This window comes from Pseudorca crassidens, chromosome 2, assembly GCF_039906515.1.
Source record: "Pseudorca crassidens isolate mPseCra1 chromosome 2, mPseCra1.hap1, whole genome shotgun sequence".
Lineage (NCBI taxonomy): Eukaryota > Metazoa > Chordata > Mammalia > Artiodactyla > Delphinidae > Pseudorca > Pseudorca crassidens.
Genome location: NC_090297.1, coordinates 67,533,553 through 67,812,463, shown reverse-complemented (window position 1 = coordinate 67,812,463; position 278,911 = coordinate 67,533,553). Strand labels below are relative to the sequence as shown.

The 278,911-nt window shown below is 37.3% G+C and overlaps 4 protein-coding genes and 3 pseudogenes across 43 annotated transcripts; 2 read left to right on the top strand and 5 right to left on the bottom strand.

The window, feature by feature from the left end:
• Positions 1 to 45,847: 45,847 nt before the first annotated feature.
• On the bottom strand, positions 45,848 to 86,759 carry DNAJB4 (DnaJ heat shock protein family (Hsp40) member B4). Of its 6 annotated transcripts, none has more exons than XM_067726665.1 (4): positions 86,657 to 86,759; positions 62,392 to 62,945; positions 48,434 to 49,002; positions 45,848 to 47,049 (listed from the first exon to the last, which is right to left on the bottom strand). In XM_067726665.1, exons 3-4 carry the CDS (start codon positions 48,866 to 48,868, stop codon positions 46,816 to 46,818), a joined length of 669 nt encoding a protein of 222 aa, XP_067582766.1. In that variant the 5' UTR covers positions 48,869 to 49,002; positions 62,392 to 62,945; positions 86,657 to 86,759; the 3' UTR covers positions 45,848 to 46,815. The 6 variants fall into 6 exon arrangements, with proteins under 6 accessions (XP_067582766.1, XP_067582763.1, XP_067582764.1 ...); XM_067726662.1 differs by lacking the exon at positions 62,392 to 62,945 and adding an exon at positions 56,263 to 56,503 and having other exon boundaries at positions 86,577 to 86,723; XM_067726663.1 differs by lacking the exon at positions 62,392 to 62,945 and adding an exon at positions 56,263 to 56,503 and having other exon boundaries at positions 86,657 to 86,717.
• On the top strand, positions 69,130 to 69,229 carry LOC137220283 (U6 spliceosomal RNA; annotated as a pseudogene).
• Positions 86,760 to 86,846: 87 nt separating the features above from the next.
• FUBP1 (far upstream element binding protein 1) lies at positions 86,847 to 135,741 on the top strand. Of its 21 annotated transcripts, none has more exons than XR_010940911.1 (24): positions 86,848 to 87,096; positions 93,312 to 93,402; positions 94,228 to 94,290; positions 95,095 to 95,133; positions 96,109 to 96,148; positions 96,691 to 96,743; positions 96,836 to 96,907; positions 97,033 to 97,090; positions 98,738 to 98,900; positions 98,992 to 99,090; positions 99,215 to 99,316; positions 99,566 to 99,668; positions 99,768 to 99,868; positions 100,245 to 100,386; positions 101,014 to 101,174; positions 103,746 to 103,897; positions 103,983 to 104,062; positions 107,347 to 107,484; positions 109,484 to 109,558; positions 115,451 to 115,510; positions 115,591 to 115,736; positions 118,351 to 118,397; positions 119,300 to 119,435; positions 120,643 to 120,867. XR_010940911.1 is itself a non-coding variant. In XM_067726626.1 (23 exons), exons 1-23 carry the CDS (start codon positions 86,983 to 86,985, stop codon positions 135,159 to 135,161), a joined length of 2,340 nt encoding a protein of 779 aa, XP_067582727.1. In that variant the 5' UTR covers positions 86,847 to 86,982; the 3' UTR covers positions 135,162 to 135,741. The 21 variants fall into 21 exon arrangements, 17 of the variants coding, with proteins under 17 accessions (XP_067582727.1, XP_067582729.1, XP_067582726.1 ...); XR_010940913.1 differs by adding an exon at positions 117,364 to 117,463 and having other exon boundaries at positions 119,300 to 120,867; XM_067726626.1 differs by lacking the exons at positions 119,300 to 119,435; positions 120,643 to 120,867 and adding an exon at positions 134,918 to 135,741 and having other exon boundaries at positions 86,847 to 87,096; positions 96,694 to 96,743.
• On the bottom strand, positions 120,904 to 179,369 carry NEXN (nexilin F-actin binding protein). Of its 8 annotated transcripts, none has more exons than XM_067726644.1 (14): positions 179,127 to 179,368; positions 154,099 to 154,177; positions 152,469 to 152,660; positions 152,194 to 152,272; positions 151,960 to 152,108; positions 147,238 to 147,279; positions 145,868 to 146,059; positions 145,598 to 145,774; positions 142,821 to 143,009; positions 138,144 to 138,341; positions 128,008 to 128,229; positions 122,594 to 122,779; positions 121,977 to 122,334; positions 120,904 to 121,882 (listed from the first exon to the last, which is right to left on the bottom strand). In XM_067726644.1, exons 1-14 carry the CDS (start codon positions 179,303 to 179,305, stop codon positions 121,869 to 121,871), a joined length of 2,256 nt encoding a protein of 751 aa, XP_067582745.1. In that variant the 5' UTR covers positions 179,306 to 179,368; the 3' UTR covers positions 120,904 to 121,868. The 8 variants fall into 8 exon arrangements, with proteins under 8 accessions (XP_067582745.1, XP_067582750.1, XP_067582751.1 ...); XM_067726649.1 differs by having other exon boundaries at positions 179,123 to 179,259; XM_067726650.1 differs by lacking the exon at positions 179,127 to 179,368 and adding an exon at positions 178,805 to 178,822.
• A 288-nt stretch (positions 179,370 to 179,657) lies between these two features.
• MIGA1 (mitoguardin 1) lies at positions 179,658 to 278,692 on the bottom strand. 8 transcript variants are annotated; one of them, XR_010940915.1, is made up of 18 exons: positions 278,574 to 278,692; positions 275,310 to 275,423; positions 251,995 to 252,172; positions 250,402 to 250,538; positions 248,470 to 248,596; positions 245,114 to 245,247; positions 244,260 to 244,383; positions 215,762 to 215,862; positions 203,089 to 203,207; positions 202,745 to 202,832; positions 201,627 to 201,713; positions 200,112 to 200,210; positions 197,039 to 197,173; positions 195,881 to 195,934; positions 192,861 to 192,977; positions 190,843 to 191,108; positions 187,048 to 187,134; positions 179,658 to 179,830 (listed from the first exon to the last, which is right to left on the bottom strand). XR_010940915.1 is itself a non-coding variant. In XM_067726653.1 (16 exons), the coding sequence occupies exons 2-16, from the start codon at positions 275,406 to 275,408 to the stop codon at positions 190,890 to 190,892; spliced, it is 1,818 nt and encodes a 605-aa protein (XP_067582754.1). In that variant the 5' UTR covers positions 275,409 to 275,423; positions 278,574 to 278,692; the 3' UTR covers positions 187,468 to 190,889. The 8 variants fall into 8 exon arrangements, 7 of the variants coding, with proteins under 7 accessions (XP_067582754.1, XP_067582755.1, XP_067582756.1 ...); XM_067726653.1 differs by lacking the exons at positions 179,658 to 179,830; positions 187,048 to 187,134 and having other exon boundaries at positions 187,468 to 191,108; XM_067726654.1 differs by lacking the exons at positions 179,658 to 179,830; positions 187,048 to 187,134 and having other exon boundaries at positions 187,468 to 191,108; positions 202,760 to 202,832.
• On the bottom strand, positions 207,922 to 209,638 carry LOC137212506 (small ribosomal subunit protein uS17-like; annotated as a pseudogene).
• LOC137210749 (2-iminobutanoate/2-iminopropanoate deaminase pseudogene) lies at positions 268,833 to 270,492 on the bottom strand (annotated as a pseudogene).
• Positions 278,693 to 278,911: the final 219 nt, after the last annotated feature.

The window sequence follows — 278,911 nt, the reverse complement described above, 5'->3', positions numbered from 1 at the left end:
CACCTGGTACCATCCACTGATGGTCAAAAGCCCAAATCTTTTACATTGTTTTCAAGTCCTCCACCCCTCCGCCCCTGCAGTCACCTCTGCATTTTCACAGCAAAGCAAAACAGTCTTGAATTAGCTGCATTTCCTCAATTCCCCCTTTGCTCTTAGACTCACTGTGATCAGACTTTGCCCTCACTCTTCACTGAAATTGCTCTTACTATGGTCAGCACTTAATCATCAGATATGATTAATACTTTTCCGTCTTACTTCACCTTTTGGAATATCTGACTGCATTGACCATCTTATTCTTAAATCACAGCTCTGTTTTGGCTTCTACTGAAATAAAAACATACAACATGAGAGTTCTGAGTTTCAGTTTTATTTGGAGATTTACTGAGGACTATAGCCCAAGAGGCAGCATCTCAGATAGCTCTGAGGAACTGCTCAGAAGAGGTAAGAGGGAGGTCAGTATCTATGTGCTTTTGGCAAAGGGGGTACATGCACCCAAGCACACATCTCAGTAGAAGGTTAACAAATATCTTCATAAATGGTTTTAGTGCTTTTCTAAGTATGGGAAGGCACAAGAATCCAGGTTTATAAAAAATTTCTTCTGAAGATATTTAACTATTTGAAGCTTTGTTCTACCAGTTTTCCCAGAGTCTTATTCCTACTCTCTGTCCTGAACTCCTTTCAGGGTGTGTTAAAGGTCAGCAGCTGCAGTGGCTAATAACTCAATTCCACTTATGATATCAACAAATTTGAATGCATTCCTCTCTTCTTGAAGCTTCCAAGATATCTTGAGATTCCTGCACTTGTCAGGAGATGGCCTTCATTATTCACCTGATAAGTCTGCTGGGAACCTAAGAGTTTCCAATTTCTGGAGGGATGAGGTAGAGAGAAAAGATAAAAGTTTCAATTCTGCTTACAAGGATATAATTTACCAAATTGCTGTAAGCCATAATTAGCTTAAGGAGAAATGTTTCCTTATATCTGGAAAACACAGAGTAAAAGCCAGTAACATTTCAGACAAAAAATTTTTAAAAACATAAAAATTATAACCATATTCAGTAGTTCACTCAGTCCTATGTAACTAATCCTTGATCTCTTGTTAACAGTTTTATGAAGCCATCAGGGTTTCCATTAAAATTCTTTAATTCCTTACCCAGTTCAGCTGTATGATATGAAATTTATCAGAAACCTGTACTTGTCAAACAGTCCTTTCTATGAATCTTGAAGATGAAGCTTTATTTTTTTGCAAAAACATCAATACAACAATAACTGTCTATAAATGACAAAAGATTTTAAAATGCATAGTTAAAGATCTTATTTCAATGCAATTGACAAGGAAGCTTGGTTACTGCTGTGACATACAACATTTTAAAATAACTAGAATTATGACTGATAACATTTTGCCAGGACATACCAGATTTTTAGGAATTCCATATAATTTCTAGAATACCTGTATTAATAATATTTACCCCAATATAACATAGGAAGGTTTATCACTCATTTAATGATGCTTCCCATGTAATTTAACATACCAAATAAACCTAATTAATTTAATACCTCTTTTTGGAGTTTCATGGCGGTCCAGTGGTTAAGACACTGCAGTGTCAATGCAGGGGGCACGGGTTCAATCCCTGGTCGGGGAACTAAGATACCACATGTTGCGTGGTGAGGCCAAAAGATTAATTAATTAATTAATTAATTAAAATTATTTTTTAAAAAGGGCAGACCTTCCCTGGCAGTCCAGTAAGCCTCTGCACTTCCACTGCAGGGGGCATGGATTCAATCCCTAAGATCCGGCATGCCATGAAGCGCAGCCAAAAAAATTAATTAATTAATAAATTGAAATTAAATAAAGAAAGAAAGATTTCAAAGGCAAATTCAGAAAGTTATGATACATTACTTAAAAGGTAAAGAGAGACTTCCCTGGTGGCACAGTGGTTAAGAATCTGCCTGCCAATGCAGGGGACACAGGTTCGAGCCCTGGTCCAGGAAGATTCCACATGCTGCAGAGCAACTAAGCCCGTGCGCCACAACTACTGAGCCTGCGCTCTACAGCCCATGAGCCACAACTACTGAGCCCATGCGCTGCAACTACTGAAGCCCGTGCGCCTAAAGCCTGTGCTCCACGACAAGAGAAGCCACCACAATGAGAAGACCGTGCACCGAAACAAAGAGTAGCCTCCACTCGCTGCAACTAGAGAAAGCCCATGCTCAGCAACAAAGGTCCAATGCAGCCAAAAATAAATAAATAAATAAGGAAAGAAACTTTACAATCTGTTACCGAAAGCAGATCAACTTCCTAAGAGAACTTTGTTTTCTTCACAGAGAGAGAAAACCAAATTCAAGTTTTGTACCACTTTACCTTTAATCTTAAAATGTATCTACTCAATTAAATTCATTCTAATCTAAGTCAGTCCTGACCACACATAGAATTCCTTTCTAAGGACTCTTTTTTAATTTCTTCCCCAGGAACCTTCCACAATTTGCTATATCCATATTAATTTGTCCCTTATTTTCTTTCTTATGCAGAAATAACCAGCTTTAAGACAAAATTACTTTATTTTCCCTTAACAAAATGCATTTCCATTCCTCATATCTTCTTTTACTGAAAACACAACTCTTACTTTCCTTGCATAGTGAAATGTTTCCCTTATTATTTCAATTAGCTTTAAGTACGTATTTTAATTAGAATTCTCAACTCTTAAAAATCTTAATTTCTAGTGAAAACAAAGAAGTAAGCACTTAGGAAATTTTACATTACCATTCTGTAGATTGGCAAACTTATAAACACTATTTATAATGTCTAAAAACATGCTTTCTTATAGAAAATGTCTCAGTGTGGCACCAAACATATTTATTAATCGTCCTTAAATATCTTTAGTTTCTCTGTAAAAGAAAGCCAGTGTTCAGTAATTAATGTTTCAGTATCTTATTTTATTTGGAAATGACCTAGATAGTCAATAAACTTCCATCATTTAACTTAATTTAGCAAAACTGTAAAGTTTCAAGTTAGCAAAATCTGGAGAGACTATTTTTAGGTAGACATTCCTAAAACATAATTATTCCTAAAGAGTTTACCTTTAGGTTCTTAATCTCATTTACATTTAATTTACTTATTAAAAACTTCATCATACCAAGTTATTTTTCTTGGTAAATAAAAAAGCTGACAAACTTTGGTAAAGCTAACAAACTTTGCACCAGATACAGTAAGATCTTATTTGACTTCTAGTAAACCTAGGTACAATCATACTATTATATTTAATGTTGATGACTCTAAAGACATGTCTGTATTGATTAAACTAAATTTAATACCAAATATTAATTTAATACTGAATATTTCCCAGTTCGCATGAACCTGAAATTCATTTGGGTTAGCTTCTTTTATACTTCTGAGAATTTAAATAAGCACTTAATTTCCTTTAAGTCAATTAAATAGAACTCATTTGCAAATTAATTTTGGTAATACCATCTGGAGGTAGAGACATATCACATCTCTAACATACACACAGCCATACATATATCCGTATAGACACAGAGAGATCTCACAGTTGGATTTTAAAACTTAGTCATGAATCATGTGTTACAATATAAAACTCACTAGTTCATAAGTAACAATTGGAATAAGTTAAGTTTACTCGTTTGAGTTTAAAAAGGCCTCCCCCCCACACACACTTTTTATTCTGTCTCAGGAATTGAAGATGGTCTAGATAAGACATGAATTTCTAAGAGCCCTAGTAGAACATTTACATCTCAAGACACAGAGAGAGAAATGCAAGCTTCTCCTAGAAGGACTTTCCCTTAGGATCAGAATTCTGAAAGGATATTTTATCAAGTTGGCTTTCTTGAACTTAACTGCATATGCAACGAAAGAGCCCCATCTTGGCCATTTTGGAAGCAAGATTTCCTTTAATTCCCAATTAAGTTGGTGCTTGTAAGTATAAGTTTTGTATGTACATAACCTGGCTCAGGTGTTAGTTGGAGGCTGGCTTTCTTTCTTTTTTTTTTTTAATTTAATTTAATTATTATTTTTTATACAGCAGGTTCTTCTTAGTTATCTATTTTATACATATTAGTATATATATGTCAATCCCAATTTCCCAGTTCATCCCACCACCACCACCCCTGCCCCTGCTTTCCCCTCTTGGTGTCCATAGGTTTGTTCTCTACATCTGTGTCTCTATTTCTGCCTTGCAAACCTGTTCATCTGTACCATTTTTTTAGATTCCACATATATGCCTTAACATATGATATTTGTTTTTCTTTTTCTGACCTACTTCACTCTGTATGACAGTCTCTAGGTCCATCCACGTCTCTGAAAATGACCCAATTTTGTTCCTTTTTAAGGCTGAGTAATATTCCATTGTATATATGTACCACATCTTCTTTATCCATTCATCTGTTGATGGGCATTTAGGTTGCTTCCATGACCTGGCTATTGTAAATAGTGCTGCAATGAATATTGGAGTGCATGTGTCTTCTTGAATTATCGTTTTCTCTGGGTATATGCCCAGTAGTGGGATTGCTGGGTCATATGGTAGTTCTATTTTTAGTTTTTTTAAGCACCTCCATACTGTTCTCCACAGTGGCTGTACCAATTCACATTCCCACCAACAGTGCAAGAGGGTTCCCTTTTCTCCACACCCTCTCTAGCATTTGTTGTTTGCAGATTTTCTGATGATGCCCATTCCAACCAGTGTGAGGTGATACCTGATTGTAGTTTTGATTTGCATTTCTCTAATAATTAGTGATGTTGAGCAGCTTTTCATGTGCCTCTTGGCCATCTGTACATCTTCTTTGGAGAAATGTCTATTTAGGTCTTCTGCCCATATTTTGATTGGGTTGTTTGTTGTTTTAATATTGAGCTGCATGAGCTGTTTATATATTTTGGAGATTAATCCTTTGTCCGTTGATTCGTTAGCAAATATTTTCCCCCTTCTGAGGGCTGCCTTTTTGTCTTGTTTGTTGTTTACTTTGCTGTGCAAAAGTTTTAAGTTTCATTAGGTCCCATTTGTTTATTTTTGTTTTTATTTCCATTTCTCTAGGAGGTGGGTCAAAAAAGATCTTGCTGTGATTTATGTCAAAGAGTGTTCTTCCTATGTTTTCCTCTAAGAGTTTTATAGTGTCTGATCTTACATTTAGGTCTGTAATCCATTTTGAGTTTATTTTTGTGTATGGTGTTAGGGACTGTTCTAATTTCATTCTTTTACATGCAGCTGTCCAGTTTTCCCGGCACCACTTAATGAAGGGACTGTCTTTTCTCCATATCCTTGCCTCCTTTGTCATAGATTAGTTGACCATAGGTGCGTGGGTTTATCTTCGGGTTTTCTATCCTGTTCCATTGATCTATATTTCTGTTTTTTGTGCCAGTACCATATTGTCTTGATGACTGTAACTTTGTAGTATAGTCTGAAGTCAGGGAGTCTGATTCCTCCAGCTCTGTTTTTTTCCAAGATTGCTTTGGCTGGAGGCTGGCTTTCTAATGCCCCTCGTTTAGTAATGGTGTTAGGCCAGCCTCCCATCTAATCACCCAGTCCAGACCTCTCAGTGTCTTTCAACTGAGCAAATCCATGTATCTTTCAACTGGAGAGCCAGGTACCTGTTATATACCACTAAACAAAACTTAGGCTCATCAACCAACAATTGGGAGAGCCAAGAACCAGAAGAGGCTTACTCAAATTCGTCTGGGTTCACCAAGGAGGCAGACAAGCACAAGGGGCCCTTCTGGTACCAAGGATCCAGATCCACATAAAGTTCAGGCAAAGGAGAGAAGTCTGCTCTGAGTCACTTAATGGTCACCAAAACTGTCAACTGAAATAAAAACACACAAAATGAGAGCTCTGAGCTTCAGTTTTACTGGGGGACTTACTGAGGACTACAGCCCAGGAGACAGCCTCTTGGAAAGCTCTGAGTAACTGCTCAGAAAAGGTAAGGGGGAAGGTCAGTATCTATGTGATTTTTGGCAAAGGGGGTACATGCAACTAAGCACACATCTCAGTAGAAGGTTGCTGCTAGTCATGAGGAACAGATATCTTCATTAATGGTTTTGGTACTTTTCCAACTATGGGAAGATGCAAGAATCCAGGTTCATAGAAAATTCTCCTGAAAATATCTAACTATCTGAAAGCCTATTCTGCCAGTTTTCCAGAGCACAGAGTACCTCACTCCTGATCTCTCCCCTGGCCTCCTTTCAGGATGCTAATGTTCAGCAGCTGCAGCGGCTAATAACTCAATCCTTGTAGAGCCGAATGGCGATCAACCTTCATTAGTTGGCACTTCCTTACCTCTCCCCATCTTTGCTAACTGCTACTCTGCAGGAACTTTTTTCTGCAAGGAAGGCGTTTTTCTTTGGCCATCTTGTCTTCTTACCCTACATGCTCTCCCTGAATGACCACATCTATTCTTCTGGTTTCAGCAGATGTTGTTGATCTCCAAATTTGTATCTACAGCTCCATCTACCAGAAAGGGAATGTACTGTAGGAAACTAAAATTGAGATTGTACAAGTTCATCCCTTCTCCTGAAAAATATCTTTTTTTTTCTCCTGATTTCAGTAAACAGGATCACGTACTCAGTGGCCCAGACCAGACATATTTGAGTCATCATACCAAGCTTTTTTATTTTCCCTCACCTCTCTTATCATTTCAGTCCTGAAAATTCATGTTTTCCTAATTAAGGTTAGCAGAATTACAGGGGGAGACAAAGAGAGTCTACTAATTCCTTAGGATAACTTAACATTTTTTGTGTTTATATTTCTATAACTTAAGAAATTAATATAAACATATTATGATTCATAGTCTGGTTCATACTCCCTCAAAATGGAATATTGTTACAGGATCTCAAGGCTTGAATTTACCTTTGTACTTATGGTTGTTATAGCACCAAATAGCATTACCTTGTCTTGAGCTAATGAGAAAAGATTAGAGAAAACCTAGTAAGTACTATAAATAATGCATTCCCATCAAGTGAAATAATGTCACAATATATTGCCTGAGTAAAAAGCTTACTGAAATTTGATTAAAGAAAAGTAAGAAGAGAAGTGAGTCATCGTAGGGTATACGGCAGATACATTATCAATATCTACATGTGATGTATGAGGGATTAGTACAAGGGAACACAATAGGGTGTGAAGTTAAGAAAAACTTCAAAGATAAGAATCCCTTTAAGCTGCATCAAATAAAATATCAAATAAACAGGTAAAAATATTGGCATAAGGTGGGAAGTTTGAATTCTACAGTACTTCTTTCTTTTTTTTTGTATTTATGTTTTTTATTATCATTTAGTTCTGGCTGCATTGGGTCTTCGTTGCTGCACGTGGGCTTTCTCTAGTTGTGGCAAGCAGGGGCTACTCTTTGTTGCGGTGCGCAGGCTTCTCATTGCGGTGGCTTCTCTTGTTGCGGAGCACGGGCACTAGGCACGCGGCTTCAGTAGCACACGGGCTTAGCTGCTCCACAGCATGTGGGATCTTCCCGGACAAGGGCTTGGACCCGTGTCCCCTGCATTGGCAGGCAGATTCTTAACCACTGTGCCACCAGGGAAGCCCTCTATAGCCTTTCAATTCCATTTATTTTTCTTTGCCTAGAGAGTGGAAGTTTCCCTTAAGGTCTACATCAAGTTCACCTTTACCGTAAAATCTCACTTAAGCATGCGATATGTCAATTATATCTCAATAAAACTGGAAGAAAAGAAAATCTCACTTGAGGCACCAGCTGTATCAGCCATAGTAATAGAAGGAAATAGATGGTACACTCAAATTAAGAATATATGGTGATGGTTTAATAAAAGGAATGGACAGGTAGCAGTCAGGATATACTCATAACATATAGTATAATACCCCACAGCCCTTTCTATTCCCAAGTCCAAAGAAATGAGGAATTAGGAAATTCTGTAGAGAGAATCACCTTAAGAGGAGCTGTGACATTTGCTTGAAGGAAACAGGTAGCCAAAGGCAATCTAGAAGGAAAGAAGCTAGGGAAATGAATAGCCTGACCTAATATTACCCTTAGACCTGAGCAAAGGGAGCACCTACTCCAGCCCTCCTTTAGCTGCAAAAAATCCTATAAGATATGGAGTCCACAGGGTCAAGGGGCATGGTCACCCAGAACTCATGCCCTCCCTTCTAGACCATGCTCTGGATACACAGGATCCTGGGTTTCCCTGCTCAAGTGGCCCCAAGTCTTGTTCCAAAAACTGCATAGGCTTTCCCAGGGTCAAGGCAGGTCAGCACCTGATGTGCACAACCTTATGCCTGGGGGGTGGCCCAGGAGCAGCTCTTCGCCACAATAAGAGGTGGGGGTGGGAGCACAGAGCAGAGCTGGGTAGGAAAAGAATGAGGTAGGCTTCAGGCAGAGACCTGTTTCTCCCCATGTCCCTACATTCCTCTGTGTAACTCTGATGATCTGGAGACCTCAAATTTTGAACCTGGCCTTTCAGATCATTATTAAAATATATTGGTCAAAATAGGAGGCTAGAACATATATTATTTGACAGTTTGTTTCTAAGCAATTAGTTTTCAGTAGTTAAGATATGGTAACTGGGCCTCCATGTGTACTCTTGCCCCGCATCTCACACATGTGCCTACCCTGACTTCATTCTCCTCCCCAGGTCACCTGCCCAAATGCAACCTTGAACCAAACCAGATGTCAGAGGGAAGAGAGTGTCTGTTGACATTGTCCAGGCTGCAGATGTCTCCAGGAAAAATTGGAAAACATGAAGTTTGTGTCTAGAGAGGCTGGCATACCAGCCCACCTAATCCCATCTATTGTACCAGAAATATTTCTCCGCAACAGAGTTCTGAATTTGCATATATGCTGACTTTTTTCACATATGGTGAATTGTCTACCCAACCACACAGTTCCTTGAAGTTAGAGAACATGTTTCATATTCCTCTTTGGTACCCTTTCCAGATTCTCAAGTAGTGTTATATATGTAATATATATCAGTAAATATTATTGGATAAAATAAACCAATCTTTGTTCCTACCTAAGACAAATGAATTAACTACAATTAATCAAAAATATTGTCTGGGGCTTCCCTGGTGGCGCAGTTGTTCAGAATCCACCTGCCAAGGCAGGGGACATGGGTTTGAGCCCTGGTCCAGGAAGATCCCACATGCCATGGAGCAACTAAGCCCGTGTGCCACAACTACTGAACCTGCGCTCTAGAGCCTGCGAGCCACAACTACTGAAGCCCGCGTGCCTAGAGCCTGTGCTCCACAAGAGAAGCCACCGCAATGAGAAGCCCCTCACACCACAATGAAGAGTAGCCCCCGCTCGCCACAACTAGAGAAAGCCCGCACACAGCAATGAAGACCCAAGGCAGCCATAAATAAATAAATAAATAATTTTTAAAATATATATATTGTCTTTGCTTTACATCTAGCCGTAGAGTTCAACCCAGTTATCAATCTACAGTACTTCCACTCACTAGCATTTTGTGTTGCTACAGCCTAAAAGTATCAACAATAAAATCAAGTATGAGTTGAGTCATAAAAAAAAAATTCTAGGATTAAATTAATATAACTTTATATGCCTGCCAAAAGCAATAATATTACCTTGTTTGTAAGAAAACATGTAGTCATCAAATGAATCATAAGACAAATTTACTAACTTGTTTTTCCCAGCAAATATAGCCTCTAATTACATGTAACATTAGTAGTTCTGAAGAAACACACACCGCCCACCCCACTCAACACTCTTTCCCTCCCCCACACCAGTTATGTATGTATCCAGTAAGCAAATACTTGGGAGAAAATAAACACAGGATTAGTTAAACCATAGGCAGTTTTCCCTGGAAGTAAAAATAGCATGTTTTATAGTTGCATGGAAACAATGAACAACTGAAGATGACAAGTAGGCAAGGAAATAACTCTTATTTAGCTGAAATTCAGATAAATCCTTTTAGGAATAATTGGAAATTAAGAACTGGAAAATGGGAAGAGGGAAAGAAGGTGAAGTGATATAGTGGGAAGAATAAGATAATAATATGTAGTTGTTCGCTGAGCACCTACTGTGTGTCTGGCATAGTGTTCACTATGTTACATGCATTGTCTCATTCATTGATACTTGGAGGAAACCCTCTGGCTTGGAATCCAACTTACTCTGCATCTCTAAGGTTATGGTAAATAAAACAGTAAAGAAACAATAATAGATGTGAACAATAAACTAATTTAACATAAGTCCCTCTATAATAATACAAATATGAAAAAGCTGCATGGGATTTAGAAAGTAGTCTCATTCAAAAGTCACATATTTCAATCACTCGAGAACTGTATTCAGAACTGAAAATAGTAATTAGTTGGCATATAAGCCCTTGATGACTCTTCAGAGTTGGGCAAATAATTTCCTTTATATAGAATCCAAAATAGTATTTAGAGTAAAACAAATATTCTTGATGAAATTGATAACTAAGTAACCTTTGAAGATAACCATTATAGTGATTTGGAGGTCAGGATACAGCAAAGGCTAAAAAATGTAATTTCTCTAAGGAAAAATATCTCACATAAGAGTAGAAATAGTGGAGCAATTATATTACATATCAAAAATATGAAATCTGGGGTTGCTTCCATTTGCTGGGAGAAAAGGGTGACAGATTGTCAGCACCTGATAGTCATTAGTGGTGATGAGATAATTGTCTCCAACTGTTCCATTTTTAATTTCAAATACATGCAAATAATAGGTTCTGAAACAGGGCCAAATATTTTTCATTTTGTTCCTCGGTTTTATTGGAAAAATTATACAGTAAATGTCATCCAGAAATATTTTGCCACATTTGATAATTAAAATTAGAATACTGAACCTACCCAGAAAGTTTTAAAACTAAGAATTTGATCTGAAAACTAATCAGTATAATATAACCTCCGTCATTTAACGTAACATATTTCAGGTTTTGCTGTAATTTTAGCAGAGACAGGGCTGAAGTTTTTATCTGCCAAGCAGAATGCAGAGAATGTTGTTTTACATGACATACATATAAATTCAAAATCCAAATGGAATTTTTTTTTTTTTTGCGATACGCGGACATCTCACTGTTGTGGCCTCTCCCGTCGCGGAGCACAGGCTCCGGACGCGCAGGCTCAGCGGCCATGGCTCACGGTCCCAGCCGCTCCGCGGCACGTGGGATCTTCCCGGACCGGGGCACGAGCCCGTGTCCACTGCATTGGCAGGTGGACTCTCAACCGCTGCGCCACCAGGGAAGCCCCAAATGGAATTTTTAAGTGGGCATCCTGCTTTCCACTTTCAAGAGTCAAGTAAACAAATAGAAATTATGAGTTTATATATTTTAAAAAAGGAAAAAAATCAGCCATAAGGGAATGTTACACAGCGATGGTATTACTTTCCATACTTTCCACAACTGTTATAAATCAGGGAAACTGTTCAGGATACCGATTAAGTACATGAGTATTGGATTAAGTGACCTGATTCAAGTCATCAAGACATTATATAACAGTAATTGACTATGATTTGGAACAAATCTTTTAATCTCTTGGCTAATTTTTCATACTTGAAGATATTTACTTTTCTTTTTTTCTGGCCTCGCAGCATACAGGATCTTAGTTCCGCCACACCCGCTCCCTCTGCATTGGAAACATGGAGTCTTAACCACTGGACTGCCAGGGAATTCCCTGAAGATATTTACTTCTTATGGATACTGTGAAGGTTATATGAAATAACATGTAGATCTGGTGGCATAACACCTAGCACATAGTAAGTGATTAAGGAATATTAGTTATTCCTTATTGCATAATAGATAATCATAACGAAAATGAATGACATGCTAAATCAAGTATGTGTTCTATGTTTGATAAGCTTTCAGACGGAGTATTTCATTGTACTCAGTTTGATAATAGGCTATCTGAACATGGTATATATTTAATTATTCAAAATAATGAATCAGACTAGTTTATTCCAAAAATTTTGGATGAATAAAAGTTGGTTTAAATAGTGAATATAAACTATAAGAGAAATCTTAAGAAAAGACACTTTCAATCCAATCATTTTAAAATATAATAGGAAATTTCAACAGCTTAATTATGCTTATTATTACATGTTTATCTGCTCATTAAATCAAATCCTGAAGTACATTTATTTGGCAAATGAGTATTGCGAGTTATAAAATAAACTGGAAAATTATCAAACGATCTGTCTTCATGATTCATTGTATTTAATATTTCTTTAATTCAGAATACTCTATTTCTAAATTATTTCAGTTTATTGTGTTTCAAAGACATGTTGCATTATCTCCCTCCTTGGACATTTTTCTTAAATAAAAATATTAACAAATAAATTCCACAAGATATCTATTTAAATTATTCAGCATAAATTCAGTCCAACATGTATTGAGAAATTGTTTTGTATAAGGCCTGACCTAAATGTTGGGAAAGAAAAGTCTATTTTCAGGAAGACCCAGTCTAGTGAGGACGAGTTACATAATTGTGAATTATACAAGGCAGCTTTTAATGAGCTCTACAAGGAAATAAGCAGAATGAGGGAAAGATTGATTCTGATCAAAGAGATCAGGAATATCTCACATTTTAGGTTGATCTCGATTTTGACAGAAGATGGGATTAGAATGGTATAAGAACCACATGAGGAGAAAACCTGAGGGGATTTCTTTCTGCACAGGCCAAATATTAGATGTGAATGGCTTATGTTATATATGTGCCTAAGTTTGGAATAAATATATAAAACTGAAAAAGCAGGTCAATACTAGATGATAAATGATCTTGAATACTAGGAAGAAGTTTGAATTTTATTTTGTAAGCAATTGATGATAACCAATGATGTGATTAATGCAGAACACCAGACCAGCAATAAGGACACCTGGCCCAAGCTCTACTGCCACTTAGCTCATGTGCACATCATTCATCAACTCTGGGCATCAGTTTCCTCACTTGCATTTTAAAAAACAAAACTGAGAGTTGAACTGAATCATCTAAGATTCCTTTAAATACAAAAGTAATGTAATTCTGGTGAGTTCCCTGGTGGTCTAGTGGTTAGGATTTGGTGCTTTCACTGATGGGGCCCAAAACTGGGCCACTGGTTGCAGAATTGAAATCCCATTAGCAGTGAGTCGCGGCCAAAAAAAAAAAAATAATATAATTCTATGATTCAATATAAAACTATGGGACTACTTTAACCTTTTATCATTCTGTATAATTTACAAGCTGAAGATGGATTATTCCTATTTAAATAGAACATAGAAAAATTTAAATCATATCATCCTCATGGTTGTTAAATGATGATTCAATTTTGCTGAAATCTGGTTCTAAATCTATAACAAATAAATATTTTCTTTCTGGAAATTAAATAAAATATATTCTAGCACAGGGAACTATACTCAATATTTTGTAATAACCTACAAGGGAAGAGAAGCTTAATATATATATATATATATATATATATATATATAAAACAATCACTTTGCTGTACACTTGAAACTAACACAACATTGTACATCAACTATACTTCAATTAAATAAATGAAGACATAAATACATAAATAAAATAAATTCCCCCAAAGAAAGTTTATCTCCTCTTCTGCCATTATAGCACTTTCTTCTCTGCCAGGATCTCAAATGCTTTGAAAAAATACAGACTGCCATAAAAATTCCAGGCAAAATATTTAGGCGCAGTATCTGTCATTTCCGAAAAATGCCCTGGTATCTATTTACTTTGGCCACATTCCCCCAGGTACTCTAGCTGATATGTAAATTAACAAAGGGAATGGGTGAGTTTAAAGTCATGTGAGGAGCCCAAGGGCACAGAACTACAGGCACTGCCTAAGCACTATTGATCATTCTGGTTTGCTGCTTATCCATTAAGCAACTTCTTTATCAGAGTATTACCTGTAAGTCCTTAGTGAGAAGCACACTGGGAGAAGTAATTCAATAGTACAAGGATTTTAAAGGAAAGGTGGAGGAGGAATAAATATCCAAGGCCTACCAGTCAGTCTACATTCATTTTCATCACCACCTCAACAACGAGGCTTTGCATTGCCCAGGTAATACTCTACAGTTATCAGTATCTGCAACCTGGACTGTTGCATCCATTTTCAGAAGTGAAGCTGGGGCTTCCCTGGTGGCGCGGTGGTTAAGAATCTGCCTGCCAATTCAGGGGACACAGGTTCGAGCCCTGGTCCAAGAAGATCCCACATGCCGCGGAGCAACTAAGCCTGTGTGCCACAACTACTGAGCCTGCGTTCTAGAGCCCGTGAGCCACAACTACTGAGCCAGCATGCTGTAACTACTGAAGCCTGAGCACCTAGAGCCCGTGCTCTGCAACAAGAGGAGCCACCGCAATGAGAAGCCCACGCACCACAATGAAGAGTAGCCCCCGCTCGCCGCAACTAGAGAAAGCCCATGTGCAGCAATGAAGACCCAACATGGCCAAAACATGAAATATAATAAATAAATTTATATTAAAAAAAAAAAGAATCCACCTGCCAATGCAGGGGACACGGGTTTGAGCCAGGTCTGGGAAGATCCCACGTGCTGCAGAGCAACTAAGCCCATGAGCCACAACTACTGAGCCCCAGTGCCACAACTACTGAAACCCGCACTCCTAGAGCCTGTGCTCGCAACAAAAGAAGCCACTGCAATGAGAAGCCCACACACCACAATGAAGAGTAGCCCCAGCTAGCCGCAAGTAGAGAAAGCCCACTCACAGCAACAAAAACCCAACGCAGCCCAAAAATAAATAAATAAATGTATTAAAAAAAAAAAGTGAAGCTGCAAGTAATATCTATTACAAGGTAATGCAGGAGAAAGATAAGTGCAGACTTAAGCTTTCCGCCAACTAGTCTTTTCACTGCTGCCTCACCAGCCTGCCACCCGTCAATCCTGACAACGTAGTTCAAGACAGTTCAAACTCTATAGGGTTCCTCTTATTTTCACCTAGTTCTATAGTTTCTCTAGGGTTGATTATCAGAGAGGGAGCTTGCAGCTCCTGCTGTTATCCTATCTTAGCCAGGAACTAGAAACTCTCAAATTCTCATGAATGCAATACCTGGCATATAGTTTGCTCTTAAATGTTTAATTACTATTGAATGAATAAACCCTGGCACTAAGGACTGAAACTAGAATTCTAAGTTCATTTCCAGTTGAAAATATGCTATGATTAATAATAACTAATATTTATTATTGAGCCAAACATGTTTATAGGTGTTTATTTCTTTAATGAAGTAATGCATGTAATAGATGAAACAACTATGATTTCCTTTTGTGTTCTGAGAGGGGACTAAGAAAAAGAAGCATACAGTAAGACTTGTGCACCCACAGGTTCCACACCCACGAATGGAAAATATTCAAAAAAAATTCCAGAAAGTTCCAAAGATCAAAACTTGAATTTGCTAAGCTCTGGCAACTATTTACATAGCATTTACATTGTATTTACAACTATTTGCATAGCATTTACATTGTATTAGGTATTAAAAATAATCTAGAGATGATTTAAAGCATAGCGGAGGATATGCTTAGGTTATATGCAAACACTACACCATTTTATATAAGGGACTTGAGCATCCCCAGATTTTGGTATCCATGGGGATCCTGGAACCAATCCCCCATGGGCTATACTTTTTTACAATAATAACTTATAACTTAAATGTTCATTATGTGTGATGGTTAACTTTGTGTCCACTTGACTGGGCTACGGGATGCCAAGACAGCTGATAAAACATTATTCCTGGGTGTGTCTGTAAGGGAATTTCTGGAAGACATTAGCATTTGATTCAGTAGACTGAGTAAAGAGATCTGCCCTCACCAATGTGGGCAAGCATTATCCATATTCAATCTTAACCAATCATTGAGGGCAACAAGGGAACTAAAAGGGGAAGAAAGGGCAAATCACACTCTCTCTTCTTGGGCTGACACATCCATCTTTTCCTACCCTGGGACGTTGGAGCTCCTCATTTGAGGGCCTTCATACTCTGGACTACTCCAGGGGGCCCTGATTCTCAGGCTTTTGGACTTGGACTGAATTATACCACTGGCTTTCCTAATTCTCAAGCTTGTCTATGGCAGACTGTGGGACTTCTCAGTCTCCATAACTGCATGAGCCAATTCCTACAATAAATCTCATCATATATATATATATATATATATATATATATATATATATATATATATATATATATAGTAATACAGATATATATCCTATTGATTCTGTTTCTCTGGAGAATCCTAACTCATACACTAGGCATTATGATTTACCTAATAGAGCTAATAGCTTCCAAATAAATTTAGTCGACTAGTACTTTGATTTTTTTTCCTAGGAAAAAGAAGAAGGTTTCGTTTTTCTGAAAATGTATTTTCATGAATTTAGCGTGTGGTTTTTTTTTGTCTTTTTGTTTGTTCTATTATATATTTATTTATTATTTATTTATTTTGGCTGCACCTGGTCTTAGTTGCGACACTCAGGCTCTTAGTTGCGGCACTCAGTCTCTTAGTTGCAGCCTACAGACTTCTTAGTTGACGCATGTGGTCTTGAGGTTGTAGCACGGATATGGGATCTAGTTCCCTGATCAGGGATCGAACCCAGGCCGCCTGCATTAGGAGTGTGGAGTGTTACCCACTGGACAACGACGGAAGTCCCTAAATTTGTAAATTATGCATATACACAAAGCACCTAATGCAAATAAATTTTCTAATAATTTCCTTTTTTTTTTTTTGCGGTACGTGGGCCTCTCACTGTTGTGGCCTCTCCCGTTGCGGAGCACAGGCTCTGGACGCGCAGGCTCAGCGGCCATGGCTTACGGGCCCAGCCGCTCCGCGGCATGTGGGATCTTCCCGGACCGGGGCACGAACCCGTGTCCCCTGCATCAGCAGGCGGACTCTCAACCACTGCGCCACCAGGGTAGCCCCTAATTTCCAAATTTTTATAAGAACCGTTATTATAGACAATTTCTTGGCTGCTGCCTTAGAGATATATGTATGTGGCCAATTTATTGTTATCCCAGAAGCATACCTTATACTGAAATAGTAGTAATAAAGAGGACACTTACAAACATGGGTGTGGAGGCTTCTGGAAAGATGGCGGAAGAGTAAGACGCAGAGATCACCTTCCTCCCCACAGACACACCAGAAATACATCTACACGTGGAACAACTCCTACAGAACACCTACTGAACGCTGGCAGAAGATCTGAGACCTCCCAAAAGGCAAGAAACCCCCCACGTACCTGAGTAGGGCAAAAGAAAAAAGAATAAATGGAGACAAAAGGATAGGGACGGGACCTGCACCAGTGGGAGGGAGCTGTGAAGGAGGAAAGGTTTCCACACACTAGGAAGCCCCTTCGCGAGCAGAGACTACGGGTGGCGGAGGGGGAAAGCTTCGGAGCCGCGGAGGAGAGCGCAGCAACAGGGGTGCGGAGGGCAAAGCGGAGAGATTCCCTCACAGAGGATCAGGGCCAACCGGCACTCGCCAGCCCGAGAGGCTTGTCTGCTCAGCCGCCGGGGCGGGCGGGGCTGGGAGCCGAGGCACGGGCTTCGGTCGGAGCGCTGGGAGAGGACTGGGGTTGGCGGCGTGAACACAGCCTGCAGGGGGTTAGTGTGCCACAGCTAGCCGGGATGGAGTCTGGGGAAAAGTCTGGACCTGCCGAAGAGGCAAGAGACTTTTTCTTCCCTCTTTGTTTCCTGGTGCGCGAGGAGAGGCGATTAAGAGCGCTGCTTAAAGGAGCTCCAGAGACAGGTCCGAGCCGCGGCTAAAAGCTCGGACCCCAGAGACGGGCATGAGATGCTAAGGCTGCTGCTGCCGCCACCAAGAAGCCTATGTGCGAGCACAGGTCACTCTCCACACCCCCCTTGGGGGGAGCCTGTGCAGCCCGCCACTGCCAGGGTCCCGGGATCCAGGGACAACTCCCCTGGGAGAACACACGGTGCGCCTCGGGTTGGTGCAACGTCACGCTGGCCTCTGCAGCTGCAGACCTGCCCCGCACTCCGTGCTCCTCCCTCCCCCCGGCCTGAGTGAGCCAGAGCCCCTGAATCAGCGGCTCCTTTAACCCCGTCCTGTCTGAGCGAAGAACAGACACCCTCCGGCGACCTACACACAGAGGCAGGGCCAAATCCAAAGCTGAGCCCCTGGGAGCTGTGAGAACAAAGAAGAGAAAGGGAAATCTCTCCCAGCGGCCTCAGAAGCAGCGGATTAAAGCTCCACAATCAACTTGATGTACCCTGCATCTGTGGAATACATGAATAGACAACGAATCATCCCAAATTAAGGCGGTGGACTTTGAGGGCAAGATTTATGACTTTTTCCCCTTTTCCTCTTTTTGTGAGTGTGTATGTGTATGCTTCTCTGAGATTTTGTCTGTATACCTTTGCTTCCACTGTTTGTCCTAGGGTTCTATCTGTCCGTTTTTTTTTTTTTTTTTTTTCTTTTTTTTCTCTTAATAATTATTTTTTATTTTAATAACTTTATTATATTTTATCTTACTTTATTTTACCTTATCTTCTTTCTTTTTTCTTCCTTCCTTCCCTCCTTCCTTCCTTCCTCCCTCCCTCCCTCCTTTCTTTCTTTCTTTCTACTTCTACTAATTCTTTCTTTCTACTTTTTCTCCCTTTTATTCTGAGCCATGTGGACGAAAGGCTCTTGGTGCTCCAGCCAGGAGTCAGGGCTGTGCCTCTGAGGTGGGAGAGCCAACTTCAGGACACTGGTCCACAAGACACCTCCCAGCTCCACGTACTATCAAACAGCAAAAAACTCCCAGAGATCTCCATCTCAACACCAGCACCCAGCTTCACTCAACGACCAGCAAGCTACAGTGCTGGACATCCTATGCCAAACAACTAGCAAGACAGGAACACAACCCCACCCACTAGCAGAGAAGCTGCCTAAAATCATAAGTCCACAGACACCCCAAAACACACCACCAGATGTGGACCTGTCCACCAGAAAGACAAGATCCAGCCTCATCCACCAGAACACAAGCACTAGTCCCCTCCACCAGGAAGCCTACACAACCCACTGAAGCAACCTTAGCCACTGGGAACACACACCAAAAACAATGGGAACTACAAACCTGCAGCCTGCAAAAAGGAGACCCCAAACACAGTAAGGTAAGCAAAATAAGAAGACAGAAAAACACACAGAAGATGAAGGAGCAAGATAAAAACCCACCAGACCTAACAAATGAAGAGGAAATAGGCAGTCTACCTGAAAAAGAATTCAGAATAATGATAGTAAAGATAATCCAAAATCCTGGAAATAGAATAGACAAAATGCAAGAAACATTTAACGAGGACCTAGAAGAACTAAAGGTGAAACAAACAACAATGAAAAACACAATAAATGAAATTAAAAATACTCTAGATGGGATCAATAGCGAATAACTGAGGCAGAAGAATGGATAGGTGACCTGGAAGATAAAATAGTGGAAATAACTACTGCAGAGCAGAATAAAGAAAAAAGAATGAAAAGAACTGAGGACAGTCTCAGAGACCTCTTGGACAACATTAAACACACCAACATTTGAATTATAGGGGTTCCAGAAGAAAAGAGACAAAGAAAGGGACTGAGAAAATATTTGAAGTGATTATAGTTGAAAACTTCCCTAATATGAGCAAGGAAATACTTAATGAAGTCCAGGAAGCACAGAGAGTCCCATACAGGATAAATCCAAGGAGAAATACACCAAGACACATATTAATAAAATTGTCAAAAAATAAATACAAAGAAAACATATTAAAAGCAGCAATGGAAAAACAAGAAATAACACACAAGGTAATCCCCATAAGGTTAACAGCTGATCTTTCAGCAGAAACTCTGCAAGCCAGAAGGGACTGGCAGGACATATTTAAAGTGATGAAGGAGAAAAACCTGCAACCAAGATTACTCTACCCAGCAAGGATGTCATTCAGATTTGATGGAGAAATTAAAACCTTTACAGACAAGCAAAAGCTGAGAGAGTTCAGCACCACCAACCCAGCTTTACAACAACTGCTAAAGGAACTTCTCTAGGCAAGAAACACAAGAGAAGGAAAAGACCTACAATAACGAACCCAAAACAATTAAGAAAATGGGAATAGGAACATACAAATCGATAATTACCTTAAATGTAAATGGACAAAATGCTCCCACCAAAAGACACAGATTGGGGCTTCCCTGGTGGTGCAGTGGTTGAGAATCCGCCTGCCGATGCAGGGGACGTGGGTTCATGCCCTGGTCCGAGAAGATCCCAAATGCCGTGGAGTGGCTGGGCCCGTCAGCCATGGCCGCTGAGCCTGCGCGTCCGGAGCCTGTGCTCCGCAACGGGAGAGGCCACAACAGTGAGAAGCCCGCATACCGCAAAATAAATAAATAAATAAATAAAATTAAAAGACACAGATTGGCTGAATGGATACAAAAACAAGACCCATATATTTTCTGTCTACAAGAGACCCACTTCAGACCTAGAGGCACATACAGACTGAAAGTAAGGGGATGGAAAAAGATACTTCATGCAAATGGAAATCAAAAGAAAGCTGGAGTAGCAATTCTCATATCAGACAAAATAGACTTTAAAATAAAGACTATTATAAGAGTCAAAGAAGGACACTACATAATGATCAAGGGATCGATCCAAGAAGAAGATATAACAATTGTAAATATTTATGCACCCAACATAGGAGCACCTCAATACATAAGGCAAATACTAACAGCCATAAAAGGGGAAATTGACAACAACACATTCATAGTAAGGAACTTTAACTCCCCACTTTCACCAATGGACAGATCATCCAAAATGAAAATAAATAAGGAAACACAAGCTTTAAATGATACATTAAACAAGATGGACTTAATTGATATTTATACGACATTACATCGAAAAACAACAAAATACACATTTTGCTCAAGTGCTCATGGAACATTCTCCAGGATAGATCATATCTTGGGTCACAAATCAAGCCTTGGTAAATTTAAGAAAATTGAAATTGTATCAAGTATCTTTTCTGACCACAATGCTATGAGACTAGATATCAATTACAGGAAAAGATCTGTAAAAAATACAAACACATGGAGGCTAAACAATACACTACTTAATAACGAAGTGATCACTGGAGAAATCAAAGAGGAAATAAAAAATACCTAGAAACAAATGACAATGGAGACACGACAAACTAAAATCTATGGGATGCAGCAAAAGCAGTTCTAAGTGGGAAGTTTATAGCAATACAATCCTACCTTAAGTAACAGGAAACATCTCAAATAAACAATCTAAACTTGCACCTAAAGCAATTAGAGAAAGAAAAACAAAAAACCCCAAAGTTAGCAGAAGGAAAGAAATCATAAAAATCAGATCAGAAATAAATGAAAAAGAAATGAAGGAAATGATAGCAAACATCAATAAAACTTAAAGCTTTTCCTTTGAGAAGATAAACAAAATTGATAAACCATTAGCCAGACTCATCAAGATAAAAACGGAGAAGACTCAAATCAATAGAATTGGAAATGAAAAAGGAGAAGTAACAACTGACACTGCAGAAATACAAAGTGTCATGAGAGATTACTACAAGCAACTATATGCCAGTAAAATGGACAACCTGGAAGAAATGGACAAATTCTTAGAAATGCACAACATGCCAAGACTGAATCAGGAAGAAATAGAATATATGAACAGACCAATCAAAAGCACTGAAATTGAGACTGTGATTACAACTCTTCCAACAAACAAAAGCCGAGGACCAGATGGCTTCACAGGCAAATTCTATCAAAATTTAGAGAAGAGCTAACACCTATCCTTCTCAAACTCTTCCAAAATATAGCAGAGGGAGGAACACTCCCAAACTCATTCTACGAGGCCACCATCACCCTGATACCAAAACCAGAGAAGGGTGTCACAAAGAAATAAAACTACAGGCCAATATCACTGATGAACATAGATGCAAAAATCCTCAACAAAATACTAACAAACAGAATCCAACAGCACATTAAACGCATCATACACCATGATCAAGTGGGGTTTATTCCAGGAATGCAAGGATTCTTCAATATACGCAAATCAATCCACGTGATACACCATATTAACAAATTGAAGGAGAAAAACGATATGATCATCTCAATAGATGCAGAGAAAGCTTTTGACAAAATTCAACACCCATTTATGATAAAAAAAAAAAAAAACCTGCAGAAAGTAGGCATAGAGGGAACTGTCCTCAACATAATAAAGGCCATATATGACAAACCCACAGCCAACATCGTCCTCAATGGTGAAAACCTAAAAGCATTTCCACTAAGATCAGGAACAAGACAAGGTTGCTCACTCTCACCACTCTTATTCAACATAGTTTTGGAAGTTTTAGCCACAGCAATCAGAGAAGAAAAATAAATAAAAGGAATCCAAATTGGAAAATAAGAAGTAAAGCTGTCACTGTTTGCAGATGACATGATACTATACATAGAGAATCCTAAACATGCTACCAGAAAACTACTAGAGCTGATCAATGAATTTGGTAAAGTAGCAGGATACAAAGTTAACCACAGAAATCTTTTTCATTCCTATACACTAATGATGAAAAATCTGAAAGTGAAATCAAGAAAACACTCCCATTTACCATTGCAACAAAAAGAATAAAATATCTAGGAATAAACCTACCTACAGAGACAAAAGACCTGATGCAGAAAATTATAAGACACTGATGAAAGAAATTAAAGATGATACAAATAAATGGAGAGATATACCATGTACTTGGATTGGGAGAATCAACATTGTGAAAATGACTCTACTACCCAAAGCAATCTACAGATTCAGTGCAATCCCTATCAAGCTACCAATGGCATTTTTCACAGAACTAGAACAAAATATTTCATAATTTGTATGGAAACACAAAAGGCCCCAGATAGCCAAAGCAATCTTGAGAACGAAAAACAGAGCTGGAGGAATCAGGCTCCCTTACTTCAGACTATACTACAAAGCTACAGTAATCAAGACAGTATGGTACTGGCACAAAAACAGAATGATAGATCAATAGAACAGAATAGAAAGCTCAGAGATAAACCCATGCACATATGGTCACCTTATCTTTGATAAAGGAGGCAGTAATGTACAGTGGAGAAAGGACAGCCTCTTCAATAAGTGGTGCTGGGAAAACTGGACAGGTAGATCACTCCCTAACACCATACACAAAAATAAGCTCAAAATGGATGAAAGACCTAAATGTAAGGCCAGAAACTATCAAACTCTTAGAGGAAAACATAGGCAGAACACTCTATGACATAAATCACAGCAAGATTCTTTTTGACCCACCTCCTAGAGAAATGGAAGTAAAAACAAAAATAAACAAATGGGACCTAATGAAACTTAAAAGCTTTTGCACAGCAAAGGAAACCATAAAGAAGACCAAAAGACAACCCTCAGAATGGGAGAAAATGTTTGCAAATGAAGCAACTGACAAAGGATTAATCTCCAAAATTTATAAGCAGCGCTTGCAGCTCCATAACAGAAAAACAAACAACCCAATCCAAAAGTGGGCAGAAGAGTTAAATAGACATTTCTCCAAGAAGATATACAGACTGCCAACAAAAACATGAAAGAATGCTCAATATCATTAATCTTTAGAGAAATGCAAATCAAAACTACAGTGAGATATCATCTCACACCAGTCAGAATGGCCATCACCAAAAAATCTACAAACAATAAATGCTGGAGAGGATGTGGAGAAAAGGGAACCCTCTTGCATTGCTGGTGGGAATGTAAATTGATACAGCCACTGTGGAGGACAGTATGGAGGTTCCTTAAAAAACTACAAATAGAACTACCATATGACCCAGCAATCCCACTACTGGACATATACCCTGAGAAAACCATAATTCAAAGAGTCATGTACCAAAATGTTCATTACAGCTCTATTTACAATAACCCGGAGATGGAAACAACCAAAGTGTCCATCATCAGATGAATGGATAAAGAAGATGTGGCACATATATACTATGGAATATTACTCAGCCACATAAAGAAACGAAATTGAGCTATTTGTAATGAGGTGGATAGACGTAGAGTCTGTCATACAGTGTGAAGTAAGTCAGAAAGAGAAAGACAAATACCCTATGCTAACACATATATATGGAATTTAAGAAAAAAAATGTCATGAAGAACCTAGGGGTAAGACAGGAATAAAGACACAGACCTACTAGAGAATGGACTTGAGGATATGGGGAGGGGGAAGGGTAAGATGTGACAAAGCGAGAGAGAGGCATGGACATATATATACACTACCAAACGTAAGGTAGATAGCTAGTGGGAAGCAGCCGCATAGCACAGGGAGATCAGCTAGGTGCTTTGTGACCGCCTGGAGGGGTAGGATACGGAGGGTGGGAGGGAGGGAAATGCAAGAGGGAAGATATATGGGAACATTTGTATATGTATAACTGATTCACTTTGTTATAATGCAGAAACTAACAACAACAAAAAAAGAGGACTCTTACGTGAAGGTCTATTAATTCCAACAGGCTACACATAAGTTTTATGTATAGTCTCTTAAAACATCAAGATTACACTTAATGCTTACAAATGAAAACCACTGAATATAACAACTTGGGAAACATACTTTTTCCTACACTACTTTTGTGGTCACTAATGACAACCAAAAAATTTTAAAATAATGTGAAAATGGAATTTAATCAGACACTTTTAATGGTATTTTGTTTTCTCATATGTAATCCTGAGATAAATTATTGTGATGCTGACAAACAGAATGAAATTTTTAAAGTAAATTTTAAATATTTACTTTAAAATTTAAAGTAAATTGTAAAAATTTAAGTAAAAATGTGCTATTTTAAAAATTACCTTCCTGGGATTTCCCTGGTGGCACAGTGGTTAAGAATCCAGCTGCCAGTGCAGGGTACATGGGTTCGATCCCTGTCCAGGAAGATCCCACATTCTGCAGAGCAACTAAGCCCATGTGCCACAACTACTGAGCTTGTGCTCTAGAGCCCGGAAGCTACAACTACTGAAGCCCGTGCGCCTAGAGCCTGTGCTCTGCAACAAGAGAAGCCACTGCAATGAGAAGCCCAGGCACCACAATGAAGAATCGTCCCCGCTCGCCATAACTAGAGAAAGTCTGCGTGCAGCAACGAAGAGCCAACGCAGCCAAAAATAAATAAATAAATAAAAATAATAAATAAATAAAATTTTTTAAAAAAATAATCTTCCCTCAATTGGGGTAAAACAACACATCAGAATTAAGCTCACTCAAGTCCATTCCAAATATTCCAAATACAATAAATCTAATGAGAAATTTAAGACATTTCTGTTTCTTACTAAAACACCATCTCTTTATGTAGGATCTTCATAAAGTTTTTGGTGCATAAACTTAATTTTTAAAAATGTCACTAATTGGTTTGCTAAAATAACGTATAAACAGAATTTGAAGGAAATCTTAATGTTATTGTCACAGTTATGAGCCTTTATGTGGGTATATTTAATACAAATTTACTTTCTTATCTATAATTACCTTAAGTTCTGGGGGAGGGAGAGGAATGAACACCGTCTATAAATTAACTGGAAATATGGTCTTTTATTAGAAGTTGTCTCATGACCAAGAAAAAGCTATATCTATTGCTGTTCCAACAATTAAATAATGAGTTAAAATCTTCCAATGAATAGCTTAAAAGTGAATTTAAACAACAGTTAAGTTTTAATTTTTGTCAATTACTACTTTTATGTCATTACAAGAATACCTAGGGACTTCCCTGGTGGTCCAGTGGTTAAGACCCCTAGCTTCCACTGTTGGGGACACAGGTTGATCCCTGGTTGGGGAAGGTCCTACATGCCCCACTGCATGGCCAAAAAAAAGAAAAAAAAAGAATACCTACGAGTGTTTTTCAAATTGTAGAGCTATTCCACAAATGTAAATCATAAAAGAAATGTAGTGGGATATCATCAGAAAAAGAGTAATTAGAGTAAAATAGAAAATCTCTGGGTCTTTGATATTTTATGAAACTCATTTCATATAAATATACGCATATGAGATTATTTCCATAGGGCAAAAAATCAGGTAATTTCTTATTGCTATTTTTATACGTCAAAAAAGTGAGGGCTTCCCTGGTGGTACAGTGGTTAAGAATCCGCCTGCCAATGCAAGGGACACAGGTTTGAGGCCTGGTCCAGGAAGATCCCACACACCATGGAGCAATTAAGCCCGTGCGCCACAACTGATGAGCTTGCGCTCTAGAGCCTGTGAGCCACAACTACTGAAGCCTGTGGGCCTAGAGCCCATGCTCCCCAACGAAGAGTAGCCCCTGCTGGCTGCAACTAGAGAAAGCCCGCACACAGCAACAAAGACCCAATGCAGCCAAAAATAAATAAATAAAAATAAGTAAGTTTATTTTTTTTAAAGAGTATTTCTTTAAAAACACAGTTGAATATCTATAATTTCTTAGGGTTCAAACTCAAACATTCATGCACAAATGTAAGCAATTGCAAAATGTATCCTTACTGGCAAAGAGTAAAAAACATAACAAAACAAAACACTGCTACGCATTATGTAGCTTTAGAAAATAGACTAATATTTAAGAATTTTTATTTCTATTAAATTACAGTGCAGTTGTACTCAAAATTATGAAATTTTTGTTGTTTATTAACTTTTTATTCTACTATGAAGTGGGTTGATATTTGACAATGAACTTTAACAGGCTTCATATATATATACAGATACTGTAAAATTTCTAAGCTTCTCTGATTTTTATTATCTCTAGTAACACCTTTGAGGAAAAAATTGGGGGTTATGTGAAGAACAATCAAGAAAGGTAGAAAAACTGATTTTCTAACATTGTTCCCATATCAATATTTCAAAACCATATTATTTCTATTAAATAGTTTAAATTTCAAAGTGCTATTAAACAGTAACATTAACTAATTTAAATTGCAGACATCATTTAGTATGATTTGTTATAACTGTGAAGATCATACATTATTTTTTTATAACCTAACACTATTTGTTCTTTTTTTTTAAGAAATTGCAGGACCTTCCAAAGCTGTTAACCGTACAAATGAGCTTTTGGACCATGATTTCTAAAAAAATACATACTAGTGAATTAAATTTATGGTACAATCACTCAAGGCAGTTTCATCTATGGGAGGATAGACCTCATCTAACGTCATTGTCATCTAACAGCAGTCACCAAAATTACAATCAAAGACAGAGGCTAATGACTCCTAATCTGAGGTCTCTAGGATCCAAGGAAATTACAGTGGAAGTAATAGGAATAAGTCAAGTTACTTTTGATATCCCAGATCGCGTAGTGGGACTCACATATTCTCAAACGGGTAACTAAGGATAATTTTTAAACATCAAGTTTTTGCTTCTATTTGTTTACCTCCTGTTTATCAGTAGGTGACCAGCAGCTGTATTATGTTTGATACATAAAAAATTATTAATAAATACAATCTGTTCAGCAGAACAAAAATATTTGAAAAGATTTAATGGGGGAAATAATATAATAAAAGGCCAATTTGGTATAGAAAGGTTGAAACAAAGAATATGAAATAAATTGTTTTTATGGTAATATACTCAGGTTCGTTAAAACGTTTTTTTTGGACATCTTTATTGGAGTATAATTGCTTTACAATGGTGTGTTAGTTTCTCTTTTAAGACAAAGTGGATCAGATAAACATATACATATATCCCCATATCTTCTCCCTCTTGAGACTCCCACCCACCGTCGCTATCTCACCCCTCTAGGTGGTCGCAAAACACCGAGCTGATCTCCCTGTGCTATGTGGCTGCTTCCCACTAGCTATCTATACACAGGGAGGGGGTAGTGTATATATGTCCATGCCACTCTCTCACTTTGTCCCAACTTACCCTTCCCCCTCCCTGTGTCCTCAAGTCCATTCTCTACATCTGCATCTTTATTCCTGTCCTGCCCCTAGGTTCTTCAGACCTTTTTTTTCTGTTTTAGATTCCATATATATATGTGTTAGCATACAGTTTTTGTTTCTATCTTTCTGATATCCTTCACTCTGTATGGCAGACTCTAGGTCCATCCACCTCACTACAAATAACTCAATTTTGTTTCTATTTATGGCTGAGTAATATCCCATTGTATATATGTGCCACATCTTCTTTATCCATTCATCTGTCAATGGACACTTAGGTTGCTTCCATGTCCTGGCTATTGTAAATAGAGCTGCAAGGAACATTGTGGTACATGACTCTTTTTGAATTTTGGTTTTCTCAGGTTATATGCCCAGTAGTGGGATTGCTGGCATATGTTAGTTCTATTTTTAGTTTTTTAAGGAACCTCCGTAGTGTTCTCCATAGTGGCTGTAACAATTTACATTCCCACCAACAGTGCAGGAGGGTTCCCTTTTCTCCACATCCTCTCCAGCATTTATTGTTTCTAGATTTTTTCATGATGGCCATTCTGACTGGTGTGAGGTGATACCTCATTGTGGTTTTGATTTGCATTTCTCTAATAATTAGTGATGTTGATCATCCTTTCATGTGTTTGTTGACTATCTGTATCTCTTCTTTGGAGAAATGTCTATTTAGGTCTTCTGCCCATTTTTGGATTGGGTTGTTTGTTGTTTTGATATTGAGCTGCATGAGCTGCTTGTATATTTTGGAGATTAATCCTTTGTCAGTTGCTTCATTTGCAAATATTTTCTCCCATTATGAACGTTGTCTTTCACCTTGTTTAGGTTTTCGTTTGCTGCGCAAAAGTTTTTAAGTTTCATTAGGTCCCATTTGTGTATTTTTGTTTTTATTTCCATTTCTCTAGGAGGTGGGTCAAAAAGGATCTTGCTGTGATTTATGTCATAGAGTGTTCTGCCTATGTTTTCCTCTAAGAGTTTTATAGCGTCTGGCCTTAAACGTAGGTCTTTAATCCATTTTGAGTTTATTTTTGTGTATGGTGTTAGGGAGTGTTCTAATTTCATTCTTTTACATGTAGCTGTCCAGTTTTCCCAGCACCACTTATTGAAGAGGCTGTCTTTTCTCCATTGTATATTCTTGCATCCTTTATCAAAAATAAGGTGACCATACATGCGTGGGTTTATCTCTGGGCTTTCTATCCTGTTCCATTGATTCATATTTCTGTTTTTGTGCCAGTACCATACTGTCTTGATTACTGTAGCTTTGTAGTATAGTCTGAAGTCAGGGAGCCTGATTCCTCCAGCTCCGTTTTTCATTCTCAAGATTGCTTTGTCTATTCAGGTTCTTTTGTGTGTCCATACAAACTGTGAAATTTTTTGTTCTACTTCTGTGACAAATGCCATTGTTAGTTTGATAGGTATTGCACTGAATCTGTAGATTGCTTTGGGTAGTAGAGTCATTTTCACAATGTTGATACTTCCAATCCAAGAACATGGTATATCTCTCCATCTGTTTGTATCATCTTTAATTTCTTCCATCAGTGTCATATAGTTTTCTGCATACAGGTCTTTTGTCTCCTTAGGTAGGTTTATTCTTAGTATTTTATTCTTTCTGTTCCAGTGGTAAATGGAAGTGTTTCCTGAATTTCTCTTTCAGATTTTTCATCATTAGTGTATAGGAATGAAAAAGATTTCTGTGGTTAACTTTGTATCCTGCTACTTTATCAAATTCATTGATCAGCTCTAGTAGTTTTCTGGTAGCATGTTTAGGATTCTCTATGTAGAGTATCATGCCATCTGCAAACAGTGACAGCTTTATCTCTTCTTTTCTGATTTGGATTCCCTTTATTTCTTTTTCTTCTCTGATTGCTGTGGCTACCACTTCCAAAACTATGTTGAATAATAGTGGTGAGAGTGGATAACCTTGTCTTGTTCCTGATCTTAGAGGAAATGGTTTCAGCTTTTCACCACTGAGAATGATGTTGGCTGTGGCTGTGTCATACATGGCCTTTATTATGTTAAGGTAAGTTCTCTCTATGCCTACTTTCTGGATCGTTTTTATCCTAAATGGGTGTTGAATTTTGCTGAAAGCTTTTCCTGCATCTATTGAGATGATCATATGGTTTTTATTCTTCAGTTTGTTAGTATAGTGTATCACATTGATTGATTTGTGTATATTGAAGAATCCTTGCATTCCTGGGATAAACCTCACTTGATCATGGTGTATGATCCTTTTAATGTGCTGTTGGATTCTGTTTGCTAGTATTTTCTTGAGTTTTGCATCTATGTTCATCAGTGATATTGGCTTGTAGTTTTCTTTCTTTGTGACATCTTTGCCTGGTTTTGGTATCAGGGTAATAGCAGCCTCATAGAATGAGTTTGGGAGTGTTCCTCCCTCTGCTATATTTTGGAAGAGTTTGAGAAAGATAGGTGTTAGCTCTTCTCTAAATGTTTTGTAGAATTTGCCTGTGAAGCCATCTGGTCCTTGGCTTTTGTTTGTTGGAAGAGTTGTAATCACAGTCTCAATTTCAGTGCTTGTGATTGGTGTGTTTATAATTTCTATTTCTTCCTGGTTCAGTCTTGAAAGGGTGTGCTTTTCTAAGAATTTGTCCATTTCTTCCACGTTGTCCATTTTACTGGCATATAGTTGCTTGTAGTAATCTCTCATGATACTTTGTATTTCTGCAGTGTCAGTTGTTATTTCTCCTTTTACATTTCTAATTCTATTGATTTGAGTCTTCCCCCTTTTTATCTTGATGAGTCTGGTTAATGGTTTATCAATTTTGTTTATCTCCTCAAAGAACCAGCTTTTAGTTTTGTTGATCTTTGCATCATTTTCTTCATTTCTTTTTCATTTATTTCTGATCTGATCTTTATGATATCTTTCCTTCTGCTTACTTTTGGGGTTTTTTCTTCTTTCTCTAATTGCTTTAGGTGTAAGGTTAGGTTATTTATTTGAGATGTTTCTTGTTTCATAGGGTAGGATTGTATTGCTATAAACTTCTCTCTTAGAACTGCTTTTGCTGAATTCCATAGGTTTTGGGTCATTGTGTTTTCATTTTCATTTGTTTCTAGGTATTTTTTGATTTCTTCTTTGATTTCTACAGTGATCTCTTGGTTACTAAGTAGTGTATTGTTTAGCCTCCATGTGTCTGTATTTTTTACAGATTTTTTCCTGTAACTGATACCTAGTCTCATAGTGTTGTGGTCAGAATAGATACTTGATACGATTTCAATTTCTTAAATTTATCAAGGCTTGATTTGTGACCCAAGACATGACCTATCCTGGAGAATGTTCCATGAGCACTTGAGAAGGAAGTGTTTTCTGTTGTTTTTGTATGGAATGTCCCATAATTATCAATTAAGTCCATCTTGTTTAATGTATCATTTAAAGCTTGTGTTTCCTTATTTATTTTCATTTTGGATGATCTGTCCATTGGTGAAAGTGGGGTGTTAAAGCCCCCTACTATGATTGTATTACTGTCAATTTCCCGTTTTATGGCTGTTAGCCTTTGCCTTATGTAGTGAGGTGCCCCTATGTTGGGTGCATAAATATTTACAATTGTTATATCTTCTTCTTGGATCGATCCCTTGATCATTATGTAGTGTCCTTCTTTGACTCTTGTAATAGTCTTTATTTTAAAGTCTATTTTGTCTGATATGAGAATTGCTACTCCAGCTTTCTTTTGATTTCCATTTGCATGGAATATCTTTTTCCATCCCCTCACTTTCAGTCTGTATGTGTCCCTAGGTTTGAAGTGGGTCTCTTGTAGTCAGCATATATACGGGTCTTGTTTTTGTATCCATTCAGCCAGTCAATGGCTTTTGGTTGGAGCATTTAATCCATTTGCATTTAAGGTAGTTATCAATATGTGTGTTCCTATTACCATTTTCTTAATTGTTTGTTATTGTAGATCTTTTCCTTCTCTTGTGTTTCTTGCCTAGAGAAGTTCCTTTAGCATTTGTTGTAAAGCTGGTATGGTGGTGGTGCGGAATTCTGTTAGCTTTTGCTTCTCTGTAAAGGTTTTAATTTCTCTGTCGAATCTGAATGAGATCCTTGCTGGGTAGAGTAATCTTGGATGTAGGTTTTTTCCTTTTGTCACTTTAAATATGTCCTGCCTCTCCCTTCTAGCTTGCAGAGTTTCTGCTGAAAGATCAGCTGTTAACCTGATGGGGATTACCTTGTATATTATTTGTCGTTTTTCCCTTGCTGCTTTTAATAATTTTTCTTTATATTTAATTTTTGGTACTTTGATTAATATGTGTCATGGCATGTTTCTCCTTGGATTTATCTTGTATGGGACTCTCTATGCTTCCTGGATTTGATTGACTATTTCCTTTCCCATATTAGGGAAGTTTTCAACTATAATCTCTACAAATATTTTCCCAGTCCCTTTCTTTTTCTCTTCTTCTTCTGGGACCCCTATAATTCGAATGTTGGTGCGTTTAATGTTGTCCCAGAGGTCTCTGAGACTGTCCTCAATTCTTTTCAATCTTTTTTTCTTTATTCTGCTCTGCAGTAGTTATTTCCACTATTTTATCTTCCAGGTCACTTATCTGTTCTTCTGCCTCAGTTATTCTGCTCTTGATTCCTTCTGGAGAATTTTTAATTTCATTTATTGTGTTGTTCATCATTGTTTGTTTGAGCTTTAGTTCTTCTAGGTGCTTGTTAAACATTTCTTGTATTTTCTCCATTCTATTTCCTAGATTTTGGATCATCTTTACGATCATTATTCTGAATTGTTTTTCAGGTAGACTGCCTATTTCCTCTTCATTTGTAGGTCTGGTGGGTTTTTATCTTGCTCCTTCATCTGCTGTGTTTCTCTGTCTCCTCATTTTGCTTAACTTACTGTTATTGGGGTCTCCTTTTCACAGGCTGCAGGTTTCTGGCTCCCATTGTTTTTGGTGTCTGTCCCCAGTGGCTAAAGTTGGTTCAGTGTGTTGTGTAGGCTTCCTGGTGGAGGGGACTGGTGCCTGTGTTCTGGTGGATGAGGCTGGATCTTGTCTTTCTGGTGGGCAGGTCCATGTCTGGTGGTGTGTTTTGGGGTGTCTGTGACCTTATTATGATTTTAGGCAGCCTCTCTGCAAATGGGTAGGTTTGTGCTCCTGTCTTGCTAGTTGTTTGGCATAGGATGTCCAGCACTGTAGCTTGCTGGTTGTTGATGGAGCTGGGTCTTAGCATTGAGATGGAGATCTCTGGCAGAACTTTTGCCGTTTGATATTACATGGAGCCAGGAGGTCTCTGGTGGACCAATGTCTTGAACTTGGTTCTCCCACCTCAGAGGCACAGGCCTGACACCCAGCCAGAGCACCAAGACTCTGTCAGCCACACGGCTCAGAAGAAAAGGGAGAAAAAAAGGAAGATAGAACGAAAAAATAAAATAGAATAATGTTATTAAAATAAAAAATAGGGCTTCCCTGGTTGCTCAGTGGTTGAGAGTCCATCTGCCGATGCAGGGGACACGGGTTCGTGCCCCGGTCCAAGAAGATCCCTTATGCCGCCTAGTGGCTAGACCTGTGAGCCACGTCCGGAGCCTGTGGTCCACCACGGGAGAGGCCACAACAGTGAAAGGCCCATGTACCGCAAAAAAAAAAAAAAAAATTATTAAAAAGAAAGAAAGAAGAGAGCAACCAAACCAAAAAACAAATCCACCAATGATAACAAGCACTAGAAACTATACAAAAACAAAAACGGACAGCCAGAAACCTCGGACTAATGGTAAAAGCAAAGCTAAGGAGACAAAATCACAAAAAGGAGCATACACACAGACACTCACAAAAGCAGAAAAACAAAAAATATACCTATATCTATATATTAAAAAAAAGGAAGAGAGCAACCCAATCAATAAACAAATCTACCAATGATAATAAACTCTAAATACTAAACTAAGATAAACATAAAAGCAGAAACAAATTAGATGCAGAAAGCAAATGCCATGTCCACAGTTGCTCCCAAAGTCCACTGCCTCAATTTTGGGATGATTCGTTGATTATTCAGGTATTCCAGAGATGCAGAGTACATCAAGTTGATTGTGAAGATTTAATCCACTGCTCCTGAGGCTGCTCGGAGAGATTTCCCTTTCTCTTCTTTGTTTGCACAGCTCCTGGGGTTCAGCTTTGCATTTGGCCCCGCCTCTGCATGTAGGTCCCCTGAGGGCATCTGTTCCTGCCCAGACAGGGCGGGGTTAAAGTAGCAGCTGATTAGGGGGCTCTGGCTCACTCAGGCTGGGCGGAGGGAGGCGTATGGAATGCGGGGTAGCCTGTAGCGGCAGAGGCCAGCATGATGCTGCAACAGCCTGAGGCGCCATGTGTTCTCCCGGGGAAGTTGTCCCTGGATCACAGGACCCTGGCAGTGGCGGGCTGCACAGGCTCCTGGGAGGGGAGGTGTGGAGAGTGGCCTGTGCTTGCACACAGGCTTCTTGGTGGTTGCAGTAGCAGCCTTAGTGTTTCATGCCCGTCTCTGGGGTCTGCACTGACAGCCACAGCTTGCGCCAGTCTCCGGAGCTCGTTTAGGCGGTGTTATAAACCCCCTCTCCTCACGCACCCGGAAACAATGGTGTCTTGCCTCTTAGGCAGCTCCAGACTTTTTCCCGGACTCCCTCCCAGCTAGCCGTGGTTCACTAGCACCCTCCCGGCTGTGTTCATGCAGCCAACACCAGTCCTCTCCCTGGGATCTGACCTCCAAAGCCGGAGCCTCAGTTCCCAGCCCCCACCCGTCCCAGAGGGTGAGCAGACAAGCCTCTCAGGCTCGTGAGTGCTGGTCAGCACCAATCCTCTGTGCGGGCTCTCTGCTTTGCCCTCTGCAACCCTGTTGCTGTGCTCTCCTCCGTGGCTCTGAAGCTTCCCCACCGCCACCCCCACCCCCCACCCCGTCTCCGCCAGTGAAGGGGCTTCCTAGTGTGTGGAAACATTTCCTCCTTCACAGCTCCCTCCCACTGGTGCAGGTCCCATCCTTATTCTTTTGTCTCTGGTTTTTCTTTTTTCTTTTGCCCTACCCAGGTAAGTGGGGAGTTTCTTGCCTTTTGGGAGGTCTGAGGTCTTCTGCCAGCATTCAGTAGGTGTTCTGTAGGAGTAGTTCCACATGTAGATGTATTTCTGATGTATTATGGGAAGGAAGTGATCTCCATGTCTTACTCCTCTGCCAACTTGAAGATCTCTCCTCTTTAAAACTTGTGATTGTAAATCTTTACTTTTTTTTTATTTTTAAGAGGTAAGAATTTCAATTTACAAGAATATGCAGGAATATTTTCTACTATATATAAATCAGCAGCCTGAGAGCTATAGAACCATATGTCCTTTAAAATCTTCATTTGAGAAACTTTAGCCAAAGATAAATTTTTAGTTTAACATAACCTAAAATGTCTAAGTAAACTTTTCTTTTAATATCATCCTATCCATACCTAGTATTCTTTATACAGTATCATATTCTATTACGAAGCAATAAGTATTCTCCATTTACAAATAGGTAAAACAAGCCTGAAAAGAAATATGATTGAGGCTCTATAGCTCTGAAAACCAGGATCAGAGGTCAACATTTGACATCTTCTAGTTCCATTTTCTTTCTTTGACATTATCTTCTGCATTTTTGGTGTGAAATAGGAAACATAATATTAACACTATTTGAAAATTAGGAAGTAAATCTTAATTAAATGTATTTTTCTTGTTTTCAATAAAGGTTCCCATCTCAGGACTTTTGTAATTGCTATTCTTTTTCCTTAAATGCTCTCCTACCAGGTCATGGACAGCTGCCCCCTTTGCATCATTGAGGTCTAAGTGCAAATGTCACTCTTCCCAAAGAGACGTTCTTTGAGTGCTCTACCTAAAAAGTAGCACTCTTCTTTCCCTACCCATTATCACTTTTTTTCTTAATGCTTATCATCATCCAAAAAAATACATTATTCTTTAACTTTTTAAAAATGTTCTGCGATTAGAACATAAGGTTTTTAGTGGTAGGACTGTATCCCAACACCTACAACAGTGATATACACTCAGTATGCTCAGTAAATACTTGTTTAATGACTAAAGGAAGGTTTTTTTAAATAAAATTATAAATTTTATTTTGATACCTTGACATTTTAAAAATAAAAACAATGTGTGAAAATTAAATCTTTTGTTAGAACCCATGAGGTCAAATTTTTTTTTTAGAAAAGGTAATCATAGGCTCCAGCTCAGGCTGGGCTGGGGCTCCAGACACGAATGCTCACTGGTTGCCCCCACCCTACACCCTCTTTCCTGTTGCTCCCTCTGTCCCAACCCGCCTTCCCTCCCTCCCTCCAGCTCTTCAAGTTCCCTGTTGCCTGAACCCAGAGCTGAAATCTGATGGAACCACCACCATGTTCACTCCTAGACTCCTGGTTTTCCAGAAGATGAAATATCCAAGGTGGCATTCCTGATCAACTGAGGCAAGGACGATCTCTTGAATAACTGATACTGAGACAATTGGTTATCCGGATGGAAATAATGAAACTGGAGGCCTGCCTCACACCATACAGAAAAAGTATATCTAAGTGGATTAAAATGTTTAAAATGAGATTTTTTAAAACCTTGAAAACTCTTAGAAAATATAAAAGAATATCTTTTGGACTTCAAGGTAGGTAAAGATTTCTGAAGACACAAAAATTCCAAATCATAAAAGAAAAGATTGAGAAACCAGATTACATTAAAAATTAAGAGTTTCTATTCACCAAAAAATGCCATGAAGAAAACAGAGGACAAGCCACAAACTTGAAGGATATATTTGCAACACATTTAGCCAACAAGTAATTAATATCCAGAATATAAAGAACTACAATAAGAAATAAGCCAATAGAAAATGTAAAAGACAGGGATAGTGATTTCACTAAAGAGAAAATACAAATGAGGAATAAGCATGTGAAAAGCTGCTCACTTGCTGGTAATCAAGGAAATGCAAAACAAGAGCACAATGAGATGCTGGTTTTATATTCAGTATATAAGAGATCTGACAATACAACTTTAACTACTTTGGAGAACAGAAATTATCATGTGAGCTTGGACACGTCCTAAGACATGTGGGTCTTTACCCTAGAGAAATCTGTGCACATGTGTGCCAAGGGCAATGGACAACAATTTTCTCAGCAGCATTATTCATGGTAAGCTAGGCCCGAAGACAACCCAAATAGTCATCTTTGGTAGGTGGTGTGTGCTCATACAATGGAGTAGTATCCTGCAATAAAAACGAACTCCAGTTCCAGGAAACAATATGGATAAATCTCATAGACATATTAAGCAATAGGCAAAACACAAAAGGAAGTATGAATCCCACCATGTAACAGTGAAAAACTGACAAACCAACTATGTTGTTAGAATGAAGAGGAAAGTATACAAAAAGCCAGAAAAAGATTATTGTAAAATCAGGTCACTGGTTACCTGTAAGGGAGGGAAGGAAGAGGTTAAAATTGGAAAGGGCACACACGGTGTTTTGGTGTCCTAGCAATGTTAGAATTCTAGACTTGGTAGGAAAAACAAGCCAGGTTCTATGTGCCCTAGAAGGTAGCACACTGCTCACATTCCCTGGAGGAGACTTACTCACATGGCCACACCTAATTGCAAGGGAGGTTGGGAAGTGTAGTCCAGCTGTCTGTGTCCACTGCTGCCTTTCCCAGGCCCAGAACAGCACCTGGCATCTGAGTAGGTACCAGTCAAAATGTGTTGAATGAATACTGGCTGTGAGACTTTGGACAAGCAAATCAACCTCTGAAGACATTTGTCCCCTCTCTTGTTTAATACAATGTGACTTTAAACAGGGGTCATTATAAAACAACTTTATGTCTATAAATGTAGCATGTGCTCCTTGAAGAAAATATATTTTTTAATTTAAAAATTAAAATGAAAGCAACAGTTATCCTTAATCTCATGGTCTCAAGATCATCACTGTTAAACATTTTGGTTTCTTTTCTCCAATCTTTTTTCTATAGATACACTATAAATAGCATTGTACCCTAATTTTAAAAATTTGACCTGTTGAAAAATAAATAATTTGAAAACAAAATAAAATTTGGAAGTCATCACTCCATAATTCTCCTTGTTAGAAATACAATATTTTTCAAGTGTCCTAGGACTTAGAGATCATCTTACTAAACTTTTTATCAATGAAGAACACCTAAAGCAGAGAGGTTATATTACTTGCCCAAGGGCTTCCCTGGTGGCGCAGTGGTTGAGAGTCTGCCTGCCGATGCAAGGGATACGGGTTCGTGCCCCGATCCGGGAAGATCCCACATGCCGTGGAGCGACTAGGCCCGTGAGCCATGGCCGCTGAGCCTGCGCGTCCGGAGCCTGTGCTCCGCAACGGGAGAGGCCACAACAGTGAGAGGCCCGCGTACCGCAAAAAAAAAAAAAAAAAAAAATTACCTGCCCAAGGTTACAAACGTTAGTTATTGATAAAACCTGATACCTAATAGTATTCTTCCCACCAATATTTTGCTTTCCTTCATTAGTGGATCATATTTTAAACAGACCACCCTCTAGTATTATATTATTATGTACTTTATTTCAGCTTTCAGAAGTAAGCAAAAAAATTACTCATAAAAAAATAAAGGCATATCCATTTTCCTTCTCCAAAGACATTTGTTAAAACACATCATTACTAGATTAGGCATTTTAATAATTGCACTAATATGAACAACTAATGCATATTACAGGCCTTCCCTGGTGGCGCAGTGGTCAAGAATCTGCCTGCCAATACAGCGGACACAGGTTCGAGCCCAGGTCCAGGAAGATTCCACATGCCGCAGAGCAACTAAGCCCGTGTGCCACAACTACTGAGCCTGCGCTCTAGAGCCTGTGAGCCAAACTACTAACCCATGTACCTAGAGCCTGTGCTCCACAATGAGGGAAGCCACCGCAATGAGAAGCCTGCACACCGAGAAAAAGCCTCTGCTTGCTGCAACTAGAGAAAGCCCGTGCGCAGCATCCAAGACCCAGCACAGCCAAAAATTAATTAATTAATTAATCAATAATAAAAACATATTACAAGCAACTTACCTATCACCCTTTCAAGAAGGTTTTTTTAATCTGTTAGGATTTAAACCTTATGAGGCTCCGGTATGAGACAGTAATGTGCCGCTCCACAGTCCTACTCCCCAGTGAAACTGGTGAAAATTACTTTTTAAAACAACTATTTCAAATCTCTAGAGGGAGGGACTTCCCTGGTGGTCCAGTGGGTAAGACTCCAAGCTTGCAATGCAGGGGACCTGGGTTCAATCCCTGGTTGGGGAACTAGATCCTGCATGCATGCAACTAAGAGTCCAAATGTCACAACTAAGTCCCGGCGCAGCAAAAATAAATAAATAAATAAATAAAATATTTTAAAAATAAATAAAATCTCTAGAGGGAATTCCCCTGCACTCCAGTGGTTAGGACTCTGCACTTTCACTGCCAAGGGCTCAGGTTTGATCCCTGGCCAGGGAACCAGATACCGCATGCTGCAACTAAAGATCCTGCGTGCTGCAGCTAAGACCTGGCTCAGCCAAATAAATAAATAAATAAATAAATAAAAAGAAAGAAAGAAAGAAAGAAAGAAAGAAAGAAAGAAAGAAAGAAAGAAAAGCTACTAAAATTTTGTAAGAATAGTGAGAACTTGTGGTATTTGAACAAAGACCCACACTATCCCTCCCCCTTCCAACTCAGTGAGATGGAAACTCCACTCCAGACGGGCACAGCCAGGAGTATCCTGTTCCTCCAGTGGGAGGAATTATAACCCAGTCAGAGGGTTATCTTCCTGGGAAGGCAGGACATCAGTATTTCTCATCCTGTCCCATTATCTGTGGCTGAGGCTAAGTTCTGGGTGAGTGTGAGGGAGAGTTGGGGGATCCCTTCTTCTACTCCCACATTAGGATGGAGGATCTACCTTGGGAGCAGCACAGCTGAGGTCACTGGAGCCCTCAGGGCCCTTATGCTGGTTCATGGGGCAGAGTTTCCATGCTTGGAGAGACAAACTGAGGAAACCTGGTGTCACTCTCAAATTGCCCCCCACCCAGCAGCACTAAGCTCCTAAAGCAGGGGTGTCACTCAGAAAAATCGGCAACATTGTTCCTACCTGCCAGCACTAGTTTGCCTGAGAGAGGAAAGAGAAAAGTGGGAGGAGCCCTCCTGGGGTCAGAACAAATCTCAAACAAAACTGTAGAACTATCCTTTCAAAGGAATCTAATTTGATCAGTTTGTGGAGCAATTTATGGCCCAAGGGCTGTTGTTGAAAACAATAGGGTATCACTCAGCAGTTAGTGTAGCTTAACAGCAGGGTGTGGTGAGGGAAAGAGACAAAGAAAGCCTTATTAAAATCACTGTCATCCCAGGGTGACTGAGCATACTGAAGGCTGCAACCTCTGAAGAGCAACACCAGAGGCTTCCTATCACAGGGGGAAAATAGACTTTACTAAATTTTTCAGCCAGTCGCTAAAAATGTAAATAACAAGTCCTAAAAGAAGGTGGAGACCAGTACCTAGAGTTGCTCTAATATATTGTTGAAAATGCTTAATATAAAAATAAATAAATAATAAGACATACAAAGAAACAAAATATGACCCCTACACTTGAAAGTAAGAAGGCACAAGAACTGCATGTGAAGCAGCCAGATGTCGGATTTTAAAACTTCAAAGTAGACAATATAAATATGTTCAAAGAACAAAAGGAATCCATGATTAATTACAGAAGATATGATGACCATGTCTCATCAAATACAGAATGTCAATACAGAGAAATTATGAAAAAGAACCAAGTGGAAATTCTAGAGCTGAAACAACAATAACTGAAATAATCAACTCACTAGAGGGGCTCAACAGTAGATGTCAACTGGCAGGAGAAGAAAATTAGCAAACTTGAAGACAGACTGATGAAGTTTATGCAATTCAATGGAATAGAGAGAATGAGGAATGAATATAGAGAAAAAACAATGAAGGAAAATGAACAGAGCCTTGGAGAAATGTGGAACACCATTAAATGCATCAATATATGCAAAACTTGAGTACCAAAAGGAGAGGAGAGAAAGAAAGGAGAAGAAAAAATATTTAAAGAAATAATGGCTGGGGACTTCCCTGGTGGTCCAGTGGTTAAGACTTTGCCTTCCAATGCAGGGAGTGCGCGTTTGATCCCTGGTTGGGGAGCTAAGATCCTACATGCCTCGTGGCCAAAAAACCAAAACATAAAACAGAAGCAATATTGTAACAAATTCAATAAAGACTTTAAAAATGGTCTACATCAAAAAAAAAAAATCTTAAAAAAAGAAAGAATGAAAGGAAGGAAGGAAGGAAGGAAGGCTGGAAACTTCCCAAATTTATTGAAAAACATTAGTCTATATATCCACTAAGGTCAACAAACTCCACACAGGATAAGCATGGAGATCCATAGACATCATAGTATAAATGCTGATGGCCAATGACAAGGAGAAACTCTTGAATGCAGCAAGAGATAAACTACTCATCACTTACAAAAGAACCCCAATACAATCAGCTTACTTATAACTGGAAATAAGGGAGACCAGAGACAGTGGGATAAGATGTTAAAAGTGCTCCAAGAAAAAAATCTGTCAACCAAGAATCCTATATCCAGCAAAGCTATCTTTCAAAAAATGAAGGCAAAATAAAGACATTCTCAGATAAACAAAAACTGAGAGAATTTGTTGATAGCAAACCCACATTACAAGAAATACTAACAGAAGATCTTCAGGCTGAAAGCAAGTGGCCGCAGACAGTAACTCAAATCCACATGAACAAAGAGCCCTGGTAGAGGTAATTATGTAATTATAAAACACAATGCAAATCCTATTTCCTCTCCTTTCTTTCTCTTAACTGATTTAGAAAGCAATTGTATAAAACAACATACATATAACGTAACGACCATAATATATAGAAATGTAGTATATTTGCCAACGACAACACAAAGAAGATGAGTGAGAACAATGCTGTATTGGAGAAATTACAAATACTAAACCAGTCTTGCACTCCTAGAAAAAATCCCACTTGGTCATCATGTATACCTTCTACAAACTTAATGAGAATAAACGTATATAAGCCAGCAACTAATTTTTAAATAATACTAAGGCCCCATTATCAGTTAAGTGTTCCAGTTTTAACTTCTGAAAAATTTCCTTCAAGATTGATGAGTCAAATATTTTGGAAAAAGGGGCTTCCCTGGTGGCGCAGTGGTTGAGAGTCCGCCTGCCGATGCAGGGGACGCGGGTTTGTGCCCCGCTCCGGGAAAATCCCACATGCCGCGGAGCGGCTGGGCCCGTGAGCCATGGTCACTGAGGCTGGGCGTCCGGAGCCTGTGCTCCGCAGCGGGAGAGGCCACAACAGTGAGAAGCCCGCGTACCGCAAAAAATATATATATATTTTGGAAAAAGAGGCATAAAATGTTTAACTAGTCCTATTGTATAATTACTACTCTGAAGTGGGCTGTGCCAATTTTCCAGGTTGTTTTAATAAATAAGGGAGTGTAATTTATAAAAGCCAGAGTAAAATATAATTTCCCCAGTTGAGAGAGGTATGTTTCTGAAAGCATTCGGTAGGAACACAATTAGCTGAGGAATTTCAGTTGTTATAGGAAAAAAAAAAATGTTTTAGGCAGAACCCTAAGAAGTCAGATTTTTCTTTTTCTTTTTTGGATTTGAGACTTTAAAATCCAAACTTGCAAATACCGGGGTTCCTTTCTTTTCTAGTTTATGCTTCCTCCCCCAGCTCTGCCCCACCCTCGCCAAAGGCAAAGCAAGGTTATTACAGAAAAGTCAGAAAATCCAAGTAAGGCAAACAGGAATCTCTCTCTCTCTCTCTCTCTCTCCCCTTCCCCCCCCCCCCCCCCCACACACAAACACACACACCCTCCCAATACAGATGCAGGGGCAGAGACTGATCCGGGCTGTGTGGGTCACACCTGGGCACCTGCTGGCCACCCTGCGGTTTGTAACTGACCTTCTGTCCTTAACAGCCCGCAAACAGGAAATCTCTGGATGGTTTCAAACCCCACTCCCAAACCCCGCCCCGCCATAAACACCACAGAACGGGAACAACTTGCTGGAAGTTAGAAGCTTGTTCAGAAGCAATCCAACTCAAAGAAAGTTTCTGAAGAAACGGACAAAAATAATCAAAGCCCCCGCCCAACTGAAGCTAGCCCACGGAAGAATAGACTCTCAGAAACCCCTGCCTGGAGCATACGCGGTTCCAACCCAGTTGTCATCTAGTCAAGCGGTTTTTAGATTAACGCTTTTCCGGGACTCTGACCTGGGGCCGCCGGGCTTGGTAGCCCAGCAGCAGCGGCCAGGCCCTCTGAGAAGGCCCAGAGCCCCGCCCTCCCTTCCGGCCGGTGAGTCGGTCCGGCCGGCCTGAGCCAGGCTGAGGCGCTGGGGAGCGCGGGCCTGGGCGCTGCCCCGGGAGAGCCCGTGAGTGCGCGGGATGGGGTGGGTGAGGAAGTGGGGATCCCACGCACCGAAGGGCACGAAGAACCCGGGGATGCGAGAGGAGAGGTCTGGGCGATGGGGTCGCCGGAGGTTGCGGTGGAGGGAGGTGGTCGGCGCGTGTGTTCCGGGGCGTGGGGTGGGGAACTCAACCGGAGGGACGCGGCGGGGAGCGCGGGAGGTGGGTGGGCCCGGAGCTGGCACCCAGTCCTACAGGAGGCTGGGGAGGGGGGCCGCGCAGAGCTGGGGAGAGCGGGGACCCCCTGTCGGGGCTGGGGGCCGCACAGCCCTCGGGTGGGCTGCGCCCGGAACTCAGCGTTTATGCTCACTAAAATGAAGGCTGCACGAAGTCAAAAGAGTGATAGTCTTTAGCTAGGAATAAATATGGCTTGTCAGTCCCTGCTTCCTAGAAACTCTTCAGGATCGCTCATTCTCACAGCTTCAGTAAGATGCTTGCAAATTTATTTTCCCTTTGTTAGACATAACAGGTATATGAAGAAAGGCAATTAAGAAAAAAAGAAGCCTAGCCTCATTCCAAATGTTTCATATTTTTCAGGTTTTAGAATTCTCACTTAATCCCATCTCTTGAACCCCTTCATTCCCAGTCCCAGAGATGCAAAATAAATACTGATTAAAAATATTGTGCAACCTTTAACCTATTGAACGTAACTAAATATTTCCCAAGCTCTTCTCTGATACAGATCTCCTGTTATAATTTAGTGTCACAGTAGTACTTCTGGTCCAGATTTTTTGTCTTCATCTCAGTGCCACCCCTCTAACAGAAACAGGAGTGGAGTTCTTTGCCTGTGGTTTTCTCATGCTTAAGGTTGCATCCAAAACTTCTCATTTTCCTTTGTCATTCACTTTACTCTCCCAAATCTCCAGTTTCCTCTTTATAAGAATGGCTTAAGAACTACATTCACATAAACCAAAATTCTAACAGCTACAGAGATGATGTACCAATCAAATTTTAGTTGTAGGAAAGGTAGGTAAACATGTTTATCAATTAGCTTACTGAGATCCACAGTACTTCAAAACTATCCAGGTATCCAAGAACTTGGTTGAATTTAAAGAGAACATTTTAAAATCAAAAGTACCTTCATAATTTAAGTAAATAAGAAAACTGTAAAACCCTTACATTAAGTCAAATTCAATAAATAAAAATTGGGCACTTACTGCAAACTAAGGCATTATTTGATATTGATATACTGAAAGACATGAAAAATATTGATATACTGTTTTTCTATAGCAATGCAAATTAATTTTACTACTAGAAGAATAATTCTGTACTTTAAAAAAATACTTTTTAATCCAAAGATTATCCATCTATCTAATCTACAAATCATTTATTTAACTTGGGAGAAAATGCTTAATCAAGAAAATTACAATAAATAACAGTGGGTTTAAAATAGAAACCACACCTACCACTCTGACTGATGCTTTTCAACTCTTATCTCTTTAGACCTGTGAGAAAATTTCCATGATGTTCTTACTTCCCTAAGGAGTTTTAAATGTCACTCAGTGAAAAGTTATAAAGGAATCATTTACGAATTAGATGGAATAATATGCATGATTAGCTGAATTCTCTGGTATTTTCAAGCATTTTCCACTTGCAACTAAAGTATATGGTTATTCCCAACAATTTTACTCTTAGGTATATATATACCCAAGAGAATTGAAAAATGATGTACACAAAAACTTGTACAAAAATGTTCATAGTGTCATTATTCATAATAGCCAAAAAGTGGAAATAACCTAAATGCCCATCAACTAATGAATGGATAAACAGAAGGTGGTATATCATACAATGGAATATTATTCTGCCATAAAGAAAGAACAAAGTACTGATACATGATGCAACATGGATGTACCCTGAAAACATTATGCTAAGTGAAAGAAGCCAAAAAAAAAAAAAAGAGCCAAACATTGTTTGATGCCATTTATAGGAAATGTCCAGAATAGATAAATCCATAGGGACAGAAAGTAGATTAGTGTTTGCCAGGGGCTGGAGGAATGCGAAGTGAGTGCTAATGGTTATTCAGTTTCTTTCTGGGGTGATAAAAATGTTCTGGAATTAGAAAGTGGTTGCATAACTCTGTGAATATACTAAAACCACTGGATTGTACACTTTAAAAGGGTAAACTTTTTAGCAGGTGAAATTATATCTCAATAAAGTGGTAAAGCATGTGGTGATTAAAACCTATGTGTTGAATTTCTAAAAGAAGACAATATTCTGCTGAAAGGTGACAGGGCTCAATATACCTTGTATACCAATCATCCTGAAAATCACTTTTGAACCAAAAACATTGGTTCAAAATATCATTCTCACTATAGCTATAAAACAGAAAACAGAATAACTTTTTTTTTTTTTTTTTGCGGTACATGGGCCTCTCACTGTTGTGGCCTCTCCCGCTGCGGAGCGCAGGCTCAGCGGCCATGGCTCACGGGCCCAGCCGCTCCGCGGCATGTGGGATCTTCCCGGACCAGGGCAAGAACCCGTGTCCCCTGCATTGGCAGGCGGACTCTCAACCACTGCGCTACCAGGGAAGCCCCAGAATAAGTTTTTAAACTTAAATATATTTAAAAAATTAAAACACCTAAGAATGCAATCTATACATATGAAAAAGTAAAATATTTATATGCATAACAAGTAGTAGCAACATCATTCATAAGCAGCAGTTAGTGTTTATTTTCCCCATATTTTGGTTTAACACCATAGTGGTAGTTTATTCTTTTTAGGGAAATTGCATATGGTACATATAGCATATTATGAGTAAGTTATAGAAGGCTGTGTAATTGGAAAATTAATTCCAAGTAGCAATATTTCCTCTAAAAACACATTTATTATCAAACAAATTATTTTTAACTAGTGGACAATAAAATGTACCTATAATTTATTAAGTCCAAGATATATAGTCAACTTGCATAAAATTATATATGGCATTTTAAAAACAACCTATTTCTAAAATATCAGTAATTCAGGCCAATTGGGATTTCCACAGGAGATAAATTGCCATTAATATCCTTTTTATGAAGAAAATGTCTGCCTTAAGAACATTACAACTATGTTATTAAGAAATGCTACAACATACTTTAAAAATCAAAATGGTGAAACATATGTATTAGGATATTCTTTTATGGGTACCAGCCCTATAGCAGCATTTCATATGGTGACTTTAATCTAGTTAACTAGATTTCCAAGTGACTTGGGTTTTTACTTTCTAGAAATACCTATCACATGTATAGTTTTGTTAAGAATTTAAATTTCCATCATAAATGAGAACCTATCATACTGATAATGTAAAGATATAAGAAATAAAGTACTTGGATATCCTAGTACTTTATTAGAAATATATCTACTAACTCCACAGAAACAAGTTTTATATGTAAGCAAAATACTAAAATTTTCTGATTTGGGAGAAATGAAATAAAATACAGTGAATGGTTTTCTCTTCTTCTCTAACTGTAAAAATCCCTTTTGCCTTTTTATTTGACCCGTCTATTCATGCAATTTAATGAACCCTCGAAATAATTTACATGTCTTTATACAGAATTCACATCTACATCAGTAAATGGCCAGTTCTTTTATATTTTCAGTGCCTTATCAAAATATGGGTAACGAAGTTTTTCATTCTATGAGGCAGGAAGATGTTTCCTAAGTACTTCTTTGGATGATGAGGATATAGTATCTGGGAAGGACACCTCAAATTCTATTAGAAGGTCACCACGTTGCTCAGGATTTTTTGGAAACGGTAGCCCATATCCGATAATTCTTCGCCTCATTCCAGGTTTCACAATATCATTTATTGTCATAGGTATGGTTCTTCCATCCATTGTTGGCACATTAAATGAGCAGCCACACAATGCCTAAAATGGACCAAATAAAATTAACAAATTTCAAAACGTAAAAGTCTAATCAAAAATATTACCAGCTGTAAAGGACGATACCTCTAAGGCAAATTTTTAACCTCCAAAAAATATCAATAATTATAAGACTTTTTCCACATTAGAAAGTCCCTTCAGGACACATATAATCAGACATTTTACAAAAGAAGGAAAGGAAAAGGGGAAGGAAAAGAAAAGGAAAAACGGAGGAAAGAATGTCTTTCACATTGCCCTGGAATGAAATGGATTGTCTGAGGCTGCTATTACAACATTCAAGATGCAGGGATGGAATGGGAGAAGAGAAGAGGGAGAAATTCAGGACTAGAAAGAATAAGATAGGAGCAACTACAAACTTCTCTAGAGGGAAAATGTTAGGACAAGAAATATACTTAATGTTTTAGTCAATAAATATTTACTGAGTACCTACTATATGCCATATATTCCTGTTAGAGCCTGAGCACATAGGGACCATGCACACAGACCCCACCTCAAAGAACGCACAAAGAATTCAGAAGCAAACTAGTAATTATAATACAGTACAAAGTTGGCACAGAAGTATGTGCAGAAGTCTTTTGTGAGAGAAAGGGCACCCAACCTACCCCCTTAGCTTCAGGGGGGGTAAGTTTGGGGTAAGCATTGGACCAGTAGCAGGTGTTGAGGTAGAGTGAGGAACAGCAGTGTTCCACAGAGTACAGCTCAGACAATGACACAGAGGTATATGAGATAATAATACATCAAACTTAGGGAAATGCATATACATTGAGGGTTAGAAATCAGATTAAAAACAACCTTTTATTTTAAGATAAAGAGTTTAGACATTATGGTAGATGCTATGTGGAGTCATTTAAGAATTTTAAGCAGGGAACTGATATGGCCTTATTTGCAGGATTACAATCCAATTTGAGAAAGAGTGCCTAAAAATAGAACAAATACGAACTAATGTATTAAAGCAGTACCCTCATAAATTATTTTGTCTTTTAATACTTTTTTTGTTATATAATTATTAACCCAAGTTAACAATTTTGGAAAAATTCTATACATGGACTAAGGTGATGAGATTACAGTACAGATCTCATAAACCATACTTGTAAAAAACAGAGTAGAGTTAATCCAGACTAGGCCTCATAGTATATAATTCACTTAAAATTGTGATTTAAATTGTTAGTATAAATAACTAAACTTAGAAAGTATAATCTTATCCATAAATGAGGTATAATAGTGGTACTACCTCAGAAGGTTCTTATGATAATTTTAAAAATATTGTGTAGTAAACATAAAATTAATGTTAGCTATTATTTAGATAAATGCCCTAAGATCACATGCATAATTCTGTTTGGTTTCAGAATCCTATGTCCTACCAACTTACCTCTCGTAAACTAATTCTAGCAGTATAAATTATATTTGATCCATCCCTTTTGAATTTGGGGTGATCTTTATCTTTAATGACAAAAACAATGTCTGCTGGAATACTAGTTGGTGTTTCATCTCCTTCCCTTGGAAAAGTAATTTTGGTACCTTCTTTCCACCCTTTTTTTATCTCGATGGTAAGAATTTTGTCCTCAGTTCGATAACTCCTTCCATCAGGGTTTAACCTTTTTCGAGAAATCTTCATCCGTTTGGTACAACCACTATATATTTCTTCAAGTGATACTCTAAGTTCATGAATAACTGGAGGATCTTGTTTGAGGCGGGATGGTCCCACAGAATTCCTGTCTCTTGGATATCCATTCATGCTGAATCCAAAGGCGCTAAAAGGATCTCCATCTACTTCCATTTCATCAGAATCTCTACCACCACCCATCCGTCTTCCAAAGAAAATTTCAAAGGGGTTGGAACCTCCGAAAAATGCTGCAAATGTGGCATGAGGATCGCCATGAAAGGTGTACCGGAAGGTACCTCCTTGTCCATCAGTACCTCCTGCCCCTCCTTTCAACCCTAAATGAAGAGATAAGCATGATTAGAAAAATGCTTACAACTCTTGAAAGTTAAACTTTCAACAACTGTATTACTAATAAACTTTGGCTAACTTAGGTTGCTATTATTAATATTGACCAGAAATGCCATTATAACTGAATACAGAACAGCTACATAACTTCCAATCATTCCACCCTAAGTTAAATTTTTATCTTTCAAATTCTTCTGCCAAACCCCATCTTTTTTTTTTTTTAAACTGGTTTGTTTGTTTTTTTTAAAAAACTTCATTGTATTTATTTTTGGCTGCGTTGGGTCTTTGTTGCTGAAGGTGGGCCCTCTCTAGTTGCGGAGAGCAGGGGCTATTTTTCATTGCGGTGGCTCCTCTTGTTGCGGAGCATGGACTCCAGAGCGCAGACTCAGTAGTTCTGGCGCACGGGCTTAGTTGCTCCGCAGCATGTGGGACCCTCCCGAACCAGGGCTCGAAGCCGTGTCCCCTGCACTGGCAGGCGGATTCTTAACCGCTGCGCCACCAGGGAAGCCCCAAACCCCATCTTTAATGATAAATTATTCCTGAGTCTTTGTTCCACAGGTAAAAAGAAAATAAATAAAAATCGGGAACCTCTTATCTCATAAGCTACTGGTTTGATAACCTAAAGTATATAAATTTAAGTTTTTAAAAGATGTCATTCAAGGGGTGGGGGAGGGAAGAATTGGGAATTCGGGATTAGCAGATGCAAACTAGTATATATAGGATGGATAAACAACAAGGTCCTACTGTATAGCACAGGGAACTGTATTCAATATCCTGTGATAAGCCATAATGGAAAAGAATATAAAAAAGAATATATATATATATATAACTGAATTACTTTGCTGTATAGCAGAAATTTACACAACATTGTAAATCAACTATACTTCAATAAAATAGAAAAATAATAATAATAAAAAATAAAAGATGTCAATTGAAATGTCTTCAGTAATCAATGCAAAATACGTAACCTAAATCTTTGAGTACCATTATAATCAGTCAGCACAAATCAATAATATAAAATACCATATTTATACTAACTATCTGTATTTCAGATCACCTTTCACTGTTTAAGAATTAAATAGAACTCATTTGTGGCAGAAAGGGAAAAAATTCTAATAACAGAAAACCCTATGAAAAAAAATTTTAGACACTAAAATTGTTATCCTATGCTAGATAACGAAATTCTTTATCTAGGCATACCATGTGATAGCATTAATTTCAACAGCATGTGAAAAGCCTGAAATCATGAGCTGTGAACTCTTTTGACATGTAAGGCCTTTGGGCTGGTTATTTCTGTCTATTATGGACAACCTGCTTCAGACCCCAAGATAGTGACCCTTTGATCCTCTTTTTTAAGCTCAACTAAGTAATAAGTAGCTCACAAGAGATTACATATTTGAAGTAGCATTTTCTACTACAAACTGAAGGAAGATTCTACTGAAACCCACAGAACAACAGTATAGTGATCTTTTAAGGGATCAATGCTGACAAGGATTTATATCATTACAGTATCAGCAAAGTTTCTGAATGAGCCTTATGGGCATTCCTGACCAAGGAAACAAGCAGGAAAAGAATATAAAAATTATGAAACTGTAAAGAAAAATTCAAGAGAATTAAACTAAGAGATTCCAATATATTTAAGCAGTGACCAATTTGAGGGCAAGAAATACATTTTATTCATTTTTGCATTACTCATGCATACAGGTCTGAAAATGACAGACGCTCATGTTTATTTATTTATTTAAATTTATTTATTTATTTTTGGCTGTGTTGGGTCTTCGTTTCTGTGTGAGGGCTTTCTCTAGTTGCAGCGAATGGGGGCCACTCTTCATCGGGTGCACGGGCCTCTCACTATCGCGGCCTCTCTTGTTGTGGAGCACAGGCTCCAGATGCGCAGGCTCAGTAGTTGTGGCTCACGGGCCCAGTTGCTCCGCGGCATGTGGGTTCCTCGCAGACCAGGGCTCGAACCCGTGCCCCCCACATTGGCAGGCAGACTCTCAACCACTGCGCTACCAGGGAAGCCCCGCTCATGTTTATTGAATAAAGGGAATGAACTAATTCTTAAAGCCTCCAAAAATAAACTTTAAAATGTATTTTGAGTGTCAAGATATTTGAGAAAAGGCAGAAGCAAAAACAATATAAAGTATAATCACACATACACATATATGAGAAATTTAATAATAAAAAATTCTACTGAAGTCACTCAGCATGATTTCACAGAGTTTTACGTGTCTTATTCTATTTGGCAACTTCCACTAAAAGGTATACATGTACTCTACTTCATCCAACAGTGTCAGATGATGTTTAAATTTTTACCTTCATCCGTGAATAGAAATCTGGAGACACAAAAAGAAATCTAACAATTTGAAAATTGTCAATATATGTATTGGATGATATATCCAAAGAGCACTCAGGGATATGCCTTGTAGAATCAGAATGACAAGTATAAGCAGGACAAGAACTTTTAACACACAGCTCATCCAAAACTTCTTTTTATAAATTTTAGTGGTATAGTTATAACTCCAAATGTTAAAAAAAGCTAGTGGCAGATTTTTTTAATGATATATATATATATCATATAACTCAAGGTCATTACCAATGTGATTAAACCAATGCTAAATTATTTCAATCACTTCATCTTTCATCCCACAAATAGAGTATAATAATTTAACAGAGTTAATAAAGTAAATTGAGTGAATTAGCCTACCCAGTCTAACCCTCTACAAGACAAAATCTAAATGTTTTAGACCTATAATGGATTCATGAAAAGAAAGAACAACATTTTAAGTTATTACATCATGGGTTTGGCTTTTCTCTAAAAGCCCTTCCTTCCTCTGCCAAAAATGGTAACTCAATCAGGATTACAGAGTCCCTGAGAAGATTCACACACTGTCTGAAGTGACGTTTATCAAACCTAACAGCTAACAATGCAGCTTTGACACTAAACAGTCAACTACGTATCCTCTATGACTGAGAAAAATCCTACCAAAATTCACACCAATACAACATGAATTATTATGCAAGTATCACTTGCATTGCCCGGCACTTGAATTGGAACAAGCCTGTCATCAACTACAGAGTCAACTCTTCACTACATACATTCTGACTGCTCATGGAAAATTTTAATATTCAGCTAGATTCCCTCTGCTATCCAAAATTTTTTCTAGACATCATCATCACTCGTGTGAGCAAGAAATGCACCCCAGAGTCAACATTTACGTATGCTGTACCGACAGCTATTATTTAAAAAACAACCAATCAACCAATTTGCAATCCAGAAACAATTATGTGTCTGGGATACTATCCATAACAATGATATCCGTTAGTTAGTTGATTAAAAGTTTATCAAAAGCAGCAGCATTGGAGAAGAATTAGGATTTCAAAGAAAAAAAAATTATAGGACTTTAAAAACTTTCTTTAAGGAGATCTAATATGTAAGAACCCAGATTTATAAAAAATACTTACAGAGTTAACTAGCATAATGAAATTCTTTAGACAGCTTTGATTCATAAAAATACAAAAAATGAGTAAATACTCATTTAAAAAAATATATAGTAAATAAATTCAGTTGATTAACTATATGAAGAACAGAAGCTGCAAGCTAGTATAAAGATTAATATACTAAACACAAATTTGATCATATAAATACTAACTTTCAGTATTTAAGTTATTGAGTAAAACATAAACAATAAAAAAAGAAGGCATAAGGAAAAAGAAATGTTAGAAAACTAGACTACTATGAAAATGTGTTATTGAAAATCTTTTTTTTTTTTTTAAGTCTTTTAATATAAACTTCTGTTGACATCACGGAACAATTCAGAACTAACCCTAAAACTTTAGGGGAGAGACTGGATCAAAATCCAATTTTCAATTTCTGTAGTTCTGTTTTTTGTTTCAAATGATTCAACTATGGAGAAACGTCTCTATATGGAAAAATAGTTTTATTTATTACATACAATAAAATTAACCCATTGTAAATATACAGTTTTAGTGAAGTTGTAGAATTGTGCAACCATCACTACAATCCAGTTATAAAACATTTCCATCAACCCAAAGAGTTCTTTCATTTCTATTTGTAGTTAATCCCTGCTCCCACCTCTAGCCCTAGGCAACCACTGATGTGCTATCTTTCTCTATAAATCTGCCTTATCCATGCATTTCATACAAATGGAGTAACAGAATATGTAGTCATTTACATCTGACTTTTTTAGCATAGTTCATGAGGTTATTCCATTTAGTAACATGTTTTATTAAATCAGTTCTTTTAATTGCTAAGTAGTATTTGTGTGTGTGTGTGTGTATACATATACAACACATTTTATCCATTCACTAAAAGATGATACTTTCGGATTTTTTCATTTGGGGCCATCACAAATGGTGCTGCTGTGAACACTCACGTACATGTCTTTCTATGGACCTATATTTTCATTTCTCTTTTACAGATTCCTAGGAGTGGAAATGCTGGGTCATATGGTACTTTCAAAACATCTCTATTTTTATTCAACCTTTAAAAAACTCAGAATTTAAAATTGTGGATATTAGAGGGGCTTCCCTGGTGGCTCACTGGTTAGGAGTCCGCCTGCCAATGCAGGGGACACGGGTTCAATCCCTGGTCCGGGAATATCCCACATGCTGCAGAGCAACTAAGCCCGTGCGCCACAAATACTGAGCCTGAGCTCTGGAGCCCAAGAGCCACAACCACTGAGCCTGTGCGCCGTAACTACTGAAGCCCGCACGCCTAGAGCTGGTGCTCCGCAACAAGAGAAGCCACCGCAGTGAGAAGCCTGAGCACCGCAACAAAGAGGAGCCCCTGCTCTCCGCAACTAGAGAAAGCCCGCGAGCAGCAACAAAGATCCAACGCAACCAAATAAATGAATTAAAAAAAACCCAAAAAAACACAACCAAGTAGATATAAAAAAAATAAAATTGTGGATATTAGAGATTTTCAAAACACAAATATACTGGGATCACTGGTTCTGGTAGGTCCTAAATATATAAATTAGCATGTTCAACTCATACAATTCTCAGTTCACGGTTCCTTATTTCCACAGTCTCAGGCCTTGCAAAAGAATGCAATAATTGGGGGAAAAAAGTATATCAGGTAAATTAGTAATGGCCCCACAGTCCTAAAATTATTGTTATGTTACTTCTAGAGAAACACATAGGGCTATGGAACCAGGCCTGCAGGCACAAACAGATCAATGACAGGCAAAGACAAAAAGTATTTTCCCACATTTTAACAGTATACGTAACCAGGTATTTTAAATAAAGGATAAGTAAATATAATGCTTTTCTGTAAAGGAAGATAATTTCTAAAACATAATCGAATAACTTTCATTTAACTGTATTTTAAAGTAACATAACTAGAGAATGATATTTCTGAATAATATATTTCAATGCTTTAAAAAACTTATTCTTCCCTATTACCTCTACTGCTTACATCAATTACCTGAGTCAAGAACAAAAAAAGATTTGGGGTACACACATGATCCTGTTTTAGTCTTTTTTAAATTCACTCACTGGTGATGCTCAGTAAAAATCAAACTGGAGAAATATCACCCAAGAAAAACACTATTAAGAGGTAATATTAAGCCAAGAAAAATGTATCATTTGGTGACTTGAAAATTCTGCAAATATCCTTAGTAAACACTGAATCTTATGGTTTAGTTATAGAGAGATTTGAGCTATTTGTGAGATGGGGATTAAATCAGTGGATATTTGCTTTTTCATGGGAATTTATTGTGTTACTGCATGTTTGTAGATTTCTTTACAAAATTACAAAATAACTTCTTCAGAAAGAGTAGTATATGGTTAGTAGTATCTCAGAATCCTGCTTAGGTTTTGAGAAGAACCAAATCATAGTATTTTGAGTAGTATGGTCATAAGGAACCAACAGGATTGAACTGCCCACTATTTGCTTTTTTCAATATTTACTTTGTAAGAACCTGACACTGCAGGTCCTCATCACACCAAAACTGGCAGCAGAAACTGCAATTTGGGGCAACTCAGATCAAAAACAAAAAACAACAACAAAAAACCCTCTACACAATCACGCTGCTTATCTAAATTTAATGTTTTAACTCAAAATAAGCAGTCGCTACTTCACTATACTTTAGGCTATATTTCTAATTAGGAAAATTTAACATTAAATGCAATAAAGGAAGCAAAAAACCCGAAAAAAGTTTTCATAACTACAATGATTTAAAAAAAAACATCTGGGGAGAAAAATTAGTAATAAAACAACTTAGTCCTGATATAAAACGTTGAAAATCCCAGAACCTGTAGAAATTGAAGTGTTGTTGTTAAATTAGCGATTTAAAATAGTCTTACTTTATAGCTACAATTATATGGAGATGATGGATAAACACTTTAAAATCCAGAATGATAAAAGGATAATCTTCAATTATTCCCATTTACTGTATTCAACTAGTTTCTGATCTCACAATCCAAGAAACAAAAGTGTGGCAGGGAGAGGAAAGGGAAGTTATCATGCCTTCCTCTATACCTAGATAGTAAAATTTTAAAAGAAATAATGTTACCTTAAAGTAAATCAATAATTGTTCTAACTAGGTGGCCATTTTAGGTCAAAAAATTATATTTCTGAGATCTCATTTTCTTGGCACACAATTACTGTTTACAATTAAGCTAAAAACTTGTTCTGGTATTTTATGACATCAGGAAAATTCTTTCCTCTCCAGGCAGAATGCCAAAAACAACTACAGCTAAATGCCTGGGCCTTCGGCTTCTCAGAGAGACGATTCTGTCCTGTTTAATTTAAACTAGCTTTGCCATAAGAAAGGCAAAAAACTTCTTTTGTTTTCGTGAATAAAATATAAACTACCCAGAATTTGAACTGCCAATCTTAAGATTTTAAATGACTAAAGAATCTTTACTGGTTCTGACAGAAAATTCTTTAGAAAACAAAACTGGTTGCATAAGGCTTTTGACACAATTTCTTAATGAGTATGGGAATTTAAGGTTTCTTTTCAAATATAATGTTAACATTATAAATCTAATGGTAGAATATACATATTACAAAATGTCAAAATCCAAAAAAAGGCAAACAAATACATTTCATTCATAGCTATATAACATTCATTCATATGATCAGAGATGAAATCTTGTTTTCATCCATTATTTGTCTTTCTACTTTTGAAATGTCAGAGAATTTAATTTAATAACCAGAAGGCTGAGAGAGAAAAAAGAGAGACAGAGCTGGAGAAACAGAAAGATGTACACTGAATACTTACCTTCCTCCCCAAACTGATCATATATTTCTCTCTTTTTAGGATCACTCAATACTTCATAAGCTTCTGCGACCTCTTTAAATTTTTCCTCTGCCTGAGGAGATTTGTTCTTGTCCGGATGAAATCTGAGGGCTTGTTTTCGGTAAGCCTTTTTAATATCTTCATCTGAAGCTCCTTTTTCAATTCCCAAAATGCAATAATAGTCTTTCCCCATTTCGAATGCCTTGAAATGAACTTAGATTCCCTTTGTGAAAGAAAACAGCGTCCCCAGTCTTAGCAATACAATGATTCTAAGAAAAATAAACCAAGCTGGGTATTTTAAAAGTTAAAGCAAATCAGCAATTCAGCTTTGCTGTCTTAAGGCAGCACGCAGACAGTGTCTCTGTATTTAATTCCTTCCCCAACAGCTCACTTACAGATAAATATACACTACACAGGAGACGGCCTCCTTCTAGATCCTCCCATTTTCACTACGTGTCTCTGTACTTTCTAGAACAGCAAATGCTACAGGACGTCACTTCCCCAGCTGCCTCTAGTCAAAGTATTGAGCTAGGTTTTCTCCTCCTCCACGATTAACTATTCATTTTCCTTCTGGCTCTACCATTTTTATGTCCTTTTTAAGAGGCCAAGTGGATTAAGAAACCAATATTTCAGCACAGAATGTCCTAACTACACATTTATTTACTCCATTCTAGGTAAGAAAGCAACAAAAAAATCATTATAGCCATTAAGTATCTTACCATTAAAATAAGTTAAAGTTATTATACAAATAAAAATACTTATTTTAGGTATATTAATTTCAACTTCAAGTTATTCAAATGTAAGGTATACAATACTAAAATATGGTTTGTTTAAATTAAAATTGTCAAATAATTTGTGTCATTTTCAAAATTCCTAGGGTCTATCAATCAGAAATGCCAGGAATTTGGCATTGTAAAAGTCTACATATCATAAATATCAAAAGCAAGGTTTTAAAGTCAGTAAAGGACTTAAATATGACTTTAGCTGATGATTTTAACTCTTTTTTTTTGTAGTATAGAAGAGTTAATAGTTCAGGCAAACTAATAACTTCTGAAAGCTTCATATCTGATTTTAGTTACTTCAACTAAAACAGAATGAGATCTGCCCTCCCCACTCCTAGGGTCACTATTTAAAGAATTTTTGTCTTGCTTCAGGAATGATAGGAGAAAGTATCAGGTTACAGACAGTAAAAACTCATGTTTCTTTTAAGACTTTAACTGGATCAGCTTAAAATCTGGATATGCTATTTATGAGGCATAATATGAGAGATATTTTTTCTTTTAAAAACGCACTTTCCCGGTTTTCCCTGGTGGTACAGTGGTTGAGAGTCCGCCTGCCGATGCAGGGGACACGGGTTCGTGCCCCAGTTCGGGAAGATCCCACATGCCGCGGAGCGGCTGGACCCGTGAGCCATGGCCGCTGAGCCTGCGCGTCCAGAGCCTGTGCTCCGCAACGGGAGAGGCCACAACAGTGAGAGGCCCGCGTACCGCAAAAAAACAAAACAAAACAAAAACAAAAAAACCCACAGTTTCCCTAATTATAAATATAAATGCTAACTGAAGATTTTGGAAAACACAGAAAGAAAAAAGAATAAAATAAAAACCTTCCTGGGCTTCCCTGGTGGCGCAGCGCAGTGGTTAAGAACCTGCCTACCAATGCAGGGGACACGGGTTTGAGCCCTGGTCCAGGAAAACCCCACATGCAGCAGAGCAGCTAAGCCTGTGTGCCACAACTACTGAGCCTGCGCTCTAGAGCCCGCGAGCCACAGCTACTGAGCCCGTATGCCACAACTACTGAAGCCCGCGTGCCTAGAGCCCGTGTTCTGCAACAAGAGAAGCCACCGCAGTGAGAAACCCGTGCATCGTAATGAGGAGTAGCCCCCACTTGCCACAACTAGAGAAAGCCTGAGCGCAGCAACGAAGACCCAGCACAGCCAAAAATAAATAAATAAATAACAAAACAAAACAAAACCTTCCTATCATACCACTTTAGGTAATCGCTGCTAAATGTTAGTGTGACATAAGAAAATGTCAAAAGAATTGTACAGAGCACTGTATTGAATATCTTAAGTCTGTAAAATTAAAAGAAAACAGAACAGTTATGAGAAAAAGTAAATGTACCTGTATGTTTAGAGTATAAAGAAAGGGTGGTGATCACATACTAACCTTTAAAAATATGGGAACACCTACTCTATACACCAATCAGCCTTACATTAATGATTCAGCAATTCTTTCATAATGTTCCTCTTTGTGCATTTTGACAGCTAGGATTTACTATTTCTCAAAACTCTAGAAACACCTTGGTATAGAAAGGTATCGTATTTATCTAGCCTACTTACAGGTTACAGAGGTTTGTCAGCTATTCAGCAATTTTTTTTAGTCCCACCAAGGAATAGTCAATGTCAAAAGATAAACTTTCAAATCCAGAAAACTTAAGGAAAAATGCTAATATCCAAAGTCACCTTAAGACTCCTGCTTTTTAAAAAAGCATATTGCAAGTTGGAATCCAGCGCAATGATCAGCATTGAGAGTAGAGTAAAAATATAATAAAAATCATCTATTCTAGAATTAATTTCCAAGAGAGTTCCTTTAAATATTTATTACCAAAGAACACTGGTATAGTAATATGAAAATTCTGAATTGTTCTGGTGGGTAATGCTGGGAACTAAAAAAAAAACAGATTCTTATCTGATTCAATCATTTTCAGAGAGCCAGAAATATTATCAGGACTTGACATATTAACTGATTTCAGAACCCAAAGGCTAGATCTTTCACATCTCTGAAAAATGCATTACATGTTAACAAATGGAAAGAAATCTGGCTCTTCACACATAGAGAACGGTGATAAAGGATTTTCATATTTTTTTTCAAATATCATAAGCACACAAAAGGATTATAGTAGTAGTGTTGAAATGCAAGAATTCCCCTCAACTTGGAAATTCCAAGTTAATACGGAAGAAATTATAATTTTAAGACTTTAAATAGTAAAATAATCTAGCTAGGTTTTGGTAAAATAATCTAGCTAGGTTTTGGTAAAATGAGCAGTGTAAATAATTCTTTCAAACATTTGGGAATGGTTATTTAAAATGATTTTAGAAGCACTGTAAATATACCTGGAAATTTCTTAAGAAATAATTCAAAGAAAAAATTATATATACAAATATACCCATTGCAATTACACGCAATAGGGTAATGGATCAATGTGGTCATTATTATACTACATAGTACTTGAGAGACATTTTACTCTTACATACACTTAAAAGTTGAAAATCCATTACACAGTCACTTTACATTCAATCTTCTTCATCCAAGTTTGTTTGAGATGAGATGAATGTGGGTTGTTGTTTTGGGGGGGATGGGGGGGCGCAAGAGCAATTGTCATCCCTGTAAATAATTATCATGACAAAAATAGAGTGTGTAAAGCAAAGAGTAATGGCAGCCTGTAGGGAAAATGGAGCAGAGATGTAAGCAAAGCTCATCTAATAAGTGTGCTTTTAAAAGTAAAAATAAAAACAAAAAAATTACATAATAAGTCTATTTGAAACACTGTTTAAAAATCACATAAATCAGTGCTTATTTAATTTTATAGGTATGTGTATGTGTGGCAGAAAATTTGAAGAGAACAAAAACTAACGAGTTAGGAACACCCTTTTTTTTTTCTTTAATTTCTTTAAGGCTGCTATATTTTTAACAAGGATATGAAATTAGTGTTTGTATTTTTTTATTTTTATTACTCAAACATTGATGAGATTATTCCATGAAAACACAATTCTCTTCCCTTTATTAAAAGAAAATTACAAAGAGTGAGATTCTTCTTTTTAATGTTTATAGTTTACAAGGTCAAGTTCTCATGCTGGGGTAGACGTGGTTCATCTCTAACTGAAAGACAAGTTACAATGTATTTTAAAGAAATGATTTTAATTTTTTCAATAAAATCATAAAACTTAAGTATGTTTATTATTTTGTTTATAAAAGTTAATAGCAACAAAACTTTTGTGCTTAATAATATATTTGAGGGAAGTGTATCACTCTCTTTTAGGGAGTCGAGGGCCAGAATTAAGTAAATATTCTAATGACATTACATTTTATTTTTAATAACTTTAATAAAACGTCCTTATTTGGGATATTATGCTTTAATAAGTACAGAGAAATTATTTTTACAGAAGTATGTGTCCTTTCTGATTTTATCACCACAGTTTAAATATTAAACATGTTTAGAGAATGAGAGCTAAAGATAATAGTATTTTAACTACAAAAAAACCCCCTGGGGCTTCCTTGGTGGCGCAGTGGTTGAGAGTCTGCCTGCCGATGTAGGGCACACGGGTTCGTGCCCCGGTCCAGGAGGATCCCACATGCCGCGGAGCGGCTGGGCCCGTGAGCCATGGCCGCTGAGCCTGCACGTCCGGAGCCTGTGCTCCGCAACGGGAGAGGCCCGCGTACCGCAAAAAAAAAAAAAAAACCCTGAAAGTATAAAACTAGTCATTCAACTGATACAATCTTCACCTTCTACTTTGGCTTTATTCACAGACAATAAAAAAGTAAGTTTTATTTCTTCAATTCACAAATCATTTCTCAGTTTACAAGAAAATTAGTACAGATAAAGACAGTAAGCCTTCTAGAGTCTCAGAAGAAATTACTATTAAAATTTAGATCATCACAGCAATACTTGAATACAAATGATTTCTAATAGTTTACCGTTGTTCCTGCTGAAAACTTTTTCTGTCAATATTTAGTTAACTCGGTACATTCAGAACTGAAATTTCTCATTTAGTATTAATATTAGTAAATTATGACTTCCATTCCCTGATACTTCTTATCCAAGAATAAGCAAACTGAGGCTCTATTATACCTTGTTAACAGTGCTTGAGATATTTGAATAGTGGTTATAAAATTTGCTAAGGTTTATCAGGGAATATTGACAGTGTAGTAGGTAAAAGCACAGACTTTGGAGACAGACTGCCTGTATTAGAATCCTGGCAACACCACTTACTAGTTGTGTGGCCTTGGACTTAACCGTTCTGTGCCTCAGTTTCCTTATCTGTCCAATGGGATTAACATTAACACCTACTTTGCAGGGCTGTTATGAGGATTAAATGAGATAAATGTTTGATGCACTTAAATGTGGATAGTGCAGTCCATGCAAGTGTTAGCTACTGTAATGATAAAAATGATTTCATCATATGAACTAGAAGAATTTTTTCCTGGAAAAATGATTACTATACCATATGTATAACAAAATGCCCTTATTTACAAGCATATACATCCACTCACAGAAAAGCTATCCAACTAAGAAGAATTGGCTTTTTCCAAATATTCCAGTTATTTTCTACTTACTCATCTTGACTCTCTGTTAAATTTAGAATCATTAAGACATCATATAGGTAGCATCCATTGTATTCAAATGCAGTGTATTTCAAATACCGTACCAAGACAGTGTGGTATTGGTGAAAGAACAATAGATCAGGAAAGGCAAAAAGGTCAATAAAACAGAATAGGGAGCCCAGAAATAGACTCATGTAAGTATAGTTAACTGATCTTTGACAAAGGATTGAAGGCAATATAATAGAGAAAAAATAGTGTTTGAACAACTGGACATCCACTTGCAAAGAAATGACTCTAGATACAGACTTTATACCCTTCACAAAAATTAACTCAAAATGGATCACAGACGTAAACGTAAAATGCAAATGATAAAACTCCTAGAACATAGGAAAAAATCTAGATGACCTTGGGTTTGGCAATGTTTTTTAAATATGATACCAAAGGAACAATTCATGAAAGAAAGAATTCATAAGCTGGATTTTGTTAAAATTACAATTTTCTGTTGACAAAGACACTGTCAAAAGAATGAAAAGGCAAGCCACAGACTGGAAGAAAATATTTCAAAAGACATATCTGGTAAAGGACTGTTATCCAAAATACATAAAGAACTCCAAAACTCAACAATAAGAAAACAAACAACTCAGTTAAAAAATGGGTTAACATTTTTTAGACCTTAACAGACACCTCACCAAAGAAGATATACAGATGGCAAATAAGCATAGGAAAAGATGCTCCACAATGTATGTCATCAGGGAAATGCATATTAAAACAATAAGATACCATAACACACCTACTAGAATGGCAAAAATCCAGAACACTGGCAATACCAAATGCTGGCGTAGAGCAACAGGAACTCTCTTTCATTGATGACAGGAATGTCTTCCACTTTGGAAGAAAGTTTGGTGATTTCTTACAAAAAATACATCCATCATGTGGTCTGGTAATCGTGCTTCTTGGTATTTACACAAAGGAGTTGAAAACCAATATCCACACAAAAACCTGCACATGAATGTTTATAGCAGCTTTATTCATAACTGCCAAAACTTGGAAGCAACCAAGATGTCCTTCAGTAGGTGAATAGATAAACTGTGGTAAAATCCCATTCAGGCAATGGAACACTATTCAGCACTAAACAGAAATGAGTTTAAAAAATAATAATTTTTTAAAATAATTAATTAATTAATGGCTGTGTTGGGTCTTCGTTTCTGTGCAAGGGCTTTCTCTAGTTGTGGCAAGAAGGGGCCACTCTTCATCGCACGCGCAGGCTCAGTAATTGTGGCTCACGGGCCCAGTTGCTCTGCGGCACGTGGGATCTTCCCAGACCAGGGCTCGAACCCGTGTCCCCTGCATTGGCAGGCAGAAAAAAATAATAAATATAAAAACAAGAAAATATAAAGAAATGAGCTATCAAGCCATATAAAAACATGGAGGAAACTTAAATAAGTGCATATTACTAAGTGAAAGAAGCCAGTCTGAAAAGGCTACATACTATGTAACATTTTGCAAAGGCAAAACTATGGAGACAATAAAAAGATCAGTGGTTGCCAGGGGTTAGTGGAAAGGGAAGGATCAATAGGTGGAGTACAGAGGATTTTAAGGTAGTGAAACTACTCAGTATAATACTGAATGGTAGGCAAATGTCATTATATATTTGTCCAAACCCATAGAATATACAACTCCAAGAGTGAAACCTAATGTAAATTATGGACTCTGGGTGATAATAATGTATCAATATAAGTTCATCGTTCCATCTAGTGGGAGATGTTGATAATGGGGGGGGGGCTATGCATGTTTAGAAACAGGAGGTTTATGGGAAATCTTTGCACCTTCCACTCAATCGTGCTGTGATCATAAAACTGATCGAAAAAATAAAGCCTATTTGTCAATTTAAAAATAAATGGATAAAAAGTTGTGTTTATATTTTTAAAATATATATCTTTGATTTGAGAGTCAGAAAATCCCTCCAGCCTTGATTTCTGTTGCTGCCTCATATACCTCAATCGTACTATATTACTTGAAAGATGCCTAGGGAAAACTATTATTTATCACTGAATCGTCAATTCCTACTAGTGGACTAGCATAAAGGGGCTACAAATGTCTAAAGTATAAGTTAAATAATAAAGACTTAAGCATTTCAATGCTTGGTTCCTAATCTCAGCTCTGCCATTTAGTAGGTAATTTAGGCAAATCATTTAATTTCTTTGAATTCCTATCTCACACATGTTATTGTGAGAATCAAATAATACACATGAAAGCACTAAAATTTATATAATGACGTATACATATAAGTTGTTTTCATTATTTTAAGCTATACAAACTATTCTGCTACCACTTGAAGGTCTATTGACCAATCATCTCTCTTTACTGAGGAAATTTTACTTGGTATAATGCATTAGAGTAACTACCAGAATCACCCCCAAAGGACTCAGGCAGGTATCCTCTAAGATCATGCCCCTTGCCATGTTCCCTTTTCAGACCTTCATCACTGAATTTTAGTCTCTTAGTATTAAAAAAATAACTGTGGGGCTTCCCTGGTGGCGCAGTGGTTGAGAGTCTGCCTGCCGATGCAGGGGACACGGGTTTGTGCTCCGGTCTGGGAGGATCCCACATGCCGCGGAGCGGCTGGGCCCGTGAGCCATGGCCGCTGAGCCTGCGCTCCGCAACGGGAGAGGCCACAACAGTGAGAGGCCCGCGTACCGCCAAAAAACAACAACAACAACAAAACTGTGCTATGTCTTCTCTGTAATAATAACAGTTATATATTAGTTTACAGTTTATCAAACACTTCCGTATGCTTTCCCATATGTAATCTATATATATGCACACACATCTGATATTAAAAGTAGTGATAAGATTTCAAAGAGCTTTTCAATGGCTAGCAATTTAATAGTGAGTTAAGATATTTTTTAATTTTTTTTTTAATTTACTTATTTATTTATTTTTGGCTGTGTTGGGTCTTTGTTACTGCGTGCAGGCTTTCTCTAGTTGCGGTGAGCGGGGGCTACTCTTCGTTGCGGTGTGCGGGCTTCTCCTTGTGGTGGCTTCTCTTGTTGTGGAGCACAGGCTCTAGGCGCACGTACTTCAGTAGTTGTGGCACGTGAGTTCAGTAGTTATGGCTCATGGGCTCTAGAGCTCAGGCTCAGTAGCTGCGGCACACGGGCTTAGTTGCTCCGCAGCATGTGGGATCTTCCTGGACCAGGGCTTGAACCTGTGTCCCCTGCACTGGCAGGCAGATTCTTAACCATTGCACCACCAGGGAAGCCTGAGTTAAGATATTTTAAACAATACTTAAATAGACATTGTTCCAATATTAACATAAGGAGTACTACCAGGCTGGTGTCCTAATATTTGGCCTGCGTTTTAGATAATACCTAAATAATTACATATAATCAAACTATGGCCATCTAATAATAGAATATATTTTACCTCTACATTTTATACTTTCCTAAAAGTCCTTCCAGCACTGAGGAATCATTATCATAGATTTCTTATAGCAAATTGCTTGACTGCTAGTTTGGAACTTAGATTCTATATTCTCATTCCTGTGGAAAGGCTTCAAATTTTGAGCATAAGTTATAAAACCTAAAAATTTTGTCATGGCTACAAATGCAACTTTAACTTTAGGGAAAAAAATTAAAAATTTTTGAAAAGATTCATTTCTTACTCCATCCACGTTTACAAAACAGAAAAAGCAAACTTAAGGCAAGTGTCTTTAAGTCATTAAATGCCATCTACTTAAAATTAAACTGTTCTAGAAACCCTGTCTTTTTTCTTAACGATAAATGTCCTTCTTTGGGTAACTACAGTAATTTGGACTTGAATTTGGAATTAGGCAGTCAATAATAGCATGTGAGTGCCCATTTTACAGTATCTGATGGCTATGACCATAGGGAACATTCTCCATTAATAAAGTATCTCAATCATTCAGCAAATGTTTACTGAGTGCATACTATGTGCTATAAACTAGACAGACAATATCCTTGCTCTCATTCAACTCATATTCTGGTGGGAGAAGACAACCAATAAACAAGTTAAAAAATAAATAATAAAATTTCAGATAATTTGAAGTACCTTAAAGAAAAATTTTAAATGTTGGTAAGACAGAGATGGAAAGTGGCTACTTTAGCCAGGGTGGTCAGGGAAGCCCTCTCTTTTTAGCTCCCTTTTAAAAATTATACTAAAATTTTGGCACTAGGGTAGGTAGTTATTTTGGCTAGAGGAAAAGAAGAAAGTCTGGGTATCATACTTTAAAAAATATAATGCTTTCAGAAAAGCAAATGGCCTGGTAAGGAGTTCTTAATGACCTCTTTGATTCTATTATCGAGATGTATTCAGCTCTCATCATCTTTTCCATTTATTCCCATTCCCCATGTACAAATCTGTACATATCCCTTCAAATCTATAGCTGACAATCAAATTAGTTTGATACAAAGACAGTAAACAATTAAAGGCCAAATAGGTGTTATGTAACTATTATAGGAGTAAAGGGACCATTGAGGCAGAGAGGAAAGAGCATCAAACTTGGAATGAGTGGATTTGGTTCCAGTATTCTTAGTTTTGCTACTCAGCGTTTATACAAAGTTCTGGAAAAATCAGGTATTATTCCCTTATTCTCCAAAATGAATAACATCATCCACCTCATTAGACTGACATATAGAATGAGACAATATGGAAAGGGCTTTACGAAAAGTAAAATACTATACAAATGTTAATTATATGCTCATTTTGGGCAGAGTGGTGGGGATGGGAAAGGTTTCAGAAAAAAAAAAAAAAGTGAGGATCTTGAAAGATTGATACAATTTAGAAAGAAAGAGAGGAAGGGGGAGGGTTTGTGATTTGGACCAAGAACTCAAAGCCCAGAAGCAAAAAGCATAAAATCATTTGATACAGCAAAAAGAGTGGTCAGATTAAATCGTATGATTTAGGAAGCTGACAGATAAAAGTTACGGTCAGATTGCTGAAAGTTTTGAATGTCACTTTTTTACTTAATGACTGCTCGTTCATGTTCTTCAAAAAGTGCTAAAAAAAAAAAAAGTGCTAACTTCTTAGGTCTTTGAAATAAACTTTATTCAAAAGCTTGCTTCATTTCTTAAGTGCCAATTTACTTTGAAGCTAGTGAAATTACTTTTTTAGTTGTCTTACTAAGCTAGTGAAATTAATTCTATTAAGGTAAAAAATTTCATTAATGTTTGTAAGCTTCCAAGAGCACCAGTAAAAGATGTCGAACTAACCTAAAAAGTTGATAGGAAGAAGAGCTTTATCAATCATAATTCGCCTTGGAATACTGTCTATACCGCCTAAATTTCCCAGTACTTTAATCACTATAGTTATATTAGTAATTCCCAAGTTTTGATTCTGTGTCATTGCTTTTTTTTTCTTGTGCCAGTCTTCTCTGTGTATTTTATTTATTTAATTATTTAAAATTTTTGGTGTACTATATGTGTACTTCAAATTTATGAATTTATGGCTTTGTTGGGTCTTCGTTGCTGCACACGGGCTTTCTCTAGTTGTGGTGAGCGGCGGCTACTCTTTGTTGCAGTGCACAGGCTTTTCACTGAGGTGGCTTCTCTTGTTGCGGAGCATGAGCTCTAGGCACACAGGCTTCAGTAGTTGTGGCACACAGGCTCAGTAGTTGTGGCACGCAGGCTCAGTAGTTGTGGCACACAGGCTTAGTTGCTCCACGGCACGTGGGATCTTCCCGGACCAGGGATCGAACCCATGTCCCCTGCATTGTGGGGACTGCTCTTCATTGCAGTGCATGGGCTTCTCATTTCTCATTCCGGTGGCTTCTCTTGTTGTGGAGCATGGGCTCTTGGCACACAGGCTCAGTAGTTGTGGGGTGTGGGCTCAGTAGTTGTGGTGCACGGGCTTAGTTGCTCCACGGCATGTAGGATCTTCCCAGACCAGGGCTTGAACCTGTGTCCCCTGCATTGGTAGGTGGATTCTTAACCACTGCGCCACCAGGGAAGTCCTTCATTGCTTGATTTTACAATACTTTTCCTGGCACAAAGCACTATAATAGAATTTACACATTCAATTTGACCAATTTAACAGTATTTACTGTTAAAATTTAAAGATTTAAAATAATATTAAAACAAATTTTTAAAGTACATGCCTTTAAAATAAATAAAACTGCTTTAATCATTTTATAAAAAATACTAGAGTTATCTGGAGATACCCAGGCATAAGAAATATTTTCTGCTTTTTAAAAAAGCATTTCCTTTTTGGGGAGTGTAGAACTGATTTTATTCTGTGGTGATATTAAAAAGTTTCCTAATACAATAGCCCAATAATAACTTGCCCTTCTTTCTAACCCTCTTTTATAAGAAGTTACTGAAAAGCTTACCACAGGACTAATGAATATACAGTGAGCTAATCTCATACTTTCCTAACATCTTAGAATTAAAGTGTTCTGGGACTTCCCTGGTGGTCCAGTGGTTGGGACTCCGCACTTCTACTGCAGGGGGTGTGGGTTCAATCCCTGGTGGGGGAACTGGGATCCTGCATGCCGCGTAGTGTGGCCCCCCCCACATTTTTTTTAATTAATAAAAAAAAAAGAAAGTGTCTGTACAATATTTTTCAATATTGAATCAGAAAGCCAAAAGAAACTATAGAGTTTCTAGGTCACTTTAAATAGGTGTTGTAAATTGGTACTTGATTATGTTGAAAGATCACATAACTTAGAGTAGTGCTGTCCAGCAGCGAGCTACAAATAAAGTGAGCTGCAAATGCAAGCCACATGTGTTACTGAAACATTTTTATAATCCACATTTTAATAAAAGAAATGTGAAATTTTAATAATGTATATATTTAACTCAATAAATCTAAGATATCATATACTACAACATGTAGTCAATAAAAAATTATCAGTAAGATATATTTTACAATTCTTTTTTTTGTACTAAGTCTTCAGAATCCAGTGTGAATTTTACACTTACACAACATCTCAGTTCAGACAGCCACATTTCAGGCACTTGCCTTCATGTGGCTAGTGACTACTGTATTAGACAGTGTAGATCTAGAGGTTCCTTCCAATTCCCACTGCTATGATCCAACTTTTCAGAAACCTTAACCTATAAACTTAAGTATATCATACATACACATCTCTGACATGCATATTTAGGGAAAACCAAATCTTAACAGATGAATAATAAAGAAAAGTTCATTTCTGGGAATTCCCTGGTGGTCCAGTAGTTCGGACTCCACGCTTAGGTAACTAAGATCCCACAAGCCATGCTGCGTGGCCAAAAATAAAATAAAATTTGGGCTTCCCTGGTGGCGCAGTGGTTGAGAGTCCACCTGCCGATGCAGGGAACGCGGGTTTGTGCCCCGGTCCGGGAGGATCCCACATGCCATGGAGCGGCTGGGCCCGTGAGCCATGGCCGCTGAGCCTGCGCGTCCGGAGCCTGTGCTCCGCAATGGGAGAGGCCACAGCAGTGAGAGGCCCACATACCGCAAAAAAATAAAATAATAAAATAAAATAAAATTTTTAAAAAGTTCATTTTTACTCATAAAATAGTATTCCAGTGCTGACTTCAGCTGTACATATAATTGGCATAATACAGAGAAGATTAGTATGGCCCCTGCCCAAGGATAATATGCAAATTCGTGAAGCATTATATATTTTAAAAAAGATAGAGGGAATTCCCTGGCAGTCCAGTGGTTAGGACTCCAAGTTCTCACTGCTGAGGGCCCAGGTTCAATCCCTGGTTGGGGAAGTAGGATCCCACAAGTTGCGGGGCACGGCTAAAAAAAAAAAAAGATAAATATGTGAGGTGATGGATGTTTCAATTAGAGGGGAGAAGTCCTTTCACAGTGTATACATATATCAAATTTTCACAATGCACACTTTAAATATCTTACAATATTGTCAATTATATCTCAGTAAAGTTGAAAAACAAAACATCCCATTTTTCATCTGCAAAAAAAGGACTTTTTGTGAGGACTTTTTCAAAGTAATACTTTACTTTTAGGGTAAAGTAGTGGGGATGGTTCTATTTACACATGCTCACTCAGTATATGCTTTCACAGTGTTGAAAGTAAAAGCAACACTGGGAAATGAGGAATTTATGCGATTTTCACTTTATTCTTTTCTAAAGTTTCTCCTCTCACAAGTAGCTAGGGAAGGCATCAGAATCACCTGGAAAACTTAACTGGCTGGCCAGAGAGGAGAGCACTCTGTGGCCAAAGTGAAACCAACAGCTCCTCAGGGTAAGACAAGTAGTAGAGGGAAAAAAAAATGATTGTAGCCCAGAGGTAAAGCAGGAAAGGAGAGGATAGCTGCTGTTTCGCCAAACTGTTAGGCTCTTAGGCAAGATTGCAATAAACTGATTATCTCGCAAGTTTGTTTAGCTCTCCAACTGTTTACAACTCAATAATATGATTTATTTTTTTGGCCGTGCTGCATGGCATGCAGAACTTCCCCAACCAGGGATTGAACCATGCCCCCTGGAAGTCTTAACCACTGGACCACCAGGGAAGTCCCTAAAATGATTTATTTTAAATTTAAATCAGTACCTAACCTTAAGTATGAAATATCTTTATAATACGTTGCACCTGTGAAGGCATAACTAATTAAACCTCTGCTACTGTGGAGACTAAAATATGATTCAAAGACTTTATTGCTACGTACCAAATATTAAGTATTAGCACATGTATAAAATAAGCCAACTTGTTGTATAGTATCCACCAACTGCTATAAAATTAGGCCATCGACTGCCTAACTCCAAATACAATGAGCCCAAAGTACTGTAATTGCTTAAAGGAGGACATTTATAGGTAAAAGAAAAAGTAGGATTTCAAGAATAATTTAAGTGGATGGGTTTTAATGTTTGAGTTTTTAATATTTTAAAATATAGCCTTTTATTATTAGGCTAAATCAGCAAGTAAAGGCAACAGTTACTGAGATCAAAACAGTCTAAGTCATGATCCCTTCCCATACAATATAAACATAAAATAGTACCTATTGTCTATTGCTGCTTTCCCCATACAGTGGCAGAGTTGAGTAGTTGTAGCAGAGACTGTGTGGCCCACAAAGCCTAAAAATTTACTGTTTGGCCCTTAAGAGAAAATGTTTGCCAACCCCTGCTTTATACAAATTATCCTTTAACTGGAGGGAGAGGGCAGGCTAAAGCAGCAGTGAACACAATAAAATTTTGTTATATCTAGCAAATTAAAAAAAAAAAGTTTTCACCGTAAACACTTAAGCTTATAAAACATCAGCCTGGCTGATGGTAAAATAAAACTTGTAAACTAAAATTCTCAACCTGGGCATGTTCGCTAAGGGGAATATATTAGAAAACTTAGGGTAGTGAAGTGAGATGTTTATCAAGAGGGGCATGCTGTCTCAGCATCTCCATTTTTGATGAGACCTAAACCCCACCCCCACCCCTTAGTGTGACACTAATGGACACTCAAGTTTGGAAACTACTGATTTAGACACAACTCAGAGTTTTATTAGCTTGCGAAAAAACAATTTGCTTTTCTCTTAAATCAAAAGGATAAATTTTGTAAATGGGGGGTAAAATGGTTTCAATTTTTATTTTAACTACAATTTTAGAAAACCGCATACTGCAAATGTAAAGAATATAAAGAACGGATCTTAGTACCTTGTAGGAATCTAGATGGTCATTCCAATTAAAATTAGTCTTGCTTTTTTATTCCCATTGCAAAGATAGAAAAACACAGTGCTCAGATTGTAGCTGGAACATTGGCACCCCATATATGTTTATAGAATAAAAGTCTCCATATCAATATAGTGATTAATATTAATGCCATTGAGCTGAGTCATGCAGTTTTTAAATTATATTTGCCTATCCCCAATTTCTCATTGGAATCTAACAGAACTAATCATACCTCTAATCATACCTCTATATTGTTCAGCTTGACCATCTAACTCATCACTCCTGGCCATAAATGACTTTGGCTGGTTCCCAAAGTCAAATTTATCCTGTCTCATTATTTAACATATTTATATTCTATAAAGTTGCGTGAATGCTGAATTTTAGCAAATACTGAATCATTGCCCCTAAGGGAAATGCTGGGTTAAGTCAACTCATGAACACATAACCTTGTTTCCCATTTATTTCTGTAATGAAGACACTTTATTTATTATAACACTGAACTCATGGTCAAATAGCAGTGTAACTCCTACCTGAATGAAGCTTATCTAACACATGTATTCCCTCCATAAGGCACATCACAGACTTCTTGCGCTTAGGAACGTCAGACAGCACTTCAGCACCACATTCAAACATCTCTTTAAACAGTAAAATCACCAAAAAAAAGGCACGAAAATGCAAAAAATGCAAAACTGCACTAAATAGACTACAAAGACTAGTTAAAGAGAGCTGAAATAAGAAGGCTAAGCACTGCCTTGTTGGATATCAGCTGGGAACATAAGACAAATTTTTTTTGCTGCTCAGCTCATGCACATGCATGTGCAAATGGCCAATAAAGCACCCTGGATTTCAGGGTTACAAATAAATTTTAGTGAGTGGGCAAATTTGAAAGTAAAGAACTGGTGAATATGAAGGATCAACTGTATGTACTACTACTGATAATCTAAATTAATTATGATCATTTAAAAAATTATTTTTAAGCAACAGCAAAATGAAAACTACACAGTCACCCAAAATAATGTCTTTAAAGTAATATTTCTTTCGTATGTATAAATTGAGTGGGGTGTGTATGTATGTGTGTATTTCCCTCTTCCCCACTCCATACTCAGCTTAGTACTACTTGGAGACTCAGTCTCTAACTGGGCAAATCTGATCCCAACTTGGGTTAGGTTCCACTGAACACAAGTTCCCACATTTTTCTCAGTATCTCTACCACTTATCACAACTACATAACCATCTGCTTGCTTATGCCCTACTCACTGGGTTGTAGCCTCCCTACAACCCAGTTTTTTGTTTTTTGGGGTTTTTTTCTTTTTTTTAGAACATTTTCCTAGTATAAAGCCTTGTTATACATTGCTGTTCAATTAACTTTTACTGAGCGAATAATTCAATGAAATGAGAAATTACAAGGACCTAAAGTATGATGACTATGATATAAAAAGACAAATGGGCAAATTTAATAGAGGTAGAATACATACAATTTGCCAACCAACTTTATGTGGGGGATTTGGAAGGATTTTAGATTGCCCTGGTTTCTTCTTCGTTTTCTTTTTGTTTGTTTGTTTGTTTGTGGTACGCGGGCCTCTCACTGTTGTGGCCTCTCCTGTTGCGCAGCACAGGCTCTGGATGCGCAGGCTCAGCAGCCATGGCCCACTGGCCCAGACGCCCCGTGGCACGTGAGATCTTCCCGGACCGGGGCACGAACCCGCGTCCCCTGCATCGGCAGGCGGACTCTCAACCACTGCGCCACCAGGGAAGCCCCTTTGTTGTTGTTGTTGTTTTTTTTTTTGGCCATGTGGCTTGCGAGATCTTCCCTGACCAGGGAGTGAACCCAGGCCACATCAGTGAAAGCCCGGAATCCTAACCATTAGGCCAAAGGTATGCAGAGTTGTGCTACTAATTAAAGTATAGAATATAGGAAGAGTACATTTGAAGAAAAGATGAGTTCCATTTAGTTTCCTATAACCGCTTCACCTATGCTACTTCTTTTTTTTTTTTTTTTTAATTTATTTGGTTGTGCCGGGTCTTAGCTGTGGCATGCGAACTCTTAACTGTGGCATGCATGTGGGATCTAGTTCCTTGACCAGGGATCAAACCCAGGCCCCTTGCACTGGGAGTGCAGAGTCTTAACCACTGTGCCACCAGGGAAGTCCCTATGCTACTTCTATACTTGGAAAATTTTATTGCTTGATAAAACTGCCTTCCTAATTACTACCTGTGTTGGAATAACTTGTTCCAACTATAATGTAAGATCATACAGGGCAAGGTTTATTTACTTTTTGACTCCTAAAAACCTAGCACAACAATATTCAATTGAATTGAATGTGGATGAAGATGTCCAGGAGACAGTTGGATATTCTAAACTGGGGCTTAGGAAAGAAGTTTTAGCTGGAGATAAAGATTTAGAAAAGATCATAACACAGGTGTTATTTTAAAGGGTAGAAGAATAATTTTTGAAAGAATCAAAGCCAGAACTTTGGGATACCAGCATTTAGGGGACACATCAATCAAGAGGAAAAAATGAAAAACACTAAGAAGGAACAATCAGAGATCAACCAGGTGAGAATGGTATGGCAGACACTATTGATTATGAACCACAAAGCCATTCCTATCTTCTTTCTGGATAACAGATATCTAGTTTCTTCCAGAATAGAGTAATGAACTCAAGGAAGGTCAGTGCCTCCGCCAGCCCCTGGGGAATGACTCATGGTTAGTTTAAGTCAATCATAGTAATCACATTTCCTTTTGCCAGTGACTGGGGTAGGGGTGGCCAATGAGATGTAAGTGAAATGCTTTGGGGAACTCTGGGGGAGACTGTCTTCCCCATAAAGAGATACCTACCCCAGAGAAACCCCAGCACCGACTGCCTTTCTGCTTTGGGATGATTAAACTATGGTGCTTGCTATCTTACAATCCTGAAGGTAAACATCTGTGACACAGTGAGAATGCTAGAGTACAAAGAAAGCAAGAGCCTGGGTCCTTGATAGTGTTGTTGCATCCCTTAATCAATATTAGAACCATCTATCATTGGTCTTATTGTTAAAGAAATTCTGTTACTTGGAGCTGAAAACATCTTGATATCACTGGTGTCCCGAAACCAAAAGGAGGACAGTGTTTCATGAAGGATATAGGAAAGTCAAGAAGGGTGATAGAAAAGTACCCACTAGAGTGCGAATGATTTTTGTTTCAGTAGTTATAGCTAATCATAGTAAGCACTCGAACATTAACTATGTGCAAGCATTATTCTAAAACTTAATACATATAACCTCATTTAATCTTTCACAACAATCCTATGATGTAGATGGAATTGTGGGCAATGAAAGCAAAAGCCAGAATCCAGTGAATTGAACAATAAGAGAGAGATGAAAATAGAATAGTAAATTTAAGCTTTTAAAGAAAGTCATCTGAGGGAAGAAGAGAGAGTTGTAATAAAGTAGGGATAAAGAAAGTTTTAAGATGGTCAAGTGAGGGACATCCCTGGTGGCACAGTGGTTAAAAATCCGCTTGCCGATGCAGGGGACATGGGTTCGATCCCTGGTCTGGGAAGATCCCACATGCCACAGAGCAACTAAGCCCGTGCGCCACAACTACTCAGCCTTCGCTCTAGAGCCTGCGAGCCACAACTGCTGAGCCCACGCACCGCAACTACTGAAGCCCATGCTCTGTAACAAGAGAAGCCACCACAATGAGAAGCCCACACACCACAATGAAGAGTATCCCCCCGCTCGCTGCAGATAGAGAAAGCCCACGTGCAGCAACAAAGACCCAATGCAGCCAAAAAAAAAAAAAAAAAAGATGGTCGAGAGAAAAAAATATAGAGGAAAATGATATATATATATATATAAATACATAAGAAATGAAATAATTGTTTAATTAAGGTCTCAGAGGAAATAGGAGGGAGGAGGGTTTGGTGCCAAGATTGGAAATAGATGAAATTTGAACAAAATAAGAAGTAGGGCTCTGAGATTAAGAGAAAATAAATAAGGAAAAAATTATAAATTTGAAGGCAAGAGGACTAGGAAGACTAAAAAGTTTATAGATGCTATCAATCCTCTTAAAATTTTTTAAAAAGGACATCTGCAACTAAGGAGTTGAGAATAAAAGTAGGGCATTTGACACAGAATGGTAATGGTTTGACATAGCAGTTAAGTGAACTAGGAAGGAAACTAATCAGAAACAAGTAAAGGATTACTAAATCTCACTGAGGACCTAGCCAAAACCAGAAACCATGATAAGATGAATCAATATTCATTTTATTCATTTCTTCATAAACATTTTATTAAGGATTTTCCATATGCCAAGGCACCTTCCTAGGTACTGGGGATAAAAGATGAACAAAAATTCCTGCCTCATATACTTTACATTATAATGAAGAAGATATAATTTTAAAGATTTTTTAATAATTAAAAATATTAAAAAAATACTATATGTAATGTTAGATGGTAGTAGGTACTAAGGAAAATAAAGTAGGAAAGGGAAATAAGAGAATTAAAATTTTAGATGGGGTGGCCAGAAATGGCTTCACAGAGAAAATAAACATTTGTACCACGACCTGAAAGAGGAAAAGGGAAAAGCTATATACATATGTGGGGGTCATTCAAAAGCTTAGAGGTGAGAGAATGCCAGGTATCTTTGAGGTTTGGTTATTTAAGAATGATGGGGTAGGGGTGGGGAAGGGATTGGGAAATGGTCAGAGAAATAATAGATGTCTAGGTCGTGTATAGCCTTGCAGGCCACTAAAGACTTTGACTTGAGTTGAGGGAAGGTGAGAAGCCACTGGAGAGTTTTATGCAGAAAAATGATGGGATTACTTTGGCATCTGGAGTAGAGAAGCATGGCGGGCAAGGATGGAAGACTAAGAATGTATTGCAATAATAGTTCAGGTGATTTGGACCATGATGTAGCAGTGAAGGTCCTACTTTATTTTAAAGGTAGAGTCAATAGGATTTTCTGATGAATCAGATGTGGAATGTGAGAGAAATCAGTAATGACCTCAATGTTTTTCAGCTTCAGCAAGCTAAAAGAACAGAATTGCTATTTACTAAAATAGGAAGACAGAAGAGCTACAGGAGGAAATTGGAGAGTTCAATATTGGACATATTAAGTTTAAGACGCCAGTTAAGCTTATAAATGGTAATGTCCAATAGGCATTTGGATGAGTTTGGTATTAATAGAGGCAGTACAGAGGGAAGACAAAATATCAGTAGAGGTGAACTTTAAAACCACAAGACTAAAGGAGAGTATACTAGATTGAATGTAGATAGAAAAAAAAAGGGTCCAAGGAGAGAGTCCTAAGATTTACAAATATAGTAGTAATGATAACTATTACTAATAAGGTAAGGCCTCTCAGCCTGAGGAGTTGAATCTTAATTATTCAAAACCAAGTATGATACTTGCTGGAGTAAGCCAGTGATTCAGCTCTGAGCAGCACAACGTTAATCCAATGAGCAACGAGAGGAAGGAGGTAGTAGTGTTTCCTTGTTTTTAAAGGGAAGAAACTTTCTTTTTCCACTTTACAATCATGCCTGCATAACACTGGGAACTGTGGCAACCATTATGCAATCATTAGGGGCACTAAGCCACATGATGAGGATGGCAGAGGGCAAAGATGAAAAAAATATGGATACCTCATGTATTGTTGAGCTGCTAAATCAACCAGACCTAGAGTGACTCTGCACCTGGACTTTTTATTATTATTTAATAAGGGTTTTCATTACTTATAGGCAATTGTATCTGGTTACCATAATCTCATTTAATTTTCATAACAATGCTTAGAGCACAAAGAACAAAATGAGACTCAAAAAAGATTAAACATCGCCAGGTTAAATAACTTGGCACATAGGTAGCAAATGGTGAACTGAAGCTTAACTAACTCCAAAGTCTATTTTAAGTGGTTTAGAGTAGATTTAAAGAGTGGACGTAACTGAAAGACAAAGGGGAATGGGAGTTGAGAATTCTTGAAGTGACTGGCAAATAAGGCCAGGAAGTAACAGAGATTGAAAAAAAAGAAAAGTGTCAAAAGACTAGAAGAACAGAAGGAATACATCAGTAAACAGGCTATTAAAATAATAAGAGGTCTTCTTGAGAGAATATTGGAATTGAAGATTTTTATTGTTTGAGTAGTCTGGATGAAGATTAGATGTAGGCTGTAGCTATGAGTAGGGAAGAAATTGCATTTTCAGTGGTCAAGGATTGAGTTATTAATATTTACTAGCATCTACTATGTGACACATTATTTTATGCACTTAAGATACAGTGGTGACTAAAATACACCCTGTGGAGCTCACACTACGGTGTGAAAAACTGACAACAAACAAGTAAACAACTAGAACTTTGGTGTGTACGGAGTTTTGGGCCAGCATAATCAGAGGCACTCAGTGGTATTTGATTTTTGATGAAGTTCCCTGGTTGTAGCCGGGCTAGCAACTGAGGCCTTTACTTATAGAGTTACAAATAGAACATTTTACTCAGGGTTACAAACAGAACACAAGAACTGAATGACAATTAGGATGACAATGACTGGCAGTTATGTAATTATTTCAAATAATTTTACATACTCACACAAGGAAATAAATGTTTAAATGAATGAGTGGTCTGATTAAGCTTTTTAATTCTTCAAAGAATTTTTTTTGGGGGCCACACCAGGCAGCTTGTGGGATCCTAGTTCCCTGACCAGGGATCGAACCCAGGCCCTTGGCAGTGAAAGCGCTGAGTCCTAACCACTGGACCGCCAGGGAATTTGCTAACCCTTTTTAGAGTGATGCAAATTACGATCTGAAAATATAGTCTTTCCAAAGTGATTCATGGTTTCATTCAACATTCACTCACTAGAATAAGGTCCATGAGGATAAGGGTATTTGTCTATTTTGTTCACTACTGTATATCTAACACCTAGAACAATGCCCAGCATTTTCACTGAACTGAATAAATGAATAGATTAATAAGCATCCACTAGATGCCAGGTAGTATATTCATCTCAAAAGTAAATAAGGCAGTTCCTGACTGGTCTGCAGGGCAGAAATAGAGACACAGATGTAGAGAACAAACATATAGACACCAAGGGGGGAGAGTGGCGGAGGGGATGGTGGTGGTGGGATGAATTGGGAGATTGGGATTGACATATATACACTAATATGTATAAAATGGATAACTGATAAGAGCCTGCTGTATAAACAAATAAAATTCAAAAGTTTAGGGCTTCCCTGGTGGCGCGGTGGTTGAGAGTCCGCCTGCCGATGCAGGGGACACGGGTTCGTGCCCCGGTCCGGGAGGATCCCACGTGCCGCGGAGCGGCTGGGCCCGTGAGCCGTGGCCGCTGGGCCTGCGCGTCCGGATCCTGTGCTCTGCGGCGGGAGAGGCCACAGCAGTGAGAGGCCCTCGTACCGAAAAAAAAAAAAAAAATTCAAAAGTTTAAAAAAAAAAGTAAATAAGGCAGCTCCTGCACTTAAAGAGTGTACCATTTAAAGACTCTAACTAAAATAAAATCTCTTGATCTTCACTTATATCAAAGTACAGTTAAAAAAGCAAGGTTGTTAAGAATATAAAAGTAATACGTCTCCTGGATAAAAGGAATTTATTGTAGACTTCATATGCTTTTATACAGTTTTTTTTTTAATTTTTTTTTTTTTTGGCAGCATTGGGTCTTAGTTGCTGCACGTGGGCTTTCTCTAGTTGAGACAAGTGGGGGGCTACTCTTCATTGTGGTGTGCGGGCTTCTCATTGCGGTGGCTTCTCTTGTTGCGGAGCATGGGCTCTAGGTGCGTGGGCTCAGTAGTTGTGGCTCTCGGGCTCTATAACGCAGGCTCAGTAGTTGTGGCTCACAGGTTTAGTTGCTCCACAGCATGTGGGATCTTCCGGACCTGGGATCGAACCCGTGTCCCCTGCATTGGCAGGCAGATTCTTAACCACTGTGCCACCAGGGAAGTCCCGATATGCTTTTAAATTTAGAAAATAAACTACCATGCTATCTTGAAAATTTAGTATTTGTATTATTAGGTACTATAATTAGATAATCTGTTATGAAGAATATTATGGTTAAGTCACAGGAAAATAGTAATTTCAGATACTTTAAAATTTTTTATTCCTTCTTTTCCTTCTCAAGTCCTTTCAAATACACTCTTTTAAAAATGAACTGAGAATATCTGTTAATATGAAGCAACATAAAAGAACAAACAATCAGAAGGCAAATTCCAAAGAGATCACTGCTATAGATATGGAAATGTCAGGACAGAGAAGCAAAGTTCCACTAAAAACAGCAACAAAATTGTATGCCAAGTGAGTTCTATATCTCACACCCACCCATCTTCAGTTAAGGATTTCATCGGCAAAGATCCTCCATCTTCTAGTGATCTATCTCAAAAAATAAATGTGAGTAAAGGCAAATGTCCTGATTTTAAAAATCAGCTGTTTCTGGTTGTGCACAGAGTTTTCTTCCCCTTGTACCTAAGAAGCAGAAAACCTCCATCTGAAACTTAACCTAATCACTGCTGCTTCAAAGAGAACTTATTTCATGAAATAAAGAGCACTGGACTAGGAATCTAGTCTTGGCTCTAGTTTTGCAATTAATCTTGTCACTTTGTACATAGCACTCAAGCAATCTGGGTCACAGTTTCCTCCATAAAATGAAAGAAATGGACCAGACGATCCTCAAAGTCTTTCCAAGTTCTTAGGAAAAGTTCGAGTGAAGCTACTCTTCTGTGCCACCTAGTCTCGAAGGCCCCCAACATTCGTAACCACATATTCAACAATTTGTTTTCAGCTCTAGCTTTGCAGCAAAATAAGTATGATTACATATAAAACTCAATTCAATATTTATCAGCCTTCTACCAAAAGAAAAGCACTAAGCCATACTGGGCAAGCCGAAGAGTAAAAGCCAGTCCTTGACCACAGCCCTCTCTTACACAGAGGGGAAACGGGAAAGGACAAGATCTTTGTATTCAGAACATTTGCTACAGTCTAGCTGGGGAGACAAATTTTAATTCAGCTTAATTATATAAATACTTATTAAATACTTTTTGCATAAAGTGTCAGTTTTCAAACTTTGATGAGCATAAGAATCTAAGATGCTTTTTTTTTTGGCCATGCCCCATGGCTTGCGGGATCTTAGTTCCCCAACCAGGGATGGAACCCAGGCCCCTGGCAGTGAGAGCACCTAGTCCTAACCACTGGACCTCCAGGGAATTCCCCTAAGACACATTTAAAAAAATGTAATTTCCCATAAAAATGATTCACTACATCCAGGTGGGGCCCAGGTATCCACATTTTTAAAAGCACCCCCAGATGATGCTGGTGGTCCTGTTCAATTAACATTGCCATTAGCCTATATCAACAAAAAGTAGATAGGTTCAAAAACAGAAAATGTTTCTAGAGCTTGAGTTCTCAACACTATATGCCCATAACAACTAGAGAACAAACTGCAAGGCATTAAAAATAAGCAAAAATCTGATGGAGCATATAGACTTTTTATTTCAGTGGTTTTCAAGTGTGGGCTGTACTTAAAAAAATCAACATAGGGGGACTTCCCTGGAGGTCCAGTGGTTAAGACTCTGCGCTCCCAATGCAGGGGGCCCAGGTATCAATCCCTGGTCAGGGAACTAGATCCCGCATGCATGCCGCAATGAAGATCCCACATGCCGCAACTAAGATCCGGCACAGCTAAATTAAATAAATAAATAAAATCAACATAGGAAGTTTTTACAGATACAGATATAGACCAGTTAAATCAGAGTTTCTGGGAGTGGTAGTTGTGGCTCAGCTTTCACATTTAAAAAAATCTCCTTGTAACAAATGCAGACAACCATTAAATTAAGGGCAAGATCACTGGAATTGGTTAGTCAGGTTAAGTTTCATGAAAAAAGATGATTTTTTATCAGACTCTTTACTTGGCTAAAAATTTAATGAAAAAGATAAATGTAACAGAAGAAGTGAAAGGAACCAATGTATAAATAAATGATCTAAGTAGGGGAGGAACAAATAAAGATGCTTTTGACCACAAAGTAAAGGGAGACTAAGAACAGTAAATATATGAATTTTGCAAACATTATCACAGGGGCTGTGTGGTAATATAGGGGAAAAATTAAAATTAATCAATCCTATCCTTGTCTTGAGAAGTCTTACAATCTAGTTAGTGATGTGTACTACAAACACATAAACCCCCTGAACAATGTATTTGAAAAATAACACTAATCATCATCAAATATACAGGTATATATGTATATATACACACACACCATAAAGCACTATATACTTTAGTAAGGCATATTACTAATCCACCCAGTGCAATTAGCAATACAGAGAAACAAGCTTCTATAATGTTACACAACACACGGGTTTTTAAAATTTTGTAAGTAATCTACTTTTATTACCTTACATTAAGAGCTGCCTTCCCATGAAGAATTTTAGCCTAAGTCTTGATAAAAACTAATGCAAATATTTTAAACATCCAAGTAAGAAATACCAAATTGTGACTTATACCCTAGAAATTACAAAGAGATACATTTCATAGATTTTTAATAGATTCTTCCATTCTTTCAAGTCAGGCTGCCTAGGTTCAAATCTCAGCTCTAACATTTACTAACATGTGAGCCTGGGCAAATTCGTTAGCTCATCTGTACCCCAGCAAAATGGAGATTTTAATAGCGCCTATCTCATAAAGCCAATGTGAGGATAAATGAATAAAATACATGTGAAGCACTTACAGTGCCCAGTATATAGCACTTTAGAGTGTGCTATGCAGTAAAGACACAGAAAAAGACATAGCCCTTACTGTCATGAACCTTAAAATCTAGTGGGAATTCTAAACAATAAATGATATTATGGTATTATTACCATGATATGGTACATGAATACAAATAGGAATTCCTAAATTTGATAGTTCTGGACAGGTTTTCTGGAAAAATGGAAAATTTTCAACAGGCAACAGTGAAATGGAAGAGGTGAGGAGTGTTCCTGACAAAGAGAAAGATATGTGCAAAGGCCCAAGGGCCCTACAGTTATGAATAAGTGGGAATGACAAGGATGGCAAAAGGCTGGATTTATGGCAAATCAATGGTCATGAGCAATATCCTAGAGGATCTGTCAATGCTCTAACAGCCTTTCAATCAGGATATACTATTAAATCTGACATCCAAATCAGAGAAGAAATTTCTAATAACTGAGGGTGAGATGATACTATGGTGACTTCTGAAAGAGAAAAGACAGAAATCATGGTGTAAAAACATAAGACATTTTTATTACCATTTACTTTTCAAAAACAGATTAAACTGCCGTCTCTGGTATGCTGGTAAAAGGAAGTTATGTGACTTACCAAAGGGCACATGGGTCAGACTTGAATCTAGATCCTCTGGGACCAAGTCCAGAGTTCTTTTCACTACATGGGGCTGCCTCCAGTTTCAGACACTAGTCAAACTGTTGTTCTCCACAAAGTTCCCAAGTTACATTTGTGTTAACAACTTTGTCCTTTATAATGCAAGTACTGATAGTTCTTGCTTCCATTCACACAGTCTGAAACAGAATCCTACAAACTCAATCAGAAAGGATACAAAAGTCATTAAGACCAATGACCAACATTAATGATCAAATACCCTAAAACAACATCCTGAACCACTTACTTTACTTTGAACTAACTGGCCACTTTCCTCCTCACATTTAACCTGAATCTGTTGTGACTGTGCACTGAGAAAATACAGGCCTGGTTCAAACGACACACAGAATACAGCATAAAGTTATCAGCTCCTTTTGGCTAAGAGTTGTTAGGAGGTGGGTGATAGATATAAAGATGAGGCAGGAAGTCTGTACAATTTTGCCACTCTAAAATGCCTATCCAAAAAGCTATAATGGACTTTTTCTCCAATAGCTATAAAATAAGAATCTGTTAATATTTCACACAGATTTAACTAATCCAACAGTGGAAAGTTATGCTGAGAAAGAATCAGTCATTTGGTAAACAATAAATCAGAAGGTAAAATGAAGAATGTTGCCAGTACATTTAATAACCCAACTTGTACTACCTTTACTAATCTTTTTACTCTGTTATTTGATAAAACTGAATGCCCCAGCTAGACTTTTATAAGCTTAAAAACATTGACTTTTGCTTCATCCTGAGAATGAAATATGGAATACTAATTTCTATGATAAGACAGTGACTATAAAATAGAATTCAGCTTTAAATTTAGCCAATCTCTCAAAGCACAATAAACCAGTTTTAGATTAGCTATGATGCATCCACTTTTAAGAGGATTTACATTGCAAAGGGAAATGCATTTAGTCAAGAAAAGTCTGATTTCATCAGTTATAATGAAATTATCTAGAGTAACCAGCAAACTACAAATGGCTTTGAGAAGACTGAGTGGAATCAGAACTAATTCACATATAACCAAATCAAGTCACTGGTTATAGTTTTCCTACAATTCAGTTGCTGTTACAAGATCCTGGGTTTTACCAAAACTAAGATTTGAACATAGATGTTTAATCCAAAAAATTTATAGAAGTGGAGTACCACGGATTATTCTTTCCTAATTATGAAATACCAGAAGCCAAATTCTATGTTTAATAAAGTCAATTTCCATTTGATAGCACTTTCCAGTTTCTGAAGAGCTCACAGAGATACCTCATTTGAGGATACCAATGCAGGTTATGATCATTACGTAGATGAGAAAATCTGAGACACAAAGTCTAAGTTCACTTGACCAAGGTCACAAAATCAACTAAAATGTAGAGATGGATTTTTTTCGACATTCATTCATTCAACAAATATCTAGAAAGCTAAGACTATGTGTTAGGAACTAGTCAGTGGTAGAGACAGACAAGGTCCTTGCTCTCCAGCAGTTTACAATCTAATGGAAGACAGACAATAAACAAGTAAACACATACGACATAATTTCCGATAAATTCTATTAAGAGAACATGGTAATTGGAGAGTGATTGCAGAATGGCACAACAGAGGTCAGAGATGGTCTAGGGAGATGACATCTGAACTGAGACCCAAATGATTAGGACAAATCATCCATGTGAAGGTCTATAAGAACATCTGAATCAGGCAGAGGAAGATGCAAGCATAAAGCCCTAGAGGCAGGAATGTTCTTGGACAGCAAGGTGGCTCAAATAGAATGAGGAGCAGGAGTGTTTAGATAGTAGCCTGATTACATGGCACCCTTAGGCCATTCCAGGAGATGGGATTTAAAGTGCAACAGGAAAAAAAAAAATTAAAAAAAAAAATAATAAAGTGCAACAGGAGAGAAGACTAGGTGAGATGATGTGATTTATGTTTTAAAGAAAGCTTTTAAGCTGCTATATGAAGAAACAATTGTAATACATTCAAGTAGAGGCACCCTTGAGCTTCAAGAGTACTGGTAATGGTTTACTTTTTGGAGAACATTCCTGGAAAGCAGATACATGGGTGCTTGTTACAATTGAGACATTACATACATTATATACTTCGCTGTACAAAATTTCATAATTTTTAGAAGTAAATTGTAAAGATGTTAAGGGTGGAAGCAGAAAAAACAACTAGAATGCTACTGTAACAGCCCAAGACTGAGGTGACGGTAACTCAGGAGTAGTGGAGATGAAGAGTAGTGGAATGTGGAATATACCTCTGAAGTAAGGTAAATAGGTCTTCTTGATGGAAAAATCAGGGGCAGCAATGAAGGCTGACCAGTGGTTCTCACTGTGGAGTGATTTTGCCTCCCGGGGGACATCTGCAATCTCTGGAGACATTTTTGGTTGTCATAATTGGTATGGGGGTTCTCATATTGATACAGGTTCTACTGGCATCTATGGGTAGAGGCCAAGGATGCTGCTAAACATACTACAATGCACAGTAGTGCTATAAAATAAAAAATTACTTGGCCATAAAGTGTCAATAGTGCTAAGGTTGAGAAATCCTGATCTTGACTGATTCCAAATGGTTCCCATCCTAGAATACCCGTACTTCCAAGAGACTCTACCAAAAAAAACTAGAAATGGAGCTCTTTACTTATTTTCAATGTTTAGAGATAACTAAAATTGTGGTATACATGAAACAAAGTTTATTTCTTTGGAGGTAAATTATATCACTCTGTGACTAACACTATGTTGATCAGGACTAACTGGTATATGTCTAATTAATAACATATGAAAAAATCAGCTACTGATTAATAAATGCCATTTATTGGACAGACTTTCTCAAAGCACAGCTGAAGAAATCCTATTTAGCAATACCACCCAACACTGCTTATACAGTTTTTCTTTTTACCAGTTATGCTTAAATCTGTAGTCCAACACATTCACTGCTTTTCCAAATACAAATTCCCCCCCAAATCGAAATAGATGTCTATGCACACTGAAGGACATAATCAGAGCTGTAAATGGATAAAATGGTAGGAAAAGCTAATTATGGGAAAATGATGGCCCACTTGTACCTGTGTGCATGTAACTGTTATCAGACTTACTTTGGGCCTTGAGCAAGTGGATAGATTAATTTCAGGTATAAGTAAGACTGCAGCACACGTTTCTCTTTATTACTTTAAAACTAGCAATGGGCAAAGTACTCTTTGAGACCTAACTCACTAAACACAAAATAGCAAAGTTGGTAAAGTTCATTTTACCTCATTTTTTGTTATCTAAAGGGAAAGAATTAGGGGGAAAAATAAAATCACTGTGATCGACTCCTGAAGCATTCTAATGGGCCTGAAACTACTACCACTAATGCAGTAAACTATGTGCCGCGATATGCTCCAGAAAGAAATTACCTGGTAACTGAAGTAGATAACAAAAAACAAAATAATATCATCATCATCTAGTCCCGGGATGACAATACAAAACATCAGAGTTCTCACAGGTTGCGGCTGAGGGAAACTATTTCGAAGAAGCTACAAAGCCAATTTTGGTCAAGAAATGGACGCCGTTTCTTATCTATAAGGACCTCAATAAAACTGGCCATGGATACATACGATACTAGGTTACTGAGTCTGGCTAAAACTGAATTTTAGGAACAATTACATTTTTAAAAGGTAAAGAAAAGGGCAGTCATATCGTCACAGCCTCATCCAAAGAATTTACACAATAACTTAGAAATCAGTTCGAGAACGAAGGCCTCCGGCCTAAATTCATCCCCACTTGTGACAAAACTCAAAACTGACAATCTAGAAGTAAAATGCTGGGACACTTCACTACCCTTAAAATCATGCCGCGTTCCCGCTATGCCGGGCGGACGTTTTCGGGAGCATCACCGCGCGGCGGCCAAAGCGCGCGTCTCCCACGAGCCCTCCCGGCGGTACGCTCTAGACACTGCTGCGCCGCCGTTACGCCTATCGACGTCCCCCACTTCCCCATTAGTACACAGAATGACCCTGGGCGGAAAATCCACCCATTCTACCTCCTTGAGGCGGCGACCGATAAGAAACTACTCCTTTCCTCCAGCCTTTCAAAAATTCATGCAGACGGCGGCCAGCTCACCAGTCTTTCCACTAACCCAGAGGGATAACCGCACCACCTCAACCCGAGAACGCCCATAGAGGAGGCGCCAATAGAAACCCCATTCTCGCGAAATCTAAAGACAATTCTCGCGATATCTCGCTGCCTGGCTTTTTCCAGCCTCACCCCCACAACAGCGCGTTGCTTCAAAACATCGCGAGATTTTCTTCTTTCAGTCTCCGCCCCTCTACGGCACGATGGTCGCACAAGAATGTGATACAGCCTCGGCGGCCGCCATTTTCTTCCTTTCTTAGCAGTTGGCTGAGAGGTCCCTGCGAAGAAGCGGTAGCGGCCACTGTAGAGTAGGCATGGCAGATTATTCAACAGTGCCTCCACCCTCCTCTGGCTCAGCTGGTGGTGGAGGCGGTGGTGGTGGAGGAGTTAACGATGCTTTCAAAGATGCGCTGCAGAGAGCCCGACAGGTAAGTCTGGACCGCGCGGCGAGACCCCGACAGCTCACGGTAATTGGCCGTTGGCTGAGTAGGCCGCTACTTCTTCGCGCATGAGGAAGAGGAAAGAAGTGCCCTTCCGCCCTCTGAAATGTGACGAGACTCACGTTTCCCCACGTTGGTAATACCGAATAGAGGCTGGAACTCGGTTTTGTGTTCTTGGTGTCTAAGCCACTTTGAACCCCAACGCGTGCTACGCGAAGATGGCTTTAGATTTTTTTCTCCCGTTTCTGCGGTACTCGCGCTTTTTTCTCCTAGGTGTTAGCGTTTCCTTTTCCTCGGAGTGAACATCCTCTTCCATGGGGTAAAGCGCGCGTAGTTTTACACAATAGTATGGAAGCTTCTGGTAATGAGTTTGGGAAAGGACTAGGGTCTGTCCGCCGGAGCCATGGTAAGGGAAGGGATCTGTCATTAAAGCAGTCTTTAGAGCTTCCAACCCGTTCGAGCTCTCCCGCAGTTAATCTTTCGGTACCATACACTTTCACACCTTCAAGGAAGAAAATTAGAGGCGAGCACTCGTATTCCGCGTTGGAATCCCTCTTCAGGGCGGGATTTACGCGTGTTCTACGGTTCCTTCCCTCTTACTTCTCAAAATGGCTTCAGGGCCATTATACCCTAAGTTTCAATTTGAATCTGCCTCTCAGTTCAGAGTCGTAAACTGACCAGACCTCTTTGTATTACGTAGGTGCGTACATTTGCCCTGAAGGCACCACTTTCCCAAACAAAAGCTGTAAAAAAAAAAAAAAGTTATATTCTAGGATTTCATTTGAACTTTATTAGATAGTCCCTTAATGTAATTTTAAAACGTGTGATGTTGGTATGGACTTGTGTCTAAGTAAAAGTAAGAATCTTATATTCTCGTTATGACATGATGCGTGTTAGATGCTAGACATTTTTAGGGTACAGTGTTAAGCTCATGGTAATCAGAATCCAATTTTGTGGTATGTTTTGATTACATTAGTTCATTTCGTTAACTTACTTTTCACCCCCCGGTTGGATTAAAGTATCATTTGAGTCAAAATCCATAAAATCTGTAGTGATGTAGCAAAGCGCTCATATTTTTATAATGTGAACACATTATAAATAAAAATGTACCTGTACTTGTTTTTAATCAGAAATTTTCCAAGGAGTCAACAGAAGGTCATCATTAACCCTAATTCTGCGATTTATTTACCTAATTCTTATTTACTACTTCTGAACATGTTTAGAATAGTGACTGAAACGTTTATATAATGTCAGGAACTCTGTTAGAAGGGTTTTATTAGATTGGATTGGAAGACTCACCTGAATTATTTTATTCAACCAGCATATTGAATTAATTTGTGACACTGTACATAAATACTGGAGACTTTTTAAATGTGTTAATTGGGTTTCTGCCTTCTAGGAAGCTATGATGATCAGGGAACCAAAGACAAAAGAATAGAAGTATCTGATTAATGCTTTCAAACAGTAGACAAAATATGGGCACTGTTAATTCATCCATTTGTTCTATAAACATTTTAGAGTTCTATGAATCAGGTACTGTACATAACACCAGGGGTTGGGGTACCTAACTGCCAAAGTAAAGGACTGATATTTTAAGCAAGGCATTAAAGAATGAGTGAGAGTTTGACCAGTGGAGAAAGAAGCAGCATGTGCAAAGGTATGGGGGTTTTGGGGATGACAAGAACCTAAGAGTGAAGTCACTGGAGGATAGGTTTGCGTGGGGGAAGGAGGGTGGAAAACGAGGTGAGAAAAGGTACAGGTGGATACAACTTCTGAAGACAATTTTCTTATTTAGACTGCCTTTTTAAATATAGAAATTGTCCTCAAACTATGAATTTCTTGTCCTCTGTTTGTATGCCAGTAGCTGCCCCAGTGCCCTTTCTGTAATAAAATTTACAAGTGTCTTTGCTGTAATTTGATTGTTTCTACAGAATTAATCTTAAATCTGAGATTCTCATATTTAGCATTTGAGTTGAATTGCCCCTTCTGGTTACATTTGAGAGTGCCTCTATATTGGTTGTAGAGCTGCTTGTCTGATTATGTAAGTCGAGTATAGGGAAAAGTGCTTGGGCTGAAGGGACAAATTAGGTTAATCCCTGAAATACGTTTTTCCTTATCTATATTAAATGGATACTGAATTATATTTCCAAAATCTCCATCTAACCTTAAGTTTCTTTTCTTTGTCTAGAGTATTGTGCTGTGTTCTTTGGAAGGAAGAGGTATAAGAACAGCTTCTTGCCTTCAAAGAGCTGCATACTGCTTGGGAAGCTATTGGCATTTCAGCTGGATAGTTCTTTGTTATGCAGGAAAGCAGAACAAATGATAGGGATCCCTGGTCCCTATCTAGTAAATGCTAGTAGCATTTACTCTAGCTGATTGTTGCCATGAGGCAATTGAGGCCGAGTTGCTCAGTCTTTTTTCCAGAGAATTCTAATAGCTTATTTTCTTAATGTGAAATTTCCAGATTTTTATAATATTCTGTGAGCTAAATCTAGCACAGGGGCACCAGACTGCTTCTCTAGTTTAGGTTTCCAACCTGTCTACTTTAGAAATTTATATTTGGGTATTTCAAACTGTAACTGCAGAGGGTGATGTTGAAATTCTTTGATTAGATCTTTAGTGATCACACTGATAATAAGTTCTGTCTTTGAAACACTGGAAAATTGAGATACATCTATCTACTTTTTTCCCCTTAAGGTTATATGAAGATAGAAGTGAATCAGAGACTGAGACTAAGTATAGTGGTGGATCACAGGTTATGCAAGAATATCAATCCTCATCACTTCCCCTCTAAACAACTATTAAATTAATCATTAAGTACTCAATTCTTGAAATCTCTTTCTTGATAATTGTGAAAGTAATTCAGACTGTATTATGTTTGAATGCAATGAAGAATTTATAAAATAGGACTGTTGACTTTTTACTTAGCATTAATCTCCAGTGAAAACTAGTATTTGTGTGGGGGGTGGGGTTGTTTGGTTGTTTTTGTTTTTCTAACACATTTTGAGATGGGATAGCAAAGCTTGATTATGATAATAAGCACAGATTTCTGGGCTGTAAAGAGGGGACAATACTAATAAAGTGGTGGGCTAGTAATATTTCTAGCCTCTTCACATTTCTGGTGCATAGGAATTGAATCCATTAGGACCTTGCCCATAGTAGGTACTCATTATTTATTGAATTGAATCAACAGATATCTTTAATGAATTAAAGCAGTAATGAAATTTTGTTCTGAAAATAATTATGTTCTTTCAAAGTGTATATCTTTGGCCAGTACAAATAAAAACCTGTTAAATTTTTTAAATTGAATATTTGAAGTCTTGTGAACCTGCTTTATAGTTGAATTAAAGTGTGCTGATTTGTTCATAGTAACTGGCAATTTATATGCTACATATTAGGCTCTGTGCTAAGCATATTTATATTAATTCATTTAATTCTCACAACTATTCTACAGGGTAAGTGTAGAAACTATTTATCTCTTTTGTACACAGAAGATGAATGAGGCACAAAATGCTTAAGAAAATTTGGCAAGGACACAAAGCAGTAAAACCAGAATTACCACTGACCCCAAATCACGGTTGGACCCCAAAGCCTAAGGAAGCATGTAGACTGAAAATTAGGAGATAGTCATTTTGGGCATTTAGGTAATTACTTCTGAAAATCAGCTTTTTGTGTGTTGTTGTTTGTGGTTTTGTTCTTGTCGTTTTAATCTCTAAAATCAGGTGGTATGATTGAATAATCCCAACTTTCCTTTCAACTCCAAAATTCTTGGATTCTAGGAATAATTGATGAAGAAAGGTGGAAAATGCTAAAACATTGAAAGCACAAAAAATATTTATTCATTTGAGAAGTAGGCAGGGTCCAAATGGAAAGCTTGAATTTTTACTGTAAATTGAAAATCAAAGAAGTTACCTACACTTAATTTTACTAGTCTCATAAGAATTTTATATAGTTAGAGACTGGATTGTAGGAATTACTGTTTCTCTTAAATTCTGTGCAGTGACCTAGGAAGTGTATGTTTTCTGTTGATCTTGGAGAATTGATTAAATCTGTGTTAGTATTTTTTCTAAAAGTTCTTCTCTAATGTTTTTGTATTGGTTCTGAATTTTTGAGATGGTGTTAACTGGTTCTTCTGAGTGAACTAAAGATCAATTTTATTTTCAGTTGGATATTTTTAGAACTATTCAGTGGATAGGGAGGTATAAATAAATATCCTTTTTCTGTGCAGAAGTTCCTTGGAGTTAAAGGAGTGCTGCTTTGCAAACTCAGTGTTTATAAAAGCTAACTGCAGAAGGTACTACCAGCCTAAACCATTTTCTTTCATTAGTATTAACTCTTTCCTTGGACCAGAAATATTTTCCTCATAACATCAATGCCTAGCAGTATGTTAAATTTCCTGAGGAACAATTCAAATGCTGATTGCTTTAAAACTGAATGGTGGAAAAGCAGTTCTCAGATGTGATGAGGAAGACTTTCAGGGAAGAAATAAGATTTTAATTAGATCAAAGATTCGAATAAGCTTTTGAGAAAGTGAAAGATGATTAAGATAGGTTAGAGTGACCAAAGCTATAAAGTCAGGAAATATATAATTGTATACCTTTCTTGTTGAGCATTTTTATATTTAATCCTAATATGCTTTGTGGTGGGTGTTTGCATTTACAAATGAGAAAAAGGGAAACCTAGGAATCCTAGGAAATACATTTGGTATATGGGAACTGATATATGTTTAGGACTTACGTGATACATATTGGATTCAAGTCGTTGAATACGCTTATCCTTTCCAGTTTTCTAATTATAATGAAGCTTGAGGCACTTGGTTTAGTTCCACATCAACACCTTTTTAGAAGAATTCCAGTCACCAAAAGTTTCATTTTCTGTTTAATTTTTATCATGGATAATTTCAAGCATACTCAGAATTGAAAGAATAACGTGGTGAACTCTAATGAGCCCATCACCCATCTTTGGTGATTACCACTTGTAACTGCCAAGGAGGTGTGTAGAAATTGGGACTTCTCCACCATTGACTTACTATGTAACATTGGTTAAGTTACCTCTTGAGATTGTTTTCAATTGTAAAATGGATATCTATCTCACTAAATACTGTACCTCATAGAATTGTGATGATTCAGTGACAAAATGAGTATAAAACATTTATCGTAATACAGAGTTTGGCCTTTTGCTGGCACTCAGCAATTTTAGTTCCATGTCCCTTTTCATAGAAAAATGCAGTAAATAACCCGATTGTGCCCCACTTAAGACTTGAGGCTGGTGTTTCTTTTTTCTTTTTTTTTTTTTGCGGTACGCGGACCTCTTACTGTTGTGGCCTCTCCTGTTGCGGAGCGCAGGCCCAGCGGCCATGGCTCTCGGGCCTAGCCGATCCGCGGCATGTGGGATCTTCCCGGACCGGGGCACGAACCCGTGTCCCCTGCATCGGCAGGCGGACTCTCAACCACTGCGCCACCAGGGAAGCCCGAGGCTGGTGTTTCTTATACTGTGTTTGCCCCACTCTAAAAGTTAAAAGTCTCTAACAGTGAAATGAGTTGTGGTTCTATAACAGAGACTTCCTTAGACATACAACTTCCCAGGCTTCCTCCACACCGCCTCGTTCCCTTAGAAAAAGATTGTCCAATAGAAGTATAATGCAAGTTACATGTTTTGTTTAACCCAACATTTAAAATATTACCATTTTAACGTGTTCAATATAAAAATTTTTGAGACGCTTTACATTCTTTATATTTGTTCCAAGGTTTCGCTATCTGGTGTGCATTTTACACTTGAAGTACATCTCAATTTGGACTAGACATATGAAATACTCAGTAACCAAATGTGGCTAGCATTTTACCTTATTAGACAGCACAGCCTTAGCATGTTCACGTTCTCCCTATACCAACATATAGAGAGTCATGGGAGAGAGACATGGAGAAGATAGGATTAGGATCCATATTTTCCTCAAAGTTATTTGGTCAGTCTTCTAAAGATTCTTAATTGATTACTTCTTTGTTTTTATAGAGATATATCAGAAGCAATTCCAGATGATGATTATTTGTTAGCTCTGAAGTTATTAATGATAGTAATAAATTGAACTGTAATTTTAATTTGTCTATCAAATTAATTTTCTTATGTGATAGATATTTAGCATATATTAGGAAATAATGTAGTTATGGTGCTATCCTTAATGACGGTGTGTTTTTTGTTTTTTTAAGATTGCGGCAAAAATTGGAGGTGATGCTGGTACATCACTGAATTCAAATGACTATGGTTATGGGGGACAGAAAAGACCTTTGGAAGATGGAGGTAAGTTATAGCCATAAATATTTTAAATTGTTTTACACAGAGTTTAGTTGAAGTGATTTTCAGTATTTTTCAGATGTTCTTTTTTTGAAACATTGCTTTTATCATAAGGTTCCTAAAATTGTAAGGGTTATATTGGACTCAAAAGGAGAGGGGGGAAAAGAGACCTAGACAAGGTAGGTAAAATTTGAGTTAACCAGCCAGTTTTGTCTTACTAGAGAACATCATTTTCCCTCTTTTAGGATTGTGCCAGATTGATAGTTTGCACAGACGACTTGTTAATATACTGAAGAAAACAAAAATACAAAATGTTTAGGAAACATTTCATGGGTTTTTCTCATCATACATGAATTAATCTGAGATGCTGTATTCTCATTACTTTGTTATTTCAGATTTCACTTTAAAGGTTGAAGTTGTTATAGTTTGCTACTTTAGTGTGTTGCAGGTTATACCATTTTTTGTTTGTTTTAGTACCTTGTTTTGTGTTTCAGGTTTAATTCAAAATGTGGCTTAAAACAGTAGATAAACAGTGCCTTGTATTTTTTAAAAACATAATTGTTGAACCTTCTGAACTTAGAAATCTGCACATATTTTTTTGTTTTAGATTTGATGTATGAATTTTGATACATTTTCTTTTTGCCCTTTTTTTTTTAAAGGAGGATTCTGAATGAGCGTATAGAATGTATTTGTAGCTTTTGACCAGGAGTGCTTGGTTTCCTTTTATTTAAGTGTCTTTCACATTTATAGTGAGGTTTTAATATACAAAAAAAATGAGCTAATGATGCTTCAGATGTTGTATGTAATGTATTCTTTTTATTTTATGTGTAGATGGCTCTTGGACAAGTCCGAGCAGTACAACACACTGGGAGGGAATGCCCTCTCCTTTTAAAGGCAGGAATTTTTATTTATTACCTGTGTTCAGTATGTAAACGTGAAATAAACCAGTGGATTCTTAAATGGACACAAATATTTCTTGGATTATGTGTCTGAATTTTTGTTGCACAACATTCTGATGTTTAATCATTTAAGTTTGAAGGGGGGAGGAGAACGTAGTACTTTGAGCTGTAGGTTGTCTATTCTAAGGTACGCATTGTATTCATGTGTGTAAAGGATGTAGATAAAGATGAAGTCATGTAGTTGTTTGAGTTTCTTTTGAAGTTTATGCTGTGAAATGTTTGGTTAGGAACAGTAGAACAGTTTAGATTGAGATTGCCTTGCAATGTGATTTTTTACTTATTTTTCATAGCTTTGTGTTCACTGTCAGATACACTCAACTTTTGATATGTCAAATTTTCACATTTTGATAGGTTTTTTTCCTTCCAATCTTCAGTTCCTACAGTGGGAAGCATCATTAGACTTTAGCATGTGATGTTTTGCTAAGTAACGGAGTAAATACTTTGTCTTGTATCATTCTAAAGTGCTTAACATACATTAAGGTCAGTGATTTGATTCCGTAAAAAAGAACTTTTTTTAATGTCTGTGCATCTTTTAAACATGAAGAGAATGAAAGAAATGCCGTTTTCTTTCGATCACTAAGTGTTTGGGTTGAGTTTTGGCAGTTTTGGTTCAAATGATAAACAATACCCTCAGCTATTTCAGTAAATGTTTATATTGGTATTCTTGATTGGGCATGGGGGAGCTAAGTCTTATGTTTGTACTTACTGGCAAAAAATTAAAAGACTCTTAATTTTACAGATCAGCCAGATGCTAAGAAAGTTGCTCCTCAAAATGACTGTAAGTATTTATTTTAAATTGGGTTAAAAGTTAAAGTAACTATGGATTTTAATATTAGGGCTTTGTTCCTATGTTTTGTTGGGTATCTTTGAAGTTAGTTGAAGGCCATAAATTATCTTTTTGTATGAATTTATTTCTAAAAATATACCTCCTATCTCCTAGTTCAATTATGGCCATGTATCAATATAATTTAAGATGTAGTTGCTAAGTCATTTTACATGTTCAATTTATTTTATAGCTCTGTTTTTGAAGTACAGTTGTTATATATTTCATTATGGTTTATCATTGGATATTGAATGTAGTTCTTTGTGCTATGTAGTAAGAACTCATTGTTTATCCATTCTGTACATATTAGCTTATATCTGCTAACCCCAACTTCCCACTCCATCCCTCCCCCAGCCCAACACCACCCCCCACCACCTTAAGTCTGTTCTCTGTCCACTAGTCTGTTTCTGTTTCGTAGGTAGAATCATTTGTGTCAAATTTTAGATTCTGCATATAAGTGATATCATATATTTGTCTTTCTCTTTCTGACTTAGTATGGATATCTAGTTGCATCCATGTTGTTGCAAATGGCATTATTTCATTCTTTTTTATGGCTGAGTAGTATTCCATTGTATATACGTACCACATCTTCTTTATCCATTCATCTGTCAATGGACATTTAGGTTATTTCCATGTCTTGGCTATTGTGAATAGTGCTGCTATGAACATAGGGGTTATAGCTCCATTTCTTAATCTTTGCTTATGCTGCTTGAAAAAGGACAGTTTTTCTTTTATGCTATTGCCAATAATGTCTGCCATTTCACTGAGTTTCTTGCCCACTCTCAGTGTTAAGTATTCTGCATAAAATTTTTGTGCTCTTCAGGGTGTTGTCTGTGTGTCAGGGAAAGATTTTAGAATTGCTTAAAATGATTATATTGTTAAATATATGTCAATTAAATTAAATTCTCACTTTATTTAATTTTTTGGTAGCTTTCGGAACACAGTTACCACCGATGCATCAGCAGCAAAGGTATAGTCAAATAAAAGCTTTTCAAAGAGCACTTTGCAAGTTTTAGTTGAACTGTATATGAAACACAGCCAAGTTAGTATATAGTGAATATGTGTCTGCTTTTTTTTTTTTTTTTTTTGGTATATATGGTTCATTTCCCTTGACTCAAATAGGTGATAGCAAATGATCTGTTTTCTTGAGTGAGATACATTTGTAATTTGAAAGGATGGGTGGAATTAGCCACACTTTAGAAGAACTAAGCTGAATTAAAATAACTGTTAAAATGGTATCTCCTGAACTGCACCCCAACTCCTTTTTGTTCGTGCCTTCAGACTGTTCCATCCACCATACCTTCCTCACTTGATGTGTATGACCTTAATTAAGATACTGAGTTTAACTACTCAGGCCCCATATTTTGACTTTGAGTATTTTAAGTATGTGCCTGGAAATGTAGTTTAAGTTATTAGGAGCCATTAGATTTCCATTTTTATGTTTACCTTTTATTTATAAACAAATTATCTATCTTTCTTTGAAGGAAAATGTTGGTTTCTGTTATTTCTTAGCAGGTCTGTAATGACAGAAGAATACAAAGTTCCAGATGGGATGGTTGGATTTAGTAAGTAATCTGATTTTTTTAAAGCTATGAAAAAACATAATCAAAACATACTTTAAAATCTTTCAGCAAATAATTTTCTTTTTTCTTACTAGTAATTGGCAGAGGAGGTGAACAGATCTCACGCATACAACAGGAATCTGGATGCAAAATACAGATAGCTCCTGGTAATGTTATTCTCTTGCTGTTATTTTTCAAAGTGACAAGAAAACTAGCATTTTTAAAGTTGCTAGTGAAAATGATTCTGTTAACATTTTCTTGGCCTAAGATTTTTGTTTGTTTTTAATTGTAGACAGTGGTGGCCTTCCAGAAAGGTCTTGTATGTTAACTGGAACCCCTGAGTCTGTCCAGTAAGTACGAAAATCATGTTCCAGCCCTTCCTTCCTACTGAAGGATATTGTCCCTGCAATTGAACTGACTTTCTCCTGCGCTATTCCTTTTCCCTGTTTTTAGAAAATTTCTAACAGCATATAAACATGCTTGAAAATCCCTCTAAACAGAAAACCATCCCTAAACCCCACATTTCTAATTCTCTGCTCTCTTTTACAAAAAAACTCCTTAAAAGGTGGTAGCTCTGCTTGAATCTTCAGCCTTGATTTCTTTCCCTAAATTCCAGATTCATATCCAGCTGCTTCCTTAGTATACTGTCCACTTGAATGTCTACTAGACATCTTTAAATGTTAAACTTCAAATTGTTAAAAACAGAATCATTGTTTTCCAGCCCATGCTTTTTCTTTTACTCAATCTAGTTCATCTCATTTCAGTGTATGAAAACTCTGTTTTAATACTTTATCTTTCTCTAAAGTCTCATTTATCCATAAGCATTTTTTCCTTCCCAGTTATTTGGAATTCAGCCTCTTCTTGCCACCTTCTGTACTGTCACCTTATCTATGACACCATTTGCCTATATTACCACAATGTGTCTCCATTCTTTTTAGCCTTGTCTAATTATAGTATAGCCATACCGATCCTTTTAAAATATGAATCAATTCATATCACTACTTTGCTCAAAGATCCTCTAATGCTTTCCCATTTAGAGTAGAAGTCAGTGTCTTTATTATGTCTTGGCTTACCTGCCACCTTTCTCACTTCATATTTTACCATTCTTCTCCCAACTCACTCTGTTCTAGCCCCATTTAGCCTCTTTTCTATTTTTTCAGCACACCAAGCGTGCTTCTCTTTAGAGTCCTTTGCGCTTTCTGTTTCTTCTCCCTGGAACATTTTTCCCCAGATATTTTCATAGTCACTCCTCTACTTCCTTCAGGTCTTGGTTCAAATGTCTCCTTATCAGTAAGGTCATTCATTATTCTTTTTTTTTTTTTTTTTGCCCTGGTATGCGGCTTCTGGGATCTTAGTTCCCCGACCAGGGATCGAACTTGAGCCTGCTTCAGTGGAAGCGCAGAGTCTTAACCACTGGACCGCCAGGGAATTGTTCATTCATCTATTTTGCATAAAATAGCATCCCTTCACATACATACACACAACCTGTCCTCCTTATCTTGTTTTGGTTTTCTTTATAGCACTTCACAAATGACATGTTTTTTCTTTAACCTGCTATTTTTACTTATTTAATGAAGTTAAGGCATGCCAGCAAGTACCTTGTCTTTTTATTTCATTGCTGTAACCCCATTACTTAGAATAGTACCTGGCATATAGTTGACATTTCTTAAGTATTTGTTGAATGAACAAATAAATTTTAACATGTGAGTAACCAAAGTAAAGGTTTTAAAAAGTAAACACATGGTTTATTTTTGGAAGAATGAGCTTTATTCTGAGATAACTTTAGAAATAGGGTGTGTCTTGGAAATTTTGGACTATTCTCAAAAATATTGATTATATATTGATACCTAGAAAATTTATTGTGTGGTTTCAGTCTTTGACACTCACGGCATTTTCTTTTAATTGTTAAAATTTAGTTTTAGGCCACCTTATCCTGAATTGGGATGGGAGGAGTACCTGATTATATTATTTTGTATTGGCTATTAATTTGTTAACAGATCAGCAAAACGGTTACTGGACCAGATTGTTGAAAAAGGAAGACCAGCCCCTGGCTTCCATCATGGTGATGGGCCAGGAAATGCGGTTCAAGAAATCATGATTCCAGCTAGCAAAGCAGGATTAGTCATTGGAAAGGGGGGAGAGACTATTAAACAACTTCAGGTATTTGTAAAATGATTACTTTTTGTCTGTTTTGAAGCCCGTTTCCTTCCTCTCCCCTCTTGTTAATACATCTGATTTCTGTGATTAACAGGAAAGGGCTGGAGTTAAAATGGTTATGATCCAAGATGGACCTCAGAACACTGGTGCTGACAAACCTCTTAGGATTACAGGGGACCCATACAAAGTTCAAGTAAACTTAAGTTTATATTTTACAAAGAGGGATTTGGGGTGGATGGCAGAGGGGGAACACATGCATGAATAATTACAGCGTTTTGAGACACGATTCCTAAATTGGGTAATTTTTTCTACTTCAGCAAGCCAAGGAAATGGTGTTAGAATTAATTCGTGATCAAGGTGGTTTCAGAGAAGTTCGAAATGAGTATGGGTCAAGAATAGGAGGAAATGAAGGAATAGATGTAAGTAAAAATACCAATTTAGAAGTGGTTGAATGCTAGTCCATAAATAAAATAAGGCTTTTCCTGTTTTGTTTTACATAGCCTTCTCTAACATTGTACTGTCTTCCCCCTCACTTTCTACCTTACAATACAGAATGTGTACTTTGTATCTTGCCAACCTCTTTGATATAAATATAGTACTTCTATGGTTTGGGGCAGATTAATTTTTCAGGAAATGGCTTTCCTAATGCTTGGTCTTCTCTGCATAAGGTCCCCATTCCAAGATTTGCTGTTGGCATCGTAATAGGAAGAAATGGAGAGATGATTAAAAAAATACAAAATGATGCTGGTGTTCGAATTCAGTTTAAGCCAGGTGAGTACATATATTTATTTTCTAAGCGTTGGAGGCAGTTACTTTTGACACTAATTAATTTAATGCTAAATTAATCCAATTTGTTTCCTTTGTTTAAAGATGACGGAACGACACCAGATAGAATAGCACAAATAACAGGACCTCCAGACCGATGTCAACATGCTGCAGAAATTATTACAGACCTTCTCCGAAGTGTTCAGGTTTGATAGAATGTTAAATTTTCATTGTTTTGTTTCCATTTTAAAAATACTTTGCTTCATTAAATATGAAAGTCCCCCTCCATATTATTTTTATCAGAATCTGTTTGGTGATACTTCATTAATAGCTAGAAAGTTTAAATTGCTTTAAGATGAACATTTTGGAGCAGGACGGCAGCTACATAAGTGCACTGCTTTATTCACCACGGCATAAAAGGAATAAATGGTGGTGGTCATTTCTTGATTATTTGGGTCAAGGTGTGTCCCAACTTCTCTAAACTTCTCATTTAGGAAAATGAAAGTTAAGGGAAATAGATGTGTAATAATTTTACTGTGGAAAGAAGAGCATATTTCTGACTTTGTCTTTCTCCTCTTTTAGGCTGGTAATCCTGGTGGACCTGGACCTGGTGGTCGAGGAAGAGGTAGAGGTCAAGGCAACTGGAACATGGGACCACCTGGTGGACTACAGGAATTTAATTTCATTGTACCAACTGGAAAAACTGGATTAATAATAGGAAAAGGCAATGTATTTAAAACTATTACTGTGTGGTTAATAATTTAACGGTTCTGGATGCTATTTCTGTTGCTGTTGTAAATGAGTAGCAATAATTTTTTTTTGGCTGTGTTTTAGTAGAAAAGTGTTCTTACGCTGATAGTAACACCTAAAGCCTAAATGAAGGGCTTTATATGTACTTAAGTCAAGAGTGGGATTTGAATCACATCGGCTTCTAGAGAAGGGAACCAACAGTATAATTATTAGTGTAAGAAATTTTTCTTCTGACCTAGAAAGTGGTTAGTGTTTTTGTTTATTTTGCTGTTTCCTGACATGTTTTTAAATTTTTGAATTTTTAAATCATTGTGTTAGTTTATATTTACATTGCTTAGAAAAGCAATTTCTTTGAAGCAAATATTTTGATGTTATAATTCATTTTAAGGTTGGGTGCAGACATACTAAGTTATGTCTTGAAACTTAAATGTGTGAAATGCTTCATATAATTTGATTTAAAGTGTAGAATAAATGGAAACTCCTAGTAGAATATAGGCAAATGGGTTACTGTTCATACCTTCCTTCTTAATTGTGACCAGTTTTTGAATAACTTCTCTGTATCCTTTGAATCTTTAGAGAAATTACTGTGCTTTGATTTTAGGAGGTGAAACCATAAAAAGCATAAGCCAACAGTCTGGTGCAAGAATAGAACTTCAGAGAAATCCTCCACCTAATGCAGATCCTAATATGAAGTTATTTACAATTCGTGGCACTCCACAGCAAATAGACTATGCTCGGCAACTCATAGAAGAAAAGATTGGTGTGAGTATGCTTTAAACTTCCAATTGATAGCACAGATCCTGTTAGTTAAATAAGACAGTAATTCATGTGTTCCTATAAGTGCTGTACAGAAAAATGTTAATTTCTACTCTAAAATTATAGGTCTGGTCACATAATAGAAACATACAATATAGAAGAGATTTTCCAGCGATGAAAATAACCCAGTTAATACACAGTTACAGGTGTTCAGAACCTTGTACTTGAGGGTGGGTAAATAAGAGGATAGCATTACTTGAGTTACGGTATTAGGGTTGGTGGAAGATTGTGGAATATACCTGAAGGAGACAGTTAACAGGAAGTCACTATTTATTAAGGGCTTGCTTACCCAACTTTGGTGAAGCAAAGGTGAATCAGATGCCTGCCCCCTCAGTAAAGTAGAAATCTATAAATCCTAATTCTTAGAATGGCTGACAGTCGTCTGGGGAGTTTTAAAATGTCGAGCGCTTGGGTGCTTTACACCTTGACACATATAACGTACACAGTTCTGATTCAGAATGTCTGCAGTAGGACCCAGCATCTAATTTTAAAGGATGTTCCAGGTGATTCTGATGCATGATCAAATTTGGAAATAGTGAGGAAATAGTGCTTTACTGTGTTTATCTTAGTATGAAGAATTAACGTGAACGAGCATCTTAAATTATTAATAATAATTAGAGTATCTTAGGAAAGTTCTTCTTGATGTTTGCCATGCTGTGAATGAGGTGTTTCTCTCTGCTTGGGAAAACAAAAATAGATGTACAAAAGACACTTCAGAATACCTTATGGGGACTTCCCTGGTGGCGCAGTGGTTAAGAATCCACCTGCCAATGCAGGGGACCTGGGTTTGATCCCTGGTCCGGGAGGATCCCACATGCCGCGGAGCAACTAAGCCCGTGTGCCACAACTACTGAGTCTGCTCTCTAGAGCCCGTGAGCCATAACTACTGAGCCCACGTGCCACAACTACTGAAGCCTGTATGCCTAGAGCCCATGCTCTGCAACAAGAGAAACCACCGCAATGAGGAGCCTGCGCACCACAACGAAGAGTAGCTCCCGCTCACAGCAGCTAGAGAAAGCCCTCGTGTAGCAACGAAGACCCAACACGACCAAGATAGATAGATAGGTAGGTAGGTAGGTAGGATAGATAGACAGATTTATTTTAAAAAAAAAAGAATACTTTATAAAAATATATACAAACATAAGTTCTGTGGTATGGAGAATAAGTATAATTGTTCAAAAAAATGAAGAAAATAATTGTTGGACTCAGTAATGGCAGGAATTCATGGCAGAAAAATGAATAGTGCATCTTGGTTTTGGATTTTGCTATCATCAGCATTGCTTCTGGATTGATGGACAGACTAGATAGGTTGTTCAAGAGAAGCTCTTAAGAAGTTCTTGGACTCTTGAGTCAGGCTATTTGGGTTCAAAATACTCTGAATCATTTACTGACTGTGTGACCTTGGGGGAAGATAATTACACTCTTCTTTGCCTCTTTTTCATCTGAAAGTGAGGATAATCATACCTACCTTTTAGGGTTATAGGGATTAAATGTTTGAAGTATGTGTGTTTATCCCTTAAAAGAGTGCCTAGCACAAAGCCCTGTAAAAATGCTGCTACCTTTTTTCAGTAATCCTTTTTTTTACTATTTGGAAAGGAAAGGTTATGTATAATTGAAGTGAGGGATAATGACAGCAGTTAGAGACTTAAAGAGACAGGTTATTATGAAAGTCTTGAAGTTTGGCTTTATTGTAGTGAGAAAATTGACAACCATATATAGATTAAGCATTTTTGTCCAAATTGTCACATGGTGAGTATTAACTGCATGAAAGGAATATTTTATTTTAGAACAGTTAAATCTAGTGGTCCTTACAAGTTGGATTATCAAAGAAGAATCAACTAAGCATTGTTAATTATGATGTGGCATGAGATGGATACGAAATATCCTGATTTGTTAAATCAATTAAAAAGGGAATCTTCATGGTATTCAGAAAATTATGATAAAAAGGGTAAGGGAGGAAATGAATTAAATTATTGATTGAAATGGGGCTCAGTGACAGGAAGGCTGTGAGAAGGACTGGTTTGTTGAGTGAGAACTTGTTACATTATTGGGGAAGTATTCAATAGCCAGTTCACGATATGAGACCTAAGCAATTTGAGGACTGTATTGTCAGCATGGTTCTCTGATTACAATGTTAAGTAAATAGATGTAGAGTAGATGCAGAGAGAGAAGAGCTAGAGGTAAGAACTTGATATTTGATAAGCTTCCATGATTAAGATGATAAAGGGCTAGTAAAAGTAAAAATTGTACAAGGAAAGGGAAATAATGGAAAAGGGAATCGCCTGAAAAGAATAGAAGGTAAAGTTAATGTTTCAGTTCTTTGCTAATGCTGTTGATTTTAATTAATTTTACATGCCTTTCAGAAGTTTTGCAACATGAGTGAGGAAATGAAGAAAATCATAAATTTTAGATTGCTTGTGGTTAGGTAAAAGGGTAGAAATGGAAGGTTATTTGGCCTTTGAAATGTTTAACCATTACTGTCTTTCTGATTTTTGTTTGTCTTTTGCTTTTTTGCAGGGCCCAGTAAATCCTTTAGGGCCACCTGTACCCCATGGGCCCCATGGTGTCCCAGGCCCCCATGGGCCTCCTGGGCCCCCTGGGCCTGGAACTCCAATGGGACCATATAACCCTGCACCTTATAATCCAGGACCACCTGGCCCTGCTCCTCAGTAAGTTTTGAGTTTGGTTCTAGGCTTTTCCTCAAAGATTCTAGATTTTGGGAAACTATTTTAAAATTGATTTCTGTGTTTTCAGTGGTCCTCCAGCCCCTTATGCTCCCCAGGGGTGGGGAAATGCGTATCCACATTGGCAGCAACAGGCCCCTCCAGATCCAGGTAAAAGATGCTTATCATTTGGGTGTAATCTGTGTTTTTGTTTGCCACTCCTGTTACAGTTATAAATTTTCTAGTGTTGATTCTACATTGTGTGCATTTTCTGCACTTGTTTCACTCCTTCAGCAGAAGTGTTAGGTTCTGGTTCTACTACAGTGTATAAGACTGTTGTGAGTATGGTCTATTTTCGTAGGTCTTTTTCTACCTGCATTTGGCTTTCTCTACTTTAGAAGTGATATAGCAGAATGCTAAAAGCCAAGAGTATAGGAAGAAGTACAGTGTCTTAGGTTTTAGATGCTAGTGCCATCAAATGTATGTTAATTGTGACATCCATGAAAGAATAGTGTATATTTATTTATAAAATTGTGTGAGAGTCAGTTGGAGTGTTTAATCCTTGGGCATTAAACTTCCAAATTCTCAAATAAGATATGTAAGTTGCCTATTTTAGTATTTCTGATATAACTTCACATTAGTAAAAAGCAGGCCTGTATTAAATATCTGCATGTTGGAACTCTCAGATTAATTTAGTTAAATATTTTCTCTGTTCAGATGTGATTTTTATCTGTTACATTTTATTCTATCCTTGAATCTTTTCCCACCCTGTGGTTTTCTTTCCATCACAGTCAAAGAGCATTAATTGAAACCAGTAACTTTTATTTATGATCCCTTTTTTTTTCCTCACCTACTACATACCTCTTAGGCCTCTTTCACTGGAGTAGTTTCAAGGAAGGTACTGAATTAAGGATTCCTTTTCACACTAGTATACTTACTTTTTAGTTTAGTTTTTTTTGTGTGTGTGTGGTACGCGGGCCTCTCACTGTTGTGGCCTCTCCCGTTGCGGAGCACAGGCTCTGGCCACACAGGCTCAGCGGCCATGGCTCATGGGCCTAGCCGCTCTGCGGCACGCGGGATCTTCCCAGACTGGGGCACAAACCCGCGTCCCCTGCATCAGCAGGCGGACTCTCAACCACTGTGCCACCAGGGAAGCCCTATACTTACTTTCTAAAAAACTAAAATAATATAAATGAAATTGTTTTAGTGAATTTTATTAAACATTTCTGGAGTTAAGGGTGGCCCTGTATTATAGCATACCTTAATTTCATAGGAGGTATATGCTCTTTGGAACATGATGATACAACATGACAGTTACCAAATAACCACAACTCCCACACGTTAAGGAAGCTAAACTGTGTGCGCTAAGGTCTGAGTATGCAGCAACGAATTTACATTCTGTAGAAATGCGTACTTAAAATGTTAGCAGTACTGTGCTAGAAGGACTTAAGAAGGGTCAAATATGATTTATTGTATAATAGTGTTTAAAGAATGGAAGGATTTTTCTTTCCCTCTTGTAAGCTAATTGGTATGGTGTTATTAAGCAGAAGAATCCCACCACTGAAGAGATTGAGAAAATTAAGGGGCAGATTTATATTGGGTAACTTGGATCTGCAGGATTGCACCTATTTGGATGCTCTGTTTGGGTAGGTAGTATGATTGAGAGAAATGATGGGAATAAGAAGTGGTCCCTGTTTCACAGTCTCATTTTCCCACTTGGGGTAGTGGTGAAGTCATCAGTGAAAGAATTGGTTAATGAATGTGGCTTTTAGCAATGCCTTTGGGAAAGAAATAACCCATTTTGCTAAAAGATAACAGCTAGGGTTAGATATTGCTTATATGTAGAAACCAAAGTGAAATTTTCATTACTTTGTATTAAACATCCTGGTATTTAAATGTGGCCCTATATTGACAGTAAAGTCTGTATTCTCTGAATTAAAATCTGTTTCTATAAAAAAATTACTGGGTGGTTAAAGATTTATGTAGTAGTCACATACTTAGAGTGAAACAGACTTGAATAAGTCCTAGTCATAACTTAACTAATTACGGGATAGTAAGCAAGTTTTGAACCTCTCTGTATCTGTTTTCTTATCTATAAAATGATAAGATAATGAATTTAGTAAGTTCTCAGTATGTATTAGTTATATGTAATTATGAGACTGGTTTTCATATATGGTCTACACATTTTAAGAGTTTAAGTATCAATTCCTAAAAGTCTGTTTTATCTCAGTTTCTCTATCTAGACGTGCTGTGTCATATTTGTATTAATTACTATACAGGTAATGATACTATGTATTGGGACACATGTATTAATTTAGAAACTTAATGGAGAGTGGCATAATGCCTTATAATTGTATCACCTTAGACATTGGATCACTCTGGGAATCCTTACCCATTTTTTCTCAAACATCACTAACCTTTGTTTTATTAGGCAGCTGAGAATTGCTGCCCATTTGGGATGAAGGCTAAATAGATTACATATAGATATAGAATCTGGTTAAGGAAATTACATTTTTCTTCAGGATATAAACTAATAAAGATATACCTATAGTATCATATGATACACCCAGTATAAAAGACAGAATCAGTAAGAGGATTTCTGTTTCAGACTGAGAAGTCTCAAACTTTTAATGCATCAGTTGATTTTTATGAAAGATGAGTGAGGGACAGTCAAGTGCAGAGGAAGCATAACATGGTGAAACGCCCAAATATGAGCATGATGACTTTTGAAAAGTACAACCAATTTACTGTGGCCAGAACTTGAGTGTTGGAAAAATATTGACAGCAGGGAGAGGAGGCTGGAAGGGAAAGTATAAGCGAGGGTGTCCAAATATCTTGTTAAATATGTTGAATGATATTCTTTACTTAAAAGCTTTAATAGTCCCTAAAGACTCCAGGAAATAAATGAATTTCAAATAGGGCAGTGACATCAAGTTTATCTTTTAGGATAATCACTGAAATATGATGAGATGAAATATGGCGAATCTTTTTCTTTTTCCAAGGTTTTTAAGTTGTCTCTTCATTGAAAACAAGATAGGACAGAGTTCATAGTTGTAAAATAATTCTTTCTTGTACAGGTTAGTCCCTAGAATTCCTTTCCTTTAGTCATCTGCCACATAAAACTGTTGTGCTTGAGGCAAAACTGTTTTAGAAAAAGAAGGGCACAGGATGGTTTGAGACAAAGCATTGGATTTGGAACCAAAAGATCTTTATTCGTATTCCAACTCTGCCAGTCACTAGTTTTCTAGGAACTAGGAAAGTTACTTAATCTCTGAGCCTAAGTTTTCTATAATAAAAGCTAATGATGACAGTAAAAATAATAGAAGAATTTGAAAGTGTCCACTTACTGTTTTTTAATGTCCAGTTAATTTGGGGGTCTATATATTTGCTAGAGAGGTGTGTGTGTGATTGATTATGGACTTTAGATACAAATATAGAACTTGTGTTTATTCTAGCTAAAACAGGAACAGATCCAAATTCAGCAGCTTGGGCTGCTTATTATGCTCACTATTATCAACAACAAGCACAGCCACCGCCTGCAGCTCCTGCCGGTGCACCAACTACAACCCAAACCAATGGACAAGGTAACTATGGTAATTAAAGAATTTATTTTCTATGTGGAAGTGAAAACCTGTGTTTGGAATTATATATAAAGTATATCGGTGTATTACCCCCAAATTTATAATATTATTTAGTTAGCAGCTTCAGTAAGCAGCCTTTGCTTTTTAAAAACAAGTTACTTTGAAATAACTGCAAACTTTCATAAAAGTTGTAAGATACATTACCAAGAACGTCCAGATAATCTAGCTGTTGATGTTTATCTTCCCCCATTTGATCCATTACTCTGTCACACGTGTCCATATCCATTATCATTAGTCTTTTTCAGAACCATTAAGACCAGGCTATAGACATAATGCCCCATTACCCTTAAATACTTCTTTCTGTATTTCTCCAAAATTAACCATCACACGGCACTCTTTAATCAACGTTGATACATCTTACTATCCCCAAGGCACAGCCGTTACTGAGATTTCACCAGTTGTTCCAACAGCTTCTCATCAATCAAGAATAATTCCTGTCTTTTTCTTTCAAAAGAGTGCAGACCTTTTTTGAGATGTTTATGGATCAACCTAGGTCCCTTCAACCTTTCCTTATTAAGATGAGGTCACAGTCAGGGTTCCTGCTTACATTATGGCAAGAATACGTCAGAAATGAATGCTGTTCTCTTAGTGCATTACAATAGGGGTCGTATAATGTGGACCTGTTTTATCTCCAGAGGTGGTGACCGTGGTCACTCAGTCATGTTGATGTCTGCCAAGATTCTATACCATAAAATCACCATTTTTCTCTTTGAAATTAATACTGTCTATAGAGTTATACTGAGATTATACCACTATTCTGTTCTTTTTTTGGAGGGGGGCAGGACAAACAGGATAATTTTATTCTCATTTTTCCTTAAAATAAAGATACAGTAGAAGTTTTACAGTTCAATTTGATGAGATGTGATTTATAATCTTAACATTTTTTAAAAAAAAATGATAGCAAAAACAAAGAAATAGTACAAATTATAAAACTACTAGAGCAAAGAGAAAACTACCTTTCTGATCAAAACATGTACCACAGCTAAAGTTCCTTAGAAAACTTCCTAAGATTTCTAAGCTAAACTTTCTTAGGATTCTGTTCCTCATTGAAGGCCTTAGCCTTCATTGATAATAGCTGCCTGATTGAATTACAAATATGATAATTTCTCCTTTCGTCATTCATTCTGCATTTATTAGGTGGTATTTTACTATAGAAGAGGTTTCGTTTTTCTTTCTATTTCTGATGTCAGTATGGATTCCTGTTTTATTCAGTAAGTTATGTTTTTAACTTAACCAGATTGTCCTAGATTTGGTCAGTCAGGAGTAGCTTTAAGATGGCTCCTGTATCCTTCTGACATGCCTGTCATTCTTTAAGCACTTCCCTACTTTCTTGCACAATAAGATGCTTATATTGTGCTTTTTGAGCTCCAGCCCTTGAATCAGCCATTTTTCCAATGATCCCTGATTTCTTTTAGTAGATGATGATATTTAGAAAACAGTCGTGTTCATTGCTGCTGAGGTGTTACTGCTACTAGCTCCTTTCAGTGTACAGAGCTAGGAAATGGATTTATGTACATGCATATCTACATACATATAAAAATACATAAATATCCATATGTGTATGTATTTTTAAAACTGTACATTCATATTACCTGCAGTTCCATTCCAGGGTTTCAAAGTTCTTTCTAGCTTTTCCCACTTTCCATGCTTATAAATGGTGAAAGACCTGGTATCGTCAGTGTGTTTTACTTGACCATTGAATTTACTTATATGCTCAGTGTAACTACTCTTCTAAATAAATAGATCATCTTCTCTGTACACTATCTCTGTACTCCCAGAGTCCTGTGTCTTTGGCACCAGCAAGGATGCCGCTATCACACAGCACTTCTCTCCTACCCTCATTTTCCATGACAGGCTACTCCCAACTCCTCTACACAAAAAACAGAAGGAAAGGGCCAAAATTGCTTTTTAAAAACCTTAATCATAATTTTTTATGTTTTTCTTAAATAAGGAGATCAACAGAATCCAGCTCCAGCTGGACAGGTTGATTATACCAAGGCTTGGGAAGAGTACTACAAGAAAATGGGTATGTTCTACATTTCTTTTTTAATACATTTTATTTAACTGAAACGTTTAGTAAATATCACACTAAAATGTTGAAGATTTTGATAAAAAGCATGTTCCATGTTTTTATTACCTTGGACTTCTTTCATCCAATAACTTTTAAAATCTTGAGGTATAGAACTATTGAACAAGAATGCATTCCAAAATCACTGAACTTTCAGACGTATCATGGTCATTACAAATAATAATTGTTAAATTTGTGGTTAAGAAATCTTTTTATTTCTAAGTGTATTTGTCAGCCATTTACTAATTGAAGCTAAAGGTTTCCCCACTGGCACATAGGACATTGAATATTACCTATACTTTTGTCAAAGATAAGTTACATGTCAGTAACCTAAATGGCACTGGTTAAATTATAGAGCACCAAGCAAAAATTGGTTGCATGTGATATTATTTGTGCTGCAAAATAACAGATAAGAAGTAACCTACAGGGCTTCCCTGGTGGCGCAGTGGTTGAGAGTCCGCCTGCCGATGCAGGGGACACGGGTTTGTGCCCCGGTCCGGGAAGATCCCACATGCTGCGGAGCTGCTGGGCATGTGAGCCGTGGCCGCTGAGCCTGCGTGTCCAGAGCCTGTGCTCCGCGACAGGAGAGGCCACAACAGTGAGAGGCCCGCGTACCGCAAAAAAAAAAAAAGAAGTAACCTACAGTGACAGAGGAAGTTAATTACTTAAATAACATTTGCATTATGAAAAAGGAAAAACAGTCACCTAGAAGGGCTGTTTTCATTCAATAAATGTAGAGCATATACTATATGCCAAGCATAGGAATAGATACTGAGAATGTGACTGTGGGCATAACACTTAGGAGCCCTGCCCTTCTGGTTATTATATTCTAATGGAGAGTACAGTTGTCAGTCAAGTACTTTGCAAATATATTATTGCAAACTGCTGTGAATGAAAACTGTACAGTGGTCCCCCACTTTTACATGGGGGATATGTTCCAAGTCCCGTCCCCACCATGGATGCCTGAAAGTGCGGATAGTACTGAACCTTATTTGTACTGTGCTTTTTACCTATATGTACATAACTATGATAAAGTTTATGAGTTAGGTACAGTAAGAGAGTAACAACATTAATAGAACAGTTACAACAGTATATTGAATGAAAGTTACATGAATGTGATCTCTCTCTCAAAATACCTTGTACAAATTTAATGCCTTTTCCATCTTAACTAAGCAGCTAATCACGTACCGTTGCTGTAACCTGCATATTGAGGTGGGACAGCAAAACTTGGATGAATTTCTTTTTCCTCTACCACAATTTCACAGAAGATTTGTTCTTACATAGATCTTAGCGACCTCAGTCAGCATACGATTTTTTTCTTTCCTTATTAAATGGAGAACTTCTAACTTTTTCACTTAAAGGAAAAGGCGTCTCTTTGTCCTATCCAAATTGCCAACATCACTATTCTTGGACTTCAGGGCCATTATTAAGTAAAATAAGGGTTACTTGGACACATAAGCACTGCAGTACCAGGACAGTCAATCTTTTAAGCAAGATGGCTGCTGAGTGACTAACTGGTGGGATATGCTAGACAAAGGGACAGTATGAGATTTCATGATGCTCCTCAGGATGGTGCGCAATCTAAAACTTACGAATTGTTCATTTAATATTTTCAGGCTACGGTTGACCACAGGTCACTTCACTGCAGAAAGCAAAACCGTGGATGGGATTCTTTCTGTTCACTGACACTTAGATGTGCACATTGGAAAACAGGTCACACGACTACAAAGTGGTGGAACCAGACTTTGAACTCTTAAGAGAGTCTAAGTCCCAAGCCTGTCTCCTGAATTTGCATTTTTCAGGAACCATTTCAAACCTGATGTTATACTTCCGGACAGACCGGGTTTTTTTCAGATGCTTATTCTCAGTCATTCAAAATTAACACACTTACACCATAGCCAGTTGTCACAAACAGAAGCTAATAAGATAAACTTGCTCATTCTTTACTGATACAGAAAGTATCTATAGGTGATAGTTTTGTCATAAGGTACAGTCTACTTGTGATTCTCAACGTAAATTTCAGTGTTCTTTGCCATAACACCATGTTTGAAGATCCTCCTAACCCCCACCTTCTTTTCACTTGAATGTTTTTCTGTAGCAGCACAATGATAAGCTATTAATTTTATGAGCTAAGTGAACTGGTTGAGTGATTTCCCCCTTACATGTAAATCTTAAATAATGTTAGGTTGTCAGGTCTTTAATGATAGCTACAAGGTCCATATATTTTTCCTGTATATAAGTCTTTTTTTGTTTTTTGTTTTGTAAAGGATTGATTGCTTAACTACTTTGATTTCTTCTAGGTGCATTGCTTGTCCTTAAGATCTTTTTAGGATAACTACAAATAAGAAACCTTAAAGCATCAGACTAATCAGTTCAATCTTTTGATGTTTTTAAATGGAAGGGAAAGAAAGGGGTAATAAAATATCAGGGAGAGAGAAAGATCTTTATCTCTAAGTCAAACTCCCTTACTTGGGAAGATGGAGTTTTACTCTTCCAAGTGGCATAGGTAGGATTTCCTAGGACTCTGGATGTCCTGATTTCTTTTTTTTTTTTTTTCTTTTTTGTGTATCTATTGCAGTTTTTGGGTTTGCTGTTCCCATGAGGTTTGTTGTTTTTTTTTTCCCCACACACACGCACTGTATTTTATTTTTACAAGAGATAAATAAACTGACACCAAGCATTGTAAATGGATGACCACAACAAAAGCAACAATGATTACAATTATCAAACACAAAACACACTCATACTATGTCATAATACTGACATTCAGTCCAGTAAGGATGTCCTGATTTCTAATCCAGTGCCCTCGTCACCAAACGAGGGAGACTGTCTCAGCTTTTGAAGCCATTTCAGCTTTTTCGTTAAGAACAGAAAATCCCCACTAACACTGTAGATTTGTCAGCTTGCTTATTAATAAAAGTCTGTTGAGGGCTTCCCTGGTGACGCAGTGGTTGAGAGTCCGCCTGCCGATGCAGGGGATACGGGTTCGTGCCCCGGTCCGGGAAAATCCCACATGCTGCGGAGCGACTGGGCCCGTGAGCCATGGCCGCTGAGCCTGCGTGTCTGGAGCCTGTGCTCAACAACGGGAGAGGCCACAACAGTGAGAGGCCCGCTTACCGCAAAAAAAAAAAGTGTTGAAACAGATGAGTTTTTTAAATTAGTTTTGTTTTCTGAAACAATTGTAAATTCCCTAGATTAGCATGAAGAGAACTTAAGAGAGAAGTTCTTAAAGATGAGATTCTGGAGGATTAAAGATGGAAACTTTAAGGAATTCATATCGCTGTCCTATACGGAATGACAGCAGTCTAGATGTGGGTGCTTTTGAAGCTAGAATGAAGGGAACTTTTGTAAAAAAGTAAACACCCTAAAGAGAAATAGGGTTTCAGAATAGAGACAGGCAGTTTCTATTTGGAGGAAAGTAAATGAAGGCATTTTGGGATAAGTTTGACTTGAGGCAGAGTCCCTTTTAATGTTAAGCACTGATATGGTGGACTCTGAACCCTTAGCATATGGTACCTAGCCTAAAAGAGCCAGGCGAGAGTGGTTGTGGGAAAGATGCAGGTGTGTGGAGAAATAACTGAGGGTGAAATCAAGCAAAACTGTCGCTTGGGCTGTAATAGAATGTTACATATGAACTCTAGGACAAGTCTTATCTCTTGAATGAAATGAAATTAAGACTTTATACATTGTAAAGTTACATGTAATTGTTAAGTATTGTTCTTCTAAATTATCTCATATCAAAACAATTTTTGAAACTGAGGAGAAGAATAAAGGGAACAAGTTAAGGACATGGCTTTCCAAAGGGCAAGAGACTAGGGGAAGAGCCAAAACATAAATAGATTAGGTAGGAACAGTTCTTTTCCTGCTTTCACCTGGGCAAAAAGAATGACATTTGCCCTTCACATAGGAGTGGAATGAGTTTTTCTGTGGACGCTTTCAAGATTGGAATGTCAAATGCTGATGACTTACTTAACCAACTGTTTATTTTTCTTAGAGTCTAACATGTTTACTTTTAGCTTTCCACAGGGATATTTGAGTTTGGGATGGGGGGTGTTTTTCAGGGAACTTTTGAGTTTGATGAATTTTCTTGATATGTCTCCCTGATATTGTTATTTTTTTGCCTCTAAAATATGAGTATCTCTTAACAATGAGATTTAGTTCCATTTGTAAACCTGAAGTGGAAAGTGTTGCTGTCTTAAATAAGTTTGGCTTCAAGTCAGCAAGTTTTCAAGTGTGCAGTTTGTAAGAAAATGTTGTATGGTTTTATTACTATTGGTACCAAGATATTTGGCAGTTGTTTAAATACTGAAACTGGTTTTAGATTTACTTGAATTGTGTCTCATAAGATCAAAATGTTAGACTCACTTCCTCTTTGAAAAGAGTATGGAAAACAAAGTGTGAGAATTTTGTTTACAGTATATGGGATTTCTCTGTGCTGTTGCCCATATAAGTAGGGGGGAGTTTCTTGCATTTTTTAAGTTAGTCACAAATCTTAAATTTTTATTTACTCAGTTGCTTTTATTCTTTGGCCAATTTTGTGATGGTGAATAGACCACTTTCTAAAACTATAAAGTTGCCTTTTTGGCAACATCTAACAGACAAAAAGAGCTTTCTGCCAGTATTTTTTGTCTAGCTGTAATAATTTTATAAAAGATAAATTACAAACTAAATAAATTTTTTTTTCAAATAAAGGAGTTAAATAGGGAAACTCAGGTTCTCTTTCTCTCCAACATTTTGTTTCAAATTTTTTTATACCTTCAGAAAATTGGAAAAATAGTACAGCGAACACCCATGTTTATATTTCCTATCCAGATTGACCATTTTCAAAAAGTTTGCAACATGTACTTTGTATGTATACTTTTTTTGGTGCCTGAGCCATTTCAAAGTAAGTTGCCAACTGTTGCTCTAAATAAATTTTCAATAATATCAACATATTTAAGTTTCCCTGGTTGTCAGAAAAAGTGTCTTTTGTAGCTATTTGTGTGTTGGGGGGGGGAGCTTGTTTTTGTTTTTTAAATCCAGAGACCATTCAAGGTTCATGCATCGCATTTGAGTATGTCTCTTTAGTCTCTTAATTCCAGAAAGTCACCTAGAAGAACGTACTTGCGCAAGCTGTTGAGCTTTGTGTTTCATTGATTTTGCTTCTTAGAACCTCTTCAGTAGTGATTATTCTTTATGTCCTTCATCAAGATATTTTTAATAAAATTGTGTTGTAATTTGGACACAGCATATTAAAACTTTAAATGTCATATTAAAAGATATCTTGAAGATTAGTGTTTATACATGTAGTTTATAGGTTACTTATCAGGAAACAAAGATGTTGGCCAGATCTTAAAATAATGAAGTCTTTAAATAATAGCTTTTAAGTGGGTTTTTTTCCCCCCAAAATGTTTTTTTCTCCATTGAAGATTTACATTTTATTTAAAATTTGTAGTGTAACAAATCCAAATGGATAAGAAAACAAAAGAAAAAAAATAGTGGGCCATCCATTCCTCCCAGCATCACCACTGGGGAACCGTGGACCGCTGTTCCAGACTGAATTTAGAGCATTAATTCTGTAATTGAATCGAGATTATGCCTAAATGTTTACCTATCTTAGTTAAAAGTATGTGGATGGCTTTGTTTTTTATTAATAGTGATGCTCTAGAACTAAAAGTTACGATTAGTATAAGGCAAAAAGAAAATAAAAGAGCATTTAGATTTTTTTTTTTTAATTACAGAGTAGTTTTCTGACACTAATGAATATTTAAAATAAAACAGGAGCAATTCTGACCCTCTGTGCTTTTGTTTTTATAACCTGTACTTACAGTGGATATAATTTTGTATTAAAATTTAGGGGGTTTTTTTTAGGTCAACAAGGGCAGACACAAGATTATTCAAAGGCTTGGGAGGAATATTACAAGAAGCAAGGTATTGTTTTTATTAGAACTGAGATTCTTTGGGGCTTTTAGTTGTGGTTACAGCAACAAAGTTGTTTTGTTTTCTCAAAGGTCAAGCAGTTCCTGCCCCTACTGGTGCTCCACCAGGTGGTCAGCCAGATTATAGTGCAGCCTGGGCTGAGTACTATAGACAACAAGCAGCCTACTACGCCCAGACAAGTCCCCAGGGAATGCCACAGCATCCTCCAGCACCTCAGGTATAATAAATTTGCTAATGTGTTGATTTCAACTCCAGTCCTGTTTTCTGCATGTTTACTGTTGTCTGGGATTATGTTTGCCTTTTAAATTTTTATCAGGCAAAGTATAACTAAATGAAGTACTGTGGTATATTGTTTGGGTTTTTTTGTTTGTTTGTTTGTTTTTTACAATGCTTTCTGGCATCTGAGTGCTAGATATCTCTATAATGCCTTTGATTTTAAAAATAAATTTTTTTCCCCCAGGGATTTGCAAATCATGCAAGAAGCCACCACCATTTATATTAACCAGTTTTTCTTTCTTAAAGGATTCACTCCTGAGTTAGCTCCATTTAAAGGATTTTCTTTAACTTTTTGTGTATTTCTTATGTATCTCTTCTGCACAGGGCCAATAATAAGAAGTGGACAATACAGTATTTGCTTCATTGTGTGGGGGAAAAAAACCTTTGTTAAATATATGGATGCAGACGGCTTGATGAAGATCTTAATTTTGTTTTTGGTTTAAAATAGTGTTTTTTCTTTCTTTCTTTCTTTCTTTTTTTTCTTTTTTTTTTTGAAAATGTACAAAATATCTATCACTACTGATAGGAGGTTAATATTTCTGTGTAGAAATGAAAATTGGTTTGTTTTTAGTATTTAGTGTAGATGTACACATTCCAGCAAATGTATTTGCAACTATTATGTGGTCAATGCTTTGTGATATAAATGTACTTTTTTCAATGTATACTTTCACTTTTAAAATGCCTGTTTTGTGCTTTACAATAAATGATATGAAACCTCCTGTGTCGGTAAGTTGGATATGTGGGTATTTAAAGGATTCATAATTTCTTAGCAATGATAAATTAAGATACATATACACAAATATATAAGCTTTCCCCATGAAATATTAATTTGAGTTTTTAAACACTGGCATGTTTTTTTCCCCCTTGCAGTATAGTAGTAGATTGGAGGATCTTTTCCATTTATTGTATTTGGCTGTTTCAGCACAAGTAATCCTGATATCTTCATTTTTTTCCCCTTCTGTTTGATTAAAAACTGCATGTGTGTACAGTGATCTTTTGGCATACTTCCATTGCATTAACAGTGAAATTTCCTTTTATACATGACCACTGTTTCAGACCTGTACTGCTGCTATAACAGTTAACCTTTCTGTTTTTAATTTGATAATTACTTGATTTCCAAGACTGTTTCAGTTTTCGGATAGTGAATATGAGTAGTCTATAATAAGAACAGTTTTTTCATGTAAAGCAGCTCTTGCAAATGTATACAATATTAGAGTGTTTCTTTCTAAATTTAGGGTAGAAAAAGTAGTAGTGTGCAAAAAGTATAGCTACAGTGCATCTGCCATTGAAACATTATTGGGGTATGAAAATGTTCAAGTTTTTTTTTTCTTTTTTTTCTTTTTGCAGTATAGATAAGCTTTGTTTTGTAAATGCACAAGTCCAATCATTGAATCAACTTAATTTTTTTATGTACTTAAAATCATTTTATTACTCTATAACACTCATGCTGAAGTTCTGATATTTTGTTGAAATCCATTGTTTTACTCTTTGCATATTTGTTGGCTCTTTGCATATTAATATATTAGACTACATGCAAATACAGTCTGTCTTGCCATTGTCTGTTGAAGTGCAGGTTTGATCCAGCCAGTATAGAACTAGCTCTGTAGGGGTGAGGAGGACTGTGCTGTGTATCATCCTTGATTGTGTTCCTTCAAGGAGCATTGCACTGTAAGTACATCAGAATGACAAATTGATGAACTGCAACAGTATCTTTTTGTCAATGTTCCACATAATGCAAATGCCATACTTTGTGTGAATATTATGTTGGAATACAGTGCTTATATCTTGGAAAACCATAACTGCTTCTTAATTTAACGTAGAATAATTCATAGGTCTGTATTTTTTTTTAAAGTGAGCTTAATGGGTAAGTATTTTTGATATGCTTTAGCTATAGCTAAAGAAAACTGATCATTAACAAAGTTGAATAGTATTACTCATTGGTGCTCCTAAAATATATTGTTTTTCAGTGTAAAACATGCATATCTTATATATTAATATGAAAGACTTGAAATGTATCAGACAGAGTGGTTTTCAGTTTGCAAATATTAAGCAATGTAGTGGTTTTAACACCATTTCCTATATATATATATATACTAGTTCTTTCATTGGTGGGGGAGCACCATTTGCTGTTCTGAATATACTATAAAGAAAGATGTGCAAGGACATAAATGTTGAGATTACTTATAGGGTAGAAAATAGCAGTACAGTTCATTGTAGATGTTTTGAAATGTTGTTTGACTGTTTTATAGAACCTAGAGTGACTTCCCTTACCCTTATTTAGATATGGATATGTAGTTCTAGCTTCAAGTTTAATAGTTAAGGAGTTATCTGTTATCTTTAAGAGTAGGGTATTGATGTGAACAGTTTCAGTATTTTGCATGATACTGTTTTATAGATGAACTTTTAGGAAAGTGGTACATTTATTAATTAAACTGAAGAGATAGTTCAGTTGGATTCAATATCATAACTCACAAATTGGAGGCTGTTGATTTTGATTCATTTAAGGTTTAAAATCTTTATTAATTGCAAACAGTGCAATTATTTATACTTCACAGTGCCTTCCCAGACCTTCCACCTTAGGTTCTGCTGCAAAAAGCAACAGGTAAGCACAACCTAAGGACATATATAAATAAATATTTCAGTACATTAATGTTGTCCCTGTGAGGTTTTTGTGGTTGTGTATTCAAAAGCAATCTGCTACTGCTTCCCCAAAGTGTATTTTGTTATTTATGCTACCATTTCAGTGGAAAGTCTTTAAGTTGTTCAAACAACTGTTTACATTTCTGGGTAATGTTTTTTATTTTAATTTTTTAAATTAAAATGGGAAAAAATGATGAGTAGATTGCTGCTGTAATTAAACTACATCCGAACTTTTCCCAAATATAGAAGAATTGTTAAAATTTTAAAAAGGACAGTTACATAGTTTTCAGGATTTAGGAAATCATTTGGTCAGACACTTCAACAGCCTTCACAATCTGTTTATGATTGACAAGACATTTTCTTTGCCCTCCAAAGCTATGGAGTCTTTATTTTTTTTCTTATTCTTGAACTGTAGTAATTCAGTAAGGACATTATGGGTCAAGAATTTCATTATGACTTTTTTTTTTAGACAATTCAGTTTTCATAACTTTTTTATATACACTGAAAAAGGAAAAAATTATAAGAAATACTGGCAGTAAGTTTTGGTAAAGGCATGTGCATCAGTGAAATGTTAACTGTATAGCAAATAACCTTTCATAATCTGTATAGCAACCAATATTTTTCTGGTTTATAATACTTTAATAACTGACGCTGCATTTTATTTTTTGCCAGTTTAAAATGTTTGTGTGTTCTTATAGATGATTTTAACTGGTACATATTTTGAGTTAAGATGAATGTATTAAAGCAGCATCATATCAGTTTTGTTTATTCGATTTCTAAAATGTGCTGATCCTTTTAAAACTCCTGCTTATCTTTGCAACAAAGAAAAATATTCAAAAATACTGCCTTCATTTTCACACACAGTGCTGAAGATGCTGCAAGCACCAAATCATAGCTCATAAAATCAGGTCCTGAGATAGTTACCCATAAGAGGAATCCTTTGAGTGTATGCCATTGGTGAGCCGATGAGCATGGACCATAGAAGGGCTCAATGTAGAAGGTAAAATTGGCAAATCATAATTGAGAAAAATGAAATGTTTTCCCATACATAATATATGGTATAGGGTGTAATGTACCTGCTTTGATCACTTTTCATTTTAAAGTGCTATATTCACTTGATCTTAAATGTTCCATGAACTGTTAAATTTTGAAAGTCATGTAGTTATTGCACCACATTTATGTGTGTGTATGTGTGTTTTAATAGTCAATGATAGGTATGTTAAGATTGATATTAAGGAGCTCTTTGAACCTTAAGAGCCTGTCAAGTTTTGGTTAGTTGTAGTTTGCATTTTTATAAAACAAAATACATATGAATGCTAATAGATATTGGGGCATTGTTTCTATCTCATGAGAATTTTTTTTTATTCATTATCATAAGCCTTCACTGATACTGCAAGTATTTTTTAAATGGCGCTAATCTTAACCTTGAAATAAATGGAAAGCAGAAAAGGTGAGCCAGTTGATTTGAATGCAATGGATGTTAGGAGTGGTAGAAAGAATGTTTAGCTTGAAATTGATTTATTTTATTTAGCACTTAAACTTGACAATGTGTTTTTGTTTTTAAGATTTCTTAGTGTGGTAGTACTTAGAATTCTTATGGTTTGATGTTTCTTTTAGAAATGGGAAGTATACTTTCATTTTTAATTAATGAAAATGGTTTTAATACTAAAACTAGTGGTTTAATACTAGTTGTTTATGAGCATTGTAAAATACATCCTTAGACAGATACCTTAGTAGTTAATTACAGGAGTGGGTTTGGGTAGGAGTGAACAGAGTACCTTAAGAGGGAAATAGAAATGTATTCAAAGTGATAACATTTGTTTGAATACTCTGCCAGGAGAACCACTTCTGCCTGCAAAGTTATGTTGTCTAGAATAAGGTTGTAGAAATTACTAATTAATGAAGATGTCTTTATTTTCTGAAAATTCTGCCTCACTTTAAAATGTATTTTAACAATACCTAGTTAAAGATAATTTTGACTCTGAAAATAACCTTAGTTTTTGTTTAGTCACTTGAGTTTTCTTGCCACAGTAAACTTTTGAGGGATTTTTTTAAATTGGTGCTTTTAAGAAAGCAAATAAGTCCCAGGATTTTATTTTCTTCAGTGATACCCCTATAGAAACTCTTAAATGTATTTGCACATATATATATATTTTTTCTTATGCATGCTCAATGCATTTTCGTCCTGAGAAAAGTGTTCTCTACAGAAACTACCCGTGTAAAAAGAAGATTGGCTTAAAATGGCTACTGTGATGGGAACAGTGTCTTAGGGAGATGCAGCTTGGACTTGAGGTAAATTGAATACTTTACAAACTGTGGTTTAGAGTTTGCTTTAATACCATTGTATGTAAAAGGGTACATGATTGCTGTAATTTTGTATTGATCATGGTTTCCTCAATAAAAAAATAAATGTACATTGGTGAATATTATAAGGGAATGTTCGTCTCTTTTCTAAAATACTGAAAGACTTTTTTTTAAATACAGAAGTGACTTTATTTTGGGTTTACATTGTAAAATAAAATTGTCTTCCAGACAATTAAAATATAAAACAACTTGATTAGTACATGGTTGCTAATTATTTACAAACTCACTTTAAAAACTCAAAATTGAAGATTGTGCCATTTTTCCCTAAATCTAATTCTAGATCTTGAAATCTTTGATTATGTTGAAATTGTTTTCTCCTGCATGAACTATTAATACAAAGTTTTCTCATTAAAATATAATTTGTTCAGGCAAGGTCACAACATAAATTTGCTTTTATAAGCTTGAATATATATCACACACATTTGAAAAGTACGTTTGATATTCTCAACACTCAGAACTCTGTATTAGGCAGTGGTTTCCATCACATTTGCTCTGGCAGTTGTTTCTTAAAAGTCTTTAGTTTTTTTGTTTTCTCCACACACAGGGAGAAATGACACCCCTACCCCCTCATATCTCTGCTTCAGAAAGACTCTGAAACTACAACAACCAAAATGATAAACTACTGAGGAAAAAAGCCCACTCAAATTGATAGGTTCCAAATTCCTTAACTCAGCTATTTCAGACTAATTTTAGGTGTGCATAGCTCATAAGTGTTATTCTTTCATGCAAAATATGTCCGATTTATGGTTTTTTTTAAACATCATTGCTGTAAACATGGGAAATACGCAGCCTTTGTATGGGTTCTGATAGAAATAATTGAGTAAATTTCCCACTTGGCCTTATTAAATTACACACCAACGTATACTGCGTAATGTGAATCTGGTGCTCATTTGAAAAGGAAGGAGGTACTTTTCAGACGAGCTTGTGTTGTGAAGACTGTTGGGGAAAGGAATGAGGAGTCAGCATAGTGGCACTTCCAGTTTCCTTTTCTGGCCCCGCCACAGAAAGGATGGATGCAGTAAGAAAGTCGGAGAGAGAGGGTGTGTGTTCCAGGGAGAGGGAAGGGGACCTAGTAGTCGTCAGCTAAAAAAGAGAGAAGAAAAGTGATTTTTTTTTTAAAGGAAAACATTTTTAAATAGAATAAAAGTTCTAGATTCAAAGAGTGATTAATTCTTACTTTCAATGGTAAGAATGCAGGTACTAGCTGCAGAGCCTTTATTGTTCACTGCTTTACACATATACTCTCCTTCATCTTCTGGGAAAGTTTCTGGTAAATAAAGACAGTAAGTTTCTCCTCTTTCAATATATTGATAGTCTTCTCCATCCTGCAATATTTCTCCTTCAAACCACCATGTAATTTCTGGTTTGGGTTCTCCTGTTACTTTAACAGTAAATCTAACTGGCTCACTGTCTACAACAGATGTGTTTTTTAGAGGCTTCTTAAACCACGGAGCTCCTGATCTGGTTTCCGCTTCATCTTCAATGGTGGAGCCATTCATGTTGCTACCCTCTTCTTCCTCCTCCTCTTCTCTTTTCTATAATAAAATAAGTGCATTCAAGTTGGCATTTATACTGTAGTACTATTTTCAGGACAGTGGTTTAGTAATAGAATTTGGAGGTAAATATATTTTTCCCCCCAAAGTAAAGAACGTGTAAGTATGCTTACTACAAAGTATTTTATAAAACATTTCAATTACTTGAAAACTATTAAAATTTTTTTTAATACCTCTTCATAAAACTTCATTGTCTTTAAAAGGTCATCTTTGGAAAATAAAGGAAATATAAGCCTGGTACCTTTTGTAGTGCTGCATCAATTTCCTTTTGTTCAAACTGCATGCGTAATAACTTTTGCTCTTCAATTCTTCTTTGTTCTTCTTCTTCTCTTGCCTTAGCCATTCGTTCAAATCTAGCTTTCATATTCACTTTATGAGTAAATGGAGCCTCACTTTTTTTTGCAGGCTTGATATCAACATCTTCTTCCTTTACAAAAATGGGCCAAGAATAAGAATTGTTGTCTAAAAACGAACAAGAACTGAGATGTTAATAGTTCTGAAGATGTCTAGGCACAAAATAATTAACATGTTTGGTTATGCCTATTTGCCACACTGCAGACATGGACATTTTCACTATCCCCCAATTTGGGAAAGATGAAAGTTACATTTGTGAACTATTTTCTTAACTATTGGAATCCTTTTCTCCCAGTGTAAAGATCATACATTATCTCTGGAGTCCTGGTGTATTTATTTGCCCAACCAAATCTCAGTGCTTGTTGATAATGAGTAACAGAAAAGGGTGAGGGTATGATGCATTGTTAACAATTACTAAAATACTTCCTTCTCGTTAGAGTCTCCATATCACTCTTCACCCTACTACATAATACAGAAATGTAATTTCTGTTATTTCCCACTTCATGATTTCTTTCCTCGCTCTTTGTTAATAACTGAGATGAATTCCATTCAACAAATAATTTATTGATGGGCAATGGCAAAGAATGTTTTCAGGGAGAATAAACAGGAAGACAACTATTGAAAGAGGCAATGGTGGAACTTGGGGAAATCATTGAGGTGAAGTATGGTTCTGAGTCAGTCTGTTTAGGGGTGAGAGCTGGAAGCCATGAAAATAAGGGGGTAATTTAAGAGCAGAATTTAAACTGTCAGATAGTGTGAGTCTGTAAAACCAGTTTGGTGGTGATGAGATCACTCACTGGCCTTTTGATAGCAGTTTTAGTAGAGTGGGGTCTTATGGGTACAGTTAATCCATGGTTTCAAAAGTACTTTAGTTGTAGTCGACTCTTGGTTTCTAAACTACTTAGACTCTTGTGGGTCTATCTGGAAATGCCACCACTTCATATTTCACTGTACTATGAGGAAATTGCTTCCAGGTACCACGTGCAACCAATAAAGGAAATTTTGAAACAAGCTGTAAAATAACTGCCTGTGTAAGAAAAATCTTGGTTCATCAATGTTTTGCATTAGTTTGAGGTGTTGCACCGCAGCTCCAATGAATGTAGAAGGAGGAGTTAAAAGTAAGTTGGATAGTTTTTCTGGTTCTCCTGAATCAAATTTTTATTTGATACTGGAAAGTGCTAGAACATCAGACACAACCAGAGACCTAATGGGTAAATTCTATTGTTAACGCCATTATTTAACCTTCAGTGGATAAACATAAAGCCTGACTACCATTATTGTTAATGAACAGTGTTGATATGATTGTTTATTATATTTAAAAGATAGGGTAAAAAGTACATGTTAAACAATGGTTTGCTTGCTTAACAAGCAAAGTATTAAACTGCAGTTTTAATCTCAGCAGGCTTTTCTGAGACTTACATGGAAAGAAAAATGGACCTCCTTTTTCAGACTTAAAACAGTTCATGTTATTCTTTGCTTACAAAATAAATCTTCAAGATAGGATGTTTCAGCAGGCACAATAACTGCTATTCTGACTGAATCCCTCCTGGTTAATAACTTGCCTTCTGAATTTTTGCATAAAATTTTGTGTCGGGCTTCTCTGGTGGCGCAGTGGTTGGGAGTCCGCCTGCCGATGCAGGGGACCACGGGTTCGTGTCCTGATCCGGGAGGATCCCACATGCCGCGGAGCGGCTGGGCCCGTGAGCCATGGCCGCTGAGCCTGCGCGTCCGGAGCCTGTGCTCCGCAACGGGAGAGGCCACAACAGTGAGAGGCCCGCGTACCGCAAAAAAAAAAAGGATTCATAAGTTAACTGGGAGAAAGTTCATGAACAGTCTTTCAGTTATTGAGTACAGTTGCCTTTTGTTGAATCCCTGAAAAGCCAGGTTAAAAGTGTTTCCAGGAAATGAATCTACTAAGAGAGTCACGTTATAAATGGAATGATCTTTGTTCTAGAGTCTAGGTGCATTCTTAGCAGGGCATTGATACTCCCAGCATGTGGATATTACAGGCAACCGAAATAGGCAATGAATTTGGGATAAAAATGCAAGGAATGGTTTTGGAGTGCACCTTGTAAGATCTAGATAGAATGTCAAACTAAGGAAATTAAGTGGTTTACCTACCAAATGTTAGTACAGGTTAAGGGTTACAGGAGCTGGGACGGAATTCTTAGATTAGGTTACATGAATGAGTTACGCCTTGAAAGGTGTCTGGAACATAAAGAGAAGGTATTTTCTAAAGGAGGAAAACAAATATCAGATGGGAGGGGAAGATCCTACTCTGGAAGTTGATTATACTCTGCCAAAACTATGCTAACACAGGATCTCAGTGACCCTTAATCTAGAGGGATATGATAGGAGGAATGTCAGGTTCTACACAGGAAACTCAATTTAGGACATCTTCATGGATTACAGAAGATCAGCCAGGTCCTAATCTCATATCCTTTTATACAAGAGTCAGTAATAGCATTAAAACCAGAAGCTATGTACCTCATTTATTTTACCTACAAATTTTATAGGACTAGGTATCACTGAGGTTTCACTATCTTTTTTTAAAAAAAAGGAAGCACATGCATGCTTATTTAAATTCTTTACCTTCTGTGATTTGTCTCTAAAGGATCAACTGATCTTATGGCCCATCCGTCCATTTAATGTTGGTGTTCTCCAGGGTTTTATCATTCACCTTCCAACTATTAACTCTCAAGATGGTTTTATCTACATCTATACTTCGAAACAATCTGTAGCTCCTGCCTCTTCCCTGAGCCCAGTACCTGTGTTTCAGACTGCCATTATCTTTCCAAATATAGCTCAAACTTCACAGGTCCAAAACAGTTTATTCACCCCTCCCTCCTCTCCTGACCTCCTGAATTCTCTGTAGCATCATCTAGTTTGCCCGGTAATCTTGAAGCAATGTTAGGCTTCTCAGCAACCACCTGCCTGTAACTCAGTTTTGTTAAAGTTGGGTCAATTTTTCTCCCTTGCCCCCAACTTCATGACCATATTCCAGTTTATCCTCCATGATCCCAGGATTCTGTAAACATAAGCCTTTTATCACTCTGTCTTAAAACTGATTATTTGGGCTTCCCTGGTGGCGCAGTGGTTAAGAATCCACCTGCCAATGCAGGGGACACGGGTTTGAGCCCTGGTCCGGGAAGACCCACATGCCGCGGAGCAACTAAGCCCATGCACCACTACTGAGCCTGCGCTCTAGGGCCCGCGAGCCACGAAGACCGTGCTCTGCAACAAGAGAAGCCACCGCAATAAGAAGCCCACGCACTGCAACGAAGAGTAGCTCCCACTTGCCGCAACTAGAGAAAGCCCGCGCGCAGCAACAAAGACCCAATGCAGCCAAAAAAAAACCCCTGATTATTAACATTGTTCCCGGATTATAGTGCCCACAAGGTTAAAAAGGCCCTTCAGCTAGCTGCAACCTAGTTGTACAACATTTTATCCTATCACCTATTATATGAACCTTTCCTTTGAACCTATTTTCCACTCTGCCAGATAAAGTTTTACAACCTTCCTGTTGACTCACATTGTCCTTCCAATCTGGAATGCTTTCCCTCTTTAACTGAAACTTCTATTCAACCTTCACATTCAGCTAAAATGTCATTTTCTCAGCCCTGTTAAACATCTCCTAGGAATACTGATTCCATACTACTTGATCCCATAACACTAAATACATAACTATCTTAGCACTTAATGACAATTTTAATTGTTTTCATACATCTCATTAGGCTGGATTTCTTGAAGGCATATTCACTTTTATGTACCCAAAACTTAACATAGGGCCCAACATAGAAGATATTAAAAATAGCAATGGCATTAGTTTTTAGCTGTGACAAAATGGTTTATAACCCAGTCCCTAAGTCCTTATGTTTTTGTGTATGTTGCACTAAGTTCAGATGCATATCAATTTAATAGATATCTGGATGTTCTACAGCATCTCCATTTGTCTAGCTTGTGACCTCCCTTCCTACCAAACTCCTATGTTCCCCTATTACCTAGTATACCCAGTCACTTTGATTCCTCTCCACCACCATTTCCAAGCTAAGTCTTGCCAGTTTTGTATCCTACATACTTATCAGTCCTCTCCATTCCAGTTCTAGTTCAAATCCTCATGTTTTCTCTGACCACCCTGTACAAAATTGTACCACATAATCTATAGTCTTTTACCCTGCTTTGTTAATCTCCATAGCTTTTATTTATTACCCAATCATTGTTTCCATTCCCTGTCTCCTGCCCCACACCTGTTAGATTCTAAACACCATATGAGCGAGGACTGCAGGTTTATTCACCAATGTAGTCCCAGTGTCCAGAACAGTCTCCGGAACATAGTAGGCTTTCAAATAATTTTTTAATGCATAAGTCTAAAGCCATCTTTAGCTTCAGCATGATCTTGCGATAAAGATGCCTATTTGATAATATCATTCCATGTTTTAAAAATCCCTTCATTGCACCCCAATAAAACAAAGTTCCTTAATATGGCATCTAAGATGGGTCATCTTGCCTGTGCTTGCGTCTTCATCATCTTTTGCCGTGCTTGCACTCTACCTGTCTCAGTAATAATGAATTGCTTATAGTCCTGGAATTTGCCCATAGTTTCATCATTTTTTTTTTCACCAATCTCCTCTGAAGACCCTCCCAAATTCCCATACCTGTTTTATAGTTAAATGTATGATGAAAATCAATTTTTAGAAGAATATATGTTAAATATAACATAAAATGGCAATTTTGACAGAATAAGTTTTCCAGATCTTATTTAAACCAATATTCATAATCATGGAACTAGTCCTTAAGCTGGAATGGCCATTATAGGTCATCTAGTGAGTGCCTCCTTATTTTACATATGGAGGTACTTCAAATTCATGTCACCTGAATTCTGATTTAGGCTCTGCCACTGAATGATTGGCATGACTTTGAACATATCATATAGGCTTTGTTGGCCTCATCTTTAAGAAAGTAGGTATGAATCATCTCTGGAGTTTAATATACACTGGTTCTACTGATTCAAAGTAAAACTTGTGCCAATAAATATTTCTGAGCTATTTTTGCTAAAGTGAACCATTTGATGTTCACTGTAGGCTTTAATTCTTATAAAAGTCATTTTGGAACAATGCTAGAGTAGGGAAATCTTTTTAAAGTCTCTTAAGATCTTAATGTGCTTTTGCTATTTAGTTCCAAGATTATTTTATACACTGATGGTTAACTGTAAATTCCAACACTTATTTCAAAGTCAATGTTATTTCTGTTAAGTTCATCATCATTACTGAACTATAACTGTTAAATATAAAACAGTATTACCTCATGAAAGTTTTCTGCTTCTCGCTCTTTAATTTCAAGATCAATTGCTCTTCTTCTTGCTCGTTCTTCTTCTATCTTTTTCTGTATTTGTTTTTCAGACAATTGTCCAATTTTTTCAAACTTGCTTTTTAGATTTTTAGCTTGAATAGAGCCACTCCTTTTCAATTTGATTAATTCTTCATATTCCCTGCTCAGTTCAAAGGTTTCATTTTCTTCTTCTTCCTTCAAAAAAATTGATTTTTATATATTAAATACCAGAAAATTAGTTTGTACAATAAACCATCCAGAAAGTTCACTATTTCTTATTTGAAGCCAAAACTAAATGTTAAATAACTTCCTCCCTAAACACAGTGCCTAAATTTACTAATTAAAAGTAGTGCTACAAATTTAAGACTGTAGATAACATTTCATTTAAAATGCTATTTAATTAGGGACTATGGCTCAAAACCTCATTAACATTCCATTATAACCTGCTAAAAGTAAAATATGTACACGATTAGCTTTTACTAGGAATTGTAGGAAGACCTTTGTTTAGGGGAAGGTAAAGAAAATTCAAAAACTACTGGGCTAGGAGTCAATAGTTCTGACTCTGATACTGTGTGGCCTTTTGCCTGGTCACTTAGTCCACTGGACATGATTTTTTCATCTCTATATAGAGCCACAGTATCTCTAAAATTCCTCCTGCCTTTCATTTGATGATAGTCAAAGTTAAATATTACTCTTAATAATTCAGCTGAATTAAGCATTTCTACAGTCTGGTAAAATCCCTACATTTTGCTACATATCACTTGTATTCTCAATTTTATATTCTGCCAAGAAAGATGAGTCAACAAAAATTGGGTTCGAATTCTTTATACCATTTTATCTTGAATACCTTATTCAGGTTCCTTTCCCTTGTCTTTTACCTTGTCTTTCCCTTTTCTTTGTATACTTCGTACACTTTGAAGTATACTTTGTATACTTCGTAAACCCTAATGGACTGGTAGAATATTGCAGTTATTCCTGGTACACTTCTCCTGGGGAAGACCTAGAGTTCTAGGCAGAGAGAAAAAAAAAAGGTGGGACTGGGCAGGGTGGGGTGCGGGAAGAGTCACAGTGGATGATGTTGACATGAGGCTTAATTTCTTGGTTCAACAAAGGGAAAAAAGAAAGTTTACTCCTTTATACTACCTCCACTTTTTGGTCTATGTGGGTGAAAATGGGCAACTCCTAAAATACCAGAAATTAACAAAGTTATGACATCACATCATATCACAATGGTTCCCACATCACTCTGATCAAAATTAATGGTTGAACTAATCAGTTATGATCTATGTAATCTTGGAACTGGCATTTTACTTGTTTGAAAACTCCCAGACATAGTGGAGTAAGTCACTTAGTAGCACCAGAATGTCAGACAATTACACCCTGCCATATATGAATTAGATTACTTCCCCATAGTATTACTAAAATATATTCTAATTTACTTTGTTTTTCTAGACAGACAATTCATTTTCAGCTTCCTTTATAAAATAAATGCTATTACATTTTTTTAAAATTCTGAGGGTACACCTTGAAGTATTTTCCTACAGCATATTCATTATATTTTCTTATTAACTATATATTTATGCAGCATTTATAGTCTCTTGGTTGACCTGGGCAAGGAAGTAAATATCCCCACAGTCCCATTGCTCCAACCCATGACAAAGAGGCAACTTCTAAGAGATTGCGACCTCTGTGAAGGAACCCACTCGGTTCCTAGATCAGGAGTTGGCAAGGGGCCCCCACCAAGTCACCTACCAAACATGCCATATCACTGCCAATCCTACTTAGGCTGGGAAAGCCACTGCTCGCCTCACCCCAAGTAATGGGGTTGTGCATTCATCCCCAACACTGTTGTTCGTGTAGCTGCTAGGGCCCCCTGCCCAGCCGGAGGCCCAGGGTGACGGTGGAATGCTGGCCTCCTCCCTCACCCTCCCCACTTCTGCCTATGCAACTGGTTGGCCATCCAGATGGAAGGAAGCAGTGTTCAGGGTTAGGAAGGCGAAGGTTAGACAGGGACCTAGGACATCAGGAGGTAGGAAGAGGGCTGCTGAGAGCCCACCATGAGGAAGCACGGAGACGTCACATGGAGTGGGTGAGCCAAGGCTCTGAGACTCTAGTGCAGGTTCCACTGTCCAACCAACTTTCAATGACAACACACACAAGTTCAAAGATAAACTTATTTAAAATTTCAAAGGCAACCTCAGAGCACTAAATCCTGTGTCCCTTCTGAGCATGGGGTCCTGTGAGGGCACAAGTTGCATGTTCATGAAGCTGGCCCTGTACAGTCTATAGGTATGTATGTGTATATATGTATTTTTAAAATTATTTATTTATTTTGGCTGTGTTGGGTCTTTGTTGCTGTGTGAGGGCTTTCTCTAGTTGCGGCGAGCGGGGGCTGCTCTTCGTTGCGGTGCGCGGGCTTCTCATTGCGGTGGCTTCTCTTGTTGTGGAGCACAGGATCTAGACGCGCGGGCTTCAGTAGTTGCGGCACACAGGCTTCAGTAGTTGTGGCTCGCGGGCTCTAAGGCGCAGGCTCAGTAGTTGTGGCGCACAGGCTTAGTTGCTCCGCAGCATGTGGGATCTTCCCGGACCAGGGCTCGAACCCGTGGTCCCCTGCATTGGCAGGCTGATTCTTAACTACTACACCACCAGGGAAGTCCCTATATATGTATTTTTAAAATTCATTTCAATGCTGGTGAAACCATACTAAGGTATTTAATAGTATCAAAATTCTATCTTAGAATAATTTAATAAAATACAGGCATAACTTGGAGATATTGGGAATTCAATTCCAGACCACTGTAATAAAGCGAATATCTTAATAAAGTGAGTCACATGAATTTTTTGGTTTCCCAGTGCATATAAAAGTTATGTTTACACTATACTGTAGTCTATTAAGTGTGCAATAACATTATGTCTAAAAAAATAATGTACATACCTTAACTTTAAAATATTGCTAAAAATTGCTAACCATCACCTGAGCCTTCAGTGAGTTGTAATCTTTTTGCTGTTGGACAGTCTTTCCTCAGTGTTGATGGCTGCTGACTGATCAGGGTGTTAATTGCTGAGGCTGGGGCGGCTGGGGCAGTTTCTTAAAATAAGACAACAATGAAGTTTGCTGCATCAATTGACTCTTTCTTTTGTGAACGACGTCTCTGTAGCTTGCAATGCTCTTTGATAGCATTGTACCCGCTGTAGAATTTCTTCCAAAATTGGAGTCAGTCTTCTAAAACTCTGCTGGTGCTTTATCAACTAAGTTTATGTAATATTCTAAATCCTTTGCTGTCATTTTAACAATCTTCACAGCACCTTCACCAGGAGTAGCTTCCTCATCTCCCAGCCTTCATAGAACTGAAGAGAGTTAGGGCCTTGCTGTGAAGTGTTAAAATCACTTTCTTTTTTCATCCATAAGAAGCAACTCCTCATTCATTAGTTTTATCATGAGATTGCAGCAATTCATTCACATCTTCAGACTCCACTTCTAATTCTACTTTTCTTGCTATTTCCACATCTGCATTTACTTCCTCCACTGAAGGCTTGAACTCCTCAAAGTCATCCATGAGGGTTGAAATCAACTTTTGCTAAACTCCTGTGAATTTGATATTTTGACCTCTTCCCATGAATCACAAATATTCTTAATGGTACCTGGAATGTTGAATCCTTTCCAGAAGGTTTTTAATTGATTTTGTCCATATCCATCAGAGGAATCACGATCTATGGCAGCTATAGCCTTACAAAACGTATGTCTTCAATAATAAGACTTGAAAGTAGAAATTACTTCTTGATCCATGGGCTGCAGAATGGATTCTGTGCTAGCAGGCATGAAAACAACATTAATATCGTCACAAATCTCCATCAGAGCTCTTGGGTGATCAGGTGCACTAATTTTTTTGTTAACATCTTTATTGGAGTATAACTGCTTCACAATGGTGAGTTAGTTTCTGCTTTATAACAAAGTGAATTAGCTATACATATACATACATCCCCATATCTCCTCCCTCCTGCGTCTCCCTCCCACCATCCCTATCCGACCCCTCTAGGTGGTCACAAAGCACCGAGCTGATCTCCCTGTGCTATGCGGTTCCTTCCCACTAGCTATCTACTTTACATTAGGCAGTATATATAAGTCCATGCCACTCTCTCACTTCGTCCCAGCTTACCCTTCCCCCTCCGCGTGTCCTCAAGTCCATTCTCTACGTCAGCGTCTTTATTCCTGTCCTGCCCGTAAGTTCTTCATAACCATTTTTTTTTTAGATTCCATATATATGTGTTAACAGATGGTATTTGTTTTTCTCTTTCTGACTTACTTCACTCTGTATGACAGACTGTAGGTCCATCCACCTCACTACAAATAACTCAATTTTGTTTCTTTTTATGGCTGAGTAATATTCCATTGTATATATGTGCCACATCTTTATCCATTCATCAGTTGATGGACACTTAGGTTGCTTCCATGTCCTGGCTATTGTAAATAGAGCTGCAATGAACATTATGGTACATGACTCTTTTTGAATTATGGTTTTTTTGGGGTATATGCCCAGTAGTGGGATTGCTGGGTCGTATGTTAGTTCTATTTGTAGTTTTTTAAGGAACCTCCATACTGTTTCCATAGTGGCTGTACCAATTCACATTCCCACCAACAGTGCAAGAGGGTTCCCTTTTCTCCACACCCTCTCCAGCATTTATTGTTTCTAGATTTTTTGATGATGGCCATTCTAACCAGTGTGAGATGATACCTCATTGTAGTTTTGATTTGCATTTCTCTAATGATTACTGATGTTGAGCATTCTTTCATGTGTTTGTTGGCAATCTGTATATCCTCTTTGGGGAAATGTCTATTTACCTCTTCTGCCCATTTTTGGATTGGGTTGATTGTTTTTTTGATATTGAGCTGGATGAGCTGCTTGTAAATTTTGGAGATTAATCCTTTGTCAGTTGCTTCATTTGCAAATATTTTCTCCCATTCTGAGGGTTGTCTTTTGGTCTTGTTTATGGTTTCCTTTGCTGTGCAAAAGATTTTAAGTTTCATTAGGTCCCATTTGTTTATTTTTGTTTTTATTTCCATTTCTCTAGGAGGTGGGTCAAAAAGGATCTTGCTGTGATTTATGTCATAGAGTGTTCTTCCTATGTTCTCCTCTAAGAGTTTTATAGTATCTGGCCTTACATTTAGGTCTTTAATCCATTTTGAGTTTATTTTTGTGTATGGTGTTAGAGTGTTCTAATTTCATTCTTTTACATGTAGCTGTCCAGTTTTCCCAGCACCACTTATTGAAGAGGCTGTCTTTTCTCCATTGTGTATTCTTGACTCCTTTATCACAAATAAGGTGACCATATGTGCGTGGGTTTATCTCTGGGCTTTCTATCCTGTTCCATTGATCTATATTCCTGTTTTTGTGCCAGTACCATACTGTCTCAATTACAGTAGCTTTGTAGTATAGTCTGATGTCAGGGAGCCTGATTCCTCCAGCTCCGTTTTTCTTTCTCAAGATTGCTTTGTCTATTCGGGGTCTCTTGTGTTAAAATACAAATTGTGAAATTTTTTGTTCTAGTTCTGTGAAAAATGCCAGTGGTAGTTTCATAGGGACTGCACTGAATCTGTAGATTGCTTTGGGTAGTATAGTCATTTTCACAATGTTGATTCTTCCAATCCGAAAACATGGTATATCTCTCCATCTGTTTGTATCATCTTTAATTTCTTTCATCAGTGTCTTATAGTTTTCTGCATACAGGTCTTTTGTCTCCTTGGGTGGGTTTATTCCTAGGTATTTTATTCTTTTTGCAATGGTAAATGGGAGTGTTTCCTTAATTTCTCTTTCAGATTTTTCATCATTAGCCTATAGGAATGCCAGAGATTTCTGTGCATTAATTTTGTATCCTGCTACTTTACCAAATTCATTGATTAGCTCTAGTAGTTTTCTGGTAGCATCTCTAGGATTCTCTATGTTTAGCATCGTGTCATCTGCAAACAGGTTTACTTCTTCTTTTCCGATTTGGATTCATTTTATTTATTTTTCTTCTCTGATTGCTGTGGGTAAAACTTCCAAAACTATGTTGAATAACAGTGGTGAGAGTGGGTAACCTTGTCTTGTTCCTGATCTTAGTGGAAATGGTTTCAGTTTTTCACCATTGAGAACCATGTTGGCTGTGGGTTTGTCATATGTGGCCTTTATTATGTTGAGATAAGTTCCCTCTATGCCTACTTTCTAGAGGGTTTTTATCATTAATTGGTGTTTGATTTTGTCAAAAGCTTTTTCTACATCTATTGAGATGATCATATGGTTTTCATTCTTCAGTTTGTTGGTATGGTGTATCACATTGATTGATTTGCGTATATTGAAGAATCCTTGCATTCCTAGGATAAACCCCACTTGATCAATGGTGTATGATCCTTTCAATGTGCTGTTGGATTCTGTTTGCTAGTATTTTGTTGAGGAGTTTTGCCTCTATGTTCATCAGTGATATTGGCTTGTAGTTTTCTTTCTTTGTGACATCTTTGTCTGGTTTTGGTATCAGGGTGATAGTGGCCTTGTAGAGTTTGGGAGTGTTCCTCCCTCTGCTATATTTTGGAAGAGTTTGAGAAGGATAGGTGTTGGCTCTTCTCTAAATGCTTGATAGAATTCACCTGTGAAGCCATTTGGTCCTGGGCTTTTGTTTGTTTGAAGACTTTTAATCACAGTCTCAATTTCAGTGCTTGTGATTGGTCTGTTCATATTTTCTATTTCTTCCTGGTTCAGTCTCGGAAGGTTGTGCTTTTCTAAGAATTTGTCCATTTATTCCAAGTTGTCCATTTTATTAGCATATAGTTGCTTATAGTAATCTCTCATGATCCTTTGTATTTCTGCAGTGTCCTTTGTTACATCTCTTTTTTTTTTTTTTCCGTACGCAGGCCTCTCACCACTGTGGCCCTTCCCGCTGCAGAGCACAGGCTCCGGATGCGCAGGCTCAGTGGCCATGGATCATGGGCCCAGCTGCTCCATGGCACGCGGAATCCTCCCAGACCGGGGCACGAACCCACGTCCCCTGCATCGGCAGATGGACTCTCAACCACTGCGCCACCACGGAAGCCCTCATTTTTCATTTCTGATTCTATTGATTTGAGTCTTCTTTTTTTTCTTGATGAATCTGGCTAATGGTTTATTAATTTTGTTTATCTTCTCAAAGAACCAGCTTTTAGTTTTATTGATCTTTGCTATTGTTTCCTTCATTTATTTCTGATCTGATCTTCATGATTTCTTTCCTTCTGCTAACTTTGGGGTTTTTTTCTTCTTTCTCTAATTGCATTAGGTGTAAGGTTAGGTTGTTTATTTGAGATGTTTCTTGTTTCTTAAGGTAGGATTGTATTGCTGTAAACTTCCCTCTTAGAACTGCTTTTGCTGCATCCCATAGGTTTTGGGTCGTTGGCTTTCATTGTCATTTGTTTCTAGGTATTCTTTGATATCCTCTTTGATTTTTTCAGTGATCTCTTGGTTATTAAGTACTGTATTGTTTAGCCTTCATGTGTTTGTATTTTTTACAGAGTTTTTCCTCTAATTGATATCTAGTCTCATAGCGTGTAGTCAGAAAAGATACTTTATACGATTTCAGTTTTCTTAAGGCTTGATTTGTGACCCAAGATATGACCTATCCTGGAGAATGTTCCATGAGCACTTGAGAAGAAAGTGTATTCTGTTGTTTTTGGATGGAATGTCCAATAAATATCAATTAAGTCCATCTTGTTTAATGTATCATTTAAAGCTTGTGTTTTCTTATTTATTTTCTTTTTGGATGATCTGTCCATTGGTCAAAGTGGAGTGTTAAAGTCCCCTACTATGATTGTGTTACTGTCGATTTCCCCTTTTATGGCTGTTAGCCTTTGCCTTATGTAGTGAGGTGCTCCTATGTTGGGTGCATAAATATTTACAATTGTTATATCTTCTTCTTGGATTGATCCCTTGATCATTATGTAGTGTCCTTCACTGTCTCTTGTGATAGTCTTTATTTTAAAGTTTATTTTGTCTGATATGAGAATTGCTACTCCAGCTTCCTTTTGATTTACATTTGCATGGAATATCTTTTTCCATCCCCTAACTTTCAGTCTGTATGTGTCCTTAGGTCTGAAGTGGGTCTCTTGTTGACAGCATATATACGGGTCTTGTTTTTGTATCCATTTAGCCAGTCTGAGTCTTTTAGTTGGCACATTTAATCCATTTACATTTAAGGTAATTATCGATATGTATGTTCCTATTACCATTTTCTTAATTGTTTGGGGTTTGTTATTGTATATCTTTTCCTTCTCTTGTGTTTCCTGCCTTCAGTGCACCTGAAGTTTCTTTGAGGTGCACTATTAATGAGCAGTAATATTTTAAAGGAATCATTTTTTCTGAGCAGTAGGTCTTAACAGTGGGCTTTAAATATTCAGTAAACCAGGTTGTGAATAGATTGCTATATCTAGGTTCTCTGTTCCATTTATAGAGCACTGGCAAAGTAGATTTAGCAGAATTCTCAAGGACCCTAGGATTTTCAGAATGCTAAATAAGCATTGGCTTCAACTTAAAGTCACCAGCTATGTTTTATCCTATAACAAGAGAGTCAGCCTGTCTTTTGAAGCTTTGAAGCCAAACATTGACTTCTCCTCTCTAGCTAAAAAAGTCCTAGATGGCATCTTCTTCCAATACAAGCCTGTTTGTCTACATTGAAAATCTATTGTTTAGTGTAGCCACCTTCATTTTGATTATCTTAGATCTTCTGAATAACTTCTGCAGCCTCTACAACAGCACTTGCTGTTTCATCTTGCACTTTTTTGTTACAGAGATAGCTTCTTTCCTTAAACTTCAAGAAGCAACCGCTGGTAGCTTCAGACTTTTCTTCTGCAGCTTCCTCATCTCTCAGTCTTCATAGAATTGAAGAGAGTTAGGGCCTTGCTCTGGAGTAGGCTTTGGCTTAAGGGAATGTTGTGGCTTATGTGACCTTCTATCCAGACCACTAAAACTTTTTCCACATCGACAGTAAGGCTGTTCCACTTTCTTATCATTTGTGTGTTCACTGGAGTAGCACTTTTAATTTCCTTCAAGAACTTTTCCTTTGCATTCACATCTTGGCTAATGGTTTGGCCCAAGAGGCCTAGATTTTGGCCTATCTATCTCAGCTTTCGACGTTCCTTCCTCACTAAGCTTAATCTTGCTAGCTTTATTTAAAGTGAGACAAATCGCTTCTTGGCCAAGTGTAAAGTGAGAGATGTGCGACTCTTACCTTCACTTAAACACTCAGAGACCATTAATTGGCCTAATTTCAATACTATTGTGTAAGGGAACAGGTAGGCCCAAAGAGAGGGAAAGAGATGGGCAAACAGCCGGTCAGTGAAGCAGTCAGAACATACACACTTATCGATTAAGTTTACCATCTTATATGGGAGCAGTTTGTGGTGCCCCCCAAACAGCTACAATAGTAACAATGAAGATCACTGATCACAGATCACCATAACAAATATAATAATAATGAAAAAGTTTGAAATATTGAGAGCATTACCAAAATGTGATACAGAGACACAAAGTGAGCAAATGCAGTTGGAAAAATGGTGGCAACAGACTTGCTCCATGCAGGGTTGCCACAGACCTTCAATTTGTAAAAAGTGCAGTACCTGCAAAGTGCAATAAAGTGAAGCACAATAAAATGCAGTATGCCTGTAAAATTATTCAAAGAGTTGCCAAACTGATGTTCCTATTAGCATCCATGGTACTCTTATAGTTTTTTCTTATTTTGATTACCAGTTTAATTCTGTTTCAAGGAAAATAAGTATAACTGGGTATATTAAGTATGCTAGAGTGACAGTTCTCAATCATGGTGTAATCTCACACAATTGTGAGGTATATAGGAAGAAATATTTACTTACATACTACAGTAATATCTCAGTCACTTGGAATCTTATATATTTTTCAAACTAGCAAGAAGGAGTAGAGTTATAGCAGGCTGGAAAGGTACACTCAACTATGCTGAAACTTGTACCAAGTGCCTCATAAGAGTGTCCTTTATGTAAAAATAATAATACTTAGAAAGTTATTGTAAGGTAATGCACGTGAAATACTGAGATTACTAAATATTTGTGGAATAAAAATGGACACTTCTTAAAGTCTTACCTCTCCCATTTCTTGTCTCAGTTGTTCAAATTCCTGTTTTTCCATCTCTAGCTTATGCTTCCGTTCCTCCTCTGTTCGTCGTCTTTCTTCTTCCATTTTTTGTTTTAATAATTCTTCAAAATTAATTTCTAGTTTTCCAGGTGTAAGAGATTCTTGAGAGGTTGTTTTATACATCTCTGGGGAGTCATCATCTACTACCTATTTAAAATAATTCTTTTATCACTCTTGCCAGAATTATACATATTACAAAGGGAATATTTCTTGAATAGAAAGGTTTCACATTGAACTAAAACCCAAAAATTCTCTTTAAAAGTATAAAACAATAAACAAGAAGGAATTATTAGAAACTGTAAGACTAAAGTATTTTGTAGTAACAGAGAAAATGGTGACCATAAAGTCTCCATTCCAGTGAACACAAATAAATACTTTGACTTTATACTATGAGTAATTTGAATTAGACATTAAGATATTCTAACAACAAATTTTTTTTAATTAAAAAGATGTTCTAATATTGGGAAAACGTTTTAATTGGATTAAAATTAACCTCCATTCTGGTAATTAAAATAGAGCATTTCAGTTAAATCATGGTTTTTACCTGAATGAATTAGATATCATGACCCCTTCATAATCAGGCAAAAATCAGTTAATGCTGTGATTTTACTGATTTATTTACTGTCAGGCTAATTAAAAATAAATAATAATAGTTAATACTTATAGCTGCCAGGTACAATTCTAAGCACTTTACGTGTATTGACTTATTTTTCTGTAACCCTGTGAAGTAGGTGTTATTAATATCCCCATTTTATAGATGAGGAAACTGAGGCACTAAAAAGTAACTTGTCCAAAGTCAACACAAATACTATGTGGAAAAGGTGAAATTCCAAACCTTAAAAGTCTTTCTAATAAAACTATAAATAACTATTTAGACTACCTTTTTGTAATTTCATGAATTACATGTCTGCCATTTAGTTATGACCTTGGGCAAGTTACACAGCCTCTCTAAATCTGAGTTTCCTTATCTGTGACAACTTTCATAGAGTTGTCATGAGAATTACATAAAGTTTGGAAACACTTTGCAGTGTGTCTGACACTATGGTAAGCTCCCAAATAGCAGTTTTATTATTACAATATCATTCCCTGTATATAGGCAATCTCTAAATTGCAAATAGAAACTCTGCTTTTAAATCATTGACTTGGAATACATTTTGCCATGAAAAGCAGTGACCTAATTCTAACCCCTGAAAGTATATACATAAACCTCTCACTTGAATTGTGTCCCTGTGGCTGAACTAGAAATAGGAATAAGAGAGGTAAAGGGTAATTATTATTTGTTCCAATTTTTATATATGACAGGCTTTTACCACAGAACCAGTTCAACTCAGAAATAATGTTTATATGGTCTCAAAATCCACAGATTGCCAAAAAAATTTTTATTAATATATGAGTTAACTGAGCAATAATATGAAATGACAATACTTGGCCCTAGATAAGAAAACAACATAAATGAAGGAAAAAGTTTCTCTTTCCTTTCCTGATATAGAAATGTCTTTAGGAAGCCAGAGTTTTGGTTTAATGCCATTTTCCTTCCCTGCACTTTTTCCACTAGTGAGTCATGATAAAATGGCAGATTTGGCCTAAAAATCTGCTCCCAGGACTAGATTTCCTGATCTTCACAGCTACTTCTTATCTACCACTTCTGAACCAGCTGATTCTCCAGAAATTAAGTGCTCTCAGAATGTTTGTAGGGTTTCTGTGTAGAAACCATTTGTGAATCAAGGATTACCTAATAAGATAGTATTAATATCACTTATTCCAACTTAGCCATAAAAAAGAACAAAATAATGCCATTTGCAGCAACATGGATGTAACTACAGATTATCATACTAAGTGAAGTCAGAAAGAGAAAGACAAATACCATATTTGTGGAATCTAAGATATGGCTCAAATGAACCTATCTACAAAACAGAAACAGACTCACAGACATAGAGAACAGACTTGTGGTTGCCAAGGGGGAGGTGGGTGGGGGAGGGAAGGACTGGGAGTGTGGAATTAGCAGATGTGAACTATTATATATAGGATGGATAAACAACAAGGTCCTACTGTATAGCACAGGGAACTATATTCAATATCCTGTGATAAGCCATAATGGAAAGGAATATTAAAAAGAAGAATGTATAAATGTGTATAACTGAGTCACTATGCTGTAGAGCAGAGATTGGCACAGCATTGTAAATCAACTCTACTTCAATAAAAAATAATAATAAAATAAATCACTTATTCCACAAGCATTTACAGGAAGTTTGTTACACTAGAATGCATTGTGCCATGTGCTTTTTTTTTCCTAAGTCCAAGCACCATCTTTTTCTTTTTTTTTGGCTGCATTGGGTCTTCGTTGCTGTGCATGGGCATCCTCTAGTTGTGGTGAGCAGGGGCTACTCTTCGTTGCAGTGAGCGGGCTACTCATTGCAGTGGCTCCTCTTGTTGCGGAGCATGGGCTCTAGGCACGTGGGCTTCCTTAGTTGCAGCACATGGGCTCAGTAGTTGCTGCACGCGGGCCCTAGAGTGCGCGGGCTTCAGTGAAGTCCCGTGTCATGTGCTTGATGTGGTCTCAGCCTCACTGAGTGAGGAAGATGGCCATAAGCCACAATACAGCGCTAGTGCTATGCTAGGGGAGCACTAAATGCTCTAAGAACACATGAAAGGAACACCTTTCTGGAACTTGTATTAGCAGGAAAGGCTTCCAGAGGAAATGGAATATATGAATAGGAGATACCTCAGCACAGGGAAAAGAGAGAGAGACACGTTTCATATAGCATTTATGAAGTTCCAGAGATGAGAGCATAGCGTTTTGAAGAAATGGAAAGAAATTTAGTATGTCTGGAACAAACATGGCAGATTAAGGAAGACTCAAGAGGGACTTCCCTGGTGGCACAGTGGTTAAGAATCTGCCTGCCAATGCAGGGGACATGGGTTCAAGCCCTGGTCCGGGAAGATCCCACATGCCATGGAGCAACTAAGCCTGTGCGCCACAACTACTGAGCCTGCGCTCTAGAGCCTGCGAGCCACAACTACTGAAGCCCGTGTGCCTAGAGCCCGTGCTCTGCAACAAGAGAAGCCACCGCAATGAGAAGCCCGCTCACCGCAACAAAGAGTAGCCCCCACTCGCTGCAACTAGAAAAAGCCTGCATGCAGCAACAAAGACCCAATGCAGCCAAAAATAAATAAATATATTTATTTAAAAAAAAAAGGAAGAATCAAGAAATGAAACTGGAGAAAATACTAGGGCAAGATTATAAAGAAATTTATTTAAAAATTTTAGTGTTTGGATTTTTGTTTTAAGGGACGTGGAAAATTTTTAAGCAAAATAGTAACATAATCAAATTTATTTATTTATTTATTTATTTTTTAAGAAAGACCACTTCTGGCTTTATAGGAAAGAATGGATTATAGGCAAGAAAGCAAATTAATTAGGAGTTGGCCTCAGGCAAGGGATAACAGTGACCTGCATTATAGTAGTGGTAGTGGGAAATGGGGGAAAACTGATCAATTTTTAGAGTGATATAGGAAATGAGACAGTGAATGACTGGATGTGAGGCATGAATGAGAGGTGGAAGTACTTAAGGCCCACAGGTTTCTGATTTGAGCATCTGGGTGGGTGATGAAGCCAAATAAACACTTGGATATATCTGTCTGAAGCTCACCCAGACACAGGAAGAAAACCAGGTCATGATATCATTGAAGCCAATTAAAATGTTTCAGGAAGGGGATGCAGCGTTCACGTGTCAACTTACTTAAAAAAAAGTTTGTCAGGTAACTGTACATTTAACAAACATTAAAATGGTATAGGGGCTTCCCTGGATTCTGTGGTTAAGAATCCGCCTGCCAATGCAGGGGACACGGGTTTGACCCCTGGTCCGGGAAGATCCCACATGCCCCAGAGCAACTAAGCCCATGCGCCACAACTACTGAGCCTGTGCTCTAGAGCCCGCGAGCGAGAACTACTGAAGCCCATGCGCCTAGAGCCCGTGCTCCACAACAAGAAAAGCCACCGCAGTGAGAAGCCCGTGTAGAGTAGCCCCTGATCTCCGCAACTAGAGAAAACTTGTGCACAGCAACGAAGACCCAACGCAGCCAAAATAAATAAATAAATATTTAAAAAATGGTATAAGAAGTATAACTTTGTAACAGAGTTAAGTTTAGTAGCAATATCCAGAGTGATGGTAAGCATTTTGGAGAGTTAACTAATTGTGATTAAATGGCTTTGATCATTTAATATATCCCAGATGGGATGGATACTGGAAAGAAAGGAGGAAAGGAAGGAAGGAGTGAGGGAGGGAAGGAGAAGAGAATGGAGAGGAGGGAAGGAAAGGTGGGGGTAGGAACCCCGCTCCCTCCTCGCTTAGATACTTAGTTCTGGAAAACATGCCTTCCCAGAGAAGGAAGATAACATACACTTCTCTATGCTAGGCATAGCAATTTAATCAGAAACTTCTCAACACTATAATGAAGCAAACACCTTTAACTGACAGTGTTATGCCATAGGAGACTTTAATAACTTATATGCCATCCCTACTTCTGGCATATAAGTTCAGAAATAATAGGGTATTCCCCAAAGTTGAATGATTTCTCATAACATACTGAATCCCAGTGGCCTCCTCCAGTCACATTCTATCTTACCATGCTTCTCCTTGCTTCAGCAAATGCCTTCTTTTCTTCCTCTATTCTTCTTCTGGCTTCTTCTTCTGCTTTCCTTTTTTCATCTTCTCTCCTTTGTCTTTCTATTTCTTCAAAACTGAGTTTGAGTTTACCAGGGCGGTACCCTTTAAAAATGTTTTCAGTGTCTTGGTTTTCCTCCTCTTCATTTACCTAACGAAGAAACAACTCACTACTAAAAACTGGGATTAATCAAAGACAGGAATGAATTATAAATCAAAAGGCACAGACTCAGCCACCTTACACAGAAATGTTTCTTTGTTCTAGTATTCTTGACCAAAATCCCCTTCCTTTATAACGTCTCATATGATTTAAAAAATCAAATTTGGAAAAATTCCAAATAAAGATGTACTCAAGTTAAATAAAACTTCTCAAGCAAGTCAAATTTTTAAATGGATAAGATTAATTGTTTAAAATTCTTAAGGAATCATTTAAAAGTTTTACTAAACATTAACTCTCCCAGAACAAACATAAAACACGTGTGTGGACCTACTAGAGAAAGGACTTGAGGACACAGGGAGGGGGAAGGGTAAGTTGGGACAAAGTGAGAGAGTAGCATGGACATATATACACTACCAAACGTAAAATAGATAGCTAGTGGGAAGCAGCCGCATAGCACAGGAAGATCAGCTCGGTGCTTTGTGACCACCTGGAGGGGTGGGATAGGGAGGGTGGGAGGGAGGGAGACGCAAGAGGGAAGAGATATGGGAACATATATGTATAACTGATTCACTTTGTTATAAAGCAGAAACTAACACACCATTGTAAAGCAATTATACTCCAATAAAGATGTTAAAATAAATAAATAAATAAATAAAAGTAACACCAACACACAGATGTGGGTCCTACTCAGTTTAAGATATGGAATGTTTCCAGTACTCTTGAAGGTCTTCGTGTATCCTTCAAGAGCCCATCCACCTTTTGCTGGCTTTTCAGAGGAAACTAATATGCTTAATTTTGTGTTTGTTATTCTTTTGCTTTGTTTGAATATGTAAAAATTTGTTCAGTGTTGCAGCTTTTGAATTTTACTTATAAGAAATTATACTGTATGTGGTCCTATTGACTTACAGTTTTGCTGAATCTTGTAGTTTTTTTTAAGATTTATCTGTGTTGATGGGGTTACCTGTGGTTAATTATTTTCTATTGCTGTATAGTATTTCATTGATTAAAAATTCTACAATTTATCTTCCAAAAAAAATAAAAGTGTGTGTGTGTACTTAAATTGAGGTTCAAGTATACACACACTGAGTCTCTTACATAATAAAGTTCTCATTCTGTAATTTTCATGGATTTTTTTTACTATGAACTATGGTTATTAAATGGATAAAACATTATCTGGAACTATTTTACATACAATTCAAATTTTATGATTTTATAATTAAAATTCTAATGTAATGCTAATTAAATTAATTAAATACTCATTGAAATTTATGATTTGATTAATTAATGATATTTCTATGTCTTTCCACTAAATTGACCACCAGTGATATCTAAAATGTGTAGGTATTAACCAACTGTAACTACCCAAAATATTGGGTTGGCCAAAAAGTTTGTTTGGGTTTTTCCATAACATTTTACAGAAAAACCCAAACGAAATTTGGCCAACCCAATAACAACATTTTCAAACAAACATCTAGAAAATTAAAATTTTGGAGATATAGACCTCAGAACATCATTAATGAAAACTGATCAAGAAAGTCTGAAAGTTTAAAAAATTACATATGTTCCATTCTTAAATTCTTGCAATGAGATTTGGAATCAGTGTTTTCTTATTTCAATTTTATTTTTTGTTGTTAAATCTGTTACTATAATAATAGCAGTTAACATTTTTAAAGCACATATTGGGAATTCCCTGGCGGTTTAGTGGTTGGGACTCCACGCTTCCATTGCAGGAGGCATGGGTTCAATCCCTGGTCAGGGAACTAAGATCCCAAAAGCTGTGCTGCGAGGTCAAAAAAAAAAATAATAAAAAGATAAAAATACATAATAAATAAATAAATGAAACACTTATTACATGCCAAACACTACTCTAACTGCTTTCTATATTAACTCATTTAATGATTTAAGAAGTAGGCACAATTATTTTCACCATTTTACAAATGAGGAAACTAAGATGTAGAGAGGTTCAATAACTTGTCCATGGGTACACAATAAAGGTTAGATATCTGAATCCAGGCAGTCTGGCTCCAAAATCCATGCTCTTAAGCACTTAGATTATATACATTACACATATATATATCTCTCTATATATATTCAGTATATATATATATATATATACTGACACTAAGTGTACACTTATGATTAGACTTGAAAGTGCGCTGCACCATGCTATTAAACACATTGCAGGCTGAGCTAACAGATGAAGAGAAATTAGATTTGTTGAATAATTATTTTGTATGTTTACAACAATTTATAAAAATAAAAATTTAAGGCATATTAGGTAAAATATCCCAAAATGAAAGCTAGAAAATAATATAAATGCATGTTATATATGGAATATGTATACAGTTTCAAAATCAGACCCTTGTATATAGAAAATCTCCTTAAATTTATAGCAATGAACCTTATCTAAAGCCAGCTACCTCCCTTAATATTAAATGTTTTATATATAACATTTGTATAACATATTATACATATAATATATAATTTGTATAATATAATATATAAATGTTATGTATCATAATATAATTATGTATTATAATATCATATATAAATGTTACATATATATCAGTTTGTTTTACCATTTGCCGCCTTGCTTCTTCAAAAGCACGCCTCTCTTCTTCTAAACGTTTTCTTGCTTCCTCCTCAGCTTGCTTCCTTCGGTTTTCTTGTCTTTGTCTTTCCAATTCTTCAAAAGTCAGTTTCAATTTTCCAGGAGAAAGTGACTCTTTCTTTGCCTCACTTTCCAGTTCATCATCCTAAGAAAACATAATGAAAACCTGTTAATCATAAAGGGATATGCTGCTAACCAACTTAACTGCTTTTATTTGTTCTTTATTAAAAAAAATTACCATGACCAATGAAAGACACTTTGCTTCCTTGAGAGACCGACGTTGTTCTTCATATCTTATATCTTCTTCATACTTGACCCTTTCCTTTTCTTCTTGTTCTTTTTCTAGATCTTCGAAATTCTTTTTCATTTTTCCAGATGTTTTGTGTGATTTGACAGGTACCACTGTTACAAGCAGTGAATCATCTCCTTCCTAATTTATAAAATAGATAATTAGCATATTTCTTCCTAATCAAAATTTAGGTTTCATGGGACTTCCATCATTGGTGAATTTCATTACATTGCCATCAATGTTATGAAGAACAAAAATTAATATTTTTAACAGATTTCTATTAAATAGCTCTTTCTCTGAATTCATTTTACATGATGAGTCAATCTTATTGAAATCCACTGCTGACAGGTTCAAGAAGCATCTTTTTTCCTAGAAGATGGTGTTAATACAGCTGTTTGGATAAAATTGCGTGAAATTATCTGAATTTCACTATCCGTGCACTCATCCCACAAAAGGTAATGTGCATGTGAGCATACTCTAAATCAATTTGATGGTGGATGGCTTCAGTTTAAACACACAAGAAAGGTTTCTGTGTTTGATTTTTCTCTCCATGCAAGTTTTTAAATACTTAATAAAACTAACATTTTAGCAAGGAAAAAAACCCCAGTATTTCCAAGTGATTTAGAAAACATTTATATTATGGACAAAACTCTTTGGCCTTTGGTCCTATTCAAATATTCTTAAACTTGTTTTTAAAATCCATTTTAATTAGTTCTATTACATCATCTGTTATTGCCTTTGAACTTTTTTCAAAAACAAAGAATTGTAATATGTAACACATGCCCCCTAAAATAAAACTGCTTCCAATTTATGTGGCTGTAGTTTTAGGCACACCATCAAATTGATTGATCTTTAACTTTCTCTGTTAGATAAAAAGAGATAACTAAAATTTTTGTGGTTTGAACATTCCTTCATGGTAATAGATTCTGTACTCTCTGCTAGTATGTGATAAGCAAAACAAACTATCAGGAACTCTGAGGAAAGAAGACAGATGATGAAAAGAAAACTGCCTTTTTCAAATGTTAGCTTTCAACAATCTCAACTATTAGTAACAGTTCAAGAAATATACAGCCTTGGCAGAGTATCTCAAATTGAGACTTGTGTCTCTAACCATGAAAGCAAAAACATACTTTTCTTTAAAAACACTAAGCTATAGCGTTTGAAAGTGCAAAAGTATGATCTTGCTTTGCAAAATATTTTTGTCCTTGTTGTTGTTGCTATATTTATAATAAAAGAACTCTTAATTTTTTTAATTGAAAGATTATTTGTGAATCAGATAATTTTAGGTGAATGTTTCATTAAAGGAAATGTCCATTTACCTCTGATGCTGATTCAGTTCCCGTATTGTTTATGTCCTCAATCTATTGAATAAGAATTTTATATCATTACATTACATCAGATTTCTGCTTTTTGTTTTAAACATACAACTGAAAAGTATTAGTTGTGATTTATGGTAAATTTCAAAATTTAGCATTCTGAAGTATTTTTATGTTGCTCCAAATTAACCAATTATGTCCTTTTAAATAGAGATTAAACTTTATATTAATTTTTGCATTTTGATATCACTATCTAGGGAACAATATATTAAGAAAAAATTAAAATAAAGCCTACCTTTGTAATTCTGGAATTTGAATAATGGACCAAACTCTTATAATCTGGCTGTGAGCTTACAACCAGCAGTTATTAATTAAGCAATTTAAATGGAGCTACAGAAACATTTCCCCATTCTCTCTCTGCCACAGCGAAAGGAAAACCTATCATTAGCAATCAAATAATCATCATGACTATATTTTATAATATAAATAGATGGCAAAAATATAACTGACAATAATAAAGCACAGTAAAAGGTGTAGGCTTTCACATGGCTAGTTTAGAAGGGAAAATAATTCTGGAAATCATAATTGTTTACTCTATATTTTGACAGACCTAGGTAGGAAAGGCCCTCATTCAAAAAGAGGGAGCTCAATTTGGCCATTAAGATTAGCTTGAGGGGCAGGCTAATGTACGATACATAACAGAGTGAGAAATGACAGAAAAGTGATTTAAATAACACAATGTTTGAGATCTCAGGAAAAGGAAACATAAGCAACAGGAAAATGGAAAAAGTTAGAAAGTAAAAATTCAGATTGTTTATTGTTTTAATTTGATTTTTAACACCAGTGAAAGAGCTGGAAGTAGTTTGTTCCTCACTCAGTCTAAGGGAATTCTGCTGTACCTTGTCTCATACTAGGAACTGGGCTGGCTAACTCCCTGTTCTCTCATCATCTCACTTTTCTATATTCTCTGTCAAGAAGAAATAATACATATTATTAAGATACCAAATTTCTTGAAAAAGAAATTATTCTGAACAAATCATTTATTAAAAATAAGTCTATTTTGTATCTTAATAGTTTATTTTAAATAGCTTTGTTCAGAATAATTTGCTTTGTTACAGAATTATTTATTACACTGAGTTGTTGTATAAATGATGAAGGTTTTATTGAATGATAAATGATACTATGAAAAATTTTAATGAATCTGTAATAAAATAATTACAAAATTATTTCCCTTCAAAAGAGTGCTAACAATTCCTCTACAAATCATGTTAATCTCAATAAAAAGTTCTAGGAGATATGGTGAGAAGCGAGACATTGAGAGCATAGGGAAGAAAAATTCTAAATTTTTTAACCCCAAATTTCTTTTTCTTGCTGCTACAACCTTCTCAGATTTTTATTAGCTTACAGTAGATAATAAACTATATTTAGAATAGTTTTTCTTTGTTTGGTTGGGTGTTTTTTTGTTATTTTTGCTTTATTCTTTGCTCATTTTAAACCATTATCAAAACAACAAAAGATAGAATTTTTTTTCCGTTGGGTTTCAACAAACAAAGAAAAAGATGAATTTGCCTAAGTGGCCATGGTCTCAGTATATTCATAGAGAACTAAGATATTCAGTTCAATTATAGTGCTAGCTTTCAGAAACTACCATTGAAGATCTGCTTCCCAATTATTTCTTTTGATTTATGAAAAGAAAACTCCTTTTGCTACTTCCCAAATCAACTTCCTTTCTCCCCTTTCTTTTCAACATCTCAATCTCCCACCAATAACTTCTCTTTTTCCAAGTTGTTAGACATTAACCTTGTCCATCAAAATACCCTCAAAGATAACCAGATTATACCAAATTAAGATTCTCCCCCAAATTTTATTGGTCTTTGATTCCAACATCCAGTATACGAACTATGCCTATTTTTAATTTATCATAATATCCTAGAATCTCAGAACTGGTAATTATCTTAAATGTTACTCAGCTACCTGTCTGACTCAGGAATCCTTTCTATAGTGTTCTTGAATATGGATGTATACAAGAGGATTTTTCAAACAAACATTAAGACTCTTCTTGACTATGTCGTGCCTTCTTATATTCAAAGATAGATTAAATTTTATTAGATTTGAGTGGAAAATGTATTTAATTAGGTTTTAAAATTAGACTTCCCATATTTGCAAGATGAAATTACTATTAATAGTTTATATTGCTCTACCGACATATTCTCAAATAATTTAATAGGCTAAAAATTTTATTAACCAAGATTCTCTCGCACCCTGCCATGTAGTATCCAGGGTTACTAAAGAAAGTGGTTCTTTTTCATGATTAGTTTTCTTCCATCTCTCTCTGAGTATCCTATGTCTTCATCATATTCAAATTCACCTCAACACACATATTTCTTCTTTTTGAAACCACTGCCATATTCAGTTCTCGGGGTGGTAGTGTAATCAGTGCTTTTTGGAAAAGGGCACAGACTTAAAAGAGATAGACTAACCCCATGTGCATACTCACCATTTCCTGCCAAACACCATATATTTTAATTATATATTTTATTACCTTAGTTTACGATTTGTATTATAAATATAATTACATATAGTGATATATTTTATATATAACCTAAAATATTCATTTATTATATATTGTATCCCCTTATTATAATAAGGGAACTCCCTCCTTATAACTGTATTCCCTTGTGAAATTTCATTTCTTTTTAAAAAAAATTAATTAATTTTTGGCTGCATTGGGTCTTCATTGCTGTGTGCAGGCTTTCTCTAGTTGTGGCGAGCGGGGGCTACTCTTCATCGTGGTGTGAGGGCACGCAGGTTTCAGTAGTTGTGGCTTGTGGGCTCTAGAGCGCAGGCTCAGTAGTTGTGGGCATGGGCTTAGTTGCTCTGTGGCATGTGGGATCTTCCTGGACCAGGACTCGAACCTGTGTCCCCTGCACTGTCAGGCAGATCCTTAACCACTGCACCACCAGGGAAGTCCGAAACTTCATTTCAAAATGAATACTAATCTTTGATGACTGGAGGTGGCAGAGGTAAAGTACACCAACCTTTCTTCAGACAAAGAGATGCAAAGTAATAAAATATAGGAAATTCCAATTCTTTTCTGTAATTCATCCGGCATATGACATTATTTGTCACCATAAAAATGGCTGTTTGTGCCATAAAAGTGATTATTTGCAAAGTCAGGGTAAATAAATTTCTTTGACATGCAAATACAGCATATGCTTTGCCTTCTTTGTCACTTTAAAAAAATTTTTTTGTTTGTTTGGTTTTTTTTTTTTGGCTGCACTGTGTGGCTTGCAGGATCTTACTTCTCTGACCAAGGATCCAACCCTGGCCCCGGCAGTGAAAGCGCCAAGTCCTAACCACTGGACCGCCAGGGAATTCCCTGTCACGTTTTTTAAAGAAAAGTAGTAGAAACTGAAAGAAGCATAGCAAATAGATTTAAGGCACTTAAAGAGTAGGCAAAAAAGAGCCAAGTACAATCTCACAATAAAAACGGTTATGAAAGACAATATACTGTGAAGACAATGTTAGGATAGTTGTTAAAATACTGATGACAGAAGGAGGAGAAACTAAAATGATTTCATGACATTTTATCTATATGTACCATTTAGGTGAGACATTTATTTATAGCCCACTTACTTTGTACCAGGCACTGTACTAAGTGCTTTGCATTTATTAACTCATATAATCTTATTAAAAACGCTAGGAGATATACCATTATTGTCTTGTTAAGCTCAATACATTGATCATCTCTTTTGATCCTACAGTGTAGACAAGGTTAAAGTACATAAGCAATATAACTGTCTTCTGTGTCTTTTTTCTATGTCTCTATGACAACAGATCTTTTGTAATATAAAACAGATATCAATATATTAAAGAAATTTTTGTGAATTGACCAGTTCTTTACTTAATAAAATGTAATTATGACTATTAGAATTTCAAGTTTCTATGTCATTACACACATGAATCATTTGGAGAGATTAGCTTTTTCTGGAAATTAGATCAGATTCTTGAGTATTTTAAAATACTTACCAGCTTCTTAGTTCTCATGCTCTGAGAAGAAAATATATGGGAATTCTAAGTTCATTAAGAGACTATATAAAATCATAGTAATAATGTTTTTCTCCCTCTAATTTGTCCTCTGTGGCTATGGGCAACAGTAATGGCTATATGAAGGAAATGACTGTCACACATTTCTCCCTTCTACTACCGTCCCCAACTTAAAAAACAAAGCTAAGCTAGCTAATAATACCATTATTGAATAAAATGTGACTTGAATTTGTTTCAAATAATTGAGTAGGAAGATATCCTAATTAAGCCTGTGTTTGATAATAACCAGCAAGTATTTTTTGATTGCTATTAAAAGACCAGCATTTTGTTATATGCTTGTGGATAGTTTATGTGTGAACTTGCCTTATATCTTTGTAAAATTCTCTAATGTGTCAAGAAAAATAAGGAATGTGGACAGTGTAAGGAATGCAGAGAGAATGATAAGATGGTATATAACAAAAGTCATCTCAGTATTCAACCTTGAAATAGGCACATTCTGCCCTTATCCTTCTAGGCATTTGATATTAAATATTTGTGCTTAAGATCTTATTTCCATGTTAGCTACTATTTAACAGGTTTATGTTATATTAAAATATTTTGATTAGGCAGCATACTGATTAGTTTTACTCTGTACAATTAGTTTCTGAAGCAAATACCAAATTAATATCTAGTGTATACCTGCTCAGCCCTTTTTGCTAATTCACGTTGGATCTTCCTCTTTTCTAACATATCCTGCTCAATTCTGCGTTTTCGTTCCTCTTCTGTTCTCTTCCTTTGTTCCTCTTGTCTTTGTTTCTCCATTTCAGCAAATTTACCTTTAACAGTTCCTAAGAATATATGAAACATGTTTGATATTTTGCTATGCTTCCTTTTTTGCAATTTTATTTACAATTTGCCCCTCAAGTGTCTTACCTGTTAGCTTTGGGACGTAAGCCTTTTCTACTTTAGAAGATACCTCTTCCTCATCATCAGAAGCAAGCATTTCTTTAATCTAGATGGTTAAATAAATTAATATGAACATATCCAAACTTTAGACTAGATCATATTATATGCAGAGTTTGCAATTAGTTTATAAACACAGAAAATATTAATTATAGTTAATATGAAATGTGGTTAATGTGAATAACAAATAAAATGTAAAAGATGAAAATGAATATTTGCATGAGAATAAAATAAAATAAAATAACCTCCTGCTTTCTCCTGTTCCATTCTCTCTCTCTAATATATTGTTCTTTTCTTCTTTGCTTTTCGGTTCTAGATCTCCTTTGATTTCTTTCTTCCCTGGCTCTCTGCATGGCTTCAAACTTATCCTTTACATCACCCTTGCCAAGTTTTGGCACATAGGTTTTTGGTACAGGTTTAGATGAAGAAAGCAGAAGCTTCATTAGAAGAAAATAAAGAGAAGAAAGTTAAAAAAATAAGAAAGGAAGAAATTAGGTAAAGATAGATCAGAATAAGCAATATAAGAAATACTTATTGAAACAGACTATAGATAGAAATGAGTTTGAAACCTTTATTTGTATAATCGGAATCTGATTAGATACTTTCTAAAGTCTAAGTATGAAAAATGAAATTACAGAAAATATGAGAGTAAAAATGTTATTAATATAAAGCAAAGAAGTCCCATTTTGTAGGTGTGTTCCACTGAAGCTGAAGGCTAGCAAAATATAAAAACTGAAGACTGGATTCCAATTTAAAACAACCTGTATTTTATTGTCCTATTTCATTACATTAAAGATTCAGATTTTATATCTCTTGCTTAAAAGATACCAAGACTAATTTTAATAAGTTAGATGAAGTTGAAAACAAAGCAAAAAGTTTAAGACTAATTCACATAAGCCTAATTCTTGCTTGTTTCCATATCTAATATCAGCAAAACTGAAGGCCTTTACTTCTCATTTGTGGCTGAGGTGAGCCAAGGTCTTTGTGCACAAGCAGTGATTTTTGTTGTTACTACTGCTATACTGCCCATCTAGAACTTCTTTAAACCCAAGTTGAAAATACGTAAAAATGCTGCATCATTCCAAGTAGGAGGTGCCCTAAGAGGAAAATTCCTAAATGACAAAAGAGCTTTCCAAAGAAGGAGGAATCTGTTAAAAGACTAGAGAAATGATTTTCCTCCATCTGAAACCAGGAAAGCAAATTATTTTCATCTTTTAGAAAATTAAACTGATCTCTAAAAGAAGTTTCAGAAAACAAAACTTCATTGCCTCAGAACACCAAACCCTTTCTTCTAGTGATAATGGCAAATTGCATAATTAATCTGTGCCATACCCAGCCCCTATTTTATTTTCTACTTATGGTACCATTGGCCATTTTAAGGTTTTTTAAAGTTTATAATTTTGAGGTGTCAGCAACTGATTTCTTCTTATTACAATTCTCAGTAACAACAGCCAAGAACCAGAAAAAGGCCTAAGATAAGTTTAACTGCAGATGCTAGAAGAAGTAGCTAAGAAGGATCCTCACCTGAGAGTGAATTATCTCTTTCTCCTTAAAGTATATACATCAATTCTGTTTTTTTAATACTGAAAAAATAACTTCTAAAATTTATCAAGATATTAAAATCTACTCAAGATGCTAGCCATCACATCTACTTCACTATCACTCACAAAACTTAATAATCATGCTTCCTAGATAAGAATCCAAACGAAAATACTGGGCCCAAGACCAGCCTGTGAATTTTACCTCTTCTTATGTTTTACATCTTGACACTATGTCACTATGAACTTCTGTGAATGACCTTTCCACCAGTTGCCCTTTTCAGCAATTCTACAGTCAACCCTATGATTCCCCCATTTTTTAACTTTTAAGACTTACCTCAGCCTTTTGAGAAATATCATTCATGTTTGCTCTATGCAGTCTTGGGGTGATTATGAAGCTTTGTAATTTTTTGCACCTGAAAAAAAATATTAGTATTGAATAATTTTAATGCCTTAATTTTTTAATATGCTGTGTATTTTTTTAAGAGAAATAGCACGTTAATTGCCCCTCAAAGAATAATGACATCATCCAAGCAAGTAATAAATTATAATAACCCTCAGCTTTTCCCAAGATTCAGGGTATAGAAGGTACAAGGTGCAAGGTGTTAAAAGATTCTTGTAAGTTTACAGCCCAGAATAACTTAGTGAACGTATCAAGTACCCTTGCAAAAAATTTGTATTCTGCAGTTATTGGATGTATTATTCTATAATTATCAATGGGGCCAAGGTGGTTGATTGTGTTATTTAGGTCTTCTATGTCTTTACTAAAAAAAAATTTTTTTGGCCTAGTTCTATCAGTCTTAAACTATATGGAATTTTCTACTCCTTTATTATTTTATTTAGTTTTGGCTGTGTCCGATCTTAGTTGAGGCACGTGGGATCTTCGTTGAGGCATGAGGGATCTTTTTGTGGCAGCGCGGGCTCTTCATTGTGGTGTGTGGGTTTTCTCTTCTCTAGTTGTGGCACGCAGGCTCGAGGGCACATGGGCTCTGTAGTTGTGGCGCGTGGGTTACAGAGCACGTGGGCTCTGCAGTTTGCAGCACGTGGGCTCTAGTTGAGGCAAGCGAGCTTAGCAGTTGTAGCGCACAGACTTAGTTGCCCCGCGGCATGTGGGATCTTAGTTCCCTGACCAGGGATCGAACCCATGTCCCCTGCATTGTAAGGTGGATTCTTTACCACTGGACCACCAGGGAAGTCCCTGTCTATTCCTTTAATTCTGTCATTTTTGTTTTATGCAATTTCAAACTTTTAAAAATGCATATGTTATGACTATAATATCTTCTTCTTGAATTGGCTCTTTCATCAGTATGAAATTTCCCTCTTCTTATCCCATTGTCTTGAATTTATCTGTTATTAAAATAGCCACGCCAACTTTCTTTAGTTTGCATGGTGTATAATTTTCTAGCCATTTACTTTCAACCTATTTATCCCTTTATATGTAAAGCACATCTCTTGGACACAGCATATAATTGGATCTTGCATTTTTAAAAATTAAATTCTGATAATATCTTTTAATTGCAGTGTTTAGCCCATTAACATTTAAGGTAACTATGTATATGAATGGACTCAAGCCTACCATTTTACTATTTGTTTATTGTTTGCCCCTCTTTTTTTGCTCCTCTATTATTCTTTTTCTGCCTACTTCTGTATTAATTGAATAATTTTTAGAATTTTATCTATTGGCTTTAAACTTTTAATTAAAAAAATTTTAAGGTATAATAGACATACAATAAGTTATACCTTTTTTTTTTTTAGTTATAATTTTTGAAAGTGCACAATTTGATAAGTTCTGACATATGTATATACCCATGACACCATCACCACAGTCATGATATAAATATATATATATATAGAGAGAGAGAGGGACTTCCCTGGTGGTCCAGTGGTAAAGAATCTGCCTTCCAATGCAGGGGATGTGGGTTCGATCCCTGGTTGGGAACTAAGATCTCACATGCTGTGGGTCAACTAATCCTGCGTGCCACAGTTACTGAGCTCGTGTGCCTCAACTAGAGCCCACGTGCTGCAAACTACAGAGCCCACGTGCTCTGGAGCCCAAGCGCCACAGCTAGAGAAGAGAAAACCCGCACGCCACAACTAGAGAGAAGCCCACTCACCGCAAGAAGATCCCGTGCGCCACAGCTGAGACTAGATGCAGCCATAAAAATTAAATAAATAAATAAATAAATGAAATATTAAAAAATATATATATATGTAGGGATTCCCTGGTGGTCCAGTGGTTAGAACTTGGTGCTTTCACTGTTGTAGCCTGGCATCAATCCCTGGTTGGGGAACTAAGATCCCTCAAGCCATGCAGCGTGGCCAAAAAAAAAAAAGATATGAATATACACATTACACCCAAAAGTTTTCTCAGACCCCCTTTAACCTCCCTTTTCTTCTAGCCTTTCCCACCTCCATCCCTAGGCAGATATGCTTTCTGTCACTGCAGATTAGTTTAAATTTTCTGTAAATGGAATCATCCAAGTGTATACTCTATTGTTTGGCTTCTTTCACCATGCATAATTATTTTGAGATTCATCCATGTTGTTGCATATATCAATAGTTCATTTCTTTTTATTACTGAATTTTATTCCATTGTATGAATATACCAGAGTTAACCACTGTTAATCATTCATCTGTGGATGGACATTTAGGTTGTTTCCACTTACTATTACAAATATAGCTGGTATTGGGCTTCCCTGGTGGCGCAGTGGTTGAGAATCTGCCTGCCAATTCAGGGGACATGGGTTCACGCCCTGGTCTGGGAAGATCCCACATGCCATGGAGCAACTAAGCCCATGTGCTGCAACTACTGAGCCTGCGCTCTAGAGCCTATGAGCCGCAACAAGAGAAGCCCGCACACTGCAGTGAAGAATAGCCCCCACTCGCGGCAACTAAAGAAAGCCCACGCACAGCAACGAAGACCCAGTGCAGCCAAAAATAGATAAATAAATTTTAAAAATTAATTAAAAAATAGTCTCCTTCTTAAAAAAAATAAAGCTGGTATGAATATTCACATACAAGTCTTTGTGTGGACATATGCTTTTTTATTTCTCCTGGGTAAATAAATAAAGTATAATGGCTAGGCCTTATTGTAAATGTATGTTTAACTTTTTAAGAAACTGCCAAGCTGTTTTCCAAGTGGTTGTACCATTTTATCTTCCCACCAATAGTGTACAAGAGCTATACTTTCTCTACATCTTGATCAACACTTGGTATCGTCTTCTTAATTTTAGACATTCTAAATGTGTGTAGTGACATCATATTATGGTTTTAACATTTCCCTAATACCTAATGATATTGAACATCTTTTCATACGTTTCTTTTCTATCTATAAATATTCCTTGGTGAAGGTATCTGTTTAAATCTTTTGCCCATTTTATTACTTGGTTGTTTATTTTCCCATTATTAAGTTTTGAGAGTACTTTGTATATTCTAGGTACAAGACATATATCAGATGTATGAACAGGAAAAATTTTTCTCCCACTCTTTGGCTTGTCAAAAGACAAGCCAATTTTTTTTTTTTTTTTTTTTTTGCGGTACGCGGACCTCTCACTGCTGTGGCCTCTCCCGCTGCGGCGCACAGGCTCCGGACGTGCAGGCCCAGCGGCTGTGGCTCACGGGCCCAGCCGCTCTGCGGCATGTGGGATCCTCCCGGGGGCACGAACCCGTGTCCCCTGCACTGGCAGGCGGACTCCCAACCACTGTGCCACGAGGGAAGCCCTAACAGTGTCTTTTGAAGAGAAGTCCTTCATTTTTATAAAGTCCATTTTATCAATCTTTTTCTTTTATGGAATGTGCTTTTGGGGTTGTACTGGCACAAAGAACCCAAAGATAATTTATCCTACATTTTCTTCTACAAGTTTTATAGTTTTAGGTTTTGCATTTAGGTCTTTGATCCATTTTTAGTTAATTTTTGTATATGGTGCAAGTTCTCTCTCTCTTTTTTTTTTTGTATATGGGAAAACAATCTTTCCAGGGCCATTTATTGAAAAAACTTATCCGGGCTTCGCTGGTGGCTTAGTGCTTAAGAATCCACCTGCCAATGCAGGGGACAGGGGTTCGAGCCCCGGACCAGGAAGATCCCACATGCCACGGAGCAACTAAGCCCGTGCGCCACAACTACTAAGCCCGCATTCTAGAGCCCGTGAGCCACAACTACTGAGCTCGTGAGCCACAACTACTGAAGCCCACATGCCTAGAGCCGGCACTCTGCAAGAAGAGAAGCCACTGCACTGACCAGCATGCGCACCGCAACGAAGAGCAGCCCCCGCTCGCCACAACTAGAGAAAGCCCTCTTGCAGCAAAAAAGACCCAACGCAGCCAAAAATAAATAAAATAAATTTATAAAAGAAAAAAAAAAAAACTTACCCTTTCTCCACTGAAATACTTTTGTACCTTTGTCAAAAATCAATTGACCAGGGCTTCCCTGGTGGCGCAGTTGTTGAGAGTCTGCCTGCCGATGCAGGGGACACGGGTTCGTGCCCCGGTCCGCGAAGATCCCACATGCCACGGAGCGATTAGGCCCGTGAGCCATGGCCGCTGAGCCTGCGAGTCCGGAGCCTGTGCTCCGCAACGGGAGAGGCCACAACAGTGAGAGGCCCGCGTACAGCAAAAAAAAAAAGAAAAAGAAAAAAATCAATTGACCATTTACATATGTCGGTCTATTTTTGGACCCTCCATTCTGTTCCATCAATTTATCTGTCTCTCTTGATGCCAATATTACGTTTGTTTGTTTGTTTTTAACTATAGTCACCATGCCACAATCTTTTTTTTTTTTCTTGGTCATGCCACGGGGCATGTAGAATCTTATTTCCTGACCAGGGATCGAACCTGTGGCCTCTGCATTGGGAGCGTGGAGTCCTAACCACTGGACCACCAGGGCAGTCCCGGATTAGTGTACTATATAATGAGATATGAAAAAGGTGCTGTAGAGAATTCCCTGGTGGTCCAGTGGTTAGGGCTCCATGCTTCCACTGCTGGGGCTTGGGTTCGATCCCTGGTCAGGGAACTAAGATACTGCAAGCCGTGTGGCACGGCCAAAAAAAAATAAAAAAGTAAAAATAAAAGAAAAAGAAAAGGGTAGTGTAACTCTGACCCTTCTTTTTCAAACTCGTTTTGGCTATTCTAAGTCCTTTGTATTCACATACAAATTTTAGGATCAGATTGTCAATTTCTGTAAAAACGCCTGCTGTGATATTCATTGGGATTGTGTTGAAAACTGCAGATGGATTTGAGGAGAATTCACATCTTAATAATGTTGAGTCTTTTGATCTATGAACACAGTATATCTCTTGATTCAGTTAGTTACATCTTCTACAATTTTTTCTCAGACATGTTTTATAGTTTTCACTGTGCAGGTCTTCCACATCTTCTGTGAGATTTATCTCTAAATAATTTCATGTTTATTGATGCTATTGTAAATGCTGTTTTTTACATTTCAGTTGATGATTGTTTGATACTAGTATATAGAAATACAACTTTTTGGGGGGGGGCTGTGTTGGGTTTTCATTGCTGCGCACAGAAGAATTTCTCTATTCGCGGCGAGCAGAGGCTACTCTTTGTTGTGGTGCGCAGGCTTCTCACTGCAGTGGCTTCTCTTGTTGCGGAGCATGGGCTCTAGGTGCGTGGGCTTCAGCAGTTGTGGTGCACGGGCTTAGTTGCTCCGCGGTATGTGGGATCTTCCCAGACCAGGGATCGAACCTGTGTCCCCTGTATTGGCAGGCGGATTCTTAACAACTGCACCACCAGGGAAGTCCAGAACTTATTTTTGTATTCTGATCCTATATCCTGTTACCCTGCTGATGTAATTTATTACTTTATTGTAGATTCCATCAGATTTTCCACATAGACGATTATATCATCTGTGAACACAGTTCTAACTTTTACTTTCCACTCTGGATGTCTTTTATTTCTTTTTCTGGCCTGATTGTACTAGCTAGACTCTCCAGTACAATGTGAAATAGAAGCAGTGAAAGGAACCGACAAGGACCTACTGTATAGCACAGGGAACTCTGCTCAATATTCTGTAATAACCTAAATGGGAAAAGAATTTGAAAAAGATTAGAGGTATGTATACGTACAACTGAATCACTTTGCTGTACACCTGAAACTAACACAAAATTGTAAATCAACTATAGTCCAATATTTTAAAAGAAGAAGAAGAAGAAAAAGAAGAAGTAGTGAGGACAGACATTTTTGCCTTGTTCCTGATCTTAGGGGGAAAATGTTCTGTCTTTTACCATTAAGTATGTTTTTTTTTTTTTTTTTTTTTTTTGCGGTACACGGGCCTCTCACTGTTGTGGTCTCTCCCGTTGCAGAGCACAGGCTCCGGACGCGCAGGCTCAGCGGCCATGGCTCACGGGCCCAGCTGCTCCGCGGCATGTGGGATCTTCCCGGACCGGGGCACAAACCCGTGTCCCCTGCATCGGCAGGCGGACTCTCAACCCCTGCGCCACCAGGGAAGCCCTGATTTTTAACTATAGATTTTTCTTAGATGCCCTATTTCAGATGAAGTTCTTTTCTATTCCTATTGTGGTGGAGTAATTTCAGGAACGGATGTTGTATTTAATTTAATGCCTTTTCTATGTCTATGAAGTAATCATATGATTTTAATTTTCATTATGGTGAATTACTTAATTTTCAAATGTTAAATAGACTTCATTTTTTAATGTAAGTTTATTTATTGTTATTTTATTTATTAATTTATTAATTTGGTTGCACCCGATTATATATATTAATTTAATTAATTAATTATATATTAATTAATTTATCTTAGTTGCAGCAGGCGTGCTCCTTAGTTGAGGCTCTCAGGTTCCTTACTTGCGGCCAGTGGGCTACTTAGTTGCAGCTTGCAGGCTCCTCAGTTGCGGCTCGCCAGCTCCTTAACTGTGGCACGTGAACTCTTAGTTGCAGCAGGCATGTGGGATCTAGTTCCCCAACCAGGGATCGAACCTGGGTCCCTTGCATTGGGAGTGCAGAGTCTTAACCACTGCACCACCAGGGAAGTCCCTTAAATAGACTTTATATTCCTAGGATAAATTTCATTTAGTCATGATGTATTATTCTTTCAACATACTGATAATTCAATTTGATAAAATTTTGTTAAGCACTTGTGCACCCATGTTTATAAGGCATATTAGTCTGCAGTTTTATTTTCTTGTAATGTCTGCTTTTGTTAACAGAGTAATACTGTTCTCATAGAATGAGTTGGGAAGTATTTCCTCTTCTTTAGTTTTCTGTAAGAGTTCATGCAGGCTTGGTATTATTTTTTCCTTAAATGTTTGCAAGAACTTCCCAGTGAAGCCATCTAGGGCCAAAGTTTTCTTTGTAGGAGGAGACAATATGATAGGAGTGGGTTGGACAAGATTCCATATAATTATTAACAAATCCTAACTTTGGTTGTTTAGTGGGTCTGTGGGTGCTTATTACATTATTAACAATAATTACCTAATAAAAGGAGGTCATGCATGAATGAGAGTATCATTAACCAAGGTTTGAGTAATCTATGTGCCTGAGATAAAAATAACAAGCAGCTCTAGTTCTGCTGTCTTACCTGAGCCACTGTATCATATCTAGAGTTACCTATAAGATATTTCTTCTTGTATAATAAAACCTAGTCTTCATTCTCATAGCTTCTCAAGCTTTCATTCTTCTTCTATATCTCCTAAATTTTAATAGATTGTCATGATTTGTGAATGTTATTTTCAAATTTGCTGTTATATATTACTTGACTATTTTCACTGCCCCCATACTAATACAAGCCTTCATCACCTCACACTTTGATTACTACAATTTGATAATCAGACCTAAATCTAAATTCCAACTCTGCTGCTTCCTAGTTAGGATTAGATATCTCAAGAATCATACCTACCATTAGTGGGTATCAATAAGTTTGATTAATTTCATTACTCAGTCTCCCTCACCACAATTTACCCTTTTCAGTAAAAACCAACATTTCCCCTGCTAGTGAGCACATTAACATATTATTTGTGCAATTTAAAAGAGTAATACCACAGGGTATGATGAAAATTTGATCATCTCACATGGGATTATAGGGACTGATAATTTTAGCTGAATTAATTGGCCAGAGGGAATTTCAGGAAGCCTTTTTTTCCTGGTGAAATAAAAGAAAATTGTGTGGCTTGGTGACAGTGAAGAATTAGCCTGTCAAGAGTAATCCTGGAGAATACATGGATCAGCTAGCCCTCGTCATCTAATTTTTTAAAAATCTTCAAATTATATCTTGACTTATTTATAGATTCAGAATAAAATGAGATTGATTTTTTAAAATTTAGTATGAGCAAAACCACTTAAAATGGTTTTTTAAATGTTATTTCAGGGACTTCCCTGGTGTTCCAGAGGCTAAGACTCTGCACTCCCAATGCAGGGGGCCTGGGTTTGATCCCTGGTCAGGGAACTAGATCCCACATGCCGCAACTAAGAGTTTGCATGCCGCAACTAAAGATCTCGCAACCCACAACTAAAAAGATCCCGCATACCGCAAGGAAGATCCTGCACGTGGCAACGAATATCCCACGTGCCGCAACTAAGACCTGGCACAGCCAAGTAAATAAATATTTTTGAAAAAAAATTTTAAAATGTCATTTCAGTATTCTGAGCTCTCTTTTTGAAAGTCTGTGAAAATTTGAATAGTACTAACTTTAACGTTTTTGGTTAAAGTACAAGCAAGTTATTCTTTGCCCAGAGTTCGCTCTGTTCTGCATTTTGAGGATAAAAAAATTGTAGCAAAATAAGTTTATTAGCTTTTTGCATCGTAGGACTGTCTTTTAAGGTGCAGATTGAAAACCCATAGGACCCATATCTCTTGCATAGTTTTATGTTGAAGAAGAAAATTCAAAATCAACAGATAAATATTTGTAGGATTTATAGATAATTTTTAAAAGGCATGACTCTGCCTGGTAGAACAACAGCGTGTTTCCATTGCTAACTCAGTTGTCCTTCTGTGCTAAACCAGGTTAAAGATATAAATTTGACTACATTTGGTTTATTAACTTCACAGGAAAGAACTCTGTGCCACAGTCATTGATGGATTGCCTTATCTAAACCCACTATCTCACTAATAATTCCTTTGATCACAATATGAATAATTTATGATGATAACAATCCTAGCTAGTATTTATTGAGCCTTTACTATGTGCTAGGTAATGTGCCAACTGGTTAATAAGCATTATTTCATTTATTTCCCACAATAACCCTTTAAAGTAAATACTATCATAAAACCCTCTCTCAAAAACCTTTCCAAGCTCAGTAATTTAAAATTTCTTAAAATATTAATATGAGAACAATGTCTCGGAGTTTATGTAATAGGATTTGAAGTCTTATGGAAATTGAGTCTCTGAAAACTGAGTCTCTGAAAAGTCAAGTAACTTGTCAAAGACCACACAACTAATGAGTGGTGGACATAGGATAGAAACAGGCAGTGTGACTACTGAGTCTGCATTCTTCCCCACTGTATTATGCTGATGCCAAGAAAGCAGCACAATTGTTTTGTATGGGAATACCAGCCAGCTTATAAGCTTTTACCTTCTTATGTAATCAACATAGCCTTTAATCCAATTATCTGAGAACCACAATTCTGAGCAGTAGAAACATGTTGGAAGCTAAAAAGACATTACTAACAGTATTCTCTACATTTAGTGAATTTGTAATATTTAGCTGGCAACTGGCAGCAGAACATGGTGCTGGGTAAGTGAGAAGCAGGTGTCTTGCCTTATGTGAGCAGCACAGAGTTTTTATTTAAGTAGTTTATTTCCTTTTAAAGTGATACATGCTAGCAGTTATTCTCTTAGAATTACTTGGAGTTAAGCAAAACACACAGTGAGGTTATTAAAGGATTCCCAGGTATTGAATGAAATGCTGCTCTCTCAGCTGGTTGTGGTTTAGAATTCATTTAGTAAACTCATTCATGTATGATAAAGTTAGGGACTGCTTGGTCTCTGATTTTTAAAGTGCCTAAGTCAGCAACATGCAAGCAGCCCTCCTATTGCTGTAACTAATGACTGAAGAATCCAGTAACAATATTCACATGTATGTTATTCTCTTGATTAAGAAACACAATGATACATCTCATCATTCTGCTAAATTGCTGAGAGTACAAAAGGCTTCTGAATCGCTAATGTAACAGAACATTATTTAACAATGTACTCCTAGGGTAACCAAATTCACTTTTATTTGTTTAGTGACTGTGAGAATTTTGGTTTTATGAAGGCTTTTTAAAGTATTAATTGACTTCAACAAAGTCATGACAAAGACTCTGTGAAACGTTTAAAAATTAGTTGAACGTCACACATTTTAGTGAATCTCAACACTAAACCATAAACCCATAGAAGAAATTCCTGTGAAAGGGAGTCATAGACGGTGAACTTTAGTCAAGGAATGGAGCCATAATGCACTCTAAACTGCAGCTGAAAATGTTTCAGTTTCCTTAAATCCTCTCCTTTCTGCCTCCTAGTACCCTCTCTCCATCCTAACTCCACAATGTCCTAAATACTCATGCCCTTCCTGCCAGAAGGGCACCGTCACCTTCAACTCTGCCCAAACTACCTCCTTCTCTTCTATCAGCCAACTAGGGACCATGCCGTGGACTAAGCTGCTCAATATGTATCAATAAATGATTGTAATTACAGGTGGTGGAATGTGTATTATGAAATGAAAATTTCAGAACAAATGACATATACAGGTTCGATCTTGTCATAACTTTTCATAACTCCTCTCATACAAAAATGTACAAACCTGTGTATTTTTAAATTTGATAAAAGATTCATACAAATATAATTTGAAATCTTCCAAAATATTCTCCTAGAACTTTTGCTGCTTAAGAACCTTTGTAGAATTTAGAATTATAAATATATCCTGATACTTTCTCAGTTAATTGTTGACGTTTCTAACACAATAAGACAATGATGGTAGGAATTCCCTGGCTGTCCAGTGGTTAGAACTCGGCGCTTTCACTGACCTGAGCCCGGGTTCGATCCCTGGTCAGGGAACTAAGATCCCGTAAGCCGTGCAGCATGGCCAAAACAAAAACAAAAACAAAAGACAATGACTATGGAAGAAGTACTGGAGTTAGAGCCAGAAAACTTGGATGAGGTCATTTATTAGATGTATGGTCCTGGGCAAGCCAGTTAACTTTTGTGAACTTCAGTTTTACATGTAAATTAGGCATAATAATACTTTTCTCATATTGTCAAATAAAATGGACAGTTCCTGCCTTCTGAACCTCTTTGCTACATCTGACACTCTCAGTCACTCCTTCATTCTTTTTTTTAAACCAAATTTATTTATTTATTTATTTATTTATTTATTTATGTCTGTGTTGGGTCTTCATTGCTGCGCACAGGCTTTCCCTAGTTGTGGCGAGCGGGCGCTACTCTTCGTTGTGGTGCGCAGGCTTCTCACTGCGGTGGCTTCTCTTGTTGCGGAGCACGGGTTCTAGGTGAGCAGGCTTCAGTAGTTGTGGCTGGTGGGCTCAGCAGTTGTGGCTGGCGGGCTCAGCAGTTATGGCTCGCGGGCTCTACACCGCAGGCTCAGTAGTTGTGGCGCACATGAGTTGCTCCGTGCCATGTGGGATCTTCCCGGACCAGGGCTCAAACCCAGGTCCCCTGCATTGGCAGGCGGATTCTTAAGCATTGCACCACCAGGGAAGCCCCATTCTATTTTTAAAATATTTATTTATCTTCTTTTGGCTGCGTCAGGTCTTAGTTGCGGTATGCGGGGTCTTCGTTGCAGCGTGCGGGATCTTTCGTTGCGATGCAGGCTCTTTGTTGTGGTGAACAGGTTTTTCTCTCTCTAGTTGTGGTGCGTGGGCTCCGGAGCGCATGGGCTCTGTAGTTTGTGGCACGTGGGCTCTCTCACTGAGGTGTGCAAGCTCAGTAGTTGTGGCATGCGGGCTTAGTTGCCCCGTGGCATGTGGGATCTTAGTTCCCCGACCAGGGGTCAGGGATCGAACCCACGTCCCCCTGCATTGGAAGGCGGATTCTTTACCACTGGACCACCAGGGAAGTCCCACTCCTTCATTCTTGAAATCCTTCTCATGAGCCTTCACTTGGCTCATGACACCATTTCTCTCCCTGTTCATGTCTCTGACCATTCCTTCTCTGCTCCTCTGAGGGCTTCTTTGCCTCTCTACACTTCGTCAGTGTTGTCTGCCCCCTCGTTTCAGTCTTTGCCCTTTTCTTCTGACTCTACACTTTTTCTTCAGTGAGTTAATACACTTTGGTCGTTTAAATTACCTCTCTGGTCTCATCTCTCTCCATACCTCCCTCCATCACCCATACTGAAATACTGGCACACCTGAGCCTTCACACAGCTAGCTCCCCCAGCTTGATGTTCTACTCATTCTCTTATTCTCTTAGCTAACTCCTACTCATCCTTTAGTTCTTAGATAAACTGTCACTTTTCTCCAGGAAGCCTTTCTTGCCTCCACGAGACTGGGTTAGGTGCTTTTCCTGTGTGTGTTTCTTTTTTTTTTTTTTTTTTTTTTAACATCTTTATTGGGGTATAATTACTTTACAATGGTGTGTTAGTTTCTGCTTTATAACAAAGTGAATCAGTTATACATATACATATGTTCCCATATCTCTTCCCTCTTGCGTCTCCCTCCCTCCCACCCTCCCTACTGTGTGTGTTTCTGTAGCACCCCCATGCTTACCCTAACTGTGGCATTTACCACAATGTATGGTAATAAAGTACTTTCTTGACCACCTCCTCTACCAGAAAGTGAGCTTTCTGAGAGTAGAGACTGTATTTTATACACCTCTGTATCCATAGTATTTAGCATGTGCCTGGTACATCGAAGACATATATAATAATTGTTTACTGAATAAGTAAATCCTGCCAACTTCAAGAGGAAGCACTTTATAAACAGTTAAGGATTGTTGGGATATAATGTATGACTCTATGATTATCATTATGCCGGACTATAATATAAATAGAACACACCGTTCATTACAAAAATATTTATTAAGCATCTATTATGTGCCAGGCATTCTGCCAGACATTGAGAAATGCAGCACTGAATAGACAGGTGCTCTCCCTATTCTCACGTTATTAACAGTCTCTTGGCCAAAACTCTGAACAAAAGCCTTGGAACAGGATTTTTAATGGTTCAGTCTGCCTTGCTATCTGTAGACACCGGTATGGTGCTAACATCAACCGTACTTGACACAGAATTGAAAACCAGCACACACCATACCCCAAACTTCCCATTAGATGCCTAAGGTCAATGACTTCCATTCTCAGTCTACATTCTGCAATACTCTTAATTCCACCCAGACTTTCATCTGTACATCTGGTAGACTTTATGCTCCTTTCCCACAATACAGAGGATTGGTTCCTTTCTAGTGCCTAGCTCCATGCTTGTTAAATAATAAATTATAATTTAAAATAAATCCCAAAAGCCATCATGGAAAGGTTTTCAATATCCATGTAGTAATCATCAAAACCAGGAACTCTAAAAGATTCCATTCCCCTGACTCAACTTTTATCCCCTTAATAAACTGTCAATACTACATTTTAAAATATGCTATCGAACACTTAACAAAAGATTTTCAAATTAATGTTTTGGAAACAGATTCTCAAATTCCAAATACCCATTCAATCTTTGATCATTTTATCAACTCCTCCCACTTTCATGCTTTTTACATACATTATTAGTCAACATTTCACCTACTAGTCTATAAACTCATGTGGAATTTGCTGCTTTATTTAGCACAGAGGTCCCAGGCCCTCCTTCAATTTCACATAATAATCCTTACTAGAAATACTCATATATATTTACTATTCATATGGATCATTATTTTGATTAATAAACTTACTTAATAAACTTTGATTAATAAAATAAACTTTGATTAATAAAAATAAGAAGCTATAAAATTCAAAGTATTCACTTTAATAGTTTTCTCTCCTTCAGAATGCTGATAAACATTTCTGAATTATTAAAACTTTTCAATAGGTACCAGAATCCAATGTGGTGAGTACATAAAGTTACCTCAGTTGCTATAGGAAAGCTTTTTTAATGCAGTCTCTTCAAAGTTCTTAACTGGTACATATTATCAGAATAATGATTTTTTTATACTTCTTTATTGGAGCATAATTACTTTACAATGTTGTGTTAGCTTCTGCTGTACAAGAGTGAATCAGCTATACATATACATATATCCCCTCCCTCTTGGACTTCCCTCCCACCCTCCCTACCCCATCCCTCTAGGTCATCACAAAGCACCAGCTGATGTCCCTGTGCTATGTGGCTGCTTCCCACTAGCTATCTATTTTACATTTGGTAGTGTATATATGTCAGTGCTACTCTCTCACTTCGTCCCAGCCTCCCCTTTCCCCACTGTGTCCTCAAGTCCGTTCTCTATGTCTGTGTCTTTATTCCTGCCCTGCCACTAGGTCCATCAGTACCATTTTTCTAGATACCATGTATATGTGTTAGCATACGGTATTTGTTTTTATGACTTACTTCACTCTGTATGACAGACTCTAGGTCCATCCAACTCACTACAAATAACTCAATTTCCTTCCTTTTTATGGCTAATATTCCATTGTATATATGTGCCACATCTTCTTTATCCATTCATCTGTCGATGGATATTTAGGTTGCTTCCACGTCCTGGCTATTGTAAATAGTGCTGCAATGAACACTGTGGTACTTTTATCTTTTTGAATTATGGTTTTCTCAGGGTATATGCCCAGTAGTAGAATTGCTGGGTCATATGGTAATTCTTTTTTTAGTTTTTTAAGGAACCTCCATACTGTTCTCCATAGTGACTGTATCAATTTACATTCCCACCAGCAGTGCAGGAGGATTCCCTTTTCTCCACACCCTCTCCAGCATTTATTGTTTCTAGATTTTTTGATGATGGCCATTCTGACTGGTGTGAGGTGATACCTCATTGTAGTTTTGATTTGCATTTCTCTAATGATTAGTGATGCTGAGCATCTTTTCATGTGTTTGTTGGCAATCTGTATATCCTCTTTGGAGAAATGTCTATTAGGTCTTCTGCCCATTTTTTGGATGGGGTTGTTTGTTTTTTTGATATTGAGCTACATGTATATTTTGGAGATTAATCCTTTGTCAGTTGCTTCATTTGCAAATCAGAATAATGATTTTAAGTACACATTACATATTAGTAAAATGAGGTTTTCTTTTTCTTTCTTTTTTTTTTTTTCTTTTTTTTGCCTCACCACGTGGCATGGGGGATCTTAGCTCCCCAACACCAGGGATCGAAGCCACAACCCTGCAGTGGAAGTGTGGAGTCTTAACCACTGGACTGCCAGGGAAGTCCCTAAAATGAGGTTTTAAAAGTTCCAGAGTAACTTCTAGCCATGATTCTTTTGATTTCTAATAAGGTAACAGCTTGCCATTCTTTCTACCTTCATCAACTCGGCTACTGCCTTCTCTACTGCTCTGTGCTCCTTAACTCTGGTCTATCACTCAGCTCTGAGGATATAAACTGCACAGTGCATCATGCACCAGAACCGAAATTCTTACCTGGGCTTGTTAGGCCCTTTTGCAGGTTCCCTTAGCCTCTCTGATTTACCTTGTCTTCTTCCATTCCTTCAACCTCCCACCTCGACAAATACATTCAATGCCTGTTTCCATCTCCAAGACAATTCTTAAGCCACTTCTTTCCCAATGAAGTATTTTCCCAAACTAACAATAAATAGAAATGGTGATTTTCTGCACTTCAACCTAAGCATGGATTTTTTTCCTTCAGTCTCTGACATCTCAAAATGTGTTTAGAGTTTCTAGATATATTAGATTTTCTAGTTGCTAGATGTATCTGGCATACATTTAAATATTTTATATTAAACATCTTAGATGTATCAGTCTAATCTATCTTCTTTAATTTTTTATTATTTCACACATATATAAAATTAGAGCAACTCATATCATAGACCCCCATACACCCACCACAAAGCTTCAACAATTATCGGCTTTTTCCATTGTCTTCAACAATGCAAAGTCTGTTTCTTACAGCCTGCCCAATGCCTATTTCAGCACAGCGCACAGCACTTTACAGACGCTTTAAGCCCTACTGCAATGGCACCCACCACATTCTAGGCACTGCGCAGGACCTCCTCCTAGCCCTCAGAATTATGCCCAGGATCAAACCCCGTAACTCTCGCCTTTTATTCTCTCTTGGGAAGACTTTAAAGTAACCACTCAAAGAAAATTGGCAAGTTCTCATTTGGTGAAGTCATTAATGAAATGAAGTTACATATATCAATAAAATGTAAGAATTTTTTTCTAGGGGCAGGACAGGAATAAAGATGCAGATGTAGAGAATGGACTTGAGGACATGGGGAGGGGGAAGGGTAAGCTGGGACGAAGTGAGAGAGTGGCATGGACATACATAAACTACCAAATGTAAAACAGATAAGCTAGTGGGAAGCAGCCGCATAGCACAGGGAGATCAGCTTGGTGCTCTGTGACCACCTAGAGGGGTGGGATAGGGAGGGTTGGAGGGAGGGAGACGCAAGAGGGAGGGGATGTGGGGATATATGTATACGTACAGCTGATTCACTTTGTTATACAGCAGAAACTAACACACCATTGTAAAGCAATTATACTCCAATAAAGATGTTAAAAAAAAAAGTAAGAATTTTTTTAAAGTTACAGTACATTAGAAGAAAGACCTGTTGTCTCTATACTAATTAAGGAGAAGGGTGGAAAATAACAACTGAATCCCTATTATGTACCATATACTAGGTGGTTTGAATGTTATTTCTTAAAGTCAGAGGTGATGAGTATGATAGAACTAAGAATAAATGGGAAATGAAGAAATTTGCTAAAATGAATAAATATGTATTTATTAATTAATTCAAGAAACATTTATTAAACATCTTTCTACAATGTGCTAGACAGTATAAGGCACTACATATACAAAGATGAATATAGAATAAAATATGTCTTTTCATGGAGCTCATAGACCACATGGGATGAAAGATAATTACCAAGAAAGTATAAAAAGGCATAATGTCTGAGCCTATTATTTATTATTATTTTTTTTGCGGTACGCGGGCCTCTCACTGCCGCGGCCTCTCCCGTTGCGGAGCACAGGCTCCGGACGCGCAGGCCCAGCGGCCACAGCTCACGGGTCCAGCCGCTCCGCGGCACGCAGGTCCTCCCGGACCGGGTCACAAACCTGCGCCCCCCGCATCGGCAGGCGGACCCCCAACCACTGCGCCACCAGGGAAGTTCCCTGAGCCTATTACTGAGGAGCCCAGAAAGCTTTTGTTTATATAGATTATATCTATAGATATATAATGTATTGAACATAAAACAGAATTTCCAAATATATACTTATTAAGTCATTTGAAATAACAAGCCCATTATACATAAACACATTTTATGAAAAAAACTACTTTCCAAAATAAAAGTAATTAGAAAAGTGACATTGTTTTACATTTTTGCATATCTCTTTAATATCTGGCTTAATAAAAGACAGGTATATTCTCATATCTGTTTCTACATTCAAACTATCATGATACGTTGTTTTGACTGAAGTATATAAAGAAAACATGGCCTCATACAGATATGTTGTTAGAAAAGGAAGGACCTCATGGGTCCTTGAAGGGTCTTGGGGACTCCCAAGGATTCTAAAACCACATTTTGAGATTTCCTGAATTATAGGAAAGAACATTGTATCAAATCATGTCAGTTCTAATTCTAAAAATAAAGTAGTAGACTGAGCACTCCCTTACTGTATTTTAGAACACCAAATGAGGCTTAGTTTAACAACTTAATTCCTATACTCAGTAACATAAATGCCAAAGGATTTATATCTGGAATCTCACACACTTAATCTAGTATTAAGTAACTTTTCCTCTGTTTGGGCAGGCAGATGTAATGTCTTTAACCACCTTAAAGGGGCAGCAGCAACACAACAATTAGGCCTCACTGTACTTTTCTAAGTGTCTAAGATGTCAAGCAAGCCAGTTGAATTGTTATCAAGAATAAGACAAAACACTGACCAAAGGATAAGGTTGAACATGTGGTTCATCAACAAAAGCTTGGTCATAATAAAAGTATGATGAAGGGATTTCATAATGCCATTCCAGCATATTAAGCATTCAATGTCTTCTTAAATGAAGACAAGTACCCATCATAGGTTTCAGAGGGAATACTGCAATATTACTATAGCCTGTCCATGATTTATCAAGAATGCATTTTTTTTCAAACTTGACAGATTAGGTCTGTATTTACAAACACAGTATTTTTGTGAGGAGAATCTACTGTGTACCAGACATTATGCCTGGTGATGGTATACAAAATGTAGGTGACAGCCTTTGAAATCAATTAGCTTTGTTAGGAAAAAGAGATGGGACCACAACTAATTATAAAACAAAGTAATAAGTGCTATAACAGCAGGATATACTGGGCTACAGAAATATGGAAAAGTCATGGAAAGACTATGGTGGGTTAAGGAGGGGGCTGGGGTGAGGGCAGATGACACAGAGAGAGATGGTGACATTTGATTTAGACCCTGAAGGATAAGTAGGATTTCGCAATGTAGAAAAGTAACGGCATCCAGGCAAAAGAAGCAACACGAACAAAAACACCAAGGCCTGATAGCCCAGTACAAATTGGGGGAGCTATAAGTTGTCCAGAGAATCTATGGTAAAACTGGAGAGACAGACTGGGCACAGAATAGGAAGATTCCTAAATGCCATATTTAGAAACAGTTTAGACTTGATCCTATAGTCAATGGGGAGCCAGCAAAGGATTTTTTTAAAGTAGAAATGTGACTTAATAATATACGTATTCTAGAAAGAAAAAAGAAAGACGTAGTGTAGAAAACTGGAATAAAATGGGGAAAGACTACAGGGAGGACAAGTAGAATGATCTTGGCAACAGAAGATAAGGGCCTGAATTAAGATAGCAGCATTAGGAATGAAACGTTGGAAAAGACATTTTAGAAGTATAATTGACATGACATGGTGACCCATTCATTCATTTATTTAACAAGTGTTTATTAAGCTCCTACCACATACCAGGGACTATCCTAGGCTGTGGAGAGATGAAAGTGAACAAAAAGACAAAGTCCCTTCCTCCAGGGAAGGGGGTTGTACTGGGGGCATTACTGCAAAAATTTTAACCAATTAGATTTGGAGGGTAGAGGTGAGGAGAGGAATACTGTCAAGAATTAGTTCAGGCACTTCCCTTGTGGTCTGGTGTTAAGGAGTCCGCCTTACAGTGCAGGGGACACGGATCCGATCCCTGGTCAGGGAATCGAGATCCCACATGCTGTGGAGCAACTAAGCCTGCGCGCCACAACTCCTGAGCTCGTGTGCCTCAACTAGAGCCTGAGTGCCACAAACTACAGAGCCCATGTGCTCTGGAGCCCACACTGCAACCAGAGAGAGAAAACCCACACACCACAACTAGAGAGAAGCCCGTGAGCCGCAAGGAAGATCTGCGTGCCACAGCTGGGACCCGATGCAGCAAAATATATCAATAAATAATAAATCTTAAAAAAAAAAAAAGAATTAGTTCAAGTTTCTTAGTTTGAGTGAATGGGTGGACAGGGTTACCATTAAAAGCATGTTTAAGGGATAAAAAATTGAGTTCAGTTTTGAACAGGTTTTACTACCTGTCAGAATTACATTTGGGGTCTGGTTATACATGTACTAAGAACTATGGACTTTTAGAGCTCATTCGCTAAAGACCTTAAAGATCACTTAGTCCAACCCGTTCATTTACCATATGAAAAAATGGGAGGCTCAAAAAGATTCAGTGACCAATCCAAGGCTGCAAACTATTCAGCAGCAGCAGAAGGAACTAGACTCCAAGTTTCTTGACTTCTAGTCAACTACTCTTTCACTCCGTCATTCTCCATTTTTACCTAAAAGTACACGAAATATATATATATGAATTGTATATATGTATACATACACAGTATACTAATATTGGTATCAGCTGGCATAGCAATAAATGAGATAACCTTCAGAAAGTCTTTGAAAATGACTTAATGGCCTGATAAAATATGTTTCAAAAATAGTGTATACTTTTGAGCTGTTACGGTTTCCAGGTTGAATATTAAGGTATAAAGCTCAAGCTGTGAAACAATATGTAAGTCTCACAGAGGAATATAATAGTAAGTGTGACAGACGGTCTTAAAATACGCATGCTAATGTTCCTGTTCTAGAATTTCATCGGACTTATGTCTGACCTCTAAATTTTCTAAATTTAATTACTTTACTTGACTTTTTTTGATATGCAATTAAAGTATTTCAAGATAGCAAATAAGGCAGGAATCAAGAAAAGAATTTTAAATCATAGCTGGCTATCATTTACAATAACTATTTCATTGTGTTAATGTATTATCTCTTTTCTCAAGGAGAACAGAATTGTCAAGAAAGTGACAGCTTTAAATCTGCATTTCATTAAACTCAAGTAAATTCTTTGTCTCAGCTTTTAAGAAGGTTTTAGACAGAACGCTTACCTATACACTAGAAGTAAATGTTAAAACCTACCTCTTTACAGTCTTTGGAACAAACAAAATTATTTTGAGCTTCATAAAATGTGAGCCTAAATATTTTTTTTGATTTATTTTAATTTACTTATTATTTTTGCCTGTGTTGGGTCTTCATTGCTGCACGTATGCGCTTTCTCTAGTTGCGGCAAGTGGGGGATACTCTTGGTTGCAGTGCGCAGGCTTCTCATTGCAGTGGCTTCTCTTGCTGCGGAGCACGGGCTCTAGAGCGCGTGGGTGGGCTTCAGTAGATGCGGCGCTTGGGCTCAGTAGTTGTGGCTCGTGTGCTCTAGAGTGCAGGCTCAGTAGTTGTGGCACATAGGCTTAGTTGCTCCACGGCATGTGGGATCTTCCCGGACCAGGGCTCAAACCCGTGTCCCCTGCATTGGCAGGCGGATTCTTAACCACTGCACAAGCAGGGAAGCCCCTAAATTTTTATCATTTTGCACTTGTACAAGAAATATAAACTTAAATATTATGTAACCTTATTACATTTAATGAAGGTTGTAACCTTATACTCTAAAACTTATATTACAAAACATCATGAACCTCATCACAGCTCAAAAATATGAAACTAGATCCTATTTTACCTATTTAAAATAGTGAGTTTTTTTCTCCTACCAATATATAATTCCTCACTTATAACCAAGAATCTTATTTTCAACCTGTCTTGACATGCTTCTGTATTAATATATAATACTTTGCACTCATATGACTGTGTGTAATGTTTTCAAAAGAGCATTCACCATACTATGAGTCCCTGAAAGGTAAGCACTGTGCTCTAGTTGGTTCTTTATCTTTTGCGTCTCATATAACAACTAGGACACAGTACAAACTCGATTCATATTTGAGCTAGTGAACAAATAACAAAGAGGAGGAAAACTGTCTGATCCAAAATCAGCCCAAATGAAACTTATGAATGATATCTCTAAAAGGAGGGCTGATGATGAGGTTGCACGAATGAATGAACAAATGAACAAACAAATAAATAAAATTATAGAAAGTAAAATAAAATGGAGTGAGTTTACTTATTAACCTAGATATCATGAAAAACCAGAAATTGGGCTTTCAGGATGTTGGCTTCCCAAGCAATTTCTGGAGGAGACTGGGCCTCCTCATCCCCTCTTCAAGTGGAAGATGGCCTTTCAATGAAGGACACAGCTGGGAATGGGAAGACCCAGGCCACTGGCCCCAAACAAGTGGGTGGGACAGTGAGGTGGAAGAATAGTAGTTAACTCCACTTGATGACCAATGTCTAAGGTTGCAAAAACTCTCCTAAACACTTAAGATGGGGAAGGAGTAGGATTATTTAAGAGTTCCTAGGAAAGATTTCTTTCCCAGAGATATCTCCCCTATGCTTTCTAAAGTCCCACCAGTTAAAATATTTTTAGTTCTCAATACATGGTTCCTTTCAGCTCAATGGACACTAGCAATTAGTGTCAATGAAAGTTAACCTCTCCTTCCCATTCCCATGATCAGATTACTTAAGAGAAGGATTGCTAACCAAAATATACCTTCAACATTTAACGTCCAGGTTCCTAATGCCAAGTCCAGCAGACTGCCCATCATATCATGGCTTCAGACTTGCCCTAATATTGATACTTAGATCAGGGGCCTGCATATTCAAGTGTCTATAGTCAGGTAATGTAAGTTCATGTTATGTAGTATAATTGACAGGTAATATAAATGAGTGATGACTAACTGTCAAACAGTAAGGGATGGTGGAGACTATGTCAAAAGAAGAGTGTGTACCCTATCTGAGGAGGGAGCCACTACTTAGTTCCAGAATATTCTTGCTATGCAGAAATGTGGACCCAGTTTTGCCAAGATCTTCCAATTTTTCAAGAGAGGCTGAAAATCCATATTTTAATATAAAATGTACTATTTTTAAGCATGTCTATGGCTGAAAGTGGCTTTTTGGCTCCCAGTTTGTGGCCCTTGATCTAAATGAACAAGCATCATTGAGAAAATGCAAAGAGACAAAGGGGAGGCCTATTTTGGCCAGAAAGAGGGAGGCAGAATCAAAGGGGAGAAAAGGGGAGGAAAGAGGCACAGAAAGGAAGGTGGAAGTCAAATTTCACCAACCTCAAAACCTGGCCTAGGGAACCCAAACTATCTGTCTTCTAATCTGAGAAAAAAAGGAGGAGATGAAGAAAGAAAAAAAAAAAAAGAGGGGAAGGGAGAAAAAGAACCAACTCTTGAACACTTACTAGATGGCAGATGCTGTATCAGATGCTTTCACATATGCACTTTCACTGAGATATGGCAATGAGAGAAAAAACATCCTATGCATGGGGAAAAGAGGGAACTATATCAAAATACTAACCATTTATGTGTCAGATGATGAGAGCCCCCTTTCCAGTTCCCCACAATTTTAAACCATAAATATAATATGGTTATATTAACTTTATAATAAAAAACAAAGTTGATTGAAAGTTAAATAAACAAGTTGGATTTCTGGGTAAAAATCCACCCATCCTAGAGTGTAGAAAGTATACTACCATTAAGTCAAGCCAAACTATGCACTGAGCATTTAAATAGAAAAAGAAAATATAACAACTCTAAGTGTATATAGATATGTAATCTTGCAATTATAAAACCAGAAGAAAGAGAACATGAAAGAAACTATACAGGTGATCTCGACCACAGACAGATTAAATAAGAACAGAGATATGTGAAATTGTTAAGAATGCTGTAGGTCATTCTCCTTCTTAATTATAAAGTTGACTACTAAGATGTTTTGTGTGTGTGGCCTACAAACATACAATGTACTAAGTCCTCTCTTCTATAAAATCTTTCAGACATCTGCCCATCTGTTACATACTTTTCTACATTTACTACATTGTTTTCTTTCTTTTAGGCATGTATTTTTAGTTAAACAATACTTTTATTTGCCTTTAGGGTGTTTCAAAGGTAACAGTAGGTTTTCTTTTTTTTCCTAAATGAAGTAGTATCTCATTTCAGGCCACTTGGGTTCTAAGCAATCTAAATTCCCAATTAATCTCTTCCAAATATACATATCCAGTTTTCATTCTGTTCACAAATGAAACCCTAACCCAAATACCTCAAATGTAATTTCAGGGGAACAATACTGTTCAAAAACCTAGATAATGCATTCCTTCGCTGATGCTAAATATAGTCATCTCAAGATGACATACATTTTGACAATGATCAGTCTTACATATCAAATTTTCAAAAATAGCACAGATTCCATTTTCAATGAGTAGGAAAAATTGCTATTCACTACATTTCAGCTTAAAATGGATTTAAAAGTGTGACTCTTTCATGAAAATGGAAATTACATCAATACTGTATCAACGTAAATTGGATTTAAAAGAATTTTGTTATGGTTTTTGCTTAGGGCTCTTTAAGGGAGTCGTGGCAGACAAAATACAGAATTGCCCACATTTTTCTTTCAAGTATTCCTATCCAGAATATAAAATATCTTCAAAAACAGGGGGCTAATAGCTGTGAGAAGGAATCTGACTTAACTACATTAAGTAACCAAAGTTCATTTATACTAAATATACCTCCTCAAAAAAAACCCTGTCCCTCAATTTGGTTGATAATGCACTTTTCCACCCTACCGGGCTTCAAAACTCAAAAGAATTTCAGAGACTTATGTGTATTCTGAGTTTTCTTATGGCAACAATTTAACCTGTAAAAGGACTGGCGGAGAATAATGTGGTTCACTCAATGATGGGTGACTAAGATGGTATAAATACCTAAGTTTATATAATCATGCTACCCAACACATAGTTATGTTGTGACTCGAAGGCCAATGGGCCCATACATGAATTCATTAACAAAATTAAGCTGGTGAATGATGCTCCTGTTGCTTTGCTCATGGAACTAATTTCTTTCTTATTATGGCTTAACTTCTTTTCTTTACCTGCCTCCAGCCCAAGGACAGACATTTTGTTAGGGCATATCCTTATGCTATTTTTATCTTGTTCTCATTCTATCCTCCCTCTCTGTCTCTCTCTCCCACTTTCTCTTCACCCCACCCCCCTTCCAACCTCTTCGTTCGCATTATGGACCTTAAATTAAATAAATATGAAATGAAGATCTTGAAGCCATTGCGATAATCAACTAACCTCTCAACTAGGTTATTTTCTTTATAAACGCCATTAATAATAATTTTTTAGCATTTGTAGAGCTTTGCAGAGTTTACAAACAGTTGGAATGGCTCGGCGTTTTCAAAAAGCATACAGAGAAGGGAGGTCTCGAGAGGTGACTACATCATTCACTCCAACTTCCAGCTCTAGTTGCACAACTCCCAACATCCGACATAGGTTAGAATCACTAAAAACTAGTCTGGAGGGAGGGGGCAGATGATGGGCTGTTAAATCACATTTCAGTCCCCAGCCTCCACAGGGACCGATCAGGAATGACTGCTCTTAAAAACAACAGGCACTGCCGGCGGAGACGGAGACCGCGCCGGGGGCACGTGGTGGGGGACGACACGGCACTTTACCTGCCGGGACCCCTGGGACAGAGCAAGGGGACCGGCACCCGCTCCACCGCCGTAGGGCTCACTACCTGCAGGACCGAGAAAGCTCCCGAAACTGCACAGACAGGGCGCAAGCCGAGCTGAAGCTGCGGAGCCGGGCAAGGAAGTCGTGGCCGGGAGCCCGAGGCCGGTGACCACGGAGGGACAGCCAGGCCGATCCCGGTCCGCCCTCCGCCAAGCCCGCGGAAGCGGCTCCGAGGGCCGTTTCGCTCGCGCCGGCGGACCAGCGCGTCGCCACAGCTGGATGGAGCCGGGCCAGGAGCCGGGGCGCGCGTCCCCGCCGCCCCGGGGGAGCCAACGGCTCCGTCTCGGCCGCCCCCTCCCCATGTCCCCCCGACTCCTCTCACCCGCCTCGAGCCGGCGACACGCGAAGGTCCGGGGTGCGCGCTGGCAGGCTCTGGGCGCCGGGGTGTGGTCAGGGGTCCTGGCGCTCCGGCCGCCGCCGCTCCAGCCGCTACGAGCCCTCTGGCCGCCGCCGGCTCCAGCAGCAAGTTTCCATAAAAGTCCTGGTGTGCAGCCTGTTCCCGCATTCCAGGCGGGCCCAACGCCGGCTGCAGCTGTTCCAAAACACGAGGCCAGTTCCCCCAACCCCCCGCCTCCGCCGTGTGGCCCGGAGAGGGGTGGAGAGTCCAGGAGGAAGGCGGGCGAGGGGGGCGGTGGCTGCCAACTTTCCGCCGGGACCTGCGGGTCGCCCGGCTCTGGGTCCCTGCGCTGACCCCCTCCCCGCGGGTCCCCCTCCACCTCGCGGCGGGGTCCGGGGAAGGCAGGCTGCCTCCCTTGTGGGAAACGGGTGCTACCGGAATGGGGTTCAGAAACAGGCGGCGGCTGCCTCCCCGCGACCCGCAGCCGCTTTGCGCTGGGCCCGCTTCTCAGCTGCCCTACCGGTCCTGGTGTCTAAGGATCCGAAGCACTGCCTTATCTTCTTCATCCAGAGCGTCGACCCTTGGCCAACCTTCCTTTTACTGTTGAGAGCACAGGGCAGCAGACCGGGGACCACTTCATTTGTCTGTTGCTCTCCTTTTCTTGGTTCTGGTCTTCAACTCCAAAGAGAATGGCTGATAGAGAAAAGTGGAAGAAAGAGGGGTGAGGGGGCGGGGAGGAGGAGGCATAAAAATAAATAATATTTATATAATCTTCCAATTTTCCTTAATTGAAGGCAAATCATCTCTGGTCTTTCTAAACCTACATTAATGCATCTTGCGAATATTAGCACCACAGAACTTTTCAATCTGGACCACCAGACTGCCAATTAAATCCATCAGACAACCTACATTAAAACCTGAAATACTAATCCAGCGGTGACATTTTCCTGGTTGGGAGACCTTCAGTTCTGCACTGCATGCATAAAATGAATATAAATTTAATGAATGAGTGAATGAATTAACAAAATCGAACTAGCATCCACACAGATAAGCCAGGGAAACTATCCACACAGATAAGCCAGGGACAACTACCTCCAATTTCCAGCCCTGGGCACAGTGGTGCTCAGGTTATATTTTCAGGGATTCTGAAAAGGCCTTCTCGTCTTAACTAAAACTTTCCTTCTCCATCCCATCCCCGTACACTATTTACTCGGGATGGAAATTCTTTTAAGAGGTATAAACCATTCACTCTTCAATTAGAGAAAAGTTCTAGATTGGTAATTAAGACAGCTATTTAAACTTACTCTAATACAGGTTAGTGTGGCCTGGATGATCTAGCTTGTTCCCTTGCACCCGTCAATACCATCACCCTAACCTTCTTCAGTTCATGGAATTTTCCGTGGTCATTCTGGCTGCAGGGCCTTTGCATAAGCTGTTCCCTCTGCATGAAATTCTTTCCCTGGACTCTTCACCTACCTAACTTCAACATATGCTTTTGCTGTCTGCTTATATGTTGCTCTCTCAGAGAAGCCTTCCTTTTACCCCAAGCTTTATCAGTCCCCCCATTATAAATTCTCACTCCACGCTTTTCTTTCTTACACTTACCAATTTATAATTAACACATTTATATTTATGACTTAAAGGAGTAGAAACTGTCTTAACTGATCCACTCAGATACACCAGATACAATAAAGCTCTTCATTCTTCCTATAAACTCTGCTAGCTACCCACAGCATGCAAGGCCTACCTCTTCTCCCCTCAATTCATCATTCATTCATTCAACAAATATTCAGTTCTAGATACTTAGGATACAGCAGTCACAAAACAAATAAAAAGCCCTGCCATCATGGGACATACATTTTAGTGGAAGAGGGCAGCCGGTAAGCAAATAAACAACTAGGTGATATGCATTAGAGATAAACCAGAGCAGAAAAGTAGGGAATGATGGGAACGGAGTGGGAGAAAAATGGTCCAGAAGGAGGTGCAAAAGCCCCAGGAAGGATCCTATCTGACATGTTCTAGGAAGAGCAAGAAGGCTTCTGTGGGTGAAGCTGAGTAGGCAAAGGGTGAAATAATACTGAGTGGAGTGGGGCAGGAGACAGACTGTGAGAAACCTTTTTTACATTGTAAGGACTTTGGCTTTTACTCGAGTAAGATGGGTGGCCACCGGTGGATTGTGAACAAAGCAGTGACATAATCTGACATATTTTTAACATGTTCACTCTGGCCAATGTGCTGCAAACACACTAAATGAAGCAGGGAGACCAATTAGGAGGCTTCCAAAATAATCAGGATGAAAGGTAATGGGAGTTTGGACCAAGATGATAGTTCTGTAGGTAGTGAGAAATGCTTGGCGTATTTTTTTTCTTGGTACTTTTTAAAAAGTGGAACTGGTGTATAAGAATGCCAGAGAGTTCTGTGCATTAACTTTGTATCCTGCTACTTTACCAAATTCACTGATTAGCTCTAGTAGTTTTCTGGTAGCATCTTTAGGATTCTCTATGTATAGCATCATGTCATCTGCAAACACTGAAAGCTTTACTTCTTCTTTTCCGATTTGGATTCCTTTTATTTCTTTTTCTTCTCTGATTGCTGTGGCTAAAACTTCCAAAACTATGTTCAATAAGAGTGGTGAGAGTGGGCAACCTTGTCTTCTTCCTGATCTTAGTGGAAATGGTTTCAGTTTTTCACCATTGAGGACGATGTTGGCTGTGGGTTTGTCATATATGGCCTTTATTATGTTGAGGAAAGTTCCCTCTATGCCTACTTTCTGCAGGTTTTATTTATTTATTTATTTTTCGGTACACGGGCCTCTCACTGCCATAACCTCTCCCACTGTGGAGCACAGGTTCCGGACTGCAGGCTCAGCGGCCATGGCTCACGGGCCCAGCCGCTCTGCAGCATGCAGGATCCTCCCGGACCGGGGCATGAACCTGTGTCCCCCCTGCATCGGCAGGCGGACCCTCAACCACCAGGGAAGCCCTCTGTAGGGTTTTTATCATAAATGGGTGTTGAATTTTGTCAAAAGCTTTCTCTGCATCTATTGAGATGATCATATCGTTTTTCTCCTTCAATTTGTTAATATGGTGTATCACACTGATTGATTTGCGTATATTGAAGAATCCTTGCATTCCTGGAATAAACCCCATTTGATCATGGTGTATGATCCTCTTAATGTGCTGTTGGATTCTGTTTGCTAGTATTTTGTTGAGGAGTTTTGCATCTATGTTCATCAGTGACATTGGCCTGTAGTTTTCTTTCTTTGTGACATCTTTGTCTGGTTTTGGTATCAGGGTGATGGTGGCCTTGTAGAATGAGTTTGGGAGTGTTCCTCCCTCTGCTATATTTTGGAAGAGTTTGAGAAGGATAGGTGTTAGCTCTTCTCTAAATGTTTGATAGAATTCGCCTGTGAAGCCATCTGGTTTTGTTTGCTGGAAGAGTTTTAATCACAGTTTCAATTTCAGTGCTTGTGATTGGTCTGTTCATATTTTCTATTTCTTCCTGGTTCAGTCTCGGCAAGTTGTGCATTTCTAAGAATTTGTTCATTTCTTCCAGGTTGTCCATTTTATTGCCATAGAGCTGCTTGTAGTAATCTCTCATGGCATTCTTATACACTAGTGATGAAAAATCTGAAAGTGAAATTAAAAAAACACTCCCATTTACCATTGCAACAAAAAGAATAAAATATCTGGGAATAAACCTATCTAAGGAGACAAAAGACCGGTATGCAGAAAATTGTATGACACTGATGAAAGAAATTATAAAGATGACACAAATAGATGGAGAGATATACCATGTTCTTGGATTGGAAGAATCAACATTGTGAAAATGACTCTACTACCCAAAGCAATCTACAGATTCAATGCAATCCCTATCAAACTACCACTGGCATTTTTCACAGAACTAGAACAAAAAATTTCACAATTTGTATGGAAACACAAAGGACCCCGAATAGCCAAAGCAATGTTGAGAACGAAAAATGGAGCTGGAAGAATCAGGCTCCCTGACTTCAGACTATACTACAAAGCTACAGTAATCAAGACAGTATGGTACTGGCACAAAAACCGAAATATAGATCAATGGAACAAGATAGAAAGTCCAGAGATAAACCCACGCACATATGGTCACCTTATCTTTGATAAAGGAGGCAAGAATATACAGTGGAGAAAAGACAGCCTCTTCAATAAGTGGTGCGGGGAAAACTGGACAGGTACATGTAAAAGTATGAAATTAGAACACTCCCTAACACCATACACAAAAATAAACTCAAAATGGATTAAAGACCTCAATGTAAGGCCAGACACTATCAAACTCTTAGAGGAAAACATAGGCAGAACACTCTATGACACAAATCACAGCAAAATCATAGTAAGATCCTTTTTGACCCACCTCCTAGAGAAATGGAAATAAAAACAAAAATAAACAAATGGGACCTAATGAAACTTCAAAGCTTTTGCACAGCAAAGGAAACCATAAACAAGACCAAAAGACAACCCTCAGAATGGGAGAAAATATTTGCAAATGAAGCAACTGACCAAGGATTAATCTCCAAAATTTACAAGCAGCTCATGCAGCTCAATAACAAAAAAACAAACAACCCAATCCAAAAATGGGCAGAAGACCTAAATAGACATTTCTCCAAAGATGATATACAGATTGCCAACAAACACATGAAAGAATGCTCAACATCATTAATCATTAGAGAAATGCAAATCAAAACTACAATGAGATATCATCTCACACCGGTCTGAATGGCCATCATCAAAAAATCTACAAACAATAAATGCTGGAGAGGGTGTGGAGAAAAGGGAACCCTCTTGCACTGCTGGTGGGAATGTAAATTGATACAGCCACTATGGAAACAGTATGGAGTTTCCTTAAAAAACTAAAAATAGAACTACCATACAACACAGCAATCCCACTACTGGGCATATACCCTGAGAAAACCATAATTCTAAAAGAGTCATGTACCAAAATGTTCATTGCAGCTCTATTTACAACAGCCAGGACATGGAAGCAACCTAAGTGTCCACCAACAGATGAATGGATAAAGAAGATGTGGCACATATATACAATGGAGTATTACTCAGCCATAAAAAGAAATGAAATTGAGTTATTTGTAGTGAGGTGGATGGACCTAGAGTCTGTCATAGAGTGAAGTAAGAAAGAGCAAAACAAATACCGTATGCTAACACATATACACGGAATCTAAGAAAAAAAAAAAAGTCATGAAGAACCTAGGGGTAAGACAGGAATAAAGACACAGACCTACTAGAGAATGGACTTGAGGATATGGGGAGGGGGAAGGGTAAGCTGTGACAAAGTGAGAGAGTGGCATGGACATATATACACTACCAAACGTAAAATAGATAGCTAGTGGGAAGCAGCCGCATAGCACAGGGAGATCAGCTTGGTGCTTTGTGACCACCTAGAGGGGTGGGATAGGCAGGGTGGGAGGGAGGGAGACGAAGAGAGAAGAGATATGGGAACATATGTATATGTATAACTGATTCACTTTGTTATAAAGCAGAAACTAACACACCATTGTAAAGCAATTATACTCCAATAAAGATGTTAAAAAAAAAAAAGTGGAACTGGTAGGATTTTGGTAACAGATTCAGTGTGAGATGTGAGGAAAAGAAGTTTTGGGCCTGAGGAACTGGAAAAATGTTTTCATTTACTGGGATGAGAAAGATGGGGAGGAGGTTTAGGCTGGTGTGGTCAGGAGATCCGTTTTGGACATGCTAAGTTTGAGAAGACTATTAGAAATCCAAGATTTGTCTATCTGTGTAAACATTCCTTGTATATTTATCATGAATCGATTAGATTTGTTCTCACTCTTGATTACATCAGTTGCATGTTACTGAAATTACACAAACATTATAAAAAGGAAGAAATACCAAAGCAAAAATAAACAGTTAATAGTTTTTATAAAAGCTAAGTCGAATGCTTTGAAGACGTAATAAAAGCAAATAGCTTATAAACATTACCATCAAGCTAGCTGTGGGGAAGACAAATGTAAGATTGGGTAGAAAATTATGAAAACCTAGGGGGATTTGGGACTCATTGCTTTTCATGTAACTTTTTCTCCTTTAAATAAGGGAAACTGGAAAACCCAGATGATGATTTTGAGGTATAGTTTCTACAACAAAGACATCTCAGAATACCCAGTAGATCCATACTCCCAGTAAAGGCCTTCACCCTCCCTCAAAAGATTGGTCCAAGAATGTGCACATATTCATTTAAAATTAAAATGTCTACATTATCTATATACAATTTATTATGATTCCCTGGTGTGATATTCAGTCACCAAAATAACCCCAAATGATCCCGCCTCCTAGTCTTTCCACCCTTGTGTAATCTCCTCCCACACTGTGTCAGGGTTGGTCTGTGTGACTAATAGAGTATGGCACAAGTGATGGTATGTCCTGTTCAAGTCTAGGTTATAAAAGATACTGTGTCTTTTGCCTTGATATCTCTTGGATTACTCACTCTGGGGAAAGCCAGCTGCTGTATTTTAAAGATACTCAGGCAGCTCTGTTAAGAGGCCCACGTGGCAAGGACCTAAAGCCCCCTGACAACAGCCATGCGAGTGAGCAAATCTTGGAAGCAAATCTTCCAGCCCTAGTCAAACCTTCAGATGACTGCAGTCTCAGGACAGACCCTAAAACCCTGGACCACTAGAACCAGCCGTTCCTAAATTCCCAACCCTCAGAAACTATGGGAGATAATGTTCGTTGTTTAAAGCTGCTAAATTTGGGGATATTTTTTTACGCAGCAATAGATAACAAATGTACCCGCTTTAACCTACTTTTAAAAAAATTATCCATCTGCTACCACATTAAGCACTCAGTCCTTTTTAAAGTCCCTGGGCCTAATTCTCTCACAGTGTTATTAAATAAAAGAATTAGCAAAATTCTAGAAGTCACATATTTCAGGTGCTTTCAAATGTCGAAGTTCTTCTCTATATTTAAGTATTATGGTATTATTTCAGATAGCAAATTATAAAAGTTCTGTAATTTCCTATATATAAGTATACTTTGTGAAAGCCTTTTGTGACACACATAAGAGACAGTTAAAAGCAAAACGCTGAGGTGGTATCTGATATACCAGTTGCCTTGCTGAGGCTTTTAAGTACAGAATAAAAAGCACCATAGAAGGAAGGTTTCCTTTTTTTTTTTTTTTTTCCTGTACTGGAATTCAGTCCTTTCCTGCCCAAACTATAAAGGTTATTAGGGGTTTTTCACTGTTCAAAGGTAGAAAAAAAACAAAAAAAGAACCTCATCAGACAAAAGAGCTGAGCAGCCTGATCAAAGATGTCAGTAGCATGAGGAGAGAAAGAGATTAAAGGAGAAGTGGCAGGTTAAAGTATTACAGAATACAGAGTATAGGAAGAAACACTACATAAAAAATAGAAGTCAAAAGAAAGAACAGTAGGAAAGACAGCTGGATAAACCAAGTGAGTTTATAACGATTTCCAGCAAAGCCCTAAAAAGAGTGTAACAATAGGACACTGAGACTCTTGTAGAGGAGTATTTTAGACAAACATAAAAATTCGGAGCGACATGTTTAAAGGGCAAAATATTAAGTTCATGTAGCAGGGTCAACGAGGACGGTATGAGACAACAGGAGGATGGCAGATGACAAAGAAAACAGAAGATGAGACTGAGACATGGATCAGGTTTCCCATTCCATCTCCAACCCTATATCCTTGCTAGGAAAAAATTTCACCCATATTTGTATGGTTCGTTTATTAAGTAATATACTTAAGTTTATGTTTAGTTTAACAGTCTAAAAGTATAACTATACACATTTATCTATACTGTACAGGTTTATTCTAAAATAAACCTCTTCATTAAAAAGTCCCAAATCGAGAATACTGTTTTTATAACGAGGTAAACCCTTCTCACCATCCGGTGTCTTCAGTGGTGTCCAGGCAGCATCCCTCTCCTTGACTAAATGTATCTGAACCAAGAAGTGGTGGGCAAGGGGCATGTCTGAATAGGGAAGGATGCACGTACATCAATAAGATAAATTTATATTGTGTTTGATGGCAATTTTAACCAAAACACTTTAAATTCTTAATAAAAAAACACAAGTACTTTCCCTTTATTGATCACAAAACTGTTTTCTCTCCCAGTTAGTACATAAAGAAAACATACTTTTACACTTGATTTCAGTATTTCTGCAGCGTTCTGTATTCTCCATGCCTGTATATGTGGTCTTATGGAGACTGAAAGCTCCCATAAGGTAGGTAGGGTTTGCTGAGACAAGTGTGACCTTGCAAATATATATAAGCATTGTATAAAATATTCAATACATCAGCAAGATGTACCATCACTTTTTTATTTGGCAGAAGTAGAAATACAGCCATGTTACAGTGCTTATTTTGGCTAAAGAGCCAGTGCTATTTTTTTCTGCTACTGTAGTGTTTCACTTTTACATAAATTAATAAGTGCAGTCCTTACATATAGGAAATAGACACATTTACTGATATCAGCCAAGTAAAGCTAATACACGGTTGTTCTCAAACTAAGCAAAACAATAACATAATATAATCATTAGGAACAAAGAAAGGATGCCCTTATTTCCATTAATCACAGACTATACAAATTCTTAAGTCTCACATACAGAGGTATTTCTAAATTTGATTAATCCAAGCAAAAAAAATATATTTTTTAATTCAGCCTATTTCTTACAACCACTTTGAAATATATATTCCAAATAATTTCCTAATATGTGTTCATATTAAAATAAAAGCAAATTATGTTATGAACATAATTTAAAATTTCTAATTATGAAATGTCACAGAGAAGTATGTTAAATGTTACTTTGGCATTCCTATCTCACAGGTTTAAAGGAATAATAAACTAAAGAATTCTTTTGTAACGCAAATAATCACTCCCTAGATAATCATTTACGTGGAAAATATTATATCTTAAGGCAAGAAAAAGTTTGTAAATATTTTTTATGAAGTCAGTTAATTCAACAACTTAATAGAATCACAATAAATATATACAAATAAAAAATTTTTTTATGAGAAGGAAAAAGTTCTTTGGAGTTGACTATAACACTATGAAAAACTTGCCTTCTTTTTAAAAAGAATCTCATTTTGACATTTAATAAACATATCACAATCCTGCAAGAATAAATAACTAGCCTTTTAGTTGAACAAAGATGTAGAGAAACCAAAATAGAAAAAAAAAATCATCAAATATAAATCACCTGAACACTTATCTTTTTTCTTCCAGAAAACAGGAGGAAAAAAAATGCATTTTCTCATGATTAATTCAAGGTCCTCTTATAATTCACATAGGGAAGTAGATGGTAGAACTCACGGTGGCAAAGGCAATATTCTGATAATACTACCATGAAGAAGTGTTAAATAGGGTTTTATCCTAAAAGGCTCTGGACTAATTTACTTACTTTTTATTTTTTAAAACTGCTTTTAACCCAATTTCAAGGCAAACTGAAATTGGAACATACGCCTCAAGTACTCTTCAGTGGTCAGAAACATTTTTAAGAGCTGTTTCTTTAGAAAGGTCAAGTTTCTTCCCTTATAATAGAGAGGGTTTTTTCTATACCTATTACCTTGAAAGTCTATTTGGTCATTCTTGTCTCTTAAGTCAAAGGCCACATAGAAAGCCTCTTACTAAGGTAGTAGCTTCTGAAATGACCAGAAACTAACCAACCTCAAGCACTGAATTTGAGGTTGATATGCTCTTAAATATGGGCAATTTCTTTTTTTTTTTAAGGTGAAGTGTAAAAGAAAAAACACCTTCTGGAAAGCCATTCATCTTATCTGATGAAATAAATTTCCCAGAGTTGTTTCATGTACTAGCAGCATTATTAAATAGTGCAATTCTTCAAAACAGATTTCAAACAATATCCTCTTCAAATAATAAAGTAATTAAGTTTACTTATAGCGTTGTTTATAAAACCACAGCTTAAAACATTCAGCCCCCAAACAGGAAAATTAACATAAGCAATAACTATCTTGCTTATACAATGATGGGAATAGGTGTGTGCACACGTGTGTACGTGTGTGAATCATTCAAGGCCGGTGGTACCTCAACAAGAAACCAAAATACAGGATACAAATTTAAAAAGTAAAATATTACATAATGCAATTTTTAGCTTTGATACCTCTAAAGATATTCCTCCATCAACAATAAGAATTATGAACAGCCAAGTGTTAAATTAAGAATATATGTAATATGTGTAAGAAAAGTCAAGGAATTATATACTCAAAAAATATGAGAGCAATATTTCATATTGTTTAATGTTGTAACCTATACATTATGGAACACAGTACATGCAAACAGCATAAAGGTTCTGAATGTCCTATTTTGTAACTAATATTATATAAATTTGGCACATATATAAACTTAAAACCTTAAAAGACTATGCTTCTTTCCCCACTTTTCATTTTCTATTCATTCATCAGAAACTAGGCACTTTAAAAATGCATTTAAAAAAAATATATTTTAGATCCTTCTGGATAACTCACTCCTAAAATGAATAAAGCCCACTTTAGGAGCAAAATCAACAAATCCAATCTATTGTTTTACTCAGACAGCCACTTTAAATAAGTGGCATATGATTTACACACAAAATTAATACAACTCTGAAAGTATCTAATATACTCTGAAGAACCTTATTCATATGAACAACGCACTTGTTCATACATCTATCATAAAGGACAGGAAACATACTTCCATACCATTAAAAAATATTTTGTTCTATATTCGGGGGAAAAACCTTCAAGACCTCCCTAAGATTCAAAGTATCAATGAATAACTTAAAAATATGGTTACAATATGACAAATTCTCAGTGTGCTAAGTTCTCTGTAGAAACAACTAAAAGCCAGTTTTGCATAAGGAGAAAGAAGAAATGATTTTACTGTATCAAGATTAATACCCTAGGATGTTGGGAGATGGTCTCAAAACTACATGGAAAAATTTTAATTGCCTGTCATAGTTAATAAGTGTTATATTTTTAATCAATATTCATTCAAGGGAAATATTCTAATCTATACCAAGATAAAAGAAATTTCTTCAGTCTCTCTATTGTAACATAGGACCAACTGTAATGTATTTTGGAAACTTCAGTAAATCTAACATAAACTTGTAAACTTCTCAGTGGCAATTCGTTTAAACGTTCTGTAACGATACTCGGCTATTACAATTTCTTTGATTCAAATACTTAAGCAAATGCACAAGCAATAACATAAGCAGTACGTATTAAACACCACTACTGCCTAAATTTGATTAAACAACAAATAACTTTACAATTAAAAATACATTTTCAGGCAAAGTTAACTTTGTTGACACTAGGAGTAATATATTCTTGCATGTGTGGGCCATAAAAGTCTTGGCTAAAGTATATGTATTCCAGGTGCAAAGCATAAAAACAAAGCTTTTGAGAATGAAACTGGACATTTCAGACAGCTTCAAGACAACAAATCAATTAACTCCCAAGTACTGGTTTCAATTCAAGCAGTATTTCTGTAAAATATACATTTCACAAAGATTATTACCTAAAGATTAAAAAAAAAGCACTTTGGATACACTACATGGGGATTCAATGACAGAACTTCTGTGTAAGTACAGTACAATCACTCATTCTTTACTAGGTTTTTTTTCCCTCCCTGAGTCCATATCCACCAATTCTGTGTAATATATGTTACAAAATCAATAGTTACCTTAAAATATTTCATAGCACACTGAAATTGTCTGATTTTTATGGTACTTATTGTACTTTGGCTTCTAATAGGCCACTGGGCATAACATGACTATGACTACTTATACAGCTACTTGTATGCCTCAGTGCATCGGCTCCAAGATAGGCCATTAAAAGTTCAGTGCGGCGAATAAGCAACTGCATGAGGTCTTCAGCCAAAGTCTCTATACTGGAGTAGCGCACCTTCTCAAAATCAAAAATGTCTTTGAGAAAGAAAAGAACTTGATTCTGGAAAATGAACACAAAACAAATTGGCACTTATTAGACCAAAATTATATTAAAACTAAATAGTTACTAATATTGTAACAAACAATGAATTAGGGGTCAGTTCCACTACTAATTTCAAATCTCAATAGAAAAGGAACCTTGAACAAGTGATTAAACCTTTTTGGGGAGTCTCATTTTCTTTTTCTGTAAAATAAGGGATAATTACTACCTGTCATTTTTTACTACTCAGGGCTGATGTAATGATTAAAAAAAAAAAATCTTAAAAAAAAAAAAATCTCAGGAGGGTGGGAGGGAGATGCAAGAGGGAGGAGATATGGGGACACATGTTTATGTATAGCTGATGCACTTTGTTATACAGCAGAAACTAACATACCATTGTAAAGCAATTATACTCCAATAAAGATGTTAAAAAAAAAACTCTGGGAAATGCTGGTAAATACTAAAGCACTGTATAAACCTAAGGGGCTACTATTAGTCCTGTCCCAATAATTGAAGTTTTCATTGTTACCTATGGGCACTGGTACTACTTTAAGACAGGAAAGTAAACTATTTCCAATAATTATAACTTATAAATTTCAAATGTACCAAAAATGACTTGACATGTGAAAAATAAAAATAATTTCAGGTCTCAAATCAGTGGAAGATCGTGAAGAATATTTCACTTCAGTAACTTAATACTTATGCTGAAACCCATTTTAAGCAACTTGTATACTACTAAGTAAGTCTCAGGTTGTTATGCCGTGATGGAAAACAAAGTAATTCCAAAGAACAAAAAAACAGGAATATTTAATTTCTATCCTACAGAAATCAACTGTTAAGAGGTACTAAGAAGGCACAGTTTATAGATTTCATTGGATTTTATATCTGGAAGGGTCGCTGGCGATCAACCTGTATGGTCCCCTCATTTTATGAAGAGGAGGAGGACAAAGCATGATTTGCCCACAATCAGAGTGCTCATTAATGGCATACTTAATTCCCAGTCCAAACTTTTCCCTCTAAACACATACCTTACACTTGAGAGGTCAAGTAAATTAATCAAAAATTGAGTTTTCAATGACAGGAAAAAAAAAAATGTCCTAAACCATTTATATAAATGTTACATTAACGGCACATAAACAAAATAATTTAATTTTTCAAGTGAAGGGTATAGAGTAACATCCAAAGTTTCAAACATCAAAAACTTTCAAATTCATACTTATGTTTACTTTTATTTGCTCCTTGAAACTCAGCCTAAATTCAGGACTATTAAATAGTGAGACTTTTCTTGGCACTGTGCCAGGCAGAAATTTCTGCAACAAGCTGCAATTTGTGTTTTGGTAAATTTAAACTGCTGACTTTGGAATACAATTTTAAACTCCCACCTTATTTCTCACAGCTGGGATTTTATCATTCATATTACCTTTAACTAGAACTTATTTCTAAATTGCCACATGTGCAATAAAGACAGATATTATTTGTTTTACAAATTTCAGAAGTGTCCAGGCATGCAGAACTGTCTATAGCAATTTGTTTAACATTGTAACACACATGAGAACATGTACACATTAAAGAAGAAACTGATAAGGTGAATGGACTTGTTGAATCTTCTCCAGGATAAAACACCAAATCTATATAATACTGTTTCACTGGCATGGGTGACTTTTATAATCTTACATTTAAATAACATTCTTCTACAAAACCAAAACCAAACAGAATAAAACTTTATCCGTTTTTCAGTTTAGAAAAAAGAAATGATTCAATGACTGAACATACCTTAAAGAAGCAACATAAGTCATAGAGAGAATTTCTAGGACCCAAAAAACCCCAGGCTAGGACAGGGCTGATGTGCTCACAAATGGCATAAAAATGGGCAAAAAATCCATCTGGGATCTGTTACGAAGTAAAGGAGAATCAAGTTATTTTTACCTTCTTGCATTTGCTTGCTATCCATCATATGACCAGCTCTTTTTAAGGATAGACCAAGGGTCAATGATAAGCTAGCCTAATAAGACAGTTAATACACTTAACAAGTAACTGTTAGAGTCACAGAATGCTTTAAGTAGATTTCATATCCTAGCCAACAGTCTCAATTTGCTGAAAACATTATTTCTTAAAGGCACTTTTACCTCATAAAAAAGCAATCACAGTGCTGTAACCAAGCAATAACAAGAATGCTACAATGTTCCTTAGCAGTATAATTTTTAGGATGAATGAGACCAACATGGTTTTAGCTAGTTCAGTAGAATTTAAGAAATTCTACTCAATCACTTAATTAGATTATCTGAAAAAGACTAAAATGAATTTTTAATTGATTAAGCACAAAAATATGCTTACTAGAATTCTAACTTTTAGTTAAGGAACCAGATATTATTGAAGCATTTAATTAGGCAATGCACCTTCTTGTGAAATAGTAATACATACAGTTGTGATTTAGGAAACTCTCTAAGTTTATTAATAACTTTCTAAATCTCCTTTGTTAGATAACATCCTGTGAGATTCTGTCATAGCATCTACTGGGGATAAGTATGCCTTAAGATCCTGCCTCTTGGAGGAGTTATCTTCTATTTTACAGGCTCCAAGACATCTTTTAAATCTCAAATTAAAAATATATTATAACAGCAGTTACCATTTAATGAGTACCCACTATATACCAGATAATATGCTAGGTTCTATTTAATTTAATAAAACGTTCCTGAAAAATTAGGTCATGTTAGTATCATTTTAATATGTAAAAAGTGAGACTTCAGAGGGGTTAAAAAACCTATCCTGGGCTTCCCTGGTGGCGCAGTGGTTGAGAGTCTGCCTGCCGATGCAGGGGACATGGGTTTGTGCCCCGGTCTGGGAAGATCCCACATGCCGCGGAGCAGCTGGGCCCGTCAGCCCTGGCCGCTGGGCCTGCGCGTCCGGAGCCTGTGCTCCGTAACGGGAGAGGCCACAACAGTGAGAGGCCCACATACTGCAAAACAAAACAAAACAAAAAAAAACCTATCCTAACTCACATACAGCTAGTTAGTAAAGGCCAAAAAGTTATCACGGATACATGGACTGTAGTCTAAGAGATGTTCTGCATATATTAAAATTCTAAATCCCATACTTAAATTAACTATATATATTAACTATAATAGGAATTCAGACAGGTATGAAGTTAGCATAGGCTGAAGTAGAAGAGTCATGCTTCATCAAGGAATAACGTGAACTGAAACAGTAGGTAAAATTTATTTAAGTAGACAGGATAGAGTATGACATTCCAGGATAGGAAATAGTTCCCCAAGACGTAAGATATATAGCTATCTGTGGATACAGGAAGAATATTAGTCCAAGGCATGAGATTTATACTAAGAAGTAAGAAATAAGGTTAGGTATAATGATAATAATATTACTATCATTATTATTATGGAAACTACTACTTATTAAACTCTTTTTTATATTTACTCTTAATTTTATGTTTTATCTCATTTCATCTTTACAGCAGCTCTATGAGGTAGGTATTAACTTCATTTTGCAAACAGGAAAACTGAAGGTCAGCTGACAGTAACTTGCCTATGATCATAATGGTTAGTGCGAAAATCAAACCTAAGTCTACAAGTCTGTTCCCCAGCCCTAAACCAGTGGTTCTCAGACGTTAGAGTTTCTAATCATTTGGGGAGCTTGCTAAAAACACAGGGTCTTTAGAATCATTTTTTATACAATTTTTAAAGGTTACATTCCATTTACAGTTATTACAAAATATTGGCTTTTTCCCCATGTTGTACAATACAACCCTGTACAACATCTTTGAAATAAGAATTATGCAAATATATGGTTTCCAGAATTATTTTTAACAAGCACCTTCTGCAGATGCTGTGAGACCTATGCTCCAGAAACACTGCACTTGGCAATACTATCTCAAAGGTGTAAGGCTCAGACTTAGAAATATGGACATGACAAAATACTGTAGGTCAGTGGGCAAATGATAATAAAATAATAATAACCTACAGGTGCATAATGCACTGTGTCAAGCACTGTTCTAAGACACTACATTTAATCCTCAAAAAACCCCATGAGGTGGAAACTATGCTCTTCTTTAGAGATGAGAAAACTAAGGCATAGAGAGGTCAAGACTTGCCTGAGGTCATAGCTGGTAGGTGGCATCTGAACTCAGGCAGCCTCACCCCAGAGTCCATCCTCCTTTACCACAAGAGTGTATGTGAGAGCAGTGTATGGTGGGTGAGATAGCCTGGAGGGTGCGGAGCGTGCGAGCAGGATATGACTTTGAGATGTTTTTTGGTAGGCGCTCTCAGTTGAATAAACCAGCTAATCAATCATCATTTCTCAACTGGATTACATGAAGTGGAATCCACTATGCTAAACAATTTTTTTTTTTTTTTTTTTTGCGGTACGGGGGCCTCTCACTGTTGTGGCCTCTCCCATTGTGGAGCACAGGCTCTGGACGCGCAGGCTCAGTGGCCACGGCTCACGGGCCCAGCCGCTCCGCGGCATGTGGGATCCTCCCAGACTGGGGCACAAATCCGTGTCCCCTGCATCGGCAGGTGGACTCTCAACCACTGCGCCACCAGGGAAGCCCTAAACAATTTTTTTAATCTTAAAATATCATTAAGTGAAAAAAAAAAGTCTATTAGCACTGTTTGCAACTTTAAAAACAGAGAAGCCAACGCAGTGCCAAAAGATCACTCATCTAGCTTGAGGGACAGTGCTTATGAGCTGCCATCCCCCGCTGAGAACTGACTCACAAGTTTCTTTGACAGGAGCTTCAAATTACTTTACAGAGAACTCCAAGACATAATGAATTTTACCTTCATCTGTTGCCTTTTCTGTTTCAACACTGACCAACAACTTGAAGCCACAGCCTAAACATATACAGAGGAGAAAAAGCAAGATTTAAATTTATAACTATATAAACTTTCCATTTAGAAAAGAGTGACTTTAATTAGAAATTCAAAGTTTAAAGATCTAAAATGTTTAAAACATTAACTAAAAAGAAATAGTCCATGCTCCTTCTATTGTTTGTAAATATCAATGAAAAGATGTTTATAAATTTTAAAATTAAATACAAAGCCACTAAAAGAAAAAGGGTGGACTCCAGTGACAAGGAACTTGGTAATTATAGTTCAAGTAATATTTTTTTCTTCAAGAATAGTAGTGCTGGAAATAGCTGTGAGTTGAACCAACAGTCTTATTCAAATAAAGAACTAAGAAACATAACCATAATGACAGGGACAAAAACACCCAAGTGGATCCTGAAGGAATCTGACCCTACTCTGGCATGACCCCACTTCGATCAACGTCACTGTCCCAAATCAGTTACAGAAATGGAGACATGTATCTTTTATGGTTAAAGCATACTTTGAAGGAAAAGTATTATAATATATATATTTTTTTTTCCTCCAAAAATATATATATCGTCTTTTCACTGAAATTGCTATATTTGTTTAGTCATAGAGCCATTTCAGTTACAGATAATTTTTTGTTAGGTCGGAACTAGTTTGAAACCCAAGTGTTTTTTGAGATCTGAAGAAATACTGGGTCCTCCAGGTCGAGGCAGGGACTGACAGAAAAGCCAAAAGGAAATTTCATCTTCAGATGTTACATATCATACACATCTGATCCCAATATCAAAGGATGAGCTCAGTTTCCATAACAGTCGTCTACAGGCAGACACATATATATAAATCTTATTCATCTTCCTATTTTGTTTTTAAAAATATATTTATTTATTTATTATTTGGCTGCACTGGGTCTTAGTTGCAGCACGCGGGATCTTTTAGTTGCGGCATGCGAACTCTTAGTTGCAGCATGCAGGATCTAGTTCCCCGACCAGGGATCGAACCTGGGCCCCCTGCATTGGGAGTGTATTGTCTTAACTGCTGAACCACCAGGGAAGTCCCCATCTTCCCAATTCTGACTAATTTTCATCAAATTTAAATGGTTGAGAAAGGTAAACCACCACTTACGGTTTCTTTGAAGGAGGAGTTTAGCCAGCGATTATTTACTACATTCTGTATGGATGTGGGTGGGTTTTCTAAATCTTCAAAGGAATCCATTAATATAAAATCCAAAACAACATCATAAAAATTTAGATTTTTCACCTGCATTAAATTATAAGTTAAAACAAATTATTACTACATAGAGCTGAAATGAAGTCTGAGCCAGGGCTTCATACTGATACATTACAACAGCAGTACATTTTTAGTTGAATCAGATTATATCTCTGACAAAAACAGAGGAAGAAGAGAGACAACTATGAGAACAACTCACCACCAGAAATTATAATTCACATGACAGCTGTTCCCTCCTAGATCCTATCAGGTGAAATTAATCTCTCCCTCCACTCTATTCTAGGAGTTCTTTGTTCATGCTTTTATTGGGTTGGCCAGAAAGTTTGTTTGGGTTTTTCCATAAGATGTTAAGGAAAAACCCGAACGAACTTTTTGGCCCACCAAATATTATGGTATCCACAATGCTCATTCTGTTCCGTCATTTAGTTACTGGTGTATCTGCCTGTCTTCCCCACCACATCATGAACCTCTCGCTCTTTCATTCATTCATGCAAATTGTATTGTACTACATGCTGTACCAGGTGCTGAGACTTCTACAGTAAGCAAACTATATGCTTAGAGGTTAGTGGGGAAAAGACAGCAATAAATAATTCCACAAATGCACAATTAAAACTGTGATAAGCACAGTAAAGGAAAAAGTACACGGTACTATGAAAGCTTATGATGGAGCTTCTAATCTAGACTGGATGTCAGTGAGGGCTTTTTTCAAGGAGTGAGGCAAGCCAAGTACATGAAATGCCTTGTCAATACTTGAAGGTAAGAAAGAACACAGTGATGTGGAGCCAAAGAGTATCACTGAACGTGTGCCGCAGCTCTCTACAGCACGGGGGCGAGTGCCTAGAGACAGGAGGAAGGGCCAGCTCCTGCACAGTTTATGGCCCAGGTTAATGACTTTGGATTTTATCCTCACAGTATTTTGGGGGGTAGTGGTGGAGGGGAGATGGATGATCAGATCTTCTTTTTTATTCTTCGGTAACTCATGAATCTATTTTTTTTTTTCCAGTTTCAGTGAGACATAATTGACATACAGCACTGTAAAAGTTTAAGGTGTACAGTATAATGATTTGACTCACATACATCATGAAATGATTACCACAGTAAGTTTAGTGAACACCATCATCTCATATAGATACAGCACGGAAGAATTAGAAAAAAAAATTTTCCTTGAGAACTCAGGATTTACTCTCTTAATGACTTTCATATTTATACAGCAGTGTTCATTATCTTTAATGTGTTGTACATTACATCTGTAGTACTTATTTATCTTATACGTGGAAGTTTGTACTTTTTGACCACCTTCATCCAATTCCCCTTCCCCTGACCCCCTGCCTCTGGTAGCCACAAATCTGATCTCCTTTTCTATGATTATGTTTGTTTGTTTTTAAAGTATAATTGACCTACACTATGTTAGTTCCTGGTATACAACACAGTGATTCAATGTTTCCATACATTTTAAAATCATCAACATGATAAGTCTAGTCTAGATATTACATAGTTATTGACTATATTCCCCACACAGTACATTTCATACCTGTGACTCACTTATTTTATACCTGAAAGTTTGTACCTCTTAAATCTCCCTCACCTATTTCTTCTCCTCCCTCCATCCCTCTCCCATCTGGCAATTACCTGTCTGTATCTATGACTCTATTTCTGTTTGTTAAAGTTAAGTTTGTTCATTTGTTTTGTTTTTTAGATTCCACATGTGAGTGAAATCATACAGTATTTGTCTTTCTCTGCCTGACTTATTTCACTCAGCATAATACCCTCTAGGTCCAACCATGTTGTCACAAATGAGAAGATTTCATTTTTTTTTTATGGCTGAGTAATATTCAGATTTGTATTGCTCAAGACCATTTTGGCAGAAATGTGGAGAGCAGAACAGAGAGGAGGAAGAGTGAATGCAAGGAGGGGAGAAGCAGGCAAGAAACTGGGGAATGCAAAACGCTGGGGTAGCCCAAGGGAAAACAACAGTTACTCAGACTACCACGGGGCAGGCAGCAACAGAGAAAAGTTGCAGAAACTGAAAGGTATATAGGAGTTAAATTGACAAAACTTAGAGATGAATATGATAAAGTAGGCGAGGACCAGTGACGTGTAAAAGCATGAGTCCCAGGTTTCGGGCCTGCGCAACTGAACGGATGCCAATTCCTTCACTGAGTGAGGGAACACCAGAGAAGGAAAGATCGTGCCTCCATGTTTCTGCACCTACTGTCTTCTCTGCCTAGAAAGCCTTTCAGTCCCTTGCAAACTCATTCTTTTAGCTTCCATAACAACAAAATATTCCAGGCTCATCATGTGCTTTCTCTAACCCAGCGCAGAAATCAGCCATTTTTCCAAGAAGTCCTAGTTCCTTTTAGTGGAGAGTGGTACTTACAAGTTAAAATCTGTGTGCTAGAAATAATTTCTTTTGAGGTGTTTCTGCTCCCAGACCCTCTCAGTGAATAGAGCTAGGAAGTTTATGTGTGTTTATGTATATTTATTTCCCTATCTATCTATATTGTAAACTATGAATTCACACTGACAGCTCCAATTCCAATCCTAGCTTTTTTATACCTCCCTTCTCTGACAGTGAGTTATCTGGTTCTGATCATTCTTAATGTATTTAATTGTTTGTCTGATCCTGTGTATGCAGCCAATTCCCTGGCCCCACTGAGCTGCCACTGTCCTAGCTGAAACCATCCTTGCACAGGCTACCATTACCACCCTGCTGGCGCCTGCTCATTGACTTCTGGATGGAAGACAGGGAGAGAAGGAATGAAGGGCTTCCTAAAAAAATAGTATTTTCACCTGCTGCCTCAATGTATAAAGACTGTGGTTGCTCTTGTTTCTGACTCTGTCATAGCCACCATCACACAATTGGTTTTACTGTCATTTAACAAGGACAAAGAAACAGTGGCCTCAAATTATGTAAATATTCTGAGTAAATAACTAAGGGGGACAACTATTATAAAAAATTTGAACTTACTCCTCTAGCAGCAAGTTCCATTTCAGTACTATCCCAGTGATCAGTCTGCTCTAAAAAATAGATCATTTCATCAAAAACATCTTCAAACTTCTTCGGATTCTGTAGAAGAAAACACACTTTAATCCTAAGCCCGACTTTATAACAAGGCTCAAGCCTACAAAGTAAATAAGTTACTCTTCAAGTAAGTTTGTTAGATCTTCATTCTATTAGGTAACTGAATTAAAACGCACTTTCAAGGGATGCCGTATTCATTTGATTTAATATTTTGTTAGTCCAACATTTTGCAGAAGCCAAGACTAAGAATGTTATGTAAAATGTCATACACAAACTGCTTACTACTCAAATATGTGTGCTTATTTAGGTCAGTCCTTAAGATGAAAACTCAGTTACAGCAGATACTACGCGATGCTTTCGATGCAGTTCTATTCCTTTTGGAGGAACTCTAGTTCAAATCAGTGGGTTTATCTGCCTTGGAAAGGCCAAGAAAGCAACGTAAGATTTACGCTGGGTTTATTTTCTTTCTAGTGGTAGCAATTTGATAAGCAGAACAAGCTACTGTGTTGTTTTAATTTTAATTTCTTTGACTATAATGCTATGGAACTTTTTCATATAATCATTAAACATTCTGTTTCTTGTTAAAAAACAAAGATTTACATTGGGAATTGCAAGTAGTTAATATCACCCTAAATTTATGTTGTATTTTTTAAAAATTTGCTTTCCCATTTATCTTGTATTTAATCATCGTAAGAACTCTCTGAAATAGGGTACCATAAATAAAATTCTATTCTACAAATGAGGGAACTGAGATTCAAAGGGACTGGGTCTGAAAACCAGGTGTTCAAAGGGCTCAGAGAAAGTCTGGTTTTTGTTTTTTCCCTCATCATCTGGACACAACCTGCATAAAGGAAAGTGGTTCCTCACAGTCTTCATAAAGTTCTTGCCATTGCTTCTGCCTCTGTCAGCCCCATGAAGATGAGTAAGAGGCAGCTCAATTTATATTTCCAGATTTCTGAGATCTATACTACTTCCTGGAACCTTCTTACTGAACAGGATTGAGGGACATAAGAGAAGAGGTATTAGAAATAACAATAGTGGTGGCTGTAGTAGCAGATCTAATGATAATTCTTACCATGACATTCACAAGTTTTATGGCAAACTGAGAATAATTTATCAACTTGATCAAAACAGTGTGAACTTTATACAAAGAAAACAAATGAACCCAAGTAGAAATCAATGCTCTTTGGGCTACTTATTTATTTATTTTTTTGGCCACGCCACACGACATGAGGGATCTTAGTTCCCCAACCAGGGATCAAACCCATGCCCCCTGCAGTGGAAGTGTGGATTCTTCACCACTGGACTGCCAGGGAAGTCCCTGGGTTATTTATTTTCAATATGTGAACCTTTGTAACTATCTACAAAAACATTTTCTTCTATTAAAAATTTAATGCATCTTAATCTTCAGCTCAACTGAAATAACAACAATAAAAAAACCTGCCAACAAAACAAGTTTACCTTTCGTGCTTTTACAATTAACGCTGATAAAATTTTCCTCCCACTTTCAGCAAGGAATATCCTGTTGGCTGTTTCTGAAAGAATTACCTGAAAAATATCCATCCCCAAACAAAGAAAAAAGAGACCTATAATTAATTTGAATGGACATTTGACTTTATAGCATATCCATGCATAAATAACCCAAATACAGTCAATACATGGCATGTGACTCTATTTCAGCAGGCAGACCACAGAAAAGGTCCTAAGTTACTAAAATATAAATAGCTCTTGAGGGCTTCCGTGGTGGCGCAGTGGTTAAGAATCTGCCTGCCAATGCAGGGGACACGGGTTTGAGCCCTGGTCCGGGAAGATCCCACATGCCGCAGAGCAACTAGGCCCAAGCGCCACAGCTTACTGAGCCTGCGTGCTAGAGCCTGCGAGCCACAACTACAGAAGCAGCCCATACTCCGCAACAAGAGAAGCCACTGCAGTGAGAAGCCTGCGCACCGCAAAGAAGAGTAGCTCTTACTCGCTGCAACTAGAGAAAGCCCGCACGCAGCAACGAAGACCCAATGCAGCCAAAAATAAATAAATAAATAAAACAAATAAAATTTTTTTAAAAAAGAAAAATACTTAAAAAATAGCTCTTGAACATATAATAAAAAAGATTAAAGGGAGATAAATATGAATTTAAATTCTGTTCAATTTCATATTAGAAAATCCAAAATAAATATTATACAACTCCAAAACACAGAAAAATAAAGATAATTTTGTTGTTAAATGACCTTATTTCATTTTAGGAAATCGATGATTTCACATCTGATTCAAATAAAAATATTCTAGAACACATGCTAATTGACAGTAAGAAAAAGGATCTATATTTTAAGCAATTTATACACATACATCTTTAGCAACAAAATATTCTATTTTGACAAAATGTGGTAGACCCAGGAAGTTATAGCAGAGGATGACAAATGAAGACAAATGAAGGGAAACAGCAGGCAGGAAAAATAAACTTAGCAGACTTTTTATTTGCCAATAGGAATAAGGATAATAAAGAGCACAGGGCTGTCCTGTTTATATGCAGCTGGACTCTATGGCATGAGGGTGGGGATGAGTGGCTGGGTGAAGTCACTTACTGTTAAAAAAAATACCTGAAAAGCCTGTCGAATACAGTGAAGTTTGGCAAGAAAATCACTGTCTCCTAGGCACTCCAACATTTCAGTTCTAAGTAATAAACAGGGGAGACAACTGTTAAAGTGCATTTAAGATCAAGCCTACTACAAATGTGGACTCGAACAAGGCTTAACCTCGGGACCTTAATAAAAAAACACATGTCTTTTCAGTACTGACAAAACATGTAAAAATAATTTTTTTTGAGCCTTAGAACATATTTTCCCCTATTCTAATAAATATTTTTAACAAATATCAGACAAACATAGCAATAGCATCTTAATATTTTTTATAAACATAAGCATGATACCTAAGCACTCTTGAGTAAATTTTTCCTTCTTCAACTAAATGCATGGCCTCTTCATAAAAAGGGCAGTGGCAAAGAGACTCCAGACTGTAGATATGCTGTACTTCTTTGTGTTCTGCAAGCTAAGAATACAGTGGGTTAAAACAGACTACACTGATATGAGAAGAAAAACTATAAAAAATAGAAAATAGGATCTTGCTAATATTAAAATATACTCAATTTTATTAAAATGTGAAAATAATTCAGTAAGATTTTATAGCTAGTAAGATCTGAATTCATTTTATATCAAAATTCAGTTGTAAAAAAAGAGTAAAACTTTATAACAAGCTTATAGTTAATTCTGAATACAACTACAGTTCACCAACAAGAAAAACTGATGATGAAGCATTGAAAAAAAAGAAGAGAATTTTATCATCCAAAGAATGCTTAAAAGCATTATAACTCATGATTGTAAATGAAGTAAAGTTGTCTACAAAAACACTGTAATAATCTCAATTTGGCTAATTCTAGGGAATTTTTTTTTTATATGTAGCTTCGACTAACCTTTGTATAACTGAAGAAGAGTCATGTACCTATGGCTAGCATAAAAACTCTACAAATGAAATTCCAGCCTTCTGATAGTTCATTAAAAAAACAACAAATTTGTTGTACAGCAGAAACTAACACAACACTGTAAAGCAATTATACTCCAATAAAGATGCGAAAAAAAAGAAAATGATGACAAAAAAGAAAAAACACTGCAAACACTATAGAGTTGCCAGCTAACAGGAAAACTCTGGAGTGATTTTATTTTTCAACACCAGGTGATCCATTTAAATGGGACGCTGTAGAGGTTTTTTGTTTGCTTTTAATAACAGCTTTACTGAGAGATAATTCACATACCATAAAATTCACCCATTTAAGTGTACAATTCAGTGGCTTTTTAGTATATTCACTGGGTGGTACAATCAGCACCACTTTCCAATTTCAGAATATTTTTACTATGCCAACAAGAAACCCTCTGCCCATCAGCAGTCGCTCCCTATGTCCCTTTCTCTCTAGGCCTGGGAAACCAATAATCTTTCAGTGTCTATGGAATTTCCCACTCTGGAAACTTCACATTAATTGAATCAAGTAATACGCAGCATTTTGTGTTTGGCTTTTTTCACATAGCATAATGTTTCCAAGGTTCATCTGTAACGCAGCATATATCAGTACTTTATTCTTTTTTATGGCTGAATTGTAGGGATATACCACATTTTGTTTATCCTTTTCTCAACTGATAGACTTGTGGGTTGTTCCCACTTTTTGATAATCATGAATAAGAAACACTGCTTTGAACATTTATGTACAAGTCTTTTATATTTTCAATTCCCTTGAGTATATATCTAAAAATGGAAGTGTCAGATGGTAACTCTATGTTTAACTTTTTGAGGAAACTGTTTTGCAAAGTGGCTGCACCATTTTCCATTCCCACTAGCAATGTATGATGATTTAAATCTTTTCACACCTCTGCCAACAATTGTTATTGGCCATCTTTTTTTATTATAGCCACCCTAGTGGGCGTGAAGTGGTTTAAATTTCTCTAATGACTAATGATGTGGAACATCTTTTATCTCCTTATTGGCCCTTGTATATCTTCTTTGGAAAAATGTTCAAATCCTTGGCCCATTTTTAAATTGGGTTATTTGTCTATTTATTGTTGTGTTGTAACGTTCTTTATATATTCTGGATATAAGACCTTTATCAGATACACGATTTTCAAATATTTTCTCCCATTCTACTGTCTTCTCACTTTCTTGGTGTCCTTTAAAGCACAAAAGTTTCTACTTTTGATAAATGCCAATTAATTGTTTGTTTTCTTTTGTCTGCCTTAACTTTTTCTTTTGTGCAGAGCATCAAGGTTGGCCAGAGGTGAGAGGTTAGGGACTTCTAAGGTCTTTCCTGGACACATGCATAGCCCTGCACATGCTTATGGCCTTCTAGATTCTCAGAAATACACTGGAGCTTTTCAAAGCTCCCTATAAACATCTCATTGCCCAGTTTTTCCTTTTAAAAACTGGGGAATGAGGCAGCTCCAGTGTTAAACAATTACCACTGATATTTTTCAACAAAGCCTCTAGGGATAGAAATTTTGCACAGAGCAAGCTCTAAGTCAGGTCAAATAAAGACAAGTCCTGAGAATGGAGCTTTGCAAGGAGCTGCCATACAAGCCAAATAGTGACGATTCTCTAGTGATGGGACTTTGGGGAAGCTCCAAAGCCATTAAGTTTCTTCCAGTGGCTGCTGAGCCCCTGATTTTCACAGTTACCATAGATAGTTATGAAGCTGTTCGTTTTCAAGACTACTGTGGAGAAAGGGCTAGAAATAGAACAAGTTAAAAATTTACAAAGTTTACTGTTCTCATGGAGGTTCAGCTCTTTTCCTTGAATTTTTACAAATGTTTAATTTTCAGAGTTCTGAACATTTTGATTTTTGACAATGTTTGCCAGTGCTTTCATTGCTTTTGTGGAGGAGATCTTTGGAAGTTTTTACTCTGCTATTCCAGAAGTGTTTCTCCATGCTGCAGTTCTGGCACTTCATATGCACCCATGCTGGGCTAAATGCTTTAACTTGATTATCTCATTTCTTTACAACCACTCACAAAGTAGGTACTATTACTATCCACCTTTTATAGGTAAAGAAACAGAGATTTAGATTAGCAGGAACTTGCCCCAAGGCCCACTACTAAATGGTAGAACTTAAAACCAGGCATTCATTCCAGAGCTTATAGGTACTTTTAAATATCAAACTATACATACTCTCCTATCAGCCTTATCCAAAAATCCAAAGGAGAATAAGTTTACACATCAGCATTATTTAGGACAGTATATATACGTCTATTGGTCCAGAGGCAAAAAAAACAAAAAGTAAACAAAATGACAATACCTGCCATTATATATACTGTCTGCTTTAAGTAATATTTCCTGCATGTTTTAAGGAAGATATATTACGCTAAAGGCAAAGTGTATTTGAGGTTAAAAAAAAGCTAACAGTTTAAAAAATTAGAGTGGAAATTCTTTAGATATTAAATAATTTGAAGTTTTGTACCACTGTCAAAACGAATAGGATCTATGTACACCTACCAGCAGAGAAAAATTCTAAGGAGGAAACTGGGGCTCCAATTAAACTCTCTACATAAAATAATTTATACTAATAAGAAGTGAACAAATCCAACAATGAGGGATTCCAGGATCAAGTCTTGATTTTTTAGTCTATCTTGTTTATTTGTTGGTTTGGCTGAGGTGATCGTTTAAGTCTCTTAAAATAAGCCTGCAGCTGTGAAAATACATCATATTTAAGATTTGACACTGGCTAACATTATCATCAATTCTTCATAAGAGACAATGACAACTCAGAAACATTAACTTAAATAATGTCTTAAGGACTTCCCTGGTGACGCAGCGGGTAAGAATCCGCCTGCCAATGCAGGAGGCACGGGTTCGATCCCTGTTCCAGGAAGATCCCACATGCTGCGGAGCAACTAAGTCCATGCGCCACAACTACTGAGCCTGCGCTCTGGAGCCCGCAAGCCACAACCACTGAGCCCACGTGCTGCAGCTACTGAAGCCCACGCGCCTAGAGCCCGTGCTCCACAACAAGAGAAGCCACCACAATGAGAAGCCTGCACGCCACAACTAAAGAAAGACCACACACAGCAGCAAGACCCAACGCAGCCAAAAAAGTAAAAATAAAATTAAATCTTTAACAAAAAAAAGTCTTAAATTTTTTAAAGCAAAAAGCAAATCACTAAGATGATGGCTTAAATTCTCATTTTAGCATGTATCTTACAGGAAGAATTTTTTTGACAAAATTCCCAAAAACTTTTTAGAAGGTTTCAGAAAAAGATTAACATTTTACTAGAGCCGTTACTTCAGAAGCAGTCAGAAACACAGTTTAATCTCTGCATAACATGCAATTTACCATGAAAAAGGGTTCTTTTTCTTTGCTGGCTGAAACGTGAAATGTGCTTTCTTTCTAAATTATTTAACATCCCAAATTACTTCCCCCTTGCCCTCCGTGAGATGTCTTATCTTCTTTGACAAGCAATGACTTTGCTGAATGTGAAGTAGTATTTTTAAAAGCCTTAATATTTTTAAAAGCCTCTGAACAACCATGAAAGAAATGTCCAAAGTTCCAAAACTATTATAAGCTGGGGCATAAAATAGGCTAAGTTCAATTTTAGTACAGACTATTTTTTACATTTACATTTTCCTTTCAAAATAATCACGTAAAATTACAAATAGGACTTACAGTTAAAGAAAGCGGGCTGATTGTATCTCCTATGTCACTAATAGAAAAGAAATAAAAAAGGAAATAAACCCACAATAACCACCTTCTAAAACAGCCCTCATGATGATTCTCTCTTCCTGGTACTTCATACCTCGTCCCATGTTGAAGAGGGCTGACCTGTGTAACCAATAACATATAGAAATAATGGAGTGTGATTTCTGAGGCTAGATTATAACAGTCACTGCTTCTGTCTCACTCTCTCTTGGGGAAGCCAGGTGCCACGTTGTGAACAGGCTCCAGCAGTCTTATTGAAAAGTCCATAAAACCGTAAAAACTTAGGTTTTCTACCAACAGGGAGCACCAACATGCCATTCATGTAAGTGATCTTGGGGCAGATTCTCCAGCTCCAGTTAACCTTCAGATGACTGTAGCCCCAGCCAACATACTTGACTACAACTTCACAAAAGACCTCAAGCCAGAACCATTTCCAAATTCTTGACCCTCAGAACAATGAGATAACAAATATTTGCTATTGTTCTTATTATTGTATGGGAAATAACTGGGGGAGTGGGCAGGCGTCCAGTCTCAGAATTTCTGGAATCACTTCTTCGTGCTGGCAACCTCGGTGACCTTGAGCATGCTGAACTCGCAGTTTTGATCAGGGCCCAGCCTCCCCCACTGTGACAATGTCACAAATCTGGATGGCCCTGAAGCAGGGGGACAGGTCCATGGACATATTTTTATGTATTTTTGGATGTAGTGGAGGTAGTCTCAGTGGACAACAATAGTCCTCTGCATCTTCATCTTGGTCACCACACCAGATAGGATCTGCCCTCAGATGGAGACATTACCAGTAAAGGGACATTTCTTGTCAATGTAGGTGCCCTCAATGGCCTTCCAGGTGCCTTGAAGCCCAGGCCAATGTTCTTGTATTGGGGGAGCTTCTCCTTGACAGTTTCTCCAAGCAGGACCCTCTTTTTATTTTGAAAGATGGTATCTGCTGCCTTTGGTAGGGACGCTCAGTCCAGGAGTCACTCCTTATCTAATATATGTGGCTTCACAATTAAATACCAAAACGATGGGCTCCTTGGATTAGCCCTAGGATTTAGTTCTCACAGGACTAACCCCTAAGGCCCAAGAGCTCCAGAAATCCACCCCATAAGACTTGGATTTTAAGAAGGACTCCTAAAATGCTTGTGCCTCTATTAAACTCCAAGTGTGGAACCCCCAGGACTCAGAAGGCTCTAATCTAGATTAACACAAAGACACATGCCCTCTACTTGATTTAATCCCTAGGAAATTGAGGACTCTGGCAATTAACTCCCAAACTGGGGCATGTGGTCCCACTCTTTAGCACACACTTCTGAGACCCAGGACAGGACCTACAGCCTTGGCACCAGCCCCCAGCCCACACCTGAATTCTATTGGTTTTAGGACAATAAGTTGTGGGTAATTTATTACATAGCAATGGATAACTAATATAACAGTGGAAATAATACTAAGAGCAAAAGGAAGACACACAGATTTCCAAACACTGGAAAGCAAATGGAAGTGTGTGGACAGATGAAAGAGATGAGGAAGCCATAGTCCAGAATAAGTTCAAGAGGGGATACAGTCAAAGAGGAGACATTTGCTAAGCAGAGCCTCAAAGAGAACCAGGCTCACAGTGAGCAGGTATGAGGGGCAGGACTGAAGAAGAGGGATTGAAAATAATAGTTTAAATGAAAGTCTGTCCAAACAACTGTAGTTGTCCTATATCTTTTTCTACTCTCTGCCCCAGAAAAAAAGAATTTGCAACCAGAGAACATTTCTCTTTAAAAATTACCTGAACGGGGGCCTCCCTGGTGGCGCAGTGGTTAAGAACCTGCCTGCCAACGCAGGGGACACGGGTTCGAGCTCTGGTCCGGGAAGATCCCACATGCTGCGGAGCAACTAAGCCCGTGCGCCACAACTTCTGAGGCTGTGCTCTAGTGCCCGTGAGCTACAACTACTGAGCCCAAGTGCCACAACTACTGAAGCCCACATGCCTAGAGCCCGTGCTCGCAACAAGAGAAGCCACCGCAGTGAGAAGCCTGTGCACCGCAACGAAGAGTAGCCCCCGCTCGCCCCAACTAGAGAAAGCCCTCGCGTAGCAACGAAGACCCAATGCAGCCAAAAATAAATAAATAATATAAACTTAATAAAAAAAAAAATTACTTGAACGGAAATTCCCTGGCAGTCTAGCGGTTAGGACTCCATGCTTTCACTGCCAAGGGCCTGGGTTCAATACCTGGTCAGGGAACTAAGATCTCACAAGCTGCATGGTGCAGCCAAAAAACAAACAAACAAAAATTACTTGAACTACCTGGGGAAAGTAAGTCTGCTAGGGTGAGTGATGGGTCCCCCAGAGTAAGGCCCTCTTCATTCTGCATCCAGGTGTGCCCTGAACATTATGCTCTTTACAGACCATTCATCCTAAAGAAAAGCCTGTCAATCAGCAACCTCAAAGAAGTCAACTGAGCCCAGTTATCCTTCCTGTTCACCTATTCAAGGAAGAAACAAACAGAAAACAATGCTCTCAACCTCCACAATCTACCTAAGGAAATCAGTCCAGTCACCAGCTAAGCTTTCACATTTAAAAGGAAAACCATTGGCACAAGAATGAGAGCCCAAAATAAAAGAAACAAATTGACCCCAGAGGAAGTAAGATAATTCTGGATCGCTATAAACAAGTGCTATCAAATCAGAGAGGTACATCAAAAGCTTTCCAAGCTTCCGTTTAGACTATAAGTATAGGTATCTGAACTATAAGAAATAAAATTTTTTCTCTTTAAAGAGCACCCTAAAACTTATATATTAAACATGCACACAGTGCAGAGTGGTAATTCTAAGAAAAACTAAATTTACAGCTAAAAACTCTCTCTCTGCAATATTAGTTTCTACCTATCAAATGACAATCTCTTTGACAGATGGGAGAGTTAGGAGAGTACTCAATGCAGTGGTACCCTAACATTAAAAAGACTTTTCAGAACTTGAAAATTAAGCTAAGTGAAAGAACATCAAACACAAAAGATCATATATTGAGTGATTCTATTTGTATGAAATTCCCAGGATAGGCAAATTCATAGAAACAGAAGGTATAGGAGTAAGTGCCAAGGGAGATTAGGCAGAGAAAAGGGAGAGAAAAGGGAGCGATGACCAATAGGGAGGAGTTTCTTTTGGGGGTGATAAAAATGTTCTAGAATTAGAAAGTTTGCACACCTTTGAATATACTAAAAAACACTGAATTGTATACTTTAAAACAGTGAATTTTATAGTATGTGAATTATATCTCAGTAAAGCTATTATTTAAAAAAAAGACTTTTCAGAGAAAAAAGGCTCTGGTTCCAAACCAATGTTTGGCAAAGCTTATACAGGAAAATTTTGTTAATCACTTTCACAAATGACTGACCAACCTTAGAGAAAAGCCTATGCCAGGACTTGTTTTAATCTAAATAGGTGAAAACTCTTTCTGATAATTCTGAATAAAGCTTTCAAATGATCACAAACTGTTTAACTTCATAAGCAGTTCTGGTCTTATTTTCTTAATAACTTTCTTCATTAAGCAGTTTTTCTTAAGTGCTTGGCATATAGTAAATGCTATTAAAAATAATTTAACAAACATTTCTTAGTACGCAATTTATCTTGGAACATTCACATTCTGAGATCCTACATTTATACCCTAGAAGCATTCCTAGGAGGTTTCTCAGATAGTGAGCCCTTCTTGTGGTATTCATGCATTTTGTTTTCCATAAGATTTTTTTTAGTTTATCAAAGCTTTGTAACTTAAACCACAAATTTAAAGTGAGTACAATGAATACTTGGCAAATTTTTTTTTTTTTTTTTTTTTTTGGCGGTACGCGGGCCTCTCACTGTTGTGGCCTCTCCCGTTGTGGAGCACAGGCTCCGGACGCACAGGCTCAGCGGCCATGGCTCACGGGCCCAGCCGCTCCGCGGCATGTGGGATCTTCCCAGACCGGGGCACGAACCCGTGTCCCCTGCATCGGCAGGCAGACTCTCAACCACTGCGCCACCAGGGAAGCCCGGCAAAATATTTTTTAAGGTTGCATATTATAAAGAAACTTTAGAGCAATTTGCTCTAAAGGTATGTTGTTCTTCACAGTGGAAAAAATGCAAAGTGACTTGCAATTCTCTTTACAAACCATTTAGGACATAAGTGTCTACAGCAAGAAAGATAAAAAGCATTTGACAAAATAAAACATCCTTTTATGATAAAAATTCTCAACAAATTGGCATAGAAGGAATGCACCTCAACATAATAAAGGCCACAAATGACAAGCCCACAGCTAACATCATATTCAACATTGAAAGGTCGAAAACTCTTTCTCTAAGATCAGGAACAAGACAAGGGTGCCCACTCTCACCAATCCTATTTAACATAGCACTGTTAAGTTCTAGCCAGAGCAATTAGGCAAGAGACACAAAGAAAAGACATTCAAATCAGAAAGAAGTAAAACTGCCTCTGTTTGTACATGATATGATCTTATACACAGAAAAATCCTAACGACTCCACCAAAAAACTATTAGAACTAATAAACAAATTCAGTAAAGTTGCAGGATACAAAAATCAATATACAAAAATCAGTTCCATTTCTATGCCCTAAAACAAACTATCAAAAAGAGAAATTAAGAAAAGTCCCATTTACAGTAGCATGAAAAAGAGTAAAACACTTAGGAATGAATTTAACCGAGGAAATGAAAAATCTGTAGAGTGAAAACTATAATATTTTGATGAAGAAACTGAAGAAGACACGAATAAATGAAAAGACACTCATGTTCATGGATCAGAAGAATTAATATTGTTAAAATGTCCATACTACCTAGAGCCATTAAAGATTCATTGCAATCCCTACCAAATTCCAATGGAATTTTCCACAGAAACAGAAAAAGAAATCCTAAAATTTGTGTGGAAACACAAAAGACCCCAACTAGCCAGAGCAATCCTAAGAAAGAACAAAACTGGAGGTATTCTACTTCCTGATTTCATACAATAATACAAAGCTGAAGTAATCACACAGTATCATACTAGTATAAAAACAGACACAGACCAATGGAACAGAACCAAGAGCCCAGAAATAACCCTTGCATATAAAGTCAACCAATATTTGACAAAAGGGCCAAGAATATTCAGTGGGGAAAGGACTCTTCAATAAACGGTAGTGGGAAAACTGGATAACCACATGCAGAAAGACATTGGAACCCTATTTTACACCACTCACAAAAATTAACTCAAAATGAATTAAAGACATAAACATAAGACCTGAAACCATAAAACTCCTAAAAAAAGAAATAGGGAGAAAAAGCTCCTTGACATTTGTCTTGACAACAATATTTTGGATATGACACCCAAAGCACAAGCAACAAGGCAAAAATAAACAAGTGGGACTGAATTAAACTAAAAAGCTTCTGTACAGAAAAAGAAACAATCGACAAAATGAAAAGGCAACCTACAGAATGGGAAAAAATATTTGCAAACCATCTATCTGATAAGGGGTTAATATTCAGAGGGCCTGAATAGACATTTTTCCGAAGAAGACACAAATGGCCAACAGGTACATTAAAAGGTGTTAAACATCACTAATCATTAGGGAAATGCAAGTCAAAACTATAATGAAACATCACCTCAAACAGAATAGCTATCAGCAAAAAGACAAGAGAGAACAAATGCTGGCGAGGATGTGGAGAAAAGGAAACCCTGGTGCATGGCTGGTAGAAACGTAAACTGGTACAGCTACTATGGAAAACAATATGGATGTTCCTGAAAAAATTAAAAATATAATTCAGCAATCCTACTTCTTTTCTAGGTATATACCAAAAAATATAATTCAGGGCTTCCCTGGTGGTGTAGTGGTCAAGAATCTGCCTGCCAATGCAGGTGACATTGGGTTTGAGCCCTGGTCCGGGAAGATCCCACATGCCACAGAGCAACTAAGCCTGTGCGCCACAACTACTGAGCCTGCGCTCTAGGGCCCACGAGCCACAACTACTGAGCCTGCATGCCACAACTAGCCCGTGCGCCTAGAGCCTGTGCTCCGCAAAAGGAGAAGCCACTGCAATGAGAAGCCCAAGCACCGCAACAAAGAGTAGCCCCCACTCGCCGCAACCACAGAAAAGCCCGCATGCAGCAATGAAGACCCAACGCAGCCAAAAACAGAATTAAACAAAATAAAATAAAAAATTTTTAAAAATATATATGTATATAATTCAGCAATCCTACTGTTTTTCGGGTATATATCAAAAAAAAAAATGAAATCACTATCTTGAGATATCTGCATTCCCATGTTCACTGCAGCACTATTCACAATAGCCAAGAAATGGAAACAAGTCAAATGTCCATCAATGGATGAATGGATAGAGAAGATGTGGTATACATATATTTCTGTATATTCAATGGAATATTATTCATCCATGAGAAAGAAAGAAATCCTGCCATTAACAATATGTATGGGGCAGGGCCTTGAAGGCATTATGTTACGTGAAGTCAGACAGAGAAAGACAAATACAGTTCACCCTTCAACAATGTGCTGGTTAGGGGCGCTGACCCCCCATGTGGTTGAAAATAGTCATCCCATGGTTTTCTCAAAGGACTGGTTCCAGGACCTGCCTCGGACACCAAAATCCTCAGATGCTCAAGTCCTATTGTTGGCCCTTAGTATTCGCAGTTTCACATCCTCGGATTCAACCAACTGCAGATAATGTAGTATGTATTTATTGAAAAAAAATCCACGTATAAATGCACCTACACAGTTCAAACCTATGCAGTTCCAGGGTCAACTGTACTGTATGGTATCACGTACATGTGGGATCTAAAAAAGCCAAACCCATAAAAACAGAGATTTAGAATGGTGAGTGCCAGGAACTGGGGGTGGGAAAAATGGGGAGATGCTGGTCGAAGGGTACAAATGTCCAGTCAGAAAATGAGTAAGTTCTGAGGATCTAATGTACAGCATAGTGACCCCAGTTAACAATACTACATTATATGCTTGAAAGTTGCTAAGAGAGTAGATCTTAAACGTTCCCACCACAAAGAAAAAAAGGTAATCATGTGAGGTGCTGGATGTGTTAACTAACCTTACTGTGTTCATTATTCCACAATATATGTGTATCAAATCATCACTTAGTACAGCTTAAACTTACACAAAGTTATATGTCAACTATATCTCAATAAAGCTAGAAAAAACAGAAAGATAACCCTGTCTATATAGAATAGTAAAAAGAAGAGGAAATACGTTCTTCATAAAACAAGTAGATATGTTCTGTGTGTTGCAAACTTACAAGTATAAAAATACAAGGAAAAAGATGAACAATTCAGGAGATGATACTGTGAGCAATAGCTAAAATATACATATACAGAAAAATCTTGAGACAATGAAAGATTATGGTCAGTACAGCTTTAAAAAAGGCAGAATCAAGGTTTAGGGTACAGGGTGTTGGAACACCTAAAGCTTTCCACACTAGAGCTTGAATTCACACATCAATTACAGATGTGTGATACTATCGATATGAAAAAGGACAGCATTAGTATCCAAAATCTACCATAAAAATGAAATAATTCTAAGACAAAATTGGCCATATGTGATTTTTTAAAGCTGTTTCAAGTAGAAAAAGACCACTTTGCAAACTTCTCTTTGGATAAAAAATTTAAATCTCAGTGGAAAACAAATTACCCATAAATCTGTAATTCAGTGATCACCACTCCTTACACATTAGTGTATTTATATCTAGTCTTCTTTTCCTCAGCCTAAATACTTACATAATATACCACATACATGTTTTTCTTTATTACAAAATTACAAGCATACTCTCTGTATAAAACCTACATACCACTCTTTTCGCTTAACATGTGTTCCCATGTCATTAAAAATTATTGGAAACATGTTTATGGCAATATAATACTTCAAATTATGGATGTTCCATAATTTGGTATTAGACTGTTTTCAGTTTTTCATTATTATTAAAAATGCTACAGTGAATATTTTTATATATAAATCTTTGAATCCGATCATTTCCTTGGAAAAAATATCTAGAGGTATGATCTCTCAGCTAAAGAATCTGAATATGTTTAAGACACTTGATATAAGGTTAATTGCTTTCCGCTGAGACACTTATATGCCTCACCCATAATCCACAGTGTATGAAAGTGCTTATCTAAAGTTTGTGTTTACATGTCCACCTCTCTAAAGAGACTCTAAGCTCCTGTGGGAACTTATATTCATGGTATATTCATCTTTGTATCCTGGTATCTTATCATCTTTGTATCTCTGTATCTATCTACAGAGTTGATACTCAATAAATGGCTACTGAACTGAATTACAGCACAATGGCAAAACTGTATTCTCCACCTAAAAAGAATAAGAAATCCTCATTAGGAACATACATGTCCTACCTCTGCTGCTGAAGCAAAAGAATCGGTTGATGTGACACTCAAGGTGTCTCTCAGGCCAAAGTCATCCATATTCCCCTTCATGGTGATATCTGTATCTTTATCTTAAAAGAAAAGGTGAAAAGTTCAGAAATTGACATTCCTTGTCATTGCCATATTTCATATTCTATGGTTGGTTTTTCTTTTTCTTTTTTCGTTTGAACATCAGTCTTTATTCAGAATTCTGGAATCTAAAAGGAAAACAATACAAATCAATGGGAAATAATCTGACAAGACTCTCAAAGTGCTTCAAACTGATTCTGAACACTGCCAAGAAGAGGAGAAAATACTATAAAGGAGACATGTTTATTTTTAAAAAATATTAAACTATTTCAGATTTTAAAAGCTTCTGAGTAAATAATAACTTAAACTGGTATATAATAACTGGAGTTGGATTATCTACCAGCTATCAGCATATACCACAGATAGCCTGAAACAGAGCAATTTAAGTTGCAAGTGGCCTTGCCCAAATCGGGATAACTGGTAGGTTCATTCAAATTAAATGAATTATTCGCATAAAATGTTGTCTGGCCAGTCACTTGTGATAAACTGACCAATTAAAATAATTCAGGAAGATACCTTCAGTCTCTAAGGTCTACTTTAAAACACTGAAAGGCCCAAAATGATCTGGTTTAGGTCCCTCATGTTTATTCTGCTTACTTGAGGATCAAATATAACTGCCCCAATGATTTTATTTTTATTTTTTGGCCACACTGTGGCGGCTTGTGGGTCTTAGTTCCCCAACCAGGGACTGCAACTGGGCCCCTGGCAGTGAGGGCACAGAGTCCTAACCACTGGACTGCCAGGGAATTCCTCCCCAATGATTTGCAGTGTTGAAAAATTTTAAAGGCATTTGTAAATGGCTAATATGACCATACCAAGACAGGCTACCTATTACCAATACAAAGCATTCTGAATGTCGATGTCAATATCTTCACATACTATCATCTAACTGTTAACATTACATTTTCATTGGTACAGCTACTATGGAGAACAGTATGGAGGTTCCTTAAAAAACTAAAAATAGAGCTGCCATATGATCTTGCAATCCATTCCTGGGCATATATATGGAGAAAAACATGGTCCGAAAGGATACATGCATCCCAATGTTCATTGTAACACTGTTTACAATAGCCAAGACATGGAAGCAACCTAAATATCCATCAACAGAGGAATGGATAAAGAAGATGTGGTACATATATACAACGGAATCTTATTCAGCCATAAAAAAGAACGAAATAATGCCATTTGCAGCAACATGGATGGACCTAGAGACTGTCATACTAAGTGAAGTAACTCAGGGAAAGAGAAATATCTTAATGATATGACTTATATGTGGAATCTAAAATGAAATGATACAAATGAACTTATTTACAAAACAGAAACAGACTCACAGACTTAGAGAAGGAACTTATGGTTACCAGGGAGGAAGGGTGGGGGGAAGGGATAGTTAGGGAGTTTGGGATTGACATGTACACACTGCTGTAGTTAAAATGGATAACCAACAAGGACCTACTGATTGGCACAGGGAACTCTGCTCAATATTATGTAACAACCTAAATGGGAAAAGAATTTGAAAAAGAATAGATACATATATATATACATATATAACCAAATCACTTTTCTGTTTATAGTTTTTTAACTATCACAATATTGTTAATCAACTATACTCCAATATAAAATAAAAAGTTAAAAAAAATTACATTTTCAAACAAATTCAGTACTCACTTATAGATGTGACTACATTGTAGCAAGCAACTGATACTCTTCAAATTCTATCACAAGTATGAAAAAAGCAAAGAACAAAATATATACAGATTTTTATTTTGATTTTCAATCTGCTAAATTTGTCAGATACTTAATCTTGTTTGAAAAGAAATCGGAAATCTCTTTGGCTTTCATTAATCCAAGTTTCTATTCCATCATTTTTTCCCAAAATAAAGTTCATTACCTTTACCATAAATGTTCCAAATCCTGTTTACAACCCCCAAGTACCAGAAAACAGACCTTTTGTAATGATCTACAGGAAGTGTAAAGTTTTAAAAAATCCAAACCATCAATTTAGTTGAAACTCAAGTTTTGCCATTTGTATTCCAATCTCTAAGCCAAGCAGAAGGGTGAATTGGGACAAGGTTTATTCCTATTAAGTATCAAAAATAACCATACGCATAGCATATTTTTTTCTACTTTATATCTGATAGAACCATAGTTGACATTTTAACCATTTATCTTCCAAATTTAAGTTATAATTGTTTTCAAATGAAGCTTACATCAATCCTTTTAAAATACCTAACTTGTCAGTTCAAAATCCTACTACTAAATGACTATTAACTGAACAAAATCTGAGGTTAAATTATTCTATTTTCAAAAATAAAAGTTCTTTTAGGAATTTAAAATTTTTTCATCAAACTTGAGAACAAAACAACATAATCGTTTTACATTTATAAACAGCTATAAAACTGGTATTTTGGGGCACTCAGGTATCCAGAAAAATTCCCAGTATTCTCTTTTCAGTGCATATATGACCTTTGAAAATACATACACAAACTCTGAGGAATCAATTATTTACAAAATTAAATCAGCATTCATAACTTTCAAACCTTTATCTTCTTAATAATTTTCCATCGTTGGTATTAATTCTGCAAAAAAAAAAAAAATCACACTACAACCTTCATTATGCCAAAGCACGTTTAAAGTGGGATTAAGTTACAAGCCAACTAAGTTAAATCTTGGTTCCATATGCCTTTTGCTATTTTCAGAGTAGAACACAGACATTTATCTTATGTCACTTTACCTTTCAGACATTACCCAGGAGCTGTTAAAAGTCTGTTTTACTTCACTCAACAGTAACCAGCCATTCAATGTCATCCAGATCAGTTACCATGGTTGTATTTTATTTTTTTTAAATCTAACAAAGAAAAGTGGCTCCGAGGAACTGGAAAGTCTTACTCATTAAACCCAACTTCATAAACCACAGACCATATCTCTCATTTCAGTAATTGTTATGATTCCTGGAATGACAGCTTAATAATTTTGAAGAGAAATAATACATCTGTTTTTTAGATAAGCCAATAAGAGGTATAAAGAAAGAATATTGGGCAATATTTAACTGCTTTTGTGCAGTTTTAAAATTTACAATATTAAATTTTTAATTTTTTTTTTTTTTTAAGTTTTAGCTGCATTGGGTCTTTGTTGCTGTGTGAGGGTTTTCCCTAGTTGCAGTGAGCGGGGGGCTACTCTTTGTTGCGGTGTGTGAACTTCTCATTGTGGTGGCTTCTCCTGTTGCGGAGCACAGGTTCTAGGAACACGGGCTTTAGTAGCTGTGGCACGCGGGCTCAGTAGTTGTGCCTTGCGGACTCTAGAGCGCAGGCTCAGTAGTTGTGGCAAATGGGCTTAGTTGCTCCGAGGCATGTGGGATCTTCCCGGACCAGGGCTTGAACCTGTGTCCCCTGCATTGGCAGGCGGATCCTTAACTACTGTGCCACCAGGGAAGCCCTGCCAAATATATTCTTTACTCAAGTTTTCGGTTTCTCTTGAAACTTCTCCAACATATAAATTTCTCTCCTTCTGTTCCCTTGCCCCATGCTACCCAGGAACACATACTGTTTTATAATATGCAGCTCAAGTACTATCTAACCCCTGCATGCATTCTCCTCCAAGAACTACCTAATTTGTTGCTTTTATGTAACGCAGTACAGAAAAGATGTTAAAACCATGGGTTCTGGAGCCAGACAGCTTAGATTCAAAGTCTGACTCTGCTACTTTTTAGCTGTGTAACCTTGGGTAAGTTTCTTATCTTCTCCACTCCTCAGTGTTCTCAACTGTAAAATCGGAATAAAATCTACCACACAGGGCTGTGTGAGGATTAAACAAGTTAATATAGTCGGCCCTCCATAACTACAGGTTCCACATCAGAGGAGCCAACCAACCACAGATGGGGGGAAAAAAATCCAGAATATTCCAAAAAGCAAAGCTTGAATGTGCTGTGTGCCAAGAACTATTACATAGCACTTACATTGTATTTGCAACTATTTACATAATATTTACATTGTACTAGGTATTATACGTAATCTAGAGATGATTTAAAGTATATGGGAGGATGTGCATAGGTTATATGCAAATACTACAACATTTTATATAAGGGACTTGAGCATCCACGGATTTTGGTATCCATGGGGAGCAGGGATGACTGTATATGTAAAGTAAGCACTGAATAAATGTTAGCTATTCATATTATTATGCAAAAAATAAGGACATACCATTTAATACACTCTCTGAATCTTTATTACTGCCTGAATATGTAACCTGTCTGTCCAGCTAGACTGAAACAACTTGAGTGGATGAACTTTCTCTTTTTTTCTCTTTCCTTTTTCTTTCATTTTTTCTTTTTTCTGATGGTTCCTACAGTTCTCAGTACAGCATTGAACACATTGCAAACAATTATTTGTTCACATAAACTAAATAAAACTTGTTATTATAGACTGACCATTCTCAACACATGAAAAATCCCTATTTTAAAACCTCTCCTGTATTTCCCCTGGGTTATTTTGCTTGTTCTATGACTTTAACTTGTTTTAAGAGCACTCTTAAAATTCTTATGTTTCTAAAATCCAACCCTAAATTAATTAAACTTATGATACTATAAACATGAAATATGCAGCTTAAGCCCCTTAAGGACTCATCATTAACCTTAGAAGTGCCTAAAAGAAAGCTTTCCACATAATTGGATGATTAAATATAAAAAAAATGCTCCATGTGTTGCCTCATTGGCTCTCAGTGGGGCAGCTTTTTTTTATTTCCTAACCTTCTTAAATAGTAAATCTAACATTTTTAAGAACATTTTTTTACATGTCTCAATCATCCAGAACTTTTAAAACATTCATGCATAGACATAAACTATGTTCTTTGGAAGAACACTGAAAGTATACTGCTTACTTTTAACTAAACAGTCATATATTTTAGGCTGAAAATCTGACTGGATTCAAGTCTTCCTCCTTCTTTAATAATCTCATAATTCACATATTACTTAAGTTTTTTCCAAAGCAGAATTTGCTTGAAAGTTATACAAAGAAAAAGAAAAAACGAGAGGACACTTCAGCTCTGGAACTTGGAAACTCAAGCCTGGATCTATTTCTTTAAACCAAACCAAGTGGGTTTTATGCATGTCTCACTTTTGCCATGCCCAGGCATATTCTATTTTCTGTCACTTAGAAGGCATCAGGTCTATTTTAACTTCAGCAGGTTCTAGTGGAGATTCCAAAGATGCCACTCTTCTTTTCAAATCCAGGCTGTCCACTGTGGATTTTATAACACCAACAAGAAGAGGGAGCCTGCCAAATGTTTCAATGTCATCTGACTTCTATGTCAGCAGCTATTCTCCAGATGATTTTTAGCAGTTTAAATGTGACGTGGAACCTTATCTTTTTTATGGTTTTAATAAAAATGGAAAAGGTCCTGCTGCTGACAAGTTATTTTCCAGAATCTGCTATAACCTGTTAAAATAATTAAGAAATCTAGAAAATTACTGCTGTTCTTTGTTTATCCTGTATGACTATGTGCTCCTTCCACACTGTGGATAATTTTTTACTCTCATTTATTTTAATACTACAGAAAAGTTTGAGAGAAAAAAACAAACTGGAATACAAAAACCAAAAACAACATAGGGGAGGGGGAACTGGATGAAGGTAGTCAAAAGTACAAACTTCCAGGTATGTAATGTAAAACATAATAAATATAATTTACACTATTTGATGTTATATATGAAAGTTGTTAGGAGAGTGAATCCTGGGACTTCCCTGGTGGTCCAGCGGTAAAGAATCCGCCTTAAAATGCAGGGCACACGGGTTCGATCCCTGGTCAGGGAACTAAGATCCCACATGGGCAACTAAGCCCATGCCACAACTACTGAGCTTGCGTGCCTCAACTAGAGAGCCTGCGTGCTGCACACCACAGAGCTAAGGCATTCTCAACTCCACATGCCACAACTACAGACCCCACGTGCTCTGGACCCCACGCACCACAACTAGACACAGAAAAACCCACACACCACGACAAGAGAGAAGCCCGTGCACTGCAACGAAAGATCCCGCATGCCTCAACGAAGATCCTGCGTGCTGCAACTGAGACGTGACGCAGCCAAATAATAAATAAATAAATCTAAAAAAGAGAGAGTAAATCCTAAGAGTTCACATCACAATAAAATTTTTTTCCGTATTTCTTTTTTTTGTATTGCCTATTTCACCATTTTATTTTTTTATGTATTTTTTTACATCAGGTTCTTACTAGTTATCTATTTTATACATATTAGTGTATATATGTCAATCCCAATCTCCCAAGTCATCCCACCACCACCACCCCCATCCCCGCTCGCCCCCCTGGTGTCCGTATGTTTGTTCTCTACATTTGTGTCTCTATTTCTGCCTTGCAAACTGGTTCATCTGTACCATTTTTTTAGATTCCACGTATATATGTTAACATATGATACTTGTTTTTCTCTTTCTGACTTACTACACTCTGTATGACAGACTGTAGGTCCATCCGTGTCTCTACAAACAACCCAATTTTGTTCCTTTTTATGGCTAATATTCCATTATATATATGTACCACATCTTCTTTATCCATTTGCCTGTCGATGGGAATTTAGGTTGCTCCCATGATCTGGCTATTGTAAACAGTGCTGCAATGAACATTGGGGTGCGCGTGTCTTTTTGAATTATGGTTTTCTCTTGGTATATGCCCAGTAGTGGGATTGCTGGGGCACACAGTAGTTCGAATTTTAGTTTTTTAATGAAACTCCATACTGTTCTCCAGAGTACCAATTTACATTCCCACCAACACTGCAAGAGGGTTCCCTTTTCTCCACACCCTCTCCAGCATTTGTTTGTAGATTTTCTGATGATGTCTCATTGTAGTTTTGATTTACATAATAATTAGTGATGTTCAGGAGTTTTTCACATGCCTCTTGGCCATCTGTATGTCTTCTTTGAAGAAATGTCTATTTAGGTCTTCTGCCCATTTTCTGATTGGCTTGTTTGTTTTTTTAATATTGAGCTGCATGAGCTGTTTATATATTTTGAAGATTAATCCTTTGTCTGTTGATTCGTTTGCAAATATTTTCTCCCATTCTGAGGGTTGTCTTCTCATCTTGTTTATGGTTTCCTTTGCTGTGCAAAAGCTTTTAAGTTTCATTAGGTCCCATTTGTTTATTTTTGTTTTTATTTCCATTACTCGAGGAGGCGGGTCAAAAAAGATCTTGCTGTGATTTATGTCAGAGTGTTCTTCCTATGTTTTCCTCTAAGAGTTTTATAGTGTCTGCTCTTACATTTGGGTCTTTAATCCATTTTGAGTTTATTTTTGTGTATGGTGTTAGGAAGTGTTCTAGTTTCATTCTTCTACATGTAACTGTCCAGTTTTCCCAGCACCACTTATTGAAGAAGTTGTCTTTTCTCCATTGTATACCCTTGCCTCCTTTGTCATAGATTAGTTGACCATAGGTGCGTGGGTTTATCTCTAGGCTTTCTATCCTGTTTCACTGATCTATATTTCTGTTTTTCTGCCAGTACCATATTGTCTTAATTACTGTAGTTTTGTAGTACAGTCTTAAGTCAGGGAGTCTGATTCCTCCAGCTCCATTTTTTTTCCTCAAGATTGCTTTGGCTATTAAGGGTCTTTTTTGTCTCCAAACAAATTTTAAGATTTCTTTGTTCTAGTTCTGTAAAAAATGCCACTGGTAATTTGATAGGGATTGCATTGAATCTGTAGATTGCTTTGGGTAGAATAGTCATTTTCACAATATTGATTCTTCCAGTCCAAGAACATGGTATATCTCTCCATCTGTTTGTGTCACCTTTGATTTCTTTCATCAGTGTCTTATACTTTTCTGAGTACAGGTCTTTTACCTCCTTAGGTAGGTTTATTCCTAGGTATTTTATTCTTTTCTTTGCAACGGTGAATGGGATTGTTTCCTTAATTTCTCTTTCTGATCTTTTGTTGTTATTGTATAGGAACGCAAAAGATTTCTGTGCATTAATTTTGTATCCTGCAACTTTACCAAATTCATTGATTAGCTGTAGTAGTTTTCTCGTGGCATCTTTAGGATTATCCATATATAGTATCATGTCATCTCCAAACAGTGATAGTTTTACTTCTTCTTTTCCAATTTGTATTCCTTTTATTTCTTTTTCTTCTCTGATTGCCATGTCTAGGACTTCCAAAACTATGTTGAATAACAGTGGAGAGAGTGGACATTCTTCTCTTGTTCCTGATCTTAGAGGAAATGCTTCCACTTTTTCACCATTGAGAATGATGTTTGTTGTGGGTTTGTAATATATGGCCTTTATTATGTTGAGGTAGGTTCCCTTTATGCCCACTTTCTGGAGAGTTTTTATCATAAATGGGTGTTGAATTTTGTCAAAAGCTTTTTCTGCATCTGTTGAGATGATCATACGGTTTTTATTCTTTAATTTGTTAGTATGGTGTATCACACTGATTGATTTGTGTATACTGAAGAATCCTTGCATCCCTGGGATAAATCCCACTTGATCATGGTATATGATCCTTTTAATGTGTTGCTGCATTCCGTTTGCTAGTATTTTGTTGAGGATTTTTGCATCTATATTCATCAGTGGCATTGGTCTGTAATTTTCTTTTTTTGTAGTATTTTTGTCTGGTTTTGGTATCAGGGTGATGGTAGCCTCGTAGAATGAGTTTGGGAGTGTTTCTTCCTCTGCAGTTTTTTGGAAGAGTTTGAGAAGGATGGGTGTTAGCTCATCTCTATGATAGAGCTCACCTGTGAAGCCATGTGGTTCTGGACTTTTGTTTGTTAGAAGATTTTTAATCACAGTTTCAATCTCATTACTTGTGACTGGTCTGTTCATATTTTCTATTTCTTCCTAGTTCAGTCTTGGAAGGTTATACCTTTCTAAAAATTTGTCCATTTCTTCCAGGTTGTCCATTTTATTGGCATAGAGCTGCTTTTAGTAGTCTCTTATGATGCTTTGTATTTCTGTGGTGTCCGTTTTAACTTCTCCTTTTTCATTTCTAATTTTATTGATTTGAGCCCTCTCCCTCTTTTTCTTCACAAGGATGGCTAAAGGATTATCAATTTTGTTCACCTTCTCAGAGAACCAGCCTTTAGTTTCACTGATCTTTCCTACTGTTTTCTTTGTTTCTATTTCATTTATTTCTGCTCTAATTTTTATCATTTCTTTCCTTCTACTAACTTTAGGTTTTGTTTGTTCTTCTTTCTTTAGATCCTTTAGGTGTAAGTTTAGATTGTTTATTTTTCTTGTTTCTTGAAGTAGGACTGTATTGCTATAAACTTCCCTGTTAAAACTGCTTTTGCTGCATCGCGTAGGTTTTGGATGGTCGTGTTTTCGTTGTCATTTGTCTCTAGGTGTCTTTTGATTTTCTCTTTGATTTCATCAGTGATCTCTTGGTTATCTAGTAATGTATTGTTTAGCCTCCATGTGTTTGTTTTTTTTATGTTTATTTTCCTGTAATTATTTCTAATCTCATAGCGTTGTGGTTGGAAAAGATGCTTGATATGATTTCAATTTTCTTAACTTTACCGAGTCTTGATTTGTGACCCAAGATGTGATCTATCCTGGAGAATGTTCCATGTGCACTTGAGAAGAAAGTGTATTCTGTTGTTTTTGGATGGAATGTCCTATAAATATCAATTAAGTCCATCTTGTTTAATGTATCATTTACAGCTTGTGTTTTCTTATTTATTTTCATTTTGGATGATCTGTCCATTGGTGAAAGTGGGGTGTTGAAGTCCACTACTGTTAGTGTGTTACTGTCGATTTCCCCTTTTATGGCTGTTAGCATTAGCCTTATGTATTGAGGTGCTCTTATGTTGGGTGCATAAATATTTACCATTGTTATATCTTCTTCTTGGATTGATCCCTTGATCATTATGTAGTGTCCTTCACTGTCTCTTGTAATAGTCTTTATTTTAATGTCTATTTTGTCTGATAAGAGAATTGCTACTCCAGCTTTCTTTTGATTTCCATTTGCATGGAACAACTTTTTCCATCCCCTCACTTTCAGTCTGTATGTGCCTCTAGGTCTGAAGTGGGTCTCTTGTAGACAGCATATATATGGGTCTTGTTTTTGTATCCATTCAGCGAGCCTGTGTCTTTTGGTTGGAGCATTTAATCCATTCACGTTTAAGGTAATTATTGATATGTATGTTCCTATTACCATTTTCTTAATTGTTTTGGGTTTCTTTTTGTAGGTCCTTTTCTGTTCTTGTGTTTCCCACTTAAGAGAAGTTCCTTTAGCATTTATGGTAGAGCTGGTTTGGTGGTGCTGAATTATCTTAGCTTTTGCTTGTCTGTAAAGCTTTTGATTTCGCCATCAAAACTCAATGAGATCTTTGCCGTGTAATCTTGGTTGTAGGTTCTTCCCTTTCATCACTTTAAATATATCATGCCACTCCCTTCTGGCTTGTAGCGTTTCACCTGATATCAGCTGTTAACCTTATGGGAGTTCCCTTGTATGTTATTTGGCGTTTTTCCCTTGTTGCTTTTAGTACTTTTTCTTTGTCTTTAATTTCTTTTTTAAAAATAAATTTATTTATTTATTTTTGGCTGCATTGGGTCTTCATCGCTGCATGCCGGCTTCCTCTAGTTGCGGCGAGTGGGGGCTTCTCTTCCTTGCAGTGGGCAGGCTTCTCACTGCGGTGGCTTCTCTTGTTGCAGAGCACAGGCTGTAGGTGTGCAGGCTTCAGTAGTTGTGGTGCACAGGCTTAGTTGCTCCGCGGCATGTGGGATCTTCCTGGACCAGGGCTCGAACCCATGTCCCCGGCATTGACAGACGGATTCTTAACCACTGCGCCACCAGGGAACTTCCTTGTCTTTAATTTTTGTCAATTTGATTACTATGTGTCCTGTGTGTTTTTCCTTGAGTTTATCCTGCCTGGGACTCTCTGTGCTTCCTGGATTTGGGTGGCTATTTCCTTTCCCATGTTAGGGAAGTTTTCAATATAATCTCTTAAAATATTTTCTCAGGTCCTTTCTCTCTCTTTTCTCTTTCTGGGACCCCTATAATGCAAATGTTGGTGTGTTGAATGTCGTCCCAGAGGTCTCTTAGGCTGTGCTTCTTTTCATTCTTTTTTCTTTATTCTGTTCCATGGCAGTGAATTCCAACATTCTGTCTTCCAAGTCATTTATCCATTCTTCTGCCTCAGTTATTCTGCTATTGATTCCTTCTAGTGTATTTTTCATTTCAGTTATTGTACTGTTGATCTCTGTTTGTTCTTTAATTCTTCTAGGTCTTTGTTAAACATTTACTGCATCTTCTCGATCTTTGCCTCCATTCTTTTTCTGAGGTCCTGGATCATCTTCACTATCATTATTCTGAATTCTTTTTCTGGAAGGTTGCCTATCTCCACTTCATTTAGTTGTTTTTCTGGGGTTTTATATTGTTCCTTCATCTGGTACATAGTCCTCTGCCTTTTCATTTTGTCTGTCTTTCTGTGAATGGGGTTTTAATTCCACAGGCTGCAGAATTGTAGTTCTTCTTGCTTTTGCTGTCTGCCCTCTGGTTGATGAAGCTAAGAGGCTTGTGCAAGCTTCCTGATGGGAGGGACTGGTGGTGGGTAGAGCTGGATGTTGCTCTCATGGACAGAGCTCAGTAAAACTTTAATCTGCTTGTCTGCTGATGGGTGGGGCTGAGTTCCTTCCCTGTTGGTTGTTTAGCCTGAGGCGACCCAGCGCTGGAGCCTACAGACCCTTTGTTGGGGCTTATGGCACACTCTGGGAGGGCTCACACCAAGAAGTACTTCCCAGAACTTCTGCTGTCAGTGTCCTTGTCCCCACGGTGAGCCACCACCACCCTGTCTATGCAGGAGACCCTCCAACACTAGCAGGTAGGTCTGGGTCAGTCTCCTATGGGGTCATTCCTCCTTTCCCTGGGTCCTGATCGCACAGTACTTTGTGTGTGCCCTCCAAGAGTGGAGTCTCTGTTTCCCCCAGACCTGTCAAAGCCCTGCAATCTAATCCCGCTAGCCTTCAAAGTCTGATTCTCTTGGAACCCCTCCTCCTGTTGCTGGATCCCCAGGTTCAGAAGCCCGACATGGGGCTCAGAACCTTCATTCCAGTGGGTGGACTTCTGTGGTATAAGTGTTCTCCAGTTTGTGAGTCACCCAACCATCAGTTATGGGATTTGATTTTATTGTGATTGTGCCCCTCCTTCCATCTCATTGTGGTTTCTCCTTTGTCTGTGGATGTGGGGTGTCTTTTTTGCTGAGTTCCAGTGTGCTCCTGTTGATGACTGTTCAGCAGTTAGCTGTGATTCCAGTGCTCTTGCGAGAGGGAGTGAGTGCACATCCTTCTACTTGCCATCTTGACCCTGCACATCCTTCTACTTGCCATCTTGAACCAATCTCCTTTCCCTATTTCTTTAATTGTGTATCTATATGAGACGATGGATGTTCACTAAACTTATTGTGGTAATCATTTCATGGCGCATGTAAGTCAAATCATTATGCTATACACCGTAAACTTACACAGTGCTACATGTCAATTAAAATAAAACTGGAATCAAGAAACCCATAATTTCAGAAAGTGAAAGAATTGAGTGAGCTAACAGATGATATTTTCTTGATTTTTCCCTCTATGTACCTTAATATTGAAAAGAGCAGCAATGAAATCCACTGGAGCAAACAAAAGGCTATCTGACCAATTCTTGATGTGGTATAACTTACACAATTTTGCCTATGTGAAACAGTACATGCACAAAACAGCCTGATACTATGTCTCTACTCAAAACAATAGTTCCACAACAGTTGTCAGTGGCTTTCCCTGTGTATCAAAACTTCTTATATGCCATGATTGGCCAACATAACAACTGTGATTCCTAACTGGGAAATACAGCTGCCAATGCAAAACAAGTAATAGAAGGAAAGAGAAAGGAGTAACAGCACTTTATACCTTTTTTAGGAGAAGAAAGAAGTAACTGGATTACCCAAAGGGCAAAAAGTAATTAAGGGTAGGTCTGCAGTTATGGAGACTTTAATGGGGACACTAGAACCACTGGTCACTCTGTACATTACACAAAGGTCCCTGGCTGATGGGACAAGTAGGGGCAGAACTCCAGCCCACATCTCAGGCCTACATCTTCCTGGAAGAAGTTGAACCTTTTTCTTATCACAAACGTGCCCTTCCCAAGAGGTTACATGGGCCTTTATCTAAATCAAACAAAGGCCTTGGATGGGCTAATGCAGGTCCTGTACTTAGAAATCCAAGTGGATAAGATATAACTTGAATACAAAAAAGGCAAAGGCAAGAAGCAGGAATTTCCCTTGTGCGTGGCACCCCAGCAATTTTCATTATACTGCTTTCATCTCTGAACCCATTTTGACTTGCATATATAACACCACTTACACTTCACTTTGTAGTTTTGTTTAACACTTTCAAATTAAGATTATGAGCCTTAATGCGTGAGAGAAAATTACAGGGCAAATTTCTCATATGTTCTGCAATTTGCAGTCTGTATATTTAGAGGTCTGAGTATACAAGTTAGGCCTGTAATTCACGTCACTCCCTAAAAATAAACCCTCAGGGAGTTTATCCTCTGACCACAGTGATTCTGCAGGAAAGAAAAGGACAAGGTCGTAGAGTGTCAACTCTGGGCTGTCTGACGTTTGACATAAGATGATAGGTTGAGGTTATTTCCTCTTGCTGCTGAGCTCTTTCAATATCGCTAAATGTTCTATCTGGCTGCTTAACAAAAGAGAAGAAAAACGTCTCTCTAGCGGTCGGGAGGTCCCACTTTACAGCTTTTCCTGTTCTCTGCCAGAGAATTTGTGCAGTCAGTACTAGGCTGGAAAAATCTCTAATTTCCCCTGAAATCCTATGCATAAGTGAGCAGACAGAAAGATGGATAAAATATTTAAACTGTACCAGTCAATGTTTCCACAATCTCCCGCAAACAAGTAAATTTGATTATGACTTCTTATAATTCTCAGTGGCTCCCTGTTGCCTAAAGGTATAAAACAAAGACCTTCAAGATTTATCTCCTGCCCACCTTTTTAGATTCATTTCCCACCACTCTCCTACATATACTGTGTTCCCAAACATATCAATCAACTCATAGTTCCCTGAACAGGCTCCACTCTACACCTTGATCCATGTTATTCCCTCCACTGGGAATGCTCTTTTCTCACGTTCCTGGTGGACTGTCTTTCTTCAAGTGTCACACTTTTCTTTGTGTGACACCTCCACAGCACCTTCTAAACACATTGTTACAGCACTTACTTCACTGTGCTATAAAATTTTTTAATGCCTATCTCCAAAACTAGCTTCTGGGTTGCCTAAAAGCAAGAGTGAAATCTTCTTCATTCTTGTCTCTCCAGTGGCTTATACCGTGTTTGACATATACCAGGAAAGCAAATGTTTGCTAAATAAATATTCCAGACCTAAGATTCTGTGTTCATTCTGTTCAAAAAATAGATTATAAAGAGGCCTAAACACATATCTGAAATATGCAAAGCGATGCTATTAAGCTACAAAAATTCCTGGTTTGTTTTTAAGGGCTAAATTTGTCCCTACACATCATTATAAAAGAATTTCAAAGTCCTTTGCTTCAGCCAAAAAAACAACATTTATCAAACTTATGGCTTCAGAGTTGCCTGCTAACATGGTTATTGCAAACACATACTATTCTTTACAGAATATGTAAGCATACAACAACATGGATGCAACTAGAGGTTATCACACTAAGTGAAGCAAGTCAGAAAGAGAAAGACAAATATCATATGATATCACTTATATGTGGCATCTAAAATATGACACAAATGAACCTATCTATGAAACAGAATCACAGACACAGAGAACAGACTGGTGGTTGCCAAGGGGGCAGGGGGTGGGAGAGGGATGGATTGGGATTTTGGGATTAGCAGATGCAAACTGGTATATATAGAATGGATAAACAGGTCCTACTGTATAGCACAGGGAACTATATTCAATATCCTATGATAAACCATAATGGAAAAGAATATGGAAAAGAATCTCTCTCTCTATATATATATATATATGTATAACTGAGTCACTTTGCTGTACAGAAGTAATAACACAACACTGTAACTCAACTATACTTCAATTTTAAAAAAGAGAGAAAATATAAGCATACAAACTACAAAGCCCAATTAATTTTAAAAGAAATCTAAAGTATAGATTAAACTTTATCTGTTGTAAACCATATCAACTAAATAATATGCCCAAGAAATTGTAAGCAAGCTTCATTCGGCATTAATCAAGTTTATTTTTACACTGGTATTAAATTCAGCAATCTGGTCCTGCCCTAATAATCTAACCAAAGTGAGTAAAAAATAATCTTAATTCCTGAATGCACTGTTACAGAAATAAACTACCAAACTACATGATGATGTATACTCTGCATGATATGATGATAAGAAAAGTCTCCTAAAATATAACACCATTCCTTGGTGTTAGTTGTTGTGACCAAATAAAGTCTAATTTTTTCCAAAGTAATTCAAATAACATAAATTTCTGTTTAATATGAAAAATATATATACTTTTATTGTGTAATATTTGATATGTACAAAAACTATATATAGGGGCTTCCCTGGTGGTGCAGTGGTTGAGTCTGCCTGCCGATGCAGGGGACACAGGTTCGTGCCCCGGTCCGGAAGGATCCCACGTGCCGCGGAGCGGCTGGGCCCGTGAGCCATGGCCGCTGAGCCTGTGTGTCCAGAGCCTGTGCTCCGCTACGGGAGAGGCCACAACAGTGAGAGGCCCGTGCACCACACACAAAAAAAACAAAAACCAAAAAACTATATATAGTATAGGTGCATATTTTGAATCAAAATACTGAAACAAACATTTGTGAATATACTACCCATTTACAGCCACTTTTCTTTTCTTTTTCTGGCTGCACCATGTGCCTTGCTTCCCGATCAGGTATCAAACCCAGGCCCCAGCAGTGGAAGCACAGAGTCCTAATCACTGGACCGCCAGGGAATTCCCTACAGCCACTTTTCAACATTTACAAAATTATTTACTTATTAAGGAAAAAATAATATAATCATGTAGAAGACACTACTGTAAATATCATCTCCTTACCCGATATTCATGAATCTCCAAATGAATTTCATAGATATTCAGCAAAAACAGCAGCAGATAACCAAAGATAACCACATGTCCCAAACCCTTATCTTAGGCTCTTAAACAGACTGAGGGCACTTCAGTTGGGAAGTATGGGAAAGAATGGAGGTGGGAACGAAAAGTTAAAAGAAGGATCTTCTGCTTTGTAGAGGGAGCTTAAGGTCTGAGTTTTACAAAATAGCTCAGTATTGAGGTTTATACTAATCTATATGGTATTCTAACTGCTTCCTAAAAGTCTTAATTGGCCAATCAGACTACAAGTAACCTGAAAACAGGCATTGTAGTCCTTATTTCATCTGCACGTCATCACACATAAGGCATACAATAAACAGTTAAATAAATATTTGCAAGGTGACTTTTAAGCTTTAATTCGCCTTAGCAGTATTCACAAGTCCCTACATCAACACTCTTGTACCTAACCGGGAGCCTACAGCAATAGGGGCACAGTCTTTGATTCTGTGTAGTGGGCCAGCTAACTCATGGTCCTCCTTTCTACACAGCTCTCTTCAGAGGCAAAAAGACTCTAAGAATCTATCCAGAGCAGTAAGATGGGGGAAAAAAGAGAAGGAAAGAAAAGAACGCATAAAGGTTGGAAAAAAGCATAAGGGTTGGAAAGAAAGAAAGAAAAATAAACAGGTTATCATTCATAGATACGTGGTCTAGATAAAAATTCCAAAAAGAACCTATGACAGGGACTTCTCTGGTGGTCCAGTGGGTAAGACTCCAAGCTCCCAATGCAGGGACCCCAGGTTCAATCCCTAGTTGGGGACTAGATCCCGTATGCATGCCACAACAGAGAGTCCGCATGCTGCAACAAAGAAGTCCACATGCTCCAACTAATAAGTCCACATGCCACAACTAAGAGTCTGCATGCTGCAATTAAGAAGTCCGCAGGCCACAACTAAAGATCCCATGTGTGGCAACGAAGATCCCACGTGCCAAAACTAAGACCCGGTGCAACCAAATCAGTCAATCAATCAATCAATATTATTAAAAAAAGAACCTATGACAAATTACTGGTGGCAGAACTAAGAGTTAATAAGCATTGTTGATAATATTCAAATGCAAATATCAACAACATTTTAGATACCAGCAATAAAAAATTAGAAAATAAATTTAGAAAAGATACCATGTACAATGACAACAAAACTATACAGGACTTAGGAATGAAGATATATAAGACCTCTATGGAGAAAACTATAAAAAACTATGAAAGACATAAAAGACTTAAGTAAATGAAGAGCCATATGATGTTTGTAGATGGAAACATTAATATTATGAAGATATACATTCTCCCACAAGCTGACCTAAAAATGCAAAGCAATAATCAAAATCCCAAGAGGGGCTTTCATGAAACTTGACAAGCTGTCCTAAACTTCGCATGGAAAAGCAAAGGGCTAAAAATAGCCAAAGGAACCACAGTGGGGACTTCCCCGGTGGTGCAGTGGTTAAGAATCCGCCTGCCAATACAGAAGACACGGGTTCAATCCCTGGTCCCGGAAGAGCCCACATGCGGCAGAGCAACTAAGCCCATGCACCACAACTATAGAGCCTGCACTCTAGAGCCCACGAGCCACAACTACTGAGCCCGTGTGCTGCAACTACTGAAGCTCGTGCGCCTAAAGCCCATGCTCCGCAACAAGAGAAGCCACCTCAATGAGAAGCCCACATACTGCAACAGACCCAATGCAGCCAAAAATAAATTAATTAATTAAATAAAATTAAAGAACTTAAAAAAAAAGAACACAGTGAATGGACTCACCCCATCAGGTGTCAAGACTCATTATAAAATTTTATAAAGCTACAGTAATTAAGACACTAGAAACCAATACAGAAACAGACAAACAGAACAAAACAGAGTCCAGAAAAGACACACATATAAGACAACTTGACATATGACAGGGGGCATTTCAAATCAGTAAGAACAGGATACATCATTCAGTGAATGGTATTGAGGCAACTAGTTATCCAAATGTTTTTTTTGTTGTTAAAAAAAAAGAGTAATAATATACATTTAAAAAATCAGCTCCTGACTGCTTCCACAAAAGGCAGAAACAAATGATTCAAAGCATGTTGAATTATACAAAGGAAGAGCATCAGCAAAGAAATGGCAAAAGAAAAACACTGAAAATTTACTAAAAACCTGGAGTTGATTATAAAACTAAAATCTTAGAGAAGAATTTCAGTTTTGGAAGAGACCTAGTCTGGCTAGAATATATGCGAAACAGTAAAACAAAGAGGTCAGAAAAGTGGTCTGAGAACCTGGGAGTGACAAGATGAGAGCTCTGCATCACGAAGATAACTCCAGAAACAAGGTACAGATTTACCAGTAGGGAGAGAGACTGGAGGTAGGAACCTTATTAGGAGATTATTAAATCCCAGCAAAATACAATGAGGGTGCAGAGAAATGGGAACGAACGACAGCTATATTATGGAGGCAGAATTACTGGATGTGCTGGCAAGAAGTACATCCACTATCATTTTTTGTTTTCCTCCTACGCATATGGCAAGACTAAGGATCAAGTAAAGTCAAAAATCTTAGCTATATCTGAAATAAATACTTCCACAAAGTATCTGTCCTTCAGATGGCAGTTTCCTTTTCTAATGCTGAGAAAAAGTAGATTTATAAAGAGCATTTTTTTTTACTTTCCCAAATAACTTTGAACATGGCTTAAATACCTTGTTTAAGGAAGTGCAAACTTATGTTACTACTAAAATATGAGAAAAATAAATTTCCAGAGACAAATAAATGCTGTCTGGAGCATAACTGAACAATATCACTGTAAAACAAGTTATGAACATGTGATAGCATCTACCTGTAACCACGTATTTTTTTAAAATAAGAGCCTATTCAAAAACATTTTTTCAGAGAACTAATTAGAAATAAAATTTCCATCAGTATCAGAAAGAACACACACTTTGAAAAGATACCACATGTAACATAAAAGTCCAGAGTACTGGAAATGAGTTCATTTCTGCCACAACCAACAACATGATTGAACTGAAAGTGCAATAATTAAAAGAACAACCAGGACACAAAATTCATATTTTAAGATTAATCTTCTAACAGGTTAAGAAAGAGTCAAATGTGGGCTTCCCTGGTGGCGCAGTGGTTCGGAGTCCACCTGCCAATGCGGGGGACACGGGTTCGAGCCCTGGTCCGGGAAGATCCCACATGCCACGGAGCAACAAACCCGTGCGCCACAACTACTGAGCCTGCAATCTAGAGCCCGTGAGCCACAACTACTGAGGCCGTGTGCCACAGCTACTGAAGCCTGCACACCTAGAGCCAAAAATAAATAAATAAATTTTAAAAAAGAAAGAGTCAAATGTATAAATTGGACAGGAATATATACAGGGATGATAAGTCAATGGCATTTAATCTTATTGCCTGTTTCATAGGGCAAATATGATCAAATACTGGAAATTTCATAGGAGTCAAACTAAAAGAACTTCAAAGAAAATGATAAGTACACAATTCAGGACAGTGTCTGCCACTTGAGTGGACAGAGTGATATGAGTGGGAGATCGGTTAGGTGGATTCTGTGGTGATAAACCATGTTTTTTGTTTTTGTTTTTGTTTCGATACGCGGGCCTCTCACTGTTGTGGCCTCTCCTGTTGCAGAGCACAGCCTCTGGACGCGCAGGCCCAGCGGCCATGGCTCACGGGCCCAGCCGCTCTGCGGGATGTGTGATCTTCCTGGACCGGGGCACGAACCCGTGTCCCCTGCATCGGCAGGCGGACTCTCAACCACTGCGCCACCAGGGAAGCCCAACCATGTATTTTTTAAACAATCTTAGAACAGGCCTCATAAAAATGCCAGAATATATATGAATGGATAACAAGTGTTCACCATGTACCTATGCTAAAATACGATATACATGTTATCTCATTTCATCTTCACAATTCTATGAAGCTGATCCTAATATAGTCCTCCGGCTTACAGAGGAAGAATATGAGTCTAAGAAAGGTCAAGGCTTCCTTAGGTTTCACAGCTAGTAAAAGTGGTAGAGCCAGTATTTGAACCCATGTTTGTTTAACTCCAAAGCCCATGTTCTTAACCACTAAGCTATACTGTTTACAACTGAAAACAGTGCAGTCTTTTGGTTGAATCTTCAAAAATTATCAGTACAATAACAAAATTATCATTTAACAATTATAATTTAACAACTATCTGAAAAACAGAAACTACAAATAAATGTAACACTTCTACATGCTGTTAGCTAGAAGAAATTGCACACAAATGGAACTGTACAGTAATATTATTTCAAGTCTCTGTGCATACCCTCCTGACTCTGTCTCACTCTGAGTTACAGTAGCAGGTGTATACGAAACACGCCAGAAAAAGAGTGGTGACCTAAATTTAACTCCCAGTGCTACGAACAGCACAGAAGGGCAGTTATGAGTCATAGGCGTCCCACATGCAGATAAAGTGTGCTGCCCTCTAGTGACTTCAACACCTTGCATTTAACAATAAGTGGTCTCTTGTAAGTGAAGGGAAATGATTGTTTTTTTTAAATTAGAGAACTAAAATCTTTATTTTATTTAATAATCAGAAGAACAGAGCAAATAACTTTTGTTTAAGCCAGAAGTAAACTTTTTGGTGTGTAAGAGCAAATACAGAACTATACCCAATAATGATTCATTAATTCATAATGATTAAGGAAATATCGGTACAGAACATGACAAAGGTGAATTAGAGAATACAGGGTGGTTACATTTTATACAAGGAATTCATGCCTTAAAACGTAATTCAAACCCTGCCTAATTCAAAGCTACTTTGCTATAGGAATAAATGTAAAGAAATGCTGACATACAACTATTGTACTATATTTCTTTTCTCAAGCATAGTTTCAAAGCACAATAAATGACTATAATACGGTCTGTTTTTAAGAATGTTTTAAAAACACTAAGTATTGGTAGTAAAGTTTTTTGTATCACTATCACTTCCTTCCCAGATATCAAAAATATTTCCTATTTCAACACAGATGATAACCTGGCTTAGGGGTGAATTAGAGTTGTGATTTTAGAGCCATGTTGCCAGAGGTTTATTTCATTTTTTAAATAAAAGGGCTCCTGCTTCAATTCCGCTCTTTTATTTTCTTAGCATTAGTTCCAATATTTCCAGGATGCTCTGTACTAAATTAACAGCATGAGTGTCAGCAGTTATTTGAGCTTCTTCATCACATTTAATTTAATGACCACTTGGATGATTATATTATAGAATATAAAAAAATTCTAAAGTTAACAATAAAAGTAAAATTAACAGCACAATTATCACCAAACCATTTGCATAAGTTCCCATGCATGTAACCAATAGTATAGTTCACTGGATATTGACATAGGATACTCAGTATTTCTGGTTACCAGCTGAAGTGGCACCACCTTGGGTAAACAAAATTTGTAATTCACCATGTCCATGAGCTTTGAAACTAAGAGATTCTTAATGAATTAAAAAAAAATTTTTTTGACACTTGCATTATTTAAAATTTTTAGTATGAAGTGCTATTTTGCACTTTTTCAAATCACAAAAAATTACTTACTTAAAATTAGCTTAACAGAATCACACTGTATTTTTAACAGCTTTATTGAAGTATAATTCACAAACCATAAAACTTCCCCATTTTAAGTGTACAATTCAATGAATTTTAGTAAATGTATAGAGTTGTGCAACTATCACCGCAATCCAGTGTTAGAATCATACATTTTTAAAACTCTGTTATTAACTTCACCTACCTAAACTAACCAAATAACTCACAATACTGACAAGTCAAAAGTATTTTTGGATCTGCTAAAGAGGATCGATATAATTTACTTTCAACAAATACACTGTTATCAAAAAAGAAAAACTCTAAGACGATTTTAAACATACTAAAAGAATCATGCTTAGGAGGATTTAAACTGTCCTCCTATAGTCCACAATGTTAACTTGGCAAACTACTTACTACTTACTATAAACAGTACAAATGAATGTAAAATTAAGTAGAGCCCCCGTTTATATTTTGAATTCCAAAATTAGAGAAATAAGTTTTGCTGAGGCTCTTATAGTCAATAAAACCTGACACATGTGCCTTTCAAAACTAAAATGATTTATTTATTTGCAAGTGAGTGTAAAACCAGCCATGAATACTTGATGGAAAATACCTATCCGCAAGACAGCTCAGCAATGACAATATTTCCAAATAATGTGAATTGATATTAAATCTTTTTCAAAAAAATTTCATATAATATTTTCTTAAATTAACTAGTTAAGTACATAAATACACACATATTTTGGCATGATACATAATAAAGTATCTCATGATCTCTTTATGATCAAGATGAAAAAAATATGAAAGTAGAAACAGTTGAATTTATAGCTTATTGCACAAGTTGCTAAGGCTACTTGAAAGTCATGCCTCAGATCTTTGACTCTGGCCCTGTCCACTTTAAAATATGGTATTGTGATAAAATAAGTAATATATATTTATCATGGTTCCCGGCACAGAGCTTCTAAAGCTCCTGAAATTTCCTGAGTGATGGGGGTGAGAGGAGTATCTTCTGCTATTCATAATAAGCCCCTTTCAACTATACCTGAGTTTATATTGATGAGGTGACTCTTGGAGGATGGGGGATGGTTGCCAAGGGAACAAACCCTCTGATTAGAAAGTTGGAAATTTCAACTCCAACCCTGACCCCTGAAGGGAGAGAGGCTGGGGATTAAGTTAATCACAAATAGCCAAAGATTTAATCAATCATGCCTACATAATGGAATCTCCATAAGAACACCAAACTGTAGGGTTTAGAGAGCTCCAGGTTGGTGAACATATCCCGGTGCCGGGAGAATGTTGTGTCTGGACGGGGTATGAAAGTTCTACACCCATTCCCCATACCATGCCCTATGCACCTCTTCCATTTGACTGTTGCTAAGTTATATCTTTCATAATAAACCAGTAATAGTAAGAAAAGTGTTTCCCAGAATTCTGTGAGCCATTCTAGTAAATTATGAAGCCCAAGGAGGGAGTGGTGGGAACCTCTGATTTACAGACAGTTGGTCAGAAGCATGGGAGGCCTGGATTTGCGATTGGCATATGAGGGGGGGCAACCTTGTGAGATGAGCCCTTTACCTGTGGAATCTGTGCTAACTCTGGGTAATTAGTGCTCAAATTGAATTAAATTGCAGGATACCCAGTTGGTATCCAAAGAGAACCGGAGAATTGCTTGGTGTGGAAAATCCACTCATTTGTTGTCAGAAATTGTAAGTAGAGGGAAATAAGTTTTCCTTTAAGCATTTTTTGTTAATGGTTTCAATGAGAGCATTGATGAACAAATAGACCAAACTGAACAAACCAGAAAGTGATAGAAAGCTAAAAGGGATGTCAAATCAAAATCTAAAACTATCTTAATTCAGAGTGATGACTGAGAAATGACAATTTAGTAGGAATAATAAACATAACATCTAAACCTTGGGTCCAAAAACACAACTGCACAGGAACAAATGAAGGAAGATGTGGCTTAATAATAACATCTAACAGTAACAACAAAGAACTTAAACGTTTTAGTTAACCATTAGCTCTACATTAGCAATGTTACAAGTTAATGTAGTCCTTAGGCTCTGTAATTATAATGTCCAGAATTTCTAGTTCAAGATGACAGAGCACAAGCATCTACTTCTCCAGACTTCCCTGGTGGTCCAATGGTTAAGACTCCACGTTCTTAACTCAATGCAGGGGGCCCAGGTTCGACCCCTGGTTGGGGAACTAAGATCCCACATACCGCAACTAAGCCCGTGCACCACAACTATTGAGCCCGCACGCTGCAACTAGAGAAATCCTCGCACTGCAATTAGAGAAGCCTATGTGCCGTAATGAAGACCCAGCACAGGCAAAATAAATAAATTAATTAATTAAATTAAAAAAAAAAGCATCTACTTCTCCTTCCTAAAGGCCCATTAAAAATGACAGGAAGAGGGAATTCCCTGGCGGTCCAGTGGTTAGGACTCCGCACTTTCACTGCCGAGGGCATGGGTTCAATCAAGCCACGTGGAGTGGCCCCCCCAAAAAAAAAGAAAAATGACAGGAAGAAAATAACTGCCTCACTGGAACACATGGAAAAGGTATCACCAGACCAGAAATTTTATCTTTTTTTTTTTTTTTGTGGTACACGGGCCTCTCACTGTTGTGGCCTCTCCCGTTGCGGAGCACAGGCTCCGGAAGCGCAGGCTCAGCGGCCATGGCTCACGGGCCCAGCCGCTCCGCGGCACGTGGGATCTTCTCGGACCGGGACACGAACCCACGTCCCCTGCATCGGCAGGCGGACTCCCGACCACTGCGCCACCAGGGAAGCCCCAGACCAGAAATTTTAAAGAATACCTTGAAATTGGCCAAGGTAGGATCAGGTAGGTCCTATCAAACCACAGCCTAATATCCTAGAGGTAAAAATGATTGTCTTCCTCAGAGAGTTCCAAACTCCAACCTCATAAATATTGTTACCCTGTTCCCTAGACTTTTTATTTGTTAATATAATTTAATTCTCATAATTACTTTGTTAAATAGGTACTACATGCCCATTTTTCAGATGAAGAAGCTGAGGCTTAGACAAGTTACATAATCATACAGCTAATAAATGGTGAAGACAGAATTTGAACCCAGTTAGTCTGAATCTTGAGTTTGTATTTTTAGCTATTATGCAGATATAGGCCAAAAGGTAATCCACTAGAATAACTCATTAAAGTGCTACATTAAAGTCAGCTGGCACAGTTGGGCCCCCTCCCCCTATTCCCTCAGGTAAATACAGCAGTTCACGTCTTCAGTTCCTGGATTAAACCTTGATAACTCCCTTCTATAAAACACGTGAGGGACTTCCCTGGTGGTCCAGTGGTTAAGAATCTGCCTTCCAATGCAGGGGACGCAGGTTTGATCCCTGGTTGGGGAACTAAGATCACACATGCCGTGGGGCAACTAAGCCTGTGCACTCTAGAGCCTGCACGCCACAACTAGAGAGCCCATGTGCCGCAGATACTGATCCTGCGCTCTGAAGGCCACGCGCCGCAACGAAAGATCCCACATGCTGCAACGAAGATCCCGCATGCTGCAACTAAGACCCGACGCAGCCAAATAAATAAATATTTTTAAAAAACAAAATGCGCGAAGTCTGTCTAGACTGCATAGAGGGCCTGAGAGAGGAGGAAAGATGCATGAGTTCATTGCAGATCCCCAGATAGATGCGGAGGAAGAAAAAATTTAAAGGAAAGGAAGATCCACACTAAATAAATGATACCACCACCAGAAATAAGGTTTCTTACTTCAGCAGCTGTGGGGATTCCAGACTACCTGCTCCAAGACATTTCTTACAGGGAACTTTGCCACAAAGAGTTCACAGTCAATCCTCCCATTCAAAGAACATGTCTGTCTTCTAAGTGGTGAGGCAATACAGCATGGTGGTTTATGGACTCCAAAGCCAGCCGCCTGGGCCCAAATCTAAGTTCTGTCACTTAATAGCTATGTAACTCTGGGGAAGTGATTTAATACCTCTGTACCTCTCTCCCCGTCTGAAAAATGAGGATAACTATATTTACCTCATAAAAGTTGTAAGGATTAAGTGACATAATTTTTACTTAGAATTGTGCCTGACTCAGAGAAGAAACTATGGGCCTTACTTAGCAAAGGCCCTGGAACATGGTGACATGCAAACAATGGTAGCTGTCAAATATTAAGTCCAGGGGGAAAGGCGATAAATTAGATGACTGCTAAAAAATCTTCCAACCTTGAAAACCTATCACACGCTTAGGAGAAAAAAAATTTGATTTTATCAAATAAGACAAAGCAAATTTCAAAACAATAAAGTATTCACTGAAGTCAGATCAATAAGGGGTGGTTTAAATTCACCCCTGAGCCTCTGAAGGCCATTTGTTAACCTCTCTTTATTTATGACTACTAATTGTAAGTTGCCTCTCATTAATATACATTAAATGTGTAAAATGAATTTGGATTTAGAGAATGAGGAGAGTTAACTGACTTCTAAGCAATTTTGATTAATATCAAATAACAGATATAACAGAACTACTTCCCTACTAGAGTCCTGGCCATAGATTCAGCTCTTTGAATCCAGAAGTTCCAAAATGGAAACTTGCGATATAGAAGAACATCCAAATAATTCCCAAGAAGGAACAAAATATAACAGCTTCATGTCAACTGGGATCTCCAGGGCAATAACAGGCCAAGGTACTGCTAGGCTGCAGGGAAAAGCCAGCCAGCCTAGTAGCCACTGACAGCTCAGGTTAAGACATGGGTGGGGTCAGGAACTTATTACAACCTAAGCTAACCAAATGGATAGACTGATTATGAGTCCCACTTTAGAAATCCTACCCATTTAGAGTTCCAAATTAACAACAATTTCCTCAGAAACAACTTGAAGGCCCCAGAAATTAAGCCATTTTCCCAGGGGTCTTCTTGTCCAGATGCAATGTAAACCCAAAGCAGACCCTCTGGGCAATACCCAAAAAACCTTTATTACCTAATAAACTGAAGAAATCAGAGATGGATTCCACCAACTTCTATGGACAGTAGAAAAAAGAAACTTTGGGCATGCCAAACAGAACGAAATCTGAGATGCATATTAGAAGACTAACAAGTACAAGAACTACACATCTACATGATCCTTATCATGAGGCTAGACAGAAACTGCAAGCAGAAGATTAGAACAGTGAGGGCAAAGCCTCCATTCCTAGAATAAAAGAATAAAAGTCTCAGGCCCTCTTCCTCTTCCATCCTTATATTTATAATTTTTTCCTACTTCTTTTTCTCTGTGGCTTTCCTTGCTACTTAACCACTTTGCTATCTCTTCTAGTAGTTCCATTCCCATTTTTACATTTGACTTCTTTTAAAAATGCTTCACTGGTGGGGAGGAATTAGGAGATTGGGATTGACACATATACACTACTGATACTATGTATAAAATAGATAAGTAATGAGAACATACTGTATAGCACAGGGAACTCTACTTAATGCACTGGGGTGACATAAGGGGGAAGGAAATCCAAAACAGAGGGGATATATGTATAGCCGATTCATTTTTGCTGTACAGTAGAAACTAACACAACATTGTAAAGCAACTATACTCCAGTAAAAATTCATTTACAAAAATGCTTCTCTCTGTTCTTTTTCCTACTTACTATCATAAATGCCATTCTAATAAGTTATAAAAGAAATTGTGTAAAAAAATATGTAAATAGAAACCTTTGGCAAATTCTATTTGTTGACATGAATACTGTCTACTTTTCTTCTGGCCTGAATCTCCCCTATGCCAAAAGCAGAGAAACTTTAAAAAAACTATTCATTCAAGTCTAATGAATAATTTTTGGTGACAGTAACAGGATGAAAAAGCAAAGACCAAAATTAATGCAGAGGTTTCACATAACCCTCACTGTAACATATAGACAGAAATTCATAATTCTAATACAAGTGAAATCTTTTACCTAAATTCAAAATATATAAATATGTAAACATCTCAAAATGCAGCCACTTTCAGTACTTCATGTTCAGAAATAAATGTGGAAAAACTTAACAAGCCTTAACAATTTTTATTTATTAGAAAACAAAAATCCTCAAATAAAAAAATTTAAATTACTTTTAACAAAAAAAATATATAATGTAATTTTATTTTATTTCATTCTTTGGATGATGTACTGAAGTCAAGGAAGCTTTTTTTTTGGCCTCGCTGGGCAGCTTCCAGGATCTCAGTTCACCAACCAGCCCAGGCCATCACAGTGAAAGCCCAGGATCCTAACCACTAAGCCACCAGGGAACTCCCGGAAGCAATTTTAATCATTCTTTCCCTGGAAGACTTCATTTAAGAAGTCTTTTCAAAGTTCTTTTTTCTTTAAAGTAGGAAACAAAGGTAATGGTATATATTGACGTATGTATTGACTACTTACATCAAAATGTAGCCTGCAACTGAAATTGCGTCAAGAAATAGAGTGACTTAAAATACTTTAAATGTAAGTCATGAGCTACATGCCTGTTTCTGAGGTAGTGTGTCTCTGTCCCATTTTTATATTATTATTTTTTTCCTCCCTCTAACACTTTAACTGGGATTCTTTCACTTAGAATGTAATTTTAAAATAATGTTACAATCCTATCTATGGTAAGTACTTGAATTTATGTCAATAAGTTCACTTGAAAAGTTAAACTGAAAGAAAAAAATCCAATAAATATGATAGTACTCTTTTTCTCTTGGTTATTTTCTAAAAAGTATGTAACCATATTAATGTACTTATGCCAATGATTCCAAGAATAGAAAAGAATAAAATCACACATTTCATAAAAACCATATAAAATAACCACCTTACCCATATCATTAGCAAGGGAATTAGGATCAGACGCCCCTAGAGTAGCTTCAAACTCCTCTTGGAGACGATATGCTCTTTGCAGCAGAGCTTCAAGTTTATGGATAAATTCAGTACTAATAATATCCTATAAGGAGAGAAAAAGTACACACAGCAAATATTAGATTCTAATGCTAAAATTCTAAACACTTTCCACTTTTAAATGAAAGGCAGAAAAGTGAGGGATATAAAAAAATACTGTTGGGTGGTGAGAATACTGTGATAGAAGTCAGGAGGCCTGGGTTCTAGCTATGCCTCAGATAAAATCATCTCCATTTCATAATCTGTAAAATTAAGGAGTTGGACTAGATCTCAAAGTAAGGTTCTCAAAGTAAGGTTCCTGAACCAGCAGCATCAGTATTACCTGGGAACTTGTTAGAATTGCAAATTAGAAATGAATTAGAAACCCTGAAGGTGGGACCCCCAAATCTATTTTTCAGCAAGCCTTTCAGAGGCTTCTGATGCATGCTCAAATTTGAGAATCACTAACCTAGATGAGTCTAGCTCTAACTCTGTGTGATTTTTATGTATATAATGGCACTTAATTAAACCCAAAGCACAAAACAGACTTTTAAAAATCATATTTGCTTAATTCTTTATTTTCTTGAAAAATCAGGAAACAATGATAAATTGCAAATTTGGGGTTTAACAACTAACCGAACAGGAAAAGCCCAGTAAGAAATATCCCCACACAATCCCAAGGAAGAAAAAAAAAAGTTCTATTAAATGCCACAGAAATCAAATACACTGAATCAATGTTAAAAATAGTTCAACTGTTCCAATATTATGAAGACCACTCCCAAATAAATCATCCTTACATCTATACTTTCTTCTGCAATGGCATCTCCCGCACCCAATTTAATGGAACTACAGGCTTCGTCTTCAGCCTGTCTATTTCGAAAGGTTAGAGCTTGTTCCCATCGACGCAATGCCTCTTCAAACAATTCCATACCTAAAAATTGAGAACAGAACAATTTTATTTTATTTTTTTTCTGGCTGTGCCACATGGCTTGCAGGATCCTAGTTCCCCAACCAGGGACTGAACCCAGGCCCCCCGCAGTGAAAGTGCTGAGTCCTAACCACTGGACTGCCTGCGATTTCCCAAGAACGGAGCAATTTTACTAATTTTTAAAAGTTTTTAAATTTATTTGGTTGCATTGGGTCTTTGTTGCTGCACGCAGGCTTTCTCTAGTTGCATCAAGCGGGGACTACTCTTTGTTGCGGTGCACAGGCTTCTCATTGCGGTGGTTTCTCTTGCTGCAGAGCTCGGGCTTTAGGCACGCTGGCTTCAGTAGTTGTGGCTTGTGGGCTCTCGAGCGCAGGCTCAGTAGTTGTGGTACATGGGCTTAGTTGCTCCGCAGCATGTGGGATCTTCCCAGACCAGGGATCGAACCCACGACCCCTATATTGGCAGGCAGATTCTTAACCACTGCGCCACCAGGGAAGTCCCAAGAACAGAACAATTTTAAATAAGTGAAATCAATACCAAAATCATTTTCAGTCTAAAGTGTTTTTCACACAGTTAGCACCAATGGCACAGTGTGACTGTAATTTTGGCACTAAAGAATAAAATTTATGCTCACATCATTTCTTAGCAGAATCTTAATATCTCAATACATTCCAGGTCTACAGATGTAGTCAACCAACAATAAGAGAGAAATGACTAATATGTTTTCCCTTTTTAAAATATGTAACTCAAAGGTATACGGTGCTTGGAAATTTTCTAAAATAATATCATGAATTCATCAAAAGTCCTAACAATAATGGCTAATTTTTATAGTCACATAACTATCTTTCAAAATATCCCCCTAAATGAAACAGAAAACTGATGGGCAAATAGAAGAAACTAGTTGATAAGAAACTATCAGGTTTACAAGAGGTTCTCAGAAGGAGAGAGTAAAGCTAAGAAGAAAGATAACAGCACAGAGGTCCAGAATAAAGTCTTTTCTATCTTTTTTCCACCAAAAGGTGTCTTAGACCACCTTGACACCAACTTGCTGATTTGGATGGATAAAGTGCTGGGCCAGAGTTAAAAATATACAAGAAGAACCAATAAAGGGTTACAATATGAGTAGGAATTTCATATCCCTCCTTATAGAAAGCTTTTGTAGGAAAATAGGTGAATATGTGCCTCTTTTTCTCCAAATTAAAAAAAAAAAAGGCTTACCAAAATAATTATGCACTTCAGGCCACAACAGTGAGAGGCCCGCGTACCGCAAAAAATAATAATAATAATAATTATGCACTTCAAACCAAACCAAAATATTTCAAAACCTCAATTTTTCTAGACATATAAAAGTAAAAGATCTTTAAAAGCTGCTTAAGAATCTGACCAAGTCATTCTGAAGATGTTTTTAAGATATGGTAGCTAGAGAATACCTGTCCTCGAAAATCATTTCTTCAGTTATCTGGAGAACCTACAACTCTAAACAAATAAGATGTTCTTTAAATGAAATGTAGGCCTTAAATTGTTTAATTTTCTGTAGCAAAGACTCATTGTCTGGATCTTCCTTCTAAAAAATTTACTCACTTAAAAGACTTCCTTTTTCCAAGCTATAAAATTCTAATTCCTTCATCCTCCTCTCGCTCCATCCACTCCCTATCCTTCTGATTATTTTGGCTAAATATAAGGAAGAATTATCTAACAGCAGAGTTGTCCAAAGATAAAAGTTACCTCTCAGGAAGTACTGTGTCTCACCTGACTGCAGAACGTGGCCCAAACTGTCACACATCAGCAGTTTTGTGACAGGAATTCAAACATGTTACCAATATATTTTTTATGTCATCAACACTGTGAAGGGAACTGAAACAATAGGTGGGAATTGAAACAATATCTCCTACCGATCCTAATTCTATGACACTGAGACTCCCTGCAGCTTCCCTAGTTTTACTCTATTTCTCTTCAATTCTAACTCTCAATATTCCTACAGAAGTTTTGAGTGTAGGTTTACTAGGCATAGTTAATCTAGAAACATAGTGAGCTTAATTCTCAGAAGACCTGGAAAAGGTGGCAGAAGAACTACTCCTATATCTCTCCCCCTGTGCAGTATTACCTACTGTGACAACACGGCGGATGATATAGTCTTTTTTTTTTTTTTTTTCTCTTTTTGTTTTTTTAACATCTTTATTGGAGTATAATTGCTTTACAGATGATATAGTCTTTAACTATTCTAGAGTGTGGGAATGCACGCAGGCACACAGTCCTTCTGCCAACTCACCATCCCCTTACTACTCACTGGCCAAGGTCACATCAAGATTTTTTTGGTTTTTTTTTTTTAGTTAGTATGCATTTCCCTTAAAAGGAATATAGCCTGAAATAGAATACAGAAGAACAGGGGAATGGATTTGAAAATGCACTTGAATCTGATTTGGTGTTAAGGTCTCTGGTTCTCTTCCTGGGCTCCAGTGAGACGTTCTAGACATGCTCATGTTTGAGCTGTAAACACATGCCTCTTTCTATCTAAAATCCTTTCTACATATAGGAAGAATACAAATGATATCTAGATAAAAGACTACATAAAGTGGATTTTGATAGATTCATTAGATAAAAGTCAACAGATTAGGTTAGGTAAGTGTAATAGATTGAATAATAACCACCCAAAGATATCAGGCCCTAGTCTCTGGAACTTGTAAATGTTACCATATAAGAAAAAAGTGTCTTTGCAGATGTGATTAAATTAAGAATCTTAACATGGGGAGATTATCCTAAATTATCTGAGGGGCTCTAGAACCAATCACAACCATCCTTATAAAAGAGAGGCAGAGGGAGATTTGATACACACAGTGAAGAGGAAGGCAGATATTAGAGTCATTGGCCACAAGCCTGAAGCCACCAGAAGCTGGAAGAGGCACGGAATGAATTCTCTTCCAAGCCTCCAGAGGGAGCATGGCCCAAATGCCACATTGATTTCAGCCCAGTGATAATTAATGATTTCAGACTTCAGGCCTCCAGAACTCTGAAAGACTATATTTCTATTGTTTTAAACCACCAAGTTTGTGGTAATTTTAACAGTAGCCTCAGGAAGCTAACACAACATGTTATGTTATATAGACTAGAGTCAACAGATGAGAACATTTTAGAATTATAGTTGCTTCCCTTAGAACAATTCATCATTCTTCTGTTTCACATTAAATGTGAGTACAGTATCTTAAAACTTCATTATGTTACTCCTACCCATCAAGTATAGGTTCTCAGGAGTGGTCACAGGAATATTAACAAGTTTAATATCATCTTCATCTGCTTTGTCCCAGGAATTAGAATTGCCACAAGCACAGCTATGACAAGAATTGACACTCTGGACCTAAAATTAAAATGGACAGAAGTTACTTCAAAATCTCTTTTGTAATAGTATTTTGCGATCTTTTATATTTATAAATTATTTATGTAAATCTTAATCCTGGTATAACAACCCATGGAATTTCTACCTGAAGAAATAAATCTGATTATATTCAGTCAAACTTAAGAGTCATAAGGCCCTAAGCATTCTGAACCCTTGTTTGCTCAAAAATATACAACTAGAACAATATTTTGAACATAAATCAGATATTTCCATCAAAAATCAAGCAGCTATTTTTATAGTTTACTGTCATTAAGTATTTACTTATAAATTTTATCCACACCTACTTTGATTTGAGGTAGCTAGCTTATTTTCCTTTCAGAACTTATTACAATGCTGATTCTCTACTATGTAGTAATGAAAATCGAAAAGCCTCTGTCATCTTCCCTTCTCTAGCAAGGTCCGCTGAGCCAATCATCTCAGTCACCTCTATGCAAATGACTCCCAAATCTTGAACTTCAATTCTGTCCTCTTTTGAGAAATCTAAGCCCACACTTCCACCTGCCTATTTGGTGACTCCACTTGGCTCTTCTGTTGGCATCTCAAAATGACTATATCAAAAAAGAGCTCTGCATCTTCCCACAACAAAAACTCTTCCTCCTCCCAAGTTCACTCACAGTACTTTTATCTCCATAATTCCTCAAACAACTTCTCTTCCCACACCCCTCATATCCAGTTACCAAGTTTGTGGACCCTGTTCCCTCCTCTTCCACTCCTGTTGTCATGACCCTCACTGAGGCACTCATTAAGAGGCAGAAATCTGGGTTCACAGCCCTGGCAGTGGAATGACTAGGTCAGCTAAGGCACATCTAGTAAAGTGATTCTAAAGACTTCTTACTTATACTATTACCATAAAACTCCTTTTCTCTAGTCAAGAACAGCTTCAACTTTCAGTTGAGAAAATTCAACACAGAGGTACCCCAGATTATAGAATGGGCATATACTTCATCATCCAGCTCAGTTTCACAAACGAATTGAGAGTCTGCATGCTTTTGATCTAGATGTTCCTACCACAGAATAGCCTTTAAAAATTTGGTATATTTTTAGGCATTTAAGAATGGGGCAGCTGTATATTCCAACGAAATACAGAAGCAAGGTATGGAACAGATTATGGTATTCTATAAAGTATTTTTTTATTTTTTAAACTATTTTTTTTAATGAATATACATGATGGTAGGAGGCATATTCTCCCTGGAAGTATACACATAAGAAATTGTCAGTGTCCGTCTCTAAGGAGGGGAATTGAGAGGATCAGGAGCACATTTTCACTGTTTGCTTTTTGCCTCTTCTTTACTTAGTAGGAAGTGCGTATCCTACCTAATTTTTAAAACTACATTAGATTTAAACAAATATTAACTTCATTTTTCACCTGTCAATCAATACTATATTAATGCTGTCAAGAAAGAGGTGAAGAACTCCACCCTTGGCAGGTTCATCAAGTGATTTTTGTGACCTAGTACCATGTTTGCTGCATCTTCTAGCTTTCTGCAGAGCATCTAGCTTTGAAGCAACACTTCCATACCAACATCATCCTCAGAGGACCCCATGGGACTACATCACTTAACTCAAAAAAACCTGGAACCAAGCTGGCTGAATATTTAGCAAAAGGATAATTTTACTTGCCTGAAGAAAACAGGATCAACCAGATTTCTTAAGCTTCTTTCCATACTAAGAGCTATCTATAACTGTATGACATTTAAACCAATAGATAACAATAGATATATAAATAGTTAAAAGAAAAAACTAATAAAAATTTTTTCTTTACTTACAGAGGCCAAACTCTGTGCAGAACCTGAGTGTTTACTGAAGAGTCCTCCATTAGCATAATTATAAGACTGAGATCCTTTGTCTTTGGCAGAACTTAAAGATAGTGTCAAATTCTGTCTGCTACTGGAACAACTTGAACCTACCAAACAAACATATTAATATTAAAAGTATCAATAACTCCAATGATAAATTTCAGGTAAAATTTCAAAGTTTATATATTCATTCAGAGGGCTCATTTTAAAACACATTTCCCTCAATTGTGTAAGTTATTAAATGTATACCATTATTAAAATCTACATCTCTATATAATATTTTTAATACTGCTAAAATCTGCTTCTGAAATGAAGATTAAAACATTCATCAATTACTCAAGGTGGTATTTGAATGGTCTACTGTAATCAGCATAAAAATACTGGCAACTATGAACCTTCAAATTATAAATTTAACAAAATATAAGCACTTCTTTCCTGAATTACCTTTAAACTTTATCTTTATCACATTATATTGTAATCAGTCTTTTTATACGTCTGTCTCCCCTAACCATCTACCCATTCATCTAGGGCAGACACTGTGCCTTAGTTTATCTTAATGCAGCAGTTAAGACACTCCTCAATTCAAATCCTTGCACTTATTAGTTATATGAACTTGAGCAAGTCACTCAACTTTTCCATATCTCAATTTTCTTTAGGTATAAAATGGGAACAACAAATAGGATTATAGTCCTAATTCATAGGATTGTTATAAAGGTTAAATTAACACAGTGAATATATAGAATGTAGCACTGCACCCGAGGTCTAATAAAACATCAGTAAGTGAGAGGCATCATTATTGTAATGTTCACTACACTTGGCACAAAATAGTCATTCATTAATTATTTGTTGGGCCAACAAATCACAAAATCATATGATAAATCAAATAATAAATTTAAAATAATTTAAAATTCAAAAATAAATCCAGCATGCTGAAGAAATTATTTCTATTGATATAATTTGATAATATGTATCAGATCTCTAACAAAAACTATAGATGCTTTAAACGCCAGCAATTCTACTTCTAGAACTTTATAAACTTAGGAAATAAACCAGACAAGTATATGCAAAGCAAGAAAAACAACCTAAAGAGAACAACAGGGAACTGGTTAAATAATTAGAGTACATTTGTACACTAAATACATATTAAAAATGATAGCACAGAGATATATTTATTGACATTTAAAGACATTCTTATATAATGGTAAATATTTTAAAGGCAGGTTACAAAAGGTATGAATTTTACTTAAAATGCATAAATTATTTACTTGTATATAATATAAAATTTTATGTCTCAATATGACATTTAAGTGCAAATATAAATGGATAGATATATACCAAAGTATTAGCAGTATTTATTTCTGGGTAGCAGAATTTCAAGTGATTTTAATTTTTTCTGTTTGCTTGTCTGTATTTTCTAATCTTTCTAAAATTAATCTGTATTACTTGTGAGTTAAATATTAAGCAAGGAAATTCTGGAAATTAAAACACTGAAATCACTGCACTCCAGTCATGATTTACATATAAAATTTCCTTTGCAGACTTAATTCAGCTATTTCTACATACCTTTGTCTGATGCTGCTCTTTTAGTGTATTCAAGTATGAGATGCTCTGGTTCCCATGGTAATATTTTTCCTTTCTTCTTTCCACGTCTTCTTTTAAAGTGACGGGCCAGAAAAATTACAGATACAACACTCACTGCAGTTACCACAAACAACTTTTTAGCTACTGGCGAAAATCTGATCTGGAAAAGATGCAATTAGATTGAAAAAAAGTCTTATTTGTTTGTTTAAAATTGACATAAGGACTAAAATTATTCTTAAGCTAATCTAGTTCTAAATACTACCAAGATAATATTATTTTACTCTTTCAATGACAACTAGCCCAATCTGAATTTTAAAGACAAACCCAAAAAAATGTAGTAATTTAATATCCACTGCTCTGCAGTTCTCAGATAAATAATAATGCCCAAAAAGTTACCAGGAGCACAAAATAATTCAATCCCATTAATATCTGTTGAACAACTAATGATTAATTCATGCAACTCAATCTTCTATCTGAATCACAGCAAGATTTTTAATTGCAGGAATGATTAAATCAGACTTTTAAAATGAACCAATTTTTTAAAACTATCTGGAAATGTGGGCAAACATAAATTAACTCAATTTATAAATATCATTTAAATAAGCCCTTTTATTCATGAATTAATCAACAAATATTTACTCAGCATCTTACAATATACCAGGACTGTGCTATGAAAATGAAAATTAAAATCTTAGTATAATTCTATTCAATAAGCATATGTCTTTCATTTATCAAGAAGCACCAGGTATACAGAGGATACAGATCTTGCTTCCCTAAAGAGTGTACTAATAGTAAAGACAAATATACAAATAATGTATTACAAATAATTACAGTATAGTGTGATAAATACAGTAATGTAAGTATGTACTAAGTACTAACATAAGAGCAAGAGGTAATTAACTTTGTCTTGAGGGACAAACACTATTAATCACCTAAAATGCAAAAGAACTTTAAAATAAAGCTATAGGCTTGGGGATATAGAAAGCTAGAAAGAGTGTCACTTCCAACCTTCCAAAAACAAAAAAGTCAAATGACAAATTCTCAATTTTTTTGAACCCATCAGAATGCAGAAGTTGGAGGGTAATCAACTGGCCCCAAAACTAAGAAGACACAGGTTTTCACCCGGAGAGATAAGACATGAACACTGACATGCAGGAAGAAGGCATATCAGGATATCAGTAGAAGAGTTCAGCTAGCATGGTTGGTAAATTGGTGGAGACTGAGAGTGTACTGGTGAAAGACGGTGAATCACCCTTCCCAGGGGGGCAGGTGTGGTGCAAATATAAGGGTAATTCACACTTTTTGGATGTTTTTATCTTCATGAATCCCACCAAGCACACACAGAAAAGACGGCAAGAGTCCTAAGAAAGTCTTCCTAATGGTGAACTGTGGAAGGGAAACAGGAATTTTTGTTGAGGGACATGAACTGCATCAGTAACCGTCTCTTTTGTCCCCCAAAAGGAACAAAAGCCTTAAACTGTGGGATGCAGTTTTAACTTTAGAGGGAAATTTATACCATTAAATGTTTATATTAAGAAAAAATGAAAGGTGTTGAATCCATAATCTGAGCTTTGACCTTAGAAAAAGAAAACCAAATCCAATCTAAAGCAAGCAGAAAATTAGGAAGTAATGAAGACGACACAGAAATCAATGAAATGGAAAACCAACTCAATAAAATCAAGAGTTGTTTGGGTTTTTTAATTTTTAATTTTTTATTGTTTTGGCTGCGCTGCGCAGCTTGCAGAATCTTAGTTCCCTGACCAGGGATCAAACCCAGGCCCTGGACAGTGGAAGTTCAGAGTCCCAACCACGGGACCGCCAGGGAATTCCTGGTTTTGTTTTGTTTTAATTTATTTTATTTGTTTATTCTTGGCTGTGTTGGGTCTTCGTTGCTGTGCACAGGCTTTCTCTAGTTGCGGCGAGCAGGGGCTACTCTGCCTTGCGGTGCGTGAGCTTCTCATTGCAGTGGCTTCTCTTGTTGTGGAGCACGGGCTCTAGGCACACGGGCTTCAGCAGTTGTGGCACGTGGGCTCAATAGTTGTGGCTTGCGGGCTCTAGAGCACAGGCTCAGTAGTTGTGGCGCAAGGGCTTAGTTGCTCTGCGGCATGTGGGATCTTCCCGGACCAGGGCTGGAACCCGTGTCCCCTGCATTGGCAGGCGGATTTTCAACCACTGTGCCAACAGGGAAGCCCCTAGGTTTTTTTTTAAATAAATAAAATTGATAAACCTCTACTCAGTCTGATCAAAAAGAAAGGGAGAAAGAAAAGATACATATTACCAAAATCAGAAATGAAAGAAGGGCCACCACTACAGACCTCACAGATATGAAAAGGATAAAAAAAAATGATTACTATGAACATCTCTATGCCCATAAATTCAACAACTTAGATAAAACGGACTAATTCCTTAAAAGAGAGAACCCATCAAATTTACTCAGGAAGGCGCTTCCCTGGTGGCACAGTGGTAGGAATCTGCCTGCCAATGCAGGGGACAAGGGTTCAATCCCTGCTCCGGGAAGATCCCATATGCTGCGGAGCAACTAAGCCCATGCCACAACTACTGAGCCTGTGCTCTAGAGCCGGCGAGCCACAACTACTGAGCCCGTGTGCCACAACTACTGAAGCCCATGCGCCTAGAGCCTGTGCTCTGCAACAAGGGAAGCCACCGCAATGAGAAGCCCGTGCACCGCAACGAAGAGTAGCCCCCACTCGCCACAACTAGAGAAAGCCTGCGCACAGCAACGAAGACCCAACGCAGCCAAAAATAAATAAATTTGGAAAAAAAAATTTACTCAAGAAGAAATAGATAGCATGAATATTTACATACCTATTAAAGAAGCTGAATATGTAGTTAAAATCTTCTGACAAAGCAAATTATAAGCCAAATTCTACCAAATATTCAAGGAAGAAATATCAAATCCTACAGAGGGAACACTTCCCAATCTTTTTACAAACCCAGCATTACTATTAACATCAAAACCAAAGACATTACAAAAACAAACCTACAGACCAACACTGATAGATGCAGAAATCCTTCATAAAATATTAACAAATCAAATCCAGCAATATATAAAAAGAATAATATATATGACAAAATGGTGTCTATCCTAGGAATTCAAATCTGGTTCAACATTCAAAAACTAATTAATATACTTCAACATAATAACAAACTAAGGAAGAAAAGCCATAATATAATCTCAATATATTAAAAAAGAAGTATCAATATGAACTCATGTTTTGCTTTTTCTTTTTAATATATACAGATAGACAAATTCAGAAATACAGTTGTGTATAAATACACTGATCAGTATGCATTCACACACATCCTAGTTCTGTCTCCTAAGAGGGACTAGAAATAGCAACATCCCAGTAGCAACGCACACACCTTGCATCCAGATCTTAGTTTCTAATTGCCAGAGACTAAAGAGAACTAAATATGGAGACTAAAGAGAGCCAAAGCTCCCCGGAAAAGTGGGTAATTCCAGGACTGAGGCAGAGAAAATACAAAATGAACCTGGAGAGGGGGAAAAAAAAAAAAGAAGAGGGCATGTCAGGCATGTCAAAAGACACAGGAGGGCTTCTCTGGTGGCGCAGTGGTTGAGAGTCCGCCTGCTGATGCAGGGGACACGGGTTCGTGCCCCGGTCCGGGAAGACCCCACATGCCGCGGAGCAGCTGCGCCAGTGAGCCATGGCCGCCGAGCCTGCACGTCCGGAGTCTGTGCTCCGCAATGGGAGAGGTCACAACAGTGAGAGGCCCACGTACCGCAAAAAAAAAAAAAAAAGACACAGGAGCCAACCTGAAAGAGCTTCCAAAGCCAAATATGGAACAATTTGAGCAACAAAATAAATAATAGTATTAGATTACAAACCAAAGAACAAAATAAATACCCAAACTGATATAAATCAATAATTGAATAAATTAATAAAAGGGGAAGAAGGGACAACTCTCTCTTATAGAATAATTTTAAATAATGAGTGTAGAAGGAATGAAGGAAATAGAAAATCACCAATAAACGCTATGGTAATAACTGCTTACGGCAAGATTCACTACTAAGTGCTAAAATTAGGGGACAGGGACTTCCCTGGTAGCGCAGTATTTAAGAATCTGCCTGCCAATGCAGGGGACAAGGGTTCAATCCCCAGTCCAGAAAGATCCCTGGACATGCCACGGAGCAACTAAGCCCGTGCACCACAACTACTGGGCCTGCATGCAACAAGTACTGAGGTGCACGTGCCACAACTACTGAAGCCCACGGGCCTAGAGCCCGAGCTCTGAAACAAGAGAAGCCACCGCAATGAGAAGTCTGTGCACCGCAGTGAAGAGCAGCCCCTGCTCGCCGCAACTAGAGAAAGCCTGCACACAGCCAACGAAGACCCAACGCAGCCAGAAATAAATAAATAAATAAATAAAATTTATTATAAATAAATAAAATTAGGGGACAAAAGTTTAAGGAGAAACAATATATTTGTATAGTCTCAAAGCACCCACCTCCAAATTTATTTACAAAGAGAAAAAACAGCAGAAAAACTTTAATCAAGTGATCAAGGTTAACATCACCTGTAAAAGACATATACACATCATCATGTATCCCCTGATATAATGCACTGTGGTTTTGTGTCAAAAATGAATAATCTCAATGCAATCCTGAGAAAACATCAGACAAATTCAATTAAGGGACAGTCTATAAAATGCCTAATTTGTACTCTTCAAAAGTGTCAAGCATAAAAGGCAAGGAAAGATTGAAGGACCTGTCACAGGTTGAAGAAGACTAAGGAGACTTAACAACTAAAAGCAATGTGGAAAAAGCAATGAAATTTAAGTAATTACATAAAAGAAAAAAAATTGGGTTGGCCAAAAAGTTCGTTCGGTTTCCCCATAAGATTGCTCTAGTAGCACCTATCCCTTTAACTTCATGTGAAACAATTTTGTTAGACTGAATTGTGACAGCTGCCAATCAACGTTATACCACACAGGAAATAGCCGACATACTCAAAATATCCAAATCAAATGCTGAAAATCATTTGCACCAGCTTGGTTATGTTTATCACTTTGATGTTTGGGTTCCACGTAAGTTAAGCAGAAAAAAACCTTCTTGACTGTATTTCCGCATGCGAATCTCTACTTAAACATAACAAAAACGTTCCGTTTTTAAAACAAATTGTGATGGGTGATGAAAAGTGGACACTGTACAATAACGTGGAATGGAAGAGATCGTGGGGCAAGAGAAGTAAAACACCACCAACCACACCAAAGGCCGGTCTTCATCCAAAGAAGGTGATGCTGTGTATATGGTGGGATTGGAAGGGGGTTCTATATTATGAGCTCCTTCCGGAAAACCAATCGATTAATTCCAACAAGTACTGCTCCCAGTTAGACCAACTGAAAGCAGCACTCAACGAAAAGCATCCAGAATTAGTCAACAGAAAACACAAAATCTTCCATCAGGATAACGCAAGACCACATGTTTCTTTCATGACCATGCAAAAGGTGTTACAGCTTGGCGGGAAGTTCTGATTCATCCACTGTATTCACCAGACATTGCACCTTCAGATTTCCATTTATTTTGGTGTTTACAAAATTCTCTAATGAAAAAATTTCACTTCCCTGGAAGACTGTAAAAGGCACCTGGAACAGTTCTTTGCTCAATAAGATAAAAACTTTTGGCAAGACGGAATCATGAAGTTGCCTGAAAAATGGCAGAAGGTAGTGGAACAAAACAGTGAATATGTTGTTCAATAAAGTTTGTGGTGAAAATGAAAAATGTGTCTTTTATTTTTACTTAAAAACCAAAGGAACTTTTTGGCCAACCCAATAAATAAAGTCTACAGTTTTTAGTTAAGAATATTATGCCAATGTTAATTTCTTAGTTTTAGTAATTATACTAGAGTTATGATAGATGTATACATTAAGGAAAATTGGGGGAAAAGTATAAGGAAATTCTCTGTACAATCTTTACAACTTTGATAAGTAAAATTCTTTCTAAAATAAAAGAGATAAAGCTCTGACAGACCTTGTCAAGAGGATGAAAAAACATGCTACAGACTGGGAGAAAATATTGATATTTGTAAACCACCTATCTGACAAAGGACTTGTTTACAGAATTCATAAAGAACTCTTGAAATTCCACAGTAAGAAAACAATCCAATTAGAAAACAGGCAAAGGACATGAAGAGACATTTCATTTCACAGAAGATGATACACGGATGGCATAGACACACACACACACACACACACACACACACACACAAAACGATGTTCAACATAATCAATAGAGAAATGTTAATTAAATCTACTGTAACATATGACACAGCTATTAGAACAGCTAAAAAAAATTATTTTAGTGACAATATCAAATGCCGGTGAGGATATGAAGACTACTTCTCATATATAGTTGTTGGAAATTTAAAATGGGACAACCATTCTGGAAAATAATTTGGCAATTTCTTTAAAAACTAAACATCCACTTACCATATGACCCAGTAATCACATTCCTGAGCATATATCCCAGAAAAATAAAAACTTATGCCCACACCAAACCTGTACACAAATGTTCACAGCAGCTTTATTTAAAATAATCAAAACTGGAAACAGCCAAAATGTCCCTCAATAAATGAATGTTAACAAACTGGTACATCCATATACAGACTACGGAATACCACAATAAAAAGGAACAAATTATTGAACCTCTCTGTACTATTTTTGCAACCTCCTGTGAATCTATAAGTACTTAAAGTTTTTAGAAAATAAAGCTGTATCAACACAGCTGCTAATCCCAGTTAATTCAAACCAATGAAATTTTGGAAGAATTTTATGATTGGGTTGTTTTCATTTGCACAACTATTCAATTAAACTGAACTGGGAATTCCCTGGCAGTCCAGTGGTTAAGACTCTGTGATTTCACTGCCGAGGGCCTGGGTTCGATCCCTGGTTGGGGAACTAAGATCCCACAGGCCATGCGGTGCAGCCAAAAAATAATAAATAAATAAAAATCTTTAAAGAACTGAATTGACCCATGGTGCACAGTTTGTTGTCTTTAAATATCATTTTACACTAAAGGGTTTCTTGGAGAAGTGGCTGATTCCAGATATGGGGCATGAAAAGTATGAGAGGAGCCTGTAACATCTTCTCATACCAGATAGCAAGGAGGCTGTCAACAGAGTTGTACCTAAAGCGCAAACAGGCCAACTTGAATAGGCTCTCACTGGCCAAAATGAGTTCATTTGAGCATAAATAAGGATAAATAAAGTAATGGTTTAATATATCATGTATAATTAAATCTGTGAGATCAAAATGATCTTTTTTTAAACCCTCCTTGATCAGCTCTGACGAATACTAAAGAACCATCTAATTATTTTACAATCTGGTCAATAAAAAGGAAAGCAGCAATTATTCTGCCATTTCTATGCAAACTGCACCAAGGTACCCAAATAGTGACAGAAAGTTTCTCTTCATTGATATATTTTAGCTAATAAATTAAGAAGGGAATATAGAATGATGTCACCATTTTACAACCTCTTGAATTAGCAGATCCAATAATAATTATTAAAGACTGCCAACATCACAAAAAGACTCAACCAGATATTATGTACTTCCTATAACTTAGCTTTAGCAACAAACTGAATCTAATTGATACTCCAATCTAACTCAATTCATAGAAAAATACAGTGGAGAGAATACAATCAGGATTATCCTGTCACAATAAAGAACATGGTTTCTTCCACAGAGAAAATAAAAGCAAAGCAAAAAAAAAAAAAAAAAAAAAACGGTATGGGGGAAACTACAGATTAAAAGAGATCTAAGAGTTGACAGATACCTCAATTCCATCACACAAAACAAAAACAAACAAAAAATACTCATAGGACAACAGGAGAAATTAAACACTGACTGGATACTAGTAATATTAAGGAATTACTATTGTATAGAAGGATGTAATGTTATTGTGGTGGCTCTACTTTTAAGAGGTGAGATATAAAATGAAACAGTTACAGATGAAATAATATGATGTATCGATTTGCCTCAAAAGAATCCAGTGAGGGATGGAGGAGGAAACGGATATGAAAACAGAGGAAACAAGACAGCCCATGCAAACTCTACCCAATACTCTGTAATGACTTGTATAGAAAAGAATCTAAAGAAGAGTGGATATATGTATAGGTATAACTGATTCACTTGGCTGTATACCTGAAACTAATGCAACATTGTAAATCAACTATACTCCAATAAAAATTAAAAAAAAGAAAAAAAGAAAAATAAGATTGCCCATGCATTGCTATCTGTTGAGGCTGAGTGTCAGGTATATGGGGGCTCATTAAACTATTCAATTTTGTATATGCTTAAAATTTTCTATAATAAAACTATTTGTAAAAATAAAAATTGAATTAACATAAACTTTAAACTATAATGTAACAGTAGAATAAAAACAATTATTCATTACCATTTAAAACCACATGATCATCTGTGTAGAAAAACGCTATGAAACTTACAAAAAGCTACCAGAACTAATAACTGAGTTTAATAAAGCTATAAAATATAATATCAATATACAAAAGCCTATTTTCATATACTAGTAATAAATAACTGGAAATTGCAATTTTAAAAATACCATTTACAGTAGCATCATAAAATATGAAATACTTAAGGATAAATCCAACAAAAGATGTGAAAGGCATGTATCCTGAAAACTAGCAAACACTGCTGAGGTTCAAGAAAGAAAACCTAAATATATGGAAAGACATAACACATTTACAGGTTGAAAGACTCAAAGATGTCAACTGTCCCCAAATTGATCTATAGATTCAATACAATCCCAGTGACAATCCTAGCAAGATTTTTTTTTTTTTTTTGGTAAAAACTGATACTTGATTTTTAAATTTCATATAGAGGGAATTCCCTGGTTGTCCAATGGTTAGGATTCTGTGCTTTCACTGCTGAGGGCGCAGGTACAATCCCTGGTCAGGGAACTAAGATCCTACAAGACGCACAGTGCAGCCAAAAAAATAAAATTCATATGGAAATGAAAAGGATCAAGAATAGTCCAAACAATTTTGAAAAAGAAAAACAAAGTTGGAAGACTAACCTTACTTGATTTTGAGGCTTACTATAAAGCTACAATAAACAAAACACTGTCGTGTTGACACAAAGAGACAAACAGATCAATGCAACGAGAGAGAGTACAGAAATAGACCCACACATATACAGAAGATTGATTTTTGGCAAAGGTACAAAAACGCAGTCCAGTGGAAAAAGAGTAGTCTTTTCAACAACTAGTGCCAGGGTGGGAGGGAGGCTCAAGAGGGAGGGGATGTGGGGATGTATGTATACGTATAGCTGATTCAGTTTGTTATACAACAGAAACTAACACAACAATGTAAAGCAATTATACTCAAATAAGGTATTAAAAAAAATAAAAACTGAGTATCCATATGCAATAAAATGGAATTTCAATCTGTTTCACACCATACACAACAAATAACTAATGGATCACAGACTTAAACACAAAACCTAAAACTATAAAGGTTCCAGAAAAAGCATAGGAGAAAAATCTTTGTGATCTCTGATTAGACAAATATTTCTTTGAGATGACACCAAAAACCTGACTCAGTTTTTAAAAAAAGTTGACAAATTGGACTTCAGAATTTAAAACTTCTGCTCTTTAAAAGGCACTGTTATTTGTTGGAAGATTTTTAATCACAGTCTCAATTTCAGTGCTTGTGATTGGTCTGTTCATATTTTCTATTTCTTCCTGGTTCAGTCTTGGGAGGTTGTGCATTTCTAAGAATTTGTCCATTTCTTCCAGGTTGTCCATTTTATTGGCATAGAGTTCCTTGTAGTAACCTCTCATGATCTTTTGTAGTTCTGCAGTGTCAGTGGTTACTTCTCCTTTTTCATTTCTAATTCTATTGATTTGAGTCTTCTCCCTTTTTTTCTTGATGAGTCTGGCTAATGGTTTACCAATTTTGTTTATCTTCTCAAAGAACCAGCTTTTAGTTTTATTGATCTTTGCTATTGTTTCCTTCATTTCTTTTTCATTTACTTCGATCTGATCTTTATGATTTCTTTCCTTCTGCTAACTTTGGGGTGTTTTTATTCTTCTTTCTCTAATTGCTTTAGGTGCAAGGTTAGGTTATTTATTTGAGATGTTTCCTGTTTCTTAAGGTAGGATTGTATTGCTATAAACTTCCCTCGTAGAACTGTTTTTCCTGCATCCCATAGGTTTTGGGTCGTCGTGTCTCCATTGTCATTTGTTTCTAGGTATTTTTTGATTCCCTCTTTGATTTCTTCAGTGATAACTTCGTTATTAGGTAGTGTATTTTTTAGCCTCCATGTGTTTGTATTTTTTACAGATCTTTTCCTGTAATTGATATCTAGTCTCATAGCGTTGCGGTCGGAAAAGACACTTGATACAATTTCAATTTTCTAAAATTTACCGAGGCTTGGCTTCACAGGTGAATTCTATCAAACATTTAAAGAAGAGCTAACACCTATCCTTCTCAAACTCTTCCAAAATATAGCAGAGGGAGGAACACTCCCAAACTCATTCTATGAGGCCACCATCACCCTGATACCAAAACCAGACAAAGATGTCACAAAGAAAGAAAACTACAGGCCAATATCACTGATGAACACAGATGCAAAAATCCTCAACAAAATACTAGCAAACAGAATGCAACAGCACATTAAAAGGATCATACACCATGATCAAGTGGGGCTTATTCCAGGAATGCAAGGATTCTTCAATATACACAAATCAATCAACATGATATACCACATTAACAAACTGAAGGAGAAAAACCATATGGTCATCTCAATAGATGTAGAGAAAGCTTTCGACAAAATTCAATACCCATTTATGATAAAAATCCTGTAGAAAGTAGGCATAGGGGGAACTTTCCTCAACATAATAAAGGTCATATATGACAACCCCACAGCCAACATCCTTCTCAATGGTGAAAAACTGAAACCATTTCCACTAAGATCAGGAACAAACCAAAGTTGCCCACGCTCACCACTCTTATTCAACATAGTTTTGGAAGTTTTAGCCACAGCAATCAGAGAGGAAAAAGAAATAAAAGGAATCCAAATCAGAAAAGAAGAAGTAAAGCTGTCACTGTTTGCAGATGACATGATACTATACATAGAGAAGCCCAAAGATGCTACCAGAAAACTACTAGAGCTAATCAATGAATTTGGTAAAGTAGCAGGATACAAAATTAATGCACAGAAATCTCTAGCATTCCTATACACTAATTATTAAAAATATGAAAATGAAATTAAGAAAACACTCCCATTTACCATTGCAAGAAAAAGAACAAAATACTTAGGAATAAACCTACCTAGGGAGAAAAAAGACCTGTATGCAGAAAACTAAAAGACATTGCTGAAAGAAATTAAAGATGGTAGAAACAGATGGAGAGATATACCATGTTCTTGCATTGGAAGAATCAACATTGTGAAAACGACTCTACTACCCAAAGCAATCTACAGATTCAATGCAATCCCTATCAAACTACCACTGGCATTTTTCACAGAACTAGAACAAAAATTTCACAAACTGTATGGAAACACAAAATACCCCAAATAGCCAAAGCAATCTTGAGAATGAAAAATGAAGCTGGAGGAATCAGGCTCCCTGACTTCAGACTATACTACAAAGCTACAGTAATCAAGACAGTATGGTACTGGCACAAAAACAGAAATATAGATCAATGGAACAGGATAGAAAGCCCAGAGATAAACTCACACACATATGGTCACCTTATCTTTGATAAAGGAGGCAAGAATATACAGTGGAGAAAAGACAGCCTCTTCAATAAGTGGTGCTGGGAAAACTGGACAGGTACATGTAAAAGTATGAGATTAGATCACTCCCTAACACCATACACAAAAATAAGCTCAAAATGGATTAAAGATCTAAACGTAAGGCCAGAAACTATCAAACTCTTAGAGGAAAACACAGGCAGAACACTCTGACATAAATCACAGCAAGATCCTTTTTGACCCACCTCCTAGAGAAATGGAAATAAAAACAAAAATAAACAAATGGGACCTAATGAAACTTAAAAGCTTTTGCACAGCAAAGGAAACCATAAACAACACGATAAGACAACTTTCAGAATGGGAGAGAATATCTGCAAATGAAGCAACTGACAAAGGATTAATCTCCAAAATTTACAAGCAGCTCATGCAGCTCAATAACAAAAAAACAAACAACCCAATCCAAAAATGGGCAGAAGACCTAAATAGAAATTTCTCCAAAGAAGATATACAGATTGCCAACAAACACATGAAAGAATGCTCAACATCATTAATCATTAGAGAAATGCAAATCAAAACTACAATGAGATATCACCTCACACCGGTCCGAATGGCCATCATCAAAAAATCTAGAAACAATAAATGCTGGAGAGGGTGTGGAGAAAAGGGAACCCTCTTGCACTGTTGGTGGGAATGTAAATTGATACAGCCACTATGGAAAACAGTATGGAGGTTCCTTAAAAAACTACAAATAGAACTACCATACAACCCAGCAATCCCACTACTGGGCATATATCCTGAGAAAACCATAATTCAAAAAGAGTCATGTACCAAAATGTTCATTGCAGCTCTATTTACTATAGCCATGAGATGGAAGCAACCTACATGTCCATCATTGGATGAATGGATAAAGAAGATGTGGCACATATATACAATGGAATATTATTCAGCCATAAAAAGAAATGAAACTGAGTTATTTGTGGTGAGGTGGATGGACCTAGAGTCCAGGTGGATGTCATACAGAGTGAAGTAAGTCAGAAAGAGAAAAACAAATACCGTATGCTAACACATATATATGGAATCTAAGGGAAAAAAAAAAGGTCATGAAGAACCTAGGGGTAAGACGGGAATAAAGGCACAGACCTACTAGAGAATGGACTTGAGGATATGGGGAGGGGGAAGGGTAAGCTGTAACAAAGTGAGACTGGCATGGACATATATACACTAACAAACATAAAATAGATAGCTAGTGGGAAGCAGCTGCATGGCACAGGGAGATCAGCTCGGTCCTTTGTGACCACCTAGAGAGGTGGGATAGGCAGGGTGGGAGGGAGGGAGATGCAAGAGGGAAGAGATATGGGAACATATGTATATGTATAACTGACTCACTCTGTTATAAAGCAGAAACTAACACACCATAGTAAAGCAATTATACTCCAATAAAGATGTTAAAAAATAAACAAACAGAAACAAAACAAAACAAAAAAATAAATAAAGGGCACTGTTAAGAGAATGAAAAGACAATCCACGAATTAGGAGAAAATTGCTGCCAATCATCTATCTAACAAAGGAATTGTATCTAGGGTATATAAAGAATTCTCCAAACATAGTAAGAAAACAAAAATCCCAATTTAAAAATGGGCGAAGTATGGAGACATATGTATATGTATAGCTGATTCAATTTGTTATAAATCAGAAACGAACACACCATTGTAAAGCAATTATACTCCAATAAAGATGTTAAAAATAAATTTTAAAAAATGGGCAAAAACTTTGAAGAGACACATCAACAAAGAAAATAAACAGATAGCAAATAAGCACATGAAAGCACATTCAACACTACTGGTCATTAGGGAAATGCAAATTAAAACCACAGTGAGATTCCACTACACACCTATTTTAGAATGGCAAAAATTAAAAAGACTGTCCATACCAATGGTATAACCACTTTGGAAGAAGTCTGGCATTTTCTTAAAAAATTAAACATATACCTACTTATGAGTCAGTCATTCCTCTCCTAAGTATTTACCCAAGGAAGTGAAACCATATGTTCATACAAAGACTAGTACAGAAATGTTCTTAGCAGCTTTATGTATAAGTTTTTTTAAAAATAAGAAAAAACAGGACACCCAAAAGTCCATCACAGGTGAATAGCTGAACAAACTGTGGTATATCCATACAATGGAATATTGTTCAGTAATAAAAAAAGAACTGACTACTGATACATGCAACATGCATATATTTCAAAATAATTAGGTTGGGCTTCCCTGGTGGTGCAGTGGTTGAGAGTCTGCCTGCCAATGCAGGCGACACGGGTTTGTGCCCCAGTCCGGGAAGATCCCACATGCCACGGAGCGGCTGGGCCCATGAGCCATGGTCGCTGAGCCTGCGCGTCCAGAGCCTGTGCCCCGCAACGGGAGAGGCCACAGCAGTGAGAGGCCCGCGTACCACAAAAAAAAAAAAAAAAAAAATTAGGTTGAGTCAAAAAAAGCCAGACAAAAGGAAGTACATACTATATGATTCCATTTATACAAAATTCTAGAAAATGCAAACTAATCTATAGTGACAAAAAGCAGATCAGTGCTTGCCTGGGGAAAAGTGGGGGAGGGGAGTTGGACAGGAAGATGCAAAGGCAGAGATTACAAAAGGGAATGATAGACTTTTAGAGATCACAGGTATGTTTATTACCCTGACTGTGCCAAGGATTTCACAGGCATATACACATATATGTTAAAACTTAAATTGTATTCTTTAAACACGTATAGTTTAACGTGTGTCAATTTTACCTCAATAAAGCTGTTTTTGAAAAATAACATCTTCGGGACTTCCCTGGTGGTGCAGTGGTTAAGAACCCACCTGCCAATGCAAGGGACACGGGTTCAAGCCCTGGTCCGGGAAGATCCCACATGCCATGGAGCAACTAAGCCCGTTCACAACTACTGAGCCTGCGCTCTAAAACCCGCAAGCCACAACTACTGAAGCCCATGCACCTAGAGCCTGTGCTCCGCAACAAGAGGAGCCACTGCAATGAGAAGCTCGTGCGCCGCAACAAGGAGTAGCCCTCGCTCACCACAACTAGAGAAAGCCCACGCACAGCAACAAAGACCCAATGCAGCCAAAAATAAATAATAAATAAAATTTTTAAACTAAATAAATAAAAAAAAAAAATCTTGGTTCTACACATAAATCCAAAATAACTGCTCATTTTTGGTATACCAGGAATTATTTACTTCCACTTGCCATTATTATTTGGCCTCAGCGACTGTAATCTAACAAAAAGTTAAAACTATTCTTACTCTACTTTTCTTTCAAATCCATTTAATTTCTTCCAAAACTATCATGGAAAATTGGAACATTCCAATGTTGCCTCAGATTTTTTCCTTTTGCAAACTGTAAGAATTATTCTCTTCAGTAATGTATCCATACAGGAATTGCCAAATCTTTGTTTCTTTCCATTTCTATGTTTTTCCCTCTGGAACCATAGCTCCAATGTTCACTGCAACCAAATGAGATTCAGGGAAAAAAAACAAAACAAAACAGTTCCTGGAATTTGGATGCTAAACAACCAATAATAAAATAAATTCTAAAAAATAGCACTATTATTAAGAACACCTTACTTTTCACTATATTTTATGAACTGCCTTAACTTAACTGCCTTAACCCCCAAAAAATGTTTCTTAGATCAAATATAAAAATTACTATTTACTGAATAAGCAAATGTAAGATAACAAAATTAAGACCTCAACTAAAGAAAATAATCTATTGGGAGTTCCCTGGTGGACTAGTGGTTAGGATGCGGCACTTTCACTGCTGTGGCCTGGTTTCAATCCCTCCTCAGGGAACTGAGATCCCATAAGCCATGTGGTGCAGCCAAAAAAAAGAAAAAATGAAGGAAAGAAAGAAAATAATCTATTAACACAGGCCCAGCCATAACTAAGTGATCACATGTTCTTAAATTGTCAGTTCTGCTATATCTTAGGGCACTGAAGTTAGAGAACTATTAGGAGACATAAATACAAAATTAAAACTACTGTCAGAAATATAACATGCTTTTATTAATATGAATTCAAATATAATATAAATCAATTCACTTTTATTAAGATACAAGTTCTGTGTATATGTTAAATATTATTTTTACATAAAAGACCCATTACAACTTACAGTCCTAATCTCATGAAAAAAGAAACGTTTCCATGACAAAAATAAGGTAAATTTCCCAGGAAAAGATTTTTATCACAAGTAATCTAGATGACACAAGGTTTGAAAGTCTCTATTACTCCTGCCTATCACTTCTCATTTTGTTACTTCTTTCTTCCCCAGAGGAAAGTCAATTACTTCCTATTATCATTGCCTGGAACACTGAAAATACTGCATCTCTGAATCCCAAATTCTGAGGGGCTTTTCGAGGTGATACAGTTCCTTACCCCCAGACAAAATGGAAACCAGACATGTGTCCTATTCATTCAACATGAACTGAGTACCAACTTATGGGCCAAACACTGAGAATACAAAGAAAGGAATAAGACACTGTTCCTGGTGCTCAGATTTCACAATCCTCCCCACTCCATAACCCGATGCCATTGTTTAATGTTCTTGTCAAGTTTCCCCCGTCATCTAATGTTCTCTGGAGACAGAATAGCTATTTAGTCACACACAAGTCTCCTGCTCCAATAACCTATTTCCCTTTATTCAGCATGAAGTTCTAACTAGAACTAAGTTGATCTATTCCTCTAACACAGTACTTAACACTCCTTTTTTTTTTTTGGCAGGGGGACTCTTAAGAGCGTTACTGAAGTTCTAAGCTCAATAATGCCAGGGATTATATCTAGATCTTGTTCACCACTTTATATCAACTGAAACAGAGTAGATACTCAATAAACATAGTTTGAATGAATCTCTCTGGTAACTTGAACACACCACATGTCATATGCTAACTGTGACCTTTGGACAAATGAGAATAATACCGTCTTCCTCACAGGGTTGTTGTGAAAGGAGATAACATACGTAAAGTTATATCTGACACATAGTACACATTCCAAAAATATGCACTCTTATTATTTTAATTAAAAAAAATTTTTTTAAACAAACACCTTATTTTGATTTTATTTTATTTAGTTTTTAAAATCTGCATGCTATTTTATTTCCATTAGAAAAATATTATCTATATAAAATTTGGTCCAGTTTCTTCTCCTTTACTTCTAACATTCAAACTTAAATAATTTTACTCAAGTAAAAGCAGAATCATGTATCTGACATGAAAACTAAATATTTCACATCATTAAATTAATAGTTTAACTGAATCAGGTGTGCTCTTTATTATTTCTCAGGAATAGTAACTCATCTTTCCTACATGTTATTTCCCTTTATTTTTATTTTTCTGAGTAACTATGTAATGTGTGTCTCTTTTCCCACATCCAGTAATATGAGTGTTATAGAAGTGTAATTTATAACTTCAGTAACTAGATTCATTATTAATCTTCAATTCATGTTCAATTCCCCTTATTATATGGTATTTCCATAATAACTTCAGATATTTCAGTCAACCTTACACTTTCCAACAAAGACTGTAAGAATTAAGAATTAATTTAAAAACATTATTAAAATTCCAGACTAAGTAACACTGGGCCCACTTAGAGTGATGCTGTCACAAGGTCCTTGGACAGCTACTGCTTCAATCTCAACACGGCCTCCTTTGGGCAAAGCAGCAACCTGGTAAGCAGCTCTTGCAGGAAAACTACTCTGGAAATATTGTTTGTAGATGTCACTGACAGTATTGAAGTCATTTATGTCAGCAAGCAAAACAGTTGTTTTTACCACATTGGTGAAGGCATAGCCTGCTGCTTTCAGAATTTCACCCAAGTTTGGAAGAGCTTGTTTAGCCTCTTCTGCCACCCCTCCTGGCACAAGCTGTCCACTTGCAGGATCCATGCCTAGCTGTCCTGAAATGTAAATGGTCCTGTCGACTAACACAGCCTGACTGTAGGGACCAATGGCCGCTGGGGCTTTCACGGTGCTGATCACCTTTCTGATCAAAGAGGACATGGTTAATCCTTTTCCCTTGCCACCCCTCAGAGACAACTACCCTGTACACTGCTCCTACTCGCATCTCACGGGTCTCTGAAATAATTTTAAATTTACAGAAAAGTTGCAAAGATAGTAGAGAAAGTTCCCATATCACTCAGTTTTTCTCTGATAGTAACATCCTACATAACCATAGTACTCTTGTCAAAACTGAGAAATTAACATTAGTACAATATTAACTAAACTATATATTCTGATTTTACCAGTTTTCCCACTAATGTTCTTTTTCTATTCTAAGGCCAACTCAAGATACCACACTTCATTTAGACAGATTTTTATTTTTTAAGTGCTTAGTTAATTCTTAGCCTTTTCCACATAACACTCTGAATTTGGAGAATCAACAAAACTATTTAAAGCTACAGAACTGTCTGAACAAGAACTCTGAGCTTTTCCTTGGTCTTTTCTTGGTCCTTTGATGCTATTCCAACTATAGCCTACTCTCTTAGTACAGGGCCAACAAACTTTTTTGGTAAAGGCCAGGTAAATTATTTTAGGCTTGTGGAACATACGGTCTCTACTGCAACCACTGAACACTGCTGTTGTAGCACAAAATCAGTCACAGATAATACATTAACAAATGAACGTGGCTGTGTTCCAATAAAACTTTACTTGTAAAAACAGGCAGCGGCCAGGATTTGGCCCATAGCCTGTAGGTTGCTGACCCACCTTAATGCATTTCATAACATGGAATGAGTTTTGGATACGCAATACCATGACTGAGAGTAGAGGATGTATCCTTAAGTTTACTTGCAATGATTCCTTATATTATTTTTTTAAAAAATATTCCATGGAACAATGTGGACAATAGTCCTGGCCTCAGAAAATTATTCTTAGGATTGAAAAGCAGGTTGTATAGTAGAATCAGTGTGGACAAAACACACAAAAATAACTGGCAAAAATCCCAAAGCTTTGGGGAGTGCAAAACAATACTATCCTTATGGAAGGAAATTTAACAACATCCATCAAAATTTAAATACATTTACTCTTTGACCCAGAAATCCAAAGTCTAAAAGTTTATCTTATACCTGTACCTATGTGAATTGAAGTATATCAAGCTTATTCATTATAGCATTGTTTGTAATGAACAAGATCAGAAACAACCCAAATGTCCATATACAGAAACATCATGTAGCTGTAGGAATAAAAACAAAAACAAAAAACTACATATATTAATATGGAAAAATCTCCAGGAAATGTTTTAAGTATAAAAAAAGCAAGAACATAAGTAGTATGATACCTTCTATAAGAAAGAGAAAATAAGAATATATAATTGGGACTTCCCTGGTGGTGCAGTGGTTAAGAATCCACCTGCCAATGCAGGGGACACGGGTTCAAGCCCTGGTCTGGGAAGATCCCACATGCTGTGGAGCAACTAAGCCCATGCGCCACAACTACAGAGCCTGCACTCTAGAGCCTACGAGCCACAACTACTGAGCCTGCACTCCTAGGGTCTGTGCTCTGCAACAAGAGAAGCCACCACAATGAGAAGCCCATGCACAATGAAGAGTAGCCCCTGCTTGCTGCAACTGGAGAATGTCCGCGCACAGCAATGAAGACCCAACACAGCCATAAATAAATAAATATTTTTAAAAAAACAGAATATAGGACTTCCCTGGTGGTCCAGTGGTTAAGAATCCGCCTTCCAATGCAGGGGACCCGGGTTTGATCCCTGGTTGGGGACCTAAGATCCCACATGCTGTGGGGCAACTAAGCCTGCGTGCCACAACTGCTGAGCCCGCATGCTCTGGAGCCCACACGCCACAACTAGAGAGAAGCCCACATGCCACAACTAAAGAGAAGCCCACACGCCACAACTAAGACCCAACACAGCCGAAGAAAAGAAGGAAAGAAGGGAGGGAGGGAGGGAGGGAGGGAGGGAGGGAGGGAGGAAGGAAGGAAGGAAGGAAGGAAGGAAGGAAGGAAGGAAGGAAAATATAATTGCTTTTGCTGATATCTGAATAAAGAAACCTTGAAAGATATTCAAGTAATCTAAACGGTTACCTATAGAAGTGGATAGGAATTGAGAGAAAACATCTCCATGTATGTACGTGTGTATGTGTGTGTGTGTGTGTGTGTGTGTGTGTAGTTTTGTTTTTTGTACGATGTAAATGTATTAGCTATTCAAATAATAAATTTTAAAGAATAATATTACTTTAGAATCATTGTAAGGTTTAAAGAGTTTGTAAATGTAAGCAATATAAAATCTCTAACACAGTGTTTTACACACAGTGGGTGCTGCTATGTCCTGTTGCTGGTCTTTTTAAATGTCATCCAAATGGTGTGATAACATAAACGAATAAAAGAATAAATACCAAACACTTAGACTCAATATTTTCATCTCTAGGAATCTACCTTAATAAAAATCTAAAAATTGGACAAAGATTTAAATATAAATAATGAACTGCTGAAACAACCCAAAAACTCAAAAATAGAGAAATATTCAATAAACTATAGTACACCTATACTTATAAAGCATTTTTAATGACAGAGAAAATGCTCAAAATATACAACTTTATAATCTCAAATGAGGGGGACAGAGTGGTGAGGGTGGGGAGTGAGGGATTGGGAAGCAGAGAGATATATGCAGAAATAAAAGACCTAAGTAAAGTACAGCCAGTAAACTTTTATAGAGGGGTTGTTGGCAATTTTTATTTTCTCTTTAATTCTTTTCTGTATTTTTCAAATTTTCTTTTAATCATGTAATCCTAAAAAGGAAAAGAAAGAAAGAGAAAATGGATTTCGGGATCAAAGAAATGCAAGTTCAAATCCCATATCATATATGCAATTTTAGACAAGTTAATTAAGCTGTTAAAAAGCTGCCAGATTTGTAAAATGGAGATGATACAGAAATTCCAGGGTTATTTTAAGGATTAGAGACATTATATGTAAAGATGACCTAACTAATGTCTTAAACATAGTGAATACTAACCAGTATTATTTTCATACATCTTATCTGTGTAACATCCTCGCCTATATAAAATTATACTAGGGGACTTCCCCAGCAGTCCAGTGGTTAAGACTCCACACTTCCACAGAACAGGGCGTGGATCCAATCCACAGGGATCTAAGATGGGGGAACTAAGGTGGGGGAACTGGTTGGGAAACTAAGATCCCACATGCTGTGTGGCATGGTGAAAAAAAGAAAAAGAGAGAAAAATAAAATAAAATTATACTATATTTTATCAATCTAAGGTACTATTCCTTTTAAGATGCAAGGAAGTTTTAGAAATGTTGAAATGTGAAAAATGATCATCTTAGATTTGATAAAATTCAGTGTTTAAGTTTAGTGAAATAAATGCTACTTTCCATACATATCTTTTTATTTACTACAATGGAGTGTAAACTGCATTAGAAGCATATATTAAAAATAACAGGAGGGACTTCCCTGGTGGCACAGTGGTTAAGAATCCACCTGCCAATGCAGAGGACACGAGTTCGAGCCCTGATCCGGGAAGATCCCACATGCCATGGAGCAACTAAGCCCATGCGCCACAACTACTGAGCCTGCACTCCGGAGCCTGCGAGCCACAACTACTAAATCCCGTGCACCTACAGCCCGTGCTCCGCAACAAGAGAAGCCACTGCAATGAGAAGCCCACGCACCACAACGAAGAGTAGCCCCTGCTCGCAGCAACCAGAGAAAGGCTGTGTGCAGCAAGAAAGACCCAATGCAGCCAAAAAAATAAATAAATAAATTTTATTTAAAAAAAAAAATTAAAAAATGGGCTTCCCGGGTGGCGCAGTGGTTGAGAGTCTGCCTGCCGATGCAGGGGACATGGGTTTGTGCCCCAATCCGGGAAGATCCCACATGCCGTGGAGCAGCTGGGCCCGTGAGCCATGGCCGCTGAGCCTGCGCATCTGGAGCCTGTGCTCCGCGGCGGGAGAGGCCACAGTAGTGAGAGGCCCACGTACGGCAACAACAAAAAAAAATACACACACACACACACATATATATATATATATATATATACACACACATACAAATAAGGATTGGGAATTCCCTGGCGGTCCAGTGCTTAGGACTCAGTGCTTTCACTGCTAGGGCCTGAGTTCAATCCCTGGTCGGGGAACTAGGATCCTGCAGGCCGTACAGCTTCTATGTTTCTATATAAGATACACGAATGGATAGTAAGCACGTGAAAAGATGCTCAACATGACTAATTAGGGAAATGCAAATCAAAACCACGGTGAGATACCAACTCACTACCATGAGTGGCTACTATTAAAAAAACAGAAAACAAGTGTTGGCAAGGATGTAAAGAAACTGGAACCCTTGTGCAGTGCTGGTAGAAATAAAAAATGGTACAACCACTATTATAAACAGTATGGCAATTCCTCAAAAAATTAAAAATAGAATTACCATATGATGCAGAAATCTCACTTCTGGGTATATACCCAAAATAACTGAAAGCAGGAATCTGAATAGATACTTGTACAGTCATGTTCACAGCAGCATTAGTCACAAAAGCCAAAAGGTAGAAGCAACCCAAGTTCCAGCAATGAATGAATGAATAAACAAAATGTGGTATATTCATAAAATCAAATGTTATCCAACTTGGGGAAAAAGAGGGAATTCTGACACATGCTACAACATGGATGAACCTTGAAAACATTTTGCTAAGTGAAGTAAGCCAGTCACAAAAAGGCAAATACTATGTAACTCCACTTATGAGGTACCTAGAGTAGTCAAATCAAATCCATAGAGACAGAATAGAGAATGGTGGTTGCCAGTAGCTGGTGGGAGCGGGAATAAAGAATTGCTGTTTAGTGGCTCCAGAGTTCCAGTTTTGCAAGATGAAAAGAGTTCTCAAGATTGGCTGCACAATAGTGTCAATGTACCTAATGCTACTGAACTGCACATTTAAAAATGGTTAAAATGGTAAATTTTTTTTTTTTTTTTTTGCGGTACGCGGGCCTCTCACTGTTGTGGCCTCTCCTGTTGCGGAGCACAGGCTCCAGACGCGCAGGCTCAGCGGCCATGGCTCATGGGCCCAGCCGCTCCGTGGCATGTGGGATCTTCCCGGACCGGGGCACGAACCTGTGTCCCCTGCATCGGCAGGCGGACTCTCAACCACTGCGCCACCAGGGAAGCCCTAAAATGGTAAATTTTATGTTACATATATTTTACCACAATAAAATAAAGTTAAAATTAAAGGACTGTAATAGTGAGAACAAGCCTATCTGAATAACATAATTCTCTGAAAATAACTGTAATAGACTGTAAATTCACTTAAGGTAGGAAGATTTTTTTAAAGTAATACAATCTCCTTTTAAGAGTTATGAATATGATAACAACAAAAAAACGTGAAATAAATAAAAACCAAGTAAGTTTTAAACTACTTTAATAAACACTTTGAAGCATTTAAAACCCCAAATGAAATTTAAATACTGTAAACACAATACGCTCTGAGCAATAGACTTATTATTCAACTTCGTATTTCATTTTTTTTTTTTTTTTTTACCTGGCAGAGAGAATAGTACCAAGACAGAGGAAGATCAAACACTCTTAGTGCTGCTGTCCTCAGGGAAAACTGTGATTCACTTACTGTTTCTTCTGACATGACTCCTCTTCTAATCTTCAATAAATGAAACAAAAAATATATTAGCCACAAAGATTTCTGGTTATTCTACAAATGAAAGATACAAATTGAAAATTTAACTCTTTTTAAACAGCTTTCTTTTTTGCACTTAATTAAACAGCTGTCTTTTTTGCACACTAACCTGAAGAAAATAACATTCTGAGCCAAATTTACTTGAGCTAAAAGTTTATTAATCACCAAAGTAACCAAAAAGAAAATGACTTAGATTTCAATTTTGAGTTCAAGTAGTAAATTTTCCTTAGAAAACTGCAGGTTCTAGATTCTCTCTTTTCTGGTTAAATAAATGTTTCAGCTGTTAAATAGTAATTTAAAATATTTTTCTTCCCACTTATTTCCTTCCAATAACAGCATTGGGTGGGGGCAGGTACTGAAAGAAATCTGATTGGAATCTTGACTCTAGGGGCTAAAAATGAACCTCAGGGCTCACTGAACTTCAGAACTCAAGCATTTATTCTCCTGCTGTCCCATTTTAGAAAAATTTTTATTTTATACTGGAATATAGTTGATCCTACTATCCCATTTTAAAGCTCTTGAAAGAAATGACATAGATGCTATGAAATTTTAATATTGTTTGAATGCCTATTTCTATTGAAACCAAAGAAGGAAACATCAGTTGTCCACAGAGAAGGCAGTCATCACTGAGAGAGGCCCTTAAAGGTAGCACAACGCTGACAGAAACATGATGGTTCAGGGTCTGGGTCTATGCTTTGTAGAGCCAGAAACTCAATTTTATCAGTGTACCCAGCTGGATACACACTAAACAAATTCACAGAGTATTAATATAAATTAGTTTACAAATTTGCTCATTTATAATAAGGAAATACACTATCTAGTGAAAGAATACCTTTATATGCTATCGAAACATACCCTTTCTGAAATAAGACATTGCAGGGAGTTGAATTAAGTATAAAAGGCTGTGTGGTGAGCACAAAATTAATGGACCCTAAGGAATATTTCATACAAACTAGGAAAGAGCCTGATGTACAAGAGTAGGCTTCCCCACTAGCCAGAATGTTTAGGCCTACCGAATTCAATACTTCTTTCCCTTGCAGAGTGCTGTACAAACTACCAAAGAGAAAACAGAAACTACCAACAATCCCTCTATAAAAACTTATTTACTATACTTTAAGTCCTTTATTTCTGCATATATCTCTGCTCTCTTTTTCTAAACTCTAGTAGACTACTCCCTTCCGTTAATAAGCCCCATTTTTTCTTGTTTTTTTTTTTTTTCGGACAACTATCAAAATTACTGATTAAGAGCTTCCCTGGTGGCGCAGTGGTTGAGAGTCTGCCTGCCGATGCAGGGGACGCGGGTTCGTGCCCCGGTCCGGGAAGATCCCACGTGCTGCGGAGCGGCTGGGCCCGTGAGCCACGGCCGCTGGGCCTGCGCTTCCGGAGCCTGTGCTCCGCAACGGGAGAGGCCACAACAGGGAGAGGCCCGCGTACCGGAAAAAAACAAACAAACAAACAAAAAAAACCAAACTACTGATTAAGTAGTAGTTTCCTTTCACATCAAGCACAGTAATACTTCTTAAGGTGGGTTATTGCTACTGACCATTTACCTTTTCCCTATTAGGGACACTCAAGGAGTATAAACTTAATTCCCCCTCACTCATATTCTAATTAGAATATTTCAGCTCAGTGTAATTAGTTCTAATTGAAGTACATTTATTCTAACCAACAAACTGTGATAGAGACATATTATTCAGAAATACAAAGGAAATCATGAAGAAACAGTTAAACAAGTGAAAAACAGACTTCTGAGGAATGAGACTAGGGATGTTGGGAGGCTGGGCAGGGAACCACTGTTTTTCATTATAAGTGCTTCTGTAATATTTGATTGTTTAAGTGCCTACATGTACTTCTTTTTTGAAATGTTACACAAAAAAAAGGAGGGGAAGCACATTTATCCCCCCCTCAAAAAAAAAAACCCCAAAAAGCCTGACAATTTCTTTTAGAGAAACATTTTTGGTAACGAAATAGATTCTGGATCATTAAAGCTATCTGTGCTATTGAATTAAAAATTAAAAAAAAAAAAGATACTGAGAGTAATTCACCCAAAGTGATTTTCTCCATAACAGAGTTCCAGATTTTTAAGCAGAGGAGAAAGAAAATAAAGCAATCACTTCAATTTGCTGCAGGGGTTTTCTTAAAAGAATTCTGACAAATTTCTATTTTTGCATTCTAACCACCTCATTCCCTTTCATTTAAAATCACTGAGGAAGTGATTCCAAACTTAATCATTAATAACTGAATAGCTTTTAAAAACTGGTCATTTCAGTTGCTTTCATAAATATTAATTTTAAAAAACATGAAGGCAGTTTCATGATTATTCGAATTTCGAGAGGGGGGTCTAAAACATCACTAAAAATATTATACTCTGTAATATTACTCGCTTCTCTCCATTCTAACCACGAGAGAGTTAAAAATAAGTGTCATAAATAGAATTTGTTTCTTAAACACCCTAAAACTGAACTTTATAATCCAAGCAAGAATGAAAGTCTGAAATATCCACAAAATTTTGATAATCTATACAACCGAAATCTGAGAAGATCCTTGAAATACAGCAAAAAATGCTTACTTGCAATAATGATAAAAAATAAAGGTCTGTGCACGAGCAAGACCTTTTGGAGTCCTCCCTCCAGAAAATAAAAGTTGAAAAACTTTATTTACATTAGGCCTCTAACGCCACAAACCTCCCGATGCTAAATTATTCTCGGAAAGCATCTTCAAGGAAAGCGTAATCTTCCACATCCAAAAACCACTCCCTGCTCAAACCACTGACATTCTTGCAGGAACTTGTACCACACTAGCTGCCCCTCCCTCAGGCCTCCCTCACCCCCACCGCGCTCTCCTCTGAGGGCTTCCTTTTTCTTTACCAAGAAGACCAGGAAAGGGGCTCCCTCTCGGTTCAGCCGCCCCGACCGACCCTCGCTCCGGCTCCAAGCGGTCGCCAGCCCACCCTGATTCAGCGGTCCCGGGCGGGCCTCCCTCCGGCTTTCTGTTCTTCCACCCACACTCGGAGTCCAGAGGTCGCAGGCTGGCGCTCTTGCCCGCCCTGCAGCCTCTACCCCGTGTCCGCTGCGACCCCACCCGACCCTCCGCCCGCCTGCTCCATCCGCGTACCTGGCGCTCCAGGGTAAGTGTAGCCTGCCCACGCCTACTTCCCCGCCGCAGCGAGCCGCAGGCCGACCCCGGGGGCGGAGTCCTTCCGGGGTCAGGAGTGGGAAGGTGGAGAGAAAGTCGCGGGGGCCTCCTAGCCTTTCTGCGTGAGGGGCTACGTGTGAAGCAGCTCCCGCCATTTTTGTTTAGGGTAGAGGCTCTCGCCCTGCCAGATAGATGTAAAATACAGAATGGAAGAATTGCGTCCTCTTACAGTGCTGTCAAGAGCTAGCATCCTAGTTCGTAACCATTTGAGGGCTCTAGGACCATACTATGAATCTGGTGAAAACTATGGGGCCTTT

Bases quoted from the DNA above. Each gene is read 5' to 3' on its own strand.
- DNAJB4 (XM_067726662.1), bottom strand. From the start codon at position 56,473: ATGGGGAAAGACTATTATTGCATTTTGGGAATTGAAAAAGGAGCTTCA. The intron at 49,003-56,262 runs GTAAGTATTCAG...CTCTTCATTTAG, and splicing joins TGATCAGTTTGGGGAGGAAG to GGTTGAAAGGAGGGGCAGGA. The intron at 47,050-48,433 runs GTAAGTTGGTAG...GGTCCATTTTAG, and splicing joins CTAGAATTAGTTTACGAGAG to GCATTGTGTGGCTGCTCATT.
- FUBP1 (XM_067726625.1), top strand. From the start codon at position 86,983: ATGGCAGATTATTCAACAGTGCCTCCACCCTCCTCTGGCTCAGCTGGT. The intron at 94,291-95,094 runs GCAGGAATTTTT...TTAATTTTACAG, and splicing joins AATGCCCTCTCCTTTTAAAG to ATCAGCCAGATGCTAAGAAA. The intron at 115,737-118,350 runs GTATAATAAATT...TATACTTCACAG, and splicing joins AGCATCCTCCAGCACCTCAG to TGCCTTCCCAGACCTTCCAC.
- NEXN (XM_067726644.1), bottom strand. From the start codon at position 179,305: ATGCGGGAACAGGCTGCACACCAGGACTTTTATGGAAACTTGCTGCTG. The intron at 152,273-152,468 runs GTTATTTTATTT...TTAACCATCTAG, and splicing joins GGAACAGGAGAAAGCAGGAG to ATTAAAGAAATGCTTGCTTC. The intron at 128,230-138,143 runs GTAAGACTTTAA...ATTTTTTTGAAG, and splicing joins TGAGACAAGAAATGGGAGAG to GAAGAAGAAGAAAATGAAAC.
- MIGA1 (XM_067726653.1), bottom strand. From the start codon at position 275,408: ATGTCAGAAGAAACAGTAAGTGAATCACAGTTTTCCCTGAGGACAGCA. The intron at 192,978-195,880 runs GTAAAATTCATT...ACTTCGTAACAG, and splicing joins AGAAAAGGCAACAGATGAAG to ATCCCAGATGGATTTTTTGC. The intron at 191,109-192,860 runs GTATGTTCAGTC...TTCATTTTCCAG, and splicing joins ACTTATGTTGCTTCTTTAAG to AATCAAGTTCTTTTCTTTCT.